This window comes from Pithys albifrons, chromosome 12, assembly GCF_047495875.1.
Source record: "Pithys albifrons albifrons isolate INPA30051 chromosome 12, PitAlb_v1, whole genome shotgun sequence".
In the NCBI taxonomy this organism is placed as follows: Eukaryota; Metazoa; Chordata; class Aves; order Passeriformes; family Thamnophilidae; genus Pithys; species Pithys albifrons.
The window spans coordinates 21,285,671-21,565,144 of NC_092469.1; the positions used below are offsets into that span (position 1 = coordinate 21,285,671).

A 279,474-nucleotide genomic window follows, 5' to 3' on the forward strand; every position below is an offset into this window, starting at 1 on the left:
GCGGGCCCCGCTGCGGGCGGCTCGGGATGGGCCGGGCGGCTCGGGATGGGCCGGGCGGCTCGGGATGGGCCGGGCGGCTCGGGATGGGCCGGGCGGCTCGGGATGGGCCGGGCGGCTCGGGATGGGCCGGGCGGCTCGGGATGGGCCGGGTGGCTCGGGGGCGGCACCGGCAGAGCCGGGGGGAGGGCCGCGGCTGCGGGGCCGGGTGTCCCGTGTCCCCCTGTGCATCCCCCGTGTCCCCTCCATGTCCCCCCCCCGTGTCCCCGCCCTGTCCCCCCCGTGTCTCCCCCATGTCCCCCCCCGTGTCTCCCCCATGTCACCCCCCGTGTCTCCCCCCGTGTCCCCCCCGTGTCTCCCCCGTGTCCCCGCCATGTCCCCCCCGTGTCCCCGCCATGTCTCCCCCATGTCCCCCCCCGTGTCCCCGCCATGTCTCCCCCATGTCCCCCCCCGTGTCCCCGCCGTGTTCCCCCCGTGTTCCCCCATGTCCCCCCCGTGTCCCCGCCATGTCTCCCCCATGTCCCCCCCGTGTCCCCGCCATGTCTCCCCCGTGTCCCCGCCGTGTTCCCGCCATGTCCCCCCCGTGTCCCCGCCCTGTCCCCCCCCGTGTTCCCAGCCATGTCCCCGCCGTGTCCCCCCCGTGTCCCCGCCGTGTCCCCCCCGTGTCCCCCCCCGTGTCCCCGCCATGTCTCCCCCATGTCCCCCCCCGTGTCCCCGCCGTGTCCCCCCCGTGTCCCCCCCCGTGTCTCCCCCATGTCCCCCCCCGTGTCCCCGCCGTGTCCCCCCCGTGTCCCCGCCATGTCCCGCCCGCCCGGGCCGGTCCCACCGTCTGAGGCGCCGCTCGCGCGCCGCTTCCCGCCCTCCGCCCCGGCCGCTTCCCATTGGACCGCTCCCGCCGCCGCGCGCTCCCATTGGCTGCGCCAGCGACGCCTCTCGCTCTCTGCCTTCCCATTGGCCACCGGAACGTCGCCATCGCTACGGCGGCCGGCGTGGGCCCAGCGGCGCGATCCGCGCAGGCCGGAGGGCAGCATGGAGGGCGGGCGGCGCGGGGAGGCCGCGGCGGCGGCGGGAGGAGGAGGCGGCGGGGACGAGCCCGCGCCCGTGTTCACCCTGGAGGAGGTGGAGAAGCGCAACTCCAGCCGCGAGGCCTGGCTGGTCATCCACGGGCGCGTGTACGACGTTACGCGGTTCCTGGAGGAGGTGAGGCCCGGCCCGGCCCGGCCCTGAGGGGCTGAGGGGGCTGAGGGGAAGGGGCCGGGCCGGGCTGAGGGAGGCGGCTGGATGGAGGGCCCGGGACCGTGCGAGGGGAGCAGGCCCCGCTCGGGAGGCCCCTGCGCTGCCCCAGCACGGGCCATGAGCCCCCCGGGCCGCGGTGCTGCTGCCCCTCGGGTGTCCCGGGAGAGGCGTCCCGGCCCTGCCCCAGCACGGGCCCGCTCCGGGGCACAGCGGCCGTTCCGGTGGGACAGGGACCCCCCGGCCCTGCAGGAGGAGGGGATGGTGGTGCCACTGCCTGCCCAGAGGGGACCCTGCGCTGGGCCTGGCAGCGATGGAGCCTCTGCCACATCTCCAGTTCCCTTGGATATGGGGACAAATACTTGGTGTAGATGTGGTCACAGAATCATGGAGTGCTTTGGGTGAGAAGGGACCTTAAAGCCCATCCCATCCCACCCCTCCATGGGCAGGGACACCTCCCACCAGCCCAGGATGCTCCAAGCCCTGTCCAGCCTGGCCTGGGACACTCCCAGGGATGGGGCAGCCACAGCTGCTCTGCCCAACCTGTGCCAGGGCCTGCCCACCCTCACAGAGAGAAGTTTTTCCCTAATATTTTCCTAATATTCCTAAAGAATATTTTCCTAATAGTTTTAGTGCTGTTGACTTCTGTTTGTGAGAAGGCTGTGAGTGATGTCCTGAGTGTTGGGAGCTGGAAACAGAGTGGGAAGAAACGGTAGCAGAATTTCAAAGGGTTTTTATCCTGCCTTAAAATAAGAGCAGACACTCGGTGGCATCTGCAGGGCAGTGGACAAAGGGTGGGCTGAAGACACTTCACTGAAATGCACATTCCAGCTTGTTGGTTCTCTGAATTAGGCTCTGCTCTCCCCCTGGGCACGTGTGGCTGCAGCCTGGCTGTGCTGGAGCCCCAGCTGTGGTGGCAGAGCTGCCTGGCAGAGGGTGGAGGTGCAGGAGGGAGGGTCACCTGCCAGCTGGAGGCTGGGCCTGCTCTGCAGCTCTTGGGATTTGTTTACAAACTTGGACAGTCTGGTTTGGTCTTTGGGTCCAGAATCACTGAATTATTGAGGTTGGCAAAGCCCTGCCAGCCCCTGGAGCCCACCCTGTGCCCGATGCCCACCTTGGCAAAGCCCTCCCAGCCCCTGGAGCCCACCCTGTGCCCAATGCCCACCTTGGCAAAGCCCTCCCAGCCCACCCTGTGCCCAATGCCCACCTTGGCAAAGCCCTCCCAGCCCACCCTGTGCCCAATGTCCACCTTGGCAAAGCCCTCCCAGCCCATGGAGCCCACCCTGTGCCCGATGCCCACCTTGTCCCCCAGCCCAGAGCACTCAGTGCCACGGCCAGTCCTGCCTTGGGCACCTCCAGGGCTGGGCACTCCAACCCTCCCTGGGAGCCCCTTCCAGTGCCTGCCCACCCTTTCCAGGATGAAATTCCTCCTCATGTCCCACCTGCCCCTGCCCTGGCACAGCCTGAGGTTCCCTCCTGTCCCATCCCTGTTCCCTGGAGCAGAGCCCGACCCCCCTCCTGGCCCCCCCTCCTGTCAGGGGGTGCAGAGGGTGAGGGGGTTCCCCCCGAGCCTCCTTTTCTCCAGGCAGGGCAGTTTGGTGGGGTGGGACGTGCCAGGGAAAGCAGCACAGTTTGGCAGGAGCAGCTTGTGGGTGCACGAAGGTGGAGTAGATTCAGGGGCAGACCTGGCAAAACCATGGAAAAGCAATTCCCTGCAGGTTTGGGAACAGCAAAGTGCTGGGCTGGGATTCAGGACGAGCAGCCCCATCTGAAGGTTGGACAGCAGGAGCAGGAGTGGGGCTTGTCTTGGAGGGGCTCCTGCTGTGACTCAGAGAGGTCCAGTCCTCACCTCGGGATTCCCTGTCAGGGAGAGCCTGGACCTGCTCCCTGGGCCACTGGGGAACTGAAATGAGCCCAGCAAAGCCCTTTGGCCCCCTCAGCACACCAGGGTTAGCAGTGCCCTGAGTGTCACCTCCAGGTGGTGTTCCACCTTGAGATGATATTTCACTCTGTCCTTGCCAGGCCCTTTACCCCATTTGTGTTTTCCTGACGTGAAAAGACCTACTTGGGTGAGGGAAGGGGAGAAGAATGAGGGCACTGTTGCTGTGCCAGCGTGGCTGACACCAGGCTGGGCTGTGCCCACCCCTGGCTGGCACAGGGGAACTGCAGGCAGACACCAAGGCCTAATGGATTGGCAAAAATGGCAAAAATCCTCTTTGTGTGTGTCACCCACTGGGCTGCTGAGAGCAATGGGCAGCTGGTGGGGGCCAGGGGTGTGTGATGGGGGGCCAGGGGTGTGTGATGGGGGCCAGGATTGTGTGATGGGGGGCCAGGGGTGTGTGATGGGGGGCCAGGGGTGTGTGATGGGGGCCAGGATTGTGTGATGGGGGGCCAGGGGTGTGTGATGGGGGGCCAGGAGGGTCTGATGGGGGGCCAGGAGGGTCTGATGGTGGGCCAGGAGTGTGTGATGGGGGGCCAGGGGTGTGTGATGGGGGGCCAGGGGTGTGTGATGGGGGGCCAGGGGTGTGTGATGGGGGCCAGGGGTGTGTGATGGGGGGCAGGGGTGTGTGATGGTGGGCCAGGGGTGTGTGATGGGGGGCCAGGGGTGTGTGATGGGGGCCAGGAGTGTCTGAGGGGTCCCAGGAGTGTGTAATGGGGTGTGCAGAGATGGCAGCTGAGATGTCCTGTGTGTTCCTGAGAGCTGCAACCCCCTGTGCTTCAGAGATCCTGTGAGTGCCTGAAATGAAATGGGACTATCTGACATCTGAGAGACCCTGATGGGGATGTATTTTCTCCCAAACCTGAGTGACTTGGAGCACCAGGACACACATTATTCCTCCTGCTTGCAGGGTTGCTCTCCCTGGTTCTGGCGTGTGTGCTGGTGGCACAGTGTTGTGGCACAGGAGTGCTCTTCCCTCTCCTGGCTCATCCTGTGCCAGGCACAGGGGGCTCTAGGAATGAAAGCTCAGTCTCTCCTCAACGTGATGATCTTGTGTCTTACCTGACAGTGACCTAATTAGCCCTGAGGCTTTAGTGCTGTGCTGAGCTCAGTTGTGTCTGCAGTGGGGCTGTCTCAGCATTCCCAGCCAGGCAGGCCCTTGGAGAGGTGGCTCCAGGCTCTCTCCCTGTGCAGGAGCTCTGGGATGTGCACTCACCCTCCTTCTGGTTTGCTTTGGGCTGTTTCTCTCCAGAAACCAACATTTCCCTGCCATTGTTTCCTCTGGAAGTGCTTTTTTTTTTTCCTTTCATAGTTTGCAACCCTCAGTTTGGATGTTTTCCTGCAGGAGCTGCAGCTTTGGGAAGTTTTGTGGCAGAGTCAATGACTTCCTGTACAAATAGTCTGGGTTTGTGTTTGCTGGGGGAGGACAAGGTAGGAACTGTCTGGCTGAAGTGGTGCTGTCTGGAGCAGGGGGGCCTTCAGAGACAGGAGATGGCAACATGTTTTGAAGGTCTTTTAGGCTTGGAGGCTGCAGCAAAGGACAGATGTGCATGAATAAATAATTGTTTTTATCCCCTGTGGATTTAGCAAGTGCATAGAAAGGCTTCAGAGCCCAGGATGTAAAGAGGGGTGAACTTTACTGTTCTCTCTTCAGCTTTATCCTCCTTCTTGTCTCTTGTCTGTGCGGAGACTGGATGTCACTGAAAGCCAAGATCCACTTCATGTTCTCTGTTCCTGTGGGGTTTTGTCTCTCCTTTCAGGGTAGATGATTAGGAGAGGAAAGTTGTTTGCTTACAATGCAGTTTTGATATTTTCCCATCTGCAATACAAGATTTCTGCTGGGACACCCTTGAGGGGTTCTCCTGAAAGGCTTAGATAGATGGGCAGCTTCTCATGCCCTGGTTCCTGCAGCTCTTGGGTGGAAATTGGACAGTTGTTCTGAGCACTGTGCCCAGCAAACATCCAGCAGGTCCTGACTCAGCTCCTCTGGGATCAGGGGGGGCAGAGGGTTGGGGTGGGAGAGGTGGCAGGAGGAGCTGCAGGCAGGCCCAGGGAATGAGCTGTGGAGCCCCCCTTGGTCTCCCAGCTCAGGGCCCTGGTAACTGCCTGGTGACACTCTGTGTCCCCCACAGCAGACTCTGCCCCTCGTGGCTCCTGAGGAGGCTCTGCCTTGGGTTTGGGACATACCTGGGCAATAAAGGGATTATTTATTCTGAATGAAGAGCTGTGATGTGAGGATTGAGGATTGGCTGCAGCAGAGTAACCAGCAGGGCTGCTCTGTGTCCTCGCTGTGTTTGGTGTGAGGTGGGATGGCCAGGTGGGACATTCAGACTTCTGGGAGCACAACCAGACAAGCTGAAGGAAGAGGTGCAATGGCAACTGCTCTGTGTCTGTGGGAAGGGAAGGGGAATTACAGAGAGAAACAGGTGTGTTGGTCCTTTGTTCTGAAACACAGTCCAACAGCTCCTCTCCAGTTCGGGGCTTGTTCTCTGATAATCTGGAAAACTGGGTTAGTCCCTGGGACGTGTGACCAGTTTATTGGTGTAACTGGATTAGCTGAACACAGGACTGTTTGTTCACACTCAGGCTGCAGAGGGACTGTCCTCTGCTGAGCCTGTGGTTAGTTATTCCCGTTGCTGGGCTCTTCCTGGAATTGTGGCACTGACAGTGCTAGAGGAGAGCCCAGCCCATCCTGGAGAGCAGAACTGCCCCGGGTTTGTGTCAGTTTGTCCTGCCTGGTCTGACAGTCAGCCGTGCCCCCCTGCCCCCCACAGCAGGGCAGTGTCACTGGGGAGCTCCCTGGGGGTCTGGTTGTTGTACCTCTGGGTCTCTGAGGTCAGTGTGTGATGTCAAACAGTGTTGTTTTCATGGTGCTGCCTCATTTCCTCTCCCCACGTCTCTGGGTGGTTCAGACTGGATCGAGGTCAGTATTTTGGGGGCTACACCAGAGCTGTGACTTCTCTCTGCTCCTCCCCATTCCTCCTTGCTCAGCCACGTGCAGAGAGAGGCCATCAGCCAAACACTGCCAGTTCTGTGGTGCTTGAGGAAACAGAATATCCTTTCTTTGATGTCTGAGTTCCTGAGGACATGCTGGACAATTAACTCTTGGGCAGCTTTTATTGATGGTGGTGGTTTAAGGGGTTGATGATGAGCAGGAGGGGTTGGGAGGAAGGCTGCTGGCACTCAGGGCCTTTCTGCAGCCAGCCCTTGGCTCACCTGGGGCCTTCTCTTCCAGCATCCAGGTGGAGAGGAGGTGCTGCTGGAGCAGGCTGGCAGAGATGCCACGGAGAGCTTCGAAGATGTGGGGCATTCCATGGATGCCAGGGAGATGCTCAAGCAGTACTACATCGGGGAGGTGCACCCGGTAAGGGCCAGCTGGGCTGGGGGTGGCTCCCTCCTGGGACCCCAAAACGGGCACTGAGCTGTGTCCTGGGAAGTGAGTTGGTACCTCAGGGCTTCAGGGAGTCCCTGGGGAAATAAAACTCAACCAGTCTTCTCCTTCCACCATCCAGAACAGATTTCTGACTTCAGTTAAGTCAGGGCCAGCTCAGCTGATCTCGTGGGTTCCCTCCATCGCTGGTGGGGCCATTCCCTTTGCCTTGGAATTCCGGGCTCGGGAGGGTGAGGGATCCCAGGGACACAAACACCTCCTCCCTGCCTGCCTTGGGTTCTGAGGGAAGGACTCCTTTGAAAACTGAGCCCAGGCAATTACGTGGTGCTAAGGACTGTGCACAACTCCCTCATAAAGGCCGCAGCCTCCCCTTGAAGTCAGCGCTTATCTTTTATCTTCTCCTTTTCCCCTGACAGCACGATCGTAAAAACGAAGGTTCCAAGGTAAGCTCTCAGTGTTTCAGTTTTCTGCTTTAATTTCACCTCACGTGCCTTTTGGGGTTTTTTCCCCCACCTTTTTTCCCCTGCAGAGCCTGTGGCTTTATGTTTACACAAACTACAGTTCTGACTAAATCTCCCAAGCAAATTCTCCCTTTGTTTGTGTTCTGAAGCTCAGCGGGCACCTCAGTGTGAAGTTGGAAGTGGGTTTCTGTGCCCTTTCCCTGCTGGCAGCAGTGATGTTGTTTCCACACCTTGAGCCACAGACCATTTTTCACGTTTGTCGCCGTGTCCTGACCACGGAACTGTTGGGCCCTTTGTTGGTCCCTTCCAGGCAGGGCTGGCAAACAGGGATTCTCTGTTAACTGCCCCAGGGATCAGGGCTGTTGCTTCACACTCAGGTGCTCCTGGATTAGAACAGGACAGAGCGTTGCAAAACTGCCTTTGGGAGGGATGGGAAGAGGGAAAAGGCAATAAATAGAATCCCAGCTGGGAGGTAAACATGTGCCTCACAGCTGCCTGGGCTGGGAGGCCTGGGCAGGGCACAGCTCTGCCTTCAGCAGGGCTGTCAGGAGGTGCTGCTCTGAGCAGGGTCACAGCAGGAGCCAGCAGGGAAACTGAGGGTAACTCAGGCTGGGTAAGGCCTGTGCTTATTTACAGCAGGGACTGTGTGATCATGCACATATTCACCTTAAAACTGATTGTTTGGGTCAGCTCTGACTCATAAACAGAATCACACACCCAAACTGTGCACAGAACTCAGTGAGCATCTGCCTGTCTCCCTCAGGTCTCAGGCAAATAGTTTTTTCCAAGTGTTTTTCACTTCTCAGCAGTAAGTCCAGCACATTACACAGAGCTGAGGGCTCTCCAGTGGCAAAATCTGCTTTAAAAGCAGGTCCCAGTGTAATTTAAAGATGGCAGCAGGAAATAGAGTCAGTAATGTACAAATAAATAGGGGAGAAGCACAAAAAACACCCCAAAACTGTGATGTAAATGAGCAAGGCCTTGTTTTGAGAGGGCTGAAATCTCCAGCATGGAGTTGGTGACTGGGTGAGAGGGATTGGATTGCTGGAAAGAATGTGGAGGTGAAGACAACACCAAACATCCCCAGAAACATCCACTGGTAACAAAGGGTGCTTGGGAGGGCAGGGTTGTTTTCCCTCTGTGTTTGTAAGCTCATGCTCAGGTTTGTCCTGTTAGCACATGTTTAGTGTTGCTTTTTTCCCCTGCTGACTCTCTCTTTCCTCCTCCAGAATCCAAGTGTGACATCCTCAGGCCAATCAAGGTATAGTATCTCCTGAGAATAAGAGTAAGAAATGGTGGGGCTGGGGCTCTGTTTGTAGAACTGCATATTAAGTGCAAGGGGCAGGAAAACCCCTGGGGATCTGCTGCAGTGTCCTTGTGGCAAGCAGATACTCCAGAATAAGTTGCCAAAGGAACAGCTGCCGGGGTGCAGCTCCCCTGTGGGGTGTGAGCCACAGCCCCTGCTCCTTGCTGGGCAGGACCAGCATCCTGGAGCCCACAGCCCCTGCTCCTTGCTGGGCAGGACCAGCATCCTGGAGCCCACATCCTCTGCTCCTTGCTGGGCAGGACCAGCATCCTGGAGCCCACATCCTCTGCTCCTTGCTGGGCAGGACCAGCATCCTGGAGCCCACAGCCCCTGCTCCTTGCTGGGCAGGACCAGCATCCTGGAGCCCACAGCCCCTGCTCCTTGCTGGGCAGGACCAGCATCCTGGAGCCCACAGCCCCTGCTCCTTGCTGGGCAGGACCAGCATCCTGGAGCCCACAGCCCCTGCTCCTTGCTGGGCAGGACCAGCATCCTGGAGCCCACATCCTCTGCTCCTTGCTGGGCAGGACCAGCATCCTGCACTCTGGAATTCTCTGCCCATGTGTTGGTGTTGCACAGCTGTGGCTGTGCCCCTGTGGCCGCAGGGGCTGTTTGGGTGGTCGCTGTGGGCTGTGGGGTGACACAGCACAGTGATGTGTGCCTTATGGGAGGATTTTACTGTGCCCAGCCCTGTTTAGTTGAAGATCCTTACACCCAGCCCAGGTTTTTTGCAGCTGGTGCAGAAGGTTTTGCTCAGGAGGCTGCTGAGGGTGAGCTCGTGGCCCCCGGAGTCAGAGCGAGGCAGATTTACTGTGGCACAGCCATCCTTGAGTCAGCTCCACTGTTTGTACAACACAAATTACAGCCTGACTTATTTAAGGAAAATAAAACCCAAACCAGCAACAAAAAGCCCAAATTGGTCTCTGTGTGTGCCAAGCTGGAAACTTGAGCCATCCAGCTGCTGTTTTCCAAGGCACGAGGCCACGCCGGGGCCTCTCGCGGGGGCTGCAGAGCTTGGGCACGAGGACAGGGGGACCTGCCCGGCCTGGGGGGCTCACCCGGGGGGATACAGCACCCAGGAGTTCCCTGGTGTGTAATAGGGCAGGAATTATTACCTGGCTGCTTTCTTTGGGTTCTGTGGTGTGTATGTTTTGGTTTGTCTCTCCTTCTCTCCCCAGTTTCTGGTCGACGTGGCTGATCCCGATCGTCGGCGCGCTGGTCTTGGGTTTGATGTATCGCTATTACATGGTGGATGGGAAAAGCTCCTGAGCTGGCCTTGCTGGGACCTCAGACAGCCCAAGAGGAGCGAGTGGGAGAGTGTATGTATGTCTGCAACCACGGGGAGTTCTGCCCTTAGCCTGCCTGCCTTGCTTTATCTCTGTCAAGTGATGTTGATATCCATGGGACCAAGCTAATTCCAAGCTCTATCCTGAATCTGGGACCCACAGATCTGTCGTACTTTCCTCTTGCAGTGGCAGGGAAGGAGGAACTTCCCAGTGTTCCTGACCTTGGTGTGGTCTCCCTCATGCACTCTCTCACTCTCTCTCTCGCTCTCTGACGTAACCCCCAGACAACCTTTTTCTCTCAATGCCTTTTCGTTAAGCCAGACACGGTGAAAGAGCTGCCCTGGGCCTGTGGCTCTGCCTCAGCCCCTCACCCAGTCAGGAATCACCTGCCTGTTGTCTCCAGCCCTTCCCAGGAAAGATATGCAGAGCTTTGGTTCCGTGGGAAGGTTCCCAGTGCGTGCAGGCAGCACTGACTGGAGCAGCAGGGAATTGTTTGCTTGGCCACCTCTTTCTGAACGTGTCTGTTTTTAACGGTTAAACAAATACATGGATTTTAAAAGTGATTCTGTTCATTTTGTACTATTTGTACTTGTCCCTTTGGAATGTGTGTCCTGTGAACAGCTTCTGTTGAGTCCTGGTTGGTTCAGGGGCTTTCGTGCTGTGTGTGGCAGAGCCAGGAATGGGAACTGACGTGTGGCTTCTGGAAATGCAGATTCTTCTTTGTGCCTGAGGTCTTGATCTGACACATGTACTGGAAACAAAACTCCCTCTTACATGCTGTGAATGTGCACCAGATGGGGGAAACAAATAGATCTGGTCCCTTCTCCCGAAATGAAAAGGGAACAGCTCTGCATTTGGGATTTGTGGATAATGTTGGGTTTGTCTCAGGACAGAGGAGGAGATTTCCCTCTTCTCCTGATGTTGTGTGTTGTGCAATTGGCCTTGCAGCACAGACAACACAGGTTTGCTTCCTGTGCTGGGGCAGGAAACTTTCCAGCTCCCCCAGCACGTTGGTCTGTGGCTTTGGGATCTGCTAAATAAAGGGAGCTGATGTCGTGGTGCCTGCTGCCCCTTGGCAGGGCTGTGCCACTGCCTCCCAATCCAAACCTTCAACCCAGCTAATCATCTGCAAGTCCATCAAAAAGGGCAGTGATACATCAGGGTCCTCCTGCAAAAACCTCCTGTGGGTTGTAGGTTTTCTTCTCTTGCACAAAACTTCCTGTGTTCCCCAGAAGGTCATGTAGAAAAAGCTCTTGGATGTGGAATTTCACTCTGCTCTTTAAGGCCAAGGAGCTGAGAGTGAGAGCCATGCTGGGGCTCCCTCGTGTCCCCCTCCTGCCATGGGCACAGCCCCAGTGCCACAGACCATCCCAGGCTTTGGCACTCCTGGTTTTAGGGGGTGCAGAAGTTCCCATAAAGGTCTGTCTTCCCACAGGACTTTTCACCCCCACTGATGGTTCTGTCTCACAGGGAATTTCCAAGGAAACCTGGAATTCCCAGAGGAAGGGGCTCTTGGATATCTCCTGCAGCTCCAGCTGTCCCTGCTCCTGCCCTGTGGTTTAGGGTCCAGTTTCTGTTTATTCTTCCCTGAGATGAGTGTGGCAGAAGGGTGTAAATCTGAGCCAAGGAAAATCCCAGAGGAAAGACCTGGGAATTTCTGATGAGCTGCATTTTACAGGGCAAAGGTGCCAGGCCACACAGCCATACATTAACACTGCTCTTAAAATGGGTCAGGCACTGTAAGGGTATGGAAAATAGGTCTTGCCAAACTTCATCAGAGGCTTTTTGATCTTGAGGGGGGTGGTCCCACAAAGGCCACAGTTAAAACCAGAGCAGTTCAAACTGGGAAGAGGTTCTTTTTCACTTTAACCACAAACCCGTGACCCATGAACACAGTTTGGGGAATTTTAGAGTGGATTCTGTATCAGGAAGGTTTTGAAGCTGGAAGGCACGTGTTGGCCAAAGCATCACCCTGGGGTCACTCAGGGTGGGAGCCTTGTCCCCTGCTCTGTAGGCTCTGCACACGTGCTGGCTCCTCAAAGGCCTCGAGATGCATTTGCAGAAGCCACACTGAAGTTTTCCCACTTTTCCATTAATGACAAGGGGTGGAGTGTCTGGGATGGAGCAGGGCTGGTGTGAGCCCAGTGTCCTTGTGACCCCCCTCTTCTCATTCTGTTCTTCTGGCTGGCTCGAGGAGGGTCCCACAGGTGTGAAACTGCTCAGACAACAACAGAGGCATTAACAAAGCTGGTTTACTCGTTTTGTTTGAGGATTAAAGCAGACAATTCCAAAGCTCTGCCCTTATGCTGACCCACCTTTGCCGCCGGGTTCCCGCACAATGCTGGCACTGCCTTGGCTGCCACCCCCCAGAAACCTCTGGGGGTGAAATCCAAGCTGGGCCGTGCTCTGCTTCCTTCAGGTGCTGCAGAGGAGGAGTTGGTGAAGAGCTGGAAACACCAGCCCAGGGGCAGCTCCCACGGTGAGCGTGGGTGAGGTGGGGCTGCCTGGGAGCACCAGCTGAGCTGTGCTGGCCTCTTCCCCTCTGCACCACCCCCAATGCCTTGACAAAGCAGAATGTAACTGTTAATTGGGCTGGTGGTCTGTTGGAGTGTTGGGAGGTCTGAGGGTGTTCCTGGAAGGGTGTGATGTTTTGTTCTGAGACAGGAGCACCCACAAAATGCCATTTCTTGTACCTGGAGATTGTCTGCCTGGGGAGGGGTGCCGGGCTGTGTTTGCTGTGCTCAATAAAGGTGTACAACAAACAGGGGCAGGACTCTGTCTTCCAACAGGTGCAGAATGTTTGGTTATGCCATCCCTGTTGCCTTGTGGTGTGCAACCCCAGTGTTAAAGGGCTTGAATGTCCAGCGTTTGTGGGCTCTGGCAGACACGGGGTTTGCCAGGAGTTGGTGCTGAGCCTGTGCCAAGGATGAGCCCCAGCCCGTGTGGCTGAGCCACACACTGGTCCCTGCGGGCTGTTGGGGAAGCAGCAGTTTGGGGCCACTCCTCAGTTCCTGATCCCATACAATGTTCCATGCTGTAATTACAATGGGAGTTTTAACGACCGCAGCAGGGCAGCTGGGAGGGCTCTCTGCATAATCCTGATAGTCCCAGTCTTAGGCAGTGCCATGAGCAAGTGGCAGAGCGGCCGTGGGCACAGGTTTTGCCTGAGAAGAAGCCACACGGTGTGTGACAGCAGCACCATCCCCTTGTGCCCCCTGAGCTCAGCCACACTCCAGCAGCACTCTGGGGACTCCCACGCTGACACCTGTGCAAGAGCAGCACATGGGAGGGTTGTTTTCTATGGATAGATGACACAGAGACCATGGAATAAGTCTCTTACTTACAAGTCTGCTTATTAAAGGATGTAACACCCTGTTTCTGTGACTGTCAGCAGAATCTGGCTCTTAAAATTTGCCCAGTTATGGATCTCACCGAAGCTGCTGCAGCCTCACAGAAGGGGTACCTGGTCAGAGCATCCCAGAAAGGAGCAGGAGGTCAGCAAAGGTGCTAACTCAGGAAAGGGCCATGGAAAAGTCAGTGGGAACCATTTGCTTTGCTGGATTTCAGCTGAAGTAATGTAGAGAAAAAGGGCATGAACTGAAAGGGAAGTGGAAGGTTTTGGGGGAGGAAGGTTGGGAATTGTGTTCTTGGCAAGCACTGTCTCACTGTAAACTTTATTTATCTTTGATCTGGAGGAACTGGATCCAGAATTCACAGAAATAAACAGAAGATTTTGGAACTCTTTTTAAAACTGCCTCCAAGCACTGCAGGGTCAGTACTGAGTGTAATCTCACTTCTCTGAGCACTGAGGAGGGTTTGCAGAGTGTCCAGGACAGAGGGTAAATTGGAGGGCGATGGGCCCTAGAAGAGTCCTGGCACAGCCACCTTGTGTTTGCTCATCGCAGCTGCCACTCTCAGACAGGGATGCTGCAGGGGCCCAGGATTGAGTGGGAAGAGCCCTCTCTTTACTGGGATTTATGTGTCCCCTCTTTTTTAAACCCCTCACAAACCAGGCAAATATTCACGAAATCGGCAAGTCCTGCGCACCAGCTCCTGGTGCTAAAGGTGGACCTTGCCCGGCATCGGGTGTCCTGTTCCCTGTCCCCACACGAGGATGGAGAGGGATTGGTGTCTCCTGCCAGCAGTTACCACCCTGGGCAGCCTGATGGCCCTGGCAGCTCCATCACGAGGTGACACCGAGGCCAATGCCGGTGTCACACGCCGGTGTCACGCTGGTGTCACACGCCGGTGTCACACGCACCGTGTTGTCTCTTCTCCGGGGACAGGGACACCGCCAACAGAAATTACTATAAAACAAGTTTCCTGCCAACCTCGGCAGCTCTAATGAGTCAGGAAGTCGTAATCTGGGAATAGGGGAACTGTTGACAGAGCCTAATTATTTTCTGACAGTCTTTCTCACACCGTTGGAAAATACAACACCTACGTAGGCCCCGGAATCGCAGCCGGAGTGAACGATATTCCACAGGCACCTGCTAATTTGTCCCCACGATCCTGGTTGAGGCTCCTTCCCCCTCACATGTGCTGCTCTCCAGCTGCCTCTGCAGGAGAGGAACTTCACAATCAGTGGCACAGAACCACTCTGCCTGCTCCCAGGGCTTCTCAACATGCTGGGCCCCACAGGAGGGTTTGTGGCTCTGACTGGATCCCAGGGAACCTGGTACCTGTCCTTTGCTGACCTCTCTCTCTGTGGTTACTCCCCCCAGTCCCACTGCTCCGGGCTGCTCCCTGGACTAGTGGTATTTAGTCACTAAAATTCTGATTGTCCAGGACTGCCCTCTCCTCCCTAAAACAGATTATTAATTGTTCCTTCAAATTGGGCCTTTGCCCATTCCCTCTCCCTCTCAGAGTGCTGGGAGCACCCAGACCTGTCTCCTTTCCCTTCCCAGCTGTTACCAGAGCTGTGCTTTGGAAGTTCACCCCAGGCTGGGTGAGCACAGGCAGGACTGCACAGCCAGACTGCTCCTGCCTCGCTCCACAGAGCACCAGGACTCCTTTTTTTCTCTACTTTTACCCCATTCTGTGTTGTCATCTGGGCTCTCCCAGCTCTGCCTCTGCAAAGCCCTTCACAGCCAAACACCCTCCAGCAGAAGCTGGTGCTGCTGTTCCTGCAGTGTCCAGGCTTTTGGTGCTGTCCTTTCACTGCCCAGCCACACCTTCCTGTGCCCCTCAAAGGCAGCTGCTCATCCCTGATCACTCTGTCTCTCATCCCTCCCCTTTCAGGCCTAAGATCTGTTTTCCTTCCCCACCACAGCCCATCTGTTGGTGGCACCTTCTCTGTGAGCCTCACTCAGAGAGGAGGTGAGTATAGCACAGTCTTGCATTGTTTTCCCTGGATGCTTCCCAAGCAGGGTGGGAGTAGCTCTCTCTCCATGGAACAGCCATTCCTCCCTTGCCGGGCAGGGCTATCCCTGCCTGGCACAGGTGAATTCCCTTGGGGAGCTGGCAGGTGTGAGGCTGCCAAAGGAGGGAACCTTTCCCTGCAGCTCTCCCACTAGGACTGCTCCATAGAGAGCTGGAGAGGGACTGGGCAGGGGCCTGGAGGGACAAGACAAGGGGGAATGGCACCCCACTGCCAAAGGGCAGGGTTAGATGGGGCACAGGGAAAGAATCTTCCCTGTGAGGGCAGGGTTGGCCCTGGCACAGGGTGCCCAGAGAAGCTGTGGCTGCCCCATCCCTGGATGTTTCGCCGAGGGACGCAGCGATCACAGCAAACCCCTCTGGAAGACGATAAACTTGGGATGACACTCACGCCTGGCCTGGAGCAAGTGAGCAATGTAAGGATGAGCACTGCTGAGCACCCTGAAACAGCAGCAGAACTGGGGGAACACGGTGCAACTGAGCTGCAGGAACCAGATCAGAGGTGTCAGAGGTGTCACTGAGCTCCAGGAACCAGATCAGAGGTGTCAGAGGTGTCACTGAGCTCCAGGAACCAGCTCAGAGGTGTCAGAGGTGGAACTGAGCTCCAGGAACCAGCTCAGAGGTGTCAGAGGTGGAACTGAGCTCCACGAACCAGCTCAGAGGTGTCAGAGGTGCAACTGAGCTCCACGAACCAGCTCAGAGGTGTCAGAGGTGGAACTGAGCTCCAGGAACCAGCATAGAGGTGTCAGAGGTGGAACTGAGCTCCAGGAACCAGCATAGAGGTGTCAGAGGTGCAACTGAGCTCCAGGAACCAGCACAGAGGTGTCAGAGGCACCAGAGTGTGGTTGGATACCTGGGGAAGGCACCAGGCTGCCCATCCTGCTGGCAGGACCCAAGGCTGAAGGGCTGGTCCCTGGCTGTGGGGCTATGGCAGTGACATGGAAGCTGCCCAGTGTTTTTGGAGGGAGGTTTTGCTGGGATGGGAGAGTGGGCTGGCACAGGGGCTGGCACGGGAAGGCCTTCCCGGGAGCCAAGCTCTCGGTGCCCCAGGGAAACCGGAGCCGGCGAAGCGCCGCAGGCACGCGGCAGCTGTTCACAGCTCCTTCCTCCTCCATTTTTCACAGCTTAAGCACTCCCCTGGCACTCCAACCACTCACACCAACCTCTCTCACTTCCCTGTCCCTTCCCCACTCCCAAAGCAGATTTTAGACACTTTGGAAAAGCAATTGGACATGTGGTGGGTCACCTTTCCTTACCTGCTCCCCCTTCTTACACCGTGTCAGGGGAAGGGGCTCCCCCATCCACTCACCACAACTTTTCAGTGCTCGTGTTCTCCCACTGCCCACCTGGGGCACTTGTTTCTTTGTCTGTGTCAATGGTAATGCACTGCCTACCCTCCTTTGGCCTTTCCATGGCGTTTATTTGGGCACAGCCGGTTATTTTGGACAATACCCACTGGAGGGTGTGATGACAGCCCTGTCGGGTTTCCAAGGCAGGGCCCAGAGCGGGGATGGAGCTGCCCCAGCACCAGGGTGGGCCCTGCCCTGGGCACAGACAGAGCTGGGGCAAGCAGAGCTGCTGCCTCCCCCGGGGGTCCCCGGTGTGGGGGCTCCCTGAGGGCCCATCTCTGCCGCCCTCCCACCTGAGGGTCCATCCTCGTCCCCGTCATTGCCGCGGGCTCCGCTCAGAGCCCAGCCCGGCCCCCTCAGCCCTCAGGGCTCCCCAAGGGGCCCAGCCCGGCCCCCTCGCCCCTCAGGGCCCAGCCTGGCTCCCTTGCCCCTCATGGCTCCCCGAGGGGCCCGGCCCGGGCCCCTCAGCCCTCAGGGCCCAGCCCGGCCCCCTCAGGACTCTCCTCAGGGCCCAGCCCGGCCCCCTCAGCCCTCAGGGCTCCCCAAGGGGGCCAGCCCGGCCCCCTCACCCCTCAGGACTCCCCTCAGGGCCCAGCCCGGCCCTCTCGCCCCTCAGGGCTCCCCTCAGGGCCCAGCCCGGCCCCCTCGCCCCTCAGGACTCTCCTCAGGGCCCAGCCTGGCCCCCTCGCCCCTCAGGACTCTCCTCAGGGCCCAGCCCGGGCCCCTCGCCCCTCAGGACTCTCCTCAGGGCCCAGCCCGGCCCTCTCGCCCCTCAGGGCTCCCCTCAGGGCCCAGCCCGGCCCTCTCGCCCCTCAGGGCTCCCCTCAGGGCCCAGCCCGGCCCCCTCGCCCCTCAGGACTCTCCTCAGGGCCCAGCCCGGGCCCCTCAGCCCTCAGGACTCTCCTCAGGGCCCAGCCCGGCCCTCTCGCCCCTCAGGACTCTCCTCAGGGCCCGGCCCGGCCCCCTCGCCCCTCAGGGCCCAGCCTGGCCCCCTTGCCCCTCATGGCTCCCCAAGGGGCCCAGCCCGGCCCCCTCAGCCCTCAGGGCCCGGCCCGGCCCCCTCAGCCCTCAGGACTCTCCTCAGGGCCCAGCCTGGCCCCCTTGCCCCTCATGGCTCCCCAAGGGGCCCAGCCCGGCCCCCTCGCCCCTCAGGGCTCCCCCTCACGGCCCCTCCCCGGGGTGTCCCCACAGGGCCCATTCCCCCCCCCCCCCTCCCTGCGCATGCGCGGCCGTTCCGCCCCCGCCGCTCCCCGCGCACGCGCCGCCGCCGCCGCCGTTCCCCCGCGGGCCCCTCCCGCGGGCGGCGCATGCGCAGCGGGCTCGGAGCGGCGTCGGGCGCGCTCCGCTCACACCGGCCCCGCTCCCGCCGCTCCCGCCGCCCGGCCCGGCCCGGCCCTGCCCGCCTGTCCGCCCGCCTGTCCGCCCGCGGCCCCGAGCGCGGCCCGCGCCCCGCCCGCCTGTCCGCTCCGCTCCACTCCCCTCCGCACCGCTCCACACCGCGGCGGAGGCAGCCGCGCCCCCCCCGGCCCGGCCCGGCCCCCCCTCCTCCCGCCGCCCCCTCGCCCCTGCCGGGCCGCGGAGCTGCGATGCCCTCGGACTTCATTTCTCTGCTCAGCGCCGACCTCGACCTCGAGTCCCCCAAGTCGCTCTACTCCAAGGGTGAGTGATCGCGGGGTGTGTATGGGGGGGCCCCGCGCCGGTTCCGCCGCTGCCGCCGGGCCCGCACCCCCCGGGCCGCCCCGGGCATCGCCCGCCCGCCGCCCCCGCGCCGGGATGTGCGGGCCTCGGGGCCGCCCCGGCTCCCCCGGCCGCATTCCTGGCCCGGCCGCGGCCGCCGCAAGAATGTGTCCGGACAGGTTCCGGCGGCGGGGCCGGCGAGGGGCTCGGCCCGCGGGGTCCCGCCCGGCCCCGGAGCTGCCCCGGGCACGCTCCGGCCTGGAGCGGCAGCTAACGGGCACCTCGGGCCGCCACGGCCCTCCCTCCGCCGCCGCTCGGGAAAGGCTCCCGGGAACGAGGCTCGGCGGAGCGAGAGAGCTCGGAGGGCTGGGGTGGAACGTCCCGGGGCTGGGGTGAGACCGGGCACGGAGCCCGCGGTGGCGGCGCCGGGGGGCGCGGAGCATCCCCGGGGACTCGGAGCATCCTTGGGGGCCCCGGAGCATTCCGGGGGGTCCGGAGCATCCTTGGGGGCCCCGGAGCATCCTTGGAGGCCCCGGAGTATCCCTGGGGGGCGCGGAGTATCCCTGGGGGGCGCGGAGCATCCTTGGGGGCCCCGGAGCATCCTTGGGGGCCCCGGAGCATCCCCAGGGGACCCGGAGTATCCCCGGGGGGCGCGGAGCATCCCTTGGGATGCTCCGCACCCCCGGGCGGGTCCCCCCCGAGCGCCGCATCGGTGCGGAACGCAGGACATGGAGGGCCCGGAAAGGGTAAATTAAATTAACACCTGTTTTTATAATAATATCCGAACATGAGCTCTGACAAGTGCAGGAGAGCACGGGCAAGTACATCGGGATACGGGTTATGTACCACGGGAGTTTTTAACTCGTTTTCTCCTGATTAAAAGACATGAAAGTCACTGGGAGTAGTTTGTGGTACTCGTGGTACCTACTGGGAGTTTCTTGAACCACCTGCCCACAGTGCAGCTGGTGGGGGAAGCGATTTCGGGCCTCTACAACTGAAGAAATTGAAAGTCTCTTGTTGCCTTGAAGTGAAAGTTCAAGCCATGTTGTTACACGGAAAATGAAACTTTTAGAAGTAGTTGTAACACGGTCATTAGCTCAAAGCTGTGTGTTGTTAGAGGTGAATGTAAAAGAAATAAAGACTTCAGTGAATCAAAGCTCTTGGAAGCTCTGAGACTGCTCAGTGGTTGTCTCGGTGTTTGAGTATCTGAATGCCTAAAGTTGTCACCGCTGTTTTGTAAGTTCTTTTCAGGCTGTTCCTGAGGGGTTCAGGGCTCTCAGTTACCCAACGCGATGTGTTGCAGTTGGTTTCAGCCCTGGCGAGAGCAATAGAAGTGTTTTGAAACAGGGCAGTTCAATTAAAACTTCAGGTGATGAATCCCATCAGAGTTGTCGCAGAGGAAGTTTAGGGGGTGTGCCTGTTAATTGTAGCACAGGGAAAATAAAAACATTCAGTGTAAGCTACAAAGTTTCTTCAAGGACTCCTGAACCGAGCAGAGCTTTGAAACTGCTCAGTCTCACCGTGAATTCTCTCACTTTTTTAAATTTAATGGAGTGGTTGAATGTTTCAGGTGGGAGAAGGTCTCAAAGGGATAAGGAAATGTGTATTTGGTGGCTGTGGGGGCGAGGGGAGGATGTTCCTGAGCCGAGCGAGGGGCCCTGACAGAGCTGCATAAAGCAGAGAATGGTTGGAAAGCCCCGTTTGCTTCTTGTATTTTGTCACAATAAAAGATCAAGGAGATGATGATAACTTGAAAAGCAATTTAAACTTTAGAGCTAATGAATAAATGCACTTTTTGACTATGAATTATGAAGCAACTGTGGGGTGTGTTGGTAGGATTGGAGCTGGACCTGGGGAAAGGTGTTGGTGGTTCTCTGACCAGGGCACACTGCACTGGCCAGTTTGGCTTCCTCGACAGACACAAATAAACTCAGCCCGTGGCCAAGTGCTCTGGCTCAGGGTAGTACAACTGATGAGATAAAGGGAAAGGTCTGAACACAGAGAGGGAACCACAACTATGCATTTATGATGAGGGTGTGTTAGAGCCAGTAGTTTCTCATAACTGCTCTGCTTCCAGCTCTGCAGGGCCCGGGGGCTCAGTCCAGCCCCAGGTTGAACTGGGGCCAGTCCCTTTCCCTCTGGATCACATTCCTGTGCCCTGGGGCTGGTTGTGGTTGGAGATACCAGCCCTGGGAGTCACTGGGGGCACTCCTGGGGTGTTTGGGGAGCACAGATATGATGAGAGAGGCTGAGGTTGGGGTGGGCTGTGGAGTTACCCGGGATTCCAACATACAGACTTCAGTTTATTGTACTTAAAGTGGCAGAGTTTGTGTGCACTGATTAAAACCAGCAAGGTGATATGTGAAAACCCAGTGAATGAAGTTTTTTGTGGAGCACTTTTTTATCGTGTGTTTTGTCCTGTTTTCTGGGCAGGCAGAGTTACATCATCAGCCTGTCCCTGTGCCCTGTGTGAAAGTTTTGGCTTGCACGGCCATCTCAGTAGGGTTTTGTTTTCATATTCCCTTAAAAATGTTAAGCAAAACTCTGAAAGCTCCCACACCTCAGTTGAAACAGAGATGGGAGTCCTCAGTTTGAACTCTGAGCTGATATAACTCACTCCAGTCATTCCTTTTCATTTCTGTGCACTTGGGACGGGGAGTATTTTCTTTGAGTATCTGAATAGTTCATCATCTTCCACTTCTCACCCTCGTGGATGTTCAGGGGCAGTTCCAGGCAGAGGGAATTCCCACGTGCTGTTGTGTCCCTGTCCTTTCCTTGTGGCTCTTCAGCCACTCTGAGCTGCACTGGGGAGCTGATGGTGTAAAATGAACTCAGCTTGTCCCTTATTCTTCCCCAGGGGAAAGGGGGAGGAGAAAAGCTGATTTTTGCCTGGGTGAGTGTCCTGTGTGTGCTGTGGGTCTTGGTGCTGACCCAAGGAAGGGACTGTGGGAACTGGCTGTGGGGAGGGGTGGGACTGGTTCTTTCAGCAGCTCGTGTTGGCTTCAGGTGATAGTGAAGCTGTGCTTAACTTGCAGCCTCTGGAACAGGATCTATAAATGTTCTATAGGTTGGTTATAGCTGCTAAAAAGGAGAGAAATGGGAAGTGTGGGTTCCAAGGCCTGTGGCTGGAGCTCATCCCACAGCTCCCAAGTTGCTGACTTGTGTGCAGGACTAAAACCAGCCTTTAATGTGTAATCAATATTAAATAACATATAATCAATTAAAAGATGCTTTGCAGCTCTTGCAGGAGGCTGCCATCTCCTGAGGAGAGGGTAACAGAGAGATAGAGAAGTATGCACCACCTCATGCAGAAAATATTCAGCCTGTAGTATGTTCCTTTCCCATCTTTACGTAACACACTGTCCTTTTTGGAATAAACCAACCCAAATGTGCACACAGATTAGTAATGTAGTAGAAAAATCACTGGAGCATAAAACCTAAAACCTCCAGGCTGGTTGTCCTGTGGTTTGGTGTCATCTGCAACATTCAAATGGAGCAAAGTTGGCTCTTTGTTGGCAGCAGGCAGAGGTGAAAACCTGTAATTAAAGCAGCTCATCAGATGTCAGGTACCAAATCTGATTAAATGTGTGATTAATTTGGCTGATACATTCATTTGAAATTACCCAGTAATGAGTGTGTACTAATAAAATGGCACTTTTGCACTGCAGCAAGTGCCACCAGAAGTTTTTATTCATCCCCCCTGATTTTGCTTTCCACAGCTGTAAAACTGTGAGACTTCCTGGAATTTGGGAGCAGCAAGAAGAATGTTACTGCTCTGACAAATAGCTCTTTTGCCCTAAAAACGTCATGTAACCAAAACTCAGTTTTTCTTCTTGCTTAAATGTGAACTGACTGTAATCCACTTGTGGGTGCTGGGAATTGGGATGCAACATGCAGGGGTTGGGGAGTTTCTTTTTTCTGCCAGGACTTTATTCTTCCCGTGATCCCAGGGATAACATTGGTAAGAAAGTGACTGAATTGTCAAAGAGGGTGGAAGAGATGCCTTATAAAAACAGTTAGTTTTGAACTTCCAAACTAGTGCTAGCAGGTTTTAGGAATGGAAATCAGACTTGGCTTCCTTTTGTGGCAGTTTTTATCTTCTTTCTGTAGCTGGTGGAAGGTGCCATGGTGGGCTGTGCTGAGTGTTCCACCAGGGATGGATTCCCACACCCACCTCTTGCAGCTCTTCAGCTGCCTCAGGACATTCTGACCAAATGGATTTGACCAAAGTTCCTTAAATTCTGTGTCAGCCTCACAGATGTCCTTTTCTCCTTGGGATCTTACTCATCTATTGGCTTTAGAAACAAAACTCTGGACTGTGTTGAACAAGGTGCTTGTGGTGCTGGGGAAGGGGAGGGTTGTGAAGTCACAGCTTTCCAGGGTGTAGTTTGAGTACTGGGTGGCAGAGCTGCCTGAGCAGCCTCTCCTCCCCACCCAGCCCTGCCTGGGCTCCCAGTCGTGCCAGCACAATTGTTGTTTGTGGCTGGGAGATGAATGGCCCTGGGAAGCTGATCTAGAATGGTTGTATTGTACTTTGGATCGGATTTTCTCACATTGTTCTGCTTCCTGGTCTGGTTTCTGTGCAGCTGCACAAGGAGGGGTGGCACGGCAGGAAAGGGGGGCTGGAGGGCTGGGATTGACTCGGAGGTGGGAGCAGAGGAGGCAGAACTGCTGTCCTGGCTCAGCCATGGGAAGGAATGCTCCTCACCTTGTGCCTGCTGTGGTGTTTGCTGTGCCCAGAGCAGGAAGGCAGGATTCCTGCTGGGACTGGTCTCCTGGGCATTGGGGAGGGAATCCATTTCTGGAGCTGGGTGAGCTGGGCAGACACCACAACACCTCCTGCTGCAGGTGTGGGAGGAGGAGTGGGATTCTGCCCCTGCCTGGGGCTCTCCAGGCCTTCCCTGCCTGTACCTGAGTGGAAATCACAGAACTGTTATGGTTGGAGAAGACCTGTAAGATACCCAGGTCCAACCAGCAGCACCACCATGTTCGTGGGTAACCGTGTCCCCAAGTGCCACATCTGCAGGTTTTGGACACTCCACCCCTGCCCTGGGCAGCTGTGCCAGGGATGGGCAGCACTTCCCAGGGAGAAATGTGTGGTATGGATCAAGGAGTGGGGGAAATTAAGAGGAATTAAATAAGCTTTTCCCTTGGTTCTAAGACTGGTTGGATTCTTTTGTGGGCAGTTTTACTCATTTTGGATACTTCATGTAGTTCTATGAAAGTTGGAGTTTTTTCTGTTAGAGAATCTCTGTACATTGCCCGATTCTTTTGTCCCTGAACTGTTGAAGTCCAGGCTGGACAGGGCTTGGAGCAGCCTGGTGTAGTGGGAGGTGGATGGAATGAGATGAGCTTTAAGGTCTCTTCCCACCCAAACCATTCCAGGATTCTGTGATTCTACTCTGCAGTTTTACTGTTACCAAGAAGTAGCATTTTGTCATCATTCATTGCTGAGACTGCAGCTTAAGATTTTTCATCTTTTTTGAAGCATCTGATCTTTATTTATAAGTTTTCAACAGCACAGTCACCTCTTGGGATCTGTTGACTAAAAGTGGGTGTCAGTTTGGAGATGTGGTGTCTCAGTGGTAGGTGGGTTATGCAGCTTTGTGTGGAATGTATTTCACAGAACCATTGAGGTTGGAAAACACCTCCAAGGTCATCAACTCCAACTGTTGAATGATCCCCACCTTGTCAACTTGAGCAGAGCACTGAGTGCCATGTCCAGTCACTCCTTGGGATGGTGAAAATGGAAGAGAAATAATACAAATAATACTTTGTTTCCTACAAAAAGGCAAGGCCTGGGCTCATTGTGAGGTCAGCAGGACTCAGTGCTTGGGCACAGTGCAGGTGAAGTCAGATGTGTGGTCATGTCTGTGCCTTTATCATGTTTGATACCTCTGTGTGTATGGAAAGAGTAAACTGAGGAGGGTGAATATTCAGATGAGTTTTGGCTTTCTTATTAGCAATTATTTTGGGTTCTGAGTGAAATGAACTCTCAGACCCAGCTTTGAAGGGTGTGGTAACAGCAGGTGCTGATGGGCACTGAGTACAATCCTCAGGAACTGCCTTTGCAAAGCAAGCAGAGCTTCTTCAGCAGCGTTTGAAGTGTAAATGTCCAACTTAGGAACACTATTTTTCTATGATGTGTAGCTCTGGGGATCTGTGAGGTGAATATCCCTGCAAGGGCTGAGGAATGTTGTCACTCTTTACATAAACACACTCTGTAAATCCTCTCAACTCCCCTCCATGCCTTGGAAAGGTTTTGTGGTTGCTTTGTAAATAATCAGAAAGAATTTGGGGTCATCTTACAAAGTTTATAAAAGTGATGTGATGTGCTGAAGTAATGCAGGGGTTTGATCTGAGAGCAGGTTTGAGTTGTGGTGAAGCTCAGGAGGTTTGGCAAACAGGGGGAAGATGGACAGAGGTTGGTGTGGATGCTCAAAACAGAATGAGGACGTGGGGGAGGGATTTACAGACATAACTAGAAAGTTTTCAAATGTTAGAGTTTCCACTCCTGTTCAGTGACTCTGCATCAAGTTGTTTCAGCCCCTCCTTGTGGGGAGGCCTCACCTTTTCACGTGTGTGAATTCACTCTGTGTGGGGAATGATCATCCCCAGAGTGCCCCTGTGAACTGGGGCAGTTTCTGCCTTTGCAGTGGGGATCCTTTGTGTGCCAATTCTTACTGTTTGGGGCACAACAGGAGCATCTGGACTCTGACTCAGATCTTTTTGGACTCTTGATTTGGTTTTGGATTCAGCAAGAAATTCCACAGTCTGGTTGTATACCTGGTGAGGAATTATTTCTTCTCTTCCATGAGGTTTTCTCTCTGTTCAGTGTAGGATTAGGAATGAGGAGGTCTCCTGGTAATATTTGGGTGTGCTTTGTTTCTTAGGGAGGACAGAGGTGGCTTTGCTTGGAATGTGTATTCCTATTAAAGCAGATTTACAGAGGAATTTATAATTACAGTTCTGTGGTTTTATCTCCCAAGTAAATGCTGCAGAGCCCAGGAATTGGGCTTGGGTTACACTTCTGAAACAGTCAGGTGTCTCCTGTGGGAGAGGAGCTGGTGAGTGTTGTGGGTGCAGTGCCAGCTCTGTCACTGTCCTTGAGGCTGGCAGGGACCTCCAGAGACCCTTCAAAGGGGTTTATCACAGGGGGTGCCTTTGAAAGGGACTTTTGGGGCATTCCTGGAGTTCTGTGCTCCAGCCACACTCAGCATCTTTTTCAACTCCTCTCTGCTTGTCAGCAGCAGAAGGAAGGGCCTTCTGTCCTCTCCTGTCTGTGCTGTGGGCAGTGCCCGACCCCAGCAGGTCTCACCTGGGAGGGAATCCCACCTTGTATCCGAGTTCTGCTGGGCTGTCTGCCTTGCCTTGGCACCCAAACAGCACTGGACCTTTAATCACAGGGGAAATTAATTTGCTCTCTTATTTTGTGGCCTGAAAGGATTGAGTTTAAGCTTCAGTAGTTCAGTTGTTTGCTGCTGCTTAAGTGAAAACGGTGCCTTTGGAGGTGTGGCAGAGGGGGAGGATTATGTTGGTTGGTTGGAGCACCTTTGGGTGCTCCTCCTCATGCAGGTATTTTCATAGAGTAACACAAAAGCAAAGGAATTCCCTTAGGAAGAACCAGTGCTCCCTGAGCCAGGGAGTCTGAAGGCTCCTGGAAACCAGGGAGTGAGGCTGTAGCTGGTTGGCACCCTTTGGAAGGTGTTAGAACAGAAATACTCTTCTAAACTTCTGGTGCTTTTAAACCCTTACCTGTAGTTTGCTGCTGTCAAAGAGGTGGCCTAGTCCATATTTAGTTTGGTTTGTCACAACTATCCTTAAGTTACAGGAACTTGGCAGTTCCAGAGCAGCTCCACCACTGATTCCTCCTTTGCTGTCTCCTGATTCCACTGGGACTTCAGCTCTGTAGTGCAGCAAGGAATCTTTTATCCCCATTTTCCCATTAAAAGCCTGGCTTAACTTCCCACTTGCCTCCCCAGAGCCATGTGTGGATATATTTGGAGAAGAACTTGCTTAATGCTTTGAAAAGGTGGTTTTGCAAACAAGCTGGGTGTTTATTGCCCCCAGCAGTGCCCTCCAGGTGCCACAGTAACCCCCCAGGTTGTGGGGGCTCCCCATGGCGCTGCTCTCTTGGGCTGGTGGAAGGGTCAGAGCTGTCCAGGCTTCCACCAGAGCTCTGTTCAACTGTGCCAAGGAGTGCTCTTTGTTAAACAGCATCTTTGTTTTTAAAAACAGTGTTTATCATCAAACACAGCTGAGTTCAAAGAAGAAGGCAAAGTGATCACAGGAAGCATAACTATTTCTTGGGTTTGGTGATGGTGAAAGAAAATACCATTTCATGGCAGTGTCTGAGGAACAGGAGCAAAGGGAGGGAGGTGTGAGGGTGGTGTGGGCTCCAGATGCTGGAGGGCCTGTTGGGAGTTACTGGGCCAGGTCAGTGCCTGTGCTCTCTGTAATGAAAACTGAACCCAAGAGAGGGCTGCCATGTGTTGGAAATCTCAGAATGCTTTGTATTTTTGGCATCAAAAAATCAATTTTCAGGCTGAGGTACAGCCTCAAAAGAGAGAAGTGCCTGTATTTTCATTGCTGCTGTTGCATCTCTTGCTCCACAGTCAATGTAAGAGAGGACAGAACCAACCCCATTGGAAAAAATGGTGCAAGCTGAGAAAGGCTGAGAAATGTTCTGAGACAATAATAAATTACGGGTCAGGTGGATTCTGTGTGTCCCTGAATTCCTCAGGAACTGCCTGGTTACCTCTGTGTTTCTGGTGAACTTTGGGTTTGGAAACAACACCAGTGTTTTAGAGGGGTTGATAAAGAGCCATTATTGATATTCTTTGGTCTCTCAGTGTTTGGGTTTCTTTGAACATTCCAAGGCCAGGTTGGACGGGGCCTGGAGCAGCCTGGACTGTGGAAGGTGTCCCTGCCCAGGGCAGGGGTGGGACAAGAGGAGTTTGTAGGGTCCCTTCCAACCCAGACTGGTGTGTGTTTCTGTGATTCTCTGTTCATGCACCTGCAGGACTGTCAGCCCTTGGTTGTGCTGTCTTGTCCTCAGTGGAATTGTAGGAGTATTTTTGAGTCCTTGGGTTTTGTCTGGAGTTTACAATTGCATAGGACAGATGTTTCACTAAGTCATTACTGGTCTGTTCCTTGAAGTGACAATTCCTAAATAATGTTGTTCTCTCTTTCTGATATGTTAAAATTGGATGCAAGCAAGACCCAGGATTTATACTGCCTGTCTACATTTATAAAAGTCCTCTTTGAGCTGTGAATGGGGATGACTGAAACACAGCCAGCAAAGCTTTATTTGACATTTGGAAGAATGCCATAAATAGAACTCAGCTAACACATGCCTTTGTCAGTTGTTGAAATTCAACTTTAAAAGGATTAATTTCTCAACCCTTCCCTGCTGTGCAGAATCCTGAATATTGAGATTAGCAGCTTTTCTGAAGGTTGGTGGGATAATGCTGGAGCTGGTTCTTACTCAGTTATGAATTGCTTCTAAAATTGCCCTTCTAATACTGGCATTTTTGGTAGTAATACTTGTTCTTAAAAAAAAAGCAAGAAACAACTTTTAGCTTTTGTTTTTATTTTGAGGTACAAGAAATAATGATATTGTGGAAGTGTCCAAGGCCTGGTTGGACAGGGCTTGGTGCAACCTGGTAGAGTGGAAAGTGTCCCAGCCCGTGGCAGAGGGGTGGAATGAGATGAGCTTTAAGGTCCCTTCCAACCCAAACCTTTCTGTGATTCTATGATATTACAGCTGTGATCAAATTTTAATGCCTTCAGTCATTAATAAGATATTACTGGTCATCTTTCTCTAAAACAGAAGTGTGTCTTTCAGCAAACTCTTCTTCACTAACATACTATCATGTGCATGTCAGGGAGTAGCAGCACTTGCTGGCAGGATTTGGAATTTAGTGCCCAGTGCTACGTCTGTCAGTGCTACAGAGTGCTCAGCTCCTCTGCTGGTTCTGTGTCATCCCCAGGGGGTGCTCAGCTCCTCTGCTGGTTCTGTGTCATCCCCTGAGAGTGCTCAGCTCCTCTGCTGGTTCTGTGTCATCCCCTGAGAGTGCTCAACTCCTCTGCTGGTTCTGTGTCATCCCCTCAGAGTGCTCAGCTCCTCTGCTGGTTCTGTGTCATCCCCAGGGGGTGCTCAGCTCCTCTGCTGGTTCTGTGTCATCCCCAGGGGTTGCTCAGCTCCTCTGCTGGTTCTGTGTCATCCCCAGGGGTTGCTCAGCTCCTCTGCTGGTTCTGTGTCATCCCCAGGGGGTGCTCAGCTCCTCTGCTGGTTCTGTGTCATCCCCTGAGAGTGCTCAGCTCCTCTGCTGGTTCTGTGTCATCCCCAGGGGGTGCTCAGCTCCTCTGCTGGTTCTGTGTCATCCCCAGGGGGTGCTCAGCTCCTCTGCTGGTTCTGTGTCATCCCCAGGGGGTGCTCAGCTCCTCTGCTGGTTCTGTGTCATCCCCAGGGGGTGCTCAGCTCCTCTGCTGGTTCTGTGTCATCCCCAGGGGGTGCTCAGCTCCTCTGCTGGTTCTGTGTCATCCCCAGGGGGTGCTCAGCTCCTCTGCTGGTTCTGTGTCATCCCCAGGGGGTGCTCAGCTCCTCTGCTGGTTCTGTGTCATCCCCAGGGGGTGCTCAGCTCCTCTGCTGGTTCTGTGTCATCCCCAGGGGGTGCTCAGCTCCTCTGCTGGTTCTGTGTCATCCCCAGGGGGTGCTCAGCTCCTCTGCTGGTTCTGTGTCATCCCCAGGGGGTGCTCAGCTCCTCTGCTGGTTCTGTGTCATCCCCAGGGGGTGCTCAGCTCCTCTGCTGGTTCTGTGTCATCCCCTGAGAGTGCTCAGCTCCTCTGCTGGTTCTGTGTCATCCCCAGGGGTTGCTCAGCTCCTCTGCTGGTTCTGTGTCATCCCCTCAGAGTGCTCAGCTCCTCTGCTGGTTCTGTGTCATCCCCAGGGAGTGCTCAGCTCCTCTGCTGGTTCTGTGTCATCCCCAGGGGGTGCTCAGCTCCTCTGCTGGTTCTGTGTCATCCCCAGGGGGTGCTCAGCTCCTCTGCTGGTTCTGTGTCATCCCCAGGGGGTGCTCAGCTCCTCTGCTGGTTCTGTGTCATCCCCAGGGGGTGCTCAGCTCCTCTGCTGGTTCTGTGTCATCCCCAGGGGGTGCTCAGCTCCTCTGCTGGTTCTGTGTCATCCCCAGGGGGTGCTCAGCTCCTCTGCTGGTTCTGTGTCATCCCCACAGAGTGCTCAGCTCCTCTGCTGGTTCTGTGTCATCCCCTGAGAGTGCTCAGCTCCTCTGCTGGTTCTGTGTCATCCCCAGGGGGTGCTCAGCTCCTCTGCTGGTTCTGTGTCATCCCCAGGGGGTGCTCAGCTCCTCTGCTGGTTCTGTGTCATCCCCAGGGGGTGCTCAGCTCCTCTGCTGGTTCTGTGTCATCCCCTCAGAGTGCTCAGCTCCTCTGCTGATCCTTCACTGTGGAGCTGCAGCAACACGAGCTCTGTAAAGCTGCAGTTTTCCAGCACAGGCATCTGCCCTTCCCTGTGCTCGTGTGAAGCCTGTTGGTTTAGGGGTTGCTGCTTTTGTCTGAAGCCAGGGGGAACTGGAAGGAAGATTTTCTGTTTGGCTGTGTAAAACATCCTTGTGTACACTGCAGTTCCTTTGAAAAGCTGCCACTGTTGCTGTAGCAGCAATGCAGCCCTGCCAGGGCTGACAATAACAGGAGCTCTGGTGGGAAGAGCTGCTTCCAGTCTGGGGCTGCTCCCCCAGCAGCAGGGACGCTGGGCATGGCCTGGCAGGGGCAGGGAATGGGCTCTGGGCTCTGTCCCCTCTGTCAGGAGAGCGTGGCAAGGCTGTGGGACAGACTTCCCTCCACCTGGGAGCTCTGTGGAAAACCAGGGGCAGTGTTGGGCAGCCAGGCAGAACACGTGAATGTCTCCAGGAACAGAAGGAATTAGTCTTTCTGTATTTTAGGTTGCATGCTCAGTTTGAACTGAGTCCTGTGTTCAATCTTATTCAGACTCAAAAATATGGAATGAAAGTGGTGTTTGTGTTTCCTGGAGGATTGGGCACTGCCTGGATAGCTTGGACTGGGAGCCTTGGGAGTTATGCTCTTTCTGTGGCTCAGCTTCTACTCCTGCAAAACAGGAGTGATCAGAGCAGTAACTCTGTAAAATGTTTTAGGGTGTCTGCATCAAGGCTGCTGAGCAGTGTCTGCTGTCCTGCCCACCCTCACAGGGAAGGATTTCTTCCCAATATCCCATCCAAATCTGTATCCTCAGTGTTCAGTGGGACTTGGCAGTGCAGGTTAATGGTTTGTCTCGATGATCCAAATGTGTTTCCCAGCCTTAGTGACTCTGTGATCCTTTGAACAGTTGCTGTTACTTTATCTATTCCATGTAAGCCCAAGCAGGGTCTTCCCTTTCTGCTCCCTGTTTCCAGGGCTGTTTTCCTCCTTTTCTCTGCTGCCAAGCACATGATGGTAAGTCTAGTGAAGTTGCAAAGATGTTAGAAATACAGGAGCTGTGATAGTCTGTAGTATGTCCTAAATTCTCTTTTGACAGATACAGAACCAAAGCCGAGTTACTCTTTGTTGTGTGTTCTTTCCTTCTTCCAGATCTCTGTTTGCAACCTTATAATATAAAATCTCTGCTGTCCCTCAGGCAGAGCTGCCACGGCCTGCAGTTGGTGTGGGTGACTCTCACTTCTGCAAGTGAGAGTTTGGATCTCCTGCAGAGTACTCAGAAAAGCCAACCAAACAAAGAAACAGGAAAAAGCCCAAACCCCAACAACAACAATCTCGCCACACTGGAGTAGGAAGTGCTTTAGTGGTCACTGACCCGTCTGGGCTGTGCCTGTCTCAGTCTGTTTCTGTTCTGGTTTATGCACTGGGCTCTCTGTCTCTCATAGTTGCCCTTCTCAGACTCTCAGAGCTTCCTCTGTTGAGCTTCTTACTGAGTCCTTGTTATCCTGCTTTGGCTTCCGGCCGCGCATTCCCCGTGCCAGCCCGTCACTGGCAGTGCCATCTGGGGCAGCAAGCCCTGAGTGTGCCACAGCCTGGGGGCAAATCCTTTCACTCGCACAAGGGTACAGGTGTGTGATCTCAGAGGAGCTGTAGGAGTGGTTTGTCTGCTCACTTGAAGGCTACAGGGCACTGGCTGTCCTGTTTTCACTGCAGGATTTGCTCCGGTGGATCCCGAGGTTACTTTTCCCTGTTCAGCCTTGAGGAATCAAGAGCAGTCACCTCTGGGAGATGGGGACTCTCCTCTCTGGTGGTTCTGATGTGTGTTGGACCTTGGGGTGGCCTGAGTTTTCTGAAGTGTATCCTTAATTCTGTGAGGTTATTGGGAAGAAGTTCTTTCCTGTGAGGGTGGGCAGGCCCTGGCACAGGTTGGGCAGAGCAGCTGTGGCTGCTCCATCCCTGGGAGTGTCCCAGGCCAGGTTGGACAGGGCTTGGAGACAGCTGGGACAGTGGGAGGTGTCCCTGCCATGGCAGGGGTGGGACTGGATAAACTTTAAGGTCCCTTCCTACCCAAACCAGTCCATGATTCTGTGATTCTCTGAACTCTCTGTGCTGTAATAACCAAACTGTCAATGCTGTTCCAGGGTCTGCAGGAGAACCTGTTTGTGTTGGGTGTATGGAGGGAGCCTGGGGAGGGTGAAGAACTGGGGGGCTCCTTGTTTGGTTCTTACACATCCTTCCTGATGGGCAAAATAATTTGCTTCAAAGTCTTCCCACCCCCAAGATTCTGTGTACAGAAAAATCCACGAGGGTCACATGACACCAACATTTTTAAACAAAGTGAGGCTTTGATTACATGTGGAGTATTTAGAGCTCCCCAGTGCCCCCTCATTGCTCTTTATAAACTTTCTGTGAACTAAACTATTGTGGGGGAATCAGTGGCCTGCAATAAACTCAACCACTAAACTGGTGTTTATCATGGACCATGGACTTCTGACTAGAACAGAAATTCAAGATAAACAGATAAACCAACCACAAAGTCTTCTGGCAGAGGCCTGGATTTTTTTAGGCTTAGAGTAGATTCTGATTTTAGCATCTCTTACCCACAGAAGTTTCTGAAAGATTTTAAGTCATGTATAGTTTGATAAAATTCAACTGCCTTTGGAGGGAGGAGTGACAGTCAGGCCCTCAGTTGGCATTTGGAGCTTTGGTAACACAGTTTGGGGCTGAACCTGTGCCTTAATTAGCATCATAGAACCTTTCTATGTGTGTGTGGTGCTCTGAACCTGAATGTGCATCCTTAGGTGGGCACCATTACTTTTGGCTTTACAGTTTCCTCAGTGCTCCACTTCCCCTCCCTGACCTCCCCCTGGGCAGCAGAGGCTACTTGCTGCTTCATGATTTCTAATTGTTTTTTAATCTTACTTCCATATAAACAACTCTCTTGGCCTGTTTGCTTGCTTGTTTTTTGATCAGCTTAGTGTACATCATTAGAAGAGATTTCTGCTGGGATGCCACCAGCTGATTAGAGGAGCACACCAAGGTTTTGTGTAATCTCTGGTGTGACTGTCATGTGCTGCAGCAAGGAAATGGCTTTGGAAGAAGCAGCCAAAGCTGTGTGGGTATTAAGCCATGTTGAGGAGAGAGAGGAGTATCAGTGGGGATCAAACGGGCAGCCATTCAGAGCAGGGAGCTTATTAAAAGACAAGGATTAACTTTGCTGCTCTTCATGAGGTCATGGAAGTGCTGAGGGATTTCCAGGATGTGCCTTCCCCTAAAGGCAGAAAAATGCCAGCAGCAAGTCAGAGATGCCCTGTCGTTGCCTCTGCTGCTGGTAATTTGGGGGGTTCTCATCATGGTACAGACTCAGGTGAGCTGGGGCAGTGCCAGGGCTTATCCAGTGACCTCCTCAACAACCTGGGAACAGCCTGAAAAGTGGGGTTGGAGTGTGGCTGGAGCTGCAGCCACGTCCCTCTGTGTTAATTACAGCCTCATTTGCCTGCAGGTCAGAGCAGACTTCTCTGTCAGGTCTGGGCTTGGCTGCCATGCATGGCAGTTCTGGGTCACAGGGCTCTGCTTCAGGTACAGAATAGCAAAGCACAGGGAAGTCTTGGGTGTAGCCAAAGAAAATTCCATGATGTTGAAGGCATTTGGAGGTGCTGGCAAAGCAAGGATGTCAGCATCCCTCGTGGATGAGCCTGCTGTTGCTTTTGAGCACTGGAAATGGGTATTCCTGCAGGTTTTTCTGTGTCCCCAGCCACACCAGGTGCTGAGTTACAGGAAACCAACCAGAAGGATCTCACATTAATTTGTGTCATGTAAGTTTGGGGGCAGACAAACTGTGACATCCTGAACCAGTTCTAATCCTAACACAGCACGAGTTAATGGGGCACTAAATTACTAGAAATCAGTTTTTAACCTGTCCAGCTGAACTGTCTGTGTAGGTGCAAGCAGAGAGTCATGGAGGAGTCATGAGAGGTGGGTGGCTCAGAGCACCTCACTGGTGCTGTGTGAGGCAGGAGTGGGTCCCTCTGTGTAGTGCAGGTTCCTGTTAGGAGGGAGAGCCCTCTCCCTGGTGGGAAGGAATCCCTGCTCTTTGGGAGGGCACGGCTTTCTGTGGCACACATCCCATCCACAGACTCCTCACAGGATCTGAGAGTTGTCTCAGCACCCCAGGCAGGAGGCAGCAGTTGTGTGGTGTTCCCTTTGCTCCTGTAAGCTTAACTGCTCTGCTCCCAAAATAAAGTTTAAGTGGAATCACAGCATCCTGATTAGTGAGGAGGAATGGGATGCTGCAGGTCCCAGGGGCTGTGTGTGTTCTGCAGGGTCCTGTGCTGCTGGGAGGGGTAGGATGGGGCAGGGATTTTGCTGCTGGGAGGGGGAGGATGGGGCAGGAATTTTGCTGCTGGGAGGGGGAGGATGGGGCAGGAATTTCGCTGCTGGGAGGGGGAGGATGGGGCAGGAATTTTGCTGCTGGGAGGGGGAGGATGGGGCAGGAATTTTGCTGCTGGGAGGGGGAGGATGGGGCAGGGATTTTGCTGCTGGGAGCGGGAGGATGGGGCAGGGATTTCGCTGCTGGTGGGATGGGGGAAGGCTGAAGCACTGGGATTTTGTTGTGGGCTCCAGTGTTTGTAGCTCAGCCTGGTCAGGCTGTGTGGAGAAATCCAGAAATGCTGCTGCAAAAGGGCAGCTGTGTGTGTGGACTCAGGGGAGGTGAGTAAAGCAGGAGGAGAGGGAGCCTGGACAGCTTTCCTGTCATGAGCCACTGGCCTTTTGCACTCCCACTGCTGTATCACCACATCAGCTTCACCTGCTGGGTTTTCTACCTTCTCAGCTTTATTTTTTCCCTAAATATTTCCAAGGCCTCTCCTGTCTCCCTCAAAGACAGAGCTCCTGTCACCAGCTGCTGGGACTGATTCAGATCCATGCTGACCCTGGGATATATTCTGTGTGGACTGATGGTCATGTGTCCAGCCCTGCCACAGGCACCTTCTGTGCAGTTGTTTGAACTTAAAATGGACAGATTTCAGAGAATCACAGAGTGGTTTGGCTGAGAAGGGACCTTACAGCTCATCCCATCCCACCCCCTGCCCTGGGCAGGGACACCTTCCACTGTCCCAGGGTGCTCCAAGCCCTGTCCAGCCTGGCCTGGGACACTCCCAGGGATGGGGCAGCCACAGCTGCTCTGCCCAACCTGTGCCAGGGCCTGCCCACCCTCACAGGGAGCAACTTCTGCCTAAAATGTCTAGATTATTTTCTGTTCATATATAAACTGTGAATGTTTTATGCAGGTTCAAGTGGTGCACAACAAACTCTTGCCTTCCTCAGGTGTCAGGTGCTGTGGTGCTGGATCCTGACCTGGCGTTTGGTGCAGTTCTGGGCCATAGAACCACGTGAAACAGAATTTTCTGGACTGTCAGTGTAACTGGCAGGAAGATCAAAGTTCCAAGCAGCTGATCTGAGATGAGAGATTAGAGGGGCAGGATAATCGGATAAAGGGCAGTTGAAGAAATTTGACACTTAAAATACTTTTTGTAAATCTGCTGTCCCTGCGTGTCCTTGAGGTCAGGAGCAGAATTTGCAAAGCTGGGCTTGTCTGAGCGAGATAATTTGAGGGAAGGCAGGAGATTGGGAAGTTTGCTGTAGATAGGATGTGTAATAACTGATTAGCTGTGTGCAGGTGAGGGGGTGTGTGGGGAAATGAGTGTGTGGCACTCGGGGCTGATCATTAGTGCCTCGTTATCTTGTTCATGTGTTATCTTGTTTGTGTTTCATAATAACACTGATTCTGACTCGTGTTCCTCGAGCCCTGGATGGAGAAAGAAAATGTGTTTGTGGAAGACATCGAGTATAAATGGAGCTACTTCCAGAAAAAAACCCTCCAGAAACTTGAGCTCAACTAATCTATTCGTCAAGGGAGTTTAAATCAGCAATAAATTACAAGACATTTCGTGCTCTCAGACAGCTGAGACTTCCCTCGTTGATTCAGCACTGGCTGCTGAAAGCAGGAATTCTGTCTACACTTTTTTTCCTCCTAATTATGTAGAAATACTTAATGATGCTGAAATACTATTTTTGCCTTTCAGTGCAATGCTGCATTTCCAGGGCAGCCTTTCCCTTTAGTGGGTGTTTTCCACATGAATGGATGTAAAGTTACAGCAGGAAATGTCAGGGGTGTTGGTGTGTGTGTAGAAGGTGGTGATGGAGGGGGGTGAGCAAGAGCCTCAGCTGGGAAATCCAGAGTCAGGCGTGGAGGGAGCTGAATCCTCTGGGGAAGGATTAGTTTCCTTGCAGCAACTCTCATGTTTCTGGAATTTGTCAGTTTTTGCTTTAATGCTATTTATAGTGCAGCATATATAAACATTGGCCTGTGTTTAGGTGAAAACACAAAGTTTCATTTGAAGTCTGGTGTGTGTGGAGCAGGTTTGTGGCAGTGAGAGTTCTTAAAGGCACCAGGCACTTGGGATTCCTCAGGGAAGTGCTGGAATCCAGGTCACTAAAATGTGCTTTAGGCTGTGGAGCTGCATAAGTTCTGAGAAAAGCCAGGGGAGTTGTTTTACTTCTGAAAGTTTGGATTTGACCATGAACTTCTGTTATTTGTTCACAGATTCACAGAGTGGTTTGGGTTGGAAGGGACCTGGAAGCCCATCCAGTGCCACCCCTGCCATGGGCAGGGACACCTCCCACCAGCCCAGGGTGTTCCAAGCCCTGTCCAGCCTGGCCTGGGACACTCCAGGGATGGGGCAGTGCCCTGCTGAAGATGGGAATGCTTTGAAAGCACCCTCCCTACAAACTGGGTTTGGTCTTTTGTCATTGTTGCAAAACTGTGAAGAGTAATTTCATAGAATCACAGAATGGTTTGGGTTGGAAGGGACCTGGAAGACCATCCAGTCCCACCCTTGCCATGGGCAGGGACACCTCCCACTGTCCCAGGTTGCTCCAAGTCTCATCCAGCCTGGCTTTGGACACTTCCAGGGATGGGGCAGCCACAGCTTCTCTGGGCAACCTGTGCCAGGGCCTGCCCACCCTCCCAGCCAAGAATTCCTTCCCAATATCCCATCTCTCCAAGCCCTCTGGCAATGGGAAGCCATTCCCTGTGTCCTGTCACCCCATCCCTTGTCCCAGGTCCCTCTCCAGCTCTCCTGGAGCCCCTTTAGGCTCTGGAAGGGGCTCTCAGGTCTTCTTGGAGCCTTCTCTTCTCCAGGTGACCCCCCCCAGCTCTCCCAGCCTGGCTCCATCTCAGAGGGATCCAGCCCTGGAGCATCTCCATGGCCTCCTGGAATTGCTCCATGTCTTCCCATGCTGTGTTAATCCCATGGGTTTGGTCTCTTTTCCTCCTCCTCTGTTACCCAGGGGCCTCCTGAAGTTCCTTCCTAAGAACTTGCTCCATCCTCTTGTATTTCCAGCTCCCAAGGTTAATTCCAGCCTCTTGTCCAGGTGAAGGGCTCACCTCCAGCTTTAGGTGTACCAGGATAACAGCTGAGTGTTGGAGTTCAGACCATGTTTCAAACAACTTGGTGTTTATCAATGAAGCATGAAATTAAAGATTTACTCTCAATGGTCTTGTGATCTTTGGGAATGTGCTTCAGTTCTAATGCTGACTTTTCCTTCCCTCCCTCTTTATCATATTGGTGGAATTATTCACAAAGATTAGAATTGTGGATTACTGCAAAAATCATGTGTTGCCTGAGAAAAAATTACCCTGTGGGTGTTTTGGATCTGAGCATCCCTTTAAAGCAAAAAGCTTGGCAGAACCTTCGTCACTTGGAGAGTTAAAAATACATTTCTTAAACAAAAAAAATCCCCAAGAACCAGCCCAAAGAGAAATGCTCACAATTACCCAGTAACTTGGGATTTGGAAAGGAGCTTTTGTGATCAACACCAATTATTTTGTGAGTCATGACAGAGTGATGGTGAGGAGCAACTCGCTGCTTGCTCCAAGAGGGTTTCCTGGGGAGAAAGGCATGGAGGTGTGGGTATATATTCAGTCTATATTCAGATTATAAAGGTTTCTGTGGGGCTCACTGTTTGTTGCACAAACTGCTCCACTCCTCTCAGGAAATGCTGATGCAGCTGGAGCACAAGTGTGAGCAAATGTTGCTGGGTCTGTGTCTACCTGGCCTTTGGTCTTGGGAGTCTCATTTTTTACTCCCTAATGCAGCTAAAGCTTCTTAACCAACTCTGTGGCTTTTCTAATTTTTACAGAATTGCTGCAGAAATGTATTTTACTTTAGGATCAATTAAGTGTAATTGTTGTTTCATAAGGGGGGAAACCTTCAAAAATTCACATTGATTTTTTCATATCTGTCTCAAGCACCTCAATATATAAGAACTTCCTATAAATGAGAAGTAGGGGAGGGTTAGATGGGATATTGGGAAGGAATTCCTGGCTGGGAGGGTGGGCAGGCCCTGGCACAGGTGCCCAGAGAAGCTGTGGCTGTCCCAGGCCAGGCTGGACAGGGCTTGGAGCACCCTGGGCTGGTGGGAGGGGTCCCTGCCCATGGAGAGGTGGGACTGGAGGGGTTTTAAGGTCCCTTCCCACCCAAATCATTCCCTGATTCTGAGACTTTGTGGATGCTCTGGGGATGGTGGTGCTGAATGAGGCATTTTCCCCTGGCACGGTTGGAGTTGGGGACAGGTTTGTGTCTGATTCTCACACCATGTGCTGTACATGCCCTCAGCCTCCTTGTTCTGAATGTCAGCGATTTCTGTGGAAGTTCATGAATTATTTCTTTGTTTGAACAAGTTTGTGTCCTTTGTTTTGCTCCTGAGAATGTGGATCTTCATCTTTGTTTGTTTTGTGAAATAACTTTTTTCCTCCAAGCACTTACTGTGCCTCCTTCCGAAGGTCCTGAACGGGCTGGGTTACACTTCGTATCTTTTAGGCAAAAACGTTATTTCTTTCCTTGTGCTGCACTCAAGTAACTTTTTTCTTTTTCTCCCACCCTCTTTGTGGCCCAGAATCTGTCTATGACCTTCTCCCCAAGGAGCTGCAGTTACCACCTTCCCGAGAAACCTCCCGCGCATCCATGAGCCAAACGAGCGGTGGCGAGGCCGGTTCGCCGCCTCCGGCTGTCCTTGCTGCTGGTAAGGACTCTGCTTTACTCTCAGCTTCTGGAAGCTTTGTCACCTCCTGGCCAACATGAACAGTGCTGGCAAAGTTCTGAGGGTGAAAAGGAGCAGAGTTCATTCTGGGAGAGTGCAGGTGGTGCAGTTAAAGTGGGCGCTCGGAATTCCCAGGGGTTTGTGTCAGTGGTTGCTGTGTGGTTTTTATGTGCAGCTTCCTAAGCAATAATTCCCTGTGTTGGGCTGTCCTGGTGTGCCACACAGGCTGTTAACTCCTAGAATGGACTCTGTCTCTGAGGGAACACCCCTGTGTGGAGCCCAGGCAGGATGCTGAGCCGCTGTAGAGCAGTGGAGTTTAGTTTGGATAAAATGGAATGGGAGGTGACATTCTGGGCCATGGAGCTTTTACCAAAAGCCAAGGAGGAAGAAAGGTCATCTTTTCCTCTGAGGCCTGAGGAAGTGTAGTATTTAAACTGCTTTCACACACAGACCTGGTGTGATGTGTTACAAAATCCCCAGATAGGTGAGGATAAGGTATGTCAGCTGGAACTGCTGTGAAATGCTCAGTTAGTTATTTTTTCTAATTGACAATATATAAAAATGAGGCATGACCTTTAATCTTCATCTTTCTCTATTCCCAACCAAGTTTTAGACTTTAAAGTCTCTCACTGCTCTTCATTAAACATAAAAAAGGGAGGACTGAAGGACAGGGATCTGGTTTGGGATGTTGCCCTCAGTGCTGGTTTGCATCTGGAATTCCTATCAGTGTCTGTATGTTTTAGTAAATACCTGTGCAGTGAGGAAAAAATACCATTTTGCCCACCATAGATGGGCAATCTCTATTGGATAAGGGTGTTTTTGTTTGGGTTTTTTCATAATTGGATCCCCATATTTCTTACAAGGTCATGTTCCACTTTCCTAATTGGCCTTAAATTGTTTCTTGAGGAAAAAAGTCTGTTTTTCTGGTGAGGATTCAGACAGCTGCATTATTCCTTTTTCTCTCTCTCTGAGTTCATGTGCATTAAATGTTTGTGTGAGGATGTTTCCCAGATTTGCATGGTCCAGGAATCCTGCTCAGAACCTGAACTGGTTGTAGACTTGTCAGAGAAACTTTCCAGCACTGCTCACCATTCATGTTTTGCCAGACTCTGCTGAGAGAACCTGTGGATTTAACTGTGCACAGTGAAAGATGTCATGGATTTATTAGATTGGAAGGATTCAATGCTTTTATATCACTTACTAAAACAATAATTTGGGCATGTGTTTCTAAAATCAAGATGCTTATTGATGGGTTTGGTTCACAGACAGCAGCAACCAAATCTTGCAGAAACATCTGTCTTAAAAACAAGTGAAGAAATCCCCACCAACACTGTTACACTCTAAATCCACAGACAGACCTGAACTGCTAATTAATTCTGTGTCTAACAGAAAAGACTTAAAAACCTGAATGGAACTAAATGTCTGTTACCTCCAGGTATTTAGTGGCTGCTAACAACCAGTCCAGCCCCTCAAAAACCACTAGAACCGATTAGGTGTGTTTGGGTTGAACTGCAGCACAAGTTTTGGTACAAAAAACTGCAAAAAAATCAGTGTTGAGGTGTTTTGTTAACACTGAAAGGAGCCCTGAAACACATTTCAGTGTCAGAGACCCTGCTGGTTCACAAAGACCAAGCTGAGGCCAAACTGGGAGCTGGGAATGTTCCCCTGGAGCAGGGAAGGCTCCAAGAGACCCCAGAGCTGCTCCCAGTGCCAAAGGGGCTCCAGGAGAGCTGGGGAGGCACTTGGGAGCCAGTGAAGCTCCTGGTGCATTAAAATCCAGATCAGAGGCATTAAGAACAGGCACCTGCTCTTCTCCAGGTTGTAAAAACTGCAGTTAGACCCCCAGCCAACCTGACAGAACCCCAAAGAGAGCAAAGCCTGGCTCTGTTCTCACTGCTGGTGGCACTGCCCACTGAGAGGGAACGTGGCAGGTTTGGGCTGGTCCTGCTGCAGCTGGGCCATGTTTGTAGATAAAAGGGTGTTTCCCTGTTTTCTTCAATTGTTTTAGGATTTCTTCAGTGTCTTTGATAAGTTGCCACCACATTTTCAAGCCCTGTCCCCCTGTCTGGAGGAGTAACAAAAGGTCTGGCTGGGCTGGGCTCTGATTGCTGAGCAGGAGAACCAGGCTGGGTCTGGGCATGCCTGGTGCTTGTGCAGGGGAACAAAGATAGTCCACATTCATATTTGAAAAGAATTACTCATTTGCATACACCAGGAGCTTAATTGCAGACTGTGGGCAGAGTTGTGAGGAGCTGACACTGGACCAGGGTGAGGAGGAAGGACTTGGGCAACCTGGTGTTCTGTATCTGAAATATTTCCCTTGTCTTGTGCAAGTCTCTCTTTTCTAAAATTTTTGTCAGCTCTTATTTGCTCTAAACCCTCCCCTTTTTTTGGGAAATGAGAGGGAAGTGATAGTTCAGTCCCCACAGTGTTGTGGACAATCTAATTTAGTAATTTTTACAAGAAAAGGCTAATTAGAGCTGCAGGCCACACTGTGTAGAACTCCCTTCCAGATCTGATGACTCTGTATCAGAGAGGATTCTGCCACAGGGAATGATCCAAAGTGCTCAGAGCTTTTACTACTCCTGTAGCAGTTAACACAGTTTGTTCTCTGCTGCCCAAAACACAGAGTAAGGCAATATCTGGCTGAAATTCAGCTTCCCCAAGGCTTTCCCATCTCCTTGCTGTGGGGTTTTGCCCCATATAAATCCCATTATAGCTGAGAATTGCTGCTGCAGGTAACTGCTGGTTTTTGGAGGAGCAGGATGGGCTGGTTTTAGCAGTGATGACCTTGCAGGGACAGACTTCTGGTTCATCCATTTGGAAATTTGTTTTGTGATTTATGGGACAGTTTGAAAGAGTATGAAAATGGGATGTTGCTGATTGGATTTTCATTAATTTGTTAATAGATGTGTAACTCCATTAATCCAGACAAAAGAGGTGTTACCCACTCTCTGAATATCAACCAGGCAAGTGTAATTTTGTGGAACTCTGGGATTTTGAGCTGCTCTCTCAAGCAGAAGGGAGGGAAAGGATCTGCTTTTCCCTGTGGAAACCATTCCCTGTGCTCACTGCTTGAGTTACAAGTGTCTTTGTTCAGGGCACAGGAACAGGAGGGTTTTGCCTGTGCAGCACCATAAACACATTAAATATGAATCATCTTCCAGACTCTTGAATTGCATGAGAGTGTCATGCTGAGAAATGTCATTGTGAGCTGTGCCTGCAGAGCTCTCACATGAAATGAAAGTGCCTGAAGCTTCCCTGATGCTTCTGCAGAGTGTTTGGGAGCTCCAGCTGCAAGGAGAGATGTTGGAGTCTCTGCACTTGTTCTGGAAGGTTGAACAGTTTCTTGGTGCTGAACCTTCAAGTGCCTGAAATTCACTCTGCTAATTTAAGTCCCTTCTCAAAGGGCTGGTTGGTAACACCTGATTCTTGTGTTTTGGGGGTGATCAGGAGTATTTTCAACCATATTCTTCAAACAAGTGTTGCTTCTTCATCTTTTATCTGCAATACCAGGAATGCTCAAACCTTCTGAGTCCCAGTGACTGTTCCAGAAACTCCTTTCCCTGCTCCTCATCCCTTCCTGCAGCAAATCTTGGAATGAGCTGCTTCAGCTTGTTGGTGATGTCTCAAGCTGCTCTTCATTTCCCACAAAAGCAAATATATATATAAATACATATATATATATATAAAGATAGATAGATAGATAGATAGATAGATAGATAGATAGATAGATAGATAGATAGATGGATAGATAGATGGATGGATAGAGATGTTTCCATATTTTTATACTGGTCTCTAGTTTCCAGTTCTGGTCTCCAGTGGAATTCTCCAGAGTGATGTTCTTGCTGTAGCAAAAGGGGAACAGATTTTATGCCACTGCAATGTATTTACTGATCTCTTTTTCTGCATTGTGCACATTGGGATCCAGTTAATCTGTGATGTAGTGAGATTTTTGGCTCTCAGGCATCTGTGCTTATATCCCAGGAAAATTTAGGTAAATGATGAAGCTTTGCCTTTTTGGGATCAATTTAATGCTGCTTTTTATGCTGCTTCTTAATCAAAGGAACAATCTATTTGTCCCAAACAGGTGTAATTGGCTTTTTTTTGATCAGAATTGTTACTGAAATATTGCCATAAGTATTTTTGGTTATTTTAAATATGAAAATATGTGGATAAGGATGTGGATAAGGACATTTGCATCATCTCTGGGGTGCTGCTGCCAAAATGAGGCCTTTTCACCATTCTCCAACTAGAGATTCCAGTAAAGCCTCCAAATGGAGATGGGCTTGTTTTGGTTTGTTTTCCCTGAGTGACTAGAGCCAGGCTTCTTCATTTTTATTTTAAATGAAAATATTTTATCCATTTCTCATCCTTCCTGGTGTCCTTAGTCAGATTTTCCTGTTGATACAGAGATAATGAGCAGAGATTTCAAAGGGGATCTCAGTGCTGGTACCAGGTCTGTTATCCTGGCCTTGTGATTGCTCCTTGTAAACAAATGAGCAGAAAAAAAGATTCTTCTTTGTAGTTGGTCTCCTGTGCCTGTAAAAGCTTCCATTTCTTTGTAGGCTTTTCCCTTCCTCTTCCCACCACCCTCCCAGCTGGAAGTGCCTTCCTGTGGTTTCCAAAGGGATCTCTGTCTGTGGCTTTGGCCACGGGGCAAGCACTCCCTTCTCACAGAGTGGATTTCCACCAGCCCTAATGCCTGTCAAAAGCTCATCCTCCTGGTGCTGTCCTTGGGCTGAGTGTTTCTCCTGGAAGGGCCATGGCCTGGAGGAGCTGAGCTGGAGCCCTTGGATTTGGTCTGGAGAGGCTGAGCTGCCATTAGTTCAGCTCAGGGCAGTGCAGAGGCTCCCTCAGCACTCTGAAGGTTTTAGGGAGAAGTCCTTGCTGGGAAATGCCAAGGAAAAAAGATTTTTCTTCCTGTTTCCATTTTATGGAACCTCTTCAGGTGTGTTCACTGCAAACCCAGTGAGAACATTCCAGTTGTGTGGGGCTGACTGTGTGTCCTGAGCTCCTGCTCCCTGAGCTTCCCTGGAATTCCATGGAAAGGATCACACTGGTGTTCATGTCTAGTTCATCTTTTTCCTAAATTCAGGTAGTTTTCAGTCTTCACGAATTTCTTACAGTCAGTAAACCCAATTTTCCAGAACTGCTCAATCAAACACAAGTTGTTTTGTCACTCTGAGAGATTGTTTTGTGATTTCTTGCATTAAATGGCTCCTGTTAGTAGGTCAGAAAGACTTGGGAACTGCTTTGTGACAAGAGAATTCCCAGTTCCTTAATGAATAATTGAGAACCAAGACAGGGAGGGGTAAGAACATCCCCCTTGGGCCCCTCCATTCTGTGGCAATATTGAAGACATTGTGAAGGCCAAGATGAGTTCTGAATTTTTTTAGGGAAAAAACAGCCTTGTATTTAAAGGATAAAATCATCTGTTTCTTAAATGGGGATGTTCTTTGCCAGCTCCATCAATCCTGACCCCCTCACACAGGGAGGAGCTGGGGAGGGACAGGGAGAGCTTGGAGAGCAGCTGAGATTCCCAGAGTTCTGCTTGCTTGGAATAACCTCTGAGCACTGAGTGGGAAGGATCCAAGATCCATGGAATTGGTGTGTGTGGGCCACTAACCAAAGTTCTCCCTAGATCCCTAAACCTGAGTGTTAATTGAATAAGGGGAGTCATTATAACAAACCCAATGATTGATGTATTTACCCGAAGTATAATAAATACACTGCTTGGGTCAGCATGGGAATGTAAAGGGGAATTTACACTGTGGGGCTTGATGTAAATTAAATTAACCTTCCTGTCTTGAATCTGAGTGTGTTTAATAACTGGTGAATTGGATTGCTTGATGATATTTGCTGGGATGCTAGTTTTTTTCTCTATTAATACACTTAACTTGCATTCTAGCTTCGCCATTCAGAGACAGGCATCGAGTGGTGGGTTGTGTGACAGTGTCTGTCAATAGTGAAGACAAATAGTGCCAGAGACACTTAACCCATCCAATCTCACCCAGGGTATAGGTCGGTCTTGTTTTCAGACTTCTTCATAAGTCTCTTTTCTTTCTTTCTTTTTTTTTTTAATTTTATTTTTAATTTTTTTTGTTTTATTTCTGAATAGTGGATTGATACTGATTTGAAACTATAAAGTTTTTGGAAAAGTTTTTGACATGACATCAGTAATACAAGAAGAAGAAAAGTAGAACCCCAAGTTTGGCATGTGAGGTGTTGAAAGCAGGTTTGCAGCCACTTTGTAAGTTCTGGGTTTTACCTTTAAAACCTTTGGCAACACAAAGGTTGGTGGTGGAAATTTTGCACAGTTTCCTTCTGGGTTTGTCCTGAAATTGTTCTTTTGTGTCCAGGGGTTCAAATAAAACAAATAACACACAAAATCTCATTGAGAAAGGGACATATTGGATAAACTGATAAATTTAATAAAGGTTGTAGTGCACACACTGAGCTTGTACATCACCCCCTCCTCACCCTTGGGGTGAGTTTTCATTTTGGACACTTGTTTAGGGGAGCACGTGGGATGCAGGGGAGGCTCTCAGGAAAAAAAAATAGTTCTCTGATGGCTTTTTGCTTGTCCTGGCTGTCCATGCACAGGTGGCTGAAAAACTTGTGAAACCCAAAATATCTCCAGTTTATTTGCCTTTGCAATTTCAGACTCTCCAGCCTGGGAAATGATTTGCTTTTGCAATTAAAAAAAAAAAAGGTCATCAGGACAGTGTTTGTTTCTTTTTGAGGCCTTGGTAATCCTTGTTGTATTTAAGGATATCTGAAAAGAATGAATGAGGATTTCAGGATTGGCTCCACAGAAGTGTTACCTAAAAAGACTCACTCAGTGCCAAGTAGTGATTTTTCTCTCTCTCCTGCCTTTCAGGCCTTGTTCTGAGGCTGAATGCCTTGTTTGGCTTCACCAGAGAGTAGGATATGGAAAACTGTCATTGCCTTAGTTGCTAATGCAGGAGGTAATAAATTTGCTTTATGGTGCTGGAAGGAGAAAGCCTGACCTGGTTTGGTCCCCTCGTTTTAGTCCTGATGGAATTCTGCCTCTTCCAGGGAGAAAAAGTTTATAGGACAGGCAACAAAATCTGAATTCCTTATTTCAGTTCCCTTACATGGGACAGCACCAGCACTGTGGAGATTCTGGAGGTTTAGTTCCAGCTAAAGTGGAACATTCCTCTCTTATTTTTTATTAAAAAAAAAAAAGGCAAACCAGCCCCTGATTCTGGTGAATGTTCCTTTTCCAATCCGAGGCCATGACAAGCACTTGGCCCTGAAGGCAAGTTGGATTTTGAGGCTGTGTTAAATTAAATGTATTCAGGGTTCTGTTGCAAAATGTACCTACTCATTTAAAAAAACATAAATATCTTTGTCATTGTGCACACTGTAAATTGCCACTAATGAGCCACCTGTAACAATTCCCATTAATATGTGACTAAGGAACATAAAATAAAAGCAATACTCAGAGTGAGGAAGGTGTCTGTGCTCTCACCTTTAAAGCAGCACCAGCCAAGGGAGAATTACTGAATTGGTTTTTTTCCAAAATGCATCACATTCATCCAGAATTCTCCTTTGGGTGTCAGATAAAAGTGTCCCAGGCTTTGGAATAAAATGATAAAACCAAATGGGAGCCATGAAAATACAGTTCATTCCTCACAGTAACTTGGGGAATTCGTATTTGATTGACCCAGAGGAGGCTGAGTTGGCTCAAGGCCTGCAGACAGAAAAGTAAATTCCATTATGTTTCTTGGTATTTGCATAACTGAAAATGTTACTGAGCAATTATTAATGTACCCCCAAACCAGAGTTTAAATTTGTGTGTTTGTTTGAATACAGTTGAGGGCATTTGCTGTAATATTTGCCACACTTTGCTATATATTCTCAATTACAATGGAGGAGCCACTGGCCTGTCCCTTCCCTGGAACACCTGCACATTTATGGCTGGAAATGGCATTACTTTGTTATATAAGGCTCAGGAGAGGTTTTCTTGCCCTTACTGTTTAATTTGGGATTATTTCCATACTCTGATCTTACTACACAGGAGTGTCTCTGGTGAATGGAGGAGAGTGGAACCAATTTGTTATGGACAATGTTTATTTACCTTTCAAAAGTGTCAAACCCACATACACTTATTCATACACATAAATGCTTTTTTTTTCTAGAAAAAAGCAAAGAGGAGGAATTGTTTTGCAGAGCAATAAGTTGAGTATTGCAGTGCTGCCCCTAACCCAGCACTGCCATCACCAGCTCCTTTAGCTTTGTGCTCAGTTGTGTTCAGTGATTTATTTATTTTTTTCCCTAGGAAGGTGAGGGAAAAGTGCAATCCTGGCCAGGAGATGCCTTGAAGCACTTGCTGAGCAGGGTGAGCTCAGTGCTTGGTGTCCCTTCCCTGCAGAAACACCCCCTGGGTCTCCCTGAGGGTGGAAATGATGGATGGAAACCAATTCAATTGGCCAAAACAAACCTCCCCAACAGCGATGGGATTCTCACCTCAAAGTGGCTGCAAATCAGCTCCTAAATATTGTCACTGAAATGAATCTCTAGATTTAATAGTTCTTGCCAATCCTATCAATGTTTTTGAGAGAAGCATTGCATTAATGCATGATATAGAAAGGAGAAATTTGCCTTTAAATTGGAATGCAAAGTGACTGAATTGTCCAATTTCAGCCGCTGTATTTGCCAAAGAACACCCTGGGAAATGGAACTGGTATCATTCAGTGCTCCTGGTGCACTGGGAGGAGGTTCCCTTGGAGAAAGTGATAAAAGCAGAATAGTTATTGATAATCTGTAATGGCCACTGAATTTACAGTCTGAAATGCTGTAGGTTTGCTTTTACTTTCATTTAGTACAGAAAAGCTGTAAAAAACAGTAATGGTTTAAAAATTCTTTATCCTCAGTCATTGATACCCCCAATAGTTCCAAGTAGGTGGATTTATAGGAAGGTTGGCTGAGTTTTACTGTTAATTAAATATATATATATCATAGCTGAACATTTATTCTCTTACTTTTAACTGAGTAAAACTGAATGAAATAGTCCAAGTGTCTCTAAATCTTTCAGACTTGAGAGAGTAATAGAATATTTTGGATTTTTAAAATATCCCACTCAACAAAAAGGAATACATTAAATTCTCCTTATAATAGGGATTACCTGTCTGACAGCAGTAAAGGGCTGAACAAACACATTATGTATATATTGAATGCACAAATTATTCCAAAATTAGCTGATTTCAGTGGCTCTGCTTTGTCAGGTGTTGGCAGCAGTGCAGAAATACAGAAAACAGGATGATCTTCCCCCAGGAAGCTGAAATCTGCCTATAAAATTCACTTCAGTTAATCCCCAGTGAGCTACAGCTGATTGAAATAGATAAATAAAGCCCTGCATTTGTCCATCCTGCTTCCTCTGGAGTGTTTAACCCACATGGACAGCTGATCTGTCCATTAAAATTCTCCCTTGGCAACACTTTGGGTGTTCTCCAGAAATCTTCAGGGGTTTGTTTTAATCATTTTGATGTTTCTAAACCCTTTTGAGCTGTGGGACCTCTGGAAAAGTCACACAGTGCTGAAAATCATCTCCTGCTTAACAGGAATTGTTCCGAGGTCTGTCCCAGGCTGTCCCTGTGTCAGGGGCTGCCAAGGCTCAGAAATTTGACTGGAAAAGTCAAATATTACAGAAATTCCCCCTCCCTGGATCAGCCTGTCACCAACACAGCTCTTCCAGCCCTGTTTTGAGCCTTCCCAATCCACAGCTCACCCATAGTGACTGATACCAGTTCCATTTTGCCTACCAACTCAGTTGATTTTATATTTTATTTCTCATTTATGATGGAATAATCAGCAGCTCTTTTTCTCATTTATTTTCTCATATTTTTATTCCAGGATTTGCCTCTGAAGCAGGGAGTGTCTGCATTAAAAATGACCTGTAGTTCTCTGCTTCATAGGTTAGAAACTTATTTTAATATTTTGTGGCTAAGCACAGTCCCATCTTTAAAAAAAAATAAAAATTTCCAACAATAAATGGTTTAATTGGCATTGAATGTGGATTTATAAGCATTTTGCTTTGGGGCTATTTTTGACAAAATGGCTTCTACACCAATAATTAGTCCAGCTGAGGCGATGAAAGTTCTGTTTACTCACAGCCATTTGTACCAATTAACATTAAGTCGTAAAAATTCGATTCCAGTGGATCGTGCTGAGACTCGTTTGGACATTTCCAAAGTATTGGCCAGGCTGTCTTGCTTTAAGCACTTCCATTCCAAAACGTACCCAAATTCCAAACCTTTCTTGGGGGACAGCAATCGGTTCTCAATCACTTGCTCTCACTGGGACTGCTATAGCCAGCACGGCCCCCGGGGCGGCTCCGCTATTTACTTGTGAATTGTACACCGCAGATGCTTCTTCAGCTCCCTCCTCTTCCTCCATGGGCGGTGCTTGCAGCTCCTTTACCACCTCTTCCAGTCCTACCATTTACTCTACCTCAGTCACCGACAGCAAGGCTATGCAAGTGGAGAGCTGCTCCTCAGCCGTGGGGGTAAGTACCCGAGGGGTAAGTGACCAGCAGATAACCAGTAACACAGCCCAGCAGCACCAGCCTCCGCCGCGGCGCCACACAGTGCTGTACATCTCGCCACCACCCGAGGACCTGCTGGACAACAGTCGGATGTCCTGCCAGGATGAGGGCTGTGCGCTGGAGTCAGAACAGAGCTGCAGTATGTGGATGGAGGATTCACCCTCCAACTTCAGTAACATGAGTACCAGTTCCTACAATGATAACACTGAGGTGCCACGTAAATCGCGCAAGCGCAACCCAAAGCAGAGGCCAGGGATCAAACGCCGAGATTGCGAAGAGTCCAACATGGATATCTTTGATGCCGACAGTGCCAAAGCGCCTCACTATGTCCTTTCTCAGCTCAGCACGGACAGCAAAGGCAACTCAAAAGCAGGAAATGGGTTGGTATCTGCTTTTTTTTGTTTTGTTTTGTTTTAAGAAAAAAAGTTCTATCTCCATATGTAAACCCAGACTAATAAAAGTCCCCCTGTGCCCCGGCCAATGTTCTGCTCAGGTTCTCACATAAACCCTCTCCCTTCTCTGCTGTCACCACCATGTCCTAGCCCAGGAGAGGTTCTTTCCCTCCAAAGTTGTGGCTGCCCCATCTCTGGGAGTGTCCAAGGCCAGGCTGGATGAGGCTTGGAGCAACCTGGGATAGTGGAAGGTGCCCCTGCCCATGGCAGGGGGTGGAATGGGATGTCTTTAAAGTCCCTTCCAACCCAAACCATTCCACGGTTCTGTGCTAAGTTCTCATTAGACTTGTTAATCTTTATTTAGAAGATAAAGCTAAACCTCCCTGCAGCAATTGGACACAGCACTGATGAGCTCATCTGTGTTCCTTAAGTGAAATTCCCAAAAGGCCACAAAAAATGGCAAGGAAAATGTATCTAAAAAGAAAGGCAGAGTGGAGTGGGCACGCCCTAAATCCAAATGGTTTTTTGCAGGACTTTATGTGAGGATTTCAGTCTTTACACTTCACCTGCTTCTGTTCATCTCTTTATTTATCAAATAGAGAGAGGGATGGGAGTAGAAGTTAATTGTTAATGGCTCCTTAGGATTCCTCATCATTAAAATTAACACATGCTTTGCTTTTTTATGAAATGTGAAGACAATATGGTGAACCAGGTTTTGTTTTTGCCTTGTGAATTCACTTCTGTATTTGATCTTTTCAGAAATAAATCTCTAATCCCGTTTCTCTCTGTGCTTCTGGGTCGTGTGCGTGTGTCTGCGTGGGCAGCCTGGGTGGTGGCCTCTCATCTCCCACCTCACACTCCTCACTAAATGCATTTCAGTAGCTGCTTCAAGAGGAAAAATCCATCAGCTTGCAAGAGTGTGTTCATGCATTTATCCTTTTATTTTATTTTTCAACTTGTTGCTTCTTGAGTACTTTTAAGATGGTCAAATGGATAGATTTGGCTCTTTTATTTTTGGGCTTTTTTGGGGGGCAGGAGTGTATTCTGTTTTTACTTTTATGTCTGTGCTTGCAGTACATTCTGACCTTCATCACAGCAACGGGGAATATTAAATTTGACTGATGGCAAAGATGATGAACTTCTCATATTCCAAAGGGAAAGAGCCTGGAGTCTGTGTTCCCAGGGTCAGTGCAGTTCCATACTTAAAATTTCACTGTGAGACCCTTTCCCAGTGTGATGGTCCTTCCCAGGCTCAGCAGGAGCAGCAGAGCTGGGTGGGAATGTTGGTGCTGCTTGGGGTCTCCTGGGGTCTCCAGAGCCACCACTGTGGCTTTGGCTGCTCTGGGTTTCACCAGGGAAAATCCATGAGAATGAAGGCAAATTGTGGTACCTGGCAGAGCCCAGGAAGGTTGGGATGAGGATGGAGCCCACCCAGCTCTGGGGGCCCAGGCTCTCCCTGGCACTGGGCAATGTTTGTGGAAGGGCAAATGTGATCTCGGGGCAGAAAAGGGAGACTTAAAAACTCCGGAATGACACCTGGGATCTCAGTCTAAAAACAGAACAAGGCTGTAACATCCCCCAAAACGTTAGGGGGGACCAGGGAACAGCCCTTGGTAAGCAGGATTGGTTTGCTCCTGTCACACACAGACCAGACTGAAGTGCAGGAGAACTGAGGTAACAGAACTGTCCTTGGACATAAACACTCTGGGGTGAGAAGTGGCCAAGATCTTAGGAAACCTCATTTTGCCTTTGGAATATGGAGATCTGGCAATACAAATCTGGGTCACTGTAGTGATGGGGGTTTTAAACTCCCAGCCTGGTGGAGTCCAGCCAAGGGAGTTCAGTTCCTTTTGGCTTTCAGAAGAGAGCAGGGAGAGCAGCTCCGTGGGGAATGGAAATGGCTTTTGCCTCTAAAGAGACTTCTACACACTTGTCTTTAAAGGGCAGGAAGAGAAAGAACATATTCCTGTGGAAACTTGGAATTTGTGAAAGCCTTTTGAGAAGGGATGAATTGATGGTGATTTAGGGCAGGGGCTCAGGTTTCCCATGTGCTTGGTCTCACTTTCACTTTCAGGTCTGCCCCGGGAACAGCCCTGAGGGCAGGGCAGGACCAGGCCAGGCTTAAATCAGGACATCTGCTCCAATAGTCTTGGGATTTACCATTTATTTATTTAAAAAAAAAAGAATTGCTAGATTAGAGGAGACATTGTCTGCTGGCAGTTAAATTAATAGATGTGTGTGTATGAAATGTGTTGTACAGGTGTGAATATCAGCAATATGAATAAACTGAATTAAAAGGATGTGTAAATTATATATCTGTAATCTGAGAAGAAAGACCACGGAGTAGCTCTGCTGAAGGCTTTAAATTGCTCTCAGGTTCAGCTAATCTAATTGAAAGTAGTGATTAAGTTTCTAGAGGAAAGACTTTAAAATAATGGTGAGGAGCATCTCTTTGCATAAATATGAAAATGTATAAAATGTTAGTATGTTGACTATTAAGGTAACTGATATTTATGACTAAAGTGCTCCTGGAGAGACTAAAAGGTGGCATTTTGAGTGATCAAAGTGGATTTCATTTTGATGGCTGGCTCTCCAAAGCTTCCCTTCAAAACTCAGCTGTCCCCCAAGCTCCCCTCTCAGCTGACAGAGTTGGAACTTCCCAGTGTGACAGGTCAGAGTCAGCAATCCCTGTGGAGTCGTTCCATGGGGTGTTGTCTGAGCCAGGCTGTGCCCTGGGGCCCAGGCTTGGCATTTGGAAGGATGCAGTGCTGTTGCCATGGCTGAGCTTGCCCAGCATTGCTTCTCACCTTCCCTTTATTTTAAAATTCTGAGTAAGAAAAAGGAGAGGATATTGACTGAAAACTGGTAAATGTATTTCTAGTAATTCCTAGTCCATTGGAGGGACATCCTGACAAGAAGATAGAAAGTGATTGTCTCAAGAGCTTGAATTTCATTAGTTTTCCCTTGTACAGAAGCAAAGAGCACAGTGGTGTTAATTACAGATATTTAGTGTGTGGCAGGTTTTCTGTGTGCTGCACTGGAGGACAGTTCTGTCCCTCTCCCCAGAGGAAGGTATGTTTGTGCACAGTGTATTTGTGTTTTTAGGCAGCCTGTGTGACTGCACCAAGCACAGTAATCAGGACTCCTTGGCAGGAAGATTGTTTGATGGTGAGATGGTATCACTGTTCCCTTGCAGGGGTTGATGCCAGTTTTGAACTCAGTCCTGCCTCTGTCTGTGGCTGAGGATGAGGGTGGGAGGCAGCCAGGGCTGGGCTCAGCTGGGTGGGCAGCAGGAGGTTCCCTGGGGCTGCCCACAGTGAAGTGGTTAACCCTCAAGGACAGAAAAATGGGAATGGAAATCACCCAAAGCATCGACCTGTTGTCTGTTTTAACCATTTGTTACCTGCAGTGGAGGGTTTTGGAAGGCTCAGTGGAAATAGGAGTGTGACAAACAGGACCTGTTGCTATAGGCAAAGGGTAATGGTTTCAGACTAAAAGGGGGTTGATTCAGAGCAGAGAAAAGGGTGAAGTTTTTTACAAAAAAAGTGATGTGGCCCTGGCCCAGGTTGGCCAGAGCAGCTCTGGCTGCCCCATCCGTGGAGTGTCCAAGGCCAGGTTGGACAGGGCTTGGAGCAATCTGGGATAGTGGAAGGTGTCCCTGCCCTTGGCAGAAGGTGGGACTGGATGGGCTTTAAAGGTCCCTTCCAACCAAAACTATTCTATAATTCCATGACTTTCAGGGTTATGAGATGTGGTGAAATGGGGGTGTCAAAGTGCTTGACCTTCCCCAGAAGAGGAGAAGCCCCTTGGCAGGAGCAGGGCTGGGAATGACTGGGAAGCACAGGCTGTGTCCAGGTGCTGATCCTGTTTGTTACTGTAAATCTCTGGGAAGAAAGCTGGGTTAGCCCAGCTCCAGCTCACTGAGAACCTCATGCAGTGCCAAAGCTCCCAGTAAATGATTTTGAACAAAAAACATTCTTCACCCTTTTTGAGAAGGAAAAAATACCAGTAAATGACTTCTGTAGGTTGCACATTGAAACAGGATTTGTTTTTCAGGCAATTCACACCTGTTATTTGAAGCTGCTTTCTTCTTCCCAGGCATCAGCTGTTAGAAACCACTTCTTGGTAGTAAAATGAGTGTGACATTTGCGTAAATCACAGAGCCCTTTTCCTGCCTGTGCCCTGGCACGTTCACCTTCCCTGCTGGGAAAGGGTTTACTGGACTTCAGGTTGGTGATCAAATCCTGGCCTGTGTAGGATCAAGAGTTATTTCCCATTGCACTTGAAAGGGAACACAAGATGGTTCACGTGCTGTTAAGGCTTCAAGGGGCTCCTTCATCCCAGTTTTAATTATGGAACTGAGCACAAGACACGATGTCCTACGAAATGCACCTGGCAAGAAAGGCCTTGTGCATACAGTGATGTAACTGGTGCAGTTATGTCAGAGCTTTCACAGTAACTGATTGGGTTTCAATATAAATTTATCAGTCTGTTTTGACAGAAGCTGGAGTTGGAGTTTGCGTGGATATACAAGTGGAGGTGGAGACAGGCATGAGGCTGTTTTCCTGGTTAAAGGAGTGCCATTTAACCTTAAATCCATTCAGTGTGTGTGGACATGTGTGTTTGTTACAGCAGTGAAACAGCTTGTTCAGGATGTATCATAGACTATGAAAAAGCGGGTTTTGAGCTGCCTTCTGCTCGTTAACATCATTTAATGCTAATTGCTTTTCCCTTCCTTTATGTGTGCTCTCTGAGAAGCAGTTCCCATGTGCTCTGGATGGAGGAGGCAGGGAAGCACCATTCCTCTTCATCCTGCAGGTTTCCTTCACTGCCAGAGAATTCCAAAGTTGGCTCTCAACTAGAAATCTTCCATCCATTAATACATATTCTTTGTCCTTTCAGCTTTTCTGTGATTTGGTTTGTTTTATTTGGGGAGCTGTTTTTAACATCCTCTTGGTGGTGTTCTTTGACTTCCCAGAGCATCAGAGAACCAGAAGGGAGCTGGAGGGAAGAAGACCCCAATGTTGTGTGGTCAGTACCCGACCAAGAGTGAGGGGAAGGAGCTGAAGATTGTGGTGCAGCCGGAGACCCAGCACCGGGCTCGGTACCTCACCGAGGGCAGCCGGGGCTCCGTCAAGGACCGGACCCAGCAGGGCTTCCCCACGGTGAAGGTAGGCAGGGGCAGGGGCACAGCCTGCCCAGGGCTGCTCTGATGGAGTGGGGGCAGGCTCAGCTCAAACAGGCCTCCAGTCTCTGTTTCTAGAGGGAAGGAAGGAGACTTTGCAGTCTCTGCTGTAGGGACTGTACTGGGTGTCTTGCAGGCCACAAAAACTCTTATTGGCTTACAGAGTTACAGGAGGAGGGAAGTTTTATGGCAAGGCAGTGATACATGAGCAGTTCTCAACCCAAACTAACTTACTGGAGGAGGGAAGTTTTATGGCAAGGCAGTGATACATGAGCAGTTCTCAACCCAAACTAACTTACTGGAGGAGGGAAGTTTTATGGCAAGGCAGTGATACATGAGCAGTTCTCAACCCAAACTAACTTACTGGGCATACAAAGAAATGTTTGTTTGTGATACAACCCTGAAATTTGTGCTGACCACTGCTGACAGAATACAGAAGTAGACTTATCTTCAAAGTCCTGTTCAGCAGTGTTAGAAACCCCACCAGCCTTTCCCTCAGTCCTCCTGAGTAATGCACAGCTCCAGTAAAGTTTCATAAGAAAAGAATCCTTTCATATCAGCCTGTTGCTATGGGGATTTAGTTCTCATTTATGTGGATTTTCTTAATGGGCCTTTGTTCATCTGAATTTCCTTTTAATTCCTTTCCCAGTTACCCTTTAGCACCCATCAGTGAAAACTGTGTTTGGAAGAGTCTCGTGTTACTGAATTCCTGGAAGTTCCAGTTTGCTTTACCAGTCGGCAGACGAGTTCATACCCTGCAGATAAAACTCTGCCAGGGCTGCACAGGCAAATGAGTCAGTGAATCTTCAGGAAATCTGAGCTAGTGGGGGAAAAATACGTTAAGGACAAGAGGGCTTTTTGGTTTTTTTGTGGGGAGTGAAGATGGGGAGGAATAGTGTGAAAAGGTGGTTCAGGGATGTCGTGCTCAGGTTCATCCTCTTGCACAGACTGAGGGGAGCAGCAAGTGCTGTGGCCTTTGAAATAAAACTGTTCTTGACAAGTTAGAACGTGAGTTCCACAGGCAACATACAACGTTGAAACTGTGTAAACAAACCTTAATTCAAGGGCTGCTGTTGAGCCCTTTGCTGTACCTGTGGCTCCTCTTGGGAGCCTGTGCTGGGCCCCCTCCAGAGCTCTCCTGGCTTTGCCCATCTGTAACACATTTGCTGTTTGTTCCTCCTGGACATGAGGAGCACACAATGATTTTATCAGTATTTGCTGATTTATTTTTTTCCTTTATTCAAACTTGGTAACAACTGCAGACCCACATTTTCTGAGTGTGTCAGGGCCTAATCCAGAGGATTCTGCTCTCATTTGCATGTCCTACCTAAGAAAAATGGAGCTTCTTTCTGCAGGTGTTGCCTGGGCTTCCAGGTCTGGGACAAAAGACAGCAATGTCACCCAGAAATCCTCAAGCACCAAATGTGTTGTAGTGGAAACTTTAAAATACTCTTTTTATCTCCTCCTAGAATACTCTGGCAAAGAATTTCCATCTCTGGCCTGGAAATTTGGCAGCAATCTAGAATTTCTTTGAACTTAAAGTATTTTTCTTAACTATTTCCTAAATGGAAGGAGAGTTTCCTTTGAGATGCAATGTCCAGGTTTACTTAAAAATTTCTTTTACCTCAGAGTATTTTTAGTCTATGGCACCACCACTATGGGATCCCACTAATAAAGAAGCATTGAAAGGACACAAACCATTTCATGAATGTATTTTATGAATGTATTTTCCCCTGAAGTGTTCTGGAGTAATTTCACACAGGATTGTAGGAAGATGTTGAAATGTTTGACCTGCTCTTATTTATGAAGTGTTTCAGTGAACCTGGACACTGCTCATAAACTCTAAGTAGGAGATGTCAAGTTACCATTTTTAATTTTTGTTTTGGTGTCTGAAGGAAAGCTGAGTGTGTGTGGTTGGATTGCTCCATTCTTATCTCTGCTTCCCCTTCATCCTGTTCTGACTCTTCCAGTGGTTTTGCAAGTGTTGGACAATTTTAATCTGGTTTCACCAGGATGTCAAGGTGCATCTGGCATGGAGGTGGGATCCTGGAATGCCAGTGATTAATGGGCATGCATGTATTGGCCAGCAGATTCTCATCACTTTGGGAGCAGCCCCAGCTGTTCTTTGGGGCTGACTGGTGGAGTGGATGGTGTGGTGGGAGAGGAGAATCCTGGGCAGGGATGGGGGAATAGTCACTGTTGGGTGAGAGTGAGGGGTCGTAAGAGACATGAGAGTTGCAGTTGGGGTAATTCTGTCTGAAGGTAGGTAGGATTCAAGGTGGTGTCAACCCCAAATACTGCCAGCAATAATTAAAGGAACCCCTGCCTGTGCACTGTTGCAGCTGGAGGGCCACAACGAGCCGGTGGTGCTGCAGGTGTTCGTGGGGAACGACTCCGGGCGGGTGAAGCCTCACGGGTTCTACCAGGCCTGCAGGGTCACTGGCAGGAACACCACCCCCTGCAAGGAGGTGGACATCGAGGGGACCACGGTCATCGAGGTGGGGCTGGACCCGAGCAACAACATGACACTGGCGTGAGTAGCTTTGTTTATAACTGTTCTCCTTCGTTAGCTTGGCTTGGGGAGCCTCTTTCTGTTGGATGGGTTGGTGGTTAAAGTGTGAACATCTTGGCACACACAAGGCACTGGGGGAGGCCACGTGGAGAGAAGAGCTTGTAAATCTCACTTTGTTACACTTCATGCTTACTCTGCTCCTCCTTGGGCTTTATCAGTTAACTTTGTTAGGTTGGTTTCCTATCCTGATTGATCAATAATGTGCATATTCAAGTATTGGATGAACTACAACCATCACTGGTTCTGCTGGTGCTTGGCTTTGAACAAGTCCAGAATTGCTGCTTGGAGGAGGAAAGGAGAATACTGGGCCCAAAAAACTGGGAATTGTGGATAGTGAAGCAGAACTCTGGCTTTTCTGCTGCCTTGCTTTGCTTGTGCTGCCCACCCTGACAGAGCTGGTGTGGTCCAGCACAGTGAGGGTTTGGAGCCAGGATGGATGCAGGGGCATGGGGCAGTGTGTGCCCCCTGGGCAGGGAGGGATGGGCTGGCTCGTGGCATTGGGTCACTGCAGGAGATTCTGAAAAGTGGCCTCATCTGCCTCCGTGGTTTTGATCTCCCAGGGAGGATATTTCAATAGAAGTGATTCCCTTTTCACATGTATCAATACACAGACAGCCTGTGATCTTCCAAAGTCTTCCTGTCAGTAGAACATCTATTTTTAATGAGTCTGTGGTTGAAAGCTGCCACTCTGCACCTGGAAACTTGTCTTGGATCAAGAGAAGGATCCTTTATTCAATACAGTGTCCACTTCCTAAGCAAGATAATGCAGTTTGCAGATAGACTGAGCCAGTCTGATTTTCTTCTAGTAAAAATGTATCCCTATAAGTTTGGAAACTGTTTCTTAGAGAGCAATTTTGTAATTGTGGTAATCACAGAATTATAGAATTCTTAAGTTTGGAAAAGACCTTTAAGGTCATCAAATCCAACCGTATAAAGTACAGTGATACCAGGAAGAAAAGTTGGAATTACCTGGAAAGAAAAGTTTTGCCTGGGCTGTTTTTCATGGTATTGTGGTGTCTCTAAAGCAAATGTGCTGCTATTTCAGTGCTGCTGCAGCACCTCTGTTGAAGGTACTGCCAGTGGCACTGCCTGAACCACACTGTCCCCTCCCCTCTGCTCCTCAGCTCTTGCTTGAAGTTGGTTGTACTCAGATACCAGGAGGTCCCTGTACTTTTTGGACATAGAGCCCTAAATCCTGATTGGTTTGGTTTTCTTGTTTTTATTTTTTGGGCTGTTTTTTGCCTGTAACCTTTTTGCATGGAGCATTTTGTCTCTGAAAGCAGCACTGCTTGTCTGTCACGTGGCCTGTACGTCTGCCCTAGGACCACACTTATGGTAGGACCTATCTGTCACTTCCAAACCCCACTGAACATAACAAATAATATGACTACAGTAAGTTTTCATCTACTTCTGCTTTCTTGAAGTGAATGCAGAATATTTTGTAGCAATAATCCTTCAAACCCAGATCTTGCCCTGGGGATGGAAGAATGAAGAGCTGTGATTCTAAATTGAATGCTTACCAGAATTATATTGCATTTTCTATATTATTCCTGCTTTCATATGCTGTTCTCCCATGATTCATCATCCAAATTATGCAGGGTTGAATTGAGAAATGAGAAAGGTCATAGAGAGATTTCATGTAAATAAAATAAATTAATAACGTTTCAGTAATTACCTTAAGACTTGTGACTTTGTGGCTTGTGGAACTCCTCGGGAGATCACCAGAGATACTGAACTTACTCAACTGTTAAACTCTGTACTCTTGTGTGTTGTTAGGGTTGACTGTGTGGGAATCCTGAAGCTGAGGAATGCTGATGTGGAGGCCAGGATAGGGATCGCTGGGTCCAAGAAGAAGAGCACGCGCGCCCGGCTGGTCTTCCGCGTCAACATCACGCGCAAGGACGGCTCCACCCTGACCCTGCAGACGCCTTCGTCCCCCATCCTGTGCAGTGAGTGTCCCCCCAGCACTGCCCTGGCAGGGCTGGGCTGGCTGCCAGTTCCTCAGGGAAACGGTGGGCAGGCTTTGCAAGGGCTGCCCAGGGAGGGTTGGAGTGCCCAGCCCTGGAGGTGCCCAAGGCAGGACTGGCCGTGGCACTCAGTGCTCTGGGCTGGGCCACAAGGTGGGCATCGGGCACAGGGTGGGCTCCATGGGCTGGCAGGGCTTTGCCAAGGTGGGCATCAGGCACAGGGTGGGCTCCATGGGCTGGGAGGGCTTTGCCAAGGTGGGCATCGGGCACAGGGTGGGCTCCATGGGCTGGGAGGGCTTTGCCAAGGTGGGCATTGGGCACAGGGTGGGCTCCATGGGCTGGCAGGGCTTTGCCAAGGTGGGCATTGGGCACAGAGTGGGCTCCATGGGCTGGGAGGGCTTTGCCAAGGTGGGCATCGGGCACAGGGTGGGCTCCATGGGCTGGGAGGGCTTTGCCAAGGTGGGCATCGAGCACTGGGTGGGCTCCATGGGCTGGGAGGGCTTTGCCAACCTCAGTGACTCTGTGATTCTGTGCCTTGGGGGGTAAAAAACACCCCATGTTAATCTCTTCTCCCAGGCACTCAGCAATAGGACAAGGGGGCACAATGGGCTCAAGCTCTGCCAGGGGAAATTGGAGTTGGAGATGAGAAAGAAATTCTTTGCAGAGAGAGTGCTCAGGGATTGGAATGGGCTGCCCAGAGAGGGGGTGGATTCCCCATCCCTGGAGGGTTTTAACCTGAGCTTGGCCGTGGCACTGAGTGCCATGATCTGGTAAAGGGACTGGAGTTGGACCAAGGGTTGGACTTGATGATCTCAGAGGGCTTTTCCAACCCAATCCATTCTCTGATTCTTTGTCATTATTTCAGAATTGCTGTAGCTGAGAGCACGTGGATTGATTTTAATATTAGTTAAACTTATTGACCACTGTTTAAAAATAGTTATACATTTATGCTCTTCAGTGAAATGAGTCTCTGCCTCTTAAAATTCCTCAAGTTTTGCTACGATTGCTTTGAATATTGACTTTTTGATACAGTTCTTAATCTCCTCTGTATTGTCACACTCCTCCATCAGCTCTCAGTGCTGGAAAGGATTTGCAGTAATTCCTCAGGCCTGGCTCTCTGAGCTGTGGTCCTCAGATGGGCCAGAGGCTGAATCTGTTCTGGTTCAGTGCAAGAACAAAACTTTTTTTAGCTCTTTATTAAAATGCTCTGTTTAGCACAAGCACAGATGGCTCCCTGAAGGTTCCACTGACCAGTGGGGAAAAGGGAATCACAGAACCATGGAATGGTTTGGGTGGGAAGGGACCTTAAAGCTCATTTCTTCTCATTTCATCCCCCCACCATTTCCTTAAAACAATCCAAACCTTACTGTTGTGAGCAGAAACTGAGAGTCTGAGGTGAAACATTTAGAGACTGATTTTGAAATAGGCCATTTAGCTAAAAAAAAAGCTGTATTTAATGCAGTAAGGAATAAATTGGTTTAGTTTTTGGCAAGCTGAGGTTTGGTCACTTGCTAAGAAAATCTTAATTGTGCAAGTTGCTAAGGGATTGCCCAGGAATTTTATATGCTGGAAACAAATACTCTGAACAAAATGCTCTGGTCAGACTTGTGTCTTTGGGGAATATGTGGGTGAGGCTGATCATGGTGTGAGGGTGGAAAGGGCATTCCTGAGGCTCTTTCCAGGATTCTGTGCTTCTGCCAGAGCTTATGCTGAAGTTATGGTGACTTGAGCAGACCTTGGCCAACCCAGTAGTGCTGGCACATCTGTACTGGCTGATCAAAATGGCATAAATTTTGTTGTTTATGAAGTTATTGGTTCATTTAAATCATCTCCTCAAGCACATTACACCAGGTTTGTGCTCCATGCACCTCACTACAGATGGGTGCTGTGCCCTCTCAACAAGGTTTGCATTTTCCCTCATCAGAGCCTGTTTATGGTGTCTTTTGTAACTAATAATGTTCCTGAAACCACAGAAGAGGCATTAAGTAGCTGCAGGCTCTTTATTTAAGGGCTGTGTTTTAAATAGGCTTTGTTAACTTGTTAGCAAACCTAAATCCAGTTACTCTTTTCATGTGCCTTGAGCATATTCAGTCGTTGCGTAACGGTTGCCTGGGAACCCTCTGCCAGAGTTGTAGAGAAATCCTTTCTGAAAGGTCATTAAATAATTTGGAGTGGTACAGGATGTATGTTGGGCTGTGTAGTAAGCCCAGAGAACACTGTTATTAAACACTCCAGGTGGGCCATGCAGGAGCAGGGCACGAGTGGATCGTGTGCCCCGGGGAGTGCCAGGGCTGGGAGGGGTGGCTGGGCAGCCTTGGGTGGGAACTGCCATCATTTCATGGTCAGTGTGTCAGAGCAGGTTATTTAGCACACAGGGCTGTGCAAATTGCCTGCAGTGCTCCTTTGCATTTAACACAACGTGGTCTTACATGATTTAGGCTTTCAGAAGAACAGGAATGGTTTGCAGCAGAGGCAGTTTGTGATAAGTGTTACGTAGATGATTTCATCACCTGAATGGCTGGCACAGAGGTGTCCAGGGATGGGTGCCTGTAAACCAGGGCCTCTTGCTCATGTATTGGATATAAATTACTGAAATCCCCAGCTAAGAGTCACACTCCTGACTCTTGCAAGAGTTTGGAAGGGACCTCAAAGCCCATCCAGTTCCAGCAGGGACACCTCCTGCTCGACCAGGTTGCTCCAAGTCCTGGGTTCTTGCACCAGCCAGAAAACTGATGTCATGTGAAAAAAGAAATGTGTCAAACCCCCCAGGTAATAGGGGAGTTACCACTTCTGCCCTTTGCAGAGCAGAACAAAATAAGCCTCAAAAACCCTTGAAGTTTTTATGACCTTAAGGCTGAACTTGCAGAGAAGCTTCAGGTGTGGCCGAGGCCTTTGTTGGTCTCTGACTGTGCCAGGGAGTTACAGTCTCTGCACTTGTTGAGCTTTGGCTCCAGCACTGAAAGTTTCATCCAGAAGATTTAACAAATGCAGGAGAGAAAGGAAAATATTATTAGTGGATCATTGACCTAGGCATGATTTTTGTGAGGTAATTATATTTAGTGAGGAAATAACAGACATGGTTGTCTTTAGAAGGGTTTGTTGTGGGTGATGTAGTGAAGGAGGGAGGTCAGGAGTTACTTTGTTCTTTCCTTCATAACCCTGTAAGTAAAAGTGGATTGCTCTGAATGTCAGTTTTTTCTGGATCTCAAGCTCTGTTTTTGCCCTTGCAGCTCAGCCAGCAGGAGTTCCAGAGATCCTGAAGAAAAGTCTCCACAGCTGTTCAGTGAAGGGTGAAGAGGAGGTTTTTCTGATTGGCAAGAACTTCCTAAAGGGAACAAAAGTGATTTTCCAGGAGAATGTTTCTGGTTAGTGTGGGAGCAGTGCTGGCTGGGGGTGCTGAGCAGAGCCTGGGTTGGCTTCCTTGGCTTGGTTAAGCTCAGTCCTGGAGAGCAAACTGAGGAGCAGAACCAAAGGCACAAAAGTAAATTGATCTGTGGGATGTGCACTAAATTATGCTTTTAATTTTCATTTAGATGAGAATTCTTGGAAGGCAGAAGCTGAAATAGACATGGAATTATTTCATCAGGTACTTTTCTATTGTTATTATAACTACTACTATTATTACTATTCTTATTGCTGCTACTACTACTATTACAATTATTATTACATTTTTAACTAAAAAATGCTCTGTTTCCAGAGAAAAATCAACCAAGCCTTTCCTTCTTCCTGTGCATTTCTAGAAATAATGTTCTTTTTCTTCCCATAAGTTCTGCAGTGAGTCTGGCAGAATATAATTGTGGGTTTGGACAGGTTTAATTGTTCCCTTTCTAGTTGAGAGGTTGGGTCCCTCAGTTTGGTGAGCAGGTCTTTGCCCTTACATACAGTGGAATTAAAGTGCCTGGCTCAGCTTTCCCAGCAGTTTTCCTGAGGACTCATTCAATTCCTGCTGAGTGGAAATAGGTGTGTGTGCACCAGACTCTTTATACCTGCCTGAATTTCTGTTCCACTCTGAAATGCTTTACAGAATATTTATTTATTTATTCTTTCTGGCACAACTGAAGACAACAGTCTTTCTGGGCTGTTGGGCTGAAGTTGGAGAATTGGGAGATGCAGATGATGTCAAACAAAAGCCATCCTGCTCCCACCTGCACAGGCAGGACCCCACCTGTGCATTTCCCCAAGGCCTTTGGGTTTTGTGCTGGTTTATCAGTCTGTTTCTCTCTTTTGATGGATGTGATTACAATTAAGGTTAGTAATAATAAAATATGATTTTTCCCCAATGATTTTTGCCCTGCAGAATCACCTTATTGTGAAGGTGCCACCATATCATGACCAGCAAATAACCTCAGCAGTTTCTGTGGGAATCTACGTGGTGACCAACGCTGGGAGATCTCACGACGTGCAGCCCTTTACCTACACTCCAGAGCCAGGTGTGTGACCTCAGCCTGGCCAGGGAGGGGCTTCTCTCCCTGCTCACTTCCCATCTCAGGGTCTCAGCCCTACCACAGCAATGTTAAGGGATGTGGGTCTTCACACCCTCCTCTTGGGGGGAGGTTTGCTCTGTTGACAGTGAATTCTAAAGGCTTTGCTTTCCTCCTTTATGTGGTAAATATCTCAAATTCCAGCAGTGTGGAGGCAGCTGTTCTTCAAATAAAGCAGCATCCATTTCTAGTTTAAGGATCAAAATGAAGCTGAACAGGAAAAAAGGCAGACACATTCCATACAGTCACCAAATAAACCAAGAAATCCCACCCAGCTTTATCCTGAGGAAAGCTGCAGTTTGCCCACCTCACATATTGTTTATTTATTTATCTATATCACAATGCACAGGGCAAAGGTTTGAGGGTTTCAAAGAACCTGAATATTTTCAAACTATAAGTAACTGTTTTGGTTTGCTTTGTTTGGTTTTGGCTTGTTTGCTGATTTAACATAGGAAGTTCTCAATGTGTTTTGTCTCAGCAGCTGGGACTCTGAATGTTAATGTGAAGAAGGAAATCTCCAGCCCAGCCCAACATTGTTCTTTTGAAGAGGCTATAAAAGGTACTAAATTGATTCTTATCAGTGTTGTTAATAATTTAACTCTAAATTCTTACCCTAATTTGGAGCAGTGAATCAGACATCCTGTGATAAGTCTGTGCTTACAAAATCTGGCCCTGTTCTTATAGGGAGGTTTGTTTTCTGATTCTGTATATTTTACTTTATAACAGTATTCCTTTAAGTATATTTTCATATGAGTAAATATAGAACAAAAACGTTTCAAAAAATAATATTAAATATTTTTTCATGCCTCAGGCCCTGCAGCAGTCGAGTTTTTATTTAATGTTTGCAAGTGAAGAAAAAAAAAGAAAGCCTGAGATGGCAGTTAATACAAAGGATTTAGAAACTGTGCAGTGTTAATTTAAGCAAACCCACACCTAGAGGGGGAGTGGTGGGGAAGGACTGAGCACTAAAAAACACAAATGTGGCAACTTGGTATTTTTCAGAAGCTGTTTTTTTATAGGTTTTGTAGCACTGCTTTCAGTGGGTCTAAAAATGTTAATTCTGAGAATTACAACATACTCCTTTAAGTGAGGACTTTTCCCTGACCATTCTGTCCCTGCAAAGTTTGTAGTTTCCTTCCAAGGGAACAGGTTTGAGGTTTACTTACTTTTTAAAGTGTGAATTGATCCTTCTAATACTGGTATAGAGGAAGGAAATGTCTCTTAGTTGCCTGTCAAGGCTCTGGTGGTGCCCAGAAATGACTGGAAATTTCCACAGCCTGCTCTGGAAAGCAGGTGGAAGGTGAGCAGAGTGATCCCAGGTGTGATAGGAACCCCTGGCTGCAGGTGAGACCCACAGCTCGTGTTTGAAGTTCAGAGCTTGGTCTTGGCAGGGAGGGATTTACAAGTTGACTTTACAACTTGTTAGGGAGGATAACACAAGATATGATGAGTTTAAACCTGCAGAGAAGAATTGGAGGAGAAATATGCAAAAATATGGAGGGCAGTGAAACAAACTGCTGAGAGGACTGGGAAGATTTCTGGTAGCCAGATTGAAAAGATGAGGAAGATAATAAGGAGTGTGCAGGGTAAGCCTGACATCCACCTAATTTAGTGTGGAGGGAAGATCCCAACTGCTCCAGGACAGCTGCTGCTCCTCAGAACTCAGCCTGCTATTTCTGTTCCTTCATATCCTCATCTGATTTATGCAATAAATCTGAATTTACCCTCTCATGTGGGTTTCTGCTGACAGCTCTGTGGTGATAGTTCACTCCTGTGCTGCTCCAGCTGGTCATGAACCAGAGGTCAGCCAGTTTCGTGTGCTTTACATACTTTGTCCTACTCTGCCCTTCCCCACTCACAGACACCTGCAGAGATTTTCCTGCTCTGTTATTGTAGGGTTTAAATTGGGTTAAAACATGGAGATCTGTTGCTTGACATTGAGGATTAATTCCTTAATTTACTTAAGAGGACTTATGGAATGATGGTTTTTACAGGCTTTCCTGTTGGTTTGGTTCAAGCTCCATTTCAGCAGCATTTGAAACCAGGAAGGTGAATTTCTTTGCAGCAAAGATCTGGGATAGGTTATGTAATTTTTTTAATGTGGATTGGGAAGAATTATTGGAATTGTTCAGATTGGACAGGGCTTGGAGCATCCTGGTCTAGTGAAAGGTGTCCCTGCCCCTGGCAGGGGGTGGAACTGGATACCCCTGAGGTCCCTTCCAACCCAAACCATTCAGTGACTCTGTGAGATGAAAACTAAAGTGTTCTATTGCATTTTAAGAAGCCACTTTTCCACTTAAAAAAATGGAAAAAATAGACACTGCAAAGGCAAATAACAACTTGCTGCAGAGCTGATGTGCAGACTTACCAAGTTTTTACTTGATTAGTGCTTTAACAGAGTCAAATTGTGGTCTGAATGCTTTGAGCACTGTTGCCTGAGAGCAGATGCTTTTCAAAATGAAGTAGAGGAGTTGTACAATTAAAGTGAAATTTAAAATCTGGTAATTTGAGGAGAGATGTCTGAAGCTTTTCTGTTTGTAGTTGGAGCAGTTGGTGGGTGTCTGCTGTGGTCTAGAAAGGCATCAAATGGAAGAAAACTGAAACTGTGGCATTGCTGTTAGTCTTAAAAATCACCTTTGAAGGTTTTCCAGGACTATTTGAAGTATTCAAGAATGATCTTTGTGCATGTCAAGCCTCTTGCCTGAGGGTGAGAGAGCTCTTGTGGTGGGGCTGAAATGGGAACAGAGCTCTGTGCAGGGTGGGTGGTGACCTTCCCTTGCCCCCTTCTCTTTTATTTGTGGCTGCAGCAGTGAAGGCCACGGGCTGTAACCTGGAGAAGGTGAACATTCTTCCTAGTGCCTTGATAACTCCACTCATGCCAAGCAGTATGATCAAGAACGAAGATGTGGCTCCAATGGAAGTAAGTGCAGAAAAACTCTCTCCCCCCCACGTTCCAGGTGAGTTTGGTGGGGGCTGAGAACAGCAGCTTTGAGGGTCTGGGTTACACCTACCCCTTGGTCCATGCCTTGATAGTGGAGAAGGGAAAGGGACTGGGAAAATGCCACATCCAGGAGCAGTCTGGGCAAAACACAATCCAGAGCACGAGTAAAACAACAGAGAGTTTCCTTGGGTAACTCACCTGGCTCCTCCACCCAGACATTGATTGGTTAGTGATTCTGTGATGATGTTTTTTGTCCTGTGACACAGAACTAGGAAAGTACTGTAAGAATATTCTTTAATCAGTTCATAGCATTGCATTCTTTAAATTGTGCCTTGACTTCATCCTCAAAGTAGCATTTTCACTGGTAATCATTTGCTTGCTGGTCTGGAGACATACACAGCTATCACGTCCTCTGATCTTTCCTGGACATAAGGGATTGGGGGAAATTGTATCAGCATCACCCAAGTCAATTTATAAATTGCCCAATGTCTTGCTCTTTTCAGGCTTCAAATGTGGTTGGACCAACTCAACAAACATTGGAAAACAGCATGTCCGGCATATCAACCTCTGCTTCCCATTTACCTTCTGAAAGTGAAAACCAGCAGCAAATGCAGCCCAAGGTGTACAACCCAGAGCCCCTGACCACGATCCAGACCCAGGACATCTCCCAGCCCAGCAGCTTCTCAGCAGTGTCCACCCCGGGCCAGCTGCAGAACAGCGAGGCGCTGCTGCAGCAGGCGGCCCAGTTCCAGCCCAGGGATTCCCAGGCCAGGGAGGTGCTGCAGTCGGATGGCACAGTAGTGACTCTGTCCCAGCTGACTGAGGCGTCGCAGCAGCAGCAGTCCACGCTCTCAGAGCCAGCACAGGCCTTGCAGCAGCAGATTTCCTCGAGTATCTTCTCGTCGGCCAGCGGGGTGAGCCAGTTACAGAACACGATACAGCAGCTCCAGGCTGGCAATTTTCCAACCAACACTGCCACTGGCAGCAACAGGAACGTCGACTTGGTGCAGCAGGTTTTGGAGGCCCAGCAGCAGTTATCTTCCGTTCTGTTCTCTGGTTCAGACAGCAGTGAGGATGTCCAAGACCAGCTGAACGCAGACATCTTTCAGCAGGTCAGCCAGATCCAGAACAGTGTAAACCCTGGCATGTTTTCCTCCTCGGACACAGCTGTGCACTCCAGAGCGGAGAACCTTCTGCCTGGGCGAGCCGAGAACGTGCACCCTCAGGCTGAGAGCGCCCTGCCCACGGCCCAGCAGCAGCAGCAGCAGCAGCAGACGGCGATGGAGACGTCGATGGTGATGGGCATCCAGCAGAACATGTGCCCGCCGGCCGCGCCCATGCAGTCGGATCTGTTCTCCTCCACCGCCTCGGGGAACGGAGCCCTGCAGCAGTCCCCGGTGTACCAGCAGGCTTCGCACATGATGGGTGGGTTATCAGCTAACGAGGACATGCAAATGCAGTGTGAGCTGTTCTCCTCGTCCCCCGGCGTGTCGGGGAGCGAGGCGGCCGCCCCTGCCCAGCAGCAGGTCTCCAGCAGTGCCCCTGCCATGTTCCAGGCGTCCTCTGCTGCAGATGGAGAGGAGGCAGCGGGGCAGAGTAAGCAGATGCAGAGCTCTGTGTTTCAGACCATGGTTCAGATGCAGCACAGTGGGGAAGGTCAGTCCCAGGTGAATCTCTTCTCATCTACCAAAACCATGATGAGTGTCCAGGCGAGTGGGACTCAGCAGCAAGGGGGAAGCCTGTTCCAGCAAGGCGGGGAAATGATGTCCATCCAGTCTGGAAGCTTCATGCAGCAGTCTCCACACTCACAGGCTCAGCTTTTCCACTCTCAGAATCCTATTGGTGATACTCAGAACATAACCCAGGAAACCCAAGGCTCTCTTTTTCATAGCTCCAATTCCATTGTCCACAACCAGACCAACACTAACTCCTCTGACCAACTGCAGCCCCCGATGTTCCACTCTCAGAATGCCATGGGTGTCTTGCAGAGCTCCTCAGTTCCCCAAGACCAGCAGTCTGCCAACATGTTCCTCTCCCAGAGTTCCATGAGCAACCCTGCCACTCAGGAAGAACAGATGTCATTCTTTACAAGCCCAAATTCCATTTCTTCTCTGCAGACAGCAACAAACACTGAACAGCAGACTTCTTTCCAGCAGCAGACCCAGATATCTCATATCCAGAGTTCCATGCTTCCCCAGGAGCAGCCCCAGACCCAGCCTGCTCAGCAGGGTTTGTTTCAGTCTCAAGTGTCGTTGGGCTCCATCCAGTCCAGCTCCATTCCTCAGAACCAACAAGGAGCCATCTTCCAGCCTCAGCATTCGATCGTTGCTATCCAGAGCAGTCCTCCAGCTCAAGAACAGCAGCAGCAGCAGCAGCAGAACATGATGTTCAGCAACCAAAATGCAATGAGTACCATGGCCTCTCAAAAGCAGAACATGATTTTCAATCCCAATCAAAACCCAGTGACCAATCAGGAGCAACAAGGCCAGTCCATTTTCCACCCGCAGACGAACATGGCGTCGATGAACCAGGAGCAGCAGCCCATGCAATTCCAGAGTCAGACCACAGTGTCTTCTCTCCAAAACCCTGGCTCCAACCAGGCCGAAGCACAGCAGCCAACCATCTTCCATAACTCACCCCAGATTCAGCTGGTCCAAGGGTCCCCAAGTTCTCAAGAGCAGCAGGTCACTCTGTTCATCTCCTCAGCTTCCATGTCTGCGCTGCAGAACAGCATGAGCCAGCCGGAGCTGCAGCAGTCCCCCATGTACTCCTCCCAGAACAGCATGGCAGGACTGCCAGGAACTGCCTCTCCTCCCCAGCAGCAGGCTCCTTTGTTCCACAACACGGCAGGGAGTGCCATCAACCAGCTGCAGAACTCCCCTGCCTCATCCCAGCAGACATCAGGAATATTCCTGTTTGGCATCCAAAACAGTAAGTGACAAGTGCCCCGTGTGACCTCGCGATTTGGAGGAGATTCTCATAGAGCCATAGATAGGTTGGGTGGTAGTGGGCATTGAAAATCATCTTGTTCCACCCCTGCCATGGGCAGGGACACCTTCCACTATCCCAGGTTGCTCCAAGCCCCATCCAACCTGGTCTTGGACACTTCCAGGGATGGGGCAGCCACAGCTTCTCTGGGCAACCTGTGCCAGGGCCTGCCCACCCTCCCAGGAAAGGATTTCTCCCTAATATCTAATCTAGGAGTGATTGTGCTCTTTTAAGAGAGCTTTTCTCCTGCTGGCTTTGGTTTTCACAATATACATGTTAGATTTGTCCACACGTTGTTGAAGGAAACAAGGATTTTGGAAGCTGTGTCGTCCAGAAGAGTGTCTGTTACAGTGTATTTAGCTGTATAAACCTGCAGCTTCCCCTTTCCCTCTCTGGCTGTAGCTTCCATGGCAAGTTCTGTGGGATGCAGATCCTTTCTTTGTAGAGGTCTGTGGTAGCTGTGGAGCCCCAGGTGGTGGTCACAACAGGCTGTAGCAGCTCTGCCGAGGGTGTGCTTTGCTGGGTGTGCTTTGCTGGGCTCAGCCTCCCTGACATGCCTCTTGTTCCCTTGCTGCCCCCAGACTGTGGCCAGCTGCTCCCCTCGGGGCCAGCCACGCTGCCAGAGGAGCTGATGGCCATGGGGCAGCCGGGGCAGCCGCAGGGCGAGGCACAGGCGGCCGTGCCCGCGCTCCTGTCCCAGCAGATCTCGGAGCCGGCGCCGCTGCCCCCGCCCATGGCACCCAGCCAGAACATGGAGAAGATCGACGACCTGCTCGTGTCCTTGCAGAACCAGGGCAACAACATGGCTGGCTCCTTCTAGCCTGGCAGGTGAGTGCTGGGGTCGGGTGTCTGGGCCCTGTCCTGCCACACGTGTGCTTTGCACAGTGCACTTTTACCCTGGAGTGCAGGGCTGTGCTTTAAGAGGTCAGTGATGCTGAATTAAGACTGTGCTCTCAGAATGAAGTTATTAAACTGAGTCAGAGGCCAGAATTTGTATGAAACAGTTGGTTGAGACTGGCCTGTTCACTTTTCATATGTTTTGTCATCTGCTGTCACAGCCTGGTATTTTGGAGTGGGTCACTGACAGCTTGGCACATCAAAGCCTTATGAAATATGACTGCATGTACAAACTTCCCAATTACTGAGTAATTAACACCTCAAGTCTGAACTGTTCTGAACTTGCCCCCTGGGTTGTAAAAATGTAACATGAAAACAAGTTTTGGTGGAGTGTGGCAGGTCCTGAGTGTGCCACAGGCTGAGGCTGTGCCAGAAATGAGCTGCCACCATCAGCTGTTACTGGGACATATCCTGCTTTTGGAAGGTGCCCTTTTCAGAGGGGGGAAAGAGGCTTTGACTGCAAGTGAGCTCCAAGAACCAGGAGGACTCTGGAATCTGGTGTAGCTTGTGGTGTTTAACTTGGCTCTGGGAAACTGTGCTGCCATCCTGAATTGCCCATGAGTTTCACTGAAGTGATACATGTCATTTCTTAAATTAAAGGGGTTTGTTTGATCATGGAGTCATGAAATGGTCTGAATTGGAAGGGACCTTAAAGCTCATCCCATCCCATCCCATCCCATCCCATCCCATCCCATCCCATCCCATCCCATCCCATCCCATCCCATCCCATCCCATCCCATCCCATCCCATCCCATCCCATCCCCTGTCATGGGCAGGGACACCTTCCACCAGCCCAGGTTGCTTCAAGCCCCCTCCAACCTGGCCTTGGACACTCCCAGGGATGGGGGAGCCACAACTTCTCTGGGCAACCTGTGCCAGGACCTGCACACCCTCACAGGGAAGGATTCCTTCCTAATGTCTAACCTAACCCTGCCTTCCTTCCTCTTATGGCCATTCCCCATTGTCCTGTCACTCCAGGCCCTTGTCCAAAGTCCCTTTCCAGCTCATTTGGAAGCCCCTTTCTGTTCTGGAAGGGGCTCTGAGGTCCCCACAAAGCCTTGTCTTGCCACTCACCCCCACCTTGCTGCTGCTCGTGAGGAACACTCTGAAGATGAAGGCAGTGCACAGCAGTAGGGGGTGACTGTGGTCAGTTGTCCATGACTTCTCTGCTTGTTTCCCCCTGCAGAAACTCTGTGAAGAAAGAAAGCAACGATTACCCAGATCCTCTGAGACCTTCCGACTCTGGATTAGGCTGCGTGGAACCGATTGCTCCTGTGGGAAAGTGGCCCTCTCTAAGAGCACACACGTGGCCAGTGGCAGACCTGGGGCCACAGCCATGGAATTTGGGCTCTGTAGTGCCAATAATGCTGAGGAGTTATGCTTTGTGTTACTGGGGCGTGGGATTGGGCTGTCACCAGGTTCCTAAACCTCATTACAGTGGGGGCTCTTGGAATTTAAAGCATATCTGGTCAGTTATTATTGTTGTTAGAAGGTAATCCATGTTACCATGTTTACTTTTTCCCTCCTTTTCCTTTTTCCCATCCCCTCATCTGCCTAGGAAAGCTCGTGAAGCAGGAACAGCAGTTCCCTCTGCCACGAGCTGTGACTCAGCTGTCAGTCAGTGAAGGGATCTCACGGTTCACATGGAGTGGGAGAGCCAAATCCACGACTTATTAGTTGAAAATATTGGTATTGCCAAGCAGAGAATTGCTGCTGTAGGTGGCCAGAGGTGGGCAATTCCCATCTGAGAATGGCATTAACAATTTTCCACATCTCTTGCAAGGAGCTGTACATAGAGCAACGGTTTGGTGGCTCTGCAAAAGGAAGAACTGAAGGAGAACTTCAGTTGCTCTTCAAATCTTCTCCTCTAAAACACTTTCAGCTTGAAAAGAACATTCTGGCTGAGGAAGGGACTCCTCCATGTCTCTCACTCTGACTGATGGGTTAGAGCTCTGTGAAGTCTCATTAGTTGTTCCCAAACCAGCCTTCTCCCTTTCATTCTTTCCATGGTTTCCCTTCTCTCCCTCAGTTTTATATTGTGTTTTTAAAACAAAAGACATAAATATGCTACTGGCTTTAAAGCTCAGAAGCAGCTTTTAGGAATCCTTGGCAGTTAATTGCTTAGTCAGTAGAAGCTTTGACAAATAATCATGGAGTAAGGAGGGAGGAAGCAATTTCTTCACCACCTTCTAAATGCAGGAATCCCCCTTAACCCACCATTGTCTGGCTGTGACTGATGGAAATCTTCAGCTTGGCTTTACTCCAAGTAGGGGGCAAATTGCATCATTTTTAAGCCTTCTTAAAACATCACTTCATCCTGAGCTGTTGCATCTTTGTAGCACGTGGAGCTCATTGCGGTTCTGAAGTGAATTCTTTCCTTTTTCTACCACCAAGCCCCAAGTCTGGTTTCAGATTGTCGTGTTCAATTCAGAAACAAGTCATTGACTGATGTTACCGAATGTACAAACAACCCACTCCAGCCCATGCAGGTGTGTTGTGAGGCGTGTGAGTGCTTTGGGTGCTTCAGCCCTGGGCAGTGTGTGCTCCCCACACAGCCTCGCCTCCCGCAGTGTAGTCGGTTTCACGTCATTCTCCGGTTTTGTTATTTCAAATAACAAAAGAACAGTCTGTAAATGGTTTTTTTTAAGTTCCTCCAGTCTGTTTGCTGTGTGTGTTTCCCCTTAACTCGTGTGCGTAGTTGAGCCGTGTAGAGTTTCTGTTGTTTCCCTGGATTCCCCCCGTTTGTGGGTCTGTCACACGTTCACTTGCTCTTTCTGTCTCTCTCTTTCTCTCTCTCATTGAGAGGCATTGAATTACGTTTTCAGTAGTAAGGCTTCTTGCCGATATGAAGGGAACTTTTCAGAAAGAGACCTGCTCTGGGTCATTTAATTTTGAATACAGTTTTCAATCGTTCAAGTTTTGGATGGTTTATATCTAATGTGTGTTTCATTTTTTTGGAAAGCTATATTTTGTATTTAGGAAATGGTATAACTATTTTGCTATTTGTACTGAGTGAGTACATTGGCATAAATATAAAAAATTTATATATATACATATATATAAAATATTCTTTTTGCCACACATTTTTGTGGTAAATTTGTGAGTTTGTCTGATGTTCTACCACAACGTGGCGTCTGATAACAGTGGGGTGGGGTGGGGTTTGTTATGTCTTTATTGAGTATTTAAGTACTTTTTGCAACATAAATAACGTGTTCATCTCTCGCCATTCCACCAGGCAGTGCTGGTCCAGCTGGCCATGAGAAGCTTCGCTCTGTGTTCAGTGTGTCCCTCACTCACAGTCTGGGGAGGAAACCCAGAGGCATTTATGGTTATATAAGATCCAAAACATGGGGGTTTCCCTCAGAATGAGCCATTCAGCTTTTCTCCACTCTCATTGCCTATTTAATATTTTATTATTAGCGCCTCTGTGTTTTAACTCTTAATTTATAATTATGCTCAGACGTTGAAATTTTTAATCACGAGAAAACAAATTTCCCTTGCTGCATCATGTCCAGAGCTGCTTTAACCCCAACCAGACTTTTTCTTTCTGTGTTTTTTTTCCCTCCCCTGCTAAGACAAAACATTAATAACAACATCTCGTGATGGTTCATGGCACGGAAGCAGCAGTGCCCAAATGCTCTGTGGGGCTCAGACTGAGATTTATGGACTGAAACTACTTCCAGAGGGCCATGGAAGTCCGTAGCCAGTTCCTGGAAAGGGAACTGGCAGTGTTTGCAGGCCCCATGTCCCAGGACGAGCTGCTGGGTGTCACCTGGGGCCGTCACACACAGAAGAAGTGACCGGAACGATCAGTTCCCTCTGTGCTGCTCCGGTGTGGTCGTTGTTCCGAAGGTGTGTCCGTATGTTGGTCAGTGCCAAGTCACCAGGGACCAATTCTCCATGGAACAGGATGGGTGCCCAGAAGAGAACCTCATCCCAGGACTGCCACAGCTCCAGGGAAGGGTATGTTTGAATTGTGGGTTTGTTTCAGCTCACTTGTGAGGAGAAGAGGGAAAAATGTACAAAACAAACCAACCAAGGGCTGTGCTATCCCAGTTTTCCCTTCTGGAAACACCTTCCTTTCCTCGTGTTCAACTTACCTGTTCATTTTAGGTCAATGTTTAAATGTACAACACTTGAACATGTGATTTGGTTACAAAAAGTATTTGTCTGTGACTGAAGAGGTTGCTCAGCAGTTGGTGTGTGCTCGGAGCTGCTCCAGAGGATGGAGGGGTTGGATCAGCCAAAAAAGAGCTGAAGGACAGGCTGCAGAATGTCAGAGGAGCCACATCTGTGTTTTACCAGAGTCCTGAGCATTTACTTCTGTAATTTAAGCAGTTGAGATTGGTCACTGGAGCTTCATCTGCTCTGTTTGATCCCTGTGTTCCCCCTCTGCTCTCCAGGAGCACACGGAGTGTTGGCATCGTGTCTGCTCCCTTTGGCTGAGAAAGAAGATCCAGAGGTTTTGGTCTCTGTAAGTCCAGCAATCCTGGGGGGTCCCCTGTGGGCACAGGGGAGGATTGAGGGGAGAGGAACCTGCCAGGCACAGCCCCATGTCTGCACATGTTCCCTTGGCCACTTCTACACTGTGGGTGTGCACAGAGACCCAAGAATCACAGCCCAACACTCAGTGCACAGTTTTAGCTGAGAATCTCCTCTGGCCAGGAGTTACTGGTGCTTTGTGCTTCATTAACAAGTTGTTACTAATTGCCTCCTCACTGCCTGATCTTTCAGTGAGCCAAATGCTTTGCTCTTACTTTAACACAAATCTAGTTCAAGACACAATTCCAGGCTGGCAGTTCTGAGGTGGATGTAGAAATTCCAATAATTTATTACAGTTACTTCTGATCACTGACAGGGTGGTCTCTTCCTGTGTAGTTTTAAGATAAAATAAGGCCTGAGCAGTTAAAATGACTTGGGCAGGTTTTTAGTGGAAGTGCCAAGTCTGGGCAGCTGTGTCAGTGGACATTCCCCTCACTTGGGAAAGTTGGAACTTTATTTTTTAAAGTTTCTATTGAGATGTTGATTTAGAATCCAATTTCTAAAAGGAAAATGTGTCTGAATAATTTTTATTCCTTTTTATTCTTGGTTTTTTCATCCCTCTGCTTGGGAAACTGTTGGGTTCCTTTTCCAGGGGTGTTGCAGGAGAGGGGAGTGCAGGGAGCCCAGACATGATCTGAGTGAGAGAAGCAGGAATGAGGAGAGGGAATGGCTTGGCATGCCCTGAGCTGTAGGTGGAAGGTGAGAAGAGGAAATACTGATCACTGGTGACTTCTCATTAGTGCAAAAGTGATTTTCAAGGAGTTGGTGGGTTTTGTGGTCCAGAGAACTGGGGGCAGCTCTGTTCTTTAGAAGCTCAGAGGAAACAGCACTGAGATCCTGTGTTGTTGCAGGGGTTTTGTTTTAATTTGGGCCTAATTAGTCTTTTGGGGCAGACTGTGAGCACTTTGTGCTCAGCCCAGTTCCACCCGTTGTGATGCCCCGGGCAGGGAGTCTGTGCCCACTGCTCAGGGCTGGAAATGGGATACCAGGAAAATGCAGCAGGGGGCAAACTCCTGGAAAAAGGGACTTGTAAAATTCTCCAGTGGAGTGGGAGCCTGGGGGGTTACACAGGAGAGGCTTTTCCTCCCTCCCAATCTGTATAGGAATGTAAATATGCACTGCCTGTATATTCTAGGATTATATATATGTATATAGAGGAGTCATATCTATTATATATAAATAATTAGACACATGCATAGAATACTGTTATATTTACATTTTTATAAACATGAAATAATATTCCTTTTCCTTAGTAGGAGGTTTTTGTAGTCACTCATGAGTAGCTGTCTCAGCACCTCTCAGTTGGTAACGAGCTCCCAGGACTGGCTTTGCTTGTGAATGTCACTGAACTCTGTGGGTTGGAACAGCTGTGGCCACTTTTGTATTTTTATATCTTTTTATTAATGCTTGCAGATGTGGGTTAGGGTAGGGCTGACAGGCAGGTGGAGGCCTGTCTGAGGGTGGGCTCAGCAGGGGCAGCAGCACAGGCTTCCTGAGCTCCTGTCTGGCTTCCCTCGAGTCCCTGCAGGACCTTTCCCATTCCCAGTCTCTCCAGCAGCTCGTGCAGACAGGGAGTGTTGGTCATCCTTGTGCAGCAAAGGGGCCCTGTTGCTCAGCTGGTTGTGTTGGATCAGGGAGGAGAGGCTTCCTCTGCCATTCCTCTTCATCCCCATGGGGGCAGGAGTCTGTAAAGTGTTTTTATCTGAACTGTCACTGCAGCAGTCACAGAATCAAAGGATCAGAGACTATCCTGAGCTGGAAGGGACCCACAAGGACCATCGAGTCCAACTCTGAAGTCAATGGCCCTCACAGGGGATTGAACCCGTGACCTTGGCATTATTGCAACCCAGTTTTAACCAACTGAACTGATCTCAGTCCATGTGGGGGAACTCCTTGAAAGCCAATGAAGCTCCTCTTGGATGTGGCCATGTGGGGCCTGTTGTCTTGTGCTGGTTCCCTCCAGGTAAACCCCAAGAATCAGAGAATATCCTGAGCTGGGAGGGACCCCCAAGGATCACCCAGTCCAACCCCAGGCCCTGCACAGACACCCCAACAATCCCACTCTGTCCCATTGTCCAAACCCTCCTGGAGCTCTGGCAGCCTCGGGGCTGTGCCCACTGCCCTGGGGAGCCTGTTCAGTGCCCACCACCCTCTGGAGGAAGAGCTTTTTCCTGGATCCACTCCAACCCTCCCCTGGCACAGCTTCATGTCATAAAATCAAGTGTGTGTTGTGTCCACCATGACTTTTCCTGCCAGATCAGTGTTCCACTGGAATGTGACATGAGGTGGATCAGCCATTGCTGTGCTGGTCCACGTGTTCCCAAATCTCCCCTACCAACAGGCAGTGTCCTTCCTGCTGCCCCTGGAGTTGGCAGGGCTCATCTCTGCCCTTTCCTTGTAGCTGTTACAGTCATTAAATTGCCCAGTGACATTCCTGGATGTGGTGAGGAATCCGAGGTTCAGGTTCCCAGGCTCCCTCACCCAGAGCAGCCACTGTGAGACATTCCAGCTCCAGGCCTGGCATTAGGGAAGGGGCCTGTGCTCAGGTGAATGAATGGCCTTGGCTTCGTGTTGGCCCCTGGAGCTGCTCCCTGGAGTGGGAATGGCCTGACCAGAGTGACCCTGGGCAGGAGCTCCTCGGGATGGTAACGGTGCCTGGAGGGAGGTTTGTTTGAAAGTGGCTCTTTGGCTGTTGCACAACTGGGATCACATTCCAGTACCCTCAGCAGCCTGCAGCGTTCCTGAAGCTCTTTTATTCTGAGTAAAACAAAGTGATTTGAACTATTTCCATCTGAGCTGATGCTGAGTGAACTCCAGCCCCCTTGCAGCAGAGCTCTGCCCTCTGTTCCTGGCTGCACCTCTGGCAGCCTCCTCACCTGTGTGCAGGTGTTCCAGGTGTGCTGGGGGCACCACCCACTGCTGAGCTGCCTCTTCTGTGTCCTGCAATGTGAAAGTAGCACCAGATACTCCTTCGTGCAGTTCTGTGTATATGGCTTTCGTAGGTGGGGTTTTCCAAGCACTGATTCCCGGTGTTTTCAGTTTGTCTATGAGGGGATATTTTATTTGCATCTATGTTTTTAGCTCTCCTGTGATAACTTGTTGAATATTAAAAAATAAAAAAAAATATTTTGCTTCTATTGGGACATTTGTATACTCGCAACTATATTTCTGTAAACAGCTGCAGTCGAGAATAAAACGATGAAAGTTTTCATTTTGCAGTGTAAAGTCTTGTGGTGGTTTTTCCAAGGGCATCTTCCCTGTGCTGGGAGGAAGCTCCACTCAGCAGTGTGGAATGGTCCAGCTGGGAACCATCTGGTGCTGGTTGGGAGCTGTCCTGCTGCAGCTGCTGTGCAAGGAAAGGCACTTGGGAGTCCCAGCCCAGCATTTCCTGTGGCTTTGTGGTGTGGAGCCCCCCAGCAGGCCCTGGGGCTGCCCAGCCCAGCCCAGCCCAGCCTGCAGAGTGTCACTGAGGGAGGTGCTTCCATCGCCTGGGATTCCTCATCAAACTCAGGGACACGCAGAACCTCCCTCAGGGTGGCTGGGGCTGTTCTGCCCCAGGGAGGCAAAGCCAGGAGCCCAAAGCCAGGAAGGTGATGGGAGTTACCACCTCCCAGACAGGATTTTGGGCTGTGTTACCTCATTGCCTTTATCTACATCTTTGGGGTACCAACTCCAACACACTAAAAATGCCTTGGAGGCCCAGCTGTGTCCCCCCTTCCTGCTCCCACCCTGCAACCCACAACCTCTCCAGGAGCAGGGGCTGCAGCTCCTATTGGGAATGTCATCATTCTGAACAATTTCAGCAGAAACTGCAGTGAGAGCTGGGCAGAATGCTTGATTGTGGAAGATTTCAGCACATTTATCCAAGAATCTTTCCCCCAGGGCCTCTCCCTTCAGCCCTGGGCAGTGCTCAGTGCCAGGGTGGGACACAGTCCCCTGCCACGGGCTTTCTGTCCCTCTGGAGCTCATCACCTTGTTACTGCCACTGTGGGGCCATGGGACAAAGAACCCCAAACAGCCACAGAACCCAGACTGAGCCACGGTGCTACAGTTTGGTGTTTATTGGGATGCAGCTTTGCCAGGGGCTGAGCAGAGGAGGCACCACCTCACCCTCCACCCTGGTTGGGGCCTCCCAAACCCAGGGACTGTCACCCCCAGTCACGGCCACTCTGGGCACCAGCGGAGCAGGGAAGGAACAGCCCAGTCTGTTCCCAGGTCTGGGAGAGGCCTCAGCGGTGGGTCCTGCAGGTGGGGGCCACGTCCTGCCCTCACCTCCTCTTGCCGAACTTGCTGGTGACGGCGTTGGGGTTGAGGCGGCGCCGGCCGGCGCCCAGCGCGGCGTCGCGGATGTGCAGGTGGGCGGCGCGGCTGTGCACGTCGTGCTCGGCGAACGGCGACGCCGCGGCCGCGTAGTCGGGGTCGAACACGTTGGTTTTCTGCCGCGCCTTGCGGGACAGTCGCTGCTGCGGGAACCGCTGGTCCTCCACCAGGTGCGGGTTGTGCGCGTGTTTGCCGCCCTGCGGCGCCGGCAGCGGGTACTGCCGGGGCACAGCGAGTCAGCCACGGGGCACAGGGACTTGGAGGGACCACAGGGCTCTGGGGAACTGAGCACTGAAGCCCAAAAGCCCTGGGGGCAAGTGGGAACACCTGGAGAATGTTCACAGTTTTGCTTTGGTTCCCTCCAACCCTCCAGCCACAGGCCACGCTCCCATCCCTGAGATGCCAGTGGAGGAATTTCCTCACTGAAAGGGTGGTCAGGCACTGGAAGGGGCTGCCCAGGGAGGTTTGGAGTCCCCACCCTTGGAGGTGTCCAAGGAATGCCTGGCCATGGCACTCAGTGCTCTGGGCTGGGGATTGGATTGGGCACAGGGTGGACTCGACGCTCTTGGAGCTCTTTTCCTACCTCAGGAACTGGCTCTGTGACTGTCTGGGCACTCACCCTGAGCCCACGGGGGTTCAGCACCTTGGGGTTGCGGGAGAAATGCATGTGGAGGCTCCCGTCGTCGCTGACACTCACAGCCACCTTCTTCAGGGTCTTGTTCCCACAGTGGGGACAGAAAACCTTGGCCATGTCCGAGGTGGTCCTGCAAGGCAGGGACAGAGGCGGTTCCCTGGGCTGTGAACAGGGCTCAGCCCAGCAGCAGGACCCCCCAGCCCTCTCCACACCTGAAGCAGCCGTGGCAGCGCAGGATGTAACTCCGGGCCTGGCGGATCAGCCTCCCATTCACGGCCAGCACGTGCAGCCCCATCTGCAGCAGCACGTTCTGCAAGGGGGGACAAACAGGACATGGGCAGTGGCACTGGGGGAGCTACCCAGGCTGTGCCAGGCTGGGCAGGGAGAGGCCACCGGCAGGGACACCAACAGGGGAACATCAACAGTGGGGACACCCCCAGAAGCCTCTTGTGACAGAGAACTGGCTGGTTCTGACACCAGGAACCGTCACAGACTCACTCCCACCCTGTCCAAGCACTTGGCACTGCCTTGTTGTGCTGGTGGAACCAACCTGAAGATTTGGAAGTGCCCCCCCAGCCCAGCCCCACCGGCCCCATGCCCCCAGCCCCACCTGCCCCTGCCCCACCTGCCCCAGCCCCACCTGCCCCTGCCCCACCTGCCCCAGCCCCCCCAGCCCAGCCCCACCTGCCCCTGACCCACCTGCCCCAGCCCCACCTGCCCCTGCCCCACCTGCCCCAGCCCCCCCAGCCCAGCCCCACCTGCCCCTGACCCACCCGCCCCAGCCCCACCTGCCCCAGCCCCATGCCCTCAGCCCCACCTGCCCCAGCCCCATGCCCTCAGCCCCACCTGCCCCAGCCCCACCTGCCCCAGCCCCACCTGCATGGCGAAGTCGGTGGTGACGCAGCCGACCTGGACCCCGGCAGGGTCTGTGTCACAGTGCCCCATGTCCTGCTGGGCCTGCTTCAGGTTGCTGGGGGTTATCCAGCCTTCATCATCACTCTCCTCTTCATCCTCCTCCTCCTCCTCCTCCCCAGCGCTGGCCCCATCCCCAGGGCTCTGGGGTCCCTCGGGGCTGGCAGAGATGGCCTGGGCATTCTGGGGGCAGGACAGGAGGGCACGGGGGGTTCAGGCACAGCCAGAAATGGGGAGCAGGGGCAGGGTCGGGACTCACCAGCAGCTCCTGCAGCTCCTCCTCGATGTTGGGCAGGGGTGGCCGCCAGTACAGGAAGGAGCTGAACTGGTCGCTGTGTGCTGGGTCTGGGCTGTGCTCGGGGCTGGGCTGGTGCTGCCCCTTGCCCGGGGGTCTGTGCTGGGGGCACAGGGAGGGTCCCTCACCCGCGTGGGGTCTGCGGACCCGACACCCTGTCCCTTCCCCGTCCCTGCCGTGCCCTCCCCGTCCCTGCCGTGCCTTCCCCGTCCCTGCCGTGCCTTCCCCGTCCCTGCCGTGCCTTCCCCGTCCCTGCCGTGCCCTCCCCGTCCCTGCCGTGCCCTCCCCGTCCCTGCCGTGCCTACCTTGCTGGGCAGGTGGAACCCGGCGATGTGCAGCGGCGCCTCGGGGTGCCGAGGGGTGGAGCTGAGCCGAACCTGCGGCACGGAGAGGGGGGTCGGCGGGGCGTCCCGGCCCCGGCCCCGGCTCCCGTCCTGTCCCCTTCCCCATCCCCATCCCGGCCCTGTCCCCACCTTGTCCTGCGGCTCCCAGCGCAGCCCGTCGGGGCCGTCGGTCTCAGCCTGGAGCTCGCACGTCAGGGCCAGGACCTGCAGGTCGGCGGCCGAGAGGCTCGGGTAGTCCCCGGTCTTCTTGGAGAAGTCGGTCACTGCGGGGCGGAGGGGCGGTGGGTTGGGGCCGGGGCCGGGGCGGGTGTCGGACCCCGGTGTGTGCCCCGGTGTGTGCCGGTGCCCGGTGTGTGCCCGGTGTGTGCCGGTGCCCGGTGTGTGCCCGGTGTGTGCCCGGTGTCCGGTGTGTGCCGGTGCCCGGTGCGTGCCCGGTGCGTGCCGGTGCCCGGTGTGTGCCCGGTGCCCGGTGTGTGCCGGTGCCCGGTGTGTGCCGGTGCCCGGTGCGTGCCCGGTGTGTGCCGGTGCCCGGTGTGTGCCCGGTGTGTGCCCGGTGTGTGCCGGTGCCCGGTGCGTGCCGGTGCCCGGTGTGTGCCCGGTGTGTGCCCGGTGCGTGCCGGTGCCCGGTGCGTGCCCGGTGTGTGCCGGTGCGTGCCCGGTGTGTGCCGGTGCCCGGTGCGTGCCGGTGCCCGGTGTGTGCCCGGTGCGTGCCGGTGCCCGGTGTGTGCCGGTGCCCGGTGCGTGCCCGGTGTGTGCCGGTGCCCGGTGTGTGCCCGGTGTGTGCCGGTGCCCGGTGTGTGCCCGCTGTGTGCTGGTGCCCGGTGCGTGCCCGGTGTGTGCCCGGTGTGTGCCCGTGCCCGGTGTGTGCCGGTGTGTGCCGGTGCCCGGTGTGTGCCGGTGCCCGGTGTGTGCCCGGTGTGTGCCGGTGCCCGGTGTGTGCCGGTGCCCGGTGCGTGCCCGCCGGTACTCACCGAGGCGCAGCAGGTCGGGGCGCGGGCGGCGCACCCGCAGCTCGCAGGGCAGCGCGGCGAGGCGGCGGCGCGTGGGCCGGTCCCGGATCTCGGCGAGCACCTCGGGCACGGTGTACAGCGCGGCCGCGATGTCCTGCGGGAGCGCCGTCAGTGCGGCCCGGCCCGGCCCGGGGTCCCCCCGCGTCCCCCCCGCGTCCCCCCGTGCCCGGTACCTGCAGCGGCGCCGCGCTCAGGAACGCGCCCGTGTCGGCCACGACGTGCGGGACACGCGCCATGTCCGTGCGCCCCATGGCCCGGCCCGCGCGGGGCACGCCGGGAGTCGCGGGTCTGTCGCGATCGTGGGTCTGTCGCGAGTCACGCCGGGAGTTGTGGTCCGGCCCCAGCGCGGCGGGGCGGCGGAAGCGCTTCCGGGCGCCGTGATCACGTGAGGGACCGGCGGTCACATGACCGGAGCCGGGGAGCGGGAGCGGAGCGACCGCCGGTAACGGGACGGGACGGGCTGGGCTGGGCTGGGCGGGACTGGACTGGCCGTGCTGGGCCGGGCCGGGCCGGGCCGGGTCGGGCCGGGCCGGTCCCAGAGCGGGTCGCGGTGTTCGCTCCCGGGGCGGCCCCGCGGGTGACCCGCACTAACCGGGAGCGGCAGCGCCGGCCGGGCTGGCGGAGCCCCGGGGAGGGGAAGGCCTCGGCCTTGCCGGGGGATCCCGCCGGGTACGGGGCTGCGGGAGCGGGGAGGGCCGAGGCTGTGCCCCGGGGGCCGGGGGTGTGAGGGCGAGCGGCACCGGAACGCTGCGGGATCGGGCGGGAGGAAATGGGGAAGGGGCAGGACCGGGAGGGGAGCGGAGCGCGGGGCAGCGGGGCCGGGCAGGGCAGGGCCGGCACGGGCCGGGCAGCGCCATCGGGGCGGCCCGCGGGGACAGGGCCGGGCGGGCACGGCCAGAGGGGACGGGCAGCACCGGAGTACTCGGGGAACCCACCGCGGGCCGGGGCACCCACAGCGGGGCAGGGACGGAGCGCAGGGACCGGAACAGCGGCCGGGCCGGGCCAAGCAGCGCTCCGGGCACTGCCAGGCCCGGGAGAGGGGATCCCACAGGGAATGTGGCTGTGGGCACTGCCAGGCCCTGGGAGAGGGGATCCCACAGGGAATGTGGCTGTGGGCACTGCCAGGCCCTGGGAGAGGGGATCCCACAGGGAATGTGGCTGTGGGCAGTGCCAGGCCCGGGAGAGGGGATCCCACAGGGAATGTGGCTGTGGGCAGTGCCAGGCCCGGGAGAGGGGATCCTACAGAGAATGTGGCTGTGGGATGGAGGTCGGGACGGTCTCCTGAGGGTGTGGGGAGAGGGCACGGAGGGAACTCCAGCCCCTTTCCCTGGGCTGGAGCTGCTTCTCCCCTTTTCCTGCTTCTCCTGAGCAGGCAGGGAGAGGTTGGCAGTGCCCCGGGCAGGGAGGGAACTCCTGGTGTTCCTGGCAGTGGGAGTGGCTGATGTGACTCCGCGGAGCCCTCTCTGCTGCCCAGGGTGACAGGGTTGTTCCTGCCTGGGGTGACAGGGTTGGGACTCTTGGTGCTCCTGCCCGAGGTGGGCAGTGGTGCCCCCTGTGCCCTGCTGTGCTGGGGGCTCTGGGCCATGACCTTGGCCCTGTCCTTGCCAGCTGCCTGTGGGCACGGGGGGAGGAGGAGGGAGAGCCCCCAGGGCTGACTCCAGCCCTCGTGCTCCCGTGGGATGTGTGACCTCAGCCCCTCTCTGTGGTTTCAGCAGAGGCCCAGCCACGTGTCCTGCCACCTTCCCAGTGTCACTGCAGGAGGGGCAGGGGAAGTGCCATGACAGGGATGTGGCACTGGGCAGGGAGAATGTGGTGGGAGTACTGGGGGACCAGGAGCTCTGGGTGTGCCCCTGGGCCTGCCCTGGGCCCAGCTGTGGCCACTGGTCCCTCCACCGTAGCTTAGAGCAGACAGGATGGATTTTTTTGTGGGATTTCAGCAAGAATTTAATCCTGGAAGGGGTGGTCAGGCACTGGAAGGAGCTGCCCAGGGAGGTTTGGAGTCCAAGTGCCTGGCCCAGTGTCCTGCCCTGTGTGTTCCTCTCAGTGGCACCCAGGCTGTGTTTGGGCCCTGGCACCCTGGGCAGGGTGCTGAGGGGTGTTCTCTCTGTGCTTGCAGCTGGGGGTGATGCCATGGCCGCTGCCAGCTCCAGCAGGGCCAGGGCCGGGGCTGGGCCGTCCTGCGAGAAGTCACAGCTCTCTGTGAAAGGTGGGTGCTGTGCCTGGCTGGGGCTCCCCTGGCTGTGCCCTGCCTGCAGCCCTGTCTGGGCATGGGGCTGTGTGTGCCCTGCCTGCACTCCTGGCTGTGTGTGTGTGTGCCCTGCCTGCAGCCCTGTCTGGGCATGGGGCTGTGTGTGCCCTGCCTGCAGCCCTGCCTGGCATGGGGGCTGTGTGTGCCCTGCCTGCAGCCCTGGGCTGGGCATGGGGGCTGTGTGTGCCCTGCCTGCAGCCCTGGCTGTGTGTGTGTGTGCCCTGCCTGCACCCCTGGGCTGGGCATGGGGCTGTGTGTGCCCTGCCTGCAGCCCTGCCTGGCATGGGGGCTGTGTGTGCCCTGCCTGCAGCCCTGTCTGGGCATGGGGGCTGTGTGTGCCCTGCCTGCAGCCCTGGCTGTGTGTGTGTGTGCCCTGCCTGCAGCCCTGTCTGGGCATGGGGCTGTGTGTGCCCTGCCTGCACCCCTGTCTGGGTGCCCTTCCCGGGGGCAGGAGGGCCTGGCCTGGCCTAACCTGCACTGACTGTCCGTGGGCTGGACTCGGCCACTTCCCCCACCCTGATGTGGGGACGTGGCCCTGCCAGGGCCGTGCCAGTGCTCCCATGGCCACGAGGTGGCACCTGGAGCCACGTACCCTGAGGCCCTTGTCTCCTGAGTCCCCTGTCCCCTCAGGGCCCTGTCCCCTGAGCCCCCCATCCCCTCAGGGCCCTGTCCCCTGAGCCCCCCATCCCCTCACAGCCCTGTCCTATCAGACCCCCATCCCCTCAGGGCCCTGTCCCCTGAGCCCCCCATCCCCTCAGGGCCCTGTCCTATCAGACCCCCATCCCCTCAGGGCCCTGTCCCCTGAGACCCCTGTCCCCTCGGAGCTGTTCCCCAGCTCAGCGCCTCCGCTGGGCACTACTGGCCCAGGGGTGTCCCCACCCTGCCTCTCACCGTGCCCATGTGCCCCCGGGTAGGGAGGTGTCTGTGGGGACAGGGACTCCCTGCAGCCCTCGGGAGGGGTGACACTGGGGACAGGCAGTGATCAGGCTGGTGACAGCCATCACTGCCCTCTGCAGGAGCGGTTCCCGCTGCCCCTCTCCCAGTGCTGCAGGAGCCCTGGCCCCCCAGGCTGGCAGGGATGGGGCAGGGCACGAGGGCAGGGCCAGGGACCCCCCCTGACTGTCCTGTGGCTGTCCCTGCCCAGTGGTGTCCGTGAAGCCCAAGGCCCAGAGCCGCCCGGCGCGGATGAACTGCTACGTGGAGGTGGCTGGAGATGGGCTGCCCAGCGAGACCAAGAAGACAGGGAAGCAGATGGGCAACTCTGAGCTGCTGTGGAACGAGATCCTCACCCTGTGAGTGCCTGTGACCCCTGGGTGTGGGGCTGGTGCCAGGGCGGGTCCCCTGTGCCCTGCTGGGGCAGGCTGGCTGGGGACACTCAGGTGTCACAGAGCTTTTCCCTCTGGGGAATGACACTGTCAGGGTCAGCCAGGCTGGGAGGACAGCAGGAAGGGAGGGGGGTCTCCTGTTGCCCCATGGCCTTGCCCAGCTTCTTCTTCTCCTTGGCACTGCCCACTGCCCAAGCACGCAGCAGACCCGAGGCCACAGTGACAGACTCCTTCTCTGGTCCCTGCAGGAACGTCACGGCCCAGAGCCACCTGGAGCTGAAGGTGTGGATCTGCCACACGCTGAGGAACGAGCTGCTGGGCACCGCCTCGGTCAGCCTGGGCAGCCTGCTGCGGAGCGGCGGCAAACGTATGTACTGCCCTGGTGGTGCCAGGGCCTGCCCCTGGGCCCTGCAGCTCCCCTGCCAGTGGGACCCTGCAGCTCCCCTGCCAGTGGGACCCTGCAGCTCCCCTGCCCCCGGGCCCTGCAGCTCCCCTGCCCTCTGCAGCTCCCCTGCCCCCGGGCCCTGCAGCTCCCCTGCCAGTGGGACCCTGCAGCTCCCCTGCCCTCTGCAGCTCCCCTGCCAGTGGGACGCTGCAGCTCCCCTGCCCTCTGCAGCTCCCCTGCCCTCTGCAGCTCCCCTGCCCTCTGCAGCTCCCCTGCCCTCTGCAGCTCCCCTGCCAGTGGGACCCTGCAGCTCCCCTGCCCTCTGCAGCTCCCCTGCCCTCTGCAGCTCCCCTGCCCTCTGCAGCTCCCCTGCCCCCGGGGCCCTGCAGCTCCCCTGTCCCTGGAGAGCAGCGGGGTGGGCACAGGGGCTGCGCTGCTCTGGGGAGGGAACAAGGTGCCATTGTGTGCCGGCAGTGCCGTACCTGCGTCAGCCGTGCCACGCTGGCCGTGCCCACGTCAGCCGGGGCTGCAGCCGGCTGGGCACGCGGCCCCGGCGCTGTTTGCTGCCGGCTGTGGTTGCCAGAGGGGGGCTCGTGACAGCAGCTCCCACATAAAGGCGGCCATTCAGGGCTGGGCAGTGTGAGCGGCCGCGAGGGGCTGGAAAAGGCTGTGTCTGTCTCTTCCAAGCAAAGCTTGTGAGGCACAGACCTGGTATTGACAGGGAGAGGCCCCCTGAGCCTTGGGGGCACTCGGGGCTGGGTCAGACCCTCCACGGTGCCAGGGGCTGGGTGGGCTGCTGCCCCTGGCACTGCCCTGCAGGCTGTGGAACCGCAGCAGTGCCTCTGCCACGCTCCCTGTGGTGGGCAGGCTGCCCTGGCCCGGGGTGGCACTTGGTCTGGGTGCAGGATGCTGAGGGACACGTGGGAGCTGTGCCACCTCACAAAGGCTGTGAGAACCTGACTGTGTGCCCCGGGCTGGGCGCTGTTGCTCGGGGTGTAGGTGTCAGACAGCCCCAGGCTGTGGGGCTGTGCCTGGGCACCCTCCCCTGCAGCTCTCCTGGCCGAGGTGTGCCGGGGCCGGAGCCGCCGCTCCCGCCCCACCTGCGGGGGCACAATCAGCCCTTTCATTCCCAGCTCCCGGGGGGCTGTGTGGAAAATGAATGGAAACGGCAACTGGCTCTTGGAGCTTGTCCGTTAACATCCACCAGAAAAAACGTGTCAGATTTTTCCTTGACACCGTGGGCTGGGAGGGAGGACTCTTAAAGCTGCAGAGCCCGCCCTGCCCTGGTGGTGAGAAGGTGCTGCTGTGGGCTGGGGGCAGATGGCACTGCCAGGGCTGTCTACTCCCTTCTGCCCATCTTGTCTGGGCTGGCATCTGCTCTCTTCTCTTCTCTGCTTGTCACTGCTCAGCCTTTGAGCTTTGCTGCAGCTCTGAGTGGGCCAGAGATGCTGGGGGTCCCCTGGGGTTTCCCTGGGAGCCCTGAGACCCCTTCCTTAGGGGCTCCTCACCTCCCTGGAGGAGGGGAGCCCATTCCCTCTGCCTGCCAGCCTGGGGAAGGGGCTGTGTCAGCCAAGGGCATGCAAAAGGCATCTGGGATTTGAAGCCATCGTGAGTCAGACACTTAATGCATGTGAGGCAGCGGAATGTGTGTGCCTTCTGCTGCTGCAGGGGCCTGGCTCATTTCCCCATCCTGGGAAGTGCTCAGCTGGAGTCAGCCTTCCCCAGGGCTGCTCCTGCCAGGCAAGCAGCCCCTCTCTGCCTTCGTTGGGTTTGTTGTGATTTTGGTGAGGTTCCCTGTGAGTTTCTGGCATGTGAGTGTAGCTGTGGCCTTTGGATTGTGTTCCTGTCATTGCACTCAGTGGGCAGGAATGGATCTGGCTGTGGGCAGGATGGTGACGTGCTTGGCTCCCACCTGCCGGGATGGTGCTGGAGCTCCCCCTGTTTCTGTCAGCCCTCTTGCCAAGCATGCCTTGCTTCAGGTGAAAAAGTGTCTGCCCTGAGCCCTGGAGCTTGGAAAAAGAGCTCAGTGACAAGGCCTGGGCTCTCGGGAAGGCTGGGAGAGCCTCTGGAGCTGTCACAGGAGTTCCTGCTCCAGGCAGGGCTGGCCTGGCTTTGGGGCTCACGGCACTTCCCAGCACCTTGGCAGGGCCTCTCTGCTGGCAGGCAGAGCTCTCCCGCCTCCAGAGGGATTGGATGGGGAGCTGAAGAGGTGGGTCAGAACGGGCTCAGTCACCAACACCAGCCAGAGCCTTCCAGGAGCTGAGCTGCTCCCAGGGCTCCTGTAAAACAGCTCGCTTGCCATGGCTCAGTCTCTGCCCTGGCCCTGAGTGCTGCCTCTGCAGAGGCACCTCGAGGTTCCCGGGAGCTCCTGCTGCTCCATGCAAGGCCTGAGGGGCAGCCCCAGCCAGTCCCCATTGTGGGCTCTGTCTGCTGAGTGGCACCACTTTCTGAGGCTTTACAGATCCCACAGATCCACTGCTGTGCCCCAGGCAGAGCTGCTGGAGCCATGGCCTCGTGGGAGCCTTCAGGAAGCCAGCAGCAATTCCCAGCCTCTGGAAAGCTGCAGCTCCACCCTGTCAGGGCTGTGGTGCCAGAGGATCTCTGCTGTGCTGTACTATGTGCCCTGGCAGCTCCCTGAGCTGGTTTGCTGTGACTGGGATGTAATCCCAGAGAACTGGTCATCCAGCCAGTAGGTCGCTGTGGGGACCGGACAGTGCCCGTCCTGGGTCACCTTTCAGAGGAAAGAAGGAGAAGTCCAAGGCTCTACTGGTTATCTCTGGCAGATAAATGGTGTAGGACATGGTTGTCTTTGAGCTACTGGTGGCTGAGCCCTGGGGAGCCTTTCCTGGCACAGTAAATGTTATCCCTTCCCTTAAGCTCTGGGTTCTTCCTCGTTTTGGGAATGGCTGCAGAAGGTCTGGCTTTCCTCCTGCTTCTCCCCATAGGGACTTGCAGCCACAGCATGGAGTAGTTCCTTTGGCTGTGGGAATGCACGAAGGCTGAGCCAGTCTTCACCTGGACAATCACATGGAGCTATTGGAATGGGAGCTGGCCTTTGCATCCAGTGGGACTGTGCAGAGAGGGTTTGGGGAGCTGAGAGAGCGGGAAGCACCGTCTGGCAGTCTGTCTGGAATTCCTCCTGGACGTGTGCTTGGAGATGGAGCCATCTCACACAGAGTGCTCCAGAGGGGCTGCCTGTCCCGTGTGGCAGCTCCCTGGGGTCAGACACGTGTGCTCCCCGGGGCGCTGGGGGCTGGGGCTCAGCCCAGGGCCGTTACCGTGCCGGCTGCTCCCAGCCTGGTTTTGTGGAACCGTAAATCCGCTTAATGGGCTGGGTGGGAATTCCAGCTCACCTCCACTAAATGGGAGCTCTGATGCTGCGTGCGGGGCGCTGGAAGCAGCTGAACTGAGACCTTATTCAGGACCAAATCACCCCCCGACCCCCTCCCAAAATAATAATAATCCCTCTGACATTCTGGCAGCCGGCGGGACAGAGGCAGCCTTTGTGCTGGGCCCTTCGGGGGACCTGCCGTCGGGGCAGCAGCAATGTCCCTTTGTGCGTCCTGCGCGCTGGACGGGGACAGGGAGGGGAAGGCTCTGCCAGTGTTTATTTTCTTTAAAAAAGCCGGAGGGGGGGAGTAGGAAGCCGGCTGGGAGGTTCATGTTCACATCCTCCACTTGGAGACACCTTGTCTTTGCGCCTCGGCCGCGCGCCCGCACAATGAGGGCTTGTGCGGCCCCGGAGCGCGCGCGGAGGGGGATGGAGGGACCCCGGAGAACATGTGGATTCCTACGGCTTGGAGGAGCCGGGGGGGAAACAGGGGCTGGGTTTGTTCTGGTTTCTGGCCGTGCTCAGAAGCATCTTCTGTCTCAGGCTCTTAAAACCGCCTGTGAGGTCGGTTCCCTTTGGAAGTGAGTGGAGAACAGCTCTGTGGGGCAGAGCGGGGAGACCAGGCTCAGCAGAACCCCGTGTTGGATGATGAGAGGGTGACAAGGGACAGAGCTGAGCTCCAGCTGTACCCTGGGGGGGGGTGTGTGCCCCTGCTGTGCAGAGGGTACCTGTGTTCTTGGTACCACAAACCAGACACTTTCCTGAGATCCACAAGTGCAGCCTGTCCCATGACCCTGTCTTTGCCACAGGCCCCTTGTTGCTGGGCTTTGGGCAAAGACTGCTTGGAGGAGGAGGTGGTGAGTCCCAGCCTGGGGCTGCCACAGGGGATCTCACTCCATGGGGGTGTCTCCCACCCTGCTGCTCTTGCTGGCAGGAACCACACCCTGTCCCCGCGTCGCACCAGGACAAAGCAGGTTGCTAAAAAATGGTGTCATTGTGTCATGAGCAATCCGTGTATAATACAAATATTATTTGAGCAAATGAGTCAGGAAGTGTCTGGGCTGCTGTCCCAGGCTGGTGCAGCCAAATTTTTCTGGCCTTCCATGGTGGAGCTGGGTGTTTCAGCCTGGCATTGCTGTGCTGGGGTGTGTGCTGGGTGCTGTGCTGTGCCCCTGTCACCTCAGGGACCAGGCCTGGCTGCCCATGGGTGCTGGGGGCTGTGCTGTGTCCCCATCACCCCAGGGACCAGCCCTGGCTGCCCATGGGTGCTGGGGGCTGTGCTGTGTCCCCATCACCCCGGGGACCAGCAAGGCCTTGCTAAAGCTGCTGAAGCCAAACTGGCTCCTGAGGGAGGGAGTGGAGCTCCAGGAGCCTCCCAGCCCATAGCACCCATGCCAGAACCTTCTGTGGGGGCAGTCCAATGCTGGAGCAGAGCATTTGGAGTGATCCTGTTTGGGGACAGCCCTCTGTGCTCGTGTTGTTCAGTGGATTCGATGCATGGGACTGTGGCCACCATCATGAAGGACCTTTCTTGCCCTATATATCGTGGTAAATCCTTCAAGTTTCCTACCAGGGTCTGCCCTACAGCCCCTGTGAGCAAGGAGGGACTTTGCTGTCATAGCCATGGCCCTTGGGGCAGCTGCAGTCCCAGTAGAAGGATGGAGGGACCCCAATGGCTGGTGAAGGAGGGTTGTCTTTGGCACAGGGTGGTGGGGCTGGCTGTGTGACCTCAGATAGTGCTGGAAGGTTCCCGTGGGTGTGGGGCCAACGCTGATGATGCTCACTGGGACAACTGGCCCCAGGGGAGCAGGCACCTTTTTGGGGTGGGGAGGCCTGGGGGACACCGGGGGGTGGTGAGGAAGCTGGGCTGGTGGAGCCACCTCCGTCACAGGTGGGATCCCGGTGGTGAGTGGTGGTCTCTCTCCCTGTCCCCTCTCTCCCCCAGTGGAGAACAGGCAGCTGACCCTGGACCTGCAGACGGAGAACAAAGGCAGCATTGTGTCGGGCGGGGAGCTGACGATTTTCCTGGACGGGCCAGCTGTTGCTCTGGGAAGCCTTCCCGATGGCAGTGCCGGCACCGACGGTGAGTGCACGCGGCGACTCCGGGCACGAGGCTCTGAGCAGGGAGAGGAGGGTGCTGAGCCACAGCCCCCCACAGCCCCCCACACCCCTGGGCGAGTGGCCCAGGGCCAGCACCCGCCTCCTGTCCCCGCTGAGGCTCCAGCCCAGCCTCCTGTCCCCGCTGAGGCTCCAGCCCAGCCTCCTGTCCCCGCTGAGGCTCCAGCCCAGCCTCCTGTCCCCGCTGAGGCTCCAGCCCAGCCTCCTGTCCCCGCTGAGGCTCCAGCCCTGCCTCCTGTCCCCGCTGAGGCTCCAGCCCAGCCTCCTGTCCCTGCTGAGGCTGGACAGGGGCTGGTGCCTTGATTTCCCCTGCTTCCTTCTCTTCCTCACTGAGAGACAAAACCTGTGAAATCTGGGAATTTTGGATGTGACGCTCTCCTGGTGCTGCTGGCTCTGCAGAATTCTGTGTTCTGCTTGGAGCTGGGGGGTGCTGGGGGGCCAGACTGTGCCCTCACACAGCAGTGGGGTACCCAGATTAAAGGTGGGGTGTCCTTGGGTGCTGGGAGTCTGTCCTATAAGAGATGGGGCTTTTGGGTATTCTTGCTGGAACGGGGGACACAGGAAAGGAGGGAAGAACTAGTAGGTGTCTCAGTCCTTTTCTTCACCCTCTTGTTCTGTGCCCGTGCAGGGGCCCAAGTGCCTGGACGGGACCCCACCAGTGCGGCCACGGAGGGCCGGCCCCAACCTCCCAGCACCAACTGCTTTGGCAGCAGACCCAGGTGAGGGGCCCAGGCTGTGTGTCCATCACTGAGGGATTGCTGTGGCTGTGTGCAGATCAGCCTTGTGCAGTGCACCCCACTCCAGAGCTCCCAGTGAGCCCCCAGCACACAGCCCATGGGCGGGGTGGGACAGGGGTGGTCTGTCCTGGGGCGCAGGCAGGCTGGGGCTGCTCTGAACCCCTCCTAAAGGGTTTGTCTTGAGGAGGAATATCAGCTCTGGGATGGCCCAGAAAGTTTTACCAGCTGCTCCCCTGGCAGCAAAAGGAATGGTCAGTCTGGCAGTGGGGTGGGCTGTGACCAGGCAAACCAGCACAGTGGGATCCCTTCAAATTTGGATCATGGGCACCCCAGGCCTTCCCTCAGGCACAGCCCTGGCCAGGCACTGGGAAGCAGAATGCCCCTCTGGGCAGTGGTCACAGGGGCACGCTTCTGAAGGTCCAGGAGGAGGAGAAGCAGAGCTGCAGGGAAGTAACAGCTGCTTCCAGAGGAAATGAGATGCTTGGGCAGCAGGCCACCCTGTGCCTGGCTCAGTGCCCTGCCCTGCCTCCTTGCCGGGCTGGAGTGGCTCAGTGCTGCTCCTTTTGGAGCTGTGGTTATTGGGAGACGTGTCACACTGTCAACATGGAGTTGAATTTAACACCTATTTATATTTCCAGAGTGTGGCAGTGGCCCAGCAGCCTGTACAGATGTTCTGGGTAGGAGTGTGGCTGTGGAGAGGGTGCCTGCAGCCTGCCCATGGGAGGCTCTGCATGGCCCAGGCTGAGATGCACTCTCAGCTACAAGCCCCACACCTTGAGCTCTTCTACTTCTTCATCTCCTGGGCATACATCAGAGATGATGTTTTTGGCTCTAAAAGTGATCCTGTCCTTCCATGCTGCATGTTCATCTTCTACCCAAGGAGAGAGAGGGCTGGGAAATCAGGAGTAGGTTGTGAACAGTTTGTGCCCTTTTGTGGTGGCTGTTCTCGTTGATTCCTGCTGTCCAGATGTTAAATCTTTCTCAGAGGTGGGAAGTGCTCAGTGACCTGACAGAGCTGAGCATGGCAGGCACTTAACAGCTCTCAGGAGGTGCTAGAAAACCTGCAAAGAAAGTTCTAGTTTGGAAGGCTTAGCCTGGTCACTGCTTGCTGCCCCTTCCCTGCTGCTCTTCCACTGGCTGTGAGGAGTTTCTGCTTTGAGTGTGTGAGGTCTGGCCAGGACTTCTGCAGGGCACCTTCAGACCCCTGCCAGGTGTGCCTGCAATCCCTGGCACAGGAAACTCCCGAGCTAGTGCTCAATCCCTGCTGCACTCACCTGAGCTGAGGGCTGTGCTGGCCATTCCTGCCCAGGCACTGTGCAGTGCTCTGTGCAGGGAGCTGCCTGCTCTGGGTGCAGGATGGGCCCTTGTGCTCAGCAGTGCTGTGTGATGGTTGCTGTGTTTATACACAGAGCTGTGTTTATTTTCTGGGCCTGGTGATGGGTGCTGGCAAACTTGCTCACTGGCAGGATGGGAAGAAAAGGGTCATTCTTTGCTCCTCAGCTATTTCTACAGTCCCTGTGAGGGAAACTGCTTGGTCAGGGCTTCTCTTTCTTCTCCTGAACAAATGTCATCTGGGGATTTGCTGCTAATCTCAGTGGCGGGTGTGAAATTCCACAGCAGGGAGAAAACAGAGCCCAGAGGTCCCTGGCTGAGGGCTGGGGCCGTGGGTGCCACTACCCCTGTTTGTCTTGTGGAGTGCCTGGCACAGGTTGGACAGAGCAGCTGTGGCTGCCCCATCCCTGAAGTGTCCCAGGCCAGGCTGGACAGGGCTTGGAGCAACCTGAGCTGGGGGAAGGTGTCCCTGCCCATGGGCTTTGAGGTCTCTTTCCACCCAGACCATTCCATGATTCTCTCACTTAGGTGCTGAGGGACATGGCTGCCTCCTCCCCCCTTGGCAGGGACAGGGGGAATTTCCCATCTCCATGTTTTGGGAGCTGAGCCCCCATCGACCATGTGGTCCTGGGGCCCTCCTGGTGGGGGTCCTGCCCTGACCTCCCACAGCCAGCACTGGCTCCCAGCTCTGTGCTCTGCTTTCCTTCTCTTCAGCCACAGTTTGGGGGCTGATGTGCTGGGTGAGACCAAGACATGGCTCTACCACCTCTGCTGGCACCTCATGGTGGGACCTTCTTGCCGCCTCTGCTGGAGGAACTGGCTGTTCCTGGGTTTCATGGCCAGGATCTGTGTTGGCCACTGTTGTGTGGGGGCTCTGCCTTGGCAGAAGTGGGAGAGCTGGAAGGTTGATGTCACCTGGCTGATGCCACTTTCCTCTTTGGCATCATCTACCCTGGTCCAGGAGGAGTGATGGAGCAGCCCCCAGAGGTCCCCAGTTGTTGGGGTACAATGGGGGTCTCGTCCTGCCCCAGGACAGGGGCTGCCCTACACATGCCCTGCTCTATGCCACCCTCTGTTCCCATCTGTGCCCTGCCTGGCTTTCTCCCTGCTCCTATTTTAGGCACACATTCCCATCCCACCGCGCTCCATGGCCTGGGTTTGTTTCCAGTGTCTATTAAAAGACAATGCCCAGATGGGAGCACTCGTGGGAGGGCTGGGCTGGGCGCCGGGCCGGCTAATTCAGGCTGGTAACCCTGTGCCTGGCAGCCTGGAAACATCCTGTTTTGGTTTCTAAAAACTGCCTGGGCAGCTCTGAGCTCATCTGTGCTGGAAGGGCAGGGACCAGATCCGTCCCGTGCCGCAGGGGCCGCTCCTGGTGGTACTGGTGGGTGCCACCTGCCTGCTGCCCTCTGGCCATGACTTGGGGACTGCACTGCCTCTGGTCCTGCCACAGGGTGTCTGTGTGGAGGGCATGACTGGGGAGGGGTCCCAGACAACTTTCAGGAGATCTGTGATGCCAGTGTGCCCTGCTGAGGGGACAGTGAGGGACCACCTTCACCTGACGAGGGCAGAGGAGCCTGTTCTGCATCTGTAGATGTTCCACGTTCCCAGGTGCTGGTGGGCAAAGCAAACCCCAGCACAGAGCCATGTCTGGGGGTAGCTGGATTTCCAGGGTGAGTTCCCTGTCTGAGGTGCCTCTCCAGGAGTCTGTGGCTGGTCGAAGGGGTCACAGCAGTTCCTGTTCTGCCTGTGGCACTTACCTGATCTGTTTTCAACAACCATCTCCTGCTTTCCCATGTCTGCTCCTGATCCCAGCCCTGCCATGAGCTGCTCCCCAAGGAGAGTGGCTTCAGAGCAAGTGGGAGGAACTGAGGGCTTGCTGGAGCTGGTGAGGGTGGCATGACTGATCTGTGCCCTGTCACTGCCAAGCTGCTGTCCCCTCCCAAGACCAGCCCTGACACTTGGGCACAGTTTGTGGGTTTTGTCCTTTTAAGGGTAGATTTTGGCTGGGGCAAACTCACATCCTGGCCCTGCAGTCCTCACCCTCTGTGATTGCTGCCAGCCTGGGTGGAGGTGCCCTGGCTCTGCCTCTGCCCTACAGGCCCCTGGATTTGGGCAGGCAGCATCCCCCTCCTGCCTGTTCCCCTGCCTGCTGGCAGTAACGAGTTCTTATAGTGAAACAGGTTTTTTGGGAATGCCTTTGTGTTGCCTCAGGGACCCAGGGTGGTCTGAGGGGGAGTTGTTTGCTGGGGAAGCTGCAGGTTCTCTGCCCATGGACATTGGGCTGCCCTGACCATGGGGACATGGTGGCAGGTGAGCTACACTGTGACATAGAGACCCCTGAGAGATGAAGCAGCTGCACCTGAGCCAGTCACAACCTGTGGTTTCAGCTCCCATCTTTCCCAGCTGCTTGTTCCCTCCTTTTCCGGGGCCGTGGCTGTCTGGACAGCACTGAACACTTGTACCTTCCTCACCTGTTTCTGTGCAGGGCCTGGAGCCGGGTGGGGGGCACTGCTGAGGGTCCCCTCTGTGGGGCAGGAGCAGGGGCTGCTGTGGGATCTGCCCTGGGGTCTGCAGGGATGGATGGAGTGGGGCAGGAGCAGGGGCTGCTGTGGGATCTGCCCTGGGGTGGATGGAGCAGCTGCCAGGAGCTCTGATGACTCAGGGCTGTGAACTGGTGTCTGGCCATGGGTGCCCAGGGCTGTTCCTTGGCATCTGAGGTGACCACCTGAGAACAGAAGCAAGGGGTTGTCACCCAGGTGACTCCTCCATGGGACTCTGCCACCGGCAGGTGTGTGCCAGCACCATGGGCAGGTCTGAGCCAGCAGCACGAAGCTGTGGGCAGTGCTCTGAGTGAGACTCATGGCTGTGTCCTGCCTGTTCCCAGGGATAGCAGGGTCTGTGCTGGGAGGAAGCAGGAGCGAGTTTTCCATGTGATGTCTCTCACCTCCCACGTTCCTCTCCCTCGCAGGACGCACCGGCACGTGGCCGGAGGGGCCAGGGGGAACTCGGGCAGTGGGGAGCAGAGTCCCAGCGCCAGGAGCCGGCACCGGCAGCAGGCCAAGGGCACACAGCATGCCAGCATGGCCAACGGCACAGCTAATGGCACTGCCAGCAGCACAGCCAGTGGCACAGCCAGCAGCGTGGCCAACGGAGCCGTCAATGGCACAGGTGACACAGTGCACGGGGAGGGGAGGGGCACAGCTCGGGGGTATTGGTTGCGGAGAAAACTAATTTCTGCTGACATAATTGATCTTGTAGTGCCTGGGATTTTCCTCCCTGTGAATTGTTGGGTTTTTATTAATTTTCCTGCTGATAAGCTGGGCAGCTCCACAGAGCTCCCTTGTAGCATCGGTGCTGCCTGTTGGGAATGGTTTCTGTGGCTCTGCTCTGGAGCTACCAGCTCCAGGTGTTTCAAGGATACTGGGACAGCCCCATCACTGGTGCCACAATGAGGAGCTGTCACTGCTGAGGGGACTTTTTTCAGGGTTCAGCTGAATTTCCCATCAGTCTTAAGTGAAGCTCTGAAGTGGGAAGAGCAGCTGCCTGTTAAGCATCAGAGAAGTCATAAACCCACCTCTCAAAGGAGGCTCATTCTTAAATCAGAGGATATATTTGGAAAGGCTTCTCTTGTCTTTTCTTGGGTTTGTCCACAAAGCCCTAAATCTGAACCCTTGTGGAGCAGGAGAGGGGCCTGCTGAGAGCCTGAGTACAAAGTCACACACGACTGACCTGTTTCATCTTCTCTGGCTTTCATGAAACATCTCCCACTCCTCTGCAGTGCATTTGCTTTTGTGGAAGATCTGAAAGGAGAAGCAGAGTGTCTCGCTTAGGAGAGAAGGAAATGTTTTGTTTAACCCAGAAGAAAGTTGGGTTTTTTTGCATTTCATTGGGAAAACCTGGAGCAATTTCAGTGTTGCCAAAGCCCAGCCCTCCCCAGGCTCCTCACCATGGACACTCCCTCAGGCTGGGGACAGGGATTTCATTCCCAAGTACAACTTGGCTCCTTGGCTTTGGTTTGTTTAAAGCACGTTTTACTGGGCCAGCCACAGCCTCCCCAGTGGCTTTATGACTGTGCCCTCCTTGTTGGTGTTTACCACTCACACCCTCTGTGCCTCCCACAAGTCCTGTCAGCAAGGACTTGAGGATGGGGAGAGGAGTGTTTTGGGTGACTGGGGTTAGTGTTGGACACCCTGGAATGCCTCTACAAACCATCCTCTTCCCCCTCAGTTTGGTACATTTTGGTGACATTGCCCTGTTTCTCCAGCAGACTGTTGCAAGAACGTCCCTGTTTGCATTTGTCACCCACAGCTGTAATTACAATAAAAGGACATTATTTCCAGGCGTGTTTTCCCCACAGCCACATTGTTCAGCCCTTGCTGTGTTCCCCCTGGAGCCCCTCCTTATCAGGTGAACTTTGGATCAGCTTTTCCCTGCTTTGCCCAGGACTGTGATCAGACCAACCACGGCACAGTCACCGGGGTCATTCCGCAGGTTCCCTTTGGAGCCTGGCACGATGTGGTTGAAGCTTCCAAAACGATCCTTTCCCAGGCTTGCTGGAGATGAGGGGCAGTCAGAGGCCTCCTCAGCTGGGTCCTGCAGGACTCTGGTGGAAGTTGCTGCTGACCTGGAAATCTTCCTCGCCCTCAGGTGGTGCCAGGGGGCACCTTCAGCTGTGTCCCAGGATCCCTCTGCTGCCAGAGGGTGTTGTCCTGCCACCTTCCAGCTGCCAAGCAGAGTGTCCTGAACACTCTGCCTCTTCTACTGAGTGTCTGTAGGCCTTTGGTCTTCCATCTGTGGGAGTTTATATTGGTTTTTCCTACAATACTTCTAAATATTTGGGCTTCTCTTCTGGGTTTCTCATTTCTCAGCTCTAAATCATGGAGCTCTGTCTGCATCCCATACTTTGTTCCTTGTTCCTGGGTTGTTTTTTGCGTTGCCACTGCAGCCAGGATGTCTTGTAGCAAAGGCTCTCCTCAGCCAGGACTTGGGGTTTTGGCTACCTAATAAATATTCCTCAAACAAATTCCCCTTCATTGTCTTGCTCTGCATTTTCCTCCTCACCATTTTTCTTTGTGATTTTCCTTTGCTCTGTCTCTTCCCTTTTTCAGAAGTTCACTGGAATCCAGCAATGTTTAGCTCTTTCCAGTGCTGTTGTCTTGCTGGGCCTGGGTTTCATTCTGCCCCTGGGGAGATGCTGCACCTGCAGTGTCGGAGCTCCTGCTCATTCCCTGAGTTCCCATCAGGGCAGTGGCAGGAGGGACACCGAGCACAAAAGCAAAGCGCCCTCTGCCTTTGTGCCAGGATGGAGGTGGTGGTTCCGGAGGGATCCGGGTGCTGCAGGTGCTGCCAGGCTGGGAGCACTGGGAGTGCCATGCCTGGGCTGTCCCCTGGTGCTCTGCTGCCAGCTGACCCCTGCCCTCTGCCCCTGCAGTGAACGGGGACACCGTGGGTGCCGTGGACACCGAAGAGGACAGGCCGGCAGTGGGGGGGAACCCCCCGGCCCCGGCGGGGTCCGGCACCACCGACGGCTCGGCCGCCCCGGCTGCTCCTGCCCTGGCCGGTTCCGGAGAGGCCGAGGAGGCGGCGTCCGGCCCCAGTGCCACCCCGGCCCGGGCAGCGGTGCCCGCCCTGGACGCTCTGCCCCCCGGGTAAGCTCTGCCTTCTGCCTGGGATTTCTGTGTGGGGGTCCCTGTGCCCCTCGGGGAGGGGGGCACAGCCCTGGAGGTGGGACAGGAGCGCTCTGAGGCACTGCTGTGGGCTGGAAGGACAGGCTGTTTGAGGGAGGGAAGTGCTGTGCCAGGAGCTGGTGGAGTGCTGGTGCTCAGGGGAGCAGGGAGGGGTCTGGGGTGCCTGTTGGGATCCCTGTGCCCTGCTCTCCTGGCACAGCATGTGCTTCCTGCTCTGCCATCTGTCAGGGACTGAGGATCCCCTGGGCCAGGGGCTGGGCTGTGCCCATGGGGTTTGGGGCAATAAACAGTGGATGGCAGTGCTGTGCCAAGCAGCCCCTCAGCATCCACGCCCAGGGAGCAGCAGAGTTCTCTGCTCTCCTGGGATCAGTGAGAGGAAAACACCCGGTAGGGCGAGCATGGATTTCCAGGAAGCTCCCACTGAGCAAGAGAGCACAGACACGCTCCAGGGACACCACGGAGCCACTGGCCACTGCCAGGGGCAGGTGGGCAGGACCCTCCAGCAGCAGTGCCCATGCTCCCTGGTGCAGATCCTGCTCCTCCTCCTGGTCTGTGGGACGTGGAGAGGGAGCTGGAGGAGAGCAGGGAAGGGCTGAGCAGTGCCCATGGATGGGCTGGCTCTGGGGTGGGTGGCAGGGGGGTCTGGGCTCAGCCCCCTCCGTGCTGCAGCTGGGTCATTCTCCCCTTGTATCAGACACCTTGAGCTCTGGTGGGGCAGTGAAATGGGCTGTGTTTGGGATGAAGGGAGCTGTTTATTTTCCCTGGCTGGGGCGATGCCTGGAAGGTCAGGGCCTGCTCGCGTGTCAGTCACAGGTAATTAGGGTTAACGGCTCAGTGTGCCTTTATGCCGGGTGTGTGAGGGGTTCTGTTCTCCTGGCCTGGCGCTTCCTGTTTCCAGGCAGCTGGAAAAGTCCAGTGCTCTCAAAAAGGCCTTTATTCCAGGCAGAGCTTATGCCCCTTTCTGCTCCTACCAGGTAGACTGAAGGGCTCCTTTTCCCCACCTGGGGTTGGGAACAGGCTGCTGTTTCTTTCCCAGGGCAGAGGAGCCTGCAGATGCCTCATGATTTGGGATTCCAGAGGCTTGGGAGGCAGCAGGCACTGCTTTCTAAGACACCCCAGGCTGGATTTGCCTGATCCAGCCAGGTGGAAGGGTGGCCCTGTCCTCCCCACCCCTGTCTCCCTGCAGAGCTCACACTGTGTGGCAGAGCAGGGAGGATGATGAAGCTGTTGACTTTGGAAGGTGGGTGGAGAGGGATGGTGAAGGGGTAGTGAGCCATCCTCCAGTCTGAGCTCCTGGAATTTGGATATCTGGAGACACCTTCTGTGTCTGTCCCTCCCCTCCTGACAGTAGGATCTGCAGGGGCAAGAGAGCAGCAGCTCTTTGGCATGTGCTGTGTTTGTGCCATGCTGGGCTGGCTTGGGCAGGTGGAGACTACAGGTAAAGGTCTTCACAGGTAAAGGAGAGCAAACAGTTGAGTCTGTTAAAGCCCTGAGAGCTGCCAAACCAAGTTCTGGGCTAACTGGGATTGCACAACAACACCCTGTGTCCCTGGGGTGGTGGAAAGGAGCTTCTGGGGCTCTCTTGAGCCCTGATCTAGGGCGGCTTGGTTTGGGCTGGCTCACCACACCAAGGAGTTACTTTGCCTGGTGGTTTGGGGCCCAGAGTGGCACATGGGGATGCAGGATAGCTCCTTGCTGGCCCATCTCTGCTGGGATGGCTGTGAGGGAGCACTGCAGAGCCTGTGAGGGGTGGCTCCCAAGTGAGGGGTGGGGATGGCTCCTGCTCTGCCACTGGCAGGATCAACTTCCCCTGCAGAGCTGCCAGTCATTCCAGCCATTGTGTCCCTCCTGCTTGCTGCACGAGCCCTGCCTCAGTCTCCAAGTGCCTTCTTCCCTCTGTGGGAGTGTGGGGAGCACTCGTTTCAGCCTCTGGAGGGTGTCCCTGGGCTCCCTCCTTGTTCTGGGCTGTAACAGACAAGTCAGAGCTCTGGGTTCATGTGGGGATTGGTAGCGATTTGCTGTGCTCAGATCTCTGGGCCTCAACATCTGCACCAGGTGTGGCGGCTCAAAAGCATCCCTCACACAACTGGGAGTCTGTCCTAGGGGCTGGAGGGTGCTGGCAGGAGTTCTGAGTAATTCCAGCCCTGGCAGTGCCCAACACCTCCCTCACATCCTCCAGGCAGAGCGTTCCCTTGCGGAGCCGGAGCAGCGGCTGCAGCGCCCGGGCCTTGGGCACGGGGTCCCGGCTCTCACTTGGGCTTTCTGAGTGGATCCCTGGCAAAAGGGGGCAGGGGGCATGCAGGCTGCTGGCTCCTGCATCTGGATCCTATCAGGGATGATGCTGTGTGGGGACAGCCGGGCGGGAGGGGGTGTGTGCCTGGCGCTGTCTCGCCCGCACAAAGAGGTGCATTATGCTGCCTGGCAGGAGCCACGGGGCTGTGGTTTCTTACATAAGGAGGGCGTTTTGTTTGGACTGCAGGGTTGCCTCAACTCTGCCACTTCCCAGTGCCCATGGCTCGCTGCATCCATGGCCATTGTGAGCCTGTGGGCAGCGGGAGGGGAGCTGGTGGGGACTGGTGTGTCGGGCACTTTGGGCTTGCAGTGTGGTGAACATGGGGAGAGCTCCCACCATCCTGCACTCCCAAACCCATGAATCCTCTGTGTTGATGGCCATGTGGAGGTGGGCAGGGTGGTCTGAGCAAGGCTGGGTTGTCCCCAGTGTCCCCATCTCCCAGAGTGCTGCTGTGTGTCAGCAGTGACTGTGGTTCATCACCCATGGCGGGCACTCGCTGCCCGCAGGGTGAGCCAGCCCTCAGCAGAGTCACTGCTCAGATCACCAGGAAGCTGCTGGTGAGGAGCCTGTGAGCTCATCATGTTTGTACAGGCTGTGAGGCAGGGACTGAGGATGTCAGTCAGTAGCTGCCAGCACCAGCAGCTCTCCCCAGTCCTCTGTGGCTCTTTGCAGTCGTGAGGGCACCCAGAGGGGTATCTGAGGGATCCAGAAACCTGGAGAAATCCTCATCATGGGATTTCTGGTCTCTACAGACACAGGAATGGTATGTGGGGGCTTGAGTGCCTCTTGTGATAAAGGACTTTCAAGTCGTCAGAGCTGTATGGATCAGAGAATCTGTTGTTATTGAGTCTGGAGAAAATTCCACAGCCCTGCCCTCTCCTTGAAGATGCCCAGGGACCTTCTGCCATGCTTTTTTTGGAGTGGACACACTTGTCTCTTAGGACAGCCCAACTGTGCTGATTTTCTCTTGAGATTTCAGTCTTGTTTTACCTGTCCTGGTGCTTTTAGTGACTGGGAATCTGGGCAGTGTTAGGCTTGGCAGCCCCTTGCCCTCCAAGGTGTATGAGCACAGCAGGTCCTGCCATGGACTCTGTCAGGGATATCCACTGGTGTCCTAGAGCTGTTCCAGGGAGGAGGAGGATCCAGTGCTGCTGGCTGGTAGCAGCACCTGTAGGTGTTACCTGGCCTCTGAAGAGCCTGGGGTGCAGGTGGCCTGTGTGGCAGCAGGAGTGTGACTGGCTGAGGTCACTGTTTGGTGGATTCATTGTCCCCAGAGAGGTGTGAGGGTGAGCCAGGATGGAGCAGCTCCTTCCCCAGGGCTGCCTGCTCTCTGCAGGGCTGGGCTGGCTCCCTTGCTGTCACAACAGAAGCTGGGATATTAATTTGCTAGAGCTTTTTGTGGTGATTAATTGAGACAGAAGATTGAATGGGGAGGGAGGCCTGTGGGAGCAGGAGAGTGGCAGGAGAACACTTTATCTGTCAGCAGCTGCTGGCTCACCTCCCTCTGCTGCAGGATAAAAGCTGACAGGAAAGCTCGGGCTCCACAGAGCTTTTACCTTTGCCAGGGTAAATTCATGAATGAATTCAGCAGAGAATGGTTGCAGTGTGGCCCTGCAGAGCCAGGCTCCCTGTCACAGGGGCTGTCCCCAGGGGCCACCGTGACCTGAGTGCTGTGGCCCCATGGTGTGTTTGGGCAGGGGCTGTCAGCAGCGAGCCTGGGGCTGCCTGGGAGACACCCCAGCCCAAACTCAAAGGCTGCCCTGTACAGACATATTAGGAAAAACCCAACAAAAACTACATCAAAAACACAGGGCATAAAAGTGACCCTGTGTGAATTCTTACGCCGGCCTTTCTAGGGGAAATGAGGAATTTCTGCTCCAAGTTCTGCCTGTTTCAGAAAGCAGAGTGCTGCAGCCCCTGTCCCACAGTCTCCATCTAGCAAGGCCAGCAGCTGCCACCCCACCAGGGTCACCTGCCTCAGGATTGTGTTCTTGTTGCAGGTGGGAACAGCGGGAGCTGCCAAATGGGAGAGTCTACTATGTAGACCACAACAACAAGACCACGACGTGGGAGAGACCCCTTCCTCCTGGGTAAGGGGCTGGGGGCAGCTGGCACCTCAGGCACTGACCTGACCTGCAGCAAACAGATAGTGGGGAAGGTGTCAGGAAGGTCTATTCCTTCCCAAAAAGAAATGGGGTGAGGTGACAAAGTGTTTGCTGGTCTGAAGCCACATGAGGGTCTTTTCAGCAGTTATAAAGGGAAAAGGGCTTCCAGTCTGTGCTGTTTTTACCTCTGTTCAAGGATTGTTTTTTTGAACAGTCCCTAGAAGTCATAGGTACACTTGAGCAACAGTACAGTCACCTGTGGGCAGAGAAGCTTTGGGGTGGGGCTTCTTCCCTCCTGCCAGGGCTTCAAACCAGTGCCTTGCCTTGGCTGGAGATCGACTGTCTTGGAGGAATGCTCATGGCATCCTGGTGGGAGCTCTGCTGGTGTCTGAGCATCCTGTCAGACTTTCTGTGCCCTGGCAGGAGCTGCTTCAGCAGTTACCAACACTTTGTGTTTCCTTTTGGTGGATCTTTGTCCAAAGGAGCCCCTTCAGCCATCGTAGAACCAGTGGTTATGCTGGAGCTGGGCACGGAACCCTCATGTTGGAGGGTGTCTCAGCCCACCCAGCTGTCTGGGGACACACAGTGACAGCTTCTTGGGTATTTCCAGGTGGGAGAAACGTGTGGATCCTCGAGGCAGGTATTACTATGTGGACCACAACACCCGCACCACCACGTGGCAGCGCCCCACGGCCGAGTACGTCAGGAACTACGAGCAGTGGCAGTCGCAGCGGAACCAGCTCCAGGGGGCCATGCAGCAGTTCAGCCAGAGGTTCCTGTACCAGGTGAGAGCTGGGGGGGTGAGGGTCTCACCTGGCTCTCCTGCTGGTCCCAGCTGGACTGGCCTGGGAGCCACAGAGCGTGGGGAGGCCCTTGCTGGGCTGCATGGGGAGCTCAGTGGAACAGCACCTGGATGGGAGCCCACAAGCTCCTCAGCTCCCTGCAGAGACCGCGAGGGAGTGACTTTCCTTTTATAAATCAGTTTGCATGGCCCTGAAGGGTGGAGGGAGGTGTCTTCAACAGCCTGTCCCCAGTGTCCCTCCAGTGCCAGTGTGGCTAGGCACACATTTGGCTGCCACCAGGCAAGCCTTGCTGCTAACCTGCGAGGCAGGTGGGTGCTGTCAGAGCTAAGGAGCTGTGGGAGTCTGGTGTGCAGAAGGAAGGAAGGCTCTGGGGGCTGAGCTCATCCCTCCCTGGGTCTCCACTGTGTTCAGGATAGCGTGGCTGGGGCCTGGGGGCAGCAGTAGCTGCAGGCCTGTTGTTCAAGTGTTGACACGGTGAGGAGCTGCAGGACCACGGACCATTCTGTGCAGGGAAGGAGCCTGGCATGGCCAGCCCCCTCCTGCTTCCTCTGCTGCTTCCCCTCGCTCCTGCTTTGGGCTGAGTATCCATGTTTCCTCGCTCAGGGAATGGTCTCTCAACCATTCTCTTCCACTCTTGTCCCGGCTGTGCCTTTGCTGTGGAGCTGGGCCGAGCTGCAGGGGTGGCCACACTGGTGCTGAGCTGAGCTGGTGGCTGTGGGCTGCAGGGTGAGCAGTGCTTGGGGAAGGGCCAGGCTGGAGCATTCCCGCTTCCTGGAGTTGGTGATCAGCCCTGTGCCCAAGGCAGGGAGGGCAGGTGGGGCAGGTGGGCAGAGCAGAGGGACCAACCTCCCATCAATGTTCAGCTGCTTGGAGAAAGACCCGAGTCCCAGCTGGAACTTGAGTGAGCTCAGGGCTCCAGGAGGAGCTCAGGTGCTCTCTGGAAGGAGGTGCAGGCAGTGCACAGTCCATGTACATGAGGCACAACCAGGGCTGCTCCCAGGGCTGTGGGAGCTGCTCAGCCCCTCTCCTCCCCTGCCTGTCCCCCCTGGATGCTTTGGCAGCCCTTCCAAGCCTCACAGCAGGAGCTGGACCCCCACCACTGCTGCCCCTGCCAGCCCACACTCCCCACACGCCGTTCTCAGGACCCCAGTGCAGGTGGGGGCTGTGGGAGGGGGTACCCCCATGGCCAGCAGGGCTCCAGGCCTGTCACTCACTCCCTGCCAGCGCCAGCCTTGGAGCTGCTCCAGCACCGAGTGACGCCCTGGCCGGGCTCTGTGCAGCGCCGAGGGAGGGACTCAACTCCAAATTTAGCCTGATGAAACGATTGTACTTTTTGTTTTAAGCTCCTCTGCCAGCAGCGATGGCTCCTGCTCTGCCTCCTGCCCTGCAGGGGCTCTCTGCTCCCCTTGCCCTCCTGCAGCATCACTCTGCACCCCGGGCCAGGGAGGATGGGGCAGGTGATGGGCAGCGAGGCAGAGCCAGGGGAAGGTGCAATTTGGGGGCCAAGGTGCAGCCGTGGACCCCTCGCCCAGCAGGGTCCCTAGTGCCACATCCCTTGCATGGAGGGGACCCTGGCATAGGGACCCAGGCTATTCCCAGTGACTGTGGGGAGCTGCAGGAGCTGCCCAGAGCTCTGCCTTGTTAGTTTTAATTAGCTATTTTTAGGTGCCAGTGAGGTGGTACCTCTGGACGTGACTCAGCTGCGTCTGGGCTGCCTGTCCTGGCAGGGAGGGAGCAGACACTGCCCCAAATCCGGGGTCTGCCAGCAGTGCCTTCTGCCCCCAGTCCCAGCACGTGGGGTTGGGTACAAGAGATGAAGCTTGGAGGGGCACAGACTGCACCAGCCCTGTCCCTGACATGCCCCAGGACATCCCTGGGGTCCCAGCTGCTGTGGGGCACCCCAGGGTTTGGTGAGGGTTTGGAGTGGGGGGTCCTGGCACCCCCAGGGCTGGGGCTGCCCCTGTTTCCAGGCAGCAGGGCTGGGTCTGGCTGTGGGTGGCATTCCCAGAGCCCAGGCTGTCTGAGATCCAGCGGTGGGCTGGGACACAGCCCCCCTCCCGCTGCTGGCGTTTGGGAGGTGAAAATGCCTTTTGGGTAATGATACGTTTCGTATTTAACCATTAAAAGCACTCGCAGGCCTCCTCCTCCCCAGAACCCCTGCTGGGGGCTGTGCCTCCATCCCCGGGGACACTGCTGGGGTTGGGGACGGGGGCCTGGGGGGTTGGACCCCATCTGGAGCTGGGGATGAGGGGCTGGGGACGGGGGGCTGGCACCGGGCTGGGGACGGGGATGGAGAGCTGGACCCCAGTGGGGCTGGCGACAATGGGCTGTACCTTGTCTGGGACAGGGGACTGGGGGCTGGGTACGGGGGGCTGTAGCCCGTCTGGGGCTGAGGCTGGGGGGCTGGACCCTGGTTGGGGATGGGGACGGGGAGCTGGAGCCCGGTGGTGCTGGGGGGCTGGACCCTGGTGGGGCTGGAGACAGGGATGGGGTGCTGGACCTCGGCTGGGGCTGGGGAGCTGGGAATGGACTGGACCCCGGTGGGGCTGGGGACGGGGCTGGGGGGCTGGACCCCCGGCGGGGCTGGGTGCCGCCCTGCCCTGCGCTGCCCTCCCGTCCCGGGGCAGGAGAAAGGGGCTTTGTGCGTGCGCGGGATGAATGCGGGCACAGAGCATCCCGCACCCCGCTGGAGGAGGGGGCCGCCGTCCCGCCAGGAAGCGCGGGGCGTGGACAGCGCTTGTGGGAATGATTTCATTGGAAAGGCCTGCGATATTTTTTCCCCTCTTGTGTGTGGTTCTTGGAGGAGGCTGGAGGTGTATCTGGAGGGGACGGCGGAGGCTGAGCAGCCGCGCACATCTGGACCCCTCCGGGCCGTGCCGCTGCCCTCGGCGGGCACAGCCCCTGCCCCTGCCCTGCTTGGCTGGGGCTTTTCTTTTTCCTTTTTTAACCCCCCTTGAGTGTGCAGGTTTTTTTTAGTTCCCTGGGAGCTGCGGGCGAGGGGGAGGTGAGTGGGAGCGGGGCTGGCCGGCTCACCTCAGCATTCCAGTGTTCCCAGCCTCCCTGCCTGCCGTTTTATTCCATGTTTTTGCCCTCTCTGTTGTCTCTAGTCCTCCGGAGCCCCGTCCGACAATGATCCTCTCGGGCCCCTTCCTCCAGGCTGGGGTAAGTACTGCGCTGCCTCACCTGCACTGGGGCACTCCGGTGGGACTACTGGGACACTGATGGGACACTGGGACACCAATGGGACACTGGGACACTGATAGGACACTGATAGGACACTCTGGGACACTCCGGTGGGACACTGGGACACTGATGGGACACTCTGGGACACTCTGGTGGGAGACTGGGACTCTCCAATGGGACACTGGAACACTGATAGGACACTCTGGGACACTCTGATGGGACACTGGGACACTCTGATGGGACACCCCGATCACTCCCATGGGGACCTGTCAGTGGCTCCCTCACTCCACCCCTGTGTGGTTGGCAAGGGTGACTGTGGAGCCAGCGCTGTGCGTGGGGCTGAGTCTGCTGTGATTAGCACAGTCTCTGATTTGAAATCCAGCTTTTTCCCCCCTTTATTCCCCTTTTCCTGGAGGAGTTCCCAGCCTCTCTCAGCTGCTGAATGCAAAAGTGCTTGTGATTGTTCTTTGGATAGTGGGAGAGGTTTGGGATCCAACTCTTTGCTTGTCCCCAGACAAGCAGGGATCCATCCTGCTGCTGTGCTGCTTCCCTGGATGCTCTGCCCTGGTCTGTAGCAGGGCTGGGAGCTGGCAGGAGCAGGGCTGGCTGTCTCCCCATGGCCCAAGCATCGTGTGCCAGGGCATTTTGAAATGTCCCTGTGCCACCCCCAGAGCAGAGGGACCCCCTCCGTGGCAAGAGCATCCCTGGAGAGGGCAGGGTGGGGTACTCGTGGGGGTAGCCAGCCTGTGCTGTGCCAGGAAAGACAGGAGAGGGGTTAAAACTGCAGGAGTTGAGAGCAGGGCAGAGGAGCCCAGACCTCTCAAGGGGTCCCCAAGGGCAGGGTCTCCATGGGGGCAGTGCTGGAGCCCTTGCTGGGTGTCCCACCTCCCATCAGTGAGGAGGGGGACCCATCCCAGTGTCAGCTGGGCAGGCTGCATGGGCCTGAGCACCCTAGGGTGGGGGTTCCTGGGATGGATGAGGTCCATGGGGTCAGTGGAGTCCCTGGGCTGGATGCAGTCCCAGTTGTCCCACATGGGGTCTGCCAGAACCACAGTCTGGTAGTGAGACAGCAAGGGGGCAGTGGTGGCAGGGAGGTGACAGGGAGGTGACAGCGGGTGTGCGTGCAGGGTGTCCCTGCCCTCACTGAGTGGGGCTGAGCTGGGACAGTGACACAGCACCTGGAGGAGGAGGTGTGGGGAATACAATGGTGGGGAGGCTGTCAGTGTGTGTGGGCAGTGGTGTGGGCAGGTGGGGTGAGGGGCTGCAGGGGTGGGCACAGGATCCCCACCAGGCCAGGGCGTGTGGTGCCCAGCCATGGCTGAGAGGCTCTGGCTGTTTGGAATGTGCAAACAGTGCTGAAGTGTTGGGAAGGGGTGCCCAGGGAAGGGGTGCCAGGGAAGTGTGTGGGGCTGCAGGTACAGAGGGGGTGGTGTGTGTGGTGGGGCTGTTTGTCTCTGTGTGCAGCACAAGGACAGGGTGTGTGTGTGTGCCAGGTGTGTGTGTCTGGGGGTGTGTGTGTTCACACACGTGTGCAGTGCACAAGCCAGGCACCAGCAGTGGGGCCACATGGGGAGTTTGGGAAGCACCTGTGGATCCGCATGGAAGGATGCTGGTGCGTGTCCGAGGAGGTGGTGTGTGCCACCAAGGTGTGCGTGGTGAGCACACCTCCTGTGCCAGCCTGGCACCCCATTGGCAGGGCTGGCCTCTGCCCTGGCACCTCCTGCACACTGGCATTCCTGGAGTGAGGAGCTTGGGCTTGTGGAAGGAATGTGGGGTTTATCCTGCCCCTTCCAGATGAGCTGGGGAGGTGGGATGGGGTAGCTGACAGACTTCACATGTGCTGGAAGGGGAGGGCAGTTTCTGGGGCTCCAGCTGATGCTTCCTCTCCCTTTTCTCCTAGAGAAGAGACAGGACAATGGGCGAGTGTATTACGTGAACCACAACACCCGGACCACGCAGTGGGAAGACCCTCGCACGCAGGGGTAGGAGCTGTGGGGGGACTGGGAGGGAGCTCATGAGTTTGGAAGGTGCAGCTCTCTAGGGACCTGCTCTGGCTGAGGACCTGGCCCAGGCCTCCACTGAGACCACATCTCCCACAGACGGAGAGAAAAAGTCTAATGGTGCCCTGGCCATGGCCGGAGTGCTGCCCAGGCAGGTCTCCTCTCTCAGGGTGCAGGCAGGCGCCAAACCCATGCCATGAATCCTTCCTTTGCCTGGCATGGAGCTGCAAGCTGTAGGTGGTCCCCAAGGGCTGCAGTTCAGGGTGGGAGATGCCTGAGGGGCTGCCTGCTGAGCCCTTCCTTGCCAGCAGCATGATCCAGGAGCCGCCGCTGCCGCCCGGGTGGGAGATGAAGTACACGAACGAGAGCGTGCGGTACTTTGTGGACCACAACACCCGCACCACCACCTTCAAGGACCCGCGCCCGGGCTTCGAGTCCGGGTAAGGCCCACCCTGGGGGGCACACTGGGCTCTGGGCTGAGGCTGCTCAGGGCAGGGGATGCTGAGCCCAGGCCCGTGCTGGTTTTGCAGGAGCAAGCATGGCGGCTCCCCGGGGGCGTACGACCGGAGCTTTCGCTGGAAGTACCACCAGTTCCGCTTCCTCTGCCACGTGAGTGCAGTGCCCAGGGGACTCAGGCGCTGTGGGGCTGGCTGGGTGGTGGGTGCCCTGGGCAGGAGTGGGTGAGGAGAGCTGCTGTGCCAGCCTCACACAGCCTCCTGTGCCTCGCCCGCAGTCAAACGCGCTGCCCAGCCATGTGAAGATCAGCGTGTCGCGACAGACGCTCTTTGAGGACTCCTTCCAGCAGGTGAGGAGGTGCTGGGGCCACGGAGCCAGGCGGGCATGGGGCTGACCCTGGCCAGGGTTGACACTGCCCTGCCGTGGTGACACCACCCTGCTTGTCCCCAGATCATGAACATGAAGCCGTACGACCTGCGGCGCCGGCTCTACATCATCATGCGCGGGGAGGAGGGCCTGGACTATGGCGGCATCGCCAGGTGAGCGCCGGTGTGCCGGGCTAAGGGCTGTGCCAGCCTGTGCCAGGAGTCCACGAGGGCAGCACAGGCACAGGGCAGCTGTGCCCTTGGGCAGAGGGGCATTAAAATGGAAAATGGAGTTTTAGAAATGGTGGAACACCCTGAAAGCATCGCACCACCCTGTCCTGGCGCTGAGAGCACTGGGGGACCCATCTGGGGTCTCCTGCTTTCCCCAGGTGTGGGAGCGATGGATTGAGTGGCCTCTTTTCCTGACTGCCAACAGGCCCTGGTGTTCCCAGGACAGTTGGTGTGTGCTGGGGCAGACTGGCTGTGTCGTGATTGCTGCAGCCCCACTGCAGCCCTCGGGATGGTGTTGCCACAGGGTGTGCCTTAGCTAGAGGAGAGTCCTGTGTCCCCTAAGCCGCCCCCACGTTGCTTGGGGGATGTTCTCAGTGCTGGGCTGGTGCCTCCCCTGCCCCCTTGCCCTGCTGTCCTTCCTGTGCCGCTGCCCCCAGCTCTGGTGCAGGGGCTCCTGCTCTCCACCTCTCTCTGTGTCCTGCCAGTGGTTTTACCCTATGGTAGGTTACGTCATGCTGTTCTACCACAGGGTAGAACCACGGACGGGATGCTGGGGCTGCTCCGCGTCTGAGGATTCCAGTCTGGCTGCACTGGGGGAGCACAGCCAGGATGGTGCTGTCTCGTGCTGCTCTGAGCTTGGTGTGGGCTCCTGGGGCAGCTTGTGCAGAGACACTGTGAGACACAGTGCACAGCAGGGAGTGTGTGTGTGTGTGTGTGTGTGTGTGTGTGTGTGTGTGCAACACTCTATGTGCGTATCACAGCCTGGGTGGGACGGAGTGTGTGGCACCTGGTGGGATCCCTGATGCTCCAAATGGGGCCTCTGGCAAGCTGAAACACTTCACAAACTCTGCACAGCACCCAGGATGGGGGACACCCTGGCCGAGTGACAACGGGCCCCAACACCTGCCCTGGCACCCCAATGGGTGGGTGCTGGTTGGTGCAGGTGTGTCCAGGGGCACACACTGTGCCCTCTCTGAGCTGCCCATCACAGCATTGCTCTCGTCTCATCCCAGGGAGTGGTTCTTCCTCCTGTCCCACGAGGTGCTCAACCCCATGTACTGCCTCTTTGAGTACGCGGGCAAGAACAACTACTGCCTGCAGATCAACCCGGCCTCCTCCATCAACCCCGACCACCTCACCTACTTCCGCTTCATCGGCCGCTTCATCGCCATGGTGAGAGCCTGGGGGGGCACCGGAGGGTTCTGTGTGCCCCACGCAGAGCAGGGGGCTGGCAGGGGCAGGGTTAGGGGCGTGTGCCAGGGCTGTGCTGGGCTCAGCACTGTTGCCCTTCTTAAGCCCCTTCTCACCCAGGTGTGAGCCTGTGGGGGACGAGCCTGAGTGGGCGTGTGGGGTGATGCATTTTAAATCCAGGGAATGGCTGTGGGGCCAGAGGAGACCTGCTTTCCCAGGATCTATGGCAGGGATGGATGGCTCCAGGTCTTTGGCTGCCACCCCAGGTGCTGTCGGGTCTGCAGCTCCAGGGACTATTTTTAGCCCCAGCAGTGTGAGATTTTCCAGCTGCCCAAGCTCCAGAGCAGCTCCTCCCGTTTGTCTCGGATTCCCCAAGGCCAGCGTGCTGTGGTGTGCCTGGCCCTGGGCTGGCAGGGGGGCTGGCAGAGGGGCTGGCAGGGGGGCTGGCAGGGCTCTCTGAGCCCAGGGAAGGGTCCCTGGCCCGCAGCCCCGTGGGGTGTGAGCGGGGGCGGCCCCAGCCCCGCTGTCCTGCCCTGCCCTGCCCCGCCTCGCAGGACACCAATAAAACCCCAGACTATTACTCACCGCTGGGCCGTTCTAGACAAGCGTCTGCATTATTTTTGGCTGCCGCTGCCTGGGGGCTCCTGGAAGCCAGGGATTCAGGGAAGCCACAGCACAGCTCTGTTTAAACAAGTGCTCTTAATAGAGCTGCGAGGGGCGAGGGAGATGCGGTGGAATTCACGGTGGGGAGGGAGAGGGGCTGTGAGCCCACCTGGCCCAGGCAGCGCTGTTGGGGGCAGCCCACTCCTCCCCAGCACGTGTGCCAGCTGGGAGCGAGGCCACAGCTCAGGAACCCAGGAATGGTTCCCTTGGGCCCCGGGGCTGCTCCATAATGGAGCTCTGTCTCACCCCACGGGTCCTTCCCGCGGTCCCTGTGACCTGGTGTCACCCCGGCCCAGGCTCTGTACCACGGGAAGTTCATCGACACCGGCTTCACGCTGCCCTTCTACAAGAGGATGCTCAACAAGCGGCCGACGCTGAAGGACCTGGAGTCCATCGACCCCGAGTTCTACAACTCCATTGTCTGGACCAAGTGAGTCCCTGTGCTCGCTCCTGTCCCTCTGGGCAGGCAGAGCTGTCCCCAGGACTCCTCCTGTCCTTCTGGGCAGGCACAGCTGTCCCCAGAGCCCCTCCTGTCGCTGTGGGCAGGCACAGCTGTCCCCAGAGCCCCTCACTGCTGCTGCCAGTGCCACCATCAGTACCCACAGACCAGTGTCCCTCTGCAGGGAGAACAGCCTGGAGGAGTGTGGCCTGGAGCTGTACTTCATTCAGGACATGGAGATCCTGGGCAAGGTGACCACCCACGAGCTGAAGGAGGGTGGCGAGAGCATCCGTGTGACAGAGGAGAACAAGGAGGAGTACATCATGTGAGTGGCCGTGCTGAGGGTCCTGCTGGGCACCCATCCCTGCCAGCTGCAGGGTGGGACCATGGGGCTGGGGACGTGGCTGCCTCCCTGGCCTACGTGGCCTGTGACAAGCCTGGGCTGGCGCGGTTGGCTCCACTGTGGTCTGGATCGCTGCAGGCTGGGCAGCTGCCAGGACTTTCAGGAAAGAGGAGAGGGGAGAGAGGGTGAGGCAGCTCTGCCGTCCTGTGGCTGCTCACCCTCGGTGCCTGGGGGCTGGCTGGGCTGCCAGGGCCAGCTCAGGCGCCGGCTGGGGCACGTGGTTTGTGTCCCTGGACCTCCACAGGTGCTGGGCTGCACTCAGGGGTGATGCTGCTCATGGGCCTGGGGACAGAGAGAGAAACACTCCAGTGGGAATTGAGGGGAGCCCTGGTGATTTGAGGGAGCTCCTCTCCCCCTCCCCATGCTCCTGAGGCCCTCCCTGCAGGTGGGAGGGATGGTGGGGCTTGCTCCTGTGGGGCCAGCAGTGCTGGCTCTGTGCCCACCCCGCTGCCTTCCCAGGCTGCTGACGGACTGGAGGTTCACACGGGGTGTGGAGGAGCAAACCAAGGCATTCCTGGATGGCTTCAATGAGGTGGTGCCTCTGGAGTGGCTGCGGTACTTCGATGAGAAGGAGCTGGAGGTGAGCTGGCACCTGGGATGGGGATGTGGACATGGACTGGCACATGGTGACTGCACAAACCCTGTGCTTGTCAGCTCTGCTGACGGGGCAACAGCCCTGGGTGTTGGGTCTGTGCGTGGCTCGCTCGGACTGTTTGCAAGAAAACACCTTGCTGGGGGTGAGGAATTCCTCCCAGACACCTCAGTGCTGGTGCCTGTGCTGGATGCAGCTCAGCACCGGAGGAGTTGGTGCTCAGAGCTTGGGTGCAGGGCTCCATTTTTGTCCCCTGCTGACTGTCCCCTGTCCCCAGCTGATGCTGTGTGGGATGCAGGAGATTGACATGAACGACTGGCAGAAAAATACCATCTACAGGCACTACACCAAGAACAGCAAACAGATCCAGTGGTTCTGGCAGGTCAGTCCCACTGCTGGCACAGCCTGAGTGCAGGGGGTGTGTGGCAGGAGCTGTGCTGCAGGACTGCGGGGTCGGGGTGCTGGGATCCCCCTCACCTGCCCTGTCCTGTGCCAGGTGGTCAAAGAGATGGACAATGAGAAGAGGATCCGGCTGCTGCAGTTCGTGACAGGGACCTGCCGCCTGCCCGTCGGGGGCTTCGCGGAGCTCATCGGTGCGTTGGGGCTCAGCCTGGGTGGGGGTCCCGGGGAGGGGTGTGGGGTGGGTGGGAAGGGCTGTCCCTGTGCCCAGCACAAAGCACACAGCAACAGTGGGCAGGGAAGCAACTGAGGGGCCTGAGCAACCTGGTGTCTTGCCATTCCCAAACACATTCCTGGGCTGTGCCTGGTGCTGCCATGGTTAACTTTGTCAGGCTGGTTTATAATCTCATTCTGAGTGAGATTGGATTTCTGATTTAATTTTGATTCTGGTGCAACAAAACCTCTTTTCCAGAAAACCACACTATGGCATTATTCCACTCTCATGCTCTAATTTCCTGCTTTTTGGGGCCTGTACCAGCCTTTCCCTGACTTTCCTGGCATCTGTGTTGAGTTTACCAGCTCACTTAACCCACTCAGTTTTTCTTGCTGGCATATTACCTTTTTCCACCCCCCTGGAACTTCTCCAGGATTCCCAGTCTGTTTAAAAAGCCCCCTCAATGACTCAGACTTCCTGAGCCAGGTCCTTTAAAATTCTCAGGTGGGTTTGTACCACCCTGAGGGTCTACAGATAAATAGGTTTGAGCACTTACTATGGGACCATCATGTTTGGAGGGATGATGTTGCCCCTCTGTGCTGTGAATCTGCATTTTGCTCTCTCCTTTGGTTTTTGTACATCCTCTCTGCAAACAGCCAGTGGATTTATGCCCTGGGATGGCAGGGATGTGATGGTGGATCTGCTGGCTGACGGTGTGTGGGAGGGGTTTCTTTTTCAGCTCCTGCTCCTTTAATGAGCTTTGCTGTGCTTGTCATTAACAGGCAGTAACGGGCCCCAGAAATTCTGCATTGATAAAGTCGGCAAAGAGACGTGGCTGCCGCGGAGCCACACGTGGTAAGTCACTGCCCCTTGGCCTGGCAGAGCAGGCAGGACAAGGGCTCTGTGGGGCTCCCCATCCCAGGGGATGTGGCTCCCATTCCTGGCCGTGCTCTGACTGCTCTGGAAGGGCCCTGCATGGGGAGGAGCTCAGGGTCAGCCCCTCACAGCCCCTGCTCCCTCCCCAGCTTCAACCGCCTGGACCTGCCTCCCTACAAGAGCTACGAACAGCTGAAGGAGAAGCTGCTTTACGCCATCGAGGAGACCGAAGGGTTTGGGCAGGAGTGACGGAGCTTTGGTGCTGTCGGGGCGGGAGGGCCCCGGAGCGCAGCCGGCAGAGCCCACGCCGAGCCCTCCCCGCAGACTCTGCTGCTCTGTCCCCGGGCGGGATCTGCACTGACAGCCCCGGGGGCAGCAGGGCTGCCTTCCCTCCTCGAGGACGTCCCAGGTGTGACAGAGAGGTGGACGCCAGCACTTGGCCCGTGAGGGGCACGGGCTGGGGCAGAGGGGACGGGGCAAAGGCTGGGCCCCGGGGGGCAGCACGGGGGGCACAGGACTCCCTGGCCCCCTCTTGCAGACACTGTTATGTGAGATCTGCTTTTGGCACAGGCTCTTGTTCCCCCTCGTGTTTTCTGCCTTTTCACGGCATTTCAAGAGCTGCAGCTGAGAGGGGAAATGGCCCTCAGACTGACTTTTGGGCCCTATCCTGCACCCAGCAAAGACAACAGGGACCCCCAGGGTGATACCTCAGAGGGTCTTTGCACCGCCTGAGCACCAGGATGGCCCCTTCCCATGCCAGAGGCAGGGCCTGGCTGTCCTTACCCATGCCATGTCCTGTTTGCAGCCTGTGGCCCCTGGGCAGTCACATTCACCTGGTTTCTGCTCGGAGCTGGGGCTCCACAGCAGCCTCGAGGGCTCTGGGCACTGCCAGGACACCACCAGCCTGTGCTCGGATCGTGGGTTCCACCTGTTCCTGCTGCAGCTGGTGGGGCTGGTGACAGGAGCTCCCAGAGCTGCAGTGAGGGCAGGACCACTGGGATGTCACCCGTGCCACCACCCCTTCCCCGTGTGTGCAGGGCTGGGGACAGGCACGGTGCGTTGTGTCCGTGGCATCTGGGAGCCTGTGGAGACGGGACACGGCCCTGGCTCTGGGCTGGGAACAGGCTGGTTCCACCTGCTCTGCTGCAGCTTCGTGTGCAATAAACCATCAGCAGCTGCCGAGGTGTGCGTGTCCTGGGTCTGTGTGTGCATGTGTGTGTGTGTGTGTGTGCGTGTCCTGGGTCTGTGTGTGTGTGTGTGTGTGTGTGTGTGTGTGTGTGTGCGTGTGCTGGGTCTGTGTGTGCATGTGTGTGCATGTGTGTGTGTGTGTCCTGGGTCTGTGTGTGTGTGTGTGTGTGCTGGGTCTGTGTGTGCATGTGTGTGCATGTGTGTGCATGTCCTGGGTCTGTGTGTGCATGTGTGTGTGTGTCTATGTCCTGGGTGTGTTTCTGTGTGTTCTGGGTCTGTCTGTGTGTGTGTGTGTCCTGGGTCTGTGTGCGTGTGTATGTCTCTGTCCTGGGTGTGTGTGCATGTGTGTGTGTGTCCATGTGTGTGCCCTTGGTGGGGGGGTTGTGCATATGTGTGTCCTGGGTCTGTGTGTGCATGTGTGTCTGTGTATGTGCATGTCTGTGTGTCCCATGAGTGTGTGTCTGTGTGTCCTGAGCCTGTGCGTGTGTGTGCGCTTGTCTGTGTGTCCATGTGTGTCCTGTATCTGTGTGTGTGCCTGTCCTGGGGATGGGGGTGTGTGTTTCTGTGTGTCCTGTGCATGTCTGTGTGTGTGTCCTGTATCTGTGTGTGTCTCTGTGTGTGTGTGTGTGCCTGTCCTGGGGATGGGGGTGTGTGTTTCTGTGTGTCCTGGGTGTGCATGTCTGTGTGTGTGTCTCCTGGATCTGTGTGTGTGTGCCTGTCCTGGGGATGGGGGTGTGTGTTTCTGTGTGTCCTGGGTGTGCATGTCTGTGTGTGTGTCTCCTGGATCTGTGTGTGTGTGCCTGTCCTGGGGTTGGGGGTGTGTGTTTCTGTGTGTCCTGGGTGTGCATGTCTGTGTGTGTGTGTCTCTGTGTGTGTGTGTGTGCCTGTCCTGGGGATGGGGGTGTGTGTTCCTGTGTGTCCTGGGTGTGCATGTCTGTGTGTGTGTCTCTGTGTGTGTGCCTGTCCTGGGGTTGGGGGTGTGTGTTTCTGTGTGTCCTGGGTGTGCATGTCTGTGTGTGTGTCTCCTGGATCTGTGTGTGTGTGCCTGTCCTGGGGATGGGTGTGTGTTTCTGTGTGTCCTGTGCATGTCTGTGTGTGTGTCTCCTGGATCTGTGTGTCCATCCCAGGTCTGTGTGCATGGCCTGGGTTTGTGCATGTCCTGGATCTGTGTGTGTGTCCCGGGGGTCTGTGCAGGGCCACAGCCAGCACCAGGGCTGTGAATCCTTGCACTGTCTCTGTCAGCAGGGACAGTCTGGGTGCCTCCCACACTCACAGCCCCTGCAGCCCCAGGAGCTGCTTGGCCCCGGCTGGGGCAGGACAGGGCAGGGCCACCAGTGCTGTCCCCACCCCGCTCTGGAGCAGCACTGAGGGCCCAGGACACCCAGGCAGGGAGCACAGCCAGGCCTGCTGGCACAGAGCTGTGACAGCAGGATGTGCCCATGTCACAGCCACGAGCCCTGGGGACTGCACAGAGGGGCCAGTTCAGCACAGCACAGTCTGTGGTGCAGGAACGTGGCCAATGGTGATGGATTGGCCCTGAACGTGGGGACACACACACTGAGAGCCAAGCTGGGTGTGAGCTGAGAGCTCAAAGCCCCTGAGGTGAAGGGGGGAAGGAAAAGTGCTGTGCTAAATGTGTGATCAAACCAAATCAAAAGCCTCCCCCTGGCCTCCCCCCATCCCTGCCCTGTGCCCAGCCCTGCCAGGGGAGGAGGGACAGAGCTGGTACCAGCAGAGAGCTGAGCAGGCACAAAACACCCCAGCACTGAGGCACTTAGTTTACAAGTTTTTTAATTTACAAATAAAAAACTACACCTTTTACTTTTTCTCCTTTTTCTCCTCTTTCTTGGCATCACTCTTCTCCTTGTCCTTCTCCTTCTCATCTTTCCTCTCCTTTTTGCTTTCTTCTTTTTCCTGTCCTTCCTTCTTCTCAGCATCCCTGTTGGCAATCTTGTTGTTGATGAGGTTGTGCAGGGCCACGACGGAGCGGATGAGCGAGGCCAGGTACACCACCACCATCTGGTCGTTGGTCTTCAGGTAGAAGGCCTTGACAAACTCCTGCAGGTTCACGTCTGGGAGCAGGTTAAACACATCCTGGAGGTGGTAGATGATCTGGTGGTTGATGGGCAGTTTGCCCATGGCCACTTTCTCCAGGTAGCTCCTGATGTCCAGAAGCTTGGAGTTCAGTCCCTTCAAGCCATGGACCTGGTTTGTGATCCGCTGGGACAGCGTTCCCACTGTGGTGTCCTTGATGTCCCTGGAACCCAGAGAGAACCAGGTTAGACCCTCCCCTTGGGTGGGCAGTCCCTGGGGGCGGTGTGGGCACAGCAGAGGGGGGTGTGCCAGGGCAGCCCCTCCCACGGCCCCTCACTCACCTCAGCAGGTGCTCCACCCCAACCTCCTCGGCCTCCTCGGCCCCGATCTCGCTGGTCACGTGCTCGAAGGTCTTGGAGGTCGGGGTGCCATCCTGCCAGAGACACACCAGCAAACAGGAGTTCAGCCACAGGAGGAGGGACTGTACTCTTGGAACCAGCAAAGCAGTTCCAGACAGGCCACAGGGAGTCCAAGGAACGGCTCTAGGTGGAATTTCCTTGGTTTGACCAGTGCCACCCCCTGTCCCAGCAACTTCTCGTGCTCTGGGTAATTTCCAGTTTCTGCATTTCACTGGTCTGTGCTCAGGTGGGAGCACTGGAAATCCTCCCTAAATACTACAATTATTTCTCTCTTCCCTGACCCAACCCTGTTGCACTTTGGGAGAGCTGTTTCTACTCCACAGCAAAGGCCTCAGAAAGGCAAAAGGACCCCATTTTTTCACAGACATCCAGAATTAATTTAAACCAAACAATTAAAGCTGACAATTAAAGTGATGATGGGTTAGTGCTGCTCATGCCTGGCCCAGCTCCTCAGCACTGGCAGGGGCAGAATGACTGGGCACAGGGGCAGGCAAACAACACCAGCAGTGACAGCCCCAAGGTGCTCCCACCTGTGACTCCCATGGCACACAGAAAACACTCACATCATGAACCTCCTCCACAGAGATGTAGGCCTCTGTGGGCAGCCCCAGGTCCTTGGGCTTCACATCGATGATCACCAGCACCTCAGGGACAAAGCAAATGGTTGGGGAAACTGGATTTCAGTCAGAGAGTAGGGAAAAAACACTCAAGTCAGTGCCTTTCTCCTCAGCACTGACACAAGGCTGCTCACTCCAGGCACTGAGACAAGACATCGAGCCCAAAGACTCTTGATCCCCAATCACTTCACAGCCCCTGTGCTGTGTCACCAGCAACAAGGGTGGGGCCAAGGGTGCCCCTTTTAGGGACAGAGACCCCCCCAGGGCCCAGGCAGGCCCCACTTACAGAGTTGGGGCAGTATCTCTTCATCAGCTCGTTGATGGCGATGTCGTTCTTGTGCAGCTTCGGGCCCGTGTGGTACCAGCCCACGATTCTTTCTCTGGCTGAGCACAAGCACAGGAGGATTCCAGATCAGAGACCCCAGCAGGGAGATTTGGATCAGCAGGTCGAGGGTAAAGGGGGGACATGAATTCCCAGGCAGTGGCTCGGGCAGGGAGCAGGAGCTCACAGACCCCCTCACTGCCCACACCCACAGCTTCACTCCTGGCTGGGTATTTAACAGCATTAATTAATTCTGTAGCTATTCAGGACCTGCCAGCTTGGACCCCTGAGCTGTAAGTGCCTGTCAGGGTTCCAGAACACACGGAGTGGCACCTGGGACATGGCTGAGTGTCACCACAGTGCTGGGCTGGTGGTGGGACTGGGGGACCTTAAAGGTCTTTTCCAACCTTAACGGTTCTGTGATTTTGTGATCAATATGAATTCACTTTTCCACAGTCCTGAGTGTTTTGGGGAGTGTGTCCCAGACTGCCAGAAGAGCTCAACTCACCGTTGACCTTCTTAAACATCCCATACATGTTCTCCAGGTAGTCATGGTCCAGGAACCACACGGTGTCGTCCTTGTCGTCCTCATCAAAAGGTACTGGGAATAAACCAGAACAGCAGGATGTGAGAACCCAACTTCCAGCACAAACATGTTCACTGCAGTGCCAGGCTGGGGTTTCTTTTGGCTGCTACAGGGGAGTGAGATTCAGTCAGGGGTGTTTGGAAAGCAGTTTGTATTTGCTGTTGGAAATGGGCTGATTTACAGAGAGAGGGAACAATCCAGGGTGGCCCAAAACACCCCCACAACCACCTGCCAGAGAACTGGGAGGGTCGGGAGGGGCAGGACACCCCAACTCACCTGCAAAGCTGTTGGACACATCCAGGATCTTTTTCTGCCAGGAGCCCAGCAGCACTCCCACCACTCGCTTCTGATTGCCCACCTTGCCTATCCTGAAGGACAGAGCATGGTCAGCCCGGGAGGGAGGAACGGAGCAGGGGCAGAGCAGGGAGCGGGGTAGGGGCAGAGCAGGGGCAGAGCAGGGGCAGGACTGGGGCAGGGGCAGAGCAGGGCAGGGGCAGGACTGGGGCAGGACTGGGGCAGGGGCAGAGCAGGGCAGGGGCAGAGCAGGGGCAGGACTGGGGCAGGGGCAGAGCAGGGGCAGGACTGGGGCAGAGCAGGGAGCGGGATAGGGGCAGAGCAGGGGCAGGACTGGGGCAGGGGCAGAGCAGGGCAGGGGCAGAGCAGGGGCAGGACTGGGGCAGGACTGGGGCAGGGGCAGAGCAGGGGCAGAGCAGGGGCAGAGCAGGGGCAGGGGAAGAGCAGAGGCAGGACTGGGGCAGAGCAGGGGCAGGGGCAGGGCTGGGGCAGGGGCAGAGCAGGGGCAGGGGCAGAGCAGGACGAGGCTGGGGTAGAGCAGGGGCAGAGCAGGGCAGGACTGGGGCAGAGCAGGGAGCGGGGCAGGGGCAGAGCAGGGCCGGGCAGGGGCAGAGCAGGGGCAGAGCAGGGCCGGGCTGGGCCGGGCAGGGGCAGAGCAGGACAGGGGCAGAGCAGGGCAGGGCAGGGGCAGGGCTGGGGCAGAGCAGGACAGGGGCAGAGCAAGGCAGGGGCAGAGCAGGGGCAGAGCAGGGCCGGGCAGGGGCAGAGCAGGGCAGGGGAAGAGCAGGACGAGGCGGGGGCACTCAGGGCCCTCCGTGCCGCCCCCGCTTGGGGCTCTCTCTCAGGCACCGGCCCTCGGGCCCCATCGCGGCCCTCCCCGCTCCCTCCCGGCCCGGCCGTGACTCAGCGCCGCTGCCGCGGCCGCACCTGTTGAAGTGATCGACGACGCTGAGCAGCACCAGCGGGTGCACGACCACCCTGTCCACGGCCAGCTCCGGCATGGCGCCCGCTCCGCTCCGCTCGGCCCGGCCCCGCTCGGATCGGCCCGACCCGCACCGGCCCCGCTCCCTCACCCGGCCCTGCGCGGCCTCAGCCCCGCCCGGCCCGGCCTGCCCTGCGCGGGGCGGCGCCACAGCGGGGCGCCATCTTGGGAGGGGAACCGCCATCTTGGGAGGGGAACCGCCATCTTGTGAAGGGAACCGCCATCTTGTGAGGGGAACCGCCATCTTGGGAGGGGAACCGCCATCTTGGGAGGGAACCGCCATCGTGTGAGGGGAACCGCCATAGTGTGAGGGGAACCGCCATCTTGTGAGGGGAACCGCCATCGTGAGAGGGGAACCGCCATCGTGTGAGGGGAACCGCCATAGTGTGAGGGGAACCGCCATAGTGTGGGGGGAACCGCCATAGTGTGAGGGGAACCGCCATCGTGTGAGGGGAACCGCCATCGTGTGAGGGGAAAAAGCCATCTTGGAAAGGTACAGGCGTCATCTTGGGAAGGGACACTCGCCATCTTGAGAGTGCGTCGTCGTCATCTTGAGAAGGTCTGTAGCCATCTTGGGGAGGTGTCGCGCCATGTCGGGGCGGAGCTGTGGGCGGGTCTGGCCTGGCTTGGGTTGTCTTGGCTGAGTTCAGGGCTCTGGCGAGACCCGGTTCCTGCCCTGTTTGCCCTCCTGCTTCCGACCCCCTCCTCTTCTGTCTTCCCCCGTTTCCACCTCCCCTTTCCCCTTCCTCCCTTTTTCCTCCCCTTTCCTTCCACTTTTTTTCCCTTCCCTCCCTCTTCCCCCCCCCCCCCCCCCCCCCGATTCCAGCCCCTTTCCCTCCTTTCCTCCCCTGCCCCAGTGGCTCCAGAATGTTCCCAGGAGGGTGTTTGGGCCCTCAGTGTTTGCTTTGCCAGGTGTGGGGATGCCCAGGGCTGTGGGCTCTGAGGGATGTGTGGGGCACTGAGGGATGCCCAGGGCACTGAGGGATGTGTGGGGCACTGAGGGATGTGTGGGGCACTGAGGGATGTGTGGGGCACTGAGCAATGCCCAGGGCACTGAGGGATGTGTGGGGCACTGAGGGATGTGTGGGGCACTGAGGGATGCCCAGGGCTGTGGGCTCTGAGGGATGTGTGGGGCACTGAGGGATGCCCAGGGCACTGAGGGATGTGTGGGGCACTGAGGGATGTGTGGGGCACTGAGGGATGCCCAGGGCTGTGGGCTCTGAGGGATGTGTGGGGCACTGAGGGATGTGTGGGGCACTGAGGGATGCCCAGGGCTGTGGGCTCTGAGGGATGTGTGGGGCACTGAGGGATGTGTGGGGCACTGAGGGATGTCTGGGGCACTGAGGGATGCCCGGGGCACTGAGGGATGCCCAGGGCAGTGACAGGTATCTGGGGCACTAAGGGGATGCCACAGGGTGCTGTGGCAGTGCCAGCCCTGCTGCCACACCGTGTGTACCCAGCACCATCTGCTCCGTGCCAGGGTGGTGGCAGTGCCAGTTCCAGGTGTCCCCTCCCCTTGCAGGTGTGCCCCGGTCTGTGCCCCAGCCTGGGAAGCTGCAGCAGCTCCTCCTGCCCCTGTGCCAGGGCTGTGGGTGCCAGGGGTGCCCCAGCACAGCACGGACACAGGTGGAGGTGTTTGAGTGTTTGGTTTGTCCCAGGGAGTGTCTGGGCTGAGCTGGCAAAGTGCCCCCTGTCCTAACACCAATTTTCTGCCTCCCACCAAACCCAGATTTCGTTGCTCCAGATTCACCCCAAGGACACCCAGCAAAGAATAGCAATAAAATGTTTCTCCTTCTCTGAACTGACCCCAAATGCCAAGGGGCAGTGGCAGCAGTGCCAGCGTCCCTCGGTGTCCTCATCCTGCCAGGGCTCCTCCTCCCTGCGAGGGAAACAGGCTTGGGACAAGGGTTTTCACACCTCAGGACCTCACACAGAACTTTTATACTTTATTTCTCGCAAGAAAACATCACCTGGGGCTGTTACTCTTGAGTCTGCATGGAGGAGTTCTTAATGAGAAAAATATTCTCAAAGTTGTGGAGGATAATTCAGCTTTTAAAGCAGTGAGAGCCCCCTTGTTTTCTACACTTTTCTCATTGTTTTTATGCACATTTCTATATATGTGGGTCATATTTTGGTGTTTCAAAATACCAGATGGTGTTTTGGGTGAAACTGAAAGTTTTGTGGTTTGGTTCAGCATCCATAAAACTTCCCAGATTTCGGCACAAGCAGCAGGATCGGAGCCCTCTGGTGGAGTTCCCAGTCCTGACATCCTTTGCTCTTTGCTGCCTTGAACAAACGGGAGCAGCTGGTGGAGCCTTCCGAGGGTTTCCCAGCAGAGGGGGATGTCTGACCGAGGGATCCGAACGCACCCAGCGCTGCTCTCGCCGCTTTTATCAATATACATATAAAACTCAATGTTCAAATTAACTAGTTCAATAAGTAATTTAGCCCATTGATTTTCGGGCATATCCAAAGTGCCATTACAAGCTACGGATATTTTAAATGCCATTACCTAATAGAAGGAATGTTTTAAGCACCTTTTATTGATTTTATTACTGCTTTATTTTGCTGTCTTGGTTTAAAAAATCATTTTAACCACTCTGTCATCGAGAAGAATTATATCGGTGGTGGAATAGAGTCAATTCCCTAAAAACCTTTGACATCGTTAAATAAGGGATTACAGCTGGTAAATCACCCTGGGCAGGGCCGGGGGCAGCGAGGGATGGGCTGGGATTGGCTGGGCTGGGCTGGGCTGGGCTGGGCTGGGCTGGGCTGGGCTGGGCTGGACTGGGCTGGGCTGGGCTCTGCCAGGCTGGACTGGGCAGGGCTGGGCTGGGCTGGGCTGGACTGGGCTGGGCTGGACTGGGCTGGACTGGGCTGGGCTGGGCTGGACTGGGCTGGGCTGGACTAGGCTCTGCCAGGCTGGACTGGGCTGGGCTGGACTGGACTGGGCTCTGCCAGGCTGGACTGGGCTGGGCTGGGCTGGGCTGGGCTGGGCTGGACTGGGCAGGGCTGGGCTGGACTGGGCTGGACTGGGCTGGGCTGGACTGGGCTGGGCTGGACTGGACTGGGCTCTGCCAGGCTGGACTGGACTGGACTGGGCTGGGCCGGGCCACACCAGCTCCCCATGGCACACACCAGTCCCCACCGGGGGCTGGACTGGGTTCTGCTGGACTGGGCTGGACTGGGCTGGACTGAGCTGGACTGAGCTGGACTGGACTGGGCTGGGCTGGGCTGAGTTGGACTGAACTGGGCTGGGCTGGGCTGGGCTGGGCCGGACTGGGCTGGGCTGGACTGGACTGGGCTGGGGTGGACTGAGCTGGACTGGGCTCTGCTGAACTGGGCTGGGCTAGGCTGGACTGAACTGGGCTGGGCTGAGTTGGACTGAACTGGGCTGGGCTGGGCTGGACTGGGCTGGGCTGAGTTGGACTGAACTGGACGGGGCTGGGCTGGACTGGGCTGGGCTGAGTTGGACTGAACTGGGCAGGGCTGGGCTGTGCCACCCCAGCTCCCCATGGCACACACAGTCCCCCCACGGGGCTGCTGGATTGGCTGGACTGTGTCACTGGGAGTTGGGTGTATGGAGGTGGGGCACAAACTGGGGCATTGAGGAGCTCCCAGGGATTTCAGGGCCTGCCCCTCCCAGCTCAGAGCAATTAGCAGAATTAGTGAGCTAATCAGCAGGCTGGGCATCCCGGCAAGGCTGCACTGCATCAAACCATCGAAAAGCAAGTGCTGAGTGTCGGTGCTCAGTAACAGGCAGCTAATGAGGTGACTGAGCTGTGGAGGGGCAAACATCGATGCCGAGGGATGGTCCAGCTCTGGAGTGCTGGGCTGGAACCCCGAGCCGGGAGTTCTGCCCCACCTGAGCCCCAGGGAGCTGGGTTTGCTCTCTGAGTGGAACAAGTGATTCCATCCCTGACTGCTGGGCTTTGATTTTATTTCAAAAACCCCAACCAAAACCCACACACGACCCCCAGACTTCCACAGAACTGTTTTCAGAGGTTTAAGAATGGTTTATAGATTGAAACATAAGAATAAATCACCATAAAGTAGTTTAAGAATCAAATGAATGATTATAACAGTTAAATCAGGGCCGTGGCTGGGGCTGTGCCCTGGGCAGAGGGTACAGGAGTGCCCTGCAGAGGGTACAGGGGTGCCCTGGGCAGAGGATACAGGGGTGCCCTGCAGAGGGTACAGGGGTGCCCTGGGCAGAGGATACAGGGGTGCCCTGCAGAGGGTACAGGAGTGCCCTGCAGAGGGTACAGGGGTGCCCTGGGCAGAGGGTACAGGGGTGCCCCGCAGAGGGTACAGGGGTGCCCTGCAGAGGGTACAGGGGTGCCCCGCAGAGGGTACAGGGGTGCCCTGGGCAGAGGGTACAGGAGTGCCCTGCAGAGGGTACAGGGGTGCCCTGCAGAGGGTACAGGGGTGCCCTGGGCAGAGGGTACAGGGGTGCCCTGGGCAGAGGGTACAGGAGTGCCCTGCAGAGGGTACAGGGGTGCCCTGGGCAGAGGGTTCAGGGGTGCCCTGGGCAGAGGGTACAGGGGTGCCCTGCAGAGGGTACAGGGGTGCCCTGGGCACAGGAGTGCCCTGGGCAGAGGGTACAGGAGTGCCCTGGGCAGAGGGTACAGGGGTGCCCTGCAGAGGGTACAGGGGTGCCCTGGGCAGAGGGTACAGGGGTGCCCTGCAGAGGGTACAGGGGTGCCCTGGGCAGAGGGTACAGGAGTGCCCTGGGCAGAGGGTACAGGGGTGCCCTGGGCAGAGGGTACAGGAGTGTCCTGCAGAGGGTTCAGGGGTGCCCTGGGCAGAGGGTTCAGGGGTGCCCTGGGCAGAGGGTACAGGGGTGCCCTGCAGAGGGTACAGGGGTGCCCTGGGCAGAGGGTACAGGGGTGCCCTGGGCACAGGGGTGCCCCGCAGAGGGTACAGGAGTGCCCTGCAGAGGGTACAGGGGTGCCCTGGGCAGAGGGTACAGGAGTGCCCTGCAGAGGGTACAGGGGTGCCCTGGGCAGAGGGTACAGGGGTGCCCTGCAGGGGGTACAGGAGTGCCCTGGGCAGAGGGTACAGGGGTGCCCTGCAGAGGGTACAGGGGTGCCCTGGGCAGAGGGTACAGGGGTGCCCTGCAGAGGGTACAGGAGTGCCCTGCAGAGGGTACAGGGGTGCCCTGCAGAGGGTACAGGGGTGCCCTGCAGAGGGAGGTTTGTTTGCACCAAGTGAACCCGAGGGACTGGAGCTTCCTTTGGAGTCCACCTTGGCCCTGATCCTTTCCTTTCCTCTGGCAGGTGCTGTGCACCCTCCTCCAGTGCCAGTCCTGGCTGGTGACACAGGGGACACCTTGGTGTTCTTTCCAGTGATGAGAGTGAGCAAAACATCCATGGGGAAGATCCCTGCAGCTGGGAAATATTGATGCAAGGTACTTTGGATCCTAATCCTAAATGTCTTTTACTGATGTGCTCCTTTAATACTGGTGGGTTTTGTTTTTTGGGAAAAACCTGACTCCATTTTTCCCAGATTGGGCCTGAACACAGAGACTGTGTCCACTGACATCTCTTTTCCTTGAGGTGCCTTCTAAAATCTGTTTAAATCCATCAGGAGAAGCTGGGCTTGCTCCAGACCTGTTGATAGTTTGGCACATAATACTTTTCTGCTCCCAGTTTGAACAGGAAATATATTTATTTCCCTATAAATACATTCAGCTTTGTCCAAATAACTGTAGTTTCCTGTTAAGATTTCCTTGGCCAGGGTGTGCCATTAACTGGGTTAGAAGGAATGGTGCTGCCTGGAGCTGAGCAAGGACCATGCTCAGCAGAACAGGAGGCCACCACCACCTCAACTGGGATTTATTTTGGTTAAAGTGTCACTCAGTGAGTGCTGGCACTGCCTGTGAGTTCATGATGCCTGAGCTTCTGACCGTGCCAAACAACCACTTCTTACCCAGATATCTGCTCTAGAAGGTCACCTCTAAAGCAAGGGATTAAATCATTATAAATGGATCTGTTTGCTTTCTGAGATGAGCTTTAAATATTTCTGTTGTAGCAATTTCTTTCTTTCTTTCCCTGTGGGGTGCTGGTGCTTGACCAAAGCTCTCTGTCTATATCTATATATCTATATCTACATATATATCTATATCTATATAATCTATATCTATATCTATATATCTATATAATCTATATCAATATCTATATCAATATCTATAACAATATCTATCTATATCTATATCTATATCTATATCTGTATCTATATCTATATCTATAACAATATCTATATCTATATCTATATATCTATATCATCTATATCTATATCTACTTATATCTATACCTATATATATCTATATAATCTATATCAATATCAATATCTATATCAATATCTATAACAATATCTATATCTATATCTATATCTATATCTATATCTATATCTATATCTATATCTATATCTATCTATGTATGTATATACAGCAAAACTCATGTCACTGACCACAACTGGTCCATCTGTGGCTATTTCTGTCATTTCTGCCAAGGGATTTACGGCTCCTGTCCCTGTCTGGGGGGCTGCAGGTGCCTGGGATACCCTGCCCTGTCTCTAACACTGCAATGTCCATAACTGGATGTGGAATCATCACTTTGTTTAGTTCAAAATCAGAAGTATTGTCAGCATGTCATACGAAACTGTGGAAAGTATTTCATGTTTTATGTTCTATGCATCTGATTTTGTTGCCCTGTCCAGGCATCCCAGGGTATGGAAACATCAAAAATAAGGGGTTTAATGACTTGGCCCTGATTTTCTGTTTCAATACAGAGCAATTTCCTCCTGTTATTCTGGTCCATTCTCTACAAAATGATTTTAAAAAAATAGTGGAAACAAACAGTTAAAAAAAGCAAACACAACAGGTTCTAGTCATCCTCCTTTTTCCACACCTTGAGGACCAGCAAATTCTTTAATATGAGATTTTATTTGTACAAAGCAAAACTTCAAACCCACTCCAAAGCTTTCTTATTAAGTGCTGTCAGTGCAGTGATTTACAGGGGCAATAAAGATCTGGAGGGGGCACATTCATCACGGGGCTCAGCACACCAGGAGCCATTTGCTGCAGCGCCACAGCCAAGTGATAAAATGAATTCTTTTGTTCTATAACCAAGACACATTCCCTGGGTTTTGGTTTTTGGTTGTTTTTTTTTTTTTTTTTAAATGTGTGTTGGACTCCTTGGCTTGTAGCTTGGCTGTGTTCCTGTAAGGCATTTATAAATAACGAGAAATTGCTCTCATGCAGATGTGATGATGCATCTGGCAAACCCCACTGTCTGAAAGACAGGAACTTGCTCTCTACTTTGTCTTATTCACCAACTTTTCTCCAGTGTTAATTCTTGTAGGAGTTTCTAACAGCACTTTCCAAACCAGACAGTTTGGGGGGTTTGTTTGGTGTGGTGTTCTTTTTTTTTTTTTATTATTTTTTAAGTGATTCTTAAATACCTCCCTGAAAAACTGAAAGAATTCTGGTTAGGAAGTAATAAAAAGTATTTAAAATAGTGAGCCATGCTCGTGGGGAACAGTGTGAGCTGGAAAGGTTCCCTTGCTCTGTTTCCACACTTGTGTCTGAGGGACTTGGGGAGCTGCTTTGGGATGTGTGGGGAGAAGAGTTGGGCTCCAACCCTTGATCCAACCCCACTGTGATCACCAGCCCAGGGCACCGGAGTTGGACCAGGGGTTGGACTTGATGATCTCAGAGGGCTTTTCCAACCCAATCCATTCTGTGGTTCTATGGATGTGGCTCTGAGTGAGAATCCACCACATCTTGATGCAACCCCACTGTGAGAATCCACCACATCTTGATCCAACCCTACTGTGAGAATCCACCACATCTTGATCCAACCCTACTGTGAGAATCCACCACATCTTGATCCAACCCTACTGTGAGAATCCACCACATCTTGATCCAACCCCACTGTGAGAATCCACCACGTCTTGATCCAACCCTACTGTGATCACCAGCCCAGGGCACTCCGTGCCCTGGGCTGGTGATCACAGTGGGGTTGGATCAAGGATTGGACTTGCTGATCTCTGAGGTCTTTTCCAACCCAACCCATTCTATGATTCTGTGAAGTTGGGCCTGTGTTGCCCCCCAGCCCTCGTGCCCGGGCCAGGCTGTGATGGGGAATCACAGGCAGGGTTTGTTTGGCTGCCTCAGGTCCCTCCTTCCCCAGGGGGAAGCAGCTCCAGCAAACCCTGAGCTCCCAGCACAGCTGCTGTGCTGGCTGCTGCCAAACCAGAGTGGCAGTTGACCCAATAAACGGATTTTGCAGATCTCTTTGCTGTGATTTTATGTTGGCACTTGAAATTTAGCGAGAAACTCCGTGGTCTTTTTGCAGAGCCGTGTCTGGTACTGCTGATGCTTTTATTGCAAACCCTTTAGTCTCTGATATTTAAGGTCAGAAACTGTAAGTGTGTGTGTGCTATTCTTTTTTAACCCTGGGGCCTCTTATACTGTAGTGTCATGAAAGATCCTAAAGCTTTGAGGGGAAAAAAAATGGAAATACTTCATTTTATGAAGCAGTTTTGGGGTCAGTTTTTCTGAAATGAATGCTTTTATGTTGGATAGTTTAAAGCCCATCTGTTAAGTGAAACCAAGCCTGAGCGAAGTTGCAGTTGTGTTTCCTATTAGTCTTGTATCTTTCCTATTAGTCATGTATGAAAGAATACAGAGCCATCCAGCAGAATTCCAAACAAAAATGGAAAAAGCAGATGTGAGGCTGTTGCCTTGTTGCTTTTCTTTTACAGGAGAGAATAATTATTAATGGATCACAAAAATACTGGGAGAGTAGTTGTGTGAGGGGTTGTCAGAGTCCCTGCTCAAGGTGTCCTTCTGATCACTGCATATTGCAGGTGAAAATTGGCTTATTTCCCTCCTGAAGAGGGTTTGAAAAATACATCATGGATGTTATGTCTGGAAGCCTCCAGTGAAAGATAAAATACACAGTTTTAAATAGTTAAGCACTGCAAGTCTCTCAGGGCTCATTTATTATGTTGTCATGGTGAGCCAGGAATAAAAAAATAAAATAAAAAGGCTGTTCCTTGGGTAGTTGGTACTTAGGGGCAGTTTTCTTTTACAAGAGCTCCACACTGGCTTAAGGAGAGATCTTGGAGAAAAAGAACAAACTTTATTTCTCAAATAAATTCAGCTGAGAGCTCCCAGCCCTCCGAGACCCTGCCCTGAGTTGCTGTGAGTGCACCCTGTGGGAGAGCCACAGTGTCCCCCTGGAATTCCAGAGGCAGGGAAGGGAAGGGCAGGCTGAGTGCTGGGCCTGGGCTGGGCTCCCTGGCCAGGAGGGCTCTGGGTGGGCAGGTCCTCGGGCACTGGTGGGACAATTCTTCATGTGTGTGAAGCAGCAGGGCCTCTCCTCCTGGAATGGGCTCTCCTGAGGGGCGTTTCTGCCAGACTTTCTCCTTCCCACTCTTACCTTGCAGCCAAACACGGGGAATGTGTGAAGTTGTGTCTGTGCAGAGCTCTATTTGTCACGGAGAGATGTTGATTTCTTTGCTGACTCCTGCCCTGATGGAAGGTCATGGGTTGCACCTGGTAGATTATGAGTTTGAAATCTCTGGGATTTGTGTCCAGGCTGTCCCAGCGTGGCTCCCTGAAAAGTGGCATTCTCAGATTCCAGTGATAGGCCCTTTAATTTCCCTTTCTTTGCTCCTGTTGGATTCTAGAAAAGGCTAATTAGTTATTCACTGACCTTGATAAAAAAGGATTTTTTTTTAGGATATAATATTAAAAGATGTTCTTCTGGGGTATGAAGGTAACACCACAAGGGGGTACTACAATTTTATCAAATTTGCCTTGGTAAGTTGTTTTATTAAGGTAAAGTGATTACAGCCTGCAGAGTTAATTTTAATAAGCTAGTACACCCCAGCAAGCTGGAAACCTAAATGATACAATTAATTTAAATTTAGAGAATGTAGAGAGGCTTGGGAAGGTCATCTGTGTGTTTCACTGAGACTGTACCTGGGCCTGGCAGATGTAAAGTGGGTTTGTCAGTGCGGGCTCGGGGAGATCCCGGGTGTTCTGCACTGACCTGTGTGGGAGGAGGCTGACACAGCCCTGCAAGAACCCCCTTCTCTGGAAAGCCTTTTCATCTGAGGAAAAGAACCCTTTCCTCTCTCAGCTGACTTGGATGTGGAGGCAGGTTAATGGTTTTAACACCTGTATGGAGGTGGAGGTTTATTAGGACTTTTTTCAATGGAAAAATTCATGCTCAGACATTCCTCTATTAGTGGAGTAATTACTCTTGATTAAAATGCAGTGCTGTGACTTGGGGGGAGGTGGGTGGGTGTTAAACCCCCAGGGCTGCCATGGGGAACACGAGCAGGAGGTGGTGGAGCTGCTGCCAGTGGTCCCTGACACCTTTGGGGGTTTGGAGGAGCTCCAGAGAGCCAAGGTGGAAACCAGGGAAGGAATGAAGTGTCAGTAGAACACAAGACAAATATTTTGTCCTGATTTCCACAGAAGAGAAGGAATTTGTCATTCCTATGATGCTGTTGAGTGAGTTTTACTCTCATTAGGAGGTTACTGAGATCCCCCATTTCCCCCAGGATGCAGAAAACCAGATTGCACCTCAGCAAACCAGTGGAGAGGCTCCTTTGCCAGGGACACTAATTGGGAATGACTTAATGATGAGGGATTCTCCAAATGCTTTCCAAGCTGCTTTCAGTGGCTGTTTGCAGTGTGTTACTGAAATCCTGCCATAACTGGGTGTGGACTGGGGAATGGTGTCTCCAGTGGCCACAGAGAGCTCTTTGTTCTGGCCAGGACACTCCAAGGCCATTCCATGGCTTGGAGTGCAAGAGGCACCCAAGGAGCATCATCAGAACCTCGTTAGTGAAGAGCTGTAGCCTCAGTGATCTGCATCCTCCCCACAAGGACCAGGGGGCTGCATTCAGGGACATTTATTCAGGGACATTTATTTATGGACATTTATTTATGGACATTTGAGTGCAGGCAAGGCTTGCATTTCCCTGAGTGTGAGTTTGGCCCCTGTTTAGGAAAGCAGAACACAAAATATGTCAAAATTGGGAGTTCTGATGGGAGAGTTCAGTCACAGAGACCTCCCAGGTAACTTTTTCCCAAGAAAACCCCAAAAGAGTGAGTTCTAGATTTGTATAACAAATTATTGGTATTGAATTATCAAATTATATGCACAATTAAATTTTTATTAAACAAGGAACAGCGTTTGCAGTATCTGCTAATCTGGTGCAGTATAACAAGTTGGTGAGTTTAACACCCCGTGTGCTGAGCCCTCTGCTCTCCGGGGACTCGTCTGAGACTGGGGCACTCAGCAATTGAAAAGGAAATTAGCAAATTAGTCACTTGAGTAATTTAAACATGCAAATAAGTGTCCCGACTGTGGAGATACCAGATTTAGCTGAATTTACTCAGGCTGCTGTGACTTTATCACCCTAATTACTCCAGCTTTGTGTCAGGCCTAAGGAAGCAGGGAGGCAGAATTCCCTGTTAGAGAAGTTCCTCCTGGTGCTGTTGCTGCACTGGGTGTTCCCCAACGCACTCACTGGGGAAAACTTATTCCAAGGGGTTTTTTTCCCTGCTAATTAGCAGAACAAAGGCAATCAGGGCTGTTCCAGCACCAGAGACTTGGAAACACTTGGATTTGCTGTGCCAGGCTGAGTGAGGTACGAGGTGTGTGTATTCTGACAGCAAATGGACAGCACAGCTGAGGGGACTCCTGTGCTGGAGCCCCTCAGGAATTCAGCAAAAATTACTGTTCAGGTAATGATTTTTTTTCTCAGAGCTGTCTCCTTGCGTGGCTTCAACATTAAAACATAGCTGGGCCCATGAAAATACCAATTATTTTAGAAATCTTATCTACAAGCAACTAGTTGGGAGAGAAATGCTGATGGGAACAAGCACGTGACCCATGGCACGTGCAGGGCTGTTCTCAGGCTGGTGTTAATACTAAAAGAATGTTGATATAAAACATTAAGATAAGAAATCAGGGGCCAGTCTCCACCTCCATGAAGCCCAGGAGCTCCTGCTGAGCAGCAAGTACAGAAGTTCTGTGATTAAACTGATTTTGCCCTCATTATTGCCATTTGGGTGCCCATTCTGAAGATGTAAGATTTATTATTTTAAAGGTATCTTGATGATAAAATGCTGAGAGTCTTAACAGACATTTCTTCTTAGTTTTTGGCATAACTCTTTAAAGTTTTTCCTTCAGGCAGTGCACAGAACAACACCATTTTTCACATGAATAAATGAAAATAATCTTTGCAGCCATGGATGCTTCTTAATATTAGTTGAAAGTAAAGTCACACACAAGGTTTCGAGTCTATAAAGAAGGTGAGAAAACAAATAAGAACAAGTGTTAATTCATGTACACAGAATTTGTGTCTGCACAGCGGGTGAAAATGCTACATTAGTGCTGGAAATGTCTGTCCTGCTGTGTAGTTTTCCTTCCTTTTTATTCCTTCAGTGTTTGGTCTCGTGTGAATGCACTGGAATTATTTGCATGTTATCACCACAGAGTCCTCTTTGCTTCCAGTTATCCATATAAAGAGAGGGATGCTCCACATGGCCTCGAGAAAGTATTCAGATGAAACACTATCTTGAAATGTCTCGGGTTTCACAGCACAGTGTGTATATACATACATTTATTTTTAGTTGAGGTTATTAATTGCACACAAAAATGCCAGCTAAGAAGAATGTTGGTGAAGTGCAGTGTCAAACACTTCTAATTATGGGCATGTCAGAATCAGGGTCAGTTGGAGTGTCCGTGGGACTCAGTGGAGGATGGAGTGGACTGTGGGACTGAAGATTGACCACCACGTCTGAGGGATTGACCACCACGTCTGAGGGAGGGGTCCCCCCCCAGAGCTCACCCAGCCCTTCCTCTGGGCAGGGACAGGCATGGACAGGCTGTGCCTTTTGGGGGTACCTGCTCAGTGACCAGCCCTGTCCTCACCAACCCCTTGAGCTGCCTGGCTGAGTGAGCCTTTCCCAGCACAAACACTCCTGTCCTGGTGTGCTGGGAGTGCAGGGACTGTTCCAGCTCTGTGGGACAGGAACACTCCTGTGTCAGTGCCTGGCTCAGCTCACGCTGCTGTTGGGAGTTCCAGGTGTCTGATGCCTCTTGCTTTATGTGTCTTCCCACTAGTTTTTAACTGGGTTGTTCTATTTTATTTTTAAAAAGGAGGGGCTACTCTTGTGGTAGTCCCAGCCCAGGGCTGGGGCCTCAGGCTGTGCTCCCCACCCCTCTGGCATGTTGTGGTCTGAGTCTGCAGTTGTCAAAAGACACCTGGTGTGGAAATAATTCTTCCTTTTTTTTTTTTCTCTGAAAATAACAAGGGAAAGAACATACAAAATGTGAATTAATGTGTGAATTTGGTCTTGCTGGCCACACAAACTCCCAGTTAAAGCTTGTCCTTCAGGAGCAGCCGAGTGTGATGATGTTGTGCTCTGTGTTGGGCTGGATGGTTCTCTGCTGGTGTTATTAATGCTCTCTGGGCTGGTGTCAGAGGTGCTGGAGGAACCTTTAGCTCTGCCCCTTGCATGGCCAAGCCCACCAGAGCCAATGCACTCCCTGGGCTGTGTGTTCTGCTGGAGGGGTCAGCGTGAACCTTCCCTCCTGGTGCCTGCACCTCCCAGTGCTGAAGAGCAAGTCATTGCATGGTGTCATTAAAGAGCAGTTTGTGATGAGCCCAGTGCTTGGATGGATGTCCTGCAGGAGTCAGAGCATGGCCCGGCAGTGCAGGGAGGCTCAGGGAAGCTCTGGGAAGTTCTGGGAAGCTCTGGGAAGTTATAGGAAGCTCTGGGAGGGTCTGGGAAGTTCAGGGAGGCTCAGGGAAGCTCTGGGAAGCCCAGGGAGGCTCAGGGAAGCTCTGGGAAGCTCAGGGAAGCTCTGGGAAGGTCTGGGAGGCTCAGGGAAGTTCAGGGAAGCTCTGGGAAGCCCAGGGAGGCTCTGGGAAGCTCTGGGAAGCCCAGGGAGGCTCTGGGAGGCTCAGGGAAGCTCAGGGAAGCTCAGGGAGGCTCAGGGAAGCTCAGGGAAGCTCTGGGAAGGTCTGGGAGGCTCTGGGAAGCTCTAGGAGGCTCAGGGAAGCTCTGGGAAGCCCAGGGAGGCTCAGGGAAGCTCTGGGAAGCCCAGGGAGGCTCTGGGAGGCTCAGGGAGGCTCTGGGAAGCCCAGGGAGGCTCTGGGAAGCTCTGGGAAGCCCAGGGAGGCTCTGGGAAGTCCAGGGAGGCTCTGGGAAGCTCTGGGAAGATCTGGGAGGCTCAGGGAGGCTCAGGGAGGCTCTGGGAAGCCCAGGGAGGCTCTGGGAAGCTCTGGGAAGCCCAGGGAGGCTCTGGGAAGTCCAGGGAGGCTCTGGGAAGCTCTGGGAAGATCTGGGAGGCTCAGGGAGGCTCAGGGAAGCTCTGGGAAGCCCAGGGAGGCTCTGGGAGGCTCAGGGAAGCTCTGGGAAGCCCAGGGAGGCTCTGGGAAGCTCTGGGAGGCTCAGGGAAGCTCTGGGAAGCTCTGGAGCAGCGCTGGCCACGCAGGACATGGGAGCTGCTGTGTCAGAGCTGGCTGGGGAGCCTGTGAGGGCTGGGCTGGGCTCTCCTGGTGGTTCCTGCCTGCCAGAGGCTGAGCTGAGCCAAAACCCCGCTGGGATCTGCTGACTGGCACCACAGGAAGGCGTCCTTGTGGTCTCTGTGTCTTCATTTCGCTTGTCTTGTGTTTTCAGCGTTTTCTGAAAGTTCATCCTTCAGGTCTTCAGCACACAATGAAACATTTAATCATTTAAAGTTCAGATTAGGTCTGAAAATGAAAGTGGTCTGGATCCTCCAGAGAAATCTCAGTGACTCCAGACAATATCAATACCAGCTCTTTAGAGCTGAGCTGGCTCTTGGCTGCACAGGTGACCCTGGGCCGTCCCTGCAGCTCTGAGTCAGTGAGGAGACTTCAGATTCCTTTCCAGGCTCTTTCTGGAGCTTTCACTGGGCAGCAAAAATGTCACTCAAAAAACTCATTGTTAAGTGAAGTTGTTGGTCTTCAAAGAACGAGTCAGATGAGGTAACTGTCAAAATATGTGCTTGGTCCTCCTCTGACCTAAAAAGTCTATTTTTTGGTCCCTGATGTCATGAGGCCAAACTTTGTTTCCCCACCGACTTTAGGAAGAGAACTGTGATTGTGATGCCACGTTGGATGTGTCAGGCACTACGTAATTAGTGTCTGAAATCAGCCCTTAATAGCTTGGCTTCATAAATTTATTTTCTCTTCTGGAAAAAAAGCGTTGATATTTTAAGCATTTTAACTGTTCCTGCTTATTTTTTTGCTTCCTTTTATGACATAAAAATTCAGTTTGGTTCATTTTGAGCCTGACTGGAAGGGGAAGTTTGTTTATTTTGGCAGCTTCGTTGTAGATCGGCCAAGAGGAAAATGAAAAACTGTAGCCTGTGGGCATTCTGTGAGTGCTTATCTATGTCCCGCCGGAGCAGGGGGAACTGTCTCCTCTGCAGGAAAGGAAAACAGGTTGGGGAGAAGCCTCACTTATTTGTATTTTCCCTTCTTGTTTGTTTGTCACTGCAGCAATCCTGCCCAGGTCTGTTGGCAGTGTTGGTGGTGGCACAAACCCACAGCTCAGGGCATGCTCTGAAGTGCTTTTGCCCAACAGAAGTTTAAATTGATATATTAAATATTTGTTTTTCTTCTCCTAATGTTTGGAAAATAACTTGAGACTGTGTGTCTTTGAGTACTAATCTAAGAGTGAATCAGAAAACAATAATCATTCCTGTAGGCTCCTTTTTTGGTGGTTTAATTCGGCCAAGGGCACACATTCCACCAGCCCTGCTGTCCCCACAGCCAGGGACAGGCGCTGGCAGGGGGTCCTGCTGTGACCCCAGACCCCTCCCAGCCTGCACTGGCCCTGCCAGCTCCGGGCTGGGACACGTGGAGGGTGCGGAGGGAGCGTCTGTGCCAGCCCTGACCGAGCCCCCTCAGTGCAGCCCCCTCTGCTGTGCCCCCACCTGGCCTGGGCAGGTAAGTCAGGGGCAGCTCCTGCCTGCCCTCTCAGGGTGTGTCTGGGGCAGCTGGGGCGGAGGGACCCACAGCTTTGGATTACCCATCCCAGGGTGCTCACTGCATTTGCTTTTGCATCTACTTCGTGTGAAACGTTTGAAAGATTCTTAGTTATGAACTTTCCACCAAGTTTTAGCACTTTGCTTTGTGTGCTGTTTACCACTTGGATATATGGGAATCTTTTCTTACAAGGGGTGATAAACATGTAACATCCCAATTTTTAGGAGCTGGGGCAAGTTCAACTGCAAGTATTTTAAAAGAAGAGATTCTAGTGAGGCAGAGAGAACAAACTAGATTGAAAAAGTGAGGGACTTGAGTGCTGTTTGGTAGTTTTCTTAAAGCTTCTTGCTCAAAGGCATCTCCCCTGTCCTTGGAGGACTCGAGTGTTGGTTTGATGTCAGTTCTTTCACAAATCAACCCTTCTTTCTGTTATTCTAATCATACAGATATGCTGCTAATAAAACTCTTCCTGGGGGTGTCTGGGAGGGACCCCCCGTTCCTTTGTGCTGGGCCGGCCGGCGGCTGCAGCTCTGCTGGATTAGCAGATGGGGGGCTCACTCCAGAGCTTGCTCTGGAAAACTACTCTGACAGAAACCTTTCATTCCTGTGACCAGAATCCACAGGCTTTCAGAGGAAGGGGGACCTCAGTAACAAATAAATATATACAGCAAATCCAGCAGGAGATTCAGCCTTCCCTGCCACAGGTCCCTCTGCCCCTGGGGGAGTGGGGTGAGTGAGGAGCAAGAGGAGTCACTGCTGGGGCTGAGAAGCCTTTATTGGTGGGGAAACAAACTCATCCTCTCCTTTTAGGCAGATCTCTGTCTTTGGACACAGGAACAGCGAGGAGTGGTGGGGCAGCAGGCACCAGGCTGGAGCTGTGTGGTTTAACATGTGCCAGTTCCTAAGGATCAGTGCAGGGGGGCACTCCAGAAACTGGGCACTGTGGTGTGGAATGCCACTGGTGTGCTGGACCAGAGTCCATCCCCGTGGGAGGCACCTGGTGTGTCCCACTGTGGGGCAGAGTGGGCTGCACTGGCCACACAACTCCCCAGCTCCTGTTAAGGGGAGAAAGCATCTGTGTTTTCTTGATGTGTCTTTAAACCATTAACATGTCTTTGGGGGCAGGAAGGGAAGGAGACCCCTCTGGAGGAGCAATGCTTTGGATGGCCTGTGCTCTGGGACTGGTCCCCAGCACCGAGCACTGCCCCCTTCCTTTGTGCTGTGACAAACCCATGCTGTGGGGCTGGGGCTGCTGTGGGGCTGGGCTACTGTGGGGTTGGGGCTGCTGAGGGGCTGGGCTGCTGTGGGGTCAGGCTGCTGTGGGGTTGGGACTGCTGTGGGGTTGGGACTGCTGTGGGACTGGGCTGCTGTGGGGTCAGGGCTGCCTCCCTGCTGTGGGGTTGGGGCTGCTGTGGGGCTATAGGGCTGCCTCCCTGCTGTGGGGCTATAGGGCTGCCTCACTGCTGTGGGGCTGGGCTGCTGTGGGGCTGGGGCTGCTGTCGGGTCAGGGTTGCCGTGAGGTCAGGGTTGCCTCCCTGCTGTGGGGTCAGGGCTGCTGTGGGTCAGGGCTGGTGTGGGGCTATAGGGCTGCCTCCCTGCTGTGGGGCTATAGGGCTGCCTCACTGCTGTGGGTCAGGGTTGCTGTGGGGCTATAGGGCTGCCTCACTGCTGTGGGTCAGGGCTGCTGTGGGGCTATAGGGCTGCCTCACTGCTGTGGGGCTATAGGGCTGCCTCACTGCTGTGGGTCAGGGTTGCTGTGGGGCTATAGGGCTGCCTCACTGCTGTGGGTCAGGGCTGCTGTGGGGCTATAGGGCTGCCTCCCTGCTGTGGGGCTATAGGGCTGCCTCACTGCTGTGCCCAGGGCAGTTCCCTCCCTCCGCCTCAGCCTTTTCCACTCCTCATACGTGTGAGTGTCGAAGGCTGAGGCTGTGCTGGGGTGCTGTGCCAGCCTGGGCAGCCCAGCCGAGGCAAAAACAGCTTTCCTGGATCTTATTTGGGACTGACCCTGATTGTATTTCCTTATGTTGCCCCAGTGGGTTCCTCTGCCCCCGCCTCCAATCCTACAGCAGCAGGAATGCCAGGTCACCATTAAACAGGAGCAGAATCTGAGGTGTTTGAGCCACGTGTGCCCTGGCAACAGCCAGACAGGGAGGGAGTTTGTGTGTGTGGCTTCTTGGAAAAGGTTGGGAGAGTTCCATTTGCAGCATCAGGCTGAGTGCTGGTGCAGGACTCCCAGGTACACCTGGCACCAGGTGCGTTGGCATGGGGCCGGTGAGGTGGCGTGGGCACAGCGTGTGGAGGTGCCACCAGAGCCTGCCAGGGGTACCAGCACTCAGCAGGTGCCCCCCCGCCTCACCCGGGCAGGAATGTGCCCAGCAGATTTCCCCCAAAGGAAACATGAGGAAAACATCTTGTTTTAGAGAGATATTTAATATGTTTTTCATATTTGGAAAGCACTTAATGTCTGGGAATGTCCTTTTGCTCCCTGGCCAGCATGATTAATATTACTTTTGATCTTTTTTTAAAAAAAAAGTCAGAGTAAATGATTTATCTGCAAGGAAAGCAACAGCAATTATTTACTCGGCATTCATGGTTAAAGTTGGTTTCTTTTAAACATTGTTTTGGGGAGGGTAAAAGTTCTTAAGAATAAACATGGTTTGAATTATTTTTAGATTAAAATACTTTATGGAAGGAGAGCTGAGTTTTAGTGTTTGAGCAGTAAACCAGGTAGTCAAGACTTTGGGGAAAACACAGATGTAGAAAGGCCTACAGAAAGTTGTGCTTTCAACTGCCTCAGCTAATTGCAGGGAGCGGCTGATGAGGATGTTGATGAGGATGTTAATGAGGACGCTCAGGGTTCGTGCCAGGTGGTTGTGCCCAGATGGGCTGGTTTGCTCCCTTGCTCTGCTGCCAGCCCTGTGCTGGGGCTCAGCTTTCCATGGGCTGGGCTGCACCACGGGGGATGTGCCAGCTGGTGGGCACAGGGATTAGGAGCTGGACTTCACCAATCAGTGTGCACATCCCTCAGGATGTGTTTGGCAGAGCCCATCAGAGTTTTGGTGTTGCTTTTTTGCCTGTGAATCCGAAAGCTCCGTGTGCCGGGCCCTCAGTCTGGCTGAGAACCAGGAACTGCCCAAGGTCATGGCATGGAGGTCGTGGGTTTTTAACACTTATTGTTTTATTGTGTCCCTTCCAGAGGCAGGGACAGACGAGCTGTCCTGAGGCCAGGGATGGTCCCTCCCTGCCCGGGGTTGGCTGCAAACCCAGCTCCACTCAAGCACTGAAACCAGGTGGATTGGGCATGAGCACCACTCGCCCTGTGCTGGGAAGCTGCTCCTGCCTTGCCGTGCCAGAGGGGGAGCTGAAAAGCCTGATTTGGTCCTTAATAGTTTCCAATGTAGTAACTGGTGATCCATCCACGACCCCTGTGAGGGGTTTGGGGTGCTCAGGTGAGAAGGGCAGGGCTGGAGGGTGGAGGCACAGCTGTTGTCGCAGATCCCTTGTGGACAGAGAGAGGACACCAGCTTTACAGCCAGTGAGGTTCTGGCCCAAGTTTGCCACAGGTTTTGTATTAATTTTATGCTTATTTTTCCACATCTTGTTTCTCTTAACTTTTTTTAGATAATTGGTGAGCTTCTTGTTTGATATTGTTATAGTTTTACCTTTCATTTTGTGACTAAAAAGGAGACAGCCCAGAGGTGTCTCCTGGGCGATCAGAAGCAGGGAGGGTCCAGCTGGGCAGTGACAGGGTCTGTGGAGTGGGATGTGTTGGGTCTGGATCTTTGCTGGTTCTCCTGGTTGCTTTCTGGCTCTGGCTACGCCATGTCTAATTAAGAGTAACATATTAACAAAATGGCCTAAGCTATTGAACCCACAATGAATGAGTGAGCTAAAAGGATAATCCCAAGTTACTTCTCTACTTACAGAAAATAGCCCAGAGTTTTTCCTTTTGTGTTAAGGCTGTTCTGGTGTGACAGCACGTTGTGTCCCACAGACACGATTTTCAAAGGAAACTCCCTTTATCCTTCTCATTTGATTAAATTCTGGGATGAGTAACAGAGATTTCCTTTTACTTACATTACTCCATTAAGGTCCTACAGATGCCATTTGGGTGGAAATATTGCACTAGTCTGATTAGTGTGTAAAATCCCCTGTGTTGTTTTCAGCCTTAAAAGCCCGATGTGAAGTGTGTCCACCCCAGCTGAGACAGAGACACCTGTGCAAATCCTGTGGAGCAAATCGTGATGGGCCATTCCCAGCTGGGGCTCCCCGGGCTTCTTAATCTCTGTAGTTACTCGGTGATGGAGAAAGTGCTTTGTGCTTTTAACCCTGTTGATAAGCTCACACAACGTGGCTGCGAATTCCCCCGGAGTGCCGTTGTTCTGGATGTGGGAGCTCAGGCTCCACTGGAAGAGTTCATCGTTGTCTCTGCCATGGCTGATGCAATTAGGGCTTTTGGTCTTATTAGCAGTACCTGGCGAAGGGATGTGGCCAGAGGAGCCCATTTACTGGGCCATGACTCACTTCTGCATCTCGGGTAATCCATGACTCACTCGTGCCTCCTCCATCTGCAAGGCTGCTCTGCTGAACACCTGATGGCTTTGATTTGTCTCCTTGGATCTGCCTCGGCACAGGGTTGTCCAGGATGTGCCTATTGATCAGCAGCTCCTTTGCAGGCTGAAAAGTTCCCTTGTCGTGGGTGGTGCCGCACAGTGGTCTCCAAACTCGACCTTCAGACTATGGCAGGGATGTTTCCAGGTTGAATCATCCTCACTCTGAGCCATCCCCAGCACACACCTGAGCCCCCTGTGTGGCTGCCCCTTGTTCTCAGCGTGGGATTCTCTGCCAGAGCACTTTGATTAATGCCAGTGCCTGCTGCAGGGGCACATTTGCTGTGTCAGGGTGCTGAGAGTCCCAACCTCCCCTCTCGCCCACTTTGATACAGCTGTTTGTTCTTTTCATTGTTAGTGTACAAAATACAACTGCCCTCATACTGAGTTTATGCAGCTAAAACTACTCTATTCCTAAAGGCAATTTAGATCCCCATTAGATGTCAGAACAGTCCTCTGAAAAGCAGTCCATAAATTTCTGTCTTTTCTCAAGTATCTCAGGGTTTGGCAACTGGTTCCTCTGATGGTTTTTGTGTGTAATTTGTTCTGGTTTTATTTTTAATTATACTTGTTCCCACTTTCAGGCAGGGATTCCACTGGTCCCTCCCAAGGTGCTTCAGCACCACAGGTGTGACTCGTGTGAACTAAGAAATATCTTCTCAGAGTGCTCAGAGTTGTGAACACGGTAAATGAGAGCAGCAACAGCAGAGAGATGGGAAACAGATGTTGTGGCTTCCGGCTGGAAATGCAGGGACCATTCTGGCAAAATACTTTAGCCTTATTAGATACAAAAGGAGCTACAAGCCCACGCAAACCTGTCAGACCTGGCTGTTGCTGCCTTACATTATGGTGGGTGCCATGCTGGCTCATGAGCTGCAGAAACTTGAGGGAGGTTGTGAGACTGTTGTCTTGAATTTGATCAAAACCTGCTCTTTGGGAGTGACAAAATCATGTAAGGAAATACCAGTGATGTCAGAGAATCATGGAGTGATTTGGAAGGGACCTTAAAGCCCATCCCATTCCACCCCTGCCATGGGCACCTCCCACCAGCCCAGGTTGCCCAAGCCCTGTCCAGCTTGGCCTGGGACACTCCCAGGGATGGGGCAGCCACAGCTGCTCTGCCCAACCTGTGCCAGGGCCTGCCCACCCTCCCAGGGAGTAATTCTTTCCCAATATCCCACCTAGCCCTGCCCTCTGGCAGTGGGAAGCCGCTCCCTGTGTCCTGTCCCTCCATCCCTTGTAAATAGTCTCCATCTCTCTTGTACATTCCCTTCAGGCACTGGAAGGGCAGAAGGACAACAAAACTTTCCTTACCAGGGGATACAGTTGTACCCACCTGGGTTTGCCAAGTCATGGGTAGTTTTTGGGATGCTGAGTTGGGGCCAGTACTTGGTGAATATAAAGGATGTGGTTTAGTGAATTTAAGAATGGCTCTTGCCACTCTGCTTGGCTGTGAAAACAGCCCCTCTGTCACACACAGCCCACCTTTATGGAGTGCACAAACAGGGGTTTCATCTGCTTTCCATTTACTGGCACATTTTGTTGTCTTTGCCATGGGCATTTAAAACTGAGATGTTCTGAAGAGCCCTGCATGAAATTTTAAAGAGACTGGACCTTTCATCTGTGCACCAGCAGGACACCAGATAGATGAACAAGAAAGAAAGAGAAATTGTTTTTGAAGCAATAGCAAAAAAAATAACAGTAGAAGCAATTATTTTATCAAAGGTTTGTTTTCTTTCTTGTTTTTTAAAGACCTTTCCTCGGTTGAAGTTGGCAACCTTCTTATGTATGTTTGATTTGTGGTTTTCACAAGGTCCAAATGGAAAATGTCAGCTGGAAGATGCGTGTTGTTAATGAGCAATCACAATGGCCCCGGTGATTTCTGTGAGTTTTGGTGCTCAGAGGATTGCAAAACTCTCGTCTTCTTTGCTCCAAACAGGCACATGTTTCTCTTTCACATCTCACTCTGTTCCTTGACTGTGGACAGACCTTTTCAAGGAGTAAGGATGGAGTTAGTCTTTGTTTGTCTTTGTCATGTTCATGTCCTTGCTTGTAGTGCCATAAACGCTGTTCCTTAGGAAAGGAGCTGGACTGTGCTCCCTGTCCCCCCCAGGCCATTGATCTGCACTGGGGCTGCTTTGGCTGGTGTTGGGGACCCGACTGGGAGAAGTTCAGCATCACATTTGTGCTTCCAGGTCCTTTCAGCTCTGCAGTTTTGATCATTTTCCTGGTGCTGCCTGACCCTGCCTGCTGCTCCTCACCCTGCTGGGAGATGCTCCAGGGGTGGTGGGAACTCTGGCTGGCCCCCTCAGCCTCTGGGGTGGCTCTGACTCTCTCCAGACGTGCATGTGGGGAGAGTTTTGGGTTTAATTTTGGTGGTGTTCTGGTGGGAAGGGAAATCCAGCTCCTCTCCTTGTGTGTTGATTGTGTGGCACGCTGGGAGCAGACTGCAAAACCCACCAGGTTCTCTGAGAATTGATTTCCAGCAGGAAGAGAGTTTGAGGAGAGAGCAAAGCCAGTGGCTGTGACAGCCCAGGGTTGTGGGGAGGAAAGGAATCCGTGGGGCTGGGACCAGCAGCTGGGCTGGGCTGCACTCCCAGCTTATAAACCCTCCTTCTGGAGGAGCTCTGTGGTCCAGAACAGGCAGCGCTGGAGACTCTGGGCTGGTGGGTTAGTTAAGGGTGAGGAGAACTTGGAGAAATTGAAAATATGAATAAACTATCTCGTGTTCCTCAATTTCCAATCCATATAGCTTGGATTAATGAAACAGGGCAGTGGGCAGGGAGGGGATTGTGCTGCCAGTAAATATGGAAAGCAGGATCTTGTTTGAATTAGGGTGGTATCTGCTGGGTGAGAGACACCTACAGCCACACATGAGGCCAGAGCTTCCAGCAGTCCACACTGCCTGCCCTGAAAGCATATTTATATCTTCCAGACCAGTAATTAATCACTCAGTAGGATTTTTTGGGACGTGCGTTCACAGAAGATCTTTTTGTACTGCCAGGAACCACAAAGCATGGGCACAATTAAACCCCTGATTTAATTTATTACTTAGAGGCATGGAATGGGAATGTTTTAAGCGATGTTGACAGACCAGGATTTCAGAACCACCTATTTTTTTTTAATAGAAAACAAATGCTGCTCCTCACAAAAATTAAATTACATTAATAGCAGTTTTCTAATACACTACTAAGAAAGAAATTCAAGTTTTGGCATTAATTAGGATGTGAAGGAGTGGTATAATTTTTAAAGAGAATACATTTCAAAGTTGTCTGTTTATAAAAAGCAAAAGGTACTGCCTTTTGTTGAAATTCACTTTAAAAGTACGCAGCTCTTTTGAAAAATTAAAAATAATTGCTGAAAGGTTTTTGGACACTGATAGTTTGCCTCCAGTTAATCCTGGGAGCCCCCACAGCTCCTCCAGTGCCTTCAGGTTCTGTTGTCCATTTCTTGTCCTGGCACTTGGAGAAGGGCACTGAAACGGGTGAAGATCCACAAAGGTGACTAAATAAGTGGAAAATGTACCTTATGGTGACAGATAAAAATTAAATCAAGCCTCTTGTGTTACCAGAAAGGCACCAGAAAGGTGGTTGAATGTGGTCAGTAAGTGCCTACATGGGCAGAAGGAATTTGTGAGCAGAGAGCTCTTAAAAGAAGCAGAAAAAAGTATGATGAGATTTAGTGAATTGAATTAAAATAGACAAAAATTTGACTAGAAATAATGTACGTGTTAATCAGGGAAGATGATTAATCACTGGAACAACTTAATGGCTGTTATGGTGGAGATTTTTAGCATTGAGAGGGGATGATTTTCCAAACCTGCAGGTCAAGTGCAGGTACTGAGCTTTAAACTGGAAATAATACAGAAAATTCCAGTGCTCAGTTTATGCAAAGTGTCAGATCAAATCATCACATTACCTCGAGCCCTGTGAATTAACAAGGCACTTTTGTTTCTGAATAAACACGACCTCTAATAATTTCCTGTTTCTTGAATAATTCATCAGTCCTTCCAGCCCAGGTTTTTCATGACGTTTTATTCCATCACCGTGAATTGTCTGAATGGGAATTTCTTCAGTGGTGAACTGAAGTACAGAAAATAAATGATAATGTGATGGGCTGTCAGAAAGGTATCATAAAAAATCCTGGATGTTTCTGCCTTTTGTGTATCCCTGTCTGTTCTTCCCGTAACTCTCCTGTGCTTTGCGTGGTGGTGGCCCCCGTGTCACACGGAGTGACACTCCCAGTCCTAATTCCTCCTGTGCTTGTCACAACATTGGCCTGTCTGGGGTTTGAGTTGGTGTTACAACACCTGTGTGTGAACAGCACTGGTGGGGTGGTGAGAGGAACCAGCGGGAGTGGCAGTGGAGATAAAGGGCTCCATGTTAATGAACTGCTCACTGACACGTGCTGGTACAAATCCTCCTCTCACCAGTCACAGTCACAGGGATGGGACCCAGAGAGGGGCTGGACTGTCACCCACAGTCAGAGGGGGCCTTGTGGGAGTGACTTGGAAGGTTGTCTTCGAATAACTTTGCAGGTCAACTTTACATTTCAGTGCAGAGGAATCGAGGGATGGATGGGGAGGTAGTCACAGAAATTGAATGTGGGTGACCATCTGCACGAGCAGAGTTTTTATACAGGAGAACACCTGACCTGTTTATTTTTATCATCAAGTGATTACATGTTGTGCCAGAGTCCTGTAATGATGGTAAACACTGCAAAGCTTTGTCTCTTTCAAAGGAATCTCCACCAGTCTGGGCCTGGAAACAAGTTCACAGAATCACAGACTATTCTGAGCTGGAAGGACCCACAAGGATCATTGAGTCCAACTCTGAAGTCAATGGCCCACACAGGGGATTGAACCCATGACCTTGGCATTATTGCAACCAAGTTGTAACCAGCTGAGCTGATCTCAGGGTTCCCCTGCTGGGAAATTGCTACATGAGGTGTATTTTCAGAGGTGCTCAGGATGCAAACCTCCTCCAGGGTGGTAACTCTGCTGTTCATGAGGGGAAACGAGTCATGTGCTGTGACCTTCAGCAAGCTCAGAGTCCACAGGAAGGGCTTGCCAAAGTCCCTTTGCTTTGGGAGGCACTTCCATTTGGGCTCTCCATGACACTGCCCACCGTGACCAACACACTGCTGGGACACTGAGACTGGGTGAAACGGGAGCTCTGTGTCCATGGAGGATGGTGATGGTGGGATCAGCAGAGGTTCCTGTTGTACCCCTGCCTGTGGCTGTGGGAGCTGTGCCGTGTGTGCTGCTGGTTGTGCTCCAGGTGTGCTGCTGGTTGTGCTCCAGGTGTGCTGCTGGTTGTGCTCCAGGTGTGCCACTCCCAAGGTCGGGGTGATGCCACAGTGATGGGTCTGTGTGTCCTGCTGTGCTGGGACCGTCCTCAGCCCCCTCTGGGCTCGCTCCCACCGCGCCCCTCCCACCCCTGTCCTTCCCTGCATCTGAAACCAACCAGCTCCCACTTCTCTGGAATGCCTACAAAAATTGCAGTAGTGTTCACTGTATCTATACTATATATAGCATGAAAACAATTTATTCAGATACTCTTCACTTTGCTTGTATTTACTTTCCCCCCTTTGTATTTATTTTTCCCCTTTGTTTGTATTTATTTTTCCCCTTTGTTTGTATTTATTTCCCCCCCCCTTTGTTTGTATTTATTTTTCCCCCTTTGTTTGTATTTATTTTCTCTCCCCTTGCCTATATTTATTTCCTCTCCCCTTTCAGATTTTCCCATTTCCTTCCCATTTCCCTTCCATACATGATTACATTTGAAGCACACAAACCAACCCATGTAACTGAGCGTGTGGGGTTTGTGGCAGAGGATCTGTTTGTATTTTATCCAGATATTTTCCCTTTCATATTCTGTTTTCTTCTCCCCAAATGCTGATCTGTGTAGATGAGGACCCAGGTTCTGCTCCTTTGTGCCTTGTGTGTGTAAACTGCACAGGTCCTACATGAGCAAATTCATGTTAAGTTGAATTAAACTGCCCCAGGACTGTGGTAGTTCTGCCCTTGCGGTGCCAACGTGGCCAAATCTGACAAGGAGGAATGAATGGATGAAATAATGACACTTTACAGGCCCAGGAAATATGATAAAAAATAGGAAATTTTTTTAAAACTATAAAAATAATTGAGTTTTCAGAGCAAATTTATCTGCAGTTCAAGGCTATTTTAAAACAACACATACAGAGAACTTTCCACTGAAGTTTGAAGGACTCTCATTTCTGACCTGACCAGATACAGTTTAAAACATGTAGAAGAAACCACAAACAGATTTTCCAACCTGTTCCAGGACAAGTGAAATTTCGGTATGATTTGCAGGATTCCTGGGGGGATATTTCACTGTGCACGTCTCTGTTTCTCCTGGGCCTTTGGAGGGATTTGTTATCCGCGTTTCCGTGTGTTTAGGGGCAGGAATTCTCCCCAGCACCGGCACCAAACGGCCCGTCCCGAACGGGGAGGGGTTTCTGGCGTCCCCGGGGTCGGGGCCAGGGGACACCTGTTTGTTGGGCTCTCCCAAGAGCCCCGTCCCGGCTTTGGGATTTATTCACACACTGCAAATTGCAGATGACAGTTCCTCTGACTTTCTTTTGAGATTCATGGTTTGCAAAGGTTTTTTTTCTTAATGAGCTGTTAATTCATACCAGTATTCGAGGTAAAATACCCTCTGCTGCTTCCCAAGCTGGTTTGCATTGTGCTGGAGTTTGCAATTTTTAAAGGCAAAGGATTTATTTCCTCCTGAGATTTCCTTTTTAGATCACAAAATTTCCTAAGAAGAAGTTTTTTGACTTGTTTGTGGTTAATATTTGCCCAAATGTGTGCAGCATCTGACTGTGAGCAGTTTGGTGTTCATTGCTGCATTTTATAAATGAATTATCTCACAACCAAAGCCCCACCTCTGCATCCTTCAGTGTCACGTGTCCTGCAGGTCCAGCACAGCTCCTGCTCCCTGAAACTCCTGCACACTGGGGTATAATGCCATGAAACTTGGGTTGAAACCAACTTTTGGCATGAAATCCATCCTCCCATCCCTGGGAGTGTCCCAGGCCAGGTTGGACAGGGCTTGGAGCAGCCTGGGCTGGTGGGAGGTGTCCCTGCCCAGGGCAGGGGCTGGAACAGGAGGAGCTTTAATGTCTTTTCCAACCCAAAATATTCCATGATTCTGTGATTTTTTTTTCTGTATTTTTTTACCGCTTGAGTAAATCACACAAATATTATGTTCAAATATTCAATGCTGAGCAAAGAGTGGCAAAATATCTCAGAAGAATGAACAGTTGCAGCTGCTCTCATAGTCAGGCACAAGGATGAGCTACCATGCCTAATATTCCAGGGTTTTCCTGCTCAGACATTCCATTCCATTCCATTCCATTCCATTCCATTCCATTCCATTCCACTTCTGAGCAATGCCAGCCCTCTAAATAATTTCACAGTGAGGTTCTGCAGTGGTGTGGACATAGAGCTGAAATGAGGAATCACAGTTTGGTACCTGGTGAGGGTGTGGGACGGACGTGTGGGCTCGGGGGCCTGAGGAGGATCATGTTCTGCTCACACAGAGCCTGGAGAGGACCAGGGGATGGCTCGGGCAGGGAGGGAGGGGATGCTGCGGCCCCACCATGAGCAGGTGCCCACCGGGTCTCCTGCAGCTGAGGGGGCGAGGGGGGCCCAGGGTGTACCTGGGGGTCCCACCAGCACAGGGGGAGCAGGATCAGACATCAAAGGGGCAGAGAAACAGGAAAGAAGGCAGAGATAAAAAGGCCCATAAGGCTGGAAGGGTCCGCAGGGATATTCCATGTTTATAGCGGGGTCTGGGGGAGTGAGGGGTGTTTATAAATGAGTTCAAGGGGATAATGTGTATTGAAATATGAGTCCGGAGGGAGAGTGTGTATTCAAAACTATCTACTGTATATGGCATAATAATCCCAGTATTTCATAAACTCGTAGGAAAGTATTAAATAAAAATAAATTACAAATGTCTGTGGCTTGATTGCAAATCATTTCAGAGCAAAGGGAAAGAAAGTCTTTGCAAAATGTGGAAACCATCTTGTGTTAAACAGCACCAGAAAAAAAACCCCTAATTGTAAAAAGTAAATGTCAGTTACAGTTATTACAGTGGCCATGTTGTTTCCAATAACAATTTGGCATTTTATTTAGTCTGTAACAATCTACAATTTAAATTTAAAATAAAGATTTTTCTTTTATTTCCCTCTGAAGTTGTGTGCCAAGCACAGCAGAGCAGAATGTAACATCTGTTGATGATTAAAACAAGCTTTCCTATGGGCCCTGAATACAAAGTAAACATGGATTTTATCCATAGTCAACAGCATTTACAAATGTAAAGGGAGGAAGCTACTGAGTTTTTGAGGAATGAGCTGTGAGAGAGGAAATATAAGCCCGGGGACGGCAGATGGCGATAATTAGTTCCATATCGTGAAAGGCTTCTATTAAAAAATAAAGAGGACAGAGTCCTGGATTATGCTGCTGGTTTATTAAAGGCCCTTTCTTTGCCATGAGCCCCTTTGCCAGGCCGGGCTGGGCTGGGTGGGCACAGCTGTGCCCGCGGCGCTGGCGGCTGGCACTGACCACGGCCACGCCACAGGCACATTTCCCCAGCCTGTCCCCACGTAGGGCTGGAAATGCTGTGCTGGCAGGAGGCAAAATTCGGGAGGAATTTGTTATGTGGACCTGTAGGCCAGTAATCCTGCATTTCAGTGTGGTTTAATTCAGGTTGAGGGGCAGGGGATCAGAGGTGGAGGGTTCCTGAACCTCGGGGACAGCCTTGTCTCCTGCTCCTGCCCTGCTCGGTCTGGCGGTGCTGGGCCCACCCCGGGCTCAGCTCTCCTCAGAGTCCCTGAGTTTCTTGCATGGTCTGTGTGCTGTTACATGTCTGAGTTCCACCCATATCGTTCCACCCCTGGAGTGTCCCAGGCCAGGTTGGACAGGGCTTGGAGCAACCTGGGACAGTGGGAGGTGTCCCTGCCCATGGCAGGGGGTGGCACTGGATGGGCTTTAAGGTCCTTTCCAAGCCAAACCACTCTGGGATTAAAGAACTAATTATTACCGCTGGAACTGGAACATCTCATAGTGTTTTGCTCAGTCTGTTTGCCTGGTTTTGTCATGCTTTGATTTTTTTTCCCCAGTTACAGAGTACATTAAGTGAAGTGTCAGAATGAAATTCCAATTTGCTGAGATTTACCTGCTTCCCAGGGAGAGGACAGCCCTCCTCCAGCTCCGGGGTGTGAGCCAGCCCCAGCCTTGCACAAGAGCTTTTTGACTCTTCTTTCCAATCTGGGCTGGGTTCAGTTTGCAACAAAAGCCTCTTTCTCCTTTTTTTTTTATTCTCTGAAAGTATTTTGTAGCGTTCCAGTCCATGTGTTATTTTGGAATTCATTTCAGTTTTTAATTGCAATTTCTTCTTTCCTCACTTCCACCCTCCTTCAATTTTCTTTCCAACTGGAAGCCGTTGTGGCAGCCGTGGCAGCTCCTTTGCAGCCCTGCACAAACACCCCGAGTGTTAATCTGGAGCTCCCTCCCTTTTTTCCCTTTCCCTTCCGTCATTTTATAATTACCCGAGGTGGTAACAGCTCTTAAGAGCCTCGTCTGTCGCCCTGGAACCAAATGCTTTTCATTGAAAATTAAGGAGAGGCTTCAAAAGTTTGAGTTCTTTCAGCAGTGAAATGTAACAGTCCTGCAGTGGAAGGAGTGTTTGATGCTGGATCCCATTACAGTGGGAGCTGTCGGGTGCTGGGGAGCTCTGTGGTCAGGAGGGAGCGAGGGTTAGGTGGGATATTGGGAAGGAATTCCTGGCTGGGAGGGTGGACAGGCCCTGGCACAGGTGCCCAGAGAAGCTGTGGCTGCCCCATCCCTGGGAGTGTCCCAGGCCAGGCTGGAGCAACCTGGGACAGTGGGAGGTGTCCCTGCCCATGGAGGGGTGGGACTGGATGGGCTTTGAGGTCCCTTCCAATCCAAACCATTCCATGGTTCTAATTTAAATTTAAAATGCAAAAAGAAAAACTGCGTGGAATTCAAAATGACTTTAAAATTGCTGAAAGAATTTATGGGAAGAGTTTTAGGCAAAATAAAGCTGCTCAAACCAAAATAAGTGTCCAGATCTGCTGAGACACATGACTGGGGCAGCATTTCCTGAATCCCCAGCCTTAGCAGAGTCTCCAGGTAACAGATTTTATACTTAAATGTCCAACTTCAAAGAGAAATGACAACAGAACCAACCTTCCTTTTATTTTTAATTAAAAATTCAAAAGCATTACCTGAGTGGACCCCAAAAGTTAAAAAGCAGAAGGCAAATAAAATGTTATGTCTTTCAATGTCTTTGAAGTTGAATCTCACAATTGCTGGCTCTCGTTACCAGGGTTTGTGCCTGTTGGGGTGGGTGTCCCGGGCCAGGCTGGCAGTGCAGGGGGGGAAGTGCAGTTTGCAGAGGCTGGGGGGGTTTAATTATTATTAAATCATTCACAAGTAGACCAGCAGTAGTGGGTGCAGTGGAAGTGCCATGGTTTAAATGACTTTAGGACCTTGCAGCACCAGAAAATGCTGTTAAATAAGAAAACACACCTAAAACTGAGCCCTTGCTGACTGTTCTGTCCCTTGGGAAGGGCACGGCGAGCGCGGCACCCGCCCTGGGTGTGGGCAGGGCCCATGGCTCCCTCCCTGCCCTCCCTGTGTCCAGGCAGTGGCAGCTTTGGATGCCCAGCCAAGGACTGGAGCCCTCCAGGAGCTGCTGGTCCTTCCCGTGCTGCCCAGGGCTCTCCATCCCATCATGAGGTGCTACCAGAGGGCCACCAGTCTCGCTCTGCCTTCCCTCCAAATAACCAGCTTGATCATTCTCTGCTTCTAATTAAAGTTTGGAGTCAGTCACATGTGTTGGAAATCTGTGCAAGGAGAACTTATTTAGCTAATAAAAATTAGCCTCATGTGGGGTTTACCTGAGCACCTGGGAGGACACATCAGCCCCAGGCTGTCGGAGCGAGGTGAAGCCTCTGCTGCTCCGGGAGCTGGCGCAGAACGAGCCAGGGACCGGCCTCAGCCCCTTAATAAAAGCCATTATTTCAGCTCCTGCACAGTTTGGAGTCCAGCCATAACGTGGGATGGGAACACCTTGTAAAACTTACAGATGAGCCCCTGCTTTCAATGGACCGAGGCCAAACTTCCGTTTGGCTCCCTTGTTCTCTCCGCAGAATTGGCTGCGGTGGCGTTTCTGTCCAAGGGGCGGCCGAGACGGCAGCAGTGGCTGTGGGAGCGTCTCCACCATCACGTGCTCTTTGGCAGGGGCTTTCCTACTGCCATTAGGTGACAATACTCAAATTTTCCTGGGCTGTGCCATGTTTTTCTGTTGGGGCTATGACCCAGTACTCCAAGGTCTCCTTGAGACTGGAACAGATTGCACAGAGAGGGTGTGGAGTCTCCCGAACTGGAGATACTGGAGCCATCTGGATGCAATGTGTGCTCTGGGATGACCCTCCTAGAGCAGGAGGTTGGACCAGATGACCCACTGTGGTCCCTTCCAACCTGACCCATCCTGTGAGAAGCTCAGCTTAAGTATGGGATTTGTTACCCTCAGACCAAGGGGACGTAGCTCGCTGTGGGTCTGGCTGGGCTGTGATAGCCCATGTGCTGCCTGGTGGCCACATCTCAGCCCCTGCACTGGGGACAGTCACCTGCTGTCACTGCCCACCTGGTGCCAGGGCAGGGAAGGCCCTGGGGGAGCTTTGCCACATGGGACAGCCCTGTTTGCCCAAAGCCTCTGACTCAGACTCAGTCAATTGAAACAACACTATGAAACCTAAAAAAAAAATCAATGTTTGCTCAACAAGGCTCTGTAGAAAACATTTGTGACTTGAGTTAATTTTATTCCCATCCTCTAATATTTTATTGATCAAATTCTGTATTAACTTCCATGACTTTCTGCTGAGGATTGATGTCAGGTTAAGTAACCTGTAGTTACAAGTCCCGCTTGCTCTGGGTGAGTGTGGAGATAATCTGCAGCTTTTCCAGTGTTCTGTGATTTCCCTGCTCTGGTAACTTTTCCCTGTTACTATTGTCAGATTAGGGATCTCTCCTGGCAAATCTCTTATGCTGTAGGAGCCCAGGGCACCCGGGGGCTGTTGGATTTCACACAGCTGAACAGTCCCTGTGCCTGGAAATCCTCAGAGCAGTTCGTGGGCTTGGTCTGATTTGAGTGTGCTGGCTGAGTCTTACCTAACAAAATGTTTGTTGACCACTCCTGCCCTGTCTGTTTTTTTATTAATAATATAATCATCTCCATCCAGTAATGAAGCAGTTCTTGGAATTTCTTCTGGTCCTTGTATTCTGAACACACTCCTCTATTCTGTCCAGAGTCTGGGCAGCCCAGACTTTGCCACCTGCCTTCTTCTGTCTCAAAATGTTTCTTTTCCCTCATTGTAACATGAGGTTGGTCTGGAGCTCTGACTGGCAGAGGCAGTTTGGAGATGCTGCCCTTCCATAGGACAGGCAGCCATGGAGGTTTGTCCCTGCCCCTCTGCAGGGCCTGCTCACAGCAATGCCAGTCCAAAGCCCCGTCCTTTGTCCTTTCCTCGAGGTGTTCAGGAGCCTGGGATTGGACATCTCCAAAGATCTTATGACAAGGGCAATAGTAAACAGCTCTTCCCTTAAGCCACCAGTTGTAAGACTGAGGTTTATTTCTGCACATAGAGATTTCTTGTGGTTGAGCCCAAGCTGGGACAGACTGCTGGGAAACAGCATTCACTTCCACTGCTCCATGTTTAGGCAAAACTCTACAATCTTGTGTTCACCACTCCTGCCGTCAGTGCAGACTCTCCAGAACAAATATGTGACCACTTGCCAAAAAACTGCCCTACAGTGACTTTCAACTCCTCAGCTGTTGGCAGGTTTAGAGGGTGTGTTGTTTCTGTAACACAGACAAGGGCTGTTCCTTGGGCTGAGCTTTGGAACAATCAACAAGATGACAATCTCCTTTTGGATGATTTTTTCCCACTACAATAAAATGCCCACCTTTAGGCTGCTCTGAAGTTTTCTCTTTGAATGTTTAAAAGAGAAGTGCTCAGATTTATGGATAAGATGATACAGAACTATCACAGCCTGAAATTGGAGGGTTCACTGTGCTGGTTCCCTCTGATCCGAGCCAAGCCCGCGGGCTCTGGGAGGGTGTGAGCTGGGCTGAGCTGCAAACAGGGCACTCACAGGGTTTGCACCAGCATCTCAGAGCTTCCTGAGTGCCCTGCACTGGGGAAGAGATGCTGGTGGGATACAACTGAGAGGCAGGTTCAAAGCAGCCCCACAGATGTGGGAGTTGTAGCAAAGGGCTGTGACCTCACCCAAGTCCTACCCCAGCATTCTTGATGAGACTGATGCAGAACTCATTAGGGGACTGCAGGAGATATGGCAGGAAAAGTCACGTTCTGAATTGGAATTGCACCAAGGGTTGGACTTGATGATCTTGGAGGTCTTTTCCAACCCAATGGATTCTATGATTCTATTAATTCTATGCATCTTTTTAAATCATGGCATCACAAAATTATTTAGGTGGGAAGGGACCTTAAAGCTCATCCAGTGCCATCCAGGGACACCTCCCACCAGCCCAGGTTGCTCCAAGCCCTGTCCAGCCTGGCCTGGGACACTTCCAGGGCTGGGGCAGCCACAGCTGCTCTGGGCAACAACTTCTTAATAACTTCTAATAACTTGAGAGATGAAGGAAACCTCATCAGACTAACGCTGGAGAACAATGAGTCATGAGGGGCTTTATACAGGTACAACACCAGGTTATTTATAGAAGTAAGAAACAGGAAAGGGGAAAATGAAATTCAGCCTTGAAAACTCCAGATGATGCAGCTGCCTGTGTGTGAAAGTGCTAATCCATCACAGGCCTGTTCCGGGGGGGCCCGGGCAGCAGAGATGCTCAGAGAGGTTTCAGGGTGCAGCAGGCACTGAGTGAGAGCAGAGTCTGCAGTGCCATGTAGGAAAAATGAACAGTTGGGGCTGCCTGCACTAAACCATCATGGCAAAGAGCAGGAAAACATCGTGACCCCCGTAGTGCCCTGTGGCTGCAGCTGGGAAATCTGCTGTGTCCTGGCACCACGGCAGCGGCTCCCTGCTCACAAACTGGAACAAGTTCACAGGAAAGCAACAAAGAGAACTGGGGACCTGGAAGAATTGATTTATGAGAAGAGATTAAGAGAGGTCAATTGTTGCAGCCTTTCTCCTCAGTGGCTAAGCAGCCACACAGGCATGCAGGGCTGCCCTCGGCTGTGAGCAGCCTTGGAGAGGGCTGGGATCCAGCAGAATGCCCATCTCACCAGCCCAGGGTGAGGGGCTGAATTTAACAGGAGAAACACTTAGACAATGGTAGGAAAAAAGCAACCACTAATGAAATCTTTAACCAAAAGTCTCTCAAAGACAGGAGGAAATTCAGGTTTAAGGTGTTTCAAAGCAGGGCTTGGTGACAGCAGAGTTCAGAGTACAGTGAAATGCTGGATGTCACTGAGGTGTCCACAACTGTTTGTTGTTCTCACCATTCCCAAATGCCAGAAGTGCAGAGGTTCCTGAAGGCACCACATAGCACAGATTCTTTGGTACTGTAGGTGCAAGCTGAACATTTTCCTCCTGAGAAACCTGTATGAGGGTATGGATGAAAACTGCCTCTGGAGCTCTGGGGGTCTGCATGGAGGTCACCCCTTTGCTCTCCACTGCAGCACCACCTCCTTGGTCCTTAACATGTTTTGACCAGACTTTTACATCCCAGGCCCAGATGCTGAGTGGTGGCACCACCTCATCTGTGCAATAACTCCCAGAGAGGTCACAGATGTGGCCAGCCCGTTGGGAGGGTGTTGCTGTGGGGCAGCCAGGGAGGAGGTTTCTGTTGGACTTTCCTCCCCAGGGAGGAGGTTTCTGTTGGAGTTTTCTCTCCAGGAGGTTTCTGTTGGACTTGCCCCATCGTAGGCCATGAGGCTGTGGAGGTAAATGCTGCACATCTGGCAGCCTGTTCTGGGCTGGCCTGGAGTTGTCTGGTGTAAAATAAAGCCAAATGCTCATAAACTCACCAGCCTGCACTGATAAAATGCTGGTCTCAGGATGCTCCTGGCAGGTAAATGGGGCACAGCAGGGCTGGGGTGCTCAGAGGCGCCTCTGGGGTGGCTCAGGGGTGACAGCAGCACTCTCAGCACAGACCCTGGCGTGAGACCTGCTTGGTCACCCTTGCACTTACTGTGCTGGAGCATCTCTATGATCAACAGGTGGGAGGATGTCTCCAGGGAGTGCCAGCAAACTCCAACTGATGAGATGGAAACGGTGATGAAAGTGTTTTCTGCACTTGCTGCACTTCAGGCTGTGAGCTGTTAACACAGGGCTGTGATACATAATGAACGAGTTTCCTTTGCCAGTAAAGGAGAAGCCAGAGGCATCCCAGACCAAGGAACTCACACCAAAGCTGCCTCAGGACACTGTCTGAGCATGGGGAGCCCCTGGGGGGGCTCTGTGCTGCCCTGCCCTGCAGCATCAGGCTCTACACAAGTGCCTTCTGTGTCCCTAACCTTGTTCTGGCACAGGCAGTGCATGAAACCACCTGTTCAGAGCTGAGCTTGGGAACAAGAGAGGAGAGGGGTGTTTGAGATGGAGGTTAAAGTGTGGGGCCTTTCCAACATGTGGGCCCTTTCCCCAGCCCTCAGGGGTGGCCCCCAGAAGTTACCTTGGAAATCCTAAGGGCTGGTTCAGGGGCCACTGGATGCTTAGAAAAGGAGGAGTTGTGCTGAGTGTCTGTGGAGGAGCAGCTGCCCCGGCTGGCACAGACCTGGGCACGTGTGTGTGTGTCCAGGTGACACCTGGGGACACCCTGCCCTGGGCCTGGCAGCTGCCCTGGCTTTGCTTTGATAACCTGCACCTCTGGGGGTTGGTGCCCTTCTCTATTCCGGAGCAGCCTGACGGTCCCTCATGCACAGACCCTGCTTTGTTCAAGTATTCATCCTTTGCTTGAATTATTTATTTATTCATTTTCCCCCTTCATTTTTCCTTCTGCCTTTCCCCTGCTGGTGCCAGATGAATTCCTGTTTCTCCAGCAGCTCAGCAGGGCAGGGATTAATGTGGCTGGAGTGTGGCCACAACCACACCGGGCAGTGCAGTGACGTCCTGGGAAAAAAAGTAAAACAAAAGAAAAAAGAAAGTATGCAGCAGTTAGAAAGAGGGGGGGAAACTCTGTGTGCCTCTTCTTCCTTTTCACAGCATCTCCAATCCCCTCAGAGAGGAAAATATAATGCAAATCTTTAACAGAAGGTAAAATTGAGAGTGCAAATACTAACTTATATTGAAAGAAACTGCAAGCTCTGGACCCCAAACCACACAAACTTTGAGAGCTTGGTGATGATGAGCCTGTTCCCCCAGCGCTGGTGGTTCTGAGCAGTGGGCTGTGGGAGGGACTGTCTCCTTTGCTGTTGTCCTTCTGCTAATGGCATGATGGACTCTGATTACTCTGCAGTTGCATCCCGGAGCTGTGGAAGGCCACGGTAACTATTTGGGACATCACTTTTCCTTCTGCCAACTTTCAGGAGCATTTTATAGGATTAATATTCAATAAAACCCCCTTAACATTAAAAAAATGCTTAGTCCCCCAATTGTTATTAAATTCTTTTCCTGTGCCGTCCTGCGGCTGCTTTGATGTAAAGTCCTGCAGGTTGTGGAAGGAGCCGCCGTGATTACGTTAATGTGCTCTGCTCTTTCTGCTATTCCTACAGGGAAAATAAACCCCACATTAGTTCCATATTAGTACCTGACTTGGAGAAGTTAAAAAGTGCCAGAAAAAGGTTAACCAGAGTCAAGTACACATAAGAGAGCTGTGATTATTAGTGTTAGGGGAGCCATTTGAAAAAAACATTTCTGCTTTTACAGAAGAATTTATTGGTGTCTTTGCTTCTGGCTGCTTTATGCATTTTAATAAAGCAGTAGCAGCAATACCAGGGGGGAGTTGGTTGGGCCTGGTCCAAAAAAAGACTTTCTCTGTGTGATGCTGCCCCTGTGCCCAGCCCAGGGGGGAGCCCAGGGACCAGCCCAGCACCCAGCACTGCCCGGGGGTTCTCACTCCAAACACCAGCTCAGGGCAGGCTCTGCCCTTGCCAGCCCAGGGCTGGGATCCATTCACAGAGCCAGTCAAACCAAGGCAGTAATTGCTTTTGTGTGTTAAAAGTTACATCCAGCCTACCAGCAGCTCTGGCAGTTTCCCTGCCAAATGCCTGGGCTGATTTGGAAAACGTGCTCTGCTGGAAGCAGCCCCAGGCTGGGCTGCACCCACACAGTGGGTGAAACACGGGGGTCTGGAGAGCTGGGCCAGGGGAGCCTCTTTGGTCAGGGAGCTGCTAAAGTGCTGCTTGTGTGTGGGGAGGGGTTTGGGCTCCCCTGAGGCACCTGCTGACCTGGGGTGACAGTTCTTGGCTGACATTTACCTGTGGGAATGTTACAATGTTTTAATTTCACCACAAAGATCTCTCATTTATTCATAAAAAACTCTGATACTGTTCATCCTTCACAGCTACAATTTAATAACAACACATTTTAAGCACCTCCGAGGGTGGGCAGGCCCTGGCACAGGTTGGGCAGAGCAGCTGTGGCTGCCCCATCCCTGGGAGTGCCCAAGGGCAGGTTGGACAGGGCTTAGAGCACCCTGGGCTGGTGGGAGGTGTCCCTGCCCAGGGCAGGGGGTGGGACTGGATGGGCTTTAATGCTCCTTCCCACCCAAACCATTCCATGGTTCTCTATGATAATACACTTTGGGGCAGGACTTTGCTCTTTATTCCCTCTCTTCAGCTCTCTAGAGCTGCTCTGGTGTTTCCACACATGGAGTCTGCTCTCAGAGCCTCTGCCTGTTGCTGTAACGATGCAGTCTCAGCAGTGCTAATTCCTCCCAGGGTGAGTAACAGTCCCGTTCATCCCTTTGGGGAGAGTAGGGAAGGATTTGCTTTGCAGGCCCATAAGCCCCTCTGCTCTCCCACATCTGGAAAGGCTCACACTGTCTGTCCTGTTAGTGCACTGGGACAAGACTTCTGATGGAAACACTTAATTCTCAAAGCGGTGCTGGATAATGATAAATCCTTTGTGAAATGTGGATTTGCATTTAAGATTCCTTCCTGCTCCCATTGTCTGTGGGACGTTTTACTCATCTTCATTTCCACTGCCCCAAGTCTAAACTCCTAATCCCCTCTCCTGATGCTTCAGCTTGAGCTGATACTCCTCCCTTACTCCTTCATTTCCGTGGTTTGCAGAGCTCAGGCTCCATCTCAGCCCCATTCCCTGCTCTGGAATCCTTGCCAGTTTTCTCCAGTTCTCCACTGCTGCTTTACTGGGCACCCCCATCTCGTGGTCCCCAATTCCCCTCCTCCCAACCCATCCCTGCCCATCACCAGAGCAGCTCCCACTGCAGATCCAGTGCCAGGGGTGCCCCCAGCCTTTGCTTTGGATCAGCCACAATGAGAAACTCCGAAGGGCACTTTGGTAAATACAGATCCTGTCCAGTCAACCCAGTTCCCAGGAGAGTCCCACCAGTGACCCTCAGGAGGCTGGAGCTGTGGTGCATTGAGGTTGTGGACTCCCCATCCCTGGGAGTGTCCAAGGTTGGACAGGGCTTGGAGCACCCTGGGACAGTGGGAGGTGTCCCTGCCCACGGCAGGGGTGGCACTGGATGGGTTTTAAGGCCCCTTCCCACCCAGACCATTCCATGATTTTCTGTTCAGTGATGCTCTGCCGTGGCCCCACAGCCTCTCTGCACCCCCTGGGAGGGCTGCACGTTTGCTGGGAGAAGGAACTTTCCCCAGAGTGCCCTAATCAATACTTTGTTCTTGAAGTGAGCAGGCAAATCAAGCAGAGAGCTGGGGGGGTTGCCTGGGGCAGGAGCTGCTCTGTGGGTCTGGGGGCAGCGAGCAGGGCACGTGCCCTGGAGGGGGCAGAGCAGGAGGGGGCTGTTCTCCCTCCAGGGGCAAGGCAGCAGCTCAGAACAGTCTGGGAAATGCTGAAAAACTGTTGGAAATTATGGAGTTGAAACTCAATTGAGACACCCAAACCTCCATACTTACTCATTTCTTTTCCATTCCTGGGCATGGACTGGAGAGAAACTGTCTGGCCAAACCAGCCCCTCTGCACCAAATCAAAGAGGGAAATAAACCACCAGCTCCTTAATGATGGGCTGGAGGCAGCATTTTATTTCATACTTTGTCCCTGCAATTTCCCCCTTTGTTTTACAGGGTATGACTTTACCAAAAATAGGCAAAGGAAGAAAATAAAGCTGAAAACTTCTGGGGACAAGCCAAGTTCTCCATGCTGAAAATCAATTATTGCCTGATATTTTCAAGGCAAGATCCCCACGCTCTGGCACGGGGCCAGTTCACCCACCCTCACCTGCTTTGTACTTCATTCACAAGAGTCAAAGATCCTGCTGATAAAACTTTTTATTTCCAGAGAGTTTGAGTTTCAAGGCATTGCTGGTTCTTCTGGGCAGAACTGGGGGGAGGAAGGCAAGTTCTCCCCTCGCTCTCTGTGTTGTGCACAGTGACCAACAACAACCACAATCACCCCATGAAACAAAATGGTGCTTTTGGAGAGAACTGTGAGGTGGCAGAGTCAGACAGTGGCCATTGGAGAGGTTACTTTGCTGCACCAGAGCTGCAAAAGATGGAAGTAATTTCTGTGCTCTTGGTAACGCTCCTTTCTGGCCCAGCCATTTATCAGAAATGTTAATCCAACAACGTCAGTGTGTGTGCTGGGAGGAGGGAGGGAGGCAGGAGGGAGAAGGCATTTAAAATTAGCTTCGAAATACTGTACATCTCATTAAAAATGTAATCATGCATAAAATGAGATCAATGAAAATTTATCTGAGAGTGCAAGGAAAAGGCGTTTGCTGGTGTGATACTGGGTATAATAGTCTCGATTTTAATTTAGTCAGTTTGCAACAAAAAATCCCTCCAGGCTAAATAAACCAGTTTCCCTCCCAGTTATTGTCTGGACAGCTAATTTTCTGCACCTTTCCTTCTAATACTCAACCTTATCTCTTGCTGGATAGAGGTTTCAATATATTGCAGAGTTTGTTTTCTTTACATTTTCTATTACTGCAATTTAATTTGCATGATAAATGATGAGAGGTAGAAAGATGATAAAAGAAGCAGAACATTTCTTTATTAATTTTGTTTAAATTAGTGTAACTTTTCCCTGACTGTGCTTTTTCCTCAGAAAGCCCACGTAGAAATTATTTTAAGTCTCCATATTGCAGATAGAAGACATTCAATACCTGACAATAATCTCCTGTTCCTCTGCCATGGGCATGTTCTTATTGTTGTGGCTTCCTCCTTATGCTCTCACAATCCTTCTGGACCAGTGTGGTGAGATCCTTCCAGCACCTAAAGTGGGTCCAAGAGAGTTGAAGAGGGAACTTTGGACACAGGTCTGGAGGGACAGGACACAGGGAATGACTTCCCACTGCCAGAGGGCAGGGCTGGGTGGGATACTGGGAAGGAATTCCTGGCTGGGAGGGTGGGCAGGCCCTGGCACAGGTTGGGCAGAGAAGGTCCATGCCCTGCCATGGGCAGGGACACCTCCCACCAGCCCAGGTTGCTCCAAGCCCTGTCCTACCTGGCCTTGGGCACTCCCAGGGATGGGGCAGCCACAGCTGCTCTGCCCAACCTGTGCCCGTGTATAAACTTTGGAAAATTCCCTTTGTCCTTCCTTGAGCTGTAAGAAAAACTCAGGGAAACCCCCAAAATGATAAATGAAAGTTACACTCCCAGGCAGTGCTGCTGCCTCAGCAGCCTGGGGGCTGCAGGCTGGGGGAGAAAACCCTCCAGGCCTGGGTTCTTTCCTGAAAGAAAAGGTGAAAGGGAGATTATTTACATTTCAAATTGCCAAAGTTGGAAAACACTGAACAAAGTTGTGTTCTGTTTCTGGCTTTGTCTTTGCTCTAAACAGCCCTGGAATGGGAATTTTGCTTTCCAGGTTTTCAGTGCAGTGATAGTTCAATTTTTGGAGCCCTCACTGGCTGTGATCCCTCTAATCTAGGACTGCTCTCTCTGTTTCAAGGGAGAGGAACTTCCCGTCAGTTCCTGTGGGATATTTGTGGAACCTGCTGTGACAGAGGTCACTCCTCACTGCTGGCTGCTCATCTCCCTTGGCTTGCAGCTTAGGGGGAGTTTGGAGATCCCTCCTGCCAGGGATCTACTTCAGAAGGTCCTCAGTGGGGACCATTTCTTGGGCCAGCCCTTGGCTGCCCATCATGAAACCTTCTCTAGCAGTTCCTAGAGGCTCTCCCAGTTACTTCTGTTGTGCATCTTCCAAAGGCATCATTATCCACAAGGCTTGTAATATGAAAAAAATCCTCCTTTTCCAGCTCAGATGAATTCCATGGCCATGATCCAGTGTGTTGTTTGCTGTTCTCCACGTCACGGTTCGATGCAATCCCTCTGGATGGGTGGTTGTGTTATGATGTTTTCTGCTCCATCCTACATGCCCAGACCAAAACAAACTCCCTTTTCTCCCTCTGGTTTTTCCTACCAGGCTCTGAACTTCCTTAGTTTCATTTGTCTACTCACAGTTGGTGCATTTTTTGACTTGCCATCCTTTATAACACACCGACTTGTGGGATGTGATGTGTCAAATAACCTTTGAAAATCCAGATGATGTCCCGTGTTTTCTTCCTGTCTGGAGTCTGTGTTACCTCTTTAAAAAATTCCAGCAGATTTGTCAAACAAGATTTGCCCTTTATAAGGCTCTGCTGGCAACTTTTAATATCAGCTCACGTTTCTCCAGATGTTTTGTGATCTCATCACTTATTAATGCCCCCATGATTCTGTCTCCTGCTGCTGTGGATGCCTCTCCTCCTGCTCCCCCCTGCACTGCATCCCATGACATGGATCTGCTCAGGATGGGCTGGAAGCTTAACGGAAAGAATCTTGGTTTGGTCTCAGATTTGAGGGATTTAGAAATACCTCCATTTTCTTAATCTATTACTTTATTACTGTTATTTAATAATCTCATCCAGAAGGAGTTGGGAAGTTTCCAGTAACACGTGCTGTGGATCCCTCACTTTTCCTGTCTGTCATTGCTTCATAAACTGTCCTGCAAATGTCATTCCAACTCCCAGGGTTAGACACATCTAACTCTTCTCCTCTTCTGGGCTCACTGGACTTCTCCTCCTCCCTCCTGCCTGACACAGCCATTGCCACAGGACTGTGGCTGCCTTGGCTGCTTCTTGCAGGGAGGTGAGACAGAAACCTCTCCCCATCACCAGCCCTAAGGGAGGTGCTTTACAACTTGTCCTGCTGTTGGCTGCCAGCAGCTGGTGTAAGCAGGCACTGACCCTTCCTGGCTCTTTCATGGAGCTCTGGAAAGGTTTTGCTGTTCTTGTGAGCTTGGAAATGTTGATTTTCACTGGATTTCCAGAATTCTGTTTCAGAGCACGGACACTGTCTGTGCCTTCCACGAGCACAGCCAGGACAGTCTGTGCCAGCAACCACATCCACCTGGAGAACCCGTGGGGAGGTGGCACAGCATTTCCACTCCATTTCCTTCCTTCCAAAGTAATAAAACTCCATGGGGGAGCATGAGAACTTTCCCAAAGCTCTCCCTGCCTTGGGCCCGTTGGAGTGGCTGAGGATGGAGGGATGTCCCAAGCTGCAAAAATTTATGGGAAACTTGTAAGCTCCATGAAGCGCCTGGAATTTGGATGGATCCAAGCCAGCCTCTCCATTACATGTCTCCAGCTCTCTGCATATTTGTGATTATCCTTATGAATAATGTAGCCCCTGCTTTCAGATGGGAAAGGCTTGGGGAAGGAGTCAGGGAATGTGGCTGAGTGCTGGTAATGACCTCGGCATGCAGCAGTTTCCCACTGGATGCAGCAGTGCAGGCTCACGGAGAGCCAATAAAGGTTCCTGGTAAAGGAGCAAAAATTCTTTTTTCTTGTTCCCACTTTTTGTTCAATACAAGTGGCAGGGCTGGCAAGGAGGAACTCACTCAAGTGGTGTCATTGTGCAGCTTAAACCCAGGAGCTCTTACTTGGAAACACTCCTGTCTGTGACAGTGGGTTTTCTCATGGCACTGACTCCTGAATCACTTGGATGCTGCTGGTGGACTTCTTTTTTTTTTAAGTACTTGGTAAAAGTTTAACATTTTGCTTCCTGGAACAAGGAGTATCTCCCCTCCTTCTTTCCAGGGAAATAAATTCTGTACCTTCACCCCCTGAATTTCACCACTTGGGAAATGCAGCAGGTGGCAAAGATGCTGGAAGCCATTTCAGTGGTTCTAATGGGTGAGATGTTTACATTGCCCGGGCCTGGATCAGAAGGGTCTGTTGTGTTGGAGCCATTTGGATAAACTCATTTATGTCACCTGAGAAAACTGTGCTAAAGTTCTTCCATCAGAGTGTTCCTGTGGGGGGAGCGTGGCAGTGGCTGGAGGGGTCGGCCATCAGCGACAGGAGGTGCATCCCCAGAGCTGCAGCCTGGAGGAAAAGGAGCCCTCAAACAACTGGGCTGGAAGGAGCACAGAGAGAGGGTTTCATCTTCTCCTTGCCCCAGTTTTGAGGGATGGTTTCAGAACATTTCCACTGGTTTTGCTCACGCTTGTGGTACCTGCTGATGACAGTTGGGCATCGGCTGCCCTGAGCAGAGTGTTCTCTGCAGCTGGGAATGTGCCCACCCAGGTGCTGAACTTTGGCTACACTTTTCATTTGGTGGCTCCTCAAAATGCTGCAGTTCAGGTTTTTCACTGTTCACCTGGGGGAAGATGAGCTGTGCAAAGAGATGTTTCTTCATCCCCGACCTTCTGTCCTTCCTGCTGGTGAGCAGGACTCGTGTTTGATCCCACAGCTCCATGTTGGTGTCCCAGGACCTGCGTTTGGTGGCCCAGGCCCTGGGTTTGGTGGCCCAGACCCTGCGTTTGGTGGCCCAGACCCTGGGTTTGGTGGCCCAGGCCCTGGGTTTGGTGGCCCGAGCCCTGGGTTTGGTGGCCCGGGCCCTGGGTTTGGTGGCCCAGGCCCTGCGTTTGGTGGCCCGGGCCCTGGGTTTGGTGGCCCAAACCCTGCGTTTGGTGGCCCAGGCCCTGGGTTTGGTGGCCCAGGCCCTGGGTTTGGTGGCCCGAGCCCTGGGTTTGGTGGCCCAGACCCTGCGTTTGGTGGCCTGGACCCTGGGTTTGGTGGCCCAGGCCCTGGGTTTGGTGGCCCGGGCCCTGGGTTTGGTGGCCCGGGCCCTGGGTTTGGTGGCCCAGACCCTGCGTTTGGTGGCTCCTGGCCCTGGGTTTGGTGGCCTGGGCCCTGGGTTTGGTGGCCCGAGTTTGGTGGCCCGAGCCCTGGGTTTGGTGGCCCAGGCCCTGGGTTTGGTGGCCCGAGCCCTGGGTTTGGTGGCTCCTGGCCCTGGGTTTGGTGGCCCAGGCCCTGGGTTTGGTGGCCCGGGCCCTGGGTTTGGTGGCTCCTGGCCCTGGGTTTGGTGGCCCGGGTTTGATGGCCCAGGCCCTGCGTTTGGTGGCCCAAGCCCTGGGTTTGGTGGCCCGGGCCCTGGGTTATCCTTCCAGGAATGTGTGTCCCTGTGTCCTCTCGGTCCCACATCAGCCTGATCCTCCTGCTGCTGCAGTCCCGTGGCCCGGGAAGGGGAGGGAGGGGGAAGGTTGGCTTCTAGTTCTGATTCATCACTTTTATTGAACTTAAATTCTTTTGTTTTAATGCACTCTTGATTGAGCCAGCATTTATCCAAACGGTTATGGTGTGTAGGAAAAGGAGACAGCTGAAGAAAGAACAAATGAATCTAATGTAAATCAAATACTTAACGCTTTTATAGAAACTACAAAGCCTTAAATGTGTATTCTTAATGGTAATTTTACAAAACTCCACCAGGCATCTTCAAATGGAGGTGTGACAGTGATTGTTTCAGGCTGGAGATGGCTTTCCTTTCACATGCTAATCATCTGCTCTTGGTGATATTTCTCAGCATCGTTGGAGTCAGCGAATTGAATAATTTATAGAATGAGTTTTGTTGTAAATTTATTGTGTCACAAGCAGGTTGTAATTTCACTAACAGTACACTTAAGTTATTAAGTAAAAAAAAAAAGTATCGTGGTTGATAGGACTGTGCATTTGGAGGTTCTCTTGCTCCCTCCCCAACTAGTTCTCATCTTATATATTTTCAAACAGAGTATTTACCTAATTTTTATTCAGAATCTGATCTGAGAAGGGGAGCGAGATAGGACATTAACATAAGTGGGTTTGCATTTGCACACTCTTGTTGAATCTGGCAGTCGTAAACAAATTACAGAAGATTTTATACAGACAGAAATAGCATTAAATGGCCCCGCTCGGGTGCGGAGCCGCCTTTGTTCCCTGGTGCTTCCAGGAATCGGCCTCAGCCACCAGGGATGGAGACAGGTCTGCAGGGCCAGGCAGAGCCTCCTGCCCCTCCCCAGCGCAGGTTTGGGTGTGGGAGCCGCTGCTGGGAGGTGGTTTTGGGTGCCCAGGCTGGGACTGGCAGCGCTCGGGCTTGGCCAGGGCCCTGCTGTGCCCATGGCAGGCCTGGGGACTCCTCTGGAGCAGCCTCTGCAGAGCTTTCCTGCAGCCTCCAAGCGGCTCCTTTAGGGCTCTAAACCTGCTGCTGCTCTGCCTGTCCTGGCCAGTTGTTACCCCCAGGAATCCCCCGGGAATCTGGGGAGAGGCTGGTTGTGCCAGGCAGGATGTGCCTCACTGTGCCACCCTCAGCACCTGCCAGTCCTGCAGGTGCTCTGCCTTGCCCAGTGTCCCCTGTGCCATCCCCTGGGGCTCCTGCAATGAGCTGGCTGTGCCCCTGCCCTTGGCACAGCTGTCACCCCGAGTGCCAGCGGTGGGTGAGGAGCCCCTCCTGGTCCCCGTGCCAGCAGGACTGGCAGCTGGAAGCTCCATGGAGCTGAACTGGGTGGAATGTGTAAATAGCAGGAAAGGCATTGTCGGGATTGTTTATTTAATCGTTTCAATATGCCAGTGTTAATACATGTAATTACACACTGTAAACACAGTTAATTACTTAAATGAACTAAATATTTTTGTGTCTCAATGTAAAATTGCAATCAAAAGTTCTCAGTGGGTGGCAGCTTTAGAAAACAATTTTTATCCTGTAGAGTTTCAGGAGGTTCCCTCTCTGGCTACTTTTCCTGGTCCTGTAAATTGGGCAACATTTCTCTGTTCCGTTCCTGGGCTGAAATTCCTCATGGAAACTCTGTATTGTAATTATGGTGGTGCGTGTTGAATTTTTAATTTGATTTTCATTTGTGTATTCAATTGATATAATTGATGTGCATCCTTTCTCCCTCAGGATACAGGTTAATAACCTACTAACCTCGGAGTGAAGGATTGATAAAAGGATCCCAGACCAGAGTGCAAGGGACGGGTTGTAATATGTGTGTTTGGCTGTAGCCTTATTTTTTGTCCTTTGTAGCCTCTGGCATTTTGCACTTGCAAAGCCTTGACAGGCATTAAAAACATTAATTATTTTAATTTTAACGAAAAGAACTATTCACCTGAACCTACAAGGAGGATAATTAGATCCCCGTTTGTGAATATCCAAGGAAACAAACAAAAGAAAAAAGTTTTACAAACAGAATCAGTTTGAGTTTATTCTCTGAGCAGGTACTTCTTGGTTTGTTTTGATTTGCCCTTGTTCACGCTGCAGTGGGGACTTGCCAAACAAGCAATGCATTTCCACAGAAGGGGATGAAAAAAGAAATGTTTAGATAAGATCAGGGCATTCCGGAGCAGGAGAAGGGGCAGAGGCAGCTGGTGGGACTCTGGTCAGGTTTGCTCTGCCGCAGTGAGTGGGTCCTACCGAGCACAGCCCAAGGGCCAACCCCCTGCTCTGCCCTCTGCAGAGCCAAGGAGGGCAGAGGTGTTGGTGCCGGGCTCTGGCAGTGCTGGCACAGCCCAGGGCACCACGTGCCTGTCCCTGCGGAGCTGCCGCCGCAGCCGGGCTGAGGGGGGGGTTATTCCAGCGAGAGGAACCCTCTCTCCTGGGTATGGAGCTGGAAACGGAGCGATTCATGAGCCAGCAGGAAGGGCAGAGTTAGCACATGGCTGAGCCCACTCTCTGCTGGGTGAGGCTGGAGGGCCCACGGGAACAGCAGGGCAGGAACCAGCCCCGGCTGTTTTCTCACCTCCCTCTGCCCACGGACAACGTGCCCTGAAGTGCTTTGGGAACAAACAACAAAACTGAGGCGTTGGGAAGAACTGAAATGCTCCCAAATGCATTAAATAAACATCCCAACACATCCAAATCTCGTGCTTCAGGAAGTCAGCAAGCTACAAGTGCTGGGAGCTGGCAGCAAATGTGCCTTGGTGAGTTACCTGGTGCTGGCGAGGGCTCTGCCCAGGCTCTCTGTGCCCGGCCTGGTGCTGGCAGTGCCCAGGTGCTGCAGGGAGCTCAGTGTCCTGCAGCCAGATGGCACTGCCCTTGGTGCTGCCCCTGTTCAACCAGCTGGGAGTGCTGGATAACCTGTCCCAAGGCAAATATTAAACGGGCTGGCATGTCCCAGGTTGTGTCCCAGTGCTATTCCAGCACCTTCCATGTGCCATCAGGGTTAGAGAGGGCAGAGCCCCATGTCTGTTGGGCCGTGATGGGTAATGAGCACCAGGGACTTTTTCCATAATGATTCAACTGAATTTGGAAATTAAAACTATTAAAGTTGTCAAGCAGGACCCTTCAAGGAGCATTTTTGTACCTGGTATGAAATTTGGAGAATGGCAACCTCACCTATGTTTGCTGGGCAATGTAGGGGAGAGCTGGCTAAGACCTGCAAATGAGGACTGAGTTCATTAGATACAACTTGCACCTTTATTCACTTAGTCCCAGAAATCAAGAAGCCTTTGTATGCTGGAAATAGTGTTTACAGGCAGAAACTTGTGTGAACTTCTCAGGCTGCTCCCTATCCCAGCTCTGACTCTGTGGCCATATCAACAAAGACCAGATAATTTGCATTTAAAAAGATTATACTAAACGGGAATATGTGCAGTGTTTACAGAAGCCAACAGAAACAGCTCTAATGCCTTTATAACTACATTCAGTGGCCTGTTCCTGGGGGGAGAAAATTGAGTTTTCTCGGAGAATGTCAACTTGGACTTTCTTGACGTGTGTGGATAAAGCCTCATTTTTCAAGACATATGAGCAGAAGGCCTTGGGTTCCTTAAAGATTCCTGTGTGGTGCAATCCTGGCAGTGTGCACAGGGAGGGGAAAGCTGCAGAGCTGGGCTGGGTGGTGCACAAGGCACAGGGAGGCTCAGCAGCATAAACAGTGTAAGATGGATGAGCCACGTTGCTGGGGACGCCACTGCAGCTCCCAAATCCAATCAGAGACTCTGGGATTTCAAACTAATGGCACTTTCTGCTGAGATAAAGCAGAGTCTGTTTTGCTCTGCTGGCCCACCCCCAGCCCTGTACTGGTTCCTGTACCTTCCAGGGGAAAACCCAAGAACCTTAGAGGACACTGGTGCTGCAATCCTGCCCCAAAAGGAGTGTCTTACTTTGCTCCAGTACTTGAAGACTGACAGAAACCCTGGGGTACAAAGTTTAATATCCCTCTAAGGTTAATAGCATTCATTAGAAATCCTTGTTGGTTTAACCTGGTTGTGTTGGTGCCCTCAGTGACCTCCTTTGGGACAGTCCAACAGGATGTGTTATATAAACACGTCTTGTTTTGACCCTGTTCATCTGCAGCATCACCGACTCTACACTCGTTCTCGCCTCTAGTACACATTTCCTTCTACTTATTAACATCGATTTTCAAGGCCAGTCGTGTTGCTGATCCCCCCCTTTCCTCACTACCCTCTCCTGTGCTAATTAACTTTTATCTTTTCTACCAACTGTATTGAAGAGAATAAAACTCAGCTTGTGCCAGGGATCACTGGGCCAGGGTGTCCCACAAAGCTTCCAACTACTGGAGTGCTAAAGGTGGGCACAGATCTGGGGATCCTGTGAAACCTTCTGGCTAAAGCTTTTATAGAGCAGGTTTTGTCCTGCTTTCACACAAATTGGTTTTTGCTTGGGGAACTCCCAGAGCCTGTTTAATTTCTGAACTTTCTTTTTGCCTTATGGTAGTTTATTATGATCAGTGTTATTTCCTGCTGATGCAGGGCAGGAGCTGAGCCCAGCTCACAGGCTGGGGAATGGTTGGTGTGCAAACCAGGAGAGGTCCATGGGCTGTTGGTGGAAGGCCAGGGCTGCCTCCAGGTCATCCCTGGGAAGGGCAGAGGGTGTGTTTAGCAGCTGTAAATCAGCAGTTAAACCACAGACCCACTAGACTTCTATTTGTGGTCTTCACATTTCTCTTTAAAGATGTTTAATTCAGAGTGTTGCAGTGTTGGACTCACATGGGGTGCTGGTGCTGTGTAAATAGTCTGTCCCTGTTGGTTGGATCCAACACCATCACTTCACTTTTCATCCTCTGATTCAGCGTTTACCCCCTGGTGATTTTATTTTTGTATTTATAACCCGTGGATCTCAGACTGGGTACCTCAGAAGGACTGGGTTTGCTAACCCAGGTGTTTGCTTTCCATGTGCTTCTGACTGTGCCCCAGAGCCTGAGTGAAGGGCACCACTGCAATGCCCACCAGGTTTGCAGTGTCAGCCAGATGGACTTTGCCACTTCCCTTTCAAAAAATGTTTATCCCCTTTTTTTGTGTGACTCTTTCTGTGTGAACACCAGCACTGGTGGTTACTCTCAAACTGCCAGGAACAATTCCTGAGCTGCTCTGGTGGATTGGCTGGTTGTCCCTGGTGAGTGACCCCCAAACCCCAGAGCCCCCAGGGGCACAGCCAGCCCTGGGCACCCCCCTGCACCCCACACCCTGTATCTTCTTCTCATCGTGCCAGTGGTACTGCTGAAAACCTCGTGGTTCTGACCACAACATTCTGAGCAACTTCAGGCTTTATAGATTAAATCTCACATCTTGAAGTGCACCCAAAGCTGACAGCAAGAGAGTTAATAACTCTCTGAGTCTCCTGCCACGTCCTAAGGCTTTTTTCTTCAATATTATTCAAAATTTAGGCACCTTTCATATTAATTAAATGGTAACTTTCTGTATCCCACGATCAAACTATTCAATAATGCTTGCTCAGAGCAATCAGAAATGACAAAAATAAAGTACTAATATAATTTTATTATGAATGATTCGATCCCTGGGGTTTCTATCATATTAAACAAAGAAACAAATTAACCAGTGACTGAATTAAGTGGAGGAACTTGCATCATGTAGAGGCAATAGATTTCTTCATAGTTAAGCTGCCAGCTACTTTTCATGCTTCAAGTCCAGTTTCCAAGTTTCCCCCTGAATTTCCTAGAACTGCTCTGGCTGCTGTGTATTGATGTATGTGTCAGCAAGGAGCTGGGGGGGTTAACAGAATATACAACAAACAAAAATCAGAAGAGGAATTTTGAATGTACTAATCTTCATTTCCAAATCTACTGGATCAGTGATGTCCCTGAGGACAGTTGTGGCTTGGGCAGGTCTGTGTGGATGGCTGTGGGCAGCACCTCCCAAACCTGACATCACTTCTTGTCTGGGTGGGACACTCTTGTTTATCAACTCTCTCACCTCACAGCTTTTAAAATAATGATAATCTTCTCTACTTCAGCTGTCAGCTCTCTGTGGGAGACCATTGCACATGTTACTGGGGTGGTGTGACACCAATTTGTTGGGATGTGGTCACTGATGTCTAAGAACACCTGTGCCATCCATCCCATACTAGGCACACCACGCTGTGAGTTCCCAGTCCTTCTCCATCCATCCTGTCCCTGGCACACCACACTGTGGGTTCCCAGTCCTTCTCCATCCATCCTGTCCCTGGCACACCACGCTGTGGGTTCCCAATCCTTCTCCATCCATCCCATACCTGGCACACCACGCTGTGGGTTCCCAGTCCTTCTCCATCCATCCTGTCCCTGGCACACCACGCTGTGGGTTCCCAATCCTTCTCCATCCATCTCATACCTGGCACACCACGCTGTGGGTTCCCAGTCCTTCTCCATCCATCCCATACCAGGCACGCCACGCTGTGGGTTCCCAGTCCTTCTCCATCCATCCCATACCTGGCACACCACGCTGTGGGTTCCCAGTCCTTCTCCATCCATCCTGTCCCTGGCACACCACGCTGTGGGTTCCCAGTCCCTCTCCATCCATCCTGTCCCTGGCACACCATGCTGTGGGTTCCCAGTCCCTCTCCATCCATCCCACGGTGGCTCTCAGCCCTCCTGGCAGTGATGCTCCACATCTGCTGCGCCAAGGGAGGCAAACAGGAAACATTATTAAGTCCCTCTGCCTTTAATACTGCAGTTCACCCTGATACAGAGTATCAGATGCCTGTGGTCATGTATCTCTCTTTTAAAAAAGATATTATTGTAATATACCCATTTGATACCACAGAGGGATTAAGCAAACCCAGGGAGGGCGAGGGCCTGCCCGTCCTGGGCAGCCTCTGGTTTCAGCCGTTGCTCAGTAATGGGCAGCCTCTTGCTCCTCGCTATAAACATCTGGATGAGGAGGCTGAAAGAATTAAATTTTGTGCCTGAGAAATGACATATTGAGTAGGAGCTCTGCTTTCATCTCTGGGATCGTGTTTGGAGAAGGATCTGCACGGACTCTCAGCGTTAACATTCTTTAACTGCTCCTCAAATTACTAATGCTTCACGTTGCTTTAATCCATTCGGCTGTAATAGCTTTATTAGATTAAACTCCCCGCTGAGCGAGTGAGGAACAGTGGGATTATCACACTTCCCTTTGAACAGCCAGTAAAGACAAAATAAATGGTTAACAAAATAGAGCAAATTCAGTTTGCAGGTGAGCTGCAGCTCCAGCCCCACGTGCTGGGGACGGCTCCCAGCCTCCCTATTATTTGCTTGAAAAACGCCTCTTTAGCAGCCTGAAGAAATTCCCGAGGTAAAAAAGAAGTCCTAATGGAATAAAAGTTCCTCTTTCTCCTTTAGATGTGTTGCTAATTGCATTGTGCCCACTGCAGGGCCAGTGTGAGGAAAACCTGAAACCTTATTTAAAAAAAAAAATTATTTTTAGCTTCACTTTTGCTGGAGCTGTAGGTGTGCCAGGAACAGCCTTTATCCAGTGTCTCCAGAGTGGGAATGCCTAATGACTGATTTTTTATTATTTTTTTAGCAAATCTAATTAACTATTTGAAGTATTCCATCGAGAGGCTCACGGTTACTATACACAAGCAGTGGGTGGCTCTTCTAGAGTCTCTTAAAACCTCAGTTTCTTCTCAGCATTCTTCAAATCCTCGTCTGCTGGAGCAATTTGAATTTTGTTATTAGTGACTGCTGGAAATCATAATTCAATAAAGACTAACTCATTTAAAAATGCTCCATGCTGAGCGTGCATTAGGTAACTTGGGAAACTTCGGAGACACAGAAAAACATATACTAATATCCAGGTCTACACAGGAAATTGGTATGGCACTGAGCAGCTTGAAGGAGGCTTTTTGTATGTTTTTAAGAAGCTGCAGAAAGGTTGGAAGGAATGCAGGTTTTTTCTAGTAAATCTGTTCCTTCCCTCTGCCCGGCATTTTTTCCCTAACACGCTGGCCTCTGTCCAGAGGAACTGGAGCCCCCAACATGCAGGGGACAGTGCAAATACACACCATAAACATTCTGTAATCATTTCCTAGATGAGCAACAAAGCCATCGTGTTTCTCTTCCTGAATTCCATCTATGTCTCTTATTACTCATCTCAAATGAGTTTGGAAGTTTTAAGGATCTCTCCTGCCCCATCTCTCCCTATTCCCTTTACAGCAATAACCTCATGGCCATAGGATATACAGAATGGGCCTCCTGTTCAGGTGCTGGAGCCACATCTGCAGCTGGGGCAGGTTTGGGAGGCCCTGGCCTTGAGCAAGGCTGTCCCTTCCCAGCACGGGGCTCCTTCCCCGGACGCTGCTGGAGCCGTCCCCGCCGCGCTCCCTTTGCTGCTCCGCTTCACCCCAGGGAATGCACAGGGGCATTTCTTCCCAATGTCTTTCCCCACAAGTTGTTTCATCTTTAGAATCACAACATTTCCTGCCAACATCAGAGGTTTCCATTCTTGTCTGCTCTCTCCCTTGTTCTTTCTAGCCATTTTCAGACTTATATAGCCCTTGTGTTTCTTGCGCTCCCTCCCTTTCATCCCCCCGTCCTCTTGCAGAGCCTCCCTCCTTCCAATACTCCACTTACTGCCCTTCAGAAAACAATTCCCATCTTCCACCTGGTTCTCCTCCTTTGTTGCTCTGGGGTTTGATTTCACCTCTCTTTGTCCGCTTCCCCCTTCTTGTTTCTTTTTCTCTTTTTTCCCCTCACCCTCTTTTTAAAATTGGAGAAAAGGATCAATATTGTCCCCCCCTCTGTTTGATGAGGGAGTGCTGGATGAACCCAGTGGTGAAGGAATTGTTGTCTCTGCAGAGAGGGAGGAGAAGAGGGGAAGGACCTGCTGTGCAGGCAGGGCCGGGCCCTGGTGATCCCAGGTCAGGCTGGACCAGCCTGCAAAAATATATGGAATTGTACAGATAAAATCTGGGACAAAGGCCTGGATTCTTTGCTCAGGCAAAATGCCCATGGAAACAGGCTGGTGTATGTCAGAGGGGAGAGGCCAGTGTTAGGTTGGTTACCCAGAGGCAATTTAGGAAAGTCTGACACACAGGAATGTCTTGTCAGCATCACACCATGGCCACACATCTTCTATACTGGGGGTGCTTTCCCTGTGACCCGTGGAAGCTGCTGATCCAGAGGGAATTGGCATCCCTGTGCTGTACCTGCCACGCTCCAAAACCTGATGCAAAGTGCAGTGCTCAGGGGGAACCCAGCCTGGTTTCTGGTGGGCTCTGAGGAGACCTCAGAGCCCCTTCCAGGGCATAAAAAGGGGCTCCAAGAGAGCTGGAGAGGGACTTTGGACAAGGGCCTGGAGTGCCAGGACAAGGGGAAATGGCTTCCCACTGCCAGAGGACAGGGCAAGATGGGATATGGGGAGGAAACCCCTTCCTGTGAGGGTGGGCAGGCCCTGGCACAGGTGCCCAGAGAAGCTGTGGCTGCCCCATCCCTGGGAGTGTCCAAGGCCAGGCTGGACAGGGCTTGGAGCAACCTGGGCTGGTGGGAGGTGTCCCTGCCCATGGCAGGGGGTGGGACTGGATGGGCTTTGAGGTCTCTTCCTGCCGAAACCAGGATGGGATTCTGTCACACCCAAAGTAATTTTAGGGGAGGTCGACTTTTTAAAAAGTTGTTTCTTTCTTCCTTCTTAACAATGTGTGAAACGCAGGCAGCCTCCCCGCGCCCCTCCGCTCGGGTCCGCTGCGGTGTCACCCGTGGGTCGCAGTGTCGCTGCAGCCCCCGGGCCGTCTGTGCCCCCCGGGCGGGCTCAGCCGGGCCCGCGGGCTCAGCTCCCCGGGGCGGGGCAGGTTATTGTCGCTTTGCTTGTGTCGCGTTGTTCCTCCCGGCCCCGACCCGGCCCGGCCCCGCCGGAGCCCGCGCAGAGGCTGCCCCGGGCACGCGGAGAGGGACACGCGGAGGGCACGCGGGGGACACGTGGAGGGCACGCGGGGGACACGCGGAGGATGCGCGGAGAGGGACGCGGAGGGCACGTGAAGAGGGGCCCGGAGAGGAGCACGTGGAGGAGCCCGCGGAGAGGGGCGCGTGAAAAGGGGCACGTGGAGAGGGGCCCGGAGAGAGGGGCGCACAGGGGCGTGAGGGCGCGCGGGGGGCATGTGAGGGGGCGCGCGGGGAGAGGGGCGCGGAGAGGGGCACGTGAAGGGGCGCGCGGGGGGCATGTGAGGGGGCGCGCGGGGGGCATGTGAGGGGGCGCGCGGAGAGGGGCACGTGAAGGGGCGCGCGGGGGGCATGAGGGGGCGCGCGGGGGGCATGTGAGGGGGCGCGCGGAGAGAGGGGCGCGGAGAGGGGCACGTGAAGGGGCGCGCGGGGGTCATGAGGGGGCGCGCGGAGAGAGGGGCGCGCGGGCGGAGGGCGCACTGAGGGCGAGCGCAGCCCCCGGCCTGGCTGTGCCTCAGCGGGTCCGGCGTGGCACGAACGCGGCCCCGCTTAGTTCCAAACCCCCCCGACATTTGCTACCCGGAATAGGGAACTCCGGGAGGGGCACGGCGGGCACTGCGCGGCGCCGCCGGGGAACGAGGATTCGCCGAGAAGGACGGTCCGAGCACCCCGATCCCCGCCGATGGAGGAGCCGGCCCGGCCTGCAGGTGTGTGGGGGCTGCCACAGCGCTGGGCTGAGCGTCTGGGGCACTTGTAACTCGTATTAATTATTGAATAACTATACTGAATGCACATATTGAGTGGGCAGGGCTAGATGGAACTTGGAGAGAAACCCTTCCCTGGGAGGGTGGGTAGGCCCTGGCACAGGTTGGGCAGACAAGCTGTGGCTGTCCCATCCCTGGGAGTGTCCAAGGCCAGGCTGGATGGGACTTGAAGCAACCTGGGCTGGTGGGAGGTGTCCCTGCCATGGCAGGGGGTGGAACTCTGCTGGTCTTTAAGGGCCGTTTCAGCCCAAACCAGTCTGGGAAATCTTGCTCTTTAGTCTGAGTCTGCATTTACCTCTGCTCACCCAAAGTTTGCACTTCGTGCTCAGTTTCCCCAGCCTGTATGTGGTTCAGCTCCAAGGCTTTATAACTCGCCCCTCTCACCATGTGCCACCCCCAGAGGATCTGGTTCCTTCCCCTCTGTAGACAGAAACGCGGGGCAGGGGCAAGGCTGGCCCTGCAGAGCTCTGAAGGAACCTGGGCAGTTTTAGCCCAAAAGGAACCAGACACCCTAATCTTTGGTAGTTCAATATTGGTGCCTTTGGGTGGGGCAGCCCATGGGAGCGTGCCCAGAGTGCTTTAAGTGGCATGGGGAGGACAGGAGCATGTTGTGCCACTGTTCAAACCTGTGCCAAGGCCTTGGCATGCCAGCAGGTAATGCCTTTATGGAGTCCTGGGTATCATCAGAGCCCTGGAAATAATGGCTGAGGCCAGCACTAGGGAATATAATTTCTTTAAATGTAAGAAAAAAAGCAAAACTCAGAACATGGTGATGGCATTTTAACTAACTTCAAGTGTGCTGCGGGTTCGGTGGCCCCTTTGATGTTGCCGCCGGGTGACCCGGCCTCCCCCGCCATTCATCACTGCCTGCAAATCAAACTCGCCCTGCTCCTGCTTCACAGTCCTCCCTCTGTTCTGCTAATAAACACAATGGTAGTGAAAACAACCATCCGGGAAGCGTTCAAAGGGGATATCCACCGATGCATTTGAGTGAGAGTGCAGTTTGTTGCTGCCGAGCCCGAATTTTCAAACTGCTGGGGAGAAAAGAGTGTTCATCTAAACACGTGGCAGTGGATCACGAGGCTCCCAAATCCCTGTGCTCCCGGGGCTACGCTGTGATCAGAACGGCGGGGAAATGCCTTTCCTTAGTTCAGTTCACCTGCATTTTACAGTTCCAGTGTTAGTTAAGGTGACAGCTGTGTAAACGCAACCCCCCTGTGTTTTTAGACAGGGGGATCTGAAGTGGAGAATTCCCTTCCTGTGGGCCCTGGACGATGCTCAGGGAGTGGTCTCAGAGGCTGGCAGTGCCAGAGAGTGCCCTGGAAGGGCTGGGGCCAGAGTGGGCATGGTGTGTGCATACAGACTGGGGCACAGAGCATGTGTTAAGTCACGTGGACAAGGGATGCCTTTGTAATGCACCTGGACACTCTGTGTGTGTGTGTGTGTGTGTGTTTGTGTGTGTATGTGTGTATGTGTGTATGTGTAACACACCTGGACACTGTGTATGTGTGTGTGTGTGTGTGTGTGTGTATGTAACACACCTGGACACTGTGTGTGTGTGTGTGTGTCTCTGTGTGTGTGTGTGTCTGTGTGTGTGTGTGTCTGTGTGTCTGTGTGTCTGTGTCTGTGTAACACACCTGGACACTGTGTGTGTGTGTGTGTGTGTCTCTGTGTCTGTGTCTGTGTAACACACCTGGACACTGTGTGTGTGTGTGTGTGTGTGTGTGTGTGTGTGTGTGTGTGTGTATGTAACACACCTGGACACTGTGTGTGTGTGTGTGTGTGTCTCTGTGTGTGTGTGTGTGTGTGTGCGCAACACACCTGGACACTCTCTGTGTGTGTCTCTGTGTCTGTGTCTGTGTCTGTGTCTGTGTAACACACCTGGACACTGTGTGTGTGTGTGTGTGTGTGTGTGTGTGTGTGTATGTGTGTGTGTATGTAACACACCTGGACACTGTGTGTGTGTGTGTGTGTGTGTGTATGTGTGTGTGTATGTAACACACCTGGACACTGTGTGTGTGTGTGTGTGTCTGTGTGTGTGTCTCTGTGTCTGTGTCTCTGTGTGTCTGTGTCTGTGTGTGTGTAACACACCTTGACACTGTGTGTGTGTGTGTGTGTGTGTGTATGTAACACACCTGGACACTGTGTGTGTGTGTGTGTGTGTGTGTGTGTATGTGTGTGTGTATGTAACACACCTGGACACTGTGTGTGTGTGTGTGTGTGTGTGTGTGTGTGTCTCTGTGTCTGTGTGTGTGTGTGTCTCTGTGTGTGTGTGTGTGTCTCTGTGTGTCTGTGTCTGTGTGTGTGTCACACACCTGGACATGATGTGTGTGGACCTTGTGTAGATGCACCGTGTGTGTGACACACTGGACCCGGTGCTTGTGTCACACCAGTGTGACCCTTGTCTCTGGCCTCACGCTGATGTTTGAATGCCTTGGTGTCATCAATACCCTTGGACCGCAGAAACGGGACTTCTGATGGGCTTGTCCTTCCTCTGAGGGGGCACTGAGGCTGGATTAGAAGCAAATGAGATGAGGATTTTGTGTTGTCTGGGCTTTGGGAGCCTGGCACGAGCTGGTTCTGGGTGTAGTGTCGCTTTGCAGTGTGTGGTGCCTGAATGGAGCAGGAGGGGATGGAGCGGGCTGGGAGAGCCCCGTGGTTGGGTGAGCCCAGACAGCTCTGCCGTGGCTTTCAGAGCTGGGTGTTGGTGTGTTTGCTCCGCTGAGATCTGGTGCTTTTCATCCTCGCTGCCTCTTTGCCGTGTTCTCATCTGATCTGTTGTATCTGTTGGGCACAGACTAACGGATGTGTAAGGCTAATACAGTAAATCACTGTATGTATTATGGCAACACCATGGAAATATCTCTTAGCAGCACCAATAAAAGAACCCCACATTTAATTTTCTGATTTCTTGCTGAATATGGAAAGGAAAATATGTTGATTTAACTCTAAAAAAATGTACAGTCAGTTTAAGAGGGAAAAAAAGAAAGAAAGGAACCCTTTACCGTATCTAATTTCATTAGTAAACTGTAAATGGAAATGATGAAGAGGTACAATTTCAAAGGACTGGGAACCCACACATTTTATGTAGCATTAATCATGTGCTCTGAGTTTTTCCCCAGCAGAGCTCTGTGTTCCTGCCTGGCCATTCCCAGGGTGGTGGGTGAGGGTGGGCAGTGGAGCCTGGCAGGGACCCCCCCATTTGGGACCCCAGGGGAGGTTTGTGGCCACGTGCCTGAGGTGTCCAGCCCTGCTGGGGCTGATCCAAACACGGCACTGCTGGGGTGGCTCGTGTGTTCCTCTGGCACAGGCTCTTTCTCCTCCAGGCTGTAAAGAGGGTTAAGAAAGGAATTGTCTCTATTATGGTAATTAAACTCCCAGGAAACAGCCTCATTAGACTAATAAAGAGTAAATAAAGCAGGCAGGACACACTTGGGTTTCCAGCAGTGAGGGCAGCACTCCCCTCCTCTGCCTTGCCCACCCCTGCCCGCCCCTGCCCGTCCCTGGCACCCACCTGCAGTCACCCCCTCACAGCTGTCCCAGCACTTTCCCCCTGGGCCAAAGGTTTCCTTGGCTCCATTGCAGGAGAGACAATAGATATTTCTAATGCTTGGGGAAGTTTTGAGTTGCATTTTGCTTATCTCTGTGACACCCTCCCAACTTTGGCTGTTGGGGCAGCCCTGGCACGAGCTGATGCCATGGGAGGCTCCGGAGCTGTGCCGGGTGCACGTGGCACGGCGTGGAGTTGGGTTTGGTTTCTGGCAGCAGAGTCTGGGGGACACTGGGGTGTGCCATTGCTGCTGCAGGGCTGACCCTGAGCCAGGGGCTGCACTGAAAGCACACACAGCTCTCCTGCTTTTGCAGCAGCAGATTATGGAGGGAGAATGAAATTAGCAGTAAAAGTATTAAAATATTGATAGCAATCATTCCATGTCCTGGCTTTGCTAATTAATTATTAATTTTACCTTGAAGGTTAGCGTAAGAGATGGACTTTACTTTATCAGGCCTCCACTTAGCATGATGTTTGACTATATATTTTTAAACATTATCAGGGCTCTAGCAAATAGTTCTCATTTTTTCTGGTGAGGGGATTTGCTTTGTGTGGCTTCATGAGGGAGGAGGAAAAAGGGTCACCAAGATGATTAGAGGAATGGAGCATCTCTGCTTTCCTATGAGGAAGGGCTGGGAGAATTGGCTTTGTTCAGCCTGGAGAGGAGAAGCTTTGGGGAGACCTAATTGTGGCCTTCCAGTAACTGAAGGGAGCCCACAGGAAAGATGGAGAGAAAGTATTTGCAAGGGTCTGGAGTGACAGGAATTCTTGGCTGTGAGGGTGGGCAGGCCCTGGCACAGATTCCCAGGGAAGTTGTGACTGCCCCTGGATCCGTGGGAGTGTCCAAGGCCAGGCTGGACAGGGCTTGGAGCAACCTGGGCTGGTGGAAGGTGTCCCTGCCCATGGCAGGGGTGGGATGGGATCAGCTTTGAGGTCCCTTCCAACCCAAAGCAGTCTGGGATCCTATAAAATAATTTTCAAACTGGGCAAACTTTGAATTTGCTATGGAGAATGTTTTTATCCTCAAAAGCAAATTTAGCACTGCTGGAAGTACCCAATATGGAAGAGTTTCCGTGTGGCTGCGCTCGGGACAGCCCGGACTGATTCGTGAACTCCACACAGGGAGGAGCAGGCTCTGAGTGCAGGGCTGCAGCTCTGCATTTGGAAACTTCCCATTTCCTCTCTTGCATCAGCAAGGTTTAAAAGATCTTTTACTGTCTTGAGGGTAAATACCTTTCATTTCTGAAATGGTAAAACCCAATTCTCGCTTATTTTTCTTAAAGTGGACTCGGCTTTAAATGTGGACAAATGGAAAAACCTTCCCTACCCACCCTGGGGAGGGAGGCTGCAAATCTCCAGCTTTAGAAACAAGGATTTTCATGCTGTTGCTTTTAAAAAGGAATAGCAGAAAAGGCAAATTTTGCCCTAGCATTGTGGAGAACAGAATTTATCCGGTCTGGCCCTTTTAAGATAAAGGAATTGAGGAAATGAGAGCTGTCTTGTGCATGCTGCTCTCCACTTGGAGCATCTGCAGTGGGCAGGTCCCTGTGGAGCCGTGGAGGTGCCTGCAGTTGGAAGGTGCTGGTGCTCTTTGTGGGACAGGGCTGTGTGTCCCTGCCTGTCCCTGTCCCTGTCCCTGCTGTGTGTCCCTGTGCTGTGGAGGGAGCACAGGGCTCTGCTCACATCACCAGACTCACACAGAGCCTGCACAGCCTCCTTGCTCCAGTGGGTTAGAATGCCCCACTTATTTTACATTTTATTGAGAGGGGTTATGTTTGTTCACTGAAAGGCAAATTCAGCTTACACAGCCCTGTCAGGAACAGGAACCCTGTGCTGGTTTGCTGCTCATCACTGCGAGTGAGATATTGATACACTTAAAGAGGGTATTTGTAGCTTTTATCTCCAGCGCTTTTTAAAGATCTTTTCAAGGTCTTCCCAGCCCCTCTGCTGGTATCTTGTCTCAGCACAACCCACACACCAAATACCAGCATTGCAAGTCCTTTGGGGCTGTTCAGCAGAAAGCTGTAGGCTCAGCCTCTCCCTGCACAGGCTGCCAGAGCCAGGGGCTGTGCCAGAGCCAGGGGCTGTGCCAGAGCCAGGGGCTGTGCTGGGCCAGGGGCTGTGCCAGAGCCAGGGGCTGTGCCAGAGCCAGGGGCTGTGCTGGGCCAGGGGCTGTGCCAGAGCCAGGGGCTGTGCTGGGCCAGGGGCTGTGCCAGAGCCAGGGGCTGTGCCAGAGCCAGGGGCTGTGCTGGGCCAGGGGCTGTGCCAGAGCCAGGGGCTGTGCCAGAGCCAGGGGCTGTGCTGGGCCAGGGGCTGTGCCAGAGCCAGGGGCTGTGCTGGGCCAGGGGCTGTGCCAGAGCCAGGGGCTGTGCTGGGCCAGGGGCTGTGCTGGAGCCCCCACCCATCGCCCTGCACTCACTGCTGTTCCAGGAGTGCAGCCACAGAGCAACCTGCCTGTGACATCAGCTCTGTCGATCTGCAAGGAGGAAAAACTCAGGTCTCAGCTGAGCTGGGCAGTTGCACATTGGCTGGGCTGGGGTCAAGGAATTGGCACTGGTACAACACAAATGTGATTTTAAGAAACTTGCTCCCAGTTATTTCCCTCCTCCCCCTTTCAGGGTATCCCTTGCAGCAGAAATTGCCACGTAGCCTCCGTCTGTGCCCACGTAATTGCGGGGTGTGTGTCAGCACAGTGTGATCAGTGTGAGCGTGTGACATGAAAGCAGGCGGGTTACGGGGTCCAAAAGAAACAGCCATGTGAATTCACTGTCTTGGTGTTGTTCCTAAATTGTGGGAATAAATCCAGGATTAACCCCAGGTTTCAGCTGCAGCACAGTTAGCACCAGTTCTGCAGGGGCTGCTCAGAGTCCATACCCGGGCTCTGGGGGCGCAGGTGCTGGGCAGGCTCTGCCTTAGGGACAGGCTGGCAGAGCACTTGGTTCAAGTTGTTCCTGAAGAACCTGCAGTTTGTGGGTTTTGTTAGAGGCTCTGAGCTGGGGAGATGGACCTCCAGAAGTCCTGGAGCTGGGAAAAGCTCTGAAAGCCTTGAGTAAAGCAGCACACAGTGCCTTCTGCTCAGAGATGAGTGGTCTGGGACAGCTGCAGGCACAGGCAAATTTTCAGGGATTTGATGGCAACCCCCTTGTCCCTCTCCCTGCTGTGGGTCCCTGGGATGCCTGAGCATCCTGTGTGTGCCCAGAGCCAGCTGGGCATGAGATCCTCCTGCCCTCCAGAGCAGTAGATCCACCGAGATACATCTTTCACAAAGATAATTTGGGACACATCTGTCACAGGGTGTGACAAATGGATTTGAGCTCCTTGGTTATGGCTTTTGCCATGAAAACATTTCAGGCTGTTGTGCTGGAGGTTGAACAGCAGAGAGATGCAGAGCCTGCAGTGGGAAGTGACACCATCTGAGCAGCCTCTGCTGTGCTTGGCAGTGCATTTCCTCCCCTCCCAGCCATCCTCATCCTCACACCTCCCCAAGGTGAGGATTTGTGGCAGCTTCTTCCTGGGAGGCGGCTGCTTCTCGCATCTCCTGGAGTGGCTCCACGTCTCCTTCCTTGAGCCTGGCAGCAAGTCCCTGGTTTGTGATTAATACCCAACAGTTGAGCCTGACAGAGGATTTTGGCTCCAGAGCAGCTGTGGCTGCCCCTGGATCCCTGCAAGTGTCCAAGGCCAGGCTGGACAGGGTTTGGAGCAACCTGGGCCAGTGGAAGGTGCCCCTGCCCATGGCAGGGGGTGGAGGGTGAAATGGGATCAGCTTTGAGGTTCCTTCCAACCCAAACCATTCCGTGATTCTACGATAAGGTGTTACTGTGCAGGAAAGAGAACAGCAATGGGACACTAAAGAGAAGCACTTTGGGAAGGGGGGAGCAGGTTATGGTCTAGCAACCTGCTTCTTGGCATCTGCACGGGAATATCTGTGAGCAGTCAGGCAGGGAGGTCATGGAAAACAGAGTGGCTGGTGGGTTTGGCTTGTGTGACTGTGTTAAAGATGATCTGCTCCTTCATTAGCAGCACTTAGAGCTGGAGGACACCAGAGGACACTCAGGACGAGGACAGGATTTTTAACAAGTAATTTAGAGCCTGTCTGCACTGCAGGATTAGCTGGAGGTATAACCTGAGAGCTGCCAGTAACCCAATGCCCGTGGGTGTCTGTGCCTGGAGCTGGGCACCTCCAGGCTGGGCTGGACACGCTGGGCACCCCGGGCTGGGCTGGACATGCTGGGCACCCCCAGGCTGGACTGGACACGCTGGGCACCCCGGGCTGGGCTGGACATGCCGGGCACCCCTGGGCTGGGCTGGACACACTGGGCACCCCCAGGCTGGACACACTGGGCACCCCGGGCTGGGCTGGACACACTGGGCACCCCCAGGCTGGACTGGACATGCTGGGCACCCCGGGCTGGGCTGGACACACTGGGCACCCCCAGGCTGGGCTGGACACACTGGGCACCCTGGGCTGGGCTCCAGGCTCACTGTGGCACTGTGCATGAGTGACAGGGCAGTGAGAACAACCTCACAGACACCCCACGGAATGTGAAAATCCACACAGAAAGTTGGGAGACAGCACAGAGCAGCTCTCAGTTAAATCCTTTTCTTTCTTTCTTTTTTTTTTTGTGAAAAAAATTCTTTCCACAGTAGCAGACTTGCAGCTGTTAACTAATCCCATAACAAGTGGCATTTAGCCACACATTTTCCAAATTAAATAAGCTTGCATGTTGGACTAGTTTCATACCCTGTAATACAAATACTTTCCCTGCTGGGGGAAAAAAAATGAAAAGAAAAATCCTGTGAGGCGTAGGAGGAGCAGAGAAGGGGCAGGTGGGTGTGCAGGGCCGTGTCGCTGCCGCTGTCCCTGCCAGCACGTGGCTCTGCTGGGCACCGCGGCCGCCCAGGAGCTGATGGGTTAGCAAGGACTGCTCATGCTTAAATTATTAGTTAGGGCTGTGACATTAAAGAATTGTTATTTGGTCATGGTCTCATGGCTGTGTTTTGCCAGGAGGTGTTTGGAAATTCTCGTCTCTGCTGTCACATAATCTGTACTTGCCCTTTTGGGGCTTTTTTTTTTCCCTGGTCATTTGAATAATGTTTTCAGCTCCTTGACTGACTCTGGGCTCAGCAGCTTTGGGCAACAAGCAATTAACGACTCATGTTGGTAGGACTTGGGCTGGATTTCTTTTGAGGGTGTTTGAGAGCACCTCCTCTACCCCCCACCCACCTCCTGCACATTTTTAAGAATCCCATTAAAAATTTTTCAGGATCTCCGTCCAAGCCAAATGCATTGTTTCCATGGCAACAATTAATGGGGAGAGCAATTTATAAGACTGATGTAAAAAAATGAGCACTTCATCAGCCCCCCTGCTGCTCTGATATACAATCTTGAGGCAGAGGCCGGGTGAGGTTTGCATAAGTGATATCCTTAAAAAAGGGGGAGACAGGGAAAGGAGCCCGGGAGTCTGCCCGGGGCACGGTGAGCGATGCCTGTTGTGCTGCACAGGCTGTGAGAGGACGAGGAAACCACATTTCATGACATCTGTCGAAATGCTTTCTAGAGAAGGGTCTTTTTCCTAATCCCACCCTCTTCCACAAGACACATGGCTGGGTTTGGGGATGGGAGTCATGGCTGGGGATGGGAATCATGGCTGGGGATGGGAGTCATGGCTGGGGATGGAGTCGTGGCTGGGGATGGGATCATGGCTGGGGATGGAGTCGTGGCTGGGGATGGGATCATGGCTGGGGATGGAATCATGGCTGGGGATGGGAATCATGGCTGGGGATGGGATCATGGCTGGGGGTGGAATCATGGCTGGGGGTGGAATCATGGCTGGGGATGGGAATTGTGGCTGGGGATGGAAACGTGGCTGGGGATGGGAGTCATGGCTGGGGATGGGAATCATGGCTGGGGATGGGAATTGTGGCTGGGGATGGAATCATGGCTGGGGATGGAATAGTGGCTGGGGATGGGAATCATGGCTGGGGATGGGATCATGGCTGGGGATGGGATCATGGCTGGGGATGGGAATCATGGCTGGGGATGGAATCATGGCTGGGGATGGAATAGTGGCTGGGGATGGAAACGTGGCTGGGGATGGGAGTCATGGCTGGGGATGGGAATCATGGCTGGGGATGGAGTCGTGGCTGGGCATGGCCAGAGCAGTCGGGTCCCCCTGTGTGACCTGCCTGTGATCACAAGGTTTCCAGGAGGCCTCAGGTTGCCCTGGTTTAAATAAAGGTCTCCCTGGTCAGAGATCAGCCTTAAAAGTGTTCTCTTTGTTGGGTTTTTAAATTATTATTGTTATTACTTTGATTTTTTTATTTGATTTAGATCTGCCACTTGAGCTCTCTCCTGGCCAATGTTTTGCATTGATTTTATCAAGATGTCTATAAAACCTGATCAGAATGTGCTGTTTAAATAGTGGAGTGCTCAGGGCACATGCAGTGAGAGCCGTTGCTCGGACAGGTGTCTGAGCAGGACTTGGTTTGGAATTTCCTGAAGAGCTTATTTTGGGGAAAAACTAATAAAAATTCCATCCTGTGGAGCTTTGCTGCAGGAGAAGCAGAAAATCCTGCGTGTCTGTGCTCTGAAATATGTGGCAGGGATTTTAGGGCCCTCCAGAAAACATCACCTTGCAAAGGAAAATTCTTCTTGGATCTGGTTCTGTGTGGAGTGTCCGGGATGGGGTCGTGGGGTGGGAGGGATGGAGAGCTCAGCTCAGGGCCTGGCGGCACTGAGGGGCTGGGTAAGAACTAAATGAGGAAAAGCCACAAGCAAGCAGCTCTTTGCTCCTATTTGTTCCCTGCTTTCCAAGGGTTTTCCTGTCTGGGGGTGTTTTCCTGCAGAGGGCACTCGCCATCCACGAACAGCACCCGCAGCGAGGCTGTGGCCGCAGCATCCCCTGCCAGACCAGAGAGATGGAGAGAAAAAATGTAAATTATGAAAGCAAATGATTCCCTGGCAGTGCACGAGGCCAGCAGGAAGAGCCTGAGATTTAAGGAGGAAAAGCCCAATGTGGGGAGTGAGCGGCTGGAGGGGCACGGGAGGTCGGGGCGGCGTGACGGGAATCATAAAACGGGTGGGAAAGGAAAGGCTGCGTGGCTGGTGGGAATCTGACAGCAGTGGGGCTGGAGAGGCAAAATCCTTAATTAGAGCCCCGTCCCAGAAAGGGAGAGGCTGCAGGAGTGGGGCAAACACAGGGAATTACTGCTGGTCCAAGCCCCAAGCGTGGGCTGTCAGTGCCGGCAGCGACATTTATTCCATGTGCTGCTTCCGTGGTTATACTCGGGAAGGGGAAAGGGACAGACCTGCAGAGAGCTCGGCGAGGGAAGGAAAATGAAACCGTCTCTGAGAAATAAACACTCAAATGATAACACAGTTTGGGAATTAAGTATTCTGGAGTTTGTGGGGGAAATCTCGTGTTACCTACAAGCTGCCCTTGCAAACAGATTGCAGAAATTGTTTGGGGATATTTTAAACCCGGGTGGAAATGGTCGGGCACCGTCCGCGCCCGTCACTCACCCGGGGTGGAAAAGCCTCACCGAGGCGTTCACTTAATGGCACTTGCATTTTATTATTTGCTTTTATTACACCAAAGGAGCACATAAACAAAAATATCCTCAGAGCCACCTCTGAAAATTTAGGTGTGGATATCACAGAAATCCTTAATCTGGAGAATTTTTACATTGTTGATGAGAATTGTGAGTTTATTTTTCAAGTTTCTTTTGGCTTAGACCTGTTTTAGTCTTTTTAATTTGTGGTTTGTTTTTTTCTCTGCAAATATTTCCTACGTTTCTTTTAAAATTTGAACATTTTGAAATGGAATGGGAGTTCTGTTATTTTACTCAGTATGATTTTGTACAAAAATGTTTTTGCAAACATAATGTACAGTTACAGAGTATGATTTTTATAAAGTATGATTTTCATTTGCTCTAAGTCCCCAATTAATACAGAACTGATTGGAGTAGATTCCCTCCCATCAGCATGTCCGTGCTCAGCGTTGTGGGTGGGAGGGATGGGAGAATTATTTTTAATAACAAATTTTGTTTTGGGGTTTTCCAATCCAATTTTAAGTGTGTGGTTTGGGCTCTGTGAGGCCGAGGCAGGTGAAAAAGAAGCAGCCCCAGCAATGGCAGAGCAGTTCCCAACGAGGGCTGGAGGAGGAGGGTGGTGGGGTTTGTGCAGGAACCGCGGGCAGAGGGAAAACCGATCCCATCTCCCCGCCGGAATAACCCGGCTGGTTTGGCAAACACAAATTATGAACACTCCAAATCCCGAACAGAAATCAGGGGTCAGAGCTTGCAGCTCCTGTCTGGTGAAAAGACTTGTAGTTTTATTTCAGCAGGTTTTACCTGTGGATGGAGGATCTGACCCTGTTCGGAATTAGGAGGATGTTGTTGGGGCTCCTGCCTTTAAATTAACGCGGCTGTTCCAGGTATGAGTGTCCTGTTCGCAGGTTGGGGACTCAGCCTTGAAAACTGATCAGCTTAAAAGCAGGCACAGAATAGTTGTCTCAGTGTAGCTTTTTCTTTACAAAATGAAATCGGTTTAACTAATTTTGATTTTAGTTGTGATTGGACAATAAAATCTGAGCCTGCTGGTTTGATCTCTATTTGTATTTTAATATTTAAAATGGTTGTGAAGGAAAAGGAGAGTGGGGCTGCATGTTGTAATTTTGTGGTATTTCTTCATTCCCTAGTGAAAAAATAAAGGTGAACAAGGAAGTAAAAAGGACTTCCTTTTTATTCCCAAATATACTAATTATTGGGGAGCAATTTTTGTGTGAAAAGCGTGAATGTTCCTCATTTTTGTGTGGATGTGGGATTTCCTGAATGAGAGAAGAAACAGCACCATGTGCCTGTTTTTGATAGATCAGCTACAGAATCTCTTCCTTTATAAATTGATTCCCCATATCAAAATTATATCTTTATTTTTATGTTTTGCCAAATATATTTGTTTTTATCTTAATGTGTGTTTCATACCTGTATATTTATAGGTAAGTGCACAAATAGCTGTAACAATTGACTCCTAAATAATGTCACGAAGGAAAATATATTTGAATTCCAGTTGCTGGTTTCTCAGGGTTGCAGAATAACCCCCAAATTTAATTCTTCCCAAACGGATCAGTGTGAGCAGCGTGGCTGGGTGGCCTTGGACAGTGGCCCTGGTCGGTGGCCTTGGACAGTGGCCCTGGTCGGTGGCCCTGGACAGTGGCCTTGGACAGTGGCCCTGGTCGGTGGCCCTGGACAGTGGCCCTGGTTGGTGGCCCTGGACAGTGGCCCTGGACAGTGGCCCTGGACAGTGGCCCTGGTCCGTGGCCCTGGTCCGTGGCCCCGGCGTGTCCTGCGGTGGCCGCTGTCCCTGCCCGGTTCAGGAAACGCCTCTTGGCTTTGACCTGACCCTTCTATTATCTCCCTTCCATTTCACGTTCCCCCTTGCTATGGATATTCCCATTCATAAAGTCTTTCCCTGATTGTGCCGGCGAGGGCCGGGGTGTATCAGGAATAAATAAGCTCCCGAGCGCAGCCATTCGTCACCCCCCTCATTTCCCGGAGTCCTGCCCTGATCCCGCTGCACGCGGCGCATTAGAGGGCAAAATCTCCTCTTATTTATTTTGCACTCTGTGCTGTGGTTTATTAACCATCGGGGTGCTGGGGGGTGCTCAGCCCCGGCCTCTGCCGCTGCCGGAGCCGCCGTGGGGCCGGTCTGGGGCCGTGTTTGGGCTGGGACCAGAGCTGTGCTCACACTGCCCTGGCCTGGCCTGTCTCACAGCAGGAGCTGCCCCCGCTCAGGGCACAGCTCAGGGACATGGGCAGCTGTTGGGAATGCCCCTGGCCCCTCCTGGCATGGGAACCACTGGCACAGTCCGTGCTGGAGAACGGCCCTTTGGCCCCTGGCATGGCCAGTGTGGCCACACGGGATGGTTCCTGTGCCGTGTTGGGGGTGCTACAGAATATTGGGGCTAATTCACAATGCTGGGATCCAACTACTAATTCCTTTCCCTCTTTGCTCCATCCCATTTCAATAGCACTTGCATGGATTATTTTTGTTTGGTTGGGTTGTTTTAAATTAAAAAAAATAGCAACAAACCTTTATGCAGTTAATTTTATTTAATTTTTATTTTTTATTCCTGGTTCACATTTCCAATGCTGTTGAATATGATTTACCAATATTTTCTTCTTTCCCCTCTGGCTTTCTCCCTCCTTTAGCTCCTGTTTCCCTCATGTCCTGCTCAGTGGTTGGGTTGCGTTTTCTCCCCGAGCTGAAGCCGCTGCTCCCTGTGCATCAGGAGGAAGGGATTAGATGTACTTCTCTCAGACCTGAGGCATTACTATTTCTCCCCCATACTCAGCATCCAATTGTCTGGCTCTATCTGGGTCCTAAATCCATCCTGAATTGGTTTCCTGGCTGGCAGATTTGTGTGTTCCATCTTGTTTTGGGACCTGGCTTTCATCTGAATATCTCAAATCATTTTCTATTTTTCCAAGGAGAAGTTTTATTACATGCAGACAATCTGTATATGACTAGTGAAAATGAGAAGATAAAGGGTTGATTGAAAACATGTCAAATGCTGGTTTTTGCCAACAACGCCGGGTCTGATTGTGGAGGGAGCCGTGACAACCCCTCGTGTTGGGAATGGATGGGCTGGTGTTGGCCTCTGGGAGAGAAATGGTTAAATTATGCACTCGCTGGAGTATGAAGGCAGTTCTTCTTTGCTGACAGATAGTTTGACCAGTGTCAGGTTATCCCGATGCGTTCAGCATACCTTCATTGCATCATAAATAAAACAGACAAATTACTTTTTTTTTTCCCCTCCTAGGGTGGAATAAGCAGGAGGAAGGGGAGGGATAGGGATCGGGGCAGATGGGGGTTCGGGGGGGTGAAGAATTAGAAGGAAAAGAAAAAAGAGAGAGATCTTTGCAGACACTCTATGAATCTCTGCTTGGCAGCTGAGAACAATGAGAAAAGCAAGCAATTACCTCGAATCCTTCCCCTTATCCAGACATAGGAAATATATTCCTGCCTGAGCCTTTTTTCTGCTCTCTCCCTCCCTCCCTTGCCCTCCCTCTCTGCCTCTCTCCCCCTCTCAGTCTCTCTTTCCCCCTTGTATATCTAATTTAATTCTTCAAGGCAAGGCAGATGTAACAAAGAAAGGAGGGTCTGGGTGGACGGGGCACTTCCCACGGCAGGACGAGCCTTCCTCCATGGCAAACGTCCTCCTCCATTCCCTGCCCCGGCAGACTCTGCACCCTCTGCAGCAGCAGCAGCATCCCTGAACAAGGAGCAGAAGGGTATTTTATAGCTCCTGCTTTTTTGCAGATTTCTCCCAAACCCAGTGGTGTAAGTGCTCAATCCCACTGGCCGAGTGCAGGGAGCTGATGTGTTCTTTATCTCCAGAGATCCACCCCAGAGGGGTAGACAGAGCCCTTTCCCCACATTTCCCTCAGCTCCAGGTTTTCACTGGTCTCTTTACCAGTGTCTCCTCTACTCTCCTGGAATTCCTATTGGATTTAAGTTCTCATTTGTGAATCTTTTTTAGCCCCTTCTTTTCCAGAGCAACATTAACAAATATGTCCTGGGGTTGCCAGACCTATAACAGAGATGTCCCTGTGCTGTCCCTGCCTTGGCCCCTGGACTCACCCGTGGGAAAAGGGGCACTGGTGTGCTGGGTGACCTGGATATGATGGTGATGAACATGTAGGACCCCCCGGGGGCCGGGGGCCTTCCAGCTGTGAGAGCAGTCATCTGCATAAAGATATTTTGGCCTTTTAATTGCTGATAAGTCCTTAGGTAGCAGATTTATTTTTACTTCTGAAGGAACAAATCCTGCAGGTGTGGTGGTGCCGATGGGGTCGCTGCTCCTCTCCATCAGCCACGCACTGTGCACAAACACCTGATGGTGCAGGGCTGCCCTGGGTTTGAAATGAGCTGGAATTGTTTGGGAACAGTGTCCAGACCCTCCCCACGGCTCTCAGTGGGTGTCTCGCTCCTCAGGGTGCCCTGGGGGCCCCTTCCCACCCGGCTCGTGGCTCTGGGGGACACCCGTGACTGTGTTTGTCCCATGCTCTCTCACAGACTGTCCCTGGCACTGCCTGCAGTCCCCCAACACCTGCACTCAGCACTGGAAAGGCGACAAACTGTCTGTTGCCATCGCCTCTGCTTCACAAGCAAACCGAAACCACTATTAGACTTTAATAATTTAAGCTAAAAACGCCGTTCCTTGCGGATGTCTCTGGCTGTATTTTTACAGTCGGGGGATAGAAAGGAACATTACAGGAAATTTAAAGGAGGCTTTGGGTATTAAATCTTCCCCTCTTGCAGAAGATCCCGCAGTTGGGTAAATCTGTGTGAGACCTTTGTTTAACCCCCCCGGCAGCGCGGGCAGGTTTATGGGCGCCTGTCTCGCTGCCGCTCACAGCCCGTGCTTTACATAACCCCCTTCAGCAGCACTGAGACCAACCCTGATGGCATTATTACTGCTATTTACAGTTCGTATGCTGGCAATGGTAAACCTGAATGGGATTAATGAAATAAATTAAGTGATGGAAATATTAATGCTATTAACAATCAGTAACAATAGTTGACAGCGTAAGAAAAGGAATAACCTGCCATTAGCCAAGCGGGGTAGGATCTCTCTTACATCTGCATAAAGGTATCTGACACTTCATTTTGATAAACCCAAGATTAATTTTTTTTTAAGAAACAACTTTTCCAGGGTCTTCATGCCTGTGTGTTTGAACACTGAACTCCGGGCGTGTTTCCCTCGTCACCTTTGCGATGGCCGAGAGCCCAGGGGCAGGAGCTCGGTGGGGACGGGCTCCCTGGGCTCTGGCTTGGCCTGGGTTTGGTCCCACAGGGCTCCTGGGCTTCAGGAGGCTGCTGCAACACATTCTTTGTGCCCAAATTTGCTTTTCCAGCAAAAAAATTACCCCCTGCTGCTGGGTGTGAGTTTACAGCTGGAGGAGCTGCTGGGGATGCACAGCCGGTTCCCTCTGATGTGCCACTTCCACTGAAAACCAAGATGCATCCAACTGGGGGTCAGTGGGCTTTGGGGCAGAAGAGGAGCTGTTGGGTGTCATTTTGGGCTGATGTGCTGCTGCACAGGGACTTCCCTCTGTCCCTGCCACACTGCTTGGGAGCAGGACCTGTGAGAGACATGATGGCCCATGGCTCACTGGGAGTTTGCCAAAGCCCTGGAGAAGAGGAATACCAGCCTGGCTTCCTTCTCATTCCTCATGGGAAGCTTTTCCCAAGCCCCCATGCACGGCTGCTCGTGGGGCAGATGCCAAGGTTGGTGTGGGGCTTATTTAAGTACTCTGGAAAATTCCCCACTGATAAGGTGAGCAAAGGTTGGGGAGAAAAAAGCATTGCTAATTTTTTCCCCTCTCAAATGTGTCTTGCCAGTCCTTCCCAGCCAGCTGAAAGCTTTGGGTTTCTCGCACTGGGGGAGAAAGGGAGCCCATAAATAAAGCAGGGCAGGACACCTGGAAGGAATAAAGTGCCCTTGTCAGGCTCGCAGGGGAGGACGACGCGGTGTCTGCCGCTGGTGGCGAGGGAGGTGTGGGGAAGGAGCTGGGCTGGACACCCTTCTGTTCTGCCATAGTCACCTGGGAGCCAAGACGTGGCTTTCAGTGTCGCTGGGGTGCTCTTGTGCTGAAGTTCAGCATGACAAGCACCTGCCACTGCTCAGGAATGTCCTCTAGGCAGAACAGAGGCTGAAACGTGTCTCTCAGTATAATCCCAAAGTTCAACCCCTCAATCACTTCAGCTCTGAGAGCTGCTCGGGGCAGGGGGTTCCCAGGAGCCCTCAGGCAAATGGCACTGTGTGGTCGTGAGATGGTCTGGCTGCTGAGTTGGACTGTCTGCTGTCACAGTTTGGATTGTCTCATCCAAATTTCAGTGTGTGGTTTTGATGGTGAGGAGAAGAACATCACTCGTGTTCTTTTTGCTCTCTGGTGGGGAGAGAAATGCTCAGGCCCCTGAGATACCCCTGAGACAACTCCCCTCAGTAGAAATTGGCTTCTCCTCGAATCCCAAACCCCTGTTTTGGGGTAGGAAAGCAGGCAGGAAGGCAAATTCAACAGACATGCAACCCAACAAATGATGGTATTTTGCACTAACAGACCCATCCAGAGCTGGGGTGTTGCAATCCTGATTTACCCCTGAAATGTGGGAGCGTTTCTGGAGACAGGCGGCTCCTTGGCCCTGGAATTACAGACTTGTCCTGAGTTATTAAGAAAATTCCTCTTTTTAAATCAATGTTGGCCTCAATCATCCATTAGCCATTCTTAGCTCCTGTCAGTACTTGAACCAATATTCTGGTTTATTCGAGGAAATCCCATTTTCTGTTCCTTCTTGGTGAAGGGAAAATGGCTGCAGTGCTGTAAGATGGAGCCTCACTCCTGGAGGGAGAGAAATGGAATTAGCAGACATAAAGTGTACTCCAAATAGCCATTTCTGCGTTATCTCACTGCACTGTGCCTTCATCCCCATCCTCCTCTCCCTCCCTCCCTCTGTCCCAGCCCCTTTTTTGGAGCAAATATCAGGGGAGATTTTTCATCCTCTGGTTTAAGTTGCCTGTTCCTGCAGCGCGGCTGCGACTCCGAGTTACAGCACGGGGGGTTTGCTCACGCTTTGCCTCGCAGAGCTTGTGAAATAGCCCGAGAGAAGTGACAGCAGGACAAGGCCTGGCATCAACCTGGGAATAATCCTTTTGAATGTTACAAAAAATACCCAAATACAATTTCCTTTCCTATTTTTAAGTTCTCATCCTTCGGGCTGCGCACGTTTCTGAGCACCTTTGGCTCCCATTTATTTTAGTGCTCCCCATCTCCTAAGAGCAATTCAACATCTGAAGGGTTTGGATCCAAAGGGGTTTGTAGGAATAATGCCAGCCCCAGGAGGAGGGGTCAGGGGATCAAAGAGAGGGGGTTAATTTTGCTGCCTGAGTCTAAATCTGTTTTTCCACCTGAAACCAATAACTCTGCGGTGATAGGGATTCTGGAGGTACTAATTATTCTTCTCCTTATTCCTAATTTTATTCCAGGCTGCGCTGGCTTTAGGTGTAATTGTTTTTATTAGAGAATAATACTGGAAACAAGCATTTATAAACTCACTAAAGCTGTAGAAACATTTACTCTCAAAGTTTCGTGAAGCTTTTTATGATTTCTGTGCATATTGTGGTTAATGTTTCTAATTAAGCTATCACACGTGCTGCATATATTATGTAATTATACTGGAGGAGCAACTCAGAAATTACAAGACAAGGACACAACAAAAAGTTAATTAAAAATGTGAAAGCCTTAAGAGGGAGAGAGAACAACAAATTTCAGGAAATTAATAGTCTAGATTAGAAATTATTCAGAGCCTTCACGCTAATGGGAGCCTGGTTTAATATTCAGCATTCCACGTCAATATTGGAAGTTTAAATCCTGAAATGTGAATTTCCATCCTTTTGTGACATTGGCTCACAATCTTAACGTCCTTTTAATGTACTTTTTGTTGTGTAAATCTGTGTAAGTACCATCAGTCATCAAAGCTGACATGTGCGGCGTGCGCAGCCCCAGCGCTTCTGTCGGGGCTTTTTGTGTTTGTGCAGCGGAACCTCCTCGCACAAATTCCACTGAAGGCACAAACCTGCTGAAGGAATACATCGGCTTTCCCCTGAAACAATAGACCTGCGGCAAAGGAACATCCAGGGAAAGAATAAGTCATTGCAAAAGATAAATTCCTTTTCTTCAGCAGTGTAAAAGGTGCCAAGGGTCTGACCCGCCGAGGAGATGGAGCTGTTGGCTCACCAGGGCAGGGGGCAAACCCCGTTAAAATACAGACCATCACTGAAATAATTTAAAAATGATCCAACAAGAATCCAGCCAACACCTTGTGCTTTTCATGTGTGGTTTGAGGTGGTGTCAGAAAATGTCAGGGAAATGTGAACTTGAGTGCGTGGCTGCAGCTGAACTTACTCACTCCTTGACAACGAGGCAGCAGCCACGTGGTGTTTGTGGTGCTCTATTTAAATGTATTCAAATTTAAAACATGTTTTGCCTGTGTCCACAAGTGAACAGCAGTGGGACAGGAATAGAGGAGTGGTTTGAGGGGAGTGGGGCAGCTGTGGGCAGATGTTTTCCCTGGTGCCCTGAGTGCTTTTGGCTGCAGGTATGGCCGAGGCTGGGGCTGCTCTCAGGGCACCTTCAGATGAGCCTTTCAGGTGAACCTTCCCAGGGCTGCCTGCAGGGCAGAGTCACCTTCCAGCCACTCAGCTGAGAGGAGGGGGCTGGCAGACCGTGCCCCAAACCCTGTGCCATTAAAGGAATCCTGTTCCTCTCTGGAATGAAGGGGTATTGGTTACCTGCCTGGGCCCCAGGTGCACTCTGGGGGTGTCTGGCCCATACCTGGCACTCCGGGCCAGAGTTGTGGCCGAATTCTGGCCATAACAAGATTCATTGCTGTCATTTGGATTTGTAGTGGCAGCATTTGCCCATTATTGTGTTATTTTAATTCCCTCAAGAATCTAATGAAAATTAAGTGAAAAAATAAGGCTTTCTGTATTCTATTTTCAGAGTGATGGATTGATAGAAGGACAGGCGACTCCGACTTGTAGGCTGAAGATTTTATGCATATATACATAACAGATATGGAGACAGAATTTTTCCCTTATGGCAATGGAATGGTTTTGATAGTCTCCATTAAAATAGATTTGAAAATACCATTTGTTTTATGTTTAAACCTTAAATTAAATTTTTCAATAATAAAGTATGCTTATTATAACCCAATTCTATCAATCACCGAAATGAACAGCACATTGGTGGGTTCAAGCAAGTAAATAAATGTGTTACTTTATTGCATGTCAGGAAGGTTTATCGGATAGAATTCTTCCCTCTGCACTGGTGGGTTAGAGGTTTAAGTGTCCTATCAAGGACCTGCAGTGATGCAGTGCTGACCCTGCCCCTCAGGGCCCTGGACGGAGAGTGGCAGCTCAGACAAGGCATGAAAGCACGTGGCTCTGTCCAGGCTGTTCTCATGTCCCTCTGAGAAGGTGCCTCTGCAGGTGTGGTGTTGGGGTACACGAGGTGTTGGGGTACTCGTGGTGTTGGGGTACAGGAGGTGTTGGGGTACAGGAGGTGTTGGGGTACTCGTGGTGTTGGGGTACACGAGGTGTTGGGGTACAGGAGGTGTTGGGGTACTCGTGCTGTGCCGGGTTCTGCAGGGATGTTGTTGGAGTTGTTGCTATGGATCTTCTCTTCCAGCTGCTGCATTTGAGTGGGGTCACTGTGATCGTTAAACTGATTATTTTGGTATGTGCTTGGAGAGATCCTGAGTGAGAAAAGAGTTTTAGATAAAATTTGGTTCTCTGCTGGAAGCAGGTGTGGATGGAGAGCATCACGCTGCTCGTGTCCCTGTGCCATGTCCCTGTGCCCGGTCCCTGTGCCGTGTCCCTGTGCCCTGTCCCTGTGCCATGTCCCTGTGCCCTGTTCCCTGTGCCGTGTCCCTGGGCCATGTCCCTGTGCCCTGTTCCTATGCCCTGACCCTGTGCCATGTTCCCTGTTCCATGTTCCCTGTGCCCTGTCCCTGTGTCCTGTCCCTGTGCCATGTCCCTGTGCCATGTCCCTGTGCCCTGTCCCTGTGCCATGTTCCCTGTGCCGTGTTCCCTGTGCCATGTTCCCTGTTCCATGTTCCCTGTGCCATGTTCCCTGTGCCCTGTCCCTGTGCCATGTCCCTGTGCCATGTCCCTGTGCCGTGTTCCCTGTGCCATGTCCCTGTGCCATGTCCCTGCTCTCAGGCTCACAGTGCTGGCCCTGGAACTCCCAGAACTTGGAGCTGAGAGCCTGCACTCCTGTACTCTGTCCCACCGTGGCCTGGGAGTGCTCTCTGAAAGGAGACCAAATAAATCACATTACAGTAGCCTGGAGAAGAGGTCACAAATCTTTTTGAAGAAGAAAAGAGCCACTTCTGGCCACTGCTGAAACATGAACTTCCACATGTATCCTGTTAGAAAAAATGAATTCCATGTTGGGAAATTTATCGACATGTTTGGGCATAGCTCATAGACAGGGAGAGCTACTAACACTCCAGTGACACCTTCCAGATGTTCTCCCCTCAGCCATTACCCATCTGCTCCAGGCTGCCCTGGTGCCTCCCAGGCATGCTGGGCAGGAGGGATGATGGCTGCTGAAGGGCACTGACAGGCTTGGCAGAGGTGGGAATGTTCTGAGTATTCTGGGTTATCCATCACTAACATGGCTCCAGTGAAAGAGCAGGGACAGAGTTCAGAGCTCCCCTCTTGTTCAGACACAGCGAGGACACCGTCCCTCCACCCTCTCCCGGGGAAAGCAGCCTCTGCTGTGCAGGTTTCTGCTCTTCCAGCCCACTCTGGTCACCACGTGGAGTGTGCACAGCACGGCAGGAACAGCTGTTGGAGGTGTTGATGTAGCAGATCATCAACTACCATGAGTGTCACGGAGAGAAAAATGTCCATGACAGGTCGAAGTCTGTTCCCAAATTACTGGAAAGTGTGAGAAGGTGAGAGGTGCTCCCCAGCAGTTGTTCTGGCACAGCAGGTTGGTCCCAGTGCATGGGGGTTAATTCAAAGTCTCCGTCCTGCAGCTCCCCGGGGTCACCCCACTGCCTGCCCACCCAGCCGGGGCACCACTCGACACAGAAAGTGTTCTCCCCAGAAAGACAAAGTAGAAGAAAAATGTGTTTCCCCAATGACAGGTGAAATCTCTTTGTACAGATGTTTGGGAGATGAAATGCACAAAGTGAAGCTCGTGCCGGTCTTTTGTTTTACAAAATGTACAAAAGCTCCATGAGCAGCTGCAGCAAAGCCTGGGAAGGGCTTGTCTTGACTGTGTGAGCAGTGCTGGGGAAAAGGGGTTATCAGGTCAGGCCAGAGGAGATAATCTCTGATCAGGCTGGCAGGTCTGGCCCTCTCCCCAGTTTTTGTCCCTTGGGGAGTAAAGGAACTGAGAAGAACAGAACTTAGTTTTTAAAAGAACAAAAATGAAGATAAGATTTAGATTGACTGAAACCCTTCAGATCAGGAGTATTCACCAAACTTGAAATTTTTGGTGTGCAGAACTCTTAGATTACCATTAATTGGGTTTTGCTGTTTGTGACTTGAGACTTATGATGTCATTTCATGTTTATCTGTGAAGGAACCTGGGTATAACATCATGTGAACATGACCAAGTGTGATGGAATGCCAAAAGCTAAAGAGAAACAGATGAGTTCTGGGCTGGATACCTGCTCTGCCCTCATATCTAATAAGGAGAAAGCTGGGATGTGGAAACAGGGGGAACAGTAAGAAGAGAAAAAAATTTGGCACGTCTTTTGTTGAAATTCAATCCTCCCCCTCCCCAGTATGCCCAGAAACCATCTGCAAACTTTTCAATCATTTTTTAGGATACAGTGAATTTTATCATAATTTTGTCAACCAAAACCATATGTGCTTTTTCTATTGACAACATGGAATAACAAAATCATATTTGTTCAGACCACAAGGCAGGTAATAAATAACTGTGGACACACTGCTACAACTTCATGTTTTTTTAAAAAAAAGGAATTGAATATTACCAAAAAATTTAATTTGGGAGGTAAAGTAAACTTCTGAAGAGAAAACCATCTGAGAGAAAGCTCGTGGCTCAATAACTTTCCCCTTCCTGTTGGAGTGATTGCAGCTCAGTGTCCCGAGGCCATAACGAAATGAGCTGTTCCTGTGCCCGTGTCTGCCCGTGGTTATCCGGGTACCGCAAACGGCCCCTGCCTGGCACGGCACCACGTGGTGTCTGCCCGTGGCATCCCCATGGCATCCCCCGTGGCATCCCCATGGCCTGGCATCCCCCATGGCATCCCCATGGCCTGGCATCCCCATGGCATCCCCATGGCATCCCCCATGGCATCCCCATGGCATCCCCCATGGCATCCCCATGGCATCCCCATGGCATCCCCCATGGCATCCCCATGGCATCCCCATGGCATCCCCATGGCCCAGCATCCCCCACTGCTCAGCATCCCCATGGCCTGGCATCCCCCATGGCATCCCCCATGGCATCCCCATGGCATCCCCCGTGGCATCCCCATGGCATCCCCCATGGCATCCCCATGGCCTGGCATCCCCTATGGCATCCCCCATGGCATCCCCCATGGCCCAGCATCCTCCATGGCATCCATCCCCTATGGCCTGGCATCCCCCATGGCATCCCCATGGCCCAGCATCCCCCACTGCTCAGCATCCCCATGGCCTGGCATCCCCATGGCATCCCCATGGCATCCCCCACTGCTCAGCATCCCCATGGCCTGGCATCCCCCGTGGCATCCCCATGGCCTGGCATCCCCTATGGCATCCCCCATGGCATCCCCATGGCCTGGCATCCCCCATGGCATCCCTTATGGCATCCCCCTGGTGTAGGAGAACGTGCTTCCTCCTCCTACACCAGCTGTGAAATACCTTCCCTTACTCATGTTACACAAATTAATCTTTCAGCTGTGACCAAATACTGCCAGAATCATGCAAAACCCCTTCCCTAGGCTGGTGGGCAGGCCCTGGCACAGGTTGGGCAGAGAAGCTGTGGCTGCCTCAGCCCTGGGAGTGTCCAAGGCCAGACTGGACAGGGCTTGGAGTAGCCTGGGCTGGTGGAAGGTGTCCCTGCCTATGGCAGGGGATGGGATGGGATGAGCTTTCCTGTCCCTTCCCACCCAAACCATTCCATGGTTCTGTGATTCCATGAAAGATCTTCACTCTAGAGCATCAAAATAGTCCTGCCCCAGGCTGGCTTTGCTGACAGGCAACAGTTGCTCAGCTTTGAGTCTAAAAAATGCAAAAATTAGGAATGCATGGAGCTGCCAGAAGCACTTTAGAGAAGTCAGCCCTTTTGGGGGGCACTGGGCTCAGCTTCCTATCACCAAAACACCAACAGGGAGCATGGCACAGATGTGTTAATGATACCAGTCAGCCACTGGAAGAAGTTCCCCAAGAAGGCTGGTAAACTCCTTGTCTTGGGCTGTCCATAACTTGGACAGGCAACTTGCCTGGTTGGTGCTTTAATGAGACTTTGAGCATAAAGGATGAAAATTATTACAATGTGGTTAGACTGAAGTTTGGGTCAAGTGATTCAAAGAAAACAAATCAGTGAACCCACATGTAGACAAACATATGGTTTGAATATGATTCCATATATTACATTAATAAACATGCAATTGTCGTGGTGTTGGCAGTGATAAACAGCCCTGGGTTTATGGTGATGCCTCATTAAGGTTCTCTTGGGGCCTGGGTGGATCTCCCCTCGTCGTGCCCATTGCAGGGCAGCTCCTCCTCACTGCCCATCAGGAGCAGCACCCTTGGGCTCTGCCAGGATGGATGTTTCCATTTGTTCCCCATAACAGTGAGATAAACAAAAAGACACAAACCTTGGGCTGAAGAATTACTCTTAAAGCTCTGCTTGTTCATTGTAATGATATCCCAAGACTTCAGGTGGGTTGGGGCTTCAGGGTGATCAAGCAGGAGGACACAAAGTCCACCTCGAACCTTCCCAATCTAAAGGGCACAAAGGAAATGGGGGAAAGTCATACAATTTGTCAGCAATGATAATGGTAAAATAATTAATAGACTTTGCAGGTCTTTAAAGCCTTCCTGCTAAGTTCTTGATGATCTTAACAAATAATCAATTAAAGCCTCCTGAGATTAGCGAGCGTTATTATCCCTGTTTATGGATTAGGTGACTGAGGTACAAAGGGATTAAATCCTCAGCCTGTGCCTTTCTCCCAGGTCAGGGCTCATCCTGCCCCAAACCCTTGTACACCTGTGGACATGCCAGCACCAACCAGTGTAGGACTGGGTGATCCTGAAGGTGCCCAGGAAACATCCCACCAGGATTAGTACTTGGCTTCACCTTTCTTATTTCTTATAACCTGATGTAACTGTGGAAGGAAACCAGCCCTTCCCTGGGAGCACCTGGGAGGTCCCTGCACTGAGCAGGAGGTGTGGATGTCACCTTTCAGCAGGGACCTCTTGAGCTGTGGCTGCTGCTGGCAAGGTCAGAGCTGGGCTTTCTTCCATCCCCTACCCCGAGGCGTCAGCCCAGGGACAGCTGTTGGAGGAGGATTGGTGGTGGCAGGGATGGTGGGCAGTGTGTTGGAGAGGTGGGGGGTCCAAAAGGGGGTGTCCCTGTGGCTGGAGGGTGGCCAGGGCAGCCAAGTGCTGGGCAGTGAGGTGGTGAGACCATCCCTGTGCAGTCTGGGCCCTCCTGCTGCTGCCCCTGCCAAACACCCCGTGCTTTGCTCGGGGCAGTCCCAGCCTGTAACTCTGCCTGGCTGGGGCAGGGCTGGGGCTGCCCCCACCTGCTGAGGGGCTCAGGTGGGACCTGGCAGGTCCCTCACCCCACAGCACCCCCTGCCCTGAGCTGTGCCCTGCCTGGAGCCCCCTCTGCCCTCCTGGGCTCCCACAAACTGCGCTGGGTCCCTCATTTAACCTCCTGCTCAGCCGCTCCAGGGGCTGGACCTGCTTGTTGAACTTGTTGCACTGCACAAGGGCTTGCTCAGGACGTGCTTTAGGAGCAAATCCAGGAGATTCAGGGGAACTGTGGCAACTGCTGGACTTGGGAAGGATGCACTGGAAATGTCCAGAAAGGTTTGGTGCCAAATGCAGTAGAAATGAGGTTCTAGGTGGGTTTTCTCTTCCAACAGATGCTCTGTTTTCCATCCCTTTTGCTGTTTTCTAACAGAATTTCTTCTGCCTCCTTCTTTAAGTGGAAATGAAGGACAGTCCTTGCCTTGTCCCCAAAATGTGGCCACTTTCTTAGAAATCCACAATTTTCAAGGCAAAAGCACCTGTGCCCTAGGTTTGCTTTTGGGCACGTGGAAAGGGAGAACACACAGTGTGTTTTACAGTGAAAATTAGACTATTTTTATTTATGAAGAGATCTCATTAACACCTAATTTCCAGGTAAAGGAGCCACTTGTTTTTCCTTCCTTTCTGAACACTGAACAAGGGTATTTCATCACTGTTTTGTGTAACGTGCTCAGACCTGCAGGATCCACAACTCCTTCCATAACTCACCGCACCGATGGCTTTGTCTGGGTCGTAAATTCAAGCAGTTGCCACCAGCCTCCTTTTTCCTCTTCAATATTTTAATATTGCATCTAATATTTAACAAGCATAGAAACGATGAAATTCTGTGGAATGTGTGACTGTGACTTGGGTTGAGGCTGCTAAAAATCCTTGTTTTGCGCAGAGATTGGTGGTGCTTTTGTGTTGTTTGTTTTTAAACCAAACCAGAAACCCCTCCAAGAGCACTGAAGGAACTTTAAGAGGCAAAACGCTTTGCATGTCTGGGTGCTAATGAAACAAGGCCCCTGTTCTCAGTACACTTGAAAGGAAAGCAAGATTAGGGTTTGTTTCACAGCCGCCAGTTTGGAGGCCAGAGCTTTACAGAGGCACCTTCTGCCTTCCAAAAGCAGAAGGCAATTCCATGGGGGCAGCTCCTCCAGGCGGGCAGGGTGAGGGCCAGGAGGGGAAGCTGAGTTGGAGAAAGTGCTACTTAAAGTAAATGCTAATGATTTAAAATGTTATTCCTTCTGTTCTTTTAGAGAGAAGAAAAAAAAAAGTAAAAAAAAAAGTAATAAAGGCTTCCAGCCTGTACCTCATCTCCAGTCACTCCTGTGAAATTCCCAGGAGAGCATCCAGGCTCCCCTCTCCCCCTCTTTAAAAATGGTGGACCTGGAACCACTTACAAGAGAGGCTTAATAAGAGGCAAATGTGTTTTATATTTTGTATCTTGTTAAGTGAAAAAAGATGGATTCTCACAAGTAGTCTCCTGGTGCAGCTCTGAGTGGTCTGTGCATGCAAATGTTGTGATGCCTGGGCTGCCGCCATCCCGCGCCGGTCCCCCTTGGCCACTTAAAATCCCACCCCCAGAGCGCGCCGAGATGAAATTGCTTCATTTGTACAATGGAGCTGCAGAGCTGGGGAGCTTGTTTCTATCTGATTTGCTGATAATTTACTCCTCATTTGATTTTTTTTCCCTTTTCTCTCCCCCCACCTCCGTAGAAAGGAAACACTGTCTCAGCTCACATCTCTTCCCTAAGGAGGGAGGAATTGTTTCACCGGGCTGAGAGCATGATTGAAAGCAACAGAAAAAATTAAAAAAGACCTACACAAAGATGGCACAGTTTTTAGAGGACAAGAAAACCCCTTTGCATCTGAAAACAGAGTACAATTTTTGATTCATGTTCCTGATTGCTGAAAAACCTGCTGGAGATGCGCAGTGTGTCAGTGAAGGTGTGTGTGGAACAGCGAGGTGTGTTCCCCTCAGATAATCAGCTTGATGACCTTTTGGTGCACGATAGGGCCGTGCCCACTGTCTGCTTTCACCAGGCAGTGCTGAGGAAACACCTTCTATTTGTCTTTGATCCAGAGATCTGGATTGCTAAACCTGATGGCCACAATTAAAGACAGTCCTGCTGCAAGCCTGACCTCTGCCTGCTCTCAGCTTCATGTAAACTTTTCAATATGGATGTAATTTTGTATTAAATTACCCGTGCTTTATTGCTTTTTGGTACAGAACTGTCCCGCTGCCTTTTGAAAATCCAGAGAGTAACAGAAAAGAAAACTTACAGTGCATCTGCTTAATTATGTAATTACAGACTTGTTTTCCTGCATTTGGGAGCCTTTCTGGATGGGCTGTCTGTTGGAAATCCGTGATCCCTGAGGTGGGTTGGTTTGCTGTGTCCTGGGAGCACATCAGAGTAAACCCCGTCCCTGCAGCCCAGGGTTTGGTGTCCTGAGGAGCTGCTGTTGGCACGAGCTCTGCTTTCCCCCAAACCCTAAAGGGGACACCAGCCCGTCATTGTCACTCTGTGGTCGGGCAGGTTTTCTGATTGAATGAGGACTGAACTCCTCAGCTTTAGGAGATCATGGGAGTCACAGACTGTGATGTGGAAGGGACCAGGAGGCATCAGCTGAGCTCCCACTGCTTCTGAAAGGAAGGACTTAAAACCTGTGTGGATGTGGCATTTGGGGACATGGGTTAGTGGTGGCCTTGGCAGTGCTGGAGGACTTGGTGGTCTTAGAGGCTTTTCCAGAACAAACATCTTTGTGATTCCAAGCCTGGGTCATTGGTGGTCCCACCCAGGCTGTCCCAGGTGGGCAGGACCCACTCAAGGCTGTGGAGGGAGGTCCAGCAGGACCCAAACAGCCACAGCTCCTGACTGCTTCAGACAAAGGCAAGAGGAGATGTTGTATTTTATTTTCAGCAATACTATGAGAGTTGCAGGTCTCCTTCCAGAGTCTGACGTGTTAAACGTGCTATGGAAAGATTTTTCCATCACAACTACTCAGATACTAAAGTGAATAAATAACCAGATATCAAAACACATCACCCAAGGGAGGTAAATGTGATTTATTGAGACTTAAAATATAAAATTATAAGGTTAAAAATCATTAAAAATGAATCTAACAGGTGCAGTAATAAAAGAAGAGTTAAAGGTGTTTGCAGCTTAATCTGGTTGTAGCTGTTGCCTTCTCTGACGCTGCCTCACTTTGATCCTGTTCTCCTTTCAGCACAGGTGCAGCTTTACCCAACTGCTCATTCACCCTTTTTGGGGGGGAAAAAGTGGCTTCCACTGGAAACAAACACACACTGCATGGAACTGTGGTGGCTCCCCCACCAACCCGGCACTGCAGACCTCAGGCAGCTGATGGGAGTGGCTGTCCCTGCTGCCCAGCTGTGTCCCTGGGTCACAGTGACACTGGGGCTGTCTGTCCTGCCCAGCTGTGTCCCTGGGTCACAGTGACACTGGGGCTGTCTGTCCTGCCCAGCTGTGTGTCCCTGGGTCACAGTGACACTGGGGCTGTCCCTGCTGCCCAGCTGTGTGTCCCTGGGTCACAGTGACACTGGGGCTGTCTGTCCTGCCCAGCTGTGTGTCCCTGGGTCACAGTGACACTGGGGCTGTCCCTGCTGCCCAGCTGTGTCCCTGGGTCACAGTGACACTGGGGCTGTCTGTCCTGCCCAGCTGTGTGTCCCTGGGTCACAGTGACACTGGGGCTGTCCCTGCTGCCCAGCTGTGTGTCCCTGGGTCACAGTGACACTGGGGCTGTCTGTCCTGCCCAGCTGTGTGTCCCTGGGTCACAGTGACACTGGGGCTGTCCCTGCTGCCCAGCTGTGTGTCCTTGGGTCACAGTGACACTGGGGCTGTCTGTCCTGCCCAGCTGTGTGTCCCTGGGTCACAGTGACACTGGGGCTGTCCCTGCTGCCCAGCTGTGTGTCCCTGGGTCACAGTGAGGCTGTGGCTGCCCCATCCCTGGGACTGTCCAAGGCCAGGCTGGGCAGGGCTTGGAGCAACCTGGGATAGTGGAAGGTGTCCCTGCCATGGTAGGGGTGGCACTGGATGAGCTTTAAGGTCCCTTCCCACCCAAACCATTTGATGATTCCATGATTGTGCTGAGGAACAAGAGATGTTTAGAAAAAAGCTTCAGTTGCCTTTTTTTCCCCAGCTAAAAAATGAGGTCCTGAGGAAATGGAATTTTTCACCTAAATATCTGCCTTGATTGAAAATCTTTGACCTTTAACGTGAAAAACAACAACTAATTTTTGAGAGCAGATTTTTTTTTTTGCATTTTTGATAAGACTGAGCCCAACTATTATTTGTGTGAATGGACTGGGTTGGGTTTATTTCCCACACAAAAAAGGGAAAAATGCTTTGTGACAAGCTTTAATCAAAAGGCAGTTAAGGAAATGTTTTGTCATGTGGATTCCATTTCCTGGGATGCTGAGCCCAGAACCTGGGCTGTCTGGGCTTTCATCCAGAGCCTCTGCTCTCTGGCTAAGAGGGAAACTGGAGAGTGGAGTGTTTGGAAGGGTGAAATCTGCAGGCAGCTCAGTGGGTGCAGTGGAGCCTTCCCGGGGAGCTGGCGGGGCTGGGAGAGGAAGGAGCACTCCAGTTCCACATGGAGCACTGCGGGGTTTGGTGTGGGCAGTGGGGAGCAAACACTGAGTGTCACCTGGAAACAAGGCTTGGAAATCCTTGTATGAGCGTGTTGGTGGAAAATAACCCAACAACAACTGGAATAAACGTGTGACAGAGCTGCAGGCTCAGCCTGGAGGGGGCCAGGCAGGGGCAGGGAGATCCACAGGGAGCTGGGCACAGAGCAGTGCTTCACTGATTGGGATTTTTAATTCTGTTTGTTTGGTGTGTGCTCTGTGGCTGAGCAAACCCCACCTGGGAGCTGACAGCACCTGCTGCTTCCCCCTAACCCAGCACTGTCCTGCCTCCCAGCCCTCCTGCTCTGGAGCAGAAACCCCGAGTTCCAGCGGGCAGCCACCCTCCTGACTGCCTGTTAGTTAGAAAGGGAATTAAACTGCACCTTGTTTGAGGCAGTTTGTTGTGGTTTTTAATTGTTACCATTAACTACTATAGTTCTGCATTTTCCATGTCCCTGGTCATTCCCAGCAGTTTGTTGTGAACCACCTCTCCCTGTGCACTCTCAGTCTGAAGTGGGATGGTCACTGCTGCACGTGCAGCTGGGAACACTCAGTTCCAAGTATTCCAGGTTATTTTCCCACACTGCTCAGCATCCTCCCTGATGGTCACAAGGGAAGGCAGCTCTTGGTGCTGGTGTCTCTTTGGACAGCCCTGGCTGGGATTGTCCTTGTTCACACCACGTGTTTGTTTTTATTGCCCCAGGGGTATGTGCAGCTCTTCTTTTTGTCCTCCTGTGTGCAGGGGGCTTTAGGGGGTGGGTTTTAAGGCAACTCAGAGAAAGGCTGAAGTTCTAAAGCCCCACTGTGTGTTGATGGGATGGGGCTGCAGGCTCAGGCACTGCCAGGCTCTGCCTGCTCAGCACCCACCAGGATCCCACCAGATCCCCACCAGGATCCCACCAGGCTCCCCTCTGGAGTGGCTCTGCTGGGACACAGGGAAGGGCTGGGGGGACTGGGGTGCTGCAGCTGCTTCCCCAGATTGCCAAACAGGGGCAATTTCGTAATTACAGCAATTGCCTGATTTGCACTGAAATTCTTTGAGGTTTTGGGGGTTGGTGTTGTCACATTTATCTGTTTTGGGCTTTTTTTTAATAAATAAATCTTTCAAATAGGTATAAAAAGCATAATAGAAATTTCTAAGTTATGTAGTGGAAATTGTGTATAATGGAAGACAAATTTCCAGGTTTTATCAAGTGGCAACATTTTACTTCCTTGGTTTGTTTCTTTGTTTTCTTTTGCTTCCTTTGATATGAGCCGAGTGGTTGAGGCTGAGATGTCTGTTTGATATTTAGGGAAAGATTTGATGCTTTAATAAGGGAATCCTCTGCCTTCCTCATCCATCATTCGTCATCCTCATCCATCCAAACCCCACTGTAAATTTGTCAGAGCCTTTTCCATATTCAGGGCTTGTATAAATAATGGCTGTTGTGAACAGCAGAAGGAAATGGGAATTCTGTGTTTGTGCTCAGTCTCTGGTCACAGCCATGGAAATGTTGAGCGGGTTTTTGCTTTCGGTGTTGCCCTTTATTGTGGTCGCTCCTGGCCACCCCCTGAGCCTGTGAGCCTTCCTGTAATGTCTGACCAGCATCTCCAATACACGGGTGCAGTGCCTCCTGTAATGTCTGTACAGCATCTCCAATACACGGGTGCAGTGCCTCCTGTAATGTCTGACCAGCATCTCCAATACACGGGTGCAGTGCCTGTGCTCGTTACCACGCGCTTTTGTCCTGCCCCATCGTGTCTTCCTCCTCCTCTCTGCTATCTCAGGGATTATGCAGCTTCTCTGCAATATTCTGAAATTAATCAAACCAAGGCAAACCTCATGCTATATTATCCATCACTGGAGGAGAATGATTTCCACAAGCCAGGCAGCTTTACATTGTTTTGTCCAGGGGCTGCAGCAGAATTCCATTAACCAGAATACGCTGGAAATCTGATTTCTCACAAAACACATTTGTTAAATATGTGCAAACAGCAAATTTTTACATTTAATGCCAGCTGTAGCCCAAACCACCAGTTTCTTTTTCTCTTACTTTAATGAGGCAGTGGACAAACCCAGTGTCCACTCCTTTCTGGGCAGTTTCCCCCCAGGAGCAGCTGCAGACACAGCCCGGCTGGAGCAGCTTTGCTCTGCAGGGAGAGATGGAAAAGCTGAATGGCTGCTTACCCAGACTATTTTATATTTTGTCTATTATATAATCGAGCTCTACAGGTAATTTCTTTCACTAAATTAGTAACCCTGCTGCAGATTGCAGACACTTAGTTTGATTGAAAGTAATAAAGGGAGATTATCCGTAGGGTTTGTTGAATGACGGTTCTGACTTGACCCACTGCCCAGAGAGATAAGAATTAATCTTATAAACCTCTCCACACTTCCAGGGCTCTGATCCACTGAACAGCCCCTCTTTGTTCCAGGGCAGCCCCGGCTGGGAGAGGGAGCCCAGTTCAGGGAGGGCTGGGCCAGGTCCTGGGAAGGCTGTGGGTGATTTCTGAGCAGTGGTGGGATGTACTGACAGTGGTACCAAACCACACATGGGGGGCAGCTGGGCCCAACCACGTGTGCAGGGATGGGGAGGTGAAGGTTGGAGTCTGGGAGGGGAATGTGGCTGATGTGCAGACACGAGTGCTCGTGCTCAGACCTTTGTTCTCTCTGAGATGAGGTTCAGTCTCAGTGCAGGACCCGACGTGCACAGGGACAGGGGCGGATCTGCCCCGGTCACTCAGGCTGTGTCTGCTGGCTCTGCCTGCTTCAGTGCTGGAGCTACTTTGTCCTTCCCTCCCCTTCCTTTCCCTTTCCCCTTCTCCTTCCCTTCCCTCCTGTACCACTGGGCACTGCCTGGGAGAGGCTGGGTGAGGCTTTACACACCTCCCATGGTCACAGAGCTGCTGTGAAGGTTCAAACAGTTTCTGCCCCATTTTCCTTGCCCTCTTCTGCCCATGTTTCCTTGTTCCCTGCTCTGCCAGGGGCTAACTCTTTCTGCAGGTATTTTGCCATTGTCCAGTGTGTTTCCTCTCTCCAAATGGCACTGTAATGAGGCCTTCCACAACTCGTGATGACAAGTCATTAATTTATTTTGCACAGCTTTCAGCAACACCCCTGAGCTGTTTGCATGTGGTGATCCTGATTTCTCACCTCCCCTTTGGCATTGTGGGTGCTCAGTGTGGGATGAAGGGGAAGACGGGAATGCCCCATAGCACCTGACCTGAACCACTGTGGGCATTTGGGTAGTGCCAGTCCCTGGGGAGTGATGCTGCCCCACCAGAGGACAAGGGGCAGAGGAGAGGCTGGGATGGCACAGGGGCTTCCTTAGGGCAGAGGCACATGGGAAGGTGCTGCCTTGTACACCCCTCCATCTGTGCACTGAGATGTTGGTGCTCTTTGCTGTTCCAGTGTCCTTGCACGTCCATGCTGGTGTGGAGGTGACACAGACACGGGGAGGAAGAGGAGGGAGGGGCTGGGCTGTGGCCAGGGGTGCCCCATTCCTGTTGGAGAGGGGCCGAGGGGCAGCTGCTGCCTTGGGTGCCTTCCCTTACTGTGAAATTAAATGTCCTTGCTTCCAGTTGATGGAGAAACTCTCCAGCTGCTGCATCCTTCCCTTTTTCTGTTCCTCAATTTGTGATTTTTGCTTACAGTCAAAGATTAGAACAGCAGAAATCTGTTATTTAACTGTCTCAACCCTAGAAAAAATAGTGTGTTTCTGTATTGCTTCTGTGTTTCAAGCTTTCCTAAGGGAATGAAGGGCTTAGTCATAGTGAATGACGACAAGTCAGATAAAGTGTTTCACCAAGGCAAAGCTACACATGAATAGTGCCCCTTCCCAGGGTTCTCCAGCTGAAATGGCACTGGAGGCTCTTGCCACACCAAACCCAAGGCCCCACAGACAAACAACCATCATTGTCAGTCAGTGCTGTTGGGACAAGGGCAGGGCTTGGCTGTTCCTTCTTTTTTCCTGTTGCCAAGTTTCCCTCTGCAGCTGGATGGCCTGGACTGGTGTGCCCTTGTGCCCCTGCCAGGCTCACTCCTGCCCCTCAGTACCAGAGCAGCTGCACCAGCTCCACCTCTGTGGCCACCCCTCACTGCCCTGTGTGCCCACGAGGGAGGAGTGGGTGGTGGGCACCTCACACAGGTCCAGGGGACCATATTTCATCTCAAATCTTGTGATTCCTCTGATCCAGTGGCAGTTTTTTGGGATAGCAGGGGATGAGGCCCAGCTCTGCAGGTGTGGGAGGCTCTGGGGTGAATCCAGGCAAACCCTGGGCATTTCCCAGCACTCAGAGTGCTGAAGGAACATGCCAAGTGCCTTCTCCTGGCACAGCTGGGTGCAGTGTTCCCAAAGCCTCATCTCCCCCAGGCAGATGGACAAACACAGGCGTAGGTGGGCAAGTTCCTGCCAGAAAGGGGGATCATCCCATTGCAGGAATTCAGAGGGACAATGACAGCATCACTTACTGGCTGAACTGGGAGCTCTTGGGTGTCCCATTTGGTCGTTCCCTTTTCATTCAGGCACACACAGCTCCATCTTTTATTACACTTACTCTGGGGGGATGAGCTGCTTTCTTTTCCTCCTGACACACAGCAACAAACCCCACCCAAAGCACAGGTGGGGGACACAGGCTGTGGCCATCCAGGGCGAGACTGGCACCCTGGCAACACCAGAGCTGGGGAAATGGGAGATTCAGATGCCACGATGCAAATAACAGGTTTAAGTTCTGGCTTTGTCAGGGCCCTCTGGGTGTTCTGCTCTGGGTTAAAAACGTCAGAAAAAGGTCAAGCAGCACCGAGCTGGCCTGAGAGAGTAAACAGGATTTGAAACGCTGGGCTGTGCTCGCTCCCACCACGAGAGCTGCTCGCAGCCAATCCAGCAGCACTCAAGTATTTAGGTCTCCTTAAAACTGTTTCTTCCCCCACTTGTGCTAATACAGATATTAAGCCTAATAGTATCTACTTAGCATAAACAAGAAGATAAAAATGATTTCTGTGATTGAAATGTTTGTTATTTAGCATTAAGCATCTTCATACTCTCATGTGTTTTGCATTTTAATCCACTCTGTGCTTGGTTTTGGGATTGATAGATTAGTTTTAATCCCCTGTCTAATAGTGGAGGACTGGTGAGATTTATTAAGCAGGCAGGGTTTGGTACTTGGATTTAAGAGGACTCACATGCACTGTTCATGCATATTAAATTTGGGAAACCACCGGTTCAGTTTATAAGGAGCTGTGATGTCCTTTATCACTGAGTGTTTCTGTTGTGCCTCACTAGCTCAGGAAGCCTTTATGTTTCTGAAATGGAATGGTTTTGATGGTTCCTTCCCACTGCATAAATCTAATATTCCAAAGATATCTGTGACTGTTGTTACTGAAATTCTGCTAATTTTATGCCGAGTTTGTGCTGTCCCTCCCCTCCTTCCTTGGCTCTGCAGCACTGAAGGTTGGGTGAGGATCCCACCACACCACGGGTGGGGCTGGAATACGAGGCATGTGCCAAGGGCCTGGAGGGACAGGACAAGGCAATGGCTTCCCACTGCCAGAGGGCAGAGCTAGGTGGGATATTGGGAAGGAACTCCTGGCTGGGAGGGTGGGCAGGCCCTGGCACAGGTTGGGCAGAGAAGCTGTGGCTGCCCCATCCCTGGGAGTGTCCAAGGCCAGGTTGGACAGGGCTTGGAGCACCCTGGGCTGGTGGGAGGTGTCCCTGCCCATGGTAGGGGTGGGACTGGGTGGGCTTTGAGGTCCCTTCCCACCCAGACCATTCCATGATTCTGTGAAACATGTTCCACAAACTCTGCTGCACAAGTGGCTTTGACATGGTTGGCTGGGACTGACGTTGCTGGTGGAGGTGACGCTTCCCCTGCCGTGTTCCCTGGCCCTGAATTTGGGGATACCGTGGGATGGACATGCCTGAGGCACTGGGGGGGTGCAGTGTCTGAGCAGAGCCCTCAGCAGCTCCCTGTGAGCTGCACAGCAGGGCAGCCTGTGCTGTCACCCTGTGCCCCTGTGCCACCCCCTGGGCTGTCACCCTGTGTCCCTTGTGCCAACCCCTGGGCTGTCACCCTGTGTCCCCCTGTGCCACCCCCTCGCCTGGGTTGTCACCCTGTGTCCCCCCGTGCCACCCCCTGGGCTGTCACCCTGTCCCCCCGTGCCACTCCCTCACCTGGTCTGTCACCCTGTCCCCCAGTGCCACCCCCCCACCTGAGCTTTCACCCTGTCCCCCTGTGCCACCCCCTCGCCTGGGTTGTCACCCTGTGTCCCCCCGTGCCACCCCCTGGGCTGTCACCCTGTCCCCCTGTGCCACCCCCTGGGCTGTCACCCTGTCCCCCTGTGCCACCTCCCCACCCGGGCACTGCCAAGGCCGCAGTGTCCTGGTTTGCCCTCCCCTGCAGCCCCTCCGTGTGTGCCACACTCCAGGAACAAACAACAAGGGCTGGATGGTGACTGGAAGGTGGCAGTGGCTCCTGGGTGGGCTTTACTGGGACACTGGGGAAGCAGCAGCTCAATAACAGTTACAAACCCACTGCAAACTTGCAGCCCACCTAAAGTGCGAGTTCTGCCCTATCAGGGGAAGATGAGTTGACTTAATTTGTGGGTTTAGTGGTTAATTTGCCATTAAGGCTGCAATGCTGGTAATGTGCTGAGAAATGGGGGAAATTCACTTTTTGTTAATGTAATTATAGGATGGCTGTATAAAAGTTATTAACTGCAGAAGAGAAATCCCAGCAAAATGAGTTCAAGTGTAATGATAAGTTAGAGAAACCACTCAGCTTTTTGCAAGAAGGTGCTTTATTATTGCAGGTTCCTTCTTTAGCTGTGCTTTATTTTTGAAATAAACACGTAAAGCAGAGATTGCAAATACAAGTGGCACCACTGTAATCACCAGTTTAGGAATTCCCATAATTGATTAGAACACAGATAATAAAAAAAATAATCTTTCTGGAGTTTTATTTGTTGGGAACTCATCAGTCCTGGGAACTGAAGGAGAATATCAGCACTGGGGTTTCTGATCTGGTAATGGAAGACAGAAACTTTAATTGAAAATAAATTCTGTGATATGCTGGATAATTGACAACTCCACCTCAGTTAAGGCCAATTTTTTATTCTGCATATGATGTAAAAGAAGATGAAGAAGACAAATAAGCAGTTCTTGATTCCCACCCCTTCCTTTTTGTTTCCTTTTTTCCTAATGCAAGAATCCAGGCAGTGACACTGCAGGGTGGCAAATTTAAACACTGATATTTTCACATTCTGGGCTCGCAGCCCTCGGAGTTCATCCCCACCAGATGTTGATGCAACAAGATGGAAAATATTAGATGTTTTATTTTATGGCTAATGAGAACACCCATGCTAATGTATGTAATTTCAATTAAATAATCAAAATTTGAGTGCTCCAGGACATAAGCTGATCCCTAACCAATGGAGATGGGGAGGGAACTCCCCTGTGGCCACAGTATTTCATAATTATCAGCTGCAGGTTTCTGGCCCATTTGTGTGAGGATACTGAGCAAAATTAACTGTTTGAGGGGCATGAGAGCAGGAGGCCACTTGGATCATCAGCTTTTTGTGTTCCTCAGGAAAAATACCCCCTTATGTGCAAGGGTCTGTGGGGACCTTCCTTTTGGGTATGTGGAAATTCAGAAATTCTGCAGTTATGATGTTGTCAGAAGGAAAAAATATCACTTTATGTCTTTTTTACAATTTTCCCTTTGTGCACAGAGCTTTGGCAGTTCAGCACAGGCAACTTCACCTTAATTAATGCACCAGAAGAGGAGAGCAGGCTGTTGTGTCAGGAGCTGTCAGGGCCTCTCCCCCCACGGGCTGTGGGCTCGGGGCAGGACGTGGTGCTTTGGCCCAGCACACCCCAGACATTCCCCTCTTTCAGCTGCTGATCAGGATTCAAACACAATGAGGAAAACCATGAAAAGTCTGTACTTGGATGGCCTGGATGTGCTGAAGGGGTTGCATTTATGAGGCTGAAGTTGGCTCCAGCTCCTGCCTGATGGGAGGTGGCTCCTGAATTCCAGCTCCCAGGGCACTCTTTGCCCAGAGCAGCTGTGGCTGCCCCATCCCTGGGAGTGTCCAAGGCCAGATGGGACAGGGCTTGGAGCACCCTGGGCTGGGGAAGGTGTCCCTGCCCATGGCCAGGGGTGGGACTGGATGAGCTTTAAGGTCCCTTCCATCCCAAACCATTCCAGGATTCCATGCTCCTTGCACTTTAAAACACATTCAGAGATGCAGCTCCAAGATCAAGTTCCTGCTCAGCACCAACACTGGGCTGTTTCCCTGCTCTTCCCTCCCTCCTCTGTGCCCACAGACGGGACTTTTCCCCTCTGGGTTATTCCCAAAGCCTCAGCCCTCGATGTGATCCCTGTCAGCGCAGTCCTGTGCCGAGGTCCTTCTCCTGGCACTGGTTCCCGTCCTCGCAGGCTGGCACGAGTCTTGTTGCAGCCCAGAGATCCTGATTTGGAGCAGCAGACACCTTGTTTTCTGCTTTTTGAGAGTTGTGTGGGCCCTTGGAGCCCCGGGCTGGCACCAGCACAGCACCATGAGCGGTGCCACAGCCCTGCCGTGCCCGCGGCTCTGCCCAGTAACTCACCAGAGCACGGTGAGGTCACATGGTGGGTGTGACAAAACATCGGCTCCTACACCAATTTCTGGCTTGTCCCACTGTGTGCCAGCAGTTCTTGCCATTTGAAGGAAAAATTTTTTTGTATCCTTTTATGTAAACACATCATGTTAAAAAAGGCAAACTCTAAAACATTAAAAACCCTGCAGGGTATTAAAAATACTGGTCTCAATGCATGTGTTCATTCCTTTCACTTTCTTTTTAGATCACTAGTGTTGGTACAAAATGAGCTGAGCAAAGGAGAGAATTCTAATTAGGTTTAAAGAAGAAAAAATATGGCAGTTTATTTTGAGCGCATGTCTGCTCCACCAAGGCAGCTCCCCTTTCAGACACAGCCAGAATGAATCATTATTACACATTTATCATCATAAAAATGCTTATTTGGACCTTTTTTTTAAAGAAAAGGAAAAAAAAATGATAAAAAGGGCAAAGCCAAGAGCCATCTCGGAAGGGCAGTTATTGCTTGCCCTTGCTTGGGAGAACAGCCTCGCTCAATGGGATTACGTCCCCGCTCATAACCTATCAGCCTCCTGATCAGAAATTCATAACGCAGGCCATCCATTTCCAGCCCGGCGAGGGCTGCGTGATTGAATTTAAATAGGCAAATGCCAGACTTGAGCTTTGACATTCTCCCTGGCTCTCTCAATCTCTGCCTGTGCCCTGCCCTCCCCGTCGGAGCCCCTGCCTGCCTCTCTCTGCCTTCCTCCCGCCGCCTCCCTCGCCACCATTTTGCGGGAGCCGGAGATGGAGCGATGGCAAATGGAGGGTGGCCGTGGGGGGAGAGCAGAGCAGGGGTGGGAGCCAGGGCAGCAGCAAATCATGAATTGTTGCTGTCATGCCTTCATCATTGGGACACTAACCCTGTTCCCCAAGCCCCCCACCTTCCCCTGCCCATTCAAACAGGGGTTCCGGCAGCCCCTCCGCGTGTCCTGCCCAGCCCGCGGTGGCTGCGGGCACAGAGCTCTGCCAGGCTCCTGCTGCTTCCTTGGGGCTGAGAAGGACGGGAAGTAATTCCAACCTGGGCACTTCCATGGGGGGAAACGCTGCCTGGGGGCAGCTGCTCCCTGGGCGAGGGGCTGTCCTGCCCCACTGCCAGGGCTGCCGTGCCAGGGCCATGGGATGTGTTGGGAATGGTGCAGGTGCCTTGGGGTGTGGTGGGAACGGTGCCAGGACCATGGGATGTGGTGGGAATGGTGCTGGTGCCTTGGGGTGTGGTGGGAATGGTGCTGGTGCCTTGGGGTGTGGTGGGCACCGCTGGGGCCACGGGCAGGACACCTCAGTGAGCTCTGCCTTCCATGGCGTGTCCCTGACCTTCCTATGATTTCTGTGTCATCTTTATCATCAATGGTGGGTTTCCAGTTATTGTTGTTATTAACTCCAGGATTCTGAAGCTCTTCCCAAGACTCTGCCCACCCCAGTCCTGCAGACACTGCTCTGTGCCCTTCCTGGAGGGATCAGTTCTCTCTCCACCCTCTGCTGCTCCAGGGGGAGCCTGCACAGCTCCATAGCCCTCACCCAGCTGTGGTGGTTGGAGAACGTCTGTTCTGCACGGAACCAACTGATGTTCCCCTCCCAGTTCCTAATTCCTTGTTTAATTTCACTGGAGCTCATCCCTACCATTCAGTGCTTCATGGCTCTTCTTTGGTAGCTTCTCAAAATCCTTCTGTTGTAGTAAGAACTGTGAAGATTTTTAAGTTTTCTGCTTGATATTTTCCTCTTTGCCATCGTCATCGCACTGTGGGTTTGCAGCATTGCTGCAACTTCTGTGTGTTCTGTGCACCTTAAAGGCCAAATATCCCAACTCTAACCATTCTCCTGCTCTCTCCAGCCTCCTCCACCCGTGTCCTGCTGCCCACAGCTGCTGGTTTGTTTTACTCATTACCTGTTGTCCTTGTTGCCCTTTGTTATCTGGGTTTTCTGTTTTCATTGCTGACTTTATATCACTGATAAACCAAGACTCCTTTCAGCTGAAGTTGTCACCTTTCTTCATTCTCCAACTGCCTTTTTGTACATTTAATATGTTTCTTCTGTGGTTTGGGTTGTTCTCCCTCTAAATCCTTCCTTATGATCAGTTTTCAGTGCTTTTTGTAGCTTTAGGAAGTATCCTGTCCACATCCTTTGGAACTGATTGGCATAAGTAGGTTAAATAAAAGGTGAAAGTTCCTGAAGCTTTGGCTTCAGACTTCCAGATGGGAATTATTTGGTGCTAAACCCAGATATCCTTTACTCTCTGTGCCTTCTGTAAAAACTCCTCCTCCTTTCTGAATGGCCTATCTCAAATTTCGGGTAGAAAAGGAGGGTATAAAACAGCAAAAGAAACTGTTTTGCAGTCTGAATTTAACAGTGAAATGCAGAGTATAAAAATGTGAAGAGAATAATTTTAATTCAAATAATTAAATTTGGTTAATTCAAAATCTTATTTGAGAGTCCAGCTGTTTTGCTGCCTGCAGAGACTCTGAGCTGGCAATATCCAGTAGAGCAGTGGTGACATTTGGGATAATTCCTTCCCAGGGGCACTGGGGGAGTGAAGCTGGTGGTGCTGGTGGGCTTGGAATCACAGACAGGGGAGGATCGACTGAGAGGCGAGTTCAGCCCACCTGGCAACATCCAGTTCTGCTGAAAACCAGTGGGGGCTTTGAATTCTTCTGAAGGAAAACTTCTCTTCAGTTGTGGTTAACTGGAGCCAGCTGGGCTGTTTCTCTCCAGGCCCCAGTTCCAAACTGGAGGTGTGGACGCGGACTGGGAGGTGGCAGTGCCGGGAACGCCGTGGGAGCTGCCCCAGCTCCAGGTCCTTGGCAGAGGGGCCCAGGGACAGCTGAGCTGGGCTGGTTCTGTCTCAGTGAATAATCACCACCCATCAGCCATGGATGGGCTGGACCCAGCGCTGGGTTATTTTGGAACACGTGTTCTCTGTGTACATTTTTGTGTCTCTGTGTAAAAGATGTCTTTGCCTTTTGCCACCAGTTTGTAGCTGAAATCTAAACTGTGCAGCAGAACGTCTGTGCTGTGTGTACAGTTTGTGTTTTTGTTCAAGTCCCAGTGCCAACACCCCTCTGTATTTACAGTTCCAGGAATAATCCTGGAGTCTGCAGGCACACAGTGCATGAAACTCGTCAGCTGGCACCTCCCCAGTGAGCTGCTGGGAAAGGGATTGGGGTGCTGCTCTCTGCCTTAAAGACGTGGCACAGGAGTTGCAGAGAATATTTAACTGTCTGTTCTTACAATGCCCCTCCTGATCCCCCTGGGAGAGATTTGGTTTGTTCCCTGCGTGATGTGTGTCCAGCCCCTGGGCAGGCAGGGGGAGGCAGGGAACAACTGGAGACAGAAGGATGTGGGTTCAGCTTCGTGGGTTCAGTTTTGTGGCTTCAGACTCCAAATTTTCACCCAGATATTTTTACAGTCTTTTATTTCTTTCTTTTTTTTTATTTAACCTTTCAAATGGATGCATGTTCCAAACGCATCTGATTTAGGAACCAAGTGCCATTGAGCTTCAGGAGGACTTCAGCTTTTCAGGACCTGTTTACACAGGAAGGTTACACCTCCTCTGCCAGTGCAGTTCTGCTCATGGATCATTCCATCTGGAATAATTGACTTTTTTGGCTTAGTTTAAGTTCCCCAAACCACTGGCTCCTTAACTTGAGTCTCTAGAATTCCATTAAACAGTAAAATTTATGAATGAGTCAGCTCTGTGTGGTTGTGCAAGGTGACTCAAAGGAATTCCACTACTGGGCAGTGGATTTCTTGGTCCTAACTTTAAGAACCACTAAACTAAATAAAATAAAGACGCCCTTATTCCAAATTAAAGGCATTTGGGGAGTTACAGCCGGGTTTGTTTCAAGTTCATGCCTTTGTTTTTATTAACGTTGCCCCAGCTTGTTTAGGAAATCCAGTGAGAATTATTCTGCATCTTTTCCAGTGCAGAGCCAACCCCCTGCTTTGAGAAAACAGTAACACTGATAGCAAGATGATGTAGAGTATTTTAGGTCTTAAAGTGATTTTAAAAGATAAGCATACTCACTCCATCTCTTAATAGTTCAATTGCAATATTGACTATATGATTCCTAAATTCTTAAGCAACAGCTACAGAAAAATTGATGGTGTTATTCTGCATTTACAGACCCATTTTTGGGGGTGAAATGTTAATTTTTTTAAGGTTCAGAAATCAGATTTTTGTGCTTATGGCAGCTCAGAGTTGTAGGATGATCCTTTGCAAAAGAACTTGAATATTTTCCATTTTCCCCTGACAACAAAGTCTTTTAGTCTGTGAAATACCTTCCCTGAAAAAGCCTAAAAAGGAGCAAATCTCGTCACAGGGAGATCCACTGTGTTCCTCCACACCACTCACAGTGGCAGGTTTGGTGATTTATTTAATGATCCGTAGGCTTCCTTTTGTGTCCTTTGGTGGGACCTGGGTCTTCTCCAGGGCCGTCTGTCCTCCATGAGGAACTGCCAGCTGCTCCTCTGGGAGCCTCCCGTGAGCCAGAGGATGCTCCTGCCCAGGCTGTGCAGGCACAGAGATACCCCAGGGCTCCCCAGTGCCCACTGCCCCAGTACAGACCACCATGGGGTCCCTCCCTCCACAGGGGCAGCTGCACTTGGGCTGCTCTTGTCTGCAGCTCCCACTGCAGCTCACCCTGAGAGCACAGCAGGGACCTCAGCCTGCTGTCCTGCCCTGTGTGTCTCACCCCGGTGGTGGCTCTGCTGTCCTGCCCTGTGTGGGGCTGGAACCCCCCAGGTGTGCTCTCTGCTGTCCTGCACTGTGTGTCCTGCTCTGTGTGCCCCACCCCAGGTGTGCTCTCTGCTGTTCTGCACTGTGTGTCCCACCCCAGGTGTGCTCTCTGCTCTCCTGCTCTGTGTGTCCCACCCCAGGTGTGCTCTTTGCTCTCCTGCTCTGTGTGGGGCTGGAACCCCCCAGGTGTGCTCTCTGCTGTCCTGCACTGTGTGTCCCACCCCAGGTGTGCTCTCTGCTCTCCTGCTCTGTGTGTCCCACCCCAGGTGTGCTCTCTGCTCTCCTGCTCTGTGTGTCCCACCCCAGGTGTGCTCTCTGCTGTCCTGCCCTGTGTGTCCCTCTCTGTGTGTCCCAGCCCAGGGGGTCTCTACTGTCCCTCTCTGTGTGTCCCACCCCAGGTGTGCTCTCTGCTGTCCCTCTCTGTGTGTCCCACCCCAGGAGTGCTCTCTGCTGTCCCTCTCTGTGTGTCCCACCCCAGGAGTGCTCTCTGCCGTCCCTCTCTGTGTGTCCCAGCCCGGGGGGGTCTCTGCTGTCCCTCTCTGTGTGTCCCAGCCCGGGGGGCTCTCTGCTGTCCCTCTCTGTGTGTCCCAGCCCAGGGGTGGCTCTGGCTGTCAGGGACAGGAGCAGCACTCCCCCCCAGTGCCCCTGCAGTGCTGCCAGGCTGTTCTCTGCTGTGGTGATGGGTTTGGCAGCGTTCAGGTGGCTGCAAATGAAGCGCTCACATTTCTGTGGCTGCAGGGTAGTCTTGGATGTGCCACCACATTCTTATTCTTAGCACTGTAAAAGCGTTGAGAGACCCCAGCCCAGCCCAGGGTTTCACCACACACACCCCTGAACTCGTTTAACAGACCCTTTGTGTTTATTGAGGGGTCAGCCAAACTCACCGGGTGTGAGGAGCTAAAATTTCCCTCCTGGTCTTGCGGAGTTTTAGTTGAAACAGCTACAGCAGATGAGTCATGGAGGAGGAGAATCACTGTCCTCACGCTGCAGGAAGATGAAGGGACCATCCCCAGCCCAGGAGGCAGCTGGTGGCATGTCCAGGGGCAGGACACACCTTCACCATGGGGACCTTGGTCTTCTGTAACAGTGGTGCACTAAAACCAGAACTAATTAAAACCCAAACCCTCTTCAGAACTTTTCACAGGACACGTGCAGAGGCTTCGTATATTTCGGTATTAGGGTTTGGATGTTAAAAGCTTTGCAAGCTGTTTTTTAATAACTAAGAATGATATGACTTAGAACTGATACAGCCTGTTACAGAAGGAATAATTTGGGCTGTTGTTTTATTATAACTGTAGTTTTGATGTCCATTCAGGAGGACGTTACTGTGAGAGCTGCAGGGGATTAGAACCCTCCAATCCAGCTGCTCCTCTCTGGCTGCCTGACTTTGCCTGGGTTTATAAGGAGAAATAGCACTTTCTATGGGATCAGCTGGTAGAGCTGAAAAAAATGGGCATTTTCCTGAGATCCAGAGTTTGGCAATCAGTTCTGAAAATTGTGTTTTGAAATCCAGTAGAACGTTGTCATGGTTCTGATACTCTCGTTACTTAAGGTTTACCACCTGAAGGCTGAGCACAAGAGCTGCTTAACACAGTCCTCTGAGTCTTCACACCTTTGATTTTACTCGAAAATGTTTGGGTATTCTGAGTAAAATATGTTATTATTCCTTATACGGGGGATAGGATTAAAAATGCATGTTTGCAAAAATGATCCCATACAGTGTGGGCAAGTCCAACTATTTGACAGTGTGTGGATAAAAGTTACTGTATCCTTTGGGCACAGAGGAGATGGGAATATCTGTAAGTTCAGATGGCGATAGGACTCATTTGGCTGCTTTTGATGACTCACAAACCCAGGATGTCAGAAAGGCAATAACTGGGAGGAGGTAGGGAGGCTTCTGGTTTGCCTCTTTGTCCTGGTATCAGTTTTAACTCCTTGTTTATATTTGGCACTACCAAAAGCCTGGGTTTTGTTTCCCTGCCTTAGCTGGCAGTTACCCCTTGCTCTGGAGCTTTCCATTTGTGCTTTGTTCCCACAAATGTATGACAGTGTTTGGTATTTCAGCCTCCTCTCTGCACTGGTGTGACACTGAGTCTCGCTGGTTCTGTGCCTGGGACAGGCTGGTGTGGAGCAGAAGGGATGGCCACACTCAGACTGGGCCCTGTTCAGAGGGGCTGTGGGACACTCCAGCTCTCCCACAGCACGAGCCGAGGAAGACTCTGCATCTTCCTCCCCCTGCCTGACCCGTCTGCACCACACGGCCCTTTGCTCTGGGTCTCATTGCAAACCCCACCTGCTGTCAGAGCTGCTCCCTGCTCCCTGGATGTTCAGGCCCATATATACATATATTCACACTCTTCCAGTGTGTGCTGGCAGTTACATGTATTTCATCACATTTCCATCATTGATTCTCACTGTCATCCCTGGTCTTCCCAGCAGCTGCCCACATTAACCTTTCAGAAGAACAGGTTGTCTCTGAACATGCAGGAAAAAACAGTTGCCTTGGACAGCTCAAGAATTGCTGTGGCAATTGCTGTGCTCTTAAGATTCTCTCCAATCCCTCCAGCAGCTGATTCCATGGAATCTCTGACAATCCACCAGCCACCCCCTTGGCTCAGCCCCATTGGAAGCCGCCCTTGGCTCATCCATGAATGGCTCAGTCCTGTCCTGTATTTACCTTGAGGACGTTGTTTATCATTGATCCCCATTCTTAGCGATGTCTCCCACGTGCACTCAGCTTTGCTGCAGAAAATTCCTGATACTTGAGTCCTAATTCTTGGGGGGCTCCCCTGGCAGCAGTGGCTGCGTGCCCTGCCCGTGCCCCCAGCCAGCACCAAACGGGCTCTCCAGCCCCTCAAGGGTCAAGCTGAAAAGGCCTGTCCATAAAAACTGGCTCCATGATGGCAAAAGCATCTGAAAGATTAGCCCAGCTCAGTTTCTATAAACTCTGATCTCTCAGGTTCAAATGCACATCGTGGGGCTGGTATTCTGCCCCCTGGCAGGGACCTGGTGGGAACCTGCTCTGGGGAATTCCTCCTGTTACCCTGGGAACGTTGTGGGAATCAGGTGGAGGGTGGAGGGTGGGTGCTGGTGGAGCAGGAAGGGGACTTGTGGGAGCAGGGATGGAGACAAACATGAGATTCCTCCTCCCACGTCCATCTTCGAGCTCTGCAGCTGCTTCACAGCAAAGCCCCGCGATGCCGAACGGCTCCGTGTCTCCAGCTCTCGGAATCCCGGTGATTCCAGGTGCTCCACAGCCTTCCCTGGCCCTGCCAGGGATGGACCCACTGCAGCAGGTGCCTCTGTTACCCCGTGCTGGGGTGGGTGTTCAGCTCTGCTCCCACTGATGGGAATGCAGAGCAGAGTCCTGGAGCCGTTTGGGGCACGTTTGTCCCACAAGGCCTCGGCGTGACCTTCACACGATTCCCATTTTCTGACCATTTGCCATAGGCGGGGGGAAATAATTTTTTTATTTTTCTAAACCAGGTTTTAGTCAAGTAATAAATAGCAACCTATTAACCCAGCGTGCTTTAATGCCCCGAATCTGAATGTAAGGACCAGAGAGAGCACAAACACACCATTAAAACGGCGAGCGCGCTCTCGCCCTGCCCGCGTCTCCCCCAGTGCGCACGCAAGCTGTCTCTTTAATAATGCAAAGGAGCAGTAAATTTCAAGCTGAGGATGGGCAATAACAAGGAGAGTTATTTCCACAATGCCCCAGTGTCAGCCCCTGGCTTAGGCGCACACCTTATTAGTTCTAACAGGCTGGTTAGCATCGGGTCACCTCTGCGGCTCCGCTCCCCGCAGGGTCACCAGGCGGGATGCGAGGGGGAAGGGAGCTGAGCTGAGCTGCTCACCAGGCCCTTGGAGCTCTGGTTATTCTTATTTACACACCCCTCCCCTCCCCTTCCACACCTTGCCTTTGTGATGCCCCTCTCACACCCCAAACCCGCGCACATCCCCGTGCTGGGCGAGCGCAGGTGGAGGGACCCCTCGGAATGGGGCTTCCTCTGCTTCTCTCCAGAAGGGAAATAATTCAGATTAATCTGCCTGGGTGTGCGAATGGACACACACCAACGTCCGTAAACCATTGTTGATGAAAGCAAGCCCAAGGTGTTGCACTCCCCATTAAACAGGAGGGTAACGTGTCCAAAATGAGCCCGTGTGTGTGAGGGGGTGATGCCGAACCCTCCTCGCGTTCAGGGTGGTTCCTTCCAGAGAGCTAACCCAGGGATGTGCTAAGACCAATGTGCCTTTTTCTCCTAACTGGAAGGCAGGAGAGCTGCCCATTATGGAAATGCAGCCGGTGGTGGCCCTCGCCCGCCCTCCCCCACCGCCCGCTCCCGTCCCAAAATGAATGCAAAGAAATACTATTAGGCTGTCTGGTTATGTATTTTTTATGAGGCCATACAAGACACTGCCTGACCTCGTCCAGCTCATGTTATAACCACATTGAAGATGCTTTTCATTTGGGTTCTGCTTTTCAGCCTGGGTGACCTCTATTAAATAAAAAAAAAAAAAAGAAAAAAATGGCCTAATATGTGACCCCTGGGACGAGTCGCTTCAAGGATTACATTTAATTCATATGATAATATTGAAATATAATGTTTCTGTGTCTAATGTTTTGGATGTTTTTCTTTCTTCTTTATTTCAGGGATCCTTTGAGTCTTGTCAAGGATTTTTTTTCCTATTTTCATTGGGGTGGGGGGAAGACAAATAACTTGTTCTTGGTGGGCAGAGTCTTAAAATTCACCTTTTTTCCCTGGGAAAGCCAGTGTGAGCTCAGCAGCCTGCCCTTCCCCTCACTCTGAAGGAGAAGAGGAGAAACAAAGGCAGGGAAATTATTTTTTATAAGAAAGCTTGTCTGGCTCGTCAGAATCGCGCCCCACGCTTTGTTTTGGCGTTTGCTTCCCCAGTTGCTCAGGAGTGACCTGCTTTCCTGGCCGGGGGGCCGGCAGAGCCCCCTCCTCGCCCCCTCCTCGCCCCCTCCTCGCCCCCTCCTCGCCCCCTCCTCGCCCCCTCCTCGCCTGCAGCTCCATTGTGTGCCGGGCCCGGCGCTGCCCACGCCACGCGCCGCGCTCGGCCCCTGATGGAGCACCCAGCGCCGCCGGGAGACAACACGGGGCTTCATAACTTGGCCATAAAAATGTGCTCTGCGATGAAACACGACTGGCGACGCTTCAGCTTAGGAGCAAATTTGCTTTTGCCGATTGCAAAAATAAATTTGACCCTTCCTAAATATTCCGCCTGTGAAAAAACGTTTAATAAAGTGCATTTTTTTCCCTGATCCTCGCGCTGAAATTGTGTTGCGAGGTGTGCGGGGGAATTCAGCCATCAGTCAGCAATCCCAGCCCAGACCCTGCACCGGGAAGCAGCGAAGCCCTTAATCACTGCCAGTAAGGACAGGCTTGGAAGAAAGTGCCACATGTGTGTGCACGGTGTATTTTCAGCAAACATCTGATGCGGGTGTGGAGCGGTGGCTGCAGTGCACAGTGTGCTGGTGCAGGGGCTTCCCTCCTCCTCCTCCTCCTGCTGCTGCTGCTGCTGCAGCTCGGGGCAGGATCTCCATCCTAGGAGTGGGATCTCCATCCTGGGAGCAGGATCTCCATCCTGGGAGTGGGATCTCCATCCTGGCCGTGCTGCCCCACGCACAAAGCGTGTCCTGGGAACAAAAGGCCTGTGCTCCCCGAGCCCTGTCCGGCACACGCCACCTTGGCAAGGGCGTGCATGACCCACATTGTGCATTTTTGTCGTTTTCCCCACTGTGACCAGAGCTGTGAAATAGTGAAATGAGTCTGTGCATGAACAGCCCTCGAGCAGCGCTGGGGTCGCGGTGAGGCTGCCCTGGTGGGCACCGTGTGGCGCTGCCAAAGCCCCTCGTGCCCCGGTTCTTGGCTCGGGGCTGTGGCACACACGGACCCACCGGGCTGGGGCAGAACCCCAGTTAGTGCCAGGGCCGGGGCCCGCCTCGCTCGTATGAGTGCGGCGTTTTGTGTAGGATATTAAAAAAATAGCCAGGCTTTGGGTTGCCTTTTGTAAGGCAGGGAGCTGTGACCCTCCCTCCGCTGCTCCCTCCCCCCGAGCCCCAGACTTGCCGTGCCCTGGCTGCGAGCTTACATGGAGTTGTCTTTTTTATTTTTTCTATAAACCCAGTCACAACACGGGAAGAGGAGGAGGAGGAGGAGGAAGAGAGAGAAAGACAGAACTAAAACCCCTTGAAGGATGGCTCTCCAAAACTGCGGTGGGAACCACGGGGACTCCCTGCGAGCCGAGGTAAGGCGTGTGCGCCCACGGGAGCGGCAGGTCGGGTGGGAGCGGGTGGGCAGGTGGTCCGCGCTGGGCGGTGGGTGGTGGGCGGTGGGCGCTGGGCGCTGGGCGATGGGTGCAGAGACACCTTCGCCCGTCGCTGCTCGAGTGGGCGCGGCGCTGTGTGAATATGCAGATGTGCGGCCGGCGCGTCACACGTGCGGCTGCTCCGCTCCCTCCTCCATCCCTCCCTCCCTCCCGCACCCCGCACCGCCTGCCCGCCTCCTCCCCGCGGGGCTGGGGGACACACGGGGGACACACACGGGGGGCACACACGGGGGGCACCGACCCGGGCTGGCCGCCCTGTCCCGTCCGTCCCACCCGCGGGCAGGTGCGGGAGTCCCGCACGCTCGGGGGGTCCCGGCGCTCTGCCGGGGATGGGGATTGCGGGGATTACGCTCATCATTAGTGCAATGCGACTCTTGCGATGGGCAGGGCTGGGCCGGGCCGTGACCCCTGCGCCAGGGAACTTAAGGAAAGAAAAGACAGGATTTGGAAAATGTTTAATTTATGCACTAGAGGGGTCGGGTTACAAAGGGTTTCCACGCGGCCCCGTTTTTATTGCGAGTAAACGCGCCGAGATCGGCAAAAAGATGGGAAAGGCGTTTTTGTTATTAAAGGAAAATCCTTTATTGGAGGGGTGGTTTAGAAATTTACTGTCAATGGAATTTAATTTTATCCTTTGCCTTTTGCTTTATCCACATTTTAATAAAAGAGCCATGAAGAGTAAGAGTGGCCGGGTGACTGCTGAACAAAGCAGATCCCGAGTGTGAATGGGATGTGAGCCCCGTGCCTGCCCCGGGGGGGCACCCCCTGGCTGTGTCCCTGCACTGGGGACAGTGCTGTGGTGTGGCACATGCCTTGGTGCCATGCTAACGTGTCATATTCAGTGGCACAAACTTGGTGGTACGGTTTTCTTCCCCTCCCTTTGCCTGCCTGGTGATTTGGGTACACCTGATCAAGTGTTAGGTGTGTATGTGGCTATTCCAGGGAGCCAGAGCTGTTTCCAGGAACTGGGGCACTGCTGGGGATGCTGCCAGCACCCCGAGGTGGGAATGACCACGTGAGGGTCTGCACAGCATCACTGGCATTAATTCACTGGGGAAAAACATTAATGCAAAGCAACTCCATTAGTTTTTCTTAGGTATTACCAGGGACTTTAAAAGGATTCACTAATGGGATAACTGTATTCACTAGATTGATAAATAAATAGAAAATCCCTAGTCCTTGCAAGGGGTGGGGCTGGGGGGAGCACATGAAAGTGACTCGTGGGTAAGTGAATCAAACCCTGCTCTGAAATTGCCTGATTGATCCTACGGCAGTGCACTAAGAGACAAGGAGACACCTGAGGGGACAGGAGACCCCTGAGGGGACAGGAGGGAGCAGCGAGGCCCTGGAGCAGGGGGGGCAGGTGTAACCTGGGTGCAGCAGGACAGACCCCCTGCCTGTGTGCCTGGCTGTGCCATGCTGAGCCCGTGTGCCACCCCATGCCTGGTGGGCCATCTCCTGCCCAGCTGTGTCCCACTGAGCCCAGTGTGCCACCCCATGCCTGGTGTGCCACCTCCCGCCCGGCTGTGCCACACCAAGCCCAGTGTGCCACCTCCTGCATGTGCCACCCCATGCCCAGTGTGCCACCCCATGCCCGGTGTGCCACCTTCTTCCCAGCTGTGCCACCTCCTGTGTGCCATCTCCTGCCTGGTGTGCCACCTCCTGCCCAGCTGTGCCACCCAGTGCCATTCTGGCCTTCCCTCAGGCAGCCCAGCGTGGCAGTGGTGGGTTTTCTCCCCGGTCACTCTGGCTCGGCGCCGGTGTGGCCGTGGCCGGTGCCGGGTGCCCGTGTGTGGGTGGCTGCACCCAGGGGACACCCAGCAAGGCGTCCCCAGGCCAGGCCAGGCCCTGGCAGGGCTGTCCCGGTGCCCTCGTGCCCTGGCCCCGCACACCTGTCCCGGTGTGCACACACACGTGGCCTCCGCCTGCTCGGCCGTGCCAATAAAGAAGAAAGGCAGGGATGAGGATTGTTGCTATTGATCTGCCCAAGGGGATCATTAGGCATCAGTATCAATCTACAAATCAGTGGGCCTGTGTTACTTGCTTGGGCAGTCATTGCCAATTTGTTCCTATTAGATGGCCGAGCCCGGAGGTGTTTGATGAGCAGATTGGGTCTTTATCTCGGCGCTGGAGAGCGGCGGGCGCGGGAGACGCAGCTTTGCAGGGTCTCTGCTGTTTGTTTGGTGCTTCTGCTGAAACCCGGCTGCCTTTTCACTGCTCTCCACAGAATTTTGTAGGGGCTGGCTGAATGTGTTTCTGCTTTATGGATGGTTTTTCATATCATCAGATTAAACATATTGGAAGTTAAGGAGAAACTATTTTAGAATAATCCCCCTCTCTTTTATTCGGTCTGTTTACCAGCAGCACTCCCTATAAAAATACATATTCATGCCAGATTCTTTTGTTATCCTTTCCAGGTCAGACCCAACATTAGGAACACAAACAATTTTGCTTTTGCTATCCCAGTGCCTGTTCCTCGGGATTTATTGAGATGCTCTTAGTGAAGTGATTGTTCTCACAATATTTCCCTCTGTGATTTAATTAATTAAGCCAAAAAATTCAAGCTTGCAGATGATGTTTTATTTGAAAGTGGTTTTAGGTCTGTTGTGGAAGGGCAGCCCTGGGGTCGGCAGCCCCTCAGACCCAGCCCTGCTCTGCCTTCCAGAGCTGCCTCCCTCATCTGCATATTTGGAAATAAGAAAAATGTTTAATACTCTGCAAAATGAGCAACAAACTTAGACCATAAGAGGAGAACGGAAATTAATGGCAAAAAAAGGATCAAACCAGTTCACAGGAATGCTCTGATCCGACATCAGTGCCGTGTTATTTAATGCAAACCGCAATTCCGGCTGTTCCCTCTCACTCCTGACACGAACATCGCGCAGTTTAAACATCTGTCCAGCCCTTAAAGGCCCTACTGATGCTGTGTTATTGGATTTCTAATTTCCAGGGTTTGTCAGGGGGTTTAGCAGAGTATATGAGTGTTTATAATTTCTAATGAGTTTAATCTCTAATTTGCCTCTGTTACCTGGGACTGTCAAATCCCTTTCCCAGCACTAGGTCTGTAAAATTTCAAAATACAGAAATGCAGGTTTCTAAAAGAACCCAAAATATTTGTCATATCTTTTATATACAAATATGTGTGCAGTAAACAGAACTATACATTCTTATTCTCTTTGAAGATCAAGCCTGATTTTAATCCTGCCTATCTGCTGCAATCACAATATATTACCTAAGCCCAAGTTTCTGTGAGGACTTTTTGGATAGATGTCATTATTTCAATGGAGATAAAACAGGGTGTGTTTGAGGATCCTGCATTACTGCTGCCTGATTAGGATTTGATCAAATCCTATCTGTTTTTTGTCCCTGAGACAATCCAGCTCCTGCACATCCGGAGGCGAATTCGCCTCCTTCTGTCTGCCCGTGTTGTTGGGGAGCAGCGGCTGAGCTGGGGGCAAAGCCGGGGCCGGGCGGGCAGCGCCGCTCCCGATTCATCAGCACCTCCCTGGCACTCCCTCCTCAGCTTCCATCCCCCCTGGCGGGTGCGAGCGGGCGCCCGGCGCACTCGGGAGCCGCTCTTTGCGCCGAGTTTGCTCTACAAATATTTATGGACCTTTTCCTTTGTAGTAGAGATTCCGGTGGCAGCAGCGATCGCACGAGGAACGGCAGCCTGCGATCGGGGAAGAGGGTGCCAAAAGCTGTTGTTTATTTAGTCGCCTGGCATTTTGTCTTGAAATTTGTTTTGCTACTATTTGTAAAAATACACGGCTCTCTTGGGAGGAGAAATCGGGATTTTTTGCCTATATTCCAGAAAAAAAAAAGGCAAAAAAGCCTCCCAGAAAATGAAATCTAAGTGTGCTTGTATATATAAACATAACTTTATAATCAGCATATTCTGAGGATTTTCAGAGCAGGAGGCAGCTCGATGCCCAGTCACAAAACACACATATGGAGATTTTATGGTGGGTTTTGTTTTAAAGATAATGATTTGTCTCCGTGTTGCAGTTGTTTATGTTTCTGTCTATATCTCTTTCCTCTGCCCTGTTTTATTTAGTAAGGTTTCAGCTGTGAAATTTCTCCCTGAAACAATTGATACATTCTCCGCACGCCGTGGCGAGGGGAAAAAAGCCCCTTAGATTAATGGTCAGTGTCTCATCCACACAAATTTGTGTTACGATACTACCGAGAAGCTGCGAATTACTGACAAGATCTAGAATAATTCCTAATGCTGTCGAAGGCTTCATTTTCTCCTGCGCATGATGGATGAGGCATAAGAAGAGCTTTCTGAGATCGTTAATGTGCATCATTCTGTTAAGTGTTATTAAAGTCCGTCTGTCTTTGGCAGCAGAAACAATGGCTTACCCTTATTTTGCCTCTCTCTTTGCTAAACTCCAACTGGCTTTTACTAATGTGGCCTGTTTGGGGCTCCTTCCATGGCTGGTTTGTGCCTCAGCCTTACGGAGGGTTTAGGGTTGTGTTTTCCCCTTTGAGGTAAACGCTGGCTCAGGCATGGGAAGGCACAGCGAGTTCCCAGGGACTCCATCTGTAACCCACAGATAATACCCAAGCGGCGCAGGATGGGCACCAAAGCTTCTGTTTAAGCTTGGAAGGTAGGACTGAACTTTTCCTACCCCTGGAGCTTGTGCCCACTGATTCCCCCTGCACTCATTGTCTGAAAATCTGGGAGCTGCTGCCTGGGACAGAGGGAGCGAGTCCCTTGCTGGGAGGGAAGCTGGTACAGGGCACCCCAAACTTGTGCTGTTGGGACAGAAATCACTGCCCTGTCCCTGTCCCTGCCCCTGCCCCTGTCCCTGTCCCTGTCCCTGTCCCTGCCCCTGTCCCTGTCCCTGTCCCTGTCCCTGTCCCTGCCCCTGCCCCTGCCCCTGTCCCTGTCCCTGTCCCTGCCCCTGCCCCTGTCCTGTCCCGTGGGCATCCATCGCCCGTTCCCCGGCGTGGGGAAGGCCGGGCCCACATGGCACATGGATCATATTAAATCAAAAGTACTTTTAACCAAACAGAAGAATTCACTTTAAAGGTTTTTAACCTTTCTTAAGAGCCAATTTTTCCTTAAGCCCTGCGATAATAAAACACAATATAATTTATAGAGCGCTCTCCGCGGGTGTGCATTCCTCCTGGCCGCCTTCTTTGGGTACAGTCAGATAAAACATCCAGCAACTGGGCTGATAATCAAGAAAAAACAAAAAGCAACTGATCACAAAGCATTTAGAAATGTAACATTCCTTTTACAAGGGATTCAGACATCCTTGGGAAGCCTCACTTCTGTACTTTTAATAGAATTAGAGAAGTGTGATGCACAGCTGGTAAAAGCTCAGTCATCCACAGCACAGCGAGTTTTTGAGTATTTAATTTTATATTTGAATAATTCTCCAGATCAGGCTATAATCATGGATGTCATAGAAAAAGATTTTTTTCATAAATTACATTATTTCACAGATGTGCAAATACTTCTGTGAAAAAAATTACATTGATCAGTTTTTAATACCCCCCTGTCTCACCCTTCAGTCAAAAGAAAAAATAGCTTTTTTCCCATCTTTGTCTTCAGAAAGGTGCTAGATTGTAAACATCTGAAGGAAATGAAAGGGGGTTGGCCAGTCCACCCCAAATTCTTTCCAGATTTTCATTCCTTTCACCAGCAGCCTTCTGTTCTTGGAGGAGAGGGAGGAACAGCAGAAGAAAGGGGAGAAGATGTCTCTGTTTCTTATTAAAATTTAAAGTGCAAAGCAGGGCTGTATTTTGCTAATTTTCAATGTGCTAATTGGGAAGGGCATTAAGGGGTGAGTGGACACGGGGATGTGGGGACAGACCCGGAGTACAGGGCAGGGCAGGGCAGGCACAGCCAGAGTGCTTTTATCACTGGACTGGCAATCTAAAATTAGAACATTGTGTTTATTTTTCTAATTAAGAAGCGACTCATTTACCAAGAATAAACTTCCCAACAGGGTCCGTGCTCTGCCTGCGTGCTCAGACTGCCCTTCATCGCCCCAACATCCCTGGGGTGGCAGTGGGGGGCCCCTGGGGCCACCTGGGCACAGGTGCCCGGCCCCAGGACCACCCTGTGCCCCCCCAGCACTTGCTCTTGGTCTGTCAAACCACGTAAGGCACCTCATCGAGGCACAGGGAATGCACAGCACGTTGTCACACACAGAGGGCTTGGCTACCTTGGATATTGTTAGGAATGGAAAAGTTTGCCCCAATGTTAAATTTGGGGATGGCAATTAAGGGAAATGCCAATTTTGCAGCTCTCTCATCCCATCCACTGGGAAGTTCCACTTTTAGGGGAAAGGAAGGCTAAGAATAACTTTATAAAAGTAAACTGAGGTGTCCCACCCTGCCTGCTCGGGCTTCAGGCAGAGCTGCCGGCTTGTTTCTAAGGAAATTTCAGTACCAGCTGCACTTGGAGAAAGCAAGCACAACATCAGAGTTTATTTTCAATGTGCAAGTGGTATAAAAATATGCACACCCTGATGGCAGTGCTATGGAAACTGCTCACAAAAATGTGGAACGAAAGCTGTTACTGTGAGCGTGGTTCATGTCCTGCAACAGCTGTGACAGCCCAGGGCAGCCCAGCACTTGTCCAGTTAGACCAAAATATTCGAAGAGAGACTTTATTTAAATAAGCTTTGTAATAATCTTTCCCCTTTCCAGAGCAAGGCAGGGACAGCCCCTGCCCTCCCGCCCAGGTCGCTCCCCCCTCGCCCCAGCGCCAAAGGCATTGCCCAGGGCTTATGTTACACTTACTTGCAGATTATTTTAGCTCTGTGTTCTTTTATATCCACTTAGCAACTTGCAAGGAATATTTCAGAAGCAGCCCGTGCTTGACGTGCCCCTTTCTGGGGAGCTGGAGGGCTGGGTGGGGTGGATTTAAAAGCCATTATGTATTTTTGACAGATGGTTTTTGGTTTAGGCAAAGCAAGCCCAGATAGACACCAGCACAGGGGCAGGAATGTGGACACGTATCATTAGGCTCTTTCTGTTAATCAAATGCAAGAAATGGAGGGAATTTATTTTTATACGTGACCTGTGCAACAAATAAGCAAATGGATATTAAACATAATAGGTCTTAAAAGGAACAATTATATTTTCCCTCTAACTTTTCTGATTTGTCACAAGTTGTATCTATTTCCAAGGTTTTAAGGATACCAATGATTAAAATCATCCCACTGCATAAATTTTAGTTATTTACCATAGTTTATAAGTATCGTGCCATGACCTTTTCCTGGCTTCATAAAATCAGTGATTTAATATAATTTGGCATCTGAGAGTGCAGGTTCCTCGATTCATTTATCATTTGATGCTGAAATTTGTTTAGTCTGGATCGAAGGCCTGCTCAGCCTTTCCTGCTGGCCATGGATGCTTCACACGTTGGAAACTGGGAGACCTTCGTGTCTTGTCTTTTCCTTTCATGCTTGACCAAAATTAGTCATTAGAGAGTTCAGGAGCCCCCGAGTGTGTAAAGGGAGGCCCTGGCCCGACTGACGGGAGTTCCCTGCACGGAGCGGCCCCAGCTCCGATTCTTCAGAAGGGCAATAACACAGAATACACCTGGAACTGGGGTCGGGTCTGTCTGTGTCCCAGGCAACTTCTTATGAATGTAATTAAATACAGAGTTTTAATAGTTTCAGGGGGAATTAAATTTGGAATTGTTCTATAAAGAATGTTTATAAATATATATAGACAGATTATAGATATCACAGAAAAGCACAAGGCAATACAGTAATTTATTTTAAAAATTTTTTCCGTAGTCAGTGTGAGTGATTTCAAATGGGATCCCAGAATCTCCAAGCCAAAGCTCTCATCTTCTAAGGAATTTCAGTTACCTGGAATAAAATGTTGCCTCAGAAATTATTGACGTAATAGTCCCCTTGGGAATCCCAGAGCAGTCAAAGCGAAATCCAACAATAAATCCAGGGGCCACCTGGATAACTCCCATTAAAGGCTTTTTTTAGTGGAAAAAATTCTTCAAAAGCTTAATTCTTCCTAAATATAAAGTTCAGGGATTGTGTTTCTGTAGAACTTTTGTTGATGGGTGTTTATTTTGTCTGAGCAACTTCCCCGAGGCTCTGACAGTGACACAGACTGTGCTTTGCCCTCAGTGTCACAGCCCCTGGATGGGGTTTGGAGCAGGAATGGGGAGCAGAGTGTGCCCGACACACAGTGTGACCCTGGGGACTGTGGCACTGGGGGCTGTGGCACTGGGGGCTGTGGCACTGGGGGCTGTGTGACCCCTGGGGACTGTGGCACTGGGGGCTGTGGCACTGGGGACTGTGGCACTGGGGGCTGTGTGACCCCTGGGGACTGTGGCACTGGGGACTGTGGCACTGGGGGCTGTGGCACTGGGGACTGTGGCACTGGGGGCTGTGGCACTGGGGACTGTGGCACTGGGGGCTGTGTGACCCCTGGGGACTGTGGCACTGGGGGCTGTGGCACTGGGGGCTGTGTGACCCCTGGGGACTGTGGCACTGGGGGCTGTGTGACCGCTGGGGGCTGTGGCACTGGGGGCTGTGGCACTGGGGACTGTGGCACTGGGGGCTGTGTGACCGCTGGGGGCTGTGGCACTGGGGGCTGTGTGACCGCTGGGGACTGTGGCACTGGGGGCTGTGGCACTGGGGGCTGTGGCACTGGAGGCTGTGTGACCCCTGGGGGCTGTGGCACTGGGGCTGGTGGCAGTGCCAATCACTTGGAACTGTTACTTGGCTTCAATCAGGATTAATTTCCCTGAACTCACATATATTGAAACGGGATCAGGGTGGGAACTGGACCCAAAGAGGGGCATTTCTGAGAGGTTTTTGAGCACACCTGTGGATCAAGAGAAGGAACCAGAGGGAGCCTGGCAGGAGATCCTCCCTGACCTGTGCCCAGAGCTCCTGTGAGTGCCTGGGGTGTGCTGGAGATGCTGCTGCAGAACTGCCGAGCTGTGACAAAGCAGCTCCAGCCCTGAGCCCGCGGGGCAGGCGGGGATTCTGTGCTGCTGCTTCTCACCATTGAAAAGGAAAAGGCCCCTGGGTGCCCACTGCAGCCCCGATGGGCACAGCCAGCCTGGCACAGCAGCCCAGCCCTGAGAGGCTGCTGTGGAAGTGCTGGGGATTTATTTCCCAGTCCTGGGACAGCCTGCCCAGTTCCCAGAGCATTCCCTGCTCCGCAGCTCGGCTGGTTGGGACTGAGATGGAAAGGGGTTCTGGTTGCTGTGAGGGACCCCCAGCCCCCCAGGCAGCTCCGCTGAGAGTCACCGGGGCAGCTTCGTGCAGATTTATTCTGACTCAGGGAATGTGTGTGACGTGATTAAAACCCAAACCTGTGTTGGAAGGGGGTGTGAGGGGAAGCAAAGGCACCTGCAGGACGTGCTGGGGCTGTTGTGCACATGGACACACCAGCAGAGCTCAGCTGTCTCCAGGATCCCAGTCCTAGGCTGGGCTGCTCCAAAAAGGCACCGCTCAGCTTTTGATGGAAAATAGTCAGGGAGCAACAATAACCCCATAAACCACTGGAAATTTGATCACAGTTAATTCATTAGCAACATTTTTAAAAGGAAAAAGAGGACAAGAATGAAGTGTGTTGTTCTTAATTGTCTTCATTATTAGTTAACATCAGCTGTCTGCTGATCCCCACTCCTATGCCCAGTACAAAAGACACTATAAACCACATTAAAAAAAGGCATTTTTGATTTTTATTGAAATATATAAAAAAATTTATTCAATGTCTATGTGTATTTATATATGGGCATTTCACAGATTTCCTGGTCTGGTGGCTGGAAGACAAACCTTTTAAATCCTTTGAAATTCGGCATTTCACTGAATTTAACATATTCTAAGTTATACATAATGCAGATTTTGAAGTAGTTTTACATTTTTTCTATAGGCTTCAATTTTAAACAGTCTCTACTTTTCATGTATAATGAAGGTATCATTTATAGTAATATTTTTAATAGTCCAAACCTGTTATTTATACTGTTTTTTATCTTGAAATGATGTTCGTTCTGTGTTTTGGTTTTGGTTTATTTAGCTCATCATTCCCTTATCACCCAGAGCCTTTATTTGCAATTGCATTTATTTAAAATGGCATTTTTCACTTCTAGTATAATTGTGTTGTTTAGACAAAAGTTTTTTCTTGTATAAACGAACTTGTTTTGCTGCAGTTTGGTGTGGTGGTTCAGGGCAGGAACACGTGCAGAGACAGGGCTGGGGACAGGCAGCGTGCTCGGTGTTCCTGTAGGGCCAGGGCAGTTTGGTGTGGTGGTTCAGGGCAGGAACACGTGCAGAGACAGGGCTGGGGACAGGCAGCGTGCTCTGTGTTCCTGTAGGGCCAGGGCAGTTTGGTGTCCTGGAGCTGCGCTGAGACTGTTCCAGCAGCAGTTGCTGTTCCCAGGCCAGCGCTGCTCTGGACACCTTGCTGTGGTTTTGGGCTGCGCTGCAGACAGAGTGGGCTGTGCTGGTGGAATGGGTGGGACAGGGCCCCCTTCCCACCCCAGATATTGCACAGGGCATGGGGTGTGCCCCTGCCCTGCCTGGGGGGCTGCCCCGCTGCCTGCCCTGCCCTCACCCACCAGCCGGGAGAGAGGGACCCTCCAGTGCTGCCAGCACGGGTGCAGTGGCCCAGGGAGGGCACCTGCATCGCAGGGAGAGCACCTAGAGGAGCCCCTGTCCCTGTCCCTGTCCCTGTCCCTGTCCCTGTCCCTGCCCTGCCTCTGCCCCTGCCCTGCCCCTGTCCCTGTCCCTGTCCCTGCCCCTGCCCCTGTCCCTGTCCCTGCCCCTGTCCCTGCCTCTGCCCCTGTCCCTGTCCCTGTCCCTGCCCCTGCCCCTGCCCCTGCCCCTGCCCCTGCCCCTGCCCCTGCCCTGCCCCTGTCCCTGTCCCTGTCCCTGCCCCTGCCCCTGCCCCTGCCCCTGCCCCTGCCCCTGCCCCTGCCCCTGTCCCTGTCCCTGTCCCTGTCCCTGTCCCTGTCCCTGCCCGCGCTCCCGCCCGTGCCCGGCAGGGGGCGGTGCCGCCCGCGCAGCCGCCGCGGGGACACCCGAGAGCTCCGCGGGGACACGAACCGGGATGGGGACACGAACCGGGATGGGGACACGGACCGGGATGGGGACAGGAACGGGGACGGGGATGGGAATGGGGACAGGGACAGGGATGGGGACAGGGACACAGACAGGGACAGGGACGGGGACATGGATAGAGTCAGGGACATGGACAGGGACACGGGCATGGACAGGAACATGGACATGCACAGCACCAGCGCTGCAGGGGGATCACATCCCCCATCCCATCTCACCCCATTGTCCCCAATCCCACCCCACCTCATCCCAGCTCCTCCTATCCCATTTCCTCCTACTTCATCCCATCCCACCTCACCTCTCCCATCCCTGCCCAGGGGGCACAGGCAAAACTCAAATAATTCTGAGATTTTTGCATTCAAATGTTGTTTTCCACAAGAATATCCCTAAACACTGCCTGCATTTACATGGAGATCATCCTCCCCAGGGCTGTTGGGGAACAAACTCAATTCCTACTGCAAAGACAGACGTGATGGCCAAATAATTTCCATATATTATTAATTTTCGATGTGTACAGTTACACAATTTGTTCCTCAAGACGTGATCCCAGAAGCGAGGAGGGTTTGTGCGGGTGCACTGCATTGCTGGGGGCGGCAGATCCTCCAGCACTTCTATTTCTGCCTCAAATATTTGTGTTTGTTTTTCAGGGGCTTTGTTAATACCTGAGGGAACCATTAATGCAGCCGAAATAACAGGAGATCTGATGTTCTCATGGTATTTCAGTATTGCAATTCCTCGATGGAAATGCCAGGAGAACACCAGATCTCGCGGTGTTTGGGCCCCAGAAACAGCTCCCTTGGGAATTTTGCAAAAGCCCATAAAATACATAAACACAAATATGGAGATGTGCAGGTTCCTGGCCAAGTTGCTGCTCAGCCTTCCCCGGTCGCAGCCATCAGTCAGGCAGCCCCGCTCCCTCCCCGCCAGCTGATTTGTCTTTGTCACCGAGCGAAACTCCTCGTTCTGCCTCAAACCGACGGCAGAGAACCAGCCCCGTGGCGGGGATTGTGATTGTGGAGAGGACAGTTCTGGGCTGCTCACACACACACAAGATTTTCCCTAATAACCCTTTTTTATTAAACTAATATGGCTGTTTCTTTTCTTAAAAACGTGTTATTATTTTTTATTATTATTTTTGGTTTCACTATAATTTTCATTGTGTTTTTGGCTGTGTCTAGTTAATTATCTAATCAAGCAAATGGTTTTTTGGCTCTTCACTAAAACAGGAAAACACCCCAGTATCGGGATTAAGTTTTCATCTCTATCAACTGGCTTAAAAATACTGAACTTGATTCCTTTTGAATTAACTGAGTCTTATTTTATTTTTTTCAATATCACCTATCACCATAGTAACCACCAGCTGTCAGTTCAGTTTCTGACATTTTTCTCATTTGGTAAGATTTCAGAATTGCCATCCTCCCTGCCAACATGTCATGAACAAGAAAAAAAAAATTGCATGAAAAATCTAATGGGTGTCTGGTCTGATTGTCCTCACTCGTGGCAGGGAAGACAAAAACTGATGAATTGTGAAATGTATTCAGAGGGATTCAAGAAAAGCGAGTGTCTCGGACCCCCTCCTCACCCACACCTCCTCGTTTTCATCTTGTTATGCTTGATGCACCAGACATGCTTGCCCTGACACTCGGGTTTGTAGAAATTTAAGATTAACAGTTTTTACATTCACCTCGCTGATCCCCGGGTTTTAAAGTCATCATTAAAAATAAAGTTCGCCGAGCTCGTATTTAGCACCATTTCCCACTCATTGATGAGGTTTTAGCACCTGCGAATTCGCAACAAAACACTTCCCGTGCCTGAAGTCAACAGCCAGTTCGGAGCGTTCCCACTTTCCTGCTATTCCTGCGTCTTCTGTGTGTTCCAAAGCTCTGAGCAGGCCCCAAGAAAAGCAAATTGTGGGCAACTCGCTGGGCTGGGCTGTTGTTTGTGCCGGAAACGGGCAGCAGACAACAAAATTGTGCTGTTTTATTTCTCCGACTGGTTTAGCTGAACTAATGTAAATTTAAGGAAAACTGGGCTCGTGTACAGTAAATGATGCTGCACCTCCCAGATGGCAAAATACGTGCAAGAAACCTGTTTGCAAACGCTGCAGAAGGGCAGGAGAAAGGAAGGGGCTCCTTTACCCCTGGCAGAGCAAGCAAAACTCCAGCGCTGCCTTTATAACCTGTGTTTGGCAGGGATTTTCCAGAGCGGAGCTGGCACCTCGCGTGTCCGTGGGGACAGACAGATCCCCGTGGGGCGGCCGCAGGGCACAGAGAGGCACCCCGGGCGCTCTGGGGCTCTGTCTGGCTCTGTGTCTGGGGCTGTCCCCGGCTCTGTCCGGCTCTGTCCGTCTGTCCCCAGTGTCCAGCCCCGCTCGACGCTCCCTGACCCGCTCAGCCCCGGCCCTGGGACTCCCTGCCCGCAGGGATGGGATGGGATGGGATGGGATGGAGCGATCCCGGGGACTCCCTGCCCGCAGGGATGGGATGGGATGGGATGGGATGGAGCGATCTCGGGGACTCCCTGCCCGCAGGGATGGGATGGGATGGAGCGATCCCGGGGACTCCCTGCCCGCAGGGATGGGATGGGATGGAGCGATCCCGGGGACTCCCTGCCCGCAGGGATGGAATGGGATGGGATGGGATGGAGCGATCCCGGGGCGCCGCAGCCGCCGGGGAGCATCGGGGCATTCCTCGTGTTTGGGAGGGGATCGCTCCGTTCTGCTGCATCCACGGGGAGCAGCGGTGCAGCCCTTCCCAGGAAAAACACCGACTCTCGGAGTGGAATGCGGGGCTGCGGATTTGTCGGTGTTTTCCTCTCTGAAATTGTGGATTGGGCTTTTCTAACTCGGTGGTTTGGGATTCCAAGCTCTGGGTGCGAGGCAGGAGCTGCCTGAGCCCCGCACAGCTCCCCATCCCCAGCAGGGTCCTTTCAAACGAGGCATTTCAGGCACAGGTAATGCTTAAATGCTTTCTCGATCTGAGAATGAAAAAACATCATCTTTAGAAAAAACTTGAAAGTAATCCCGTTTTCCTGCAGGTTTCAGCCATGCGTTTTGCCAGCTCTTATTTTTTAAATAGTTCTATAAATGTATCTTGTGAAATAAATACACTGGGAAAGTGTAACTCTTTTAATGATAAGTAATATTGTTGTATATGATATTTGAAAACAAATGGGGTAAACAAAATGCGTGTTAATGTCTTTATGGTTTGTGAGATTTATAACAATAATCAGCAACTGGCTGGAACACTGTTTGCACCTTGTGTGCCCTGAAGCCATTGGATCCCTCCGTTAATTGTATAAATTCCATGCACTATGGAAAATCATGATGTACCATTTATATTCAGCTATGTCAGGTATATAAATATTAAAATATATTGGCCAAAAATGGCTGATTACCCCTCAAATATTTCATGATAAATCTTATCTTTTTATGGTGGTGGTGGCGCTCAGGGTGGGGCCGGGGGGAAGGGACTAAATATTTCATGTTATTTGGAAATATTCTTTAAACAACCCAGATATATTATTAATGTTTTACAACTGCTTCAAAAATCCGGCGGCTCAGTTCAGGTTTGGAGCATGAAGGGGCTCAGCACCTGAAGAAAAAGAGGTTTTCATGTGCAGAGCAGCCCAGGGATGGGGTCTGGGTTATCCGTGGAATCCGAGTGGCCGCGGAGCCTCCGCGTGACGTCCCCGCAGCCACCCAGGCAGCACCTCCTGCTCGGTGCTGCTCCTGGGCCGGGGCTTTATCATTCGCCTCTAGTGCTGTCTAATAAACTCCTGCTCTCCCCAGCCCCGGGGTGTAAAGGCACAAGGTTGGGACAGTCCTTTGCCTGCAAACATTCCTCTAAACACGATCTGTCTCTGCGCGTTCCCCACGGAGCCCCAGCCCGAGCGTGGCCGTGGACAACAGGCAGGAAATATTGTTGGCCATATTTATTGGCACTGACGCCTGTTCTAGGGAACAAATACACAGGGGTGGCACAAACGTGTTGGGCAAGTGGCCTCAGCAGCACCGAGGGAGGAAATGTCGGCACAGGGGCTTGGAAATCCGAGTGGCTGCAAAGAATGAACCAGGAATGATGCCTCGCACCGACAGGCAGACTTGGGGTGTGTGACAGACTCTGTTCATTTGATTCTCAGAACTCAGTCGGGGTTAAATTGGAATCCAGACATCAAAGAATTCTTCCACCAGCCCCAAATTTTGCCCATATAATTTTTTTCTCACAGTTGTCATAATTGTAGCTAATTTCACAGTGCAAAAATTTTTTTTCCTGTTTGAAGTGTGTTCCCAAATATGCACAGAAAGTGGCAGTGGGATTATTCCTGCTCTCTGGTGTTTCCCTGGTGCTCAGAGCCCTTGGGTTTTGGGGCGTGTGCCCAGGCCCCGATGGGAGAGGGTCCTGGAGCTGGGAGGAGGGGGAGGCTCAGGGCTGGGCACAGCAATGCCCTCCCCTCTGTGCCTTCCTTTGCCCCACTGGTGTGTCTGAACCGAGCGTGTGGTGCTGCACATCTGGGGGTGTGCAGATTTCTGTGTGATTTCCATCTGAAGGTCAGGGCTGTGGAAATCCATCGGGTTGGGATTTGGGATGTTTGCCATTTGCCATTTAGCCTCACTCCTGCTTATCAGATCACTGTGGAGCACGGGCCTAATAAACCAGGGAGCTGCTCTGAAAAGGAAAAATAAATATTGTTCTGGTTTTATGGAGACTCTTTACTGTTACACAGCAGGAGATTTAAATGTATTTATTTAAGTTTTTGCCTTTTTGCTTTGGAATTGCGGAACCAGGGAGAAGAAATTAATGGTGGCTATTTATAATTTCACCAGCTTTGCATGCATTAATTTTTTTAATGAAAAAATTATTTCCTTTTTTTTTCCACATTGGAAAAATAAAATATAAAAAAATTGAGGGAAGGCTGTGCCAGAAAGGGGGAATGGGGTGGGAGGAAGGGAGTTCTCTGCATCCAATGTCAGTCTGAAACGAGAACTTTGTGCTTTGTGTCTCTCCTGCTGCAACTTTGGGCTGTTCCTCCTTTTCCCACAGAGCCAAGGCCAGAATTGCTGGTGCTGTGGGACGGTGTGTCAGTGGCTGGGGCAGCAGCAGAGCAGGGCTGGGCTGGGCTGGGCTGGGCTAGGCTGGGCTGGGCTCAGGAACCTTCCCACACCCCGGGCTGGCATTGCCAGCAGCAGCAGCAGCAGCAGCAGCAGCAGCAGCAGCAGCAGCAGCAGCAGCAGCAGCAGCAGCAGCAGCAGCGCTTTCTTTTTAATTTTGATTTTTAATCCAGATTTTTAACTCAGATTTCAAGATCAGGATCAGGCCTGTCTGAGTGTTTAAGAAGGGGGCAGGTTTCTGCCTTTGGGTGTGGGGAGGAACATCCTCCTGGTGTGCCCGGGGGCAGAGGAGCTGCCTGGGCTGTGGGGGTGTCCCTGCCCTGGGAATCAGGGGCTGCCCCACCCGTGGGGGTATTGCTGGACTGACCTGCGAGGGGGGTTCAAACTCAGCACTGCCCAAAGCCTTTCACCTGGAGGTGGCAATGGGCAGGGCACAGGCTCCTCTGGCACAGTGCTCTGGCATCCACAAACCTGGAGGCACAGGGACGTCCATGGACAGGGATGCTGTTCAGGGCAGGGATGCCCCATGGCACAGGGATGCTGTTCAGGGCAGGGATGCCCCCATGGACAGGGATGCCCCCATGGACAGGGATGCCCCATGGCACAGGGATGTCCATGTCACAGGGATGCCCCCATGGCACAGGGATGCCCCATGGACAGGGATGCCCCATGGCACAGGGATGCTGTTCAGGGCAGGGATGCCCCCATGGCACAGGGATGCTGTTCAGGGCAGGGATGCCCCCATGGCACAGGGATGCCCCCATGGACAGGGATGCCCCATGGCACAGGGATGCCCCATGGCACAGGGATGCTGTTCAGGGCAGGGATGCCACCATGGCAGAGGGATGCCCATGTCCCAGCCTGTCTCAAGGCACCATGTGCCCCTTGGCCAATCCCCCCCTTCCTACATGCTGGGGCACCCCCTGCCAGCGTGGGGGGCACAGGGGCAGGCTGGGGGTGCTCGTGGCTCCCAGACCAGTCTGAACAGCTCCACTGGCACAGCCCATCCCAGCTGTGGGCTCGGCACAAACCCCTTGGGCTCTGATGTGCCTCGTGGCCAAAGCCAAAGGGGTTTATTTTTCTCTGGAACTGGCTGTGAGGGGTGGCTGGAGGGGAGGAGGGGACTGCAAGGCCATGACAATCCTTAGGAAAACACTGGATTGTTATTTTAATATTTTTGAGAGGAAACTGTTTTGCTCCTGTGTCGATACCTTTTTGTGGTTTATTATTTTGTTGCTAATTTACTTAACCATTAGCAAATTAAGGTGGATTAGGGCTCGGGTGCATTAAGAGCACCAAGGAGTTGTGGTCCTTGTGGCTATTTCGGGCAATGTCATAAGCACACTCTTTTTTTTTATTGTCCTCCCAGGGAGCAGAATTTGAACTTAATATTCCATGAAATAAGCCATTGTAATCACGTTGGGTTAATAGAAGAAGTAAAATTGCCTCTCCTCTCACAAGACATTAGAGCAGGGCTGCATTATTAAAGTTTTCTTGCGGACAGGCGGTTTAAAATATCTCCTCGGTGGCTGACGCAAGTCCTTTCAGCAGGGCTGACAGCTTTTCAGATCTTAATAGGCTGTTCATTTCTGGCCTACCAGTTTGCAGCATTTCTTCTTTTCAAGCCAGGCTGTGACATGATGGCTAAAAACTGACATAAAGAAGTGCCATGTACTGTGAAAACCTTTATTCACTAAGTGGCTCCATGTAAATTGGTGTCAATAAGCAAACAATTAGAACTTTAAAAAAAATTGTTGGTTTAAATCCCTTTTCTCCTTAATCATTTGACCTAAAAATCCTCCTTTCTCTCTGCCTTCTTTGGAAGTGGTGCACACAAACCACTGGCAGAGTGTTCCACAAGCCAAAGTGCGTCAGATCTTTGTTAGAAACCAGTAAAGGATGTTTAGCCAGGGGAGGTTGGGCATAAGGCTGTTTGCCTTGAACTGGAATTTGCAGTGAACTAAATTCCAGGTGAATTCTAAAGGAGGAGGAGGGGGCTGGTTTTGTGCCCTTCCCCCTGCTGGGTTGCCCCTCCCTGGTTGGGATCCTCAGGCTCCCACAGCACCAACAGCCGCCGGATTGTGGCTGATTTCAAGGAGTTTGGGCCGCCGTTCCTGCTTCTGGAGGTTGTTTCCTTGAATTATTTGCAGAAAAGTCTTTTTTTCCTGTGTCATCAGATGAAGAAGCCTCACAGTGCTTGATGCCCTCTCCACTATTGCTTGTCCCAGGGAACAAACGTTCAGCAGAGCTTTTTGTCTGTTAGATTTCTGATTTCTCCTTTTCTTTTTACAACCTGACTCTTTCCTCTTTCATTCCTTCCCTGCTGCATCCAAGAGAGCAGCTCAGCTCCCTCCAGGGGCTCCAGGGCTGCCCAGGCGGCTCCCCCAGTGCCACCCACCGTGCCACTGCTCCGGTGCCCCCAGGGCAGGGACACTGCGGGGCCTCCTGCCCAGCCTGGCTGTGCCACACGGGGCTGTCCCCAGGGCTGGCACCTCCTCTGTGCCACCCTGTACACACATCCCTGTCCCCAGGGCTGGCACCTCCTCTGTGCCACCCCATACACACATCCCTGTCCCCAGGGCTGGCATCTCCTGTGTGCCACCCTGTACACACATCCCTGTCCCCAGGGCTGGCACCTCCTCTGTGCCACCCTGCACACACATCCCTGTCCCCAGGGCTGGCATCTCCTCTGTGCCACCCTGCACACACATCCCTGTCCCCAGGGCTGGCACCTCCTCTGTGCCACCCCATACACACATCCCTGTCCCCAGGGCTGGCACCTCCTGTGTGCCACCCCATACACACATCCCTGTCCCCAGGGCTGGCACCTCCTCTGTGCCACCCTGCACACACATCCCTGTCCCCAGGGCTGGCACCTCCTGTGTGCCACCCTGCACACACATGCCTGTCCCCAGGGCTGGCACCTCCTGTGTGCCACCCCATACACACATCCCTGTCCCCAGGGCTGGCACCTCCTCTGTGCCACCCTGCACACACATCCCTGTCCCCAGGGCTGGCACCTCCTGTGTGCCACCCTGCACACACACAGGGTTCAGTTCAGGAGGGACAAGGAAAGCTCCAGGTCCTGGAGAGGAATTTTTACAGAAGGAAGAGAAGATGTCTGGTTACTGCCTTTCATGTATAAAAAATCTGTGACAAAATTATACTCTAATTTTGTAAACTTTGGAAGCCTGTGAAGGAGGGGGAATGTGGCATCTCTGGATCCGTGGGAGTGGGAGCCAGGCTGGTTTATTGGGGGTCACTTGCAATGAAAACTGAACTCAAAGGCCGTTGAATTCCCAGCTTTCATTCAGCTCTGCCTGGGAGGCACCAGAGGCTGAACATCCAGTGGGCTCTGGGGCTCCTCAGAATCCTTGGGATTCCCTTTTAAATAAAGCTGGGAGTGAGATCCATCTGCGAGGGCTCTGCTGGGCACAGGAGGGTGGCAGAGGGACAGGAGGGTGGCACTGAGGGATAGGAGGGTGGCAGTGTGGCACAGGAGGGTGGCAGTGGCACAGGAGAGTGGTACTGAGGGACAGGAGGGTGGCACTGAGGGATAGGAGGGTGGCAGTGTGGCACAGGAGGGTGGCAGTGGCACAGGAGAGTGGTACTGAGGGACAGGAGGGTGGCAGAGGGACAGGAGGGTGGCAGTGTGGTACAGCAGGGTGGCAGTGGGACAGGAGAGTGGTACTGAGGGACAGGAGGGTGGCAGTGGCACAGGAGGGTGGCAGTGGCACAGGAGGGTGGCAGTGGCACAGGAGGTCGTGCCTGCTGTGCCAGACCCAGCGTGGGCTGCAGCCCGTGTGCCTCCCCCACACCCACGGGGACCCCCCGAGCTCCTTGTCCCAAAGTTTGCAGCACAAGACCTAGAACAATATGAATGCAATTAAAAGAAATGAAAGGTATAAAAAAATAGCCTTTGCCTTTATATGAATTAAAGCAGCAAACGCTTCTTAGAATTTCCTGAAATAACTGAAATTTATTTAGCCATAACAGGACTGGTCAGGACGTGCTGCTTACACTGAAAACATAATTCAAAAAATTATAGTGATGATTTCTGACAATTCTCTTTAATTTGATAATTACACAACATTTGGCAATTTAAAAAATTATTGCTGTTGTTCCTTTTAAAGCAAAGGACAAGGAGGCAGGGCTGGAGTCCTCGGAGGCTGCGTGTCCTGCCCCCGGATTTGTGTTTATGTATCTTGCAATATTTTTCAGTAATCAAGGCAATGCCTTTAAATAAAAGTGAAAAGTTCTGTGACCTTGGTTGTCAGACTCAATTTGGGCTCGGCCGCAACACTTCGCATTTTATTTTTTAAATTAGCTGTTGCCATCTTTTACAATTTGTTTATGGGCAGGGAGAGCCCCCGGACGGGAGGGCTGAGGGAGGGGCCGGAGCTGCTCTGGCCACAGACAGAGGCGTCTGTAACAACCCCAACAGCTTCCGAGTTCAGTTTCCCCTCGGTCTCCCTGCTCAGGTGGTGCCTTCAGTCACTGCAGTTTTCTTTGCAAAGAATCTGTGTCTGCTTTGGGGGTTTGTTCCCTCTGCCCCTCTCTGGGATTTTGGGAGGTGCTGCCCCAGGGTCTGTGCAGGGCAGTGTTTGTTCCCCCTCGGGCTGCACCCACCAAACCCCCTGGTCTGCCATAGGAGGGGACTGTGCCCGACCCAGTGCCCTGTCCCTGCCCTGGCACCTCCTCCGTGCCAGGGCCCCAGGCCAGGCTGCATTTCCATTCCTTGGGCATTTGCACAGGCTCTGGTGTCGACTCTTCCCTTCCCTTCCTGGCCAATATCTGTGGATTTTCCCACCTTTATGGCTGGAATTAGGGCATGTGCTTTGCCAGACACACCGACCAGCCCCTCTTCTATCTGATTTTTATTTTTCATAGGATACATTTTGAAAGCACATGTAAAACAGGACTGAAAATGGCATTCCAAATGTCAGCAGCCCTGTAGCACCTCGGCTGAGCTGCTCTGCTCATTCTGCTCAGTGCAGACCAAAAGCAAACAGCAACTGGGGCACAACTGCCCCGTTCTGTGGCCTCTTGCTGCTTCTGAAGGTGCAGGAGAAAAGGGAGAGCCTGAGCTTGTATTCATGTAAAATACAAGAACTGTTTTGATCTAAATATAATATAAAATTAAGGAAGATCATGTGGCAAACCACAAACATCTGACCATGTTGTGCTTCTCTGGCTCCTTTTTGAAAATGAGAATTCACTCAATCTTATCAACCCAGGCCCTGCCTGAGGAGGGGGTGGTGGTGTGGGCAGGACCCCCTGAGTGCTGCACAGTGATGAGATGGACACACATCACATGGATCAGTTCAGCCTCTCATGCATTTTCAAGGGGATTGGTACATTCAGGTGTGTACTGGGGAGCATTTTAGGCTGGACACAGTCAGTTGTGCTGTTCCATGTGACTCTTCTACCAAAAATGATAGTTAGATAATTTGAGTTGATTTTAATTTTGTACTTCTAGTAAGAACAAAACTGTTATTGTCTACCCAAGTAAAAATAGCAAATTAACACATATTCTAGTGCATCTTTGAAGCTTTAACCCAATGTGAGGGACGAGGGGCTGCCAGTTACTCTGTGATGCTGTGGCAGCACCACAGTCTGGACCTCCCTCTGCAGTCCTGGGTGGGGACAGTGTTTGCTTTTGAAAAAGGAGGTGGTTAAAACGCAGGGTGTGTGGCCAAGGCTGGAGAGGCACTCACTGCTCTCACTGGACTGGCTGAAATGGCACACCTGGCACCGGGAGGTGCCACAGTGCCCAGCACAGCTCCCTGTGCTCCAGCCTGGTGGGGCTGCCGAGCTGTGTGCCCTGCCCTGCTCTGCCCCTCAGCCCCAGCCTGTGCTCCTGGGGCTGCACTGGGGGCTGCAGGAGGGGCTGCAGGAGGGGCTGCACTGGGGGCTGCACTGGGGGCTGCTCTGGGCCCTGCACTGGGGGCTGCTCTGGGGGCTGCACTGGGCCCTGCTCTGGGGGCTGCACTGGGGGCTGCTCTGGGGGCTGCAGGAGGGGCTGCTCTGGGGGCTGCTCTGGGGGCTGCAGGAGGGGCTGCACTGGGGGCTGCTCTGGGGGCTGCACTGGGGGCTGCTCTGAGGGCTGCTCTGGGGGCTGCACTGGGGGCTGCTCTGGGGGCTGCACTGGGGGCTGCTCTGAGGGCTGCAGGAGGGGCTGCACTGGGCCCTGCACTGGGGGCTGCACTGGGGGCTGCTCTGGGCCCTGCACTGGGGGCTGCACTGGGGGCTGCACTGGGCCCTGCACTGGGGGCTGCTCTGGGGGCTGCACTGGGCCCTGCACTGGGGGCTGCACTGGGGGCTGCAGGAGGGGCTGCTCTGGGGGCTGCAATCCTGGAGCTGCACTGGGGGCTGCAGGAGGGGCTGCACTGGGCCCTGCACTGGGGGCTGCACTGGGGGCTGCTCTGGGGGCTGCACTGGGGGCTGCAATCCTGGAGCTGCTCTGGGGGCTGCACTGGGGGCTGCAATCCTGGAGCTGCTCTGGGGGCTGCTCTCGCTGCAGATCAAAGAGCCAAGGCGGTTCCAAGGGGGGTTCAGGCCCCGTGCCCCCTTTGAGCATATTCTATCCCACATTATTGTATCAAACATCACTTCTAATACAATGCCACAGGAAACTAAGGGCCCTATTCAGAGATTACATGCACCCCATGGAAGGTGCTTTTCATCTATTGGAAGCCTGATTTAAAACCCAGCCCTACGTGACTCTTCCCCACACTGGAACTTGCACAAAACCAGGAGTTCTTGAGGTTTCCTGTATTAGTCCCTGCTCCTTTGACATGCCTGGCACAAGCCCCACAGGGTCTCATTGTGGCATTTTTATTAAGAAAGAGGATGCTGATTCTTTTTTCTCTGTCAGCTGCTGAAATAAGAAGGTTTTAAGAACAAAGGAAAAACTTGTGCCAAGGGGAGACACAAGAGGATTATGATTCCCAAGGGAAGGTGGATGTCCCACACACCAAAACACTCACTGTCCTGCTGAGCCAATGGGTTTTTCTGGTAAATATATTTAGGGAGAAGCCCATGTGGGTGCCCTCTCTGCTCATCCATTCTTCAAACTGTAATGCTGCACATTTTGGGTTTCACTATATTGCATTTTAAAACTAATGATGCATTCATTCTCTGAGCAAATCTTATTTCTAAGCCCTAATTTAATAGAATTAAACTCTAAGCTGAATTGGTTTTATGAGATAAAACTCTGAAGTTGATAACTGCATTTAGGAATAGTTCAGGTATTGAGTTTCTAATTTGCTTCCTGAGCATGGAAATTCCTCAGATAGTCAATATTGACGACCTGTAATTGGTAAGAGAGGGCCTTGCTGAGTGTTCTCTCCTGTGCTGGAGTGACACTCCTGTGTGGCCGTGGGGCTGAGCCCAGCTCAGCCCAGCCCAGCAGAGCCCAGCCCAGCCCAGCCCAGCCGTGCCCAGTCCAGCCCAGTCCAGTCTGGTCCAGCCCAGCCCAGCCCAGCCCAGCCCAGCCCAGCCCAGCCCTGCCCAGTCCAGTCTGGTCCAGCCCAGCCCCATCCAGCCCAGCCCAGCCCAGCCCAGCCCAGCCCAGCCCAGCCCTGCCCGGTCCAGTCTGGTCCAGCCCAGCCCGGCCCAGCCCAGCCCAGCCCTGCCCCATCCAGCCCAGCCCAGCCCAGTCTGGTCCAGCCCAGCCCAGCCCAGCCCAGCCCAGCCCAGTCCAGTCTGGTCCAGCCCAGCCCAGCCCAACACAGCCCAGCCCAGTCTGGCCCAGCCCAGCCCAGCCCAGCCCAGGGCAGATCATGCCCAGATGTAGCTGTGCTGCTCAGGTAGAGCCCAGGTCTCACTGTGCTGCCCAGGTGCCCACGTTGCCCCCTCCAGAGGCTCCATCCAGAGGGGGAATCGGTGCCACCTCTGCTTTGTGGCACTTCCAGATTCTGGCTGGGTTCAGAAATACTTGATTTTGCTGCTTTGCTGCAAGAATGGTTTGGGGTTTGAGGGCTCAGTCCTACTAAGCTTGAAGAATACACTCCTAAACCACCTGGATTTCAGCAATGGAACAGTGTTTAGTTGCAGATAAGGAGGGCTACAAATGCAGCAGGACCTTCTGCCAGGGAAATCCCCAGATCTCCCTGTGGAGCTCCCTGAGCTCTGGGCAGGGCTGTGCACTCTGACACCACCCTGAGTTCCAGGTGAACAAAGTTTGGGCGTGAGTGGTTCTGAGGAGAAATTGGTTACTGAGCCTGTCTAGTTCCAAAAATAAATAGAGGCTGAGAGTTGTGTGATGTAAAAAAAGAAGGAAGGGGGAGAAAACAACCTGTTTTTATTGTAATTGCTTAATGAAAGTGTTTGGTTTGTACCCTAAGATGTAATGACTGAAAGCAGCAGGAAGGGGCTGGCCAGTTTGCATTCCCTGCATTCAGAACCTGAGGGAAACACCAGACTGAGGGAACTCAGAGCAGCCGATGCTGCTGTTTGGTCAGGTCTGGACGTGGGCAGGGGCAGTGGTGTGGGGGCAGTTCAGAGAGTCACAGCCACAGACTGGTTTGGGTGGGAAGGGACCATCCTGTTCCAAGCCGTGCCAGGGGCATCGCTGGGCTCTGGGCACAGGGGGGTGCTGGGCAGCCCGGGGGGCTCGGGGGGCTCAGTCCTGCCCCTGTGCCACTGATTGCAGCCCAAACCCGGGGCCGGGGGCAGGGGACAGTGAGGGCAGGGCTGTCCCCCGGGCTCTGGGGGGCACTGGGGCTGTGCCAGGGCAGGGGACACCACCCCTGGCTCTCAGCTGTGTGCAGCCAGCCCTGCCCCCAGCCCTGCAAGGGGAGGTTTCTCTGGGCTCTCAGCAGCGCCAGGAGCTGTCCATGGAACGCCTGGAAATTTGAGCCATTTGGGGAAATAACGGGTTTCATAACCCGCCGGTAACGGCCCCTGAGCGGCAGTGACAGGGCGGGGGTTGCTCTTTCCTCCTGCAGCCCAGCAAGCTGCCCCTCTGCTTTCCCAGGGATTAAAGTTTCTTCTTCCTACAGATGGTCTAAAGGTGGCTGTTTAGCTATAAACAGTTGCAAATGATAAACAAATCAATATTTGTTAATGTTATGATGCACTTGCATCTCTCAGATACGCATGGAATGATTTATAGAGTACAGCGTTTCAGGGCTGACCCTTGCAGGTCTCAGAAAGCACTTAAAAAATAAATTTACCCTGGCCTCTCTCACCCCATTTCAAAAAGGGTGACAAAGATGAAGTAATTTATAAGTCACACTTTTATTAATGCTTTTAACTTTCATATACTTGGCTTTGTTGCCCTCGGAGCAGCTGAGTGCAGCTCTTGGTCGAATGGTAACCTTCGGTGCTTTGAGGGGGGTTCTGTACAAATGATCAACTCATAAATAGGTGCTGTGCTCCACATTATCCTGCCATAAATTCCCAGGACCTTTCAAGTACATCAAGAAAGAGCAACTTGAACTAGGCATTCTGGGCTCGAGTTTACAGCCTAATGCAGCTCTAATGAGCAGCTGGGCAGAGGTTTGCAGAGCCTGGCTGGTGCTCCCCGAGGAGATCCCACCCTGGCACAGCCCGGGGCAGGAGGGACATGGAGATCCCACCCTGGCACAGCCCTGGGCAGGAGGGACGTGGAGATCCCACCCTGGCACAGCCCGGGGCAGGAGGGACGTGGAGATCCCACCCTGGCACAGCCCTGGGCAGGAGGGACGTGGAGATCCCACCCTGGCACAGTCCTGGGCAGGAGGGACGTGGAGATCCCACCCTGGCACAGCCCTGGGCAGGAGGGACGTGGAGATCCCACCCTGGCACAGCCCGGGGCAGGAGGGACGTGGAGATCCCACCCTGGCACAGCCCGGGGCAGGAGGGATGTGGAGATCCCACCCTGGCACAGCCCGGGGCAGGAGGGATGTGGCCCTGCCCATCCTTTTGGGTGCTTTCCCCTCCACAGCTCAGGCACAGTGTTTGTTGTGAACTCACTGTCGTGGGGAGTGTTGGGAACATGGACTGGACTGGTGTAATTATCACCCCTCTGGTTGTAGGTGGTGTTGGGAAAAAGTGATCTGAAAGAGAACAGTGTAGAGATAAACTTCAAATACATTGTCCTGGGGAGTTCCTGCTGCCTGTCAGAGCCCTCCCAGTGACCCCCAGCCTTGTGTGGCTGCTCACCAGCATCTCCAGCACCTTCTCCAGCCCATAACCATGTCTGTGGAAGGAAGGGCTGTGTGCTGATGTGTTTTGAACTAAAAAATGCCTGTCCAAACCAGCCTCTGCACCCCTGAGCAGGTCCCACTGACCTGAACAAACTGTTCAGGTTCAGCTTTGCACAATTAGTACTAAACACAACCAAGCAAACGAGCCCAGCTGCTGGTCAGGGAGAGCTCAGAGGGTGAGACCTGCTTGCTGCTGTGTCTCCTTGGTGAGCCCTGGATGTGGGGCAGGGGCACAGCCTGGAACCAGGAACTCCAGGGAAGTCTTTCACTGTGAGCAGGGTCAGACTCTGGCACGGGCTGCCCAGAGGGATTGGGGAGAGTCCTGGGGAGTGCTGAGGACACGAGCATCAGGTGTGGGGGGTTACCAGGCAGGAGAGCAGCTGGGGTGTCTGGGGAGGAGGGGAGAATATAAGAGAGAGTGGAGCAGGTGAGAGCACTGAGCATGATGGCACAGGGAGGGCAGAGAGGAGTTCCCAGAGGAGTCAGGTATGTCTGGGTTTCCATCTGTGTTTGCTGCTTGAGCTTCTCTGCTGTTGTGGGAATCAGGATAACCTGAATTCTACGTGTCTCTGATGATGCCCCTGTGCAGTGTCAGTGAGTGCAGCAGGGGAGGCTCTGCTGGAGTTTCTGTTCTCACCAGCCTGTCCCACCCTGTGGTTTGTAGAGTGGCCTTGTGGTCACTGTCCCCAGGCTTTGGTCTCTCTGAGTGCTGGGGCTCAGGACAGCTCTGGCTTAGCATTTCCTGAGCCTATTCTGGCAAATATTTTTCTGGAGCATTTTCTGGCAAATCCTGGTGCTGAGTCCCCCTCAAGCTCCTGGTTTGGTGCTTCTTCCTCACCATTCAAGTAGGATTTTTCTCCTGGCATTAGTGTCACTGTTACTCTCTGAAATGCTGTTTGTGTGCTCAGGTGTTTGTTGCACCTGGTGGAACCTGCTGGAACCTTGGGCAGCTCCTGCTGGGTGTCCAGGGGAGCACTGGGAGTTTGCATGTATGATATAATGAAAATACACTTGATTTTTACTTGAAAGGAACTTGTCTGGGCACATAAGACTTTCATTACTGGTGTGGTGAAAGCTGTGTTGGGTTTTTGCCTTGATTGCAGGGAACTTGCTACAGCAGACTGGAGTTTTTTAAAAGAAAATCTCTCATGAAAAGCTGCAGGAACTTTGACTAATTTTAAAAAAATGTCCCCAGAATCTTGTGTAATAGAGCATTTGAAGCTTAGACAGAGCAGAGTGGAGGCTCTTTGGATGCATTGATTACCCTTCTTGGAATGGGATCCATCTGCCAATTACCCCAGAAATGGGGAGGGGGGAAAAGCTTTTATTTCAGAATAAATGTGTAATGCAGTGCATGGGAAAAGTAAATGCCCTGGATTCAAACCATATGCATGGGCTGGACGTGGGCACTGTCTGGTCTGTTACTAATGGATGTTGTTAAGTCTGGGATTGGTTTGGGGTTGCCCCTGAATGCAGAGTCTGGTGGCCAGGAGGAACTGCTGGAGATGGCCAAGGGGCTGGGGCAGGTGGGGTTGGGGCTTTGGAACATAAGTGGATTTTCCCCAGCACTGTTTCTCATGTGCTACATTTGGAAAAATGTAGGTGAAGGAGAGTAGTGCATTTGCTTGGGATTTTGTGCTTTACTGAGTCTTCACACAGTTATGACACTTGATTTTTCTTTTCTGAATAGTTAATGACAGCAGTAGAGGTATAACAGGTAGGAAAGTGGCTCATCTGCCTAATGAGAAGATGACAAAGACAACATGAATGAGCTGGAGCCCAGGAGGTTCTCAGTGCTCCTGTCCTGTTCCTGCTCCCCCCTCTGCAGGCTCTGTGTTCTCACAGGGCTTTCATTTACACCCCTCTGTGGTTTCCATCCCTGCTGCTCCTGGTTGTGCAGGGGGTGGACTCTGCACACAGTGACTGTTTGGTGGAGGAGCCCACATTGCTCCTGGCTGGGGGTCTGTCCCAGGGGGGCTCTGGGGGCTCTGGGGCTCCTGCCTGGCCATGGCCACGGCCACGGGGCTGGTGCTGGGGCAAGGCCAGCAAGGAATGGAGGTGCCACCTGCTCTGATGTGTGGCACCTCTGTTGGGTGACTCCAGGCTACTCAATAGTGCAGGTATTTGAACAAGAGTGACAATCTGCACTGAACTGCTCCAAAGGAGCTTTTCCATCTTTTTTCCTGTTATTCTCATCCCCAAACCCCCCGATCAGCAGTGAAATGAAGCAGTGACCCTTAAATCTAAATTTCTCCCAATTTCTCTGTTCCAGTCAATGTGTATTGATGGAGGCCTTTGTATCTGGAAGCTGCCCATTGTAGATCTCAGTTGGTGTAATTCTGCTGTTAATAATTTAACTGATGAAGTCGAGTCGGTGAGAACAATACCCGTGAAACAGATGGAGCTGGGAGCAGAGCAGGGCACAAATCCGTGACAACTCGAGCTCTGCCGAGCACCAGAGTGGATTAGCAGCTCCAGGAGCTGCAGGGGGGCAGGCAGAGCAGCCTCCCAGCCCCAGCTCTGCTCCTCCTCTCTGGGAGAAACCCAACAAAGCACCCAAGGCACAGCCAGCACGGAAGGAACCCCAGCAAGACTGGAAATGAGGCTCCTTGTGGCTCTTCTCTGGGTTGTTCCTTCAGTTGGGTGTTGAAGCTGATGTTTGGATGAGATTCTCTCCTCCTTAGAGATGCTGGTTTTTACTCATACCCAGGTCCCTCCTTACTCAGCTTTGTCCTTGGTGTGGGTGGAGTGCAGGGACAGGGCAGGTGTTTGAGCTGACATGGACTGACACCTGAGGTCTCACTGGCACCGTCTCCAGGTGTGATTTGCAGAGTGCTTCAAATGACTGCCCTTGGTGACAGCAGAGCTGGCAGCCCCTGGGGAGGGTGATGGGCTCTGTCCCCAGTTGTGCTGCAGCCCCCCGGGGTGCTGGGCCCCCCCAGCAGGAGGTTTGCAGCCCCCCGGGGTGCTGGGCCCCCCCAGCAGGAGGTTTGCAGCCCCCCCGGGGTGCTGGGCCCCCCAGCAGGTGGTTTGCAGGGCCCCCCAGCAGGAGGTTTGCAGCCCCCCGGGGTGCAGGGACCCCCAGCAGGTGGTTTGCAGGGACCCCCAGCAGGAGGTTTGCAGCCCCCCGGGGTGCTGGGCCCCCCAGCAGGAGGTTTGCAGCCCCCCGGGGTGCTGGGCCCCCCAGCAGGAGGTTTGCAGCCCCCCGGGGTGCTGGGCCCCCCAGCAGGAGGTTTGCAGCCCCCCGGGGTGCAGGGACCCCCAGCAGGAGGTTTGCAGCCCCCCTGGGCACGTCCTTGGCAGCCCTGACGTTTCCTGATGCTGATTGTGCCCGGCAGGAGCAGAACCTGTGCAGGGGCTCCTGTGCTGGGAGGAGGAGGAGGAGGAGGAAAGAGTGGAAAAAGCCAACCATAAATTAAAATAATAACAGTATGGGCCAACAAACAGCACACACATGTGCAACAAAGAGAGGTGCCCTAATAAATACATTCCCTTTGATTTACGGCGTTGGGATAATCCGGCCCGTCATCCCCGCCCTGCTTGGGAGGTTTGTTGTGAGCTGATGGAGGACAAAATCAATGGTGGGTCTTCTCATTCTTTTAATAAGAAGAAAATAATTCCCCCTCTGTGTTCTGCCAGTCTTGGGACTTGGCTTCAAACCCTGTATAAATCTGTAAAAATGTGTTAGTGCCTGAGGAGCCTCTTCCTCCTGCTCCTGAGGAGGGTTTTCTGGAGGTGTCTGAGCTGTGGGTCATTAACCTGGAGGCTCCTGCCCCTCTTGCTTGGCCTGTCCTGCCTTTACTGGGTTCCCTTGAAATAAATAACACTCCTAAAATGCTGCTGCAAGAGCACAGTGAACAGCCTTTGGACCTATAAGAGAAAATTATTCATTGTTAATATCACAGAATCATGAAAAGGTTCTGGAAGGGACCTGAAAGCCCCTCCAGTGCCACCCCCTGCCCTGGCAGGGACACCTTCCCCAGCCCAGGCTGCTCCAAGCCCTGTCTGACCTGGATGTTTTTGGGTTTTCTTTCTCTCGTTGTGTTACACAGTAGAAAAGACTGTTTAAATTGATAAAAATATTGATAAAATTAGGCTGTTTTATTTACTTGTGATGTTATTTGAGTATCAGCCTCATCATCAACATCGTGTGTTATTTCTGTAAGGAAATTGCAGCAATCTCAGAAACGCTTTTCCAGATATAAATCAAAATTCCTCCTTTGCCTGCCCACAACCAAGAATATTTAGAAAAATTAAACATATAAGCTCTTTTCTCTGTGGAATTAGCTGATGAGTAATTTAATATATGTGCTTTGTGGTGCATTATTGTGAACTATATTTCATTAGCTTTAAGTGCATTAGCTGATATTTTAAATTCTATGAAAATGAGAGTGTAGTTCTGCACTGGAGCTCTTTGCTCAGTGTGGGGATGTTCTCAGGGAGCTGCAAAGGCCTCACCTTGGTGTGGACACAGCACAGCCCTGGAAGGGAAGTTGGGAGCTCTGTGCATGGAAACATTGTTATTGCCAGATGGAATTATCAGGGCAAACCTAATGAGGATTTTTGGTGGTGTATTTGGTGTCATTTTTTCCCTGCTAAACGCAGGCACGTTCCTGTTTGTGCTGCAGGGGCTCAGAGGAGATGGTTGGTGTGTGCTGGGGAGGAGGATGCTCGGGGTGGGGGGATCTCAGGAGTGGGGCACAGGGAGGGGAGGTGGGACCCATCCCTGCTGGGGGTGATGCTGGACCCCCCCAGGGGCCGGGCAGGGACCTCAGGGGTCACCCCAAGGGATCCCTCCCCTCCCTGGGATGCAGCTGTACTTCTGCACTTACCAGGCTGTTTCTTTCCAGCCTGAGCATCCCTGCTCTCTCCTGGGGTCCAGGACCTGCTTTTCCACGTTCCATGTGATTTTTCAAATCACTTCCCTGTGGCCTTTAACCCCCCCAGATTACATTTTGGGGAGCTGCAGAGGCCAAACCTGCTGTCAGAGCAGAAAATCAGATTTTTTGATGTGATGTTGTTGCATTAAAAGGGCCAATCTCGTGTCATGTAACATGTGAATAATGGGACTAGCATGTGATGTCAAAAATTTCCAAGTGGCTCATAAATAAATGCAGCCCCTCCCCTCCCCCCGGAGGGTCACCCCCTGACCCCGGGCTCACATCCCCAATTACCCGTGCTCAGAGCCAAGGTTAAAGGGACAGGATCCCCTTTCAAAGGCACATGGCAGTGGCTGTGCTGGGAATGAGAAACAGGGCTTGGAACAGGCTGTCCATTGCCCAGGGCCTGGTAGGGAGGGCATCCTGCTCCTGCCACGGCTCCAGGGCTGCTCCTGGGAAGGGAGGGCATCCTGCTCCTGGCAGGGAGGGCATCCTGCTCCTGCCACGGCTCCAGGGCTGCTCCTGGGAAGGGAGGGCATCCTGCTCCTGCCACAGCTCCAGGGCTGCTCCTGGGAAGGGAGGGCATCCTGCTCCTGCCACAGCTCCAGGGCTGCTCCTGGGAAGGGAGGGCATCCCGCTCCTGGCAGGGAGGGCATCCTGCTCCTGCCACGGCTCCAGGGCTGCTCCTGGGAAGGGAGGGCATCCTGCTCCTGCCACGGCTCCAGGGCTGCTCCTGGGAAGGGAGGGCATCCTGCTCCTGGCAGGGAGGGCATCCTGCTCCTGCCAAGGCTCCAGGGCTGCTCCTGGGAAGGGAGGGCATCCCGCTCCTGGGAAGGGAGGGCATCCTGCTCCTGCCACGGCTCCAGGGCTGCTCCTGCAGTTTGGGCTGTGCTGGTTCTTGCCCTGGCCACCCCCAGACCCTGTGGGGGCACTCCCAGCATGTGCCAGTCCCTGAGTGAGTGGAACCCACCAATGTCCCTGCCCTTGGCCCAGCCAAGTCACTTGGAGACTCTGATTTCACACATTCACCTGCTCAAAGCTTTAGGCACCCGTAGGTCGTTAGGGTTGTAAAATCAAGCAATGAACCAAACAATGCTGGAAGTGCCCAAGTTTGCAGAACCCCAGCTCACCCTCCCTGGGTGGATGTGCCCAACCAGCCTGAGATCCCATCAGGGAGAATCCGTGGCTGATGTGGGCACAGGGAGCTGTGCTGGCTCCAAATTCAGCCCTTCCTTCCTGATTCATCATCTCTTGGGGGGCATTGAGTCTTAGTGAACAGCTGGGAAAATACCCCCAACACTTCCCTGTGAAATGCCATGTTATCATATGGCATAAAGCAAAATAAATCCCTCTTAACCCCTTTTTAGGCACAGGTGGCAGTCTCTGTGGTTCAGTCACATGCAGGAGTTGTGTACCCACATTTGGCTGCAAAGGGGCCTGGGCTGGTTCCCCAGCACCACCCAGAGCGTGCCCTGCTGTGCCCACTAAATGAGGTCGGGCTCCTGTGGCAAGTCAGCATCTAATTGAGGCAGGTGTGGTAATGCACATGGAACAGAGGGATGAGTTAAGGTTGAACAGGTACATTTAATGATACAGACACCACATGTGATCTTGAGAGAGGGCAGCCAGGAAAGGCAGTGCTGTCCATGGGCATGTGTGGGCACTGGGGGGCTCAAAGGCTTGGCCAAAGGGCTCCCATCAGCTGTGAGGCTGCAGGACTTGCTTTGCTCCTTTGCTGCATCTGTGGGTGTGCCAGTGCCCAGAGACCACCTTTGTTTTCCAGGCCTCTCCGAGTGTTGAGTTTGGTCACTCAGCTCTTTGGCAGTGTGAGTGCCTGGGGGGTCACTGGGCCTTCCATGGGGGGGTCACTGACAGGGTGCAGGTGTCACTGGGGTGTGTCCCTTGGGGGCAGGAGCAGCGTCTGAGCAGCCCCTGTGGCTCTCTGGGGTGGGGACACACAAACCTGAGGGCAGGGTGGGCAGGGGGGCCCCTCCTGCTGCTCCCAGAGAGCTGTTTGTGGGAGGGGAGCCCTGCTCAGGTCAGACTTCTAAAGATCTGCTGTGGTGCCCAGGGCTGCCCACACCCACCCCGCTGTGCCCACCCACCCAGGGGGCTCGGGGAGATGGATGGATGGCTGGGTGACCTCAGCCCTGAGAGATGAGACATCTCTGGGGCAGCTGCTGCTCGACCAGCGCAGGGCTGGAGCTGCTGGCACTGTCCAACAGGGATCATTATCCACACATTTGGCATTAACCAGCAGCTGGGATGGAGTTTCTCTGTCCTGAGGTGATGGAGGGTCTGTGTGGTGCCCCTGGCACACATTCTCACCCAGCCCCTGCTCAGGGTTATCCCTTGGCAGCCACATCTGCCCAGAGTGCAGCAAAGTCAGGTCTGTTGCCCTAAAGCAAGGGATGAGGGAGGAACTTCGGAAAGAACTTAAAAAGGTTAATAAATTCTATGGTATTTTGTGAACTTGAAAGCTTTTTCTTAAAAAAAGGGTTTATTTTAAGAAGACCTTTTCCATCCCTGGCTCTGTACTAATGAAACACTGGGTGCTGTGTTCAGGGTAGGGCACTTCCCTGAGGTAGGAGCACGAGAATTTGTGAGGTGAAGCTCTCCCTGACCAAGTGGGACCTTGGCTGCCTTTTTTTTTGGTGACAGTTTTTGTTCAATTATATTTGGGCTAACAGTAGATAAACTAGATGGGCACACAAACCCCAGATTGGTTTGGGTTGGAAGGGACCTTAAAGCTCATCTCATTCCACCCCCTGCCAAGGGCAGGGACACCTCACTAGAATTCCATATTCATGTTTGCTTCCATGGACGGAATGGGGTTTTATGGAGTGGGGTGTGCAGGAGGCTGGAGCCAGGGCTGGCCTGGGTGGCACAGGCAGGGTGGCCCCGGGGCACTGCCCTCCATGGCCCCTGGCGTGGCACTGTCGCTGCCCCTGGCCCCGGGGCACTGTCGCTGCCCCGTGGCGCTGCCCCTGGCCCCGGGGCACTGTCACTACCCCGTGGCACTGTCACTGCTGTCCCCCCCAGCCAGCTGCCAGTGCTGGGCTTTGTTGGTCGGGCACAGGGCTGTGCTCACTGTGGGCAGGGGCCAAACTACATGTCATATTTCATTACCTTCATTGGCTGCTGCACAAGGCTCTGGTCAAAGGGAGAAGGTTGTGCTTAACTCTTTGGCTGCCAGGGTTTTTTTTCTCTAAATTAATTCTTGCTTTTGCTTCCTTCTCCTCTCAGTGGGTCTTTACCTTTGTTTTGAGCTTATCAAACCCATAATTCATGTTCATGCCCAGCATTTTGTCCCCTGAGTGTGGAAGAGGCAGTGCCTGCCGTGGCATCCCTGGCTCAGTGCTCAGACAGACGCTGAACCATCTGGAAAAAGTTCCAGGAGTGGTGGTGTAAACCCAAGAGGGAAAGTGTGTTTAGCATTAATAGAACTTTCCTTTTTGTTGTGGCCATGGTTGTCTTTTCCACCTGACATTATTCTGTTGATTTAATATTGCTGGTCTGCTCCAGAGCAGCTGTGGCTGCCCCAGCCCTGGAAGTGCCCAAGGCTGGACAGGCCTTGGAACAACCTGGGCTGGTGGGAGGTGTCCCTGCCCAGGGCAGGGGGTTGGAACTCTCCTGGTCTTTAAGGGCCCTTCCAGCCCAAAACAGGGTGGGATTCCATGATTTCTTTTGGGTGAAGTAAGAGCCAAAAAGGCGCTTTGTGGTCAGGGTAACATTGTGGTAAGTTTGGCTCCTGATTAAAGGTGCAATGTCTTATATGAACAAGTATCATGGTAAGGAATTAGGATTCCATGGATTGCTTGGAGCTCAGTACAGGGGTGTTCAGTGCAGGTGTCTGCATTGGGGTGACCTGTCTGCCCACAGTGTTGGGCCCCAGTGCAGGCAGAGCTGGGACCGTGGCCTGGCACAGACCATGGCCTGGCACTCTGTGCCCTTCAGTGGGAGCCACAGGTGGGGTGGAATGGGCAGAGAAATGGGGTTCTCTCATTCCCAGACTGCTGGGGCTGGAAGTGCCTGTGTGTGTCACCCACATTGTGTCTGTCTATCAAAACTCAGGAATGGATGGACAGCTGCAGGTGTGTTCATTGCTGTTTGTGTATTACAGATTTGCAGTAGGAACAAAACCAAATTGTGTGATAATTAGCAAAAATATTAATGGGTGAGAGACCCCCAAGCCTTCCTGTTTCCCTCGTGCTCCGTAAGTCTCCTCTTTCCCAGGCCAGTATTTGCCTGGTGTTTGTTGCAGTGTTTGCAGAGATGTGCTGTGCCATAATCTGCACCCCACAAGACAGCAGGGGGATTAAGATTGAGCTCTTTATCTGATGCCAACAACAGCACATCAGTGTCTGACTATTATTCTGAAAATCCCGAAAGCCTCCATTCTGAAATTACTCAAATTTTTAAAGGGCATGTGTGGGGGGTGTAGTTCTTTGTGGCTCTGCCTGTAATGTCAAGCAGGCAGAGCTTTTCCTGAAAATTTAATGAAAACTTGGGTTTGGAATTAGGTTTTTCCCTGGCTGTTGTCTGGGCCAGATGATGGCTCCGTGGAATTGTAAGCCTTCAGTAGTAGGTGCTCTTTGTGGGAAAGCCCAAACCCCAGAGCCAGAGCACAGGGGTTAAAAAATGAGGCAGAACAGCAAAATGCTGCTTTTAATTTATCATTTAATGGTAGAATGAGGCCTGTTTACTCCTTTTTCATCTCCCATGCTCCTAAGACTCTCAGCCATTCTTTTGAAATGTATTTTATAATAAACCCTCAGTGGTTATGTTGCCCAGGGCTTTAGTGTCCATTTTCAAGAAAGGGAGGATTTTTAAGCTTAAAAAAAATATTCTGCTGCCCGATTGCATTGCAGTGTTTGGGTTGGATGCTGCTGCCTTGATCTGGACTTGCTGTTACAGGCTGATTGCAAAATAATTCTTTGGGATCCTGTGAATTCAGGAGGTTCAGTAATTCGGGTGTTTTACATACATAATTTTACTCAATTTCAGGCATTAGTTGGGGCTCCCATGGTTGGTGTGTGCTCGCTGGACTTATTTTAATAACACAGATCAATCCAGTGGGGTGTGTGGGATGTGTCCCCCCAACACACCGGGCCAGGGGTGCCCTTTGGTCCCTGTGACTGGCAGGGGGTGACAGTCTGAGTGTCTGCAGTGACCCTGGGCAGTGCCACCTGCCCCACTGCTATTGGGGACATCCCCGGGGCTGCCCCAGGTCCCCTGTGCCCGGCCAGGCTTTGGTGGCCTGCAAGTGTTGGTGCAGTCCAGGGGAAAATGGGCCCTTCTCATTAAGGGGCTCATGGACTTAACTCCCCCAGGCTCTGTGCACTGTGTGGTGCCCACAGAGCCCTCCCAGCCTGGCACTGGGGTCCTGCAGCTCACATGTTGTCTGGGAGCTGCTCTAATCCCCAGGATGCAAATGCACTGGAGGACAGGGATTGTCAGGAGAAGCCTCTCAGGCTGTGGCTGTTGCAGCAAGACCTCAAATTAATTCTCCTTCATGTCAAGAGCATTTGGCCTTAGCCACAGGAGAGGCAGTCACATCTCATTGTGCAGTCAGGGTTCAGAGCCTCTTTGCCCAGGTGCTCCTTCCATCCTCCTCGGCAGAGGAACCTCAGGCGACTCTGCCCCGAGCAGGGAGGGGCCCCCTGTGCTCTCACCAGGAGCTCCCTGGAGCCCACTGGGCTGGAGGGCAGTGCTGCCTCCCCCTCTGCCCAGAGGTGCTCCCAGTGGGCAGCTCTGGGCACTGGGATGTGCTGGGGCAGAGTGGAAGGGGAAGCAGGAACACAAACCAGGGTCAGCACGGGCAGGATGTGCCCGGGAGATGAGCAGGGAGTGGGTCCCTCTGCTGAACAGTCCAGTTCCCCTAAAAACTTGATGAAATTCCAATCCTTCATAATGTCAGTGTGGGAATACCCAATCCACACCCCTCTGGTTTGCCCAGGGTGGAACAAACACCTGTGCAAGTGCTAAATGAGCTCTGCACACTCATCCCAGTCCTGAAGGAGCAGCTGAAGAAGGTGCTCTGTAAAGGCCAGGCAGCTCTCCCAGGGTCCCACCTGGGCAGCACCCCCAGGGCAGGGATGCTCCAGTGGGGAGGGCCAGGAATTCCCATGGGCTGCACAGTCAGTGCCTGCAATCGTTGTCACAAGGTTTGCTTGATCTTTCTGGGCATCTGAGCAGAAGGTTCGGGGGGAGTGTGGAACAAGATGTGACTTTGGGGCTGTGAGAAGACACAGGAGGTGAAATGTGGATGAAGGCACTGAGGGGCTGCAGGGAGGGAGGGGAGGCCTTTGCCTCCAGCTGCACAGGGGCTGTTGGATCACACAGAAAGGCTTCAGGGTCCCCACTTACCGTCCTCTGTGAAAATCAAGGGCTTTGTCTTCAGATCAAAGGGAAAGGGAAAAGAGTGAACAGCCCTGAGTCCCCCAGCAGCAGATCAGGAATCACAGAGTATTCTGAGTGGGGAGGACCCACAAGGATCTGTGCCCAGCTCATGCCCAGGAGCCAGTGCTGCTTGCCTGGCTTTGGGGGCTGTGCCCACCCGGGGCTGCAGCTGGGCCAGGTGTTCACCCAGACCTGCTTCTCTCTGGGCAGATCATGAAGAGTGGCCAAGGGAACAAAGCCCCTAGAAAATCAGTGTGTGCTGCAGCATTCCTTTGATCCCAGGTCTCTCTTTAGTCTTTCCAAGACTGGAATTCAGGGATGGAAAGGATGAGGGGTGTGGTACCTTGGCAGGATCACACAGGGCTGGAGGAATGATGTGCTGGGGCCAAGGTACTTGTGAGTGAGGAATGTTGAAGCCCCAAACCCAAGTGCCTCCTCCCTGCCTCTGCCTGGAGTATCAGTGTATCCCTTCAAAATGAGGAGCTGAAATTAAACTAAAGAAACCTGCCTGTGTCTGGGACGTGGCAGAAGCCTCATTCAGAGGTGTCATTGTCACATTCTCCAAGAGCCTGAAGATGCAGAAAATAATTATCCCATCCCATAGACAAGTATTTGTTCCTTACACCAGTTACAATTTGAGTATTTATCTTTTTTTCTTCTCGTGTAAAGGGTCCAAGAGACTCACCAGGCTGTTTCCTCAGATTCCCTACAAGCACTTTTTCCAGTGAAGTTTGCCTGGATTGCCCATGTCCCAGATCACCTGCAGAGCTGCAGATACACCCACTGTGCTGGTCCCGTGGCCACCTCCAGCCTCCCTTCCCACCTGACAGACATGGAGAGTGTCCCCTGTGCTCACACCTGCTCAGATGCTGCTCAGTTTGGGTCTGTGGTTGCTGAGAGGGATGGGCAGGGGGAGGAGGAGGAGGGTGGGGGTTCCTCCAGCCCTCGGGCCCTGCCTGGCACTGGGAGCAGCCCCAGCCCTGCAGCCCCCCAGGGGCTCCCCCTCCTTCTGCCCCCCAGACCATCCCAAAGGACCCCTGAGCAGGAGCAGCTGCTGGTGCAGGAAGGGCCCCACGGTCATTCTGCATTTCATTTATGGTGCTGCTTGCTTGGGTTGGAGCCTCTGTGATGAACTGTCTGTTTTCTCACAGCATCAGTTTGAGGGGTGGAGTCTGTGTCAAAAATCTTGACATTCACAAATCTGAAATATTCTGCAGCAAAAATCGCTCAGAATTTGAGCTGAGGTGAATTTTTTCTCTGAGAGAGAATTTTCTTTGTGAACAGCACCCTGCTTGTCCCCTGCAGAGTGGGAGCGTTACCCTGAGAACATCTGGGTGGTGTGAAGGGTGGCAGGAGCTGCTGGAGGGCCCGGGAGCTCCCCCAGCCCCTGGGCAGCATCACAGTCACCTTCACCTTTGGCTGAAAGGGAACTGGAGCTGCCCATTTGTGCTGGTGAAGAAGGAAATGGAGATTTCAGGAGTGGAGGGAAGGAGAGGGAAGGGATTGCCTTTCTTTGCATTAATATAAGATGAAGATTAATTCTGCTGGCAGGATTCTGGCTGCTTGTCAGAATTCAGTGATTTTCCAGTTTGGATCAGTGTGGGGCCAGAATGTAAATCCCATTGCCTTGTGTCTTTCAAAATAAAATCAAAAAGCCTCCCTGATTGCCTATATGGGCAGCCAGCACACCTTAAGAAGTAAGAAAGGTTCAGACAGGAATATAATAAGGCCCAGGAAAGTGGCAGCATGAAAGGGATGACCTTTATTTGCAATCATAGCTGAGATTTACAGTTTATTACTGATAGCTTTTATAAAGAGCCATTCAGTTCAGAGGTGAGAGGTTTGTCATCTGGAAATGCAATTAACTTTAGCCTTATCCCAATCCCCCTGGTCTTACTGTGAGAGCAGCACTTCAGCAATATCATGATTTTCCCTCTAATTTCTTTTTTTCTACATTTTTGTCTCTTCGATCCCTTGTTCTTTGGCATAAATGCAGGTGCATGTTTTTTGCTGCTATTCTTTCATTATTATTAGATGCACCTTTGAATTTTTTATTAGCTCCAACTTGATTATTGAATGAGAAGATTTCAAAGAAGAGTGACATTTAAACCTGAGAAGAACTAAGATCACTCATGGAAGGGAATTGTGCTATTTATGTCAAAAATTAATTACAGAGACAGAGAATTTCAAAAAAAAAAAAAGAAAAAGGGAAGAGGGGGAAGCAGAAACAGTTTCTTTTTAAATAGCAATGCTCATTGCTCTCCACCCACCAGGCCTGGGTGATTCAGCCCTGCTGGTTGGCTCTGTCCCCTCAGCTGGGTGGGGAATGGGGAGCAAACAAACCCAGGCAGGTGTGGGTTCCCCACTGTGAGAAATCCCCAAAGGGCTACTCTGGTTTCCCAGGTTGGCTCTGGTGGCCCCAACTCTCTGCTGAGTTGGGTCTGTAGGAATTGGGGAGCAGAATTCAGTCCCCATGGCCCCTTGGCTGGTTGGTTGGTGCCCCACACCCAGCCCGGGAGGTTTGGCACAGGGGGCTCCTGTACCAAGGTCAGCTGGAAGTGTGGGGGGCACAAGGGGACCAGTGCCCGATGGCCCCGCGCCCGGCTCTGCCCCCCCCCCCGCGCCCGGCTCTGCCCCCCCCCCCCCCCCCCCCCCCCCCCCGCGCCCGGCTCTGCCCCCCCCCCCCCCCCCCCGCGCCCGGCTCTGCCCCCCCCCCCCCGCGCCCGGCTCTGCCCCCCCCCCCCCCCCCCCCCCGCGCCCGGCTCTGCCCCCCCCCCCGCGCCCGGCTCTGCCCCCCCCCCCCCCGTGTCCGGCTCTGCCCCCCCCCCCGCGCCTGGCTCTGCCCCCCAGACAGGGATTCCTGTGGGCTGCGCTCACTCCCGGGTAAATGAGAGCAGAATAATTACAGCCACTGTGCTTTCCATCCCCGGTTTATTGTGGCTATTATTTCCATCAGTGTTAGAGGTTAATATCCCTATTTTTCTCCTCTGCTGCCTGAACACAAAGGGGGCTCAGCACGGGCTCGGCCCAGGTAGCCGAGACAGCTCCACACCGAGCTCTGGGGGCTCTGGGCTGGGCAGGAGTGCCCTGTGGTCCTGCAGGGTGTGCCGTCTGGGGCTCTGGGCTGGGCAGGAGTGCCCTGTGGTCCTGCAGGGTGTGCCGTCTGGGGCTCTGGGGGCTCTGGGCTGGGCAGGAGTGCCCTGTGGTCCTGCAGGATGTGCCATCTGGGGCTCTGAGGGGCATTCCTTGGTCTGTCTGGGTAAAAAGATCAAAGTGAGCAGGGGTGAGACGGGCACTGGGGGTATAACCCTTGACCTGCCCGTCCCAGTGGCAGCCCAGTGGGGTGGAGGGAGGGCACTGGGCTGCAGTGCCCTGTCCCTGCAGGCACTGGCTGGGGCACAGGAGTGTCCCTGTGCCAGGCACAGCGCGGGCTCAACCCTTTGCTGCACAGGCTTTTGTTCTAAGGCTGCTCTTCATCTTGATGATATTCCAGTCCAAAAAGCCTCCTCCTGCCTCTTGACAGCAATAAAGAAGCCTCAGTTGTACTTATGGATTTTTATTTCCCCCTGAAGATGGGGCTGGGTTCGGGTGTCTTGGGGAGCAATACCTTTTATTTACCACTTTGCTGCCTGTTTTTGAGCCGAGTGCTTTTATCTTAACCCTCCTGGTTGCACAGGAATGCTCGTGCTGCTTGCAGTGCAATTATTTATTTTGTTTGTGCTTTCCTGAGCTGAGGGGGCTCAGTTGGCAGTTCTGAGGTGACTCCAGGCTGCTCCCACAGCTGGGGGGGCTGGGCCATCACTGGGGTTGGGCTCTCCTGGCGGGCAGTGGAAATGGAATAAGCTGAAATGTAAATGGGTGGTAAATTCTCATGTTGCTGTTAATACTGGAGACAAAGTGGCCCACCCTGATTTTGACTTGTTCTGAACCTGCCCCAGGGGCTGCTCTGCAGGTGAGGAGCAGTTTCAGCTCCTCAGTCTCAGTCAGACCCTCCCTGCCCTCAGTGCCAGAGCAGGACCTGGTGGGGTTTCAATCAGACCTTCCCTGCCCTCTGTGCCAGAGCAGGACCTGGTGGGGTTTCAATCAGACCCTCCCTGCCCTCAGTGCCAGAGCAGGACCTGGTGGGGTTTCAATCAGACCCTCCCTGCCCTCTGTGCCAGAGCAGGATCTGGTGGGGTCTCAGTCAGACCCTCCCTGCCCTCAGTGCCAGAGCAGGACCTGGTGGGGTTTCAATCAGACCCTCCCTGCCCTCTGTGCCAGAGCAGGATCTGGTGGGGTCTCAATCAGACCCTCCCTGCCCTCTGTGCCAGAGCAGGACCTGGTGGGGTTTCAATCAGACTCTCCCTGCCCTCTGTGCCAGAGCAGGATCTGGTGGGGTCTCAGTCAGACCCTCCCTGCCCTCTGTGCCAATGGTGTTTCCCACGTGGGGGCACTGACTGTGCTGCTGTCCAGCACTGCTGGGGATGGGGATGCTGGGCAGGAATCCTCGAGGCTCTGCCCTGCTGGGAGCTCTGGGAGGGCTGAGCTGCCCTTGCAGAGGGCAGGGAAGGAGCCTGGCAGTGCCCCTGAGCTGGAGGGGCTGGGTGGGGGCAGTTCCCCCCCTGCCCAACAGGGACGTGTCTGGAACTCGGGGCAGCTGAGAAAGGGTTAATACATTTTATGGTTTCATTTAATATATAGAAAATATATTCCTCATGTGCACTGAGTGAATAATCTGCTACTTTTTGATCACCTGAGAAGATAAATGAAAATAAATCCTGGGTGCTCATCCACTGAGGCTTTAAAAAAATAAATGTGTTTTCGGTGTAGTAAATAGAAGTGAGAGGATCCCTAAAACTTGTGGAGGCTGCAGGGCTGGTCAGTGTGGCTGCTCCAGAGTTGGCACCTGGGTTTTCCCAGGACTGTGAGGAACTTCCCCATCTGTGGGTGCCCCTGGGGGGTGTCGGGCACCTCCCCTGGTGCTCCTGAGCCTGTCCACCCTTTCGGGCCCGGAGATTCCTCCTCTTGCCCACAGAGGAGCAGCAAAGTTTTCTTTACTAATTGGTGTATGTCATATCTGAGGGTTCAGTCGAGTTTTAATTGCTTTGAGTCTTTGAGGCAGAGCTGTTTATACAGCTAATTATGTTAGAAATGAGACACACGTGGGGCACAGTTGCCAAAGGAAGTTTGCACAGAATTTTTAGGATGGCTCAGAGCAGGAGCAGTGGGAAGATCTTTGGCTGAGGGACCTGAACTGCTCTTTGGTTGGTTTGTTCTCTTCATTTTGGCAGAGAAAGTGGATTTTGGTATGAAATACTGGCCCCTGCACATGCTGGGTGTGGGTTCCTGGGAGGTGAGAGGAGCAGTGGAACAGGGGCAGAGCTGCTGAGACAATAAAACAAACACACACACTGAGCATCATCTGTTTTCCTTTCCTTGTTTGCAAATGAACATAAATGGGTTCACGGGAAATGGGGTAATAGCCAAGATGCAGAAGGAAATTAATTAGAATTTATTTACAATTACACACCTAACTCAGGCTGATTAGTTGTACTGTCTGCTTTTAATTGCACTTGTTTTGTGGGTTTCTTCAGACTTTAAAAATATGATGGTGTTTGTTTTATACATTCTGGGGAGGTTGTGCCTGGAAACAGGTTAAATCCAAAGGGGGGCGATTCTTCACAACTGGGAAATTGTTTTGAGGGAACACCTGACATTGGCCACTGTTCTCCTCACTGAGGAAACAGAAGCATTACATCTTCTGTGCTGCTGCTGCATTATTAAAATTTTTCCTTGTAGATTTGCTCATGCTGATAATTTCTGGATGTTCCTTAAAAGCAGACTAGAAATAGCACAAAAATTATACATAGATTATATTCTATTCTGCAAACCAGTCTGGTCCCCAATGTGCTTATTGATATAATTAAAGCTGCATTAGTTGGGTGGATTGGAGTTTTCTGGAGTCTTCAGGGAGTCTTGTCTCTTGTGACTGCCCCATCCCCAAATTTAACTCCCTCACAGCCTGGCCCAAACCAGCTCTGGAAGCTCCTCTGGTTCTGCTTTGCACTCCTGGCTGGGCTGGGGTTTGTCTCTCCATGTGCATATAAATCCTCCAGATTCCCAACCCAAGGTGTGAGTGGGGACACACAGGGTGGGTGTCATACACAGCCTCAGACTGAGCAGATCTCACCAAACAGCTCAGCCAGGGGGCGAGGGAGGGAATATTCATTGCACAAAAACACTTGGAAGTTCCAGGATACTGAGATGATGATTTACTCATGGTAACAGCACTAAAGATACTCTGCTAAATTCTAGTTTGCTCTGTTCACTAAGGCAACTGCTCTAAATTAAAAGATTAATTGAATGAATCACAAGGATACCCCAAAATACATCAGTGTTTGCCACCAAGGGGAATTTTAAATGAGCCCATTGCCAAACCCAGCTGAGCAATCAGAAATGGTGGCTTCAAATGGGTGTAAAATGCAGTTTAAAACAATGTCCCTGAGACAGGGGTTTGGGTGGGATGTAGGATGTGTGTCCAGCACATGCAGTGAGGGAGTCCCTGGTTTGGAGGAGGCTCAGCCAGCCCTGAGTGCTGGGCAGGGGCAGCCCCTGGGGTGGCACCACCCCACCCAGCCCGTGCCCCCACAGGGACGTGTTCTTGGGCAGAGCTGCTCAGGAAAGGCTCTGAAAAGGAGCTCCTGTGCCCTGACAGTGTAGAAATGGCTTAATCTCAGCTCATCACTAAGACATTGCACCTTGTGTGTGGCACAAGGCCCAGCAGAGCTGCAGAACTGCCACCACTCCCCAGGCCTTGCAGGGCTGGCCTTGGTGGGTTAAACCAGGGGGGGAAGAATTACAGAGAACTCTTAGGAGCAATTTAAGGGCTGAATTCTGTTGAGGCTGCATCTTCTCCAGAGAGATATTTATAGTAAAATCCTAACTAGGAGGTTCCCCTGTTCAGTGAGAGAACACTGGGTGGCTGTGCCAGTCCTGCCCAGGGTGAGGGCACTGCCAGAGGGGTCAGCTCAGTCACTGCACCCATGGAGTGTGTCAAGGGGGTGGGAACAGCAGAGCCTGGGGGAGTGAAACCCCCCCCAGCCCCTGCAGGGAGGGAGGGAGGGTGTCTGATCACACCCCTGCAAGGCAAGGCAGTGATGGGAATTCCTGCAGGTGCATCACCCCTTCCAAAGGATTTGGGATACAGGGATGTGTTCAAGGGAAGCTCCTCAAACAGGAGTTAACTCATAATATCAGACAATGGTTTGGGTTGGAAGGGACCTTAAAGTCCACCCGTGGGGATTCTGTGGCCCAGAGGTGGGAACTCTGCACCCCTGCCATCCCCTCAGCAGTGCAGGGGCAGGACTGCCCTGCCCTGGTCCTGGAGAGAATGAAATCCTGCCAGGGCCTTGGATGCTGAGGGGTCCCAAAATCCCACAGCTCATTCCCCAGCCAGGAAGGGCCGGGATGGGGGAGAGCAGCCCCTGCCAGGGTGGGCAGGGTGGTCACTGTGGCTCGCTGGCACCCAGGGCAGCTGTGCCTTTCCTTTCCAGAGGTTGTCAAGAAAAATTGAAGGTTTTAAGTGTCTGACCTTTTGCAGGAATTAGTTCCACAATGGCTTATTCTACTGTGTCAACTGCAGTTGTGGTTGCAACAATGGATCCACTTTGAGAATGCAAATTGAGTTCCTAATTGTGAGATTTAATCCGGGCTGTGCTGGGCAGCAATCGCTGAGCAGTTTTGTTCCTGCTAAAGCATTTCAGGTTCCTGCCAGAGCCCAAAGTGCTGCTCCAGAGCTGGAAATGTTGTGTATTTGGGGAGGAGAAAGGGAAAACGGTGACGTTAATGAAAACAGAGCTGGCAAGGGAAGGCAAAGGCCCCAGGCTTGGTGGGACAGGGAACTTTGAGATACAGAGGTCCAGATTTTCATCTGAGGAAGAACATCTGGGCTCCCCAGCAGCCCCACACGTGTGGCCACAGAGGAAACTGCTGGCATGGCCTTGGCTGGCACACAGTCTGTGGGCAGGCTCAGCCCTGCACCTCTGAAGGAAGGGGGTTAATCAATATTCAGATAAATTCTGGGCTGGTTTTCTTAGTACTGAAAAAATAGTGCCAACCCTCTGGCAACTCATCTCTGTGCAAACTCCAGAAAGTTCCTTGTGTGTATTGGGGGAGAAAGACACAAATTGCCAAAGTTCAAAAACAAAAAACCTCAGAAAGAACCAACCATCCAACAGAAACAAACAAAACCAAACCAGCAAACCAAAACAAAGACAAAGCCCAACAAACTCCCCCAGACAAGCAGAAGGACTTTGATATCCCTTGTCTTTTAGTTGTTGAAGTTGTGGGTTTGGAAGGTTTCCTCAGCATTTTCAGTCCTGCAGCCATCAGTGTGGGCTTTGGCAGCCTCTGGAAGGCCCGTGCACACTGAGCAGAGGTGCCCCCAGCTGGGATGAAGCCCCACTTTGGGAGCTGTGCAATTCAGGGGGTGCTACCTGTGAGGATGAGGCTTTAGAGGCGTTTCTTTGTGTTTTTTCCCAAACCAAGTATCTGATTGCTGTGACTTATCAAGAGGCTTATTTGGTTAATGACTGCAAATTTGGAACTACTTTTGTACGTCAGAAGGGATCACAGGATTCCAGTGCTATGCCCTTTGGGTCCACACACAACCAGAGTCTTTTACAGATTAATGAACCTTGTCTTGCAGAGATTAATTTCTGTGATATTTGTTGTCTGTTCCCATGAAGTCACTGGCACCGTGTGCTCAGGCACAGGATGTGTGTGGATGGCTGGGTTGGAATGGGAAACGCCAGGGAAAATTAACTTCCTGTGCCATCAGGTCGTGGTTTCAGGAATGACAGAGCATCCTGCAGGATGGGAAACGTTCCGACGTGGAACATCCTCCACTGCTGGAGATGTCAAATAACGAGCAGGAGGATGAGCCCCTGCCAGTCCTGCCAAACCGACCTCGCTGACAGGAAATACAAAGCTGAGAGCAGCGTAGAGGAGGAGCTTGGCAGTGAGCAGGATGTGTAAATAAACAACAAAAAGTAAAAGTTGTGGCTGCCCCATCTCTGGGAATGTCCCAGGCCAGGTTGGACAGGGCTTGGAGCAACCTGGGCTGGTGGGAGGTGTCCCTGCCCATGGCAGGGGTGGCACTGGGCAGGCTTTGAGATCCTTCAGGCTGAGTGGAGAATGGATTACCAGCAGCCCTCAGGAGGACTTGAGGTGTGGGTTGACAAGCTCACCATGAGCTGGCAATGTGCACTTGCAGCCCACTGGGCCAACTGGGAGGGCTGGGATCCTGTGGAAGGGCTGGGATGGATCCAGCAGCAGGGCTGGGGTGACACGGGGTGGGTGAGCCCTTTGTGCACAGCAGGAACCAGCTGGGTCCCGGCAGGGCCCGCAGGGGAAGGTGCTGGTTCCTGGCTCTGTAACCAGGGGAGCAGCACCAGGAGGTGCTCTGGGAGGATGGCAAAGCCACCCCCAGCAGGTCCCCTCCTGTGCAGGAGCTCTGCTTTTCCGCTCAGCCTCTCCTGGCTCTGCACGCAGCAGGATTTGGTTTCACTGAATAAATCTTAGGGCCGTTCCATGAAAATTAGACAGTCTGTGAAATGAAATGTAAGCATCTGGCAGATGGCTTGTAAAACAAAATCTGGGAAACCACCTGGATTTTAGGGATGTGGGTTACCTGAACCGAGAGGAGGTTTTCTGGCATCGCTGACCTGTGTGAGCTTTGCTTTGGAAACTTCACGTGAAACCAGTTTTACAGATGTTGGGTTTGTGTGAAACACCAAACGCAGGGCGTGCTGTCACCCCAGGGAGTGCCCCATGAAAAAGGAGCCTCACATCTTGCCTGAGGATTTATGGGGCTCTCACAGCTCTTCCAAACAGCTGTCCTGGTCATGGCAGGGGGGAGCTGAGCAGGGGGCTCGGAAGGGCCCCGTCCATCCCTCGGCAGCCCCTGGAGCCGGGGTGGGCACAGGGACAGATCTGGACTGGGAGTTGGTTCCCACTCCCCCCTGAGAAGTGGGTCTGTGCTCAGCCTCCTCTGGTTCAGTGCTGGGGCTGTGTATGAGCTCCCCAGGTCCGTGTGCTCTTCTGATTTATTAAACATGATTAGATAGTGATGGAGAATCGAGGCAGCATCAACCAAGAACTGGCTTCTAAACATTGTTTCCCCTCAACAAAGGAAGTAAAGCTCAAGTAACTCCAAATAATGATCTTAGGCTTCAAACACTGTCACTGGAAGTAAATTAGGAGCTCTGAAATTGTTTTGTTCTACAAGACATCTGCTTTGTGTCTCATCTTTCTGCACAGAGTCAGAGCAGTCTCGCCCAGGCAGGACGAGCCTTTGGCTCTGAAGGTCACGAGGATCCTCCTGGGCTGCAACTCTGCCCAGGGCACTGAGTCACCCCCTGCAAACCTTCTTCTGGAATCAATCGCTGCGGAATCTCCTCCTTGTACATCCTTTTGGTGATTGCCTTTTACCTGACAGATCCTTTCTTGCTCTTCCTCTGTGTAGCTTGTCACTTGTTATTTGAGCAACTTTACTTGAGGAATTTGGAGTGTCGTGTTATCCTTTGCACATCGTGGGTTTGTGTGTGAGCTGCAGCAGAGCGCAGTGATTGCTTAAAAACACTATAGTTACTTAAAAGAGATGACTTTGATTGTGTGTTTTTTGTTCCCATCACAATAACACTTTGCAGGTGATTATTAAATTAGAGATTTTCTTTGTTTTTCGAACAAAAAAACCCCAACCTTTTTCATGTCAGTGCCAATTATGAGTAGTAATTTTTCACATTTTACAAAAGAATTTTCTGTCCTGCCTCCACGCCCCCCCAGCTAAAGAAGGGCTTTGACACTCTGTGACAGGGAGGTGGGGGGTAGGGGTTTTTATTATTATTTTTTGCAAACACAGTGCTTTTGACTTTTCTTTAAAAAATCTGTTGACTCTATTGAAATGTGACAGGGCAATATTTAACCTGAATAGAGGCATGTTGACTCCTCTTATTAAAACTGACAGTTAAGGACATTTCTCTCTTTATTCCTTCTGATACAGGCAGACAAGTCTTCACTGCTAACTAGTATACAAAATCAAAAACAAAAAAACAGCGCGTGAGGAGATGAGTACCTTATAAACAATATATGAATGACAATTGCAAGTTTAATCTAGCAAAGAAACCTTTTTTTATCCTTTAAGAAAATTAAAGCCCTTTCAAATTAGCTTGATATATGAAGACAGGCTGCCATCATTAATTTGCAGGCGCTCCCTCCTCTCCCCTCGCTCGTGGCACACGGTGGGGGTGCTCAGGTGAGCTGTGGGGCTGCAGCGACACCTGGAGCGGGACAGGGGCCGGGACAGGGCTGCCCACCTGAGGGGGCCTGGGCTGCCCACCCGGGGGGTCCTGGGCTGCCCACCCGGGGGGTCCTGGGCTGCCCACCCGGGGGGTCCTGGGCTGCCCACCCGGGGGGTCCTGGGCTGCCCACCCGGGGGGTCCTGGGCTGCCCACCCGGGGGGTCCTGGGCTGCCCACCCGGGGGGTCCTGGGCTGCCCACCCGGGGGGTCCTGGGCTGCCCACCCGGGGGGTCCTGGGCTGCCCACCCGGGGGGTCCTGGGCTGCCCACCCGGGGGGCCTGGGCTGCCCACCCGGGGGGGCCTGGGCTGCCCACCTGAGGCTCGGGCTGCCCCACAGCGAGAGCTGCTCGTGCCCCTCCACAGGGACTCTCTGGGGCCCTGACGTTGGGCTCCTTTTTGAGGAGAAAGGTCTGATGGTGAGATCCCATTTGGTCTGGTCTCCTTTGAGGTTGTGGTGCTGGATGTGAAGAGTTTGTCAGCTCCTCATCCCTGGAGGTGTCCAAGGCCAGGTTGGATGGGGCTTGGAGAGACCTGGAATAGTGGGAGGTGTCCCTGCCCATGGCAGGGGGTGGAATGGGATGAACTTTGAGGTGCCTTCCAACCCAAACCATTCTGTGACCCCCTTGGCAGCCTGACCTATCAAAGGCTTTTTGGAGAACTTGAAGTTCATCCTGATTTGTGTGTCCAAGGCTGAAAAGCCCAAGTTGCTCAGTATTTCCTAGTTACTTCTGAAGCAGTTGAGTGCATAGCTGTGCCCACAGGATATGTTGGTGCCCCGTGCCCGGGGAGGGGGTGGGTTCTTCTGGGTTAGTGGCAGCATTTCTGAAAAGGAATTGGCTTCAAAGGAGCATTGAATGGAAGTTTATACCCTTGGACATCTGGGGGTTGAACATCAGAGAGGCAGAGACAGGGAAGAGCCTGTTCTTCCCCTCATCCCGCCTGGTTGGAGCACAGAGGGGAGCCTGGCAGAGGCTGCACCAGCAGGGATGGTGGTTGGGCCCATCCTTCTGTTCACACCAGTCAGTTCATCTGACAGGGGGAGCAGCCTGAGCTGGGTCTGTGCCTGTCTGGGGGCTCTGGAGCCCCTCTGGCACCACAGGGAGGGGCTGAGGCACAGCCTGGCCAAAGGTTCTGTGTTCTACTCTGGGGTCTGGAGATGCTTTCACACAGGTTTGAGAGAATGATCAGACAATCACCTGTATTGTTTGGAAAATCCTGGATGGGCAGTCAGGAGCAGCAGAGAGGACTGACAGAAGAAACAGGAGACTAGAACTGGGGATTAGGGAATTTATGCTGTTTAACCTTCTGTAAAACCAACTGAACTTAAGGAACAAAAGTTAACATCTTTATAGTGGGAGTCACATTTCAGAATTAAGCTGCTACTGAATTTTTTTTGGAGCACTCTTGCTCCCAGAGCACATGTGTGTGCATCCAAGCCACAAAAGGATATCCAGATCTACATGGAAAATGTGGGATCTGTGCCTTGGTTGATGTGTGTGCTTAAGAGCCGTGTTTCTGCAGATAGCCAAGGGATCAGAGACTCTGGGCAGAAAATTCCCTTACATTTGGACCCAGGGACAAATGGAAACCATCAGGTGATTGGCACAAGAGGTGGGGAGAGGACATTTTATACCAAGTGGCCCTTTGTGCACTGTTCCTGTTCCTCTGTTGTTTCTGCTCTCAGGTCGCCCCCGGGCTCTGTCCTGGCCCTGGCCCTGCCAGGGACACACAGCTGGCTCTGGTTTGTGCCAGGGCTGGGCACTCTGTGCCCCTGGGCCCACCCTGGCAGGGATGCCCTGGCTCTGCTGCAGGTTCCCTCTGTCTGATGTTTCACTGCTCTGGGTGAGGCCCTTTGCTGGCCCAGCAAAACAGTTTTGAGGGTTTG

The 279,474-nt window shown here is 52.6% G+C and overlaps 5 protein-coding genes across 10 annotated transcripts; 3 read left to right on the top strand and 2 right to left on the bottom strand.

Annotated features, from left to right (window-relative positions):
• The first annotated feature begins 971 nt into the window (after positions 1–971).
• On the top strand, positions 972–12,375 carry CYB5B (cytochrome b5 type B). Its single transcript, XM_071567633.1, has 5 exons — positions 972–1,197; positions 6,405–6,533; positions 6,977–7,003; positions 8,251–8,282; positions 9,503–12,375. The coding sequence occupies exons 1-5, from the start codon at positions 1,027–1,029 to the stop codon at positions 9,591–9,593; spliced, it is 450 nt and encodes a 149-aa protein (XP_071423734.1). The 5' UTR covers positions 972–1,026; the 3' UTR covers positions 9,594–12,375.
• A 5,292-nt stretch (positions 12,376–17,667) lies between these two features.
• Positions 17,668–78,324, top strand: NFAT5 (nuclear factor of activated T cells 5). 5 transcript variants are annotated; one of them, XM_071567864.1, is made up of 14 exons: positions 17,668–17,997; positions 38,425–38,550; positions 48,963–49,521; positions 54,512–54,704; positions 57,061–57,251; positions 59,067–59,239; positions 62,488–62,622; positions 62,791–62,843; positions 63,555–63,687; positions 64,217–64,297; positions 66,546–66,658; positions 67,183–69,610; positions 70,249–70,495; positions 71,751–78,324. In XM_071567864.1, the coding sequence occupies exons 1-13, from the start codon at positions 17,925–17,927 to the stop codon at positions 70,485–70,487; spliced, it is 4,497 nt and encodes a 1,498-aa protein (XP_071423965.1). In that variant the 5' UTR covers positions 17,668–17,924; the 3' UTR covers positions 70,488–70,495; positions 71,751–78,324. The 5 variants fall into 5 exon arrangements, with proteins under 5 accessions (XP_071423965.1, XP_071423967.1, XP_071423966.1 ...); XM_071567866.1 differs by having other exon boundaries at positions 66,549–66,658; XM_071567865.1 differs by having other exon boundaries at positions 64,220–64,297.
• An 826-nt stretch (positions 78,325–79,150) lies between these two features.
• Positions 79,151–82,914, bottom strand: NOB1 (NIN1 (RPN12) binding protein 1 homolog). The gene is made up of 9 exons (XM_071567384.1): positions 82,795–82,914; positions 82,583–82,715; positions 81,741–81,874; positions 81,573–81,644; positions 81,232–81,369; positions 80,937–81,155; positions 80,273–80,370; positions 80,046–80,190; positions 79,151–79,644 (listed from the first exon to the last, which is right to left on the bottom strand). Exons 1-9 carry the CDS (start codon positions 82,870–82,872, stop codon positions 79,375–79,377), a joined length of 1,287 nt encoding a protein of 428 aa, XP_071423485.1. The 5' UTR covers positions 82,873–82,914; the 3' UTR covers positions 79,151–79,374.
• An 84-nt stretch (positions 82,915–82,998) lies between these two features.
• Positions 82,999–117,180, top strand: WWP2 (WW domain containing E3 ubiquitin protein ligase 2). Its single transcript, XM_071567632.1, has 24 exons — positions 82,999–83,063; positions 84,738–84,827; positions 86,014–86,161; positions 86,443–86,561; positions 91,856–91,993; positions 92,657–92,747; positions 97,069–97,268; positions 99,532–99,748; positions 104,081–104,170; positions 104,796–104,970; positions 108,096–108,150; positions 110,072–110,153; positions 110,483–110,611; positions 110,702–110,780; positions 110,905–110,976; positions 111,078–111,166; positions 112,237–112,396; positions 113,374–113,507; positions 113,701–113,841; positions 114,379–114,499; positions 114,789–114,893; positions 115,008–115,104; positions 115,907–115,979; positions 116,150–117,180. Exons 2-24 carry the CDS (start codon positions 84,752–84,754, stop codon positions 116,247–116,249), a joined length of 2,691 nt encoding a protein of 896 aa, XP_071423733.1. The 5' UTR covers positions 82,999–83,063; positions 84,738–84,751; the 3' UTR covers positions 116,250–117,180.
• A 1,782-nt stretch (positions 117,181–118,962) lies between these two features.
• PSMD7 (proteasome 26S subunit, non-ATPase 7) lies at positions 118,963–122,568 on the bottom strand. 2 transcript variants are annotated; one of them, XM_071567301.1, is made up of 8 exons: positions 122,388–122,568; positions 121,443–121,534; positions 121,089–121,181; positions 120,545–120,642; positions 120,205–120,285; positions 119,564–119,655; positions 119,394–119,445; positions 118,963–119,282 (listed from the first exon to the last, which is right to left on the bottom strand). In XM_071567301.1, the coding sequence occupies exons 1-8, from the start codon at positions 122,459–122,461 to the stop codon at positions 119,007–119,009; spliced, it is 858 nt and encodes a 285-aa protein (XP_071423402.1). In that variant the 5' UTR covers positions 122,462–122,568; the 3' UTR covers positions 118,963–119,006. The 2 variants fall into 2 exon arrangements, with proteins under 2 accessions (XP_071423402.1, XP_071423401.1); XM_071567300.1 differs by having other exon boundaries at positions 118,963–119,445.
• Positions 122,569–279,474: the final 156,906 nt, after the last annotated feature.

Coding starts and splice junctions, on each gene's coding strand:
- PSMD7 (XM_071567300.1), bottom strand. CDS start 122,461: ATGCCGGAGCTGGCCGTGGACAGGGTGGTCGTGCACCCGCTGGTGCTG. Junction 119,656..120,204: donor CTGTGGAGGAGGTTCATGAT/GTGAGTGTTTTC, acceptor TGTCTCTGGCAG/GATGGCACCCCGACCTCCAA. Junction 119,446..119,563: donor GGGGTGGAGCACCTGCTGAG/GTGAGTGAGGGG, acceptor TCTGGGTTCCAG/GGACATCAAGGACACCACAG.
- CYB5B (XM_071567633.1), top strand. CDS start 1,027: ATGGAGGGCGGGCGGCGCGGGGAGGCCGCGGCGGCGGCGGGAGGAGGA. Junction 1,198..6,404: donor TTACGCGGTTCCTGGAGGAG/GTGAGGCCCGGC, acceptor CTTCTCTTCCAG/CATCCAGGTGGAGAGGAGGT. Junction 6,534..6,976: donor ACATCGGGGAGGTGCACCCG/GTAAGGGCCAGC, acceptor TTCCCCTGACAG/CACGATCGTAAAAACGAAGG.
- NOB1 (XM_071567384.1), bottom strand. CDS start 82,872: ATGGGGCGCACGGACATGGCGCGTGTCCCGCACGTCGTGGCCGACACG. Junction 82,716..82,794: donor TGAGCGCGGCGCCGCTGCAG/GTACCGGGCACG, acceptor GCGCTCCCGCAG/GACATCGCGGCCGCGCTGTA. Junction 81,370..81,572: donor GGTTCCACCTGCCCAGCAAG/GTAGGCACGGCA, acceptor CTGTGCCCCCAG/CACAGACCCCCGGGCAAGGG.
- WWP2 (XM_071567632.1), top strand. CDS start 84,752: ATGGCCGCTGCCAGCTCCAGCAGGGCCAGGGCCGGGGCTGGGCCGTCC. Junction 110,977..111,077: donor TTGAGGACTCCTTCCAGCAG/GTGAGGAGGTGC, acceptor GCTTGTCCCCAG/ATCATGAACATGAAGCCGTA. Junction 112,397..113,373: donor TCGGCCGCTTCATCGCCATG/GTGAGAGCCTGG, acceptor ACCCCGGCCCAG/GCTCTGTACCACGGGAAGTT.
- NFAT5 (XM_071567864.1), top strand. CDS start 17,925: ATGCCCTCGGACTTCATTTCTCTGCTCAGCGCCGACCTCGACCTCGAG. Junction 62,844..63,554: donor ACATGGAATTATTTCATCAG/GTACTTTTCTAT, acceptor TTTGCCCTGCAG/AATCACCTTATTGTGAAGGT. Junction 66,659..67,182: donor AAGATGTGGCTCCAATGGAA/GTAAGTGCAGAA, acceptor TGCTCTTTTCAG/GCTTCAAATGTGGTTGGACC.